This window comes from Molossus molossus, unplaced genomic scaffold (genome assembly GCF_014108415.1).
Source record: "Molossus molossus isolate mMolMol1 unplaced genomic scaffold, mMolMol1.p scaffold_m16_p_7, whole genome shotgun sequence".
In the NCBI taxonomy this organism is placed as follows: domain Eukaryota; kingdom Metazoa; phylum Chordata; class Mammalia; order Chiroptera; family Molossidae; genus Molossus; species Molossus molossus.
Genome location: NW_023425401.1, coordinates 109,513,476 through 109,742,325, shown reverse-complemented (window position 1 = coordinate 109,742,325; position 228,850 = coordinate 109,513,476). Strand labels below are relative to the sequence as shown.

Sequence of the window (228,850 nt, the reverse complement as noted above, 5' to 3'; positions counted from 1 at the left end):
GCGTTAGAAACTGCGGGGAGCCGCGTGCCCCGAATGTGTACATCGCAGAACAGACGCTCCACGGCAGCGAGGACTCGGAGCCCCTTTGGTTGCTGAGCGGAGAACAGCTACGGAACACGTTTCCCTCCTCCTCTTCTTTCCTCCACCCGCCTCTCCTCTCTGTCCCTCCGCTGTTTGCAGTCAGGTGCAGACCGGCCTTCTCTGCCATCTGGGTGCTCTGCCCCCTGCTGCACAGGACTCAGGTCCCCGTCCCGGCAGAGGGCGAAGCAGGGCCGGGGTCCTGCAGCAAGGGCCACCAGAGGGTCGCCGATTCCTAGTAACTGGAAGGCAAATGGATACGTGATTGGAAGAGCAAGTTGTCCCAAAGCTCTTGTGCTAACAGAGACATCTTTTTCCCCTAGGCATCCAGACGCCTCTCGTTTCTGATTTCCTCGCTCCCCTCTAACCCGGTCTAGTTCACTGTTTTTCCTTCTTTATACGTTAGTGTTCGAGACACTCTTTGCTATGAAGGGTGACTTTCGTAATTTAAGAAGGTGACTGGCACAGGCTTCCTTGCATCTTCCCTTAGCTTAGCACCCTGGCTCACAAGCGTTGGTGTCTCCCGCCGTCCCTCTGTGCCCGCTCGGAGTCTTTAAGGACCTTGATGGTGCAGCTCCCGGGGCCAGAGGGGCCAGGCTGGGTCAGGTCAAGGCGCGGGGCTGCGTGTCGTTGGCGTGGCCGTGGGCAGACTCCCGGACCTCTGTGACCCCTGTAAACGTGGTGTGGGAATGCCGGCCTCGTAGGCTTAGGGTCATTACTGAAGGAGAGAACTCAGGCCAAGGTGCATGACCGGGCCTTTCTCAGGCTGCCCATGGAGGGCAGATGAGAGAGCGACGGAAAGAGCTCTGGGTGACAGCGAGAGCTCACACAGCCCCGTCCTCTTGCGAGCGATTTGGCAGGACCAGAAACGTTGGAGGAACCACACGTAATGACTCAGCATCTGCCCGTAGGGTGTGCCCCAGGGACATTCCCTCACGTGTACCCCAGCGGAAGAATGTCCGGCGTGGTGGGGTTCACTGTGGGAACATTCAGGACCCCGTCCACACCCCAGAAGAAGAGAACTGGTACACACGTAGTGGGGTTCATCCGACCCACAGAATACAGACGAGGAACATGAATGAATGGGAGCCCCCAGATACAATTCCACAGTGTAATACCGAGAGAAAACAGCGAGCTGTCGAGAAATGCACCCGACACCTTCAGGAACTCGAAAAAACGCTAAACCGTCCTTTGTGTGATATTGATGCCCATATATGGAGAACACTATACAAATACGGATGGGAGTAATAAATACACACTCAGAATAATGGTTACCTTGGGTGGGGGAGGGGGCAGAAGGGAGGCTCCATTGGGCCCTCAACTGTATCTCCTCCACTTATGAAAAGATCTAAGGTAATTTGGGGGCCAAATGTTAAGGTTCAGTAAAGCTGGTCTGTGACCGTGCGGTCATTTTTATATTCTCCTCTACTTTTTATAAGTGTGATGTTTCATACTAAAAACAACGAAAGGTTCTATATCCAACTCAGGATTCACAGACACGGACTCCTTGTCATTCTTCCCGGTGTCTGTTGAAGGTAATCGGTGTGTTTCATCTCAGGTGGCCCACACGAGGGAGCCCTGGAGCAATTCAGCACCAGACGCGTAGCCGTGTATCAAGACAAGTGGCATCTTGGCAAACTTTGCCGAGCGCCACCGTAACCAGGGGTTGTCCCAGGCTCCTGTCTGCCCGGGGTCGAAGGAGGGTGCTTTGGACACGTTCTAAAATCTGCAGGACGACCCCTCATGGTAAAGAAGATACATCCCAGGCTGCAGGGATACACTGGGCAGTGTTTTAAATATGCAACTTAAGCCCTGGCTGGTTTGGCTCAGCAATTAGAGTGTCAGACTGAGGGTCAAAGAGACTCGGGTTCAATTCCAGTCAAGGGCACCATGCCTTGGATGGGGTTGTGCGGGAGGCAACCAATCAATGTGTCTCTCTCACATCAATGTCTCTCTCTCTCTCCTCCTCCTCCTCCCTCCCACTCTATCTAAAAATAAATAGAGAAATATCCTCAGATGAGGATTTAAAAAAAAAAAAAAGCAAATTTTTTTTTATCCTCACCCTAGGACATTTTTCCATTTTTTGTTCAGATAGAGTGGAAGGGAGAGAGAGAGAGAAACATTGACGTGAAAGGGACACATCGAGTGGCTGCCACCCGCACAACCCAGCCTGGGAGGGGGAAAAACTGCAACCGAGGTACATGCCCTTAGCAGGAACTGAACCCGGGTCTCCCTGGACCACAGGCTGACACTCTAACCGCTGAGCCAAACTGGCCAGGGCAAAAGCAATTTTTTTTATCCTCACCTGAGGACACCCCTGCATTTATCTTCAGATAGAGTGGCAGAGAGGGAGAGAGAGAGAGAAAGAAAGAGAGAGAGAGAGAAACATCGATGTGAGAGAGACACATCAAGTGGCCACCACCCACACCAGGGACAAACCGCAACCGAGGTACATGCCCTTAGTGGGAACCGAACCCGGGACTCTCTGGTCCATGGGCTGACGCTCTAACTGCCAAGCCAAACAGGCCAGGGCAAAAAAAAAAGCAATTTAATGAGATGTTTGCAGAGTAAAGAGCATGTAGCATCAAGAGGAAAAGGAATCGAGAAAGTACATGGGGACATACATTCTCCGGGACCCGCAACTGGGTGCTCAGGGTCTGCCCCCCAGGAGCAGTACAGGAGCCAGAAACTCGTCCACGGAACATGGAGACAACCAGAACTAGCTACTGCTGCACTGCAGCCGGAAACAACCCCACCAGGGATGCACAGGGCTGTCGCGTAGCTGTGACTTCCATTCACCGCAGGAGCCGCCCCTCAGAGTTACACGGCGCACCGCGACCTGCAAGCTTCTGCATGAACGCTCCTGCGACTTCTCGTATCCATTTGTTAAATCAGGCGCCAAAGGTTTTACCAAGAGTGGTGGAGGACAGCATCACAAATCAAGAGAAGTCTATTCATTGGCGTCTTCATGAACCAGACAGAAAGTGGCATTATTTTTGGTCATTACCATCTTGTGCCTTGTCACCTCCCAGTCCACCTCAACAGCAGTCTCAGCCCCAGTGGCCAACGCTGTGCCTGCCACATCACTGGCTCGTTAAAGTAACACCGTGGCCGGGTTCCCGTCGACAGGTGAAGGGAAAAGCAAAGTGAAGTCTGTGCATAGTGGAATGTTCTTCAGCCTTCGCAAGGAAGGAAATCCTGTCGTGGCCGTACACGGTGAGTGTACTCAATGCTACCGAACTGTGCACTTACGTGGTAAATTTCACATTAGGTATATTTCACCACAATTTTAAAAAATCAATGAGGAAATAAATTAATGCTAGAGAGAAAACAAAACAAAACAAAACAAAACTGGAGAGTCAATTTCCCACTGTTCTGGGTGGAAAAGCGTTCGATGGTTCTAAACTAGGTCAGTGGGCCATCCTGGCCAGAAAGATAGAAATTACAAAGCATTGTGACCTCAGGGGGAGTTGTGCTGTCGCCTCAGTGGGTCCTTCCAGAGAGAGGTGGAGCTGGTCTGAGGCTCATGGTCCCCCAAATTCAGGAACCCAAGTCTGGCTCAGGTCAGTCACATCTGTTCCCGCCTCTCCCCAGAACAGTCCCTCTGGGGTCACTGTTACGCTGGGCATGAAGAGAGCTTTGACCAACAGAAACCAAGAAAGAAACAAGAAACCGCCTGGCGCGTTGAAGTGTTTCAGGTAAGTGGGATCACAAAACCCGCCAAGCAGCCCGAGGGGGAGTGAAAACCTAGCAGAACCAGAAGGTGGACTCGGCCACCCCAAGTTAGTGACATAGATGTTGACCCCAGCAAGGTCTTAGCTTCCCGGACTGGAGAACAAAGTCCTCCTCAAAGGGAAGTTTCCTACAGGGAGAAACCACATCCTCCAGAATTCTCAGAAACGGGCTCCAGCCCAGGCCGGTGACTAAGTGGTTAGACCCTGTGCACCAAAGGGTCGTGGGTTCGAGCCCCAGTCAAGGACATGTACATGGGTTGTAGGTTCAATTCTGGGCCCCGGTCTGGGCACGTGCATGAGGCAACCAACTGATGTGTCTCTCTCACATCAATGTTTCTCTTTCTCTCTTTCTCCCCGTCCCTCCCTCCCTTCCTCTCTCTAAGGATCAGTGGGAAAAATATCCTCGGGTGAGGATTAGCCAAACTAAAAAAAAAGGCTCCCAGCACAGTGGCCCGGCACAGCGGCCCGGCACAGTCCCCCGGCACAGCGGCCCGGCACAGTCCCCTGGCACAGTCATGGTAACTATGGCCCTGTGAAATCACAGAAGAGATATATGCTGGTCTCCGCCCCTGGCTCCTGGCACAAAGCTCCTAAATCCCTTGGAATTTCCTGAGTGATGAGAGTGCTAGAGCATCTTTTGTTCTAATATTTGGTCTTTGTGCCAGGCTCCTAAATTCTGTGGAAGTCCCTGGTGTTAACAGTGACTAGAAGTTTGTGCTATTCAGCCCCCTCCCCCCATTCTCCTGAGCTGGGAGTGGGGTGGTGGGAAAAGGGAGTTAATGATGAATCATGCCTAAGTGATGGAGCCTCCACACACATCCACGAGCACGGGGTTCGAGCGCTCCTGGGTTGGTGAACACTCGCCCTGTGCATCTTTTCCACCTGGCCGTTCCCGAGTTAGATCCTTTGACAAGAAATTGGTGACTGAGAAGGCAAAGTGCTTCTCTGAGCTCTGTGAGCTGCTCCAGCAAATTCATTGAATTGGAAGAGGGAGCTGTGACCACCTCCCAGCTCCCAGCCACAGGTCAGAGGCAGGCCACACCCTGGACTTGGGCCTGGCTTTCGAAATGGGAAGGGCAGCCCTGTGGGGCTGAGCCCTTTACCTGTGGGATCTGATGCCATCCCAGGTCGGCGGAGTCGGAATGGAGCTAAACTGCAGGACGCCCAGCAGGTGTCGCTGAGAAGTGCTCGGTGTGGGGAACACCCTTCACACACGTGGTGTCAGAAGTGTGTGAATGTGGGGGTGATGTGAGAGTCAACACAGGAGGAAGACTGAGGTTTTCTACAACACACCCCAACAGAGGAGGGCAGTGTCCGGCTGCCTTTGAGGATGGGCTTCCTGTGGGGGTCAGGGGTCTCCGCCCAAGGCTTAAACAACCGGAAACCAGGAGCGAGCCTTAGAAAGCATCCTTTGAAAGGACCGAGAAAAACCAGGCCATTCAAGGCCCTCTCTCCCTCTCTCCCTCTCCCCTCCTCCCTCTCTCCCCCCCCTTCCCCTCTGCTCTGTACTTCACGGTAAAGAAAGCAAGCACAGAGCTCCAGCTAAGGCAGGCAATGGGTGTGAATCCTGGTTCCACCACTAAGTACAAGCCTTTGGGAATGTTACATAACCTCATGAAGCCTCCGTTTCCTTCCTTTGTAAAACCTGAATATGCTTATATCTAAGAATGAAGTAAGAACTAGCAGAGTGTGTCCTTTGTTGATTCATCTTTAGGAACTCAGCGTACACTGGGTTAATAGTTTGCTTCATCGATGCCAGTTTCTTTTTCCCTTCCTCTAAGCAAGCGAGAAAGGAATTTGCTGTAGAATCACACTAGCCCGTAGAAGGGGTGAAAAAGCCTTTTGCATTTATATTGTTGTCCAGATCATTACGATTTCTGGGGAAAAGATATTTATATGTATACGTGTATATATATCTATGTCCATGTACATATACACACATACATATATGTTATATATCATAGCATATTATATTGGTTTTAAAATTTTTTTTTCCTTTATTGATTTTAGAGAGAGAGGGAGAGAGACATAGAGACATTGATGAGAAAGAACATCAATTGGTCGCCCCCTGCATGCCCCCCACTGGGGATCGGGCCTACAACTTGGGCATGTGCCCTGACCAGGAATTGAACCAGTGATCACTTGGTGCATAGGTCGACGCTCAACCACTGAGCCACACCAGCCAGACTCGTAATGTTATGTTATTATAATATCATACCTGTTTACAAAAAGGATTTGCATCAGTTGAAGGAAAAACAATAGGGCAGTTAGAAATTGTGCATTCATTTAAATACTCTTATATGCTGCTGGTGGTAGTACCAATGTGTAAAATGTTTAAACAGTCTTAAAAATCTTTCAATATTTTGACCACTTCTAGAAATCTATCCTAAGTAAATATTCACATTGAAAAGACAATGTTTTAAAAGAGTTTATTATGTATAATGGCAAAATTTGGGAAATGCCCACATGTTTAACAATGAAGAGAGAAGGCAAGTAAATAATCGGAAGTGATATTATGTATGTAGCATGATTACAACTATGTAACAATAACAGCTATCCATGTGTAAGGAAAAAAAAAATGATTGGAAATAAATGTTACCATTTATTTCCACAATGTTACCAGGAAAGGCGAAAATATAGGTGACTGTTACTTTCTTTGTGTTATTCAGTATTTTCAAATTTTGCAAGTTTACTTTTGTGAAAGAAAATATACACGTAGCGCTAACGCAACAGAAACTAGTTTCTCAGAGAGAGGTAAGACGAGGAGACGGCCTTCCTGAAGGCCAGCCCCACCGGTCTATCTCCGTCTTCGTCCTGTTTGATCTTCTGTGGAAGCATTTAACTCTGTCGACCATCCCTACTTCTAGAAATCCTCTTCCGCTGACTTCTGCATTCCTGGGCTTTGCAAGAAAGGGCATGGTGCTGAATTAGCAATACCTGCTGTGGGCACAGGACGGGGCATGGGGGGGGGGGCAGGTGCTGCATCTTTGTCGTCCTTGCTGGAGAGACTTTTCCCTTCATCTCCCCCATCCCCACCACATCACTCCTCACCTCTTTGCTAGGGAGTCAAGCCTGCAATTCAGGGCCTTTTCCTCCCTAACCTCCCATTCCCATCTGTTCAACATGATATATTCTTGATGTCTGGCATCTCGAACTTAAACTGAACTTATTTCTTCTCCCCTCTTCCTTCCCACTCGGGGCCTTTCTTCCTTCTGTGTTCCCCCACGGTGCCAGCATTCACCCGGATTTTAAAGGCCAACTGGCTGGTATCATTCTCCACCTTCTCTGCTCCTCCCCCCAGGCCCGGGAGTGGGAAACGCCCCAGCACCACTGCAGAGGCGGATCTCAGTCACAGCCTCTCTGCTCAGGCCCGTGTCACCTTCCACCCGAAACCACCCCAGCACCTCCGAGTCGGCTTCTCCCGTGTGCTCCACCCCCCACGCGGCTGCCAGTCTCGTCTTCCCACGAAGCCGACAATGGCACTCCCTTGCCCCCATCCTGCTGCCTCCCTTTGCCAGGGGGTGAAGATCCTACGGTTTTAGGGAGGCCCAGGAAGCCTGTGGCAGTGTGTTCCAACCTCACTGCCACCCGGCCCCTGTCCCATGCTCCCTGCTGTTCCGGCCGCGGCAGGAAGTGCCCCATGGCCAACACAGCAGCTCTTGCCCAACTGCTCACCCTCCCATCCTGCCAAGTTCGAGTCACCCTTGACGATGTCGGTCAAATGCCAAGGACCACGGCTTCTCCGAGAAAGCACCGGTGTCCTCGAAACCACGGGGCGGAGAGCCTGCCTCCTGAGCACACTTGGCCGATGAGTGAGTGGGAACAGGAGGGCTCGGTACTGGTATCAGGAACCGAGAAAAGATGGTTTTTGCATGTGAGCGTTACGTCTGCATGCTATCCCTGGGTCGGGAGAAACGGGACCAGGAGAGGCCGTACCGGTCCCCTCGCCTATCCCCACGCTGGTCCTTCAGGAGAAAGCAGTGTCTGAGGCCCACACACCAGCGCTGTCTGCTCCTCTGAATCCTCGTGTCCGACACACGCTTGCCCGCTCCCGGGCCGGCCTGCGAAAGGACACCCCGGGCCGTGCGGGGGACACGCAGAGCAACCCTTGTCTTTGGGTCTGAGCCTCGTCCAGACGAACCCACACGATCTCGGCGCCCGAGGGGCCGGGTGGTGCAGTCTCCTGGGCCCTCGGAGCTCGTCTGGAGCGGCTCCGAGGTGGGCTCCCAGGGCGGGGACCCCGCTCTGCCGCCGCCCACGCCGAGCCCCCCCACGGCGCCCAGCTCACACCAGCGTCCATTCGCCCGCCGAGTCCTCGGAAGCTCTCGCGCAGGAGCAACCGGCTGGACTAGGACAGCACGTCCACGGCTCGGACGCAACGTGCTCCCAGCAGGTGAGAGTTCGGACTCGCACTCCCCCAACCAGAGAAACACATTTACAAACTACGTCCAGAGCGCTCTGAAGCCGCGTCCACTTAGCGTGAGGGCTGATGCGCTTTGGCTAAAACCACACCTCCCATGTTTGTTTGATTGGTTTATTTATTATTTATTTATTTATTTTTATCCTCACCCGAGGACATTTTTTCATTTTTTGTTCAGATAGAGTGGGAGGAAGAGAGAAGAAGAGAGAGAGAGAGAAACATCGACGTGAAAGGGACACATCAAGTGGCTGCCACTCGTACGACCCAACCGGGGCCAGGGACAAACTGCAACCGAGGTACGTACCCTAGCAGGAACTGAACCCAGGTCTCTTTGGACTGTGGGCCGACACTCTAACCACTGAGCCAAACTGGCCAGGGCTCCATGTTTGTTTTAATAGTGAAATAAAACAACAAAAACAAAGGAAAAACCAGCCTCAGGTCTGGAGATATATATATAATCGCCTCTCGGGTAAGAATTTATATATATATATAACACACACATTCTAAATCCTTACCCGAGGACATTTTTCCATTTGTCTTCAGATAGAGTGGGAGGCAGGGAGGGAGGGAGAGAGAGAGAGAGAAACATTGATGTGAGAGAGATACACTGATTGGTTGCCTCCTGCAGGACCCCCGACCAGGGCCAGGGATCTAACTGCAAACGAGGTAGGTGCCCTTGACAGTAATCAAACCTGCGACTCTGGTCCTCAGGCCGAGACTCTAATCCCTGAGCCACACCGGCTGGGCTGGTTTAATATTTAATCTGCTTTTGTACTTCTAGCTTTTAACATGAAGTGTGAGAATATCTTGTTGAATCAGCATAGTGCACGAAACGTTATTATTAACTTCAAGGCTTAGCTACATGGTTCAGAATGGTCCTACCCCCGATGTAACCCAATTCTGCCAGCCAGCAATCCGAGATGCCAACTTAAACGGGGCATTATTACAAACTGGAAAATTGTCTTCCACTGGTGGAGGCCAACCGAGAAACCAGAGGTCAAGAGGCCTTTCCCCTCCCCCCACACACACTCCAGAAATATCATTTTAAATGCTGGTGATGTCCTGTTAGCTGTGACAATGAACTATTCTCTTATTCCGCATTTGAGCTGTTTCCAGGTTTTCTCCGTGATGCTTTCGGGCTTGTTGCAGAAAGCCTGCCCCTTCCCACTTTGCAGCGTGACTGCTGGCTCTCTCCCGACCCCCCTAGACTGTGACCTCTCTGAGCTCTTTCTCTCTGGGGGCCCAGCTCCTAACACAGAGCGACCCTCAGCAAATATCTGCTGGGCAAAGAAATGAATGCATGGCCACCTGGCAAAGCAAGGCTGAATTCTAGAACGTTCAGAATTCCTCCCGTCTTCGGTGAGGAGGCAGCCAGCTCCGTGGGAAAGGGTCTAGGCTGCAGAACCCACAGACTTGGGTCTGGCTCTTGCCTCTCATAGTTGCCAAGTTTTAAGAACAAGTCACTTAATATCTCTGTGCCTCAGGTCCCTGTTTGCAAACTGGAAATGTCAGGGTTTCCTACGGGCAGGGAGGAGGGTTGCTGAATGTTTCTAATCCTTGCAACCCTGTAATTATTCATCTTGCCCTTTCTCAGTAGTCACTGTTACCTGGGAATTTGTTAGGCAACTGCATAGAGGTGGAGAGAAAAAAAAAGAACTCCAGAAATGCAGTGGGAAGAGACCAAAGGAGCCCTGGCCAGTGTGGCTCAGCGGTTAGAGCGTCGGCCCGCAAACCAAAGAATCGCGGGTTCGATTTCAGTCAAGGGCACGTACCTCAGTTGTGGTTCGTCCCCAGCCCTGGTTGGAGTCGTGCGGGAGGCAGCCAGTCGATGTGTCTCTCTCACATCGATGTCTCTCTTTTCCTCCCTCCCACGCTGTCTGAAGATAAATGGGAAAAATATCCTTAGGTGAGGATTCAAAAAAAAACCAAGAAAAGGAAAGAGACCAAAGGACAGTCACCAGAGCTGGGGAGTGGCATTGTCACTGCAGAGTCCCCTTTGCCAAGACAAACACGCCCGTCACCTTTAATCTCGACAGACACTTGATTGTTCAACACTGAAGGAATCTACCTGTTGGAAGAGCCTCCATTCACCTGAGGACATCTAATCCAGTGAAAGGCTGTGTCACCAGCTTCATGATCGAACAGAACAAGGGACGCTTTGCTCCAGCCTCAGATGAAGAGTAGGCAGGGCTGGGAGCATCTGAGCAGGGAGGAAACTCTCACGGCCTTCGTAGGACCATTCGGGGGTGACTGGGACCCCTGTTTCTGCAAACCATTTCCTCCTGTTCACCTCTGACTCGATTCCTAATCTCGCTCCCACCCGGAATTGCATTTCGGGCTTTTGGAGGGTTGGTCGACGTCCGCCGGGCCCTTCCTGCAGGTCAGCTGGGTGCCTGCTGGCCCTTCGCCCCGGCTGGCCAGGCCCTTGCTCTGTGTCCCCGTCCGTGAGCCTGCGGGCAGGTCTGCCGGCCTCCTCACCCCTCCAGCTGCTCGGTGTGTGGGCCTCTCGCTCCAGAGCAGAGATTCATAGACACCCCGACCCTCCCTACAAACCCCTTGCTCTGGGTTCTTGGCCCCTCAAGTCCTGGCAATGAGTGTTGGCTTCCTGCCCTGGTTCCTTCACCCCTCACTAGCCGGCCACAGTCTAATGCGGCAGCAGCCCCCAAACCTCGCTCAGACTCACGAGCACCACCCGCTACCGCTCAGCCTGCGCCCCCGTCAACAACTCTCCTGCCGCCTGTCACGTCTCCACCCCCCCACACTTACTTCCTGTCCCCCAAGCCTAGAGTTCACTGTAACTGCTGCTTCGGGGACGCCTCTGGCAGAACCCCAACTCTGATCGAGCCCGCCTCACATCTGTTGCAGGACTTGGTTCCCACGCAGATTTCGAGCGGGCGCCCCACACGGCCTGGCCGCCAAGGCAGGCCCCTGATGCCTCTACTTCCCTCTCTGACCTGTCCGCCTCTCCCCACCGCCCGGGCCTCCGCCGGGGGCCTCCCCAAACTGACAGGTGAAATATGCGCCATCCAGAGACACTCATGTCCACGACACTGCCCCCACGTCCCTGCACGTGTCCCTGCGAGGCAGCCCTCCCTCTCTGACAGTGACGGTCCCACCCCGCTCCTCTCGGAAGCTCATACCCCCAGCCCCTCCCTTTCTGGGACCTTGCGGCCTCCTGCCGCCGTACTGGGGACTTCATGGCCCCATCCGACGGCCCTCAGGTTTCCGGAAACACAGACGCCGAAGGCCTGCAGGCTCTGTCCACTCGGTCCCAGCCCTTCCCTGGAGGAGTGAAGGCAGACTGTCTGCTTAGCCGGAAACGGAAGGGGGAGGGGGGCGCTGCGGACTGTGCCCCTCCCCCAAAGGTGCATCCCAGCCTTACCCCCAGCGCCTCCGAATGTCTTATTTGTACTTAGTTTAGCTGAGGTCACACCGGGGCAGGCAGCCCCCGATCCCACATGACCGGTGTCCTTATGAGACGACGGCCCCGTGAAGACAGGCACGCAGGGAACATGCCACGTGGAGACGCAGGGCGGGTGATGCTCTGGAAGCCGCGGAGCACCTGAGGCTGGGAGGGCCGGCGGAGGAGTCCCTGCCTTCCAGGGTCGGGCGACCCTTTCACAGGGGTGGCCTAAGACATCACAGTAGCAAAAGTATAGTTAGGAAGTAGCCATGGAAATAACGTTACGGTTGGGGGTCACCACAACATGAGGGGCTGCGTTGAAGGGTCGCGGCATCAGGAAGGTTGGGAACCCCTGTCTTAGAGGGTTCAGAGGGAGAGAGCCCTGCTGACTGCTCACCTGGGGCTTCTAGGCTTCACCTGTGAGACAGTAACTGTTTTTGTTTATTTGGTTTTTAAGAATAGTTTATTAATTTTTAGAGAGAGAGGAAGGGAGAGGGAGAGAGAGATAGAAACATCGTTGAGAGCGAACATCGATAGGCCACCTCCTGCCTGCCCCCCACTGGGCATCGGGCCCACAACCTGGGCATCGACCGGGAATCGAACCGGTGACCTCCGGGTGCAGGGTCGACGCTCAGCCACGGAGCCACACGGGCCAGGCGCACATCAGTGATCCTCTCTGGGAATCCCGTTTCCTCGGGCCACGGAAGGGAGAGAGAGGGGATTCCTGGGAGACCCGCCGCAGTGGTGGCTGCGCGGTCTGAGGATCTCCCAACCCCAAAGGAGCACAAAGCAACCAGGTGGGAAGAACAAACCCGAACGCACCACACCGACCAGGTTATTGGGTGTGATGGCGTCTCCGGAAACTTCCAGAGACATGCAGGTGGGGCGACCCGCTGAAACCGTGAGACCCGCGTGGTCTCGGCACCTGTGCGGGAGGACGCGGGGAAGCGACGGCAGCCAGCGGCAGGCAGACCCCCGCAGACCAGTTTGTGGGCAGCGGCTACCCTGGCAGGCGCTTGCCCAGGTCAGTGGAGAGCCCTGCACTCAGTCCACCTTGATAAACTCTTGGAACCCCCCAAGGGCTCGCTTCCTGGACGCCCCCTCCCCGTGGAGAAAAGGATGATGTAAAATCAAGATCGAGGAGCAAAGCAATTACAGAGGTGGAGAGAATAGGACGTCCAGATAATCCAAGCCAGTAAGTGTCACGAAGCAAGCTGCTACGTAGAAACAACAGAAGGAGCTCTTAGGTTTTTAAAAAAAAGCTGTTAGAACCAAACCTTCTTTTTTTTAAATCCTCATCCGAGGATATTTTTTTTCCCCATTTATCTTCAGATAGAGTGGGAGGGAGGGGAGAGAGAGAGGTGGGACGGGAGAGAGAGAGAGAGAAACTTCAATGTGAGAGAGACACACTAATTGGTTGCCTCCCACACGACCCTGACCAGGACTGGGGACCAAACCGCAGTCGAGGTACGTGCCCTTGACCAGAATCAATCCCTCGACTCTTTGGTCCTTGGGTCGACGCTCTAACCACTGAACCAAACTGGCCAGAGAGAACCAAACCTTCTTATAAACGTTCAGGAAAACTAACCTCATATAAAAGTTAACAGCAGAGCCCTGGCCAGTGTGGCTAGAGAACTGGTCTGTCCGACAAAGGGTCTCAGGTTGGGTTCCTGGTCCAGGCACATACCTGGGTTGCAGGTTCAATCCCCAGTCGGGGCTGTGCAGGAGGCAACCAATCAATGTGTTTCTCTCACATCGATATTTCTCTGTCTCTCTCTCTCCCCCTCCCTCCCTTCCTTCCACTTTCTCTAAAGAAAAAAAGATCAATGGAAAAAATATCCTCAAGTGAAGATTAGCAACAACGACAACAACAAAGTAACAGCAGAAATAGAGCAAGGTCAAATCACATACAAAGTTACAGTTTAGAAGAAGAAAAGCATGAGAATACCATACAAACAAGGGGGTTCCAGCTCTACCTGCTGGCCTGATGAACTTTTGGGAGCTTGGAGGGCTAGGCTTTAAAAGCAACACTGTAGCCCTGGCCGGTTTGGCTCAGCAGTTAGAGCATCGCCCGCAGACCAGAGAGACCCGGGTTTGATTACTGCTAAGGGCATGTGCCTCGGTTGTGGTTTGTCCCCGGCGGGTTGTGTGGGTGGCGACCAGTCGATGTCTCTCTCTCTCTGTTCCTCCCTCTCTCACTCCTACTCTATCTGAAGGTAAATGCAAAAATGTCCTCGTGTGAGGTTAAAAAAGAAGATAAAAAAGCAACACTGCAGCATCCTCACCCCGCGCCGTGGCTAATGCCCGACTCCGGTGTCGGAATTCTTTAAAGGGTTGAACCTCGTTCCTGTTCCCACTCTTACTCACGCAGTAACGAAACGGTTTTCCTGCTGAGCACGTTGGCAGAACGGGGAATACCGACGTCTGGTCTTCTGTCTTTGGTTGAACCCGGCGGCTCTTTCTCTGCCCTTCAGTTTCTGTGACGCTGTCACATCGAGGGGCAGTTCAGGGTAGCGGAGCAAAGAGCCAGGGACCCCTGACGGTGGTGACCATGACCACACAGCAATGGAAGACTGAAAGTTGGGAGGCCGGACGTAGAAAAACAAAGCTCACGGGGTTTTTATTTTTACCATAAATAGACATTAGCTCAGTTTCAAGAGTCAAATCTGGCTCTGGCCGGTTTGGCTCAGCGGTTAGAGAGACCCGGGTTGGTCGGCCCGCAGACCAGAGAGACCCGGGTTCGGTTCGTGCTAAGGGCACGTACCTGGGATGTGGTTCGTCCCTGGCCCTGGTCGGGGTCCTGCGAGAGGCAACCAGTCGATGTGTCTCTCTTGCGTTGATGTTTCTCTCCCTCCCTCCCACTCTATCTGAAGATAAATGTCAGGCAATTTCCGGCAACAGGGTATTTAAAATTCTTCCTGAAAAGGTTGCCTTTTCGCAGTCTTACACTGTCGCGCTTGGCCGGAGACCACCTCGGTGAGACTGCCTTTGGAACCCAGTGCGACAGGTAAGCAAAGGACGGCGTGGGGGAGGGGCACAGCCCTCCGCACACGGGGTCTTGGATCCTCCTAACGCAGGTTCTCCTGCTGCAGGCTCAGGCTTCTGACACTGCAAACCCCCAGGGGCCCTGCTCTCACGGAGCCCACACGACTGGCCAGCGGACCTCGGTGAGATCGACTGGACTGGCCGAGAAGGGTTCCCGCCAGGATGCTCGCGCATCTCCCTGGGAGCCGGACGCTTTGTGTTCTTTCCATCCTCCCAACCCCGTCAGCCACCTGGGAGGAGCTGGAGAGGCAGTCGGCCCGCGTAACCTTCTCCACCACAGTCACATCAGTGTCATCGTCCGTGATTTAAATGCCACAGCCACCAACTACCATACGACCCCCTACAGTCCTGCGTGTTTCCTGCTGTCCCATGGCTATGTCTTTTTATTTTGTTTTATTTTTTATCCCCACCTGAGGACATGTCTCCATTTTTGTTCAGATAGAGTGCGAGGGAGAGAGAGGAACAGAGAGAGAGAGAAACATCCATGTGAGAGAAACACATGGAGTGGCTGCTTCCTGCACAACCCCGACCAGGGCTGGGGACGAATCGCAACCGAGGCACGCGGAATCGAACCCGCGACCCATTGGTCTGCGGGCCGACGATCTAACCGCTGAGCCAAACCGGGCAGGGCACAGCCCCATCTTTTTAAATTACTACACCATGTAATACGTGGAGTCTGCTATGGAAAGTTTCCTCTCATTACACATTTCTCCCAAAAAGACATGAATGACTTTTCTTTGTATTTTAGCAGGGACTTTAAAAGTACACATTTCAATTTTTAAAAATCGTGTGTGTGTGTTGTGGGGGGGAGGGGATTTGATTCTATTCACTTTTTTTGTTTTTATTCTCACTAGAGGACACTTTTGCATTTATCTTCAGATAGAGTGGGAGGGAGAGAGGGGGGAAGAGAGACAGAGAAACATCGACGTTGAGAGACACATCGACTGGTTGCCACCCGCACGACCCCAACCGGGGCCGGGGACAAACTGCAACCCAGGTACGTGCCCTTAGTGGGAACCGAACCCGGAACTCTCTGGTCCGCGGGCTGATGCTCTAACAACTGTGCAAAACCAGCCAGGGCTGTCCTGTTCACTTTTCCATAGTATTTGGGGCAGTAATGGCGGGTTTTACTAAATGAAATCTCGCTTCCCCCAAAAACTCATCCTCCATTTGTTCCAGTTTCCTTCAAGTCTCACACCGACGTTTTGTCCTTTTCTTGAAAAATATCACATTGATTTTTGTGACTCACATACGTCTTCCCTTTAATGACCTTGCTAGTTTTGAGTGTGTGTTTTTTTCCCCCGTGGATTTTAATTTGTTTTCTAGGTAAGTGATTGATGTCATCAAACAAATTCTTATCTCCTTTTCAATATTCATAATTTCTGGTCTGGTCAGAATTTAATGAGAATACCTCTCTTGTCTCAGCGACTTGGTTAGGGGTGTTTTATGACGTTAAGGAAACAACATCTGATGACTATTTTACTATGGGCGTTTCTAACTTGGACTGGGCCCGACTTCAGCACCAGGCCCCGTGGAGAGTGGAGCACGGAACAGTGTGTGTCAAGAAGACAGATCTGCTATCAGTGCGTAAGGGGAGCCGTATTTAACTTCCAGGAAGGTCCCACAGTTTATGGGGACAATAGGGCCGTGTCTTCCAAAGGAGACTCTTCCAGAGAACCCAGGACTGTTCCAGGTGGGATGGATGGCACGCAGCTTGACAACCATTTGCTCTGGGATCTGTCCTTGCCTCCCTGAGCTGCCCGAGTTTTAGGGACGGCATCTGCCAACGGAGGCAGCGGAACAGGAGCAGAGGGCCGAGAAAAGGGGAGGCCTGAGTGTTTCACCCCCCTTCTCTGCCTTCTGGGGTGCCCCTGGAAGATGCCACCCCGCCTCCTTGGCTCTGCTCCCACTGGCGATTCTCTGAGGCTGAGAGTCAGTCAGATGACCCTGGTTTGCAGACTTTTGGTAGAACCACTCGAATCTACCTGTCCTCTCATTAGACTGGGTCCAGCCTGGGTCCCGACAGGTGGTCGGCTTTCTTGTGCACCTTCTCTGTGTGTGTGTGGACGAGCCCCTTTGCATCGAATGCCAGGACCCTCCTATCCAGCTCTACCTGCCCCTCGCGTTAGAGGGCAGAAACAGCTGCTGGGAGTCTCGCTTCCTCCGCACCGCTCCGCAAGCCCGCGAGGCTGGCCCGCCGCACGAGCCGGCTCGCTACGTGCCCTTTCGAAAAGCACTGGGCATCGGGAGCGGCACCAGGGGCCCTGGAGAGAGCCCAGGCGTCTACCCTTGCTAAACAGGATGTGCTGATGAATGTGCCGGTCGCTCACATGCTTCCTTTCTCGGCAGCTTCACCGCTATGTTGGAAGCAAAGCCACGTCGCGTTTTTTCTCTGGATATCAGTCACTCTTCTTCCGCGGTCCCCCACATCGCCCGAGTCCTGCGGGCCTTTCCTCTTCCTCTCTGTGTTGCTGGAGGAAGAACACCCACTCGAGTGGGAGCCTGGGTTTCAATCCGGCTCCGCCTGCTGACTGTGGGGCCTTGAGCAAGCTACCTGACCTCTCTGTGCCTTAGTTTTGTCACCTGCAAAATGGGATTACCAACGGCACCTACTCTTCTGCAGCTGAAATCTCCCCCTGACTCCTGAGCACCCACGGACCAAATGCATAAGGTTCTCCCACCCTGTCCCCCCACCTCCATTGTGCTTGGAGCACCTGCTGTCTTAATTCTGTGCTAGATGCTGTCACACATGAACCTCACATATGTCTCAGCACAGATTTGCAAGGCAGCATTACTGTCTCGATCCACAGATGAAAAAGCAAGGTTAGATGGTTGGGGCATTGTCCAAGACGTCACCGCTGAGTGGGAGAGCTAGGTCAGCCCGGTGGCTGCAGGACCCGAAGTCTTTCCTCCCCATCCTGCCCGTGTCTCCACATGGTCCTGTCCAGTGCAACTTGCTGCAGTTCCCAGAACATTCGGGCTGTCCCATCCCTCGTTTCTTGGCCTGCATGTGATCCTCCCCAGTGTATTTAGAGAATTATGAGTAAGTTGGCAGAAGCGAGGGGTGTGGATGTGCAGGAGGAGGGGGAGCAAGGGCAGGAGCAATGAAGGGATGCAGGCTAACCTGCAGTTGAGGGCTTTGTGCAGGGGTGTGAATACACCCCCTTCCTGAAGGGGGCGCTGTGCCTTTCTACTTGCGATCGGGACACAGAAACCTGTGGCTTCAACATCTGAGGCTCAGGTTGAAACGTGCACACCTGGGGTCTGCCGCTGAGAGACTTAAACTCAGCTCAGCCTGGAATGCGCAGTCGCCGTGGTGACACAGAATCACCTACTCACTGAGCGTTGATCTGCACGTCTTTTGATTCTTCCCCTACACATCAGTTCACCTCCAGACAAGGATACACACAAGGCCCTGGCCAGGTCGCTCAGTGGGTTAGAGCGTCATCCTGACACGCCAAGGTTGTAGGTTGGATCCCCCCGGTCAGGGCACAGACAAGAATCTACCAATGAATGCAGAAATTAGTGGAACAAATAGATGTTTCTCTCTCTCTCTTTCCCCCACCCCCTTTAAAATCAATACATTAAAAAAAAAAAAAAAAAAAAGACAGGTGTATACATGAGAAGCCACTCCGGATAACAGGAGTCATAAACCTCAGCATAAACCACTCTATATACCGTCTGGAGAAATGAGGAGAATTTGGTACCAAAGGTGGCTGAGGACAGGGCCCTGACAATCTACTGCAGCATCCAGACATCCCGGGAGCCTGTGCCCCTTACCCCCCCCCCCCGGGGGGCTCGATTCCAAATCCGTCACCAGTATTTCAGCTTCACATCTCAAACTCCTGACCTCCTCCAGGTCTGCCTCCGCTCCACCTGAGAACGCGGAAGAACAGGCCCTTCGATTTCACAAGGCTTATAGTTTATCCCAACAATAAAAGTAAAACTAATTTGCCTTGGGCTCCATGTGAGACATGCAGCCTTGGGGGGCGGGTTCTGGCAGAGGACCCCTCTAACTGTTGTTTTGAGAACAGACCATGGGGACGGAGGTGGAAACAGAAACCACCATCCAGGTGACAACGACCAGTCTGGACCAGACTGGCACTCAGGAGGTGGCAGGAAGTGGGGGTTCTGGCTGGGCTGTGACAGCAGCACCCCCTGGGTTTGCTGATGGGATTTGAAGCAGGTCCCGGCTCGGGAAACAGGCTGGTAAGACCATGGGGCGAGGGAGGGGGAGCGCGAGGAAGAAGCTTCGGGTGGGGTGTGTGCAGTTTGGGACCTGAGCCCCTGTGACACCCAGGAGAAGCCTGCGAGCAGGTGCTTGGAGATGCGAGTCTGGGGTTCACGGCGAGAGGTCCAGACCAGAGATGTCATCTTGGGAGTCATCTGGGAACGTACGATTTCTAAAGCCACAAGCCTGGTGGAGGGTGGTGAGGGAAGAAGGGTGCCCAGGCTGGAGAAGAGGCCCCAGGACGGAGCGCTGCGCCCCAAACAGATCAGGAGGAACTAACAGCACAGAAGACCGATAACACCAGCGGAGGGACAAGGGAAACCACTGGAGGCCAGCGAGACCAGCGAGGCCAGTGAACCAAGGACGTGCTTCGAGAAAGAGGGAGAGACGACCCATCACCCAGTGTTGCTGGGAGGTGAGTGATCAGTGGGTCACCACGAGGCGGCTGGCCCAGGGCCAACTGGAGGAAGGTCTAGAGAGCAAAGTCTGGGCAGAGGAGAGACAGTGGGGAGACTGCCCAGCTCTCTGCAGGGGCTGCGTGGAGAAGCGGGCAGAGCAGTGGGCAGCAGCCGGAGGCTGTGGGTAGGAAGCGTGGCACGTTGTGGGCTGGTGGCTGGCGGCAGTGCCCATCGTGAACCACCTGCCTGCCTGCGGCTGTGCGTGGGACTCACTGGGGCGCTTTAGGTCTCCGGGTGTCTGGGTAGAACTCTGGGCTGGTTAAGTCAGAATCTTTGGGGACGGGACCCCCATGTTTTTTGTTGTTTTTTTAAAGCTCGCCAGGTGACTGCAATGTGTAGGCAAGATGACGAACTCCTGCATGAAAAAAAATCCGTGAGCAGGAGGAGGGAGCTCACTGCCTGAGCAGAGGAGAGGTGGTACCTGGTGAAAGAAAGTTTCTTTTTATTCATCCATTTATTGGTTTGTTTGTTTGTTTTTTTATCCTCACCCAAGGACACCCTTCCATTTTTTGTTCAGATAGAGTGGGAGGGAGAGAGAGAGAGAAACATCGACGTGAAAGGGACACACTGAGTGGTTGGCTCCCACATGACCCCAACCAGGGCCGGGGACAAACTGCAACCGAGGTACATGCCCTTGGCCGGAATCCAACCCGCGACTCATTGGTCCGCGGGCCAACGCCCAAACGCCAGAACTATTTATTTTAAAAAAATTAGTTTTCTTTATTGATTTTAGAGAGAGAAGGGAGAGGGAATATTGATGAGAGAGAACATCGACTGGCCGCCTCCTGCGTACCCCCCACTGGGGATCTGGCCCACAACCTGGGCGTGTGCCCTGCCCAGGAATCAAACCGACAACCTCTTGGTGCAGGGTCGACGCTCAACCACTGAGCCACACCCGAAGGCAATGGGGCGCTTTAGGTCTCCGGATGTCTGGGTAGAACTTCAGGCCCGTTAAGTCAGAACCTTTGAGGGCAGGACCCCTGCGGTTTTTGTTGTTTTTTTAAAGCTCTCCAGGTGGTTGCAAGGTGTAGGCAAGATGAAAAGACACAGCCCTGAGCAGGGGGAGGCGAGGTGGTACCTGGTGAAAGGAAGCATTCCTTCAAGGCAGCAAGTAGGTGTGCCTCTCAACAGGCAAGAGAGCAGCCTGTGGGGGTCACTGCCGGCAGGGGGCCATCTGGGGGGCCAGGTGGAAGTCCCCTTCTGACTATCCTTTGGTCAGAAAAATAGGGAGGGGGAGTGCGGAAGCTTGAGGAGGAAGAGTTCACCTAAGGGCGTGGCGAAGTCAAAGCCTCCAGAAGACGCCTGTGGCCCAGCGGCATACGGGGCGCTGAGGCCTGTGGTCAGTCCGTTACGCGAGACCAGCCAGCCTGGCCACCCTGTCCCTGCAGCACCACGGTTCCGGGCACCTGCTCTGGGGCCAGCACAGCGGCTGGAGTCCTGGCTCGGCCACTCTCGTGAGATCTTGACCATGTGACCGAACCTCCCCGAGTCACGAGTTCTCTATCTGCGAAGCAGTGGCCATGCCTACGCCAAGGACCACGGCCGAGGCCGGAGGGGCCGGGAAGCACCCACCAGCGGCCGAGCCACAGGAGGCCGTGGTAAACGTTCGCTCCCGTTGTCAGCACGGCCGGCCAGGCTGGCTGTCCCGTGTTTGTGCGGCGGGGCCGGCGCTTCCTCCTAGCGTCTTCAGGGAACGGGGTACGTGCCGGGTCACATGCCAAGTGCAGGGTCCGTACACGTCTTGGGTTGAATAATTAACTACTTCACGAGCACCTGTCTCGGCATAAGCTAGGAAGTCATCGAAGCTGAGGTGAGGGCGACAGCCAGGTACAAAGAGCAGTCTGTCTCCCCGGTCAGCCTTCCTTCCCCGACGGTCCCCCTCCGCAGCCCCCGGGACTTCTGTGCAGAGTTATAAACCTTCTGCTCAGGGGACAGACGCCGGAGGTCATGCCCAATGAAAGGCACACACACAACAGAGCCACTGAAATAAGGGAGAGAGAGACGGTTGGACAACCCAAGCAGGGACAGTACCGGAGACCCGGGCCTGCAGGGAGCCGGGGGTTCTTATCGGTGAACCCCCGAGGGCGGGTGAGTGAGCCTCTGACTGAGGACAGCACCCCCGATTGGGCAGCTGTGGCTTCCAGACGAACTGTGACTTTTCTGTTTCGGCTCAGGAGATCTTTTAAGACACAGCTTCCCCTGGGCTGGAGGTGCCCCGGGAGAGCCCAGGCGGACGGGGCTGGCCGTCATGGAGGTGGCCACTTGGGGCCCTTCTCCAAGGACACACTGCAGTGTTGCTGGTGACTACGGTGGGAGGTGACGCAGCACGAAGGCCGTGGACCCCGGGGAGAATCCCAGGGCGGGCCCCGGGGCTCTGGGACAAGGCCATGCCGCCTGCAGAACAGAACTAGGCTCCTTTTGAGACACAGGTCACGGGTTCGATTCCCAGTCAGGGGCATATACCTGAGTTGCAGGTTCAATCCCTGACCCTGGACAGGTCATGTGGGAGGCAACCAACCACAGCTCTCTCTCCCTCTCCCTCCCTCCCTCCCTTCCATTCCATCTAGAAACCAATGGGAAAATATCCTCGGGTGAGGACTAAAATAAATAAGTAAACAAAAGCAAGAAGTTGATTAGCTAGGACTGTTGCATTGCAAGAGACAGAAACCCAAATCTCCCTTAAGATGGGAACGTTGCTGGTTCACCGGGAGGAGGAAGGGCCGTCGGGACCACGAGGACCAGGGCTCCCAGGTCCTCCCATCCCCACTTCCCTGACTGCTGGACTCTACCTCGCGGGCTACGGCCCCTCAGTGGGGTAGCCTTCCGTCTCGCGCTCAGCATGGAAGGGGCTCTGTTATCTCCAGGCAGAACCCCTAGAAGGGAAGGGCTCTGATGGACAGCCCAGGACCAAACCCCCAAGAGAGGGTGGTTATGATTGGCTGAGCTGGTGAGCAGGGATCAGACCCGGGACTCAGGGGGGCAGGCCTTACCGGTGGGGGAGGCAAGTTCCCCAAAGAGGAAGGTAACGCGATTAAAGGGCGGGTTACAGCTTTGATGCTTTATGTTCTGGCCACCCATGAAAAAGACATGCGGGACCGTTCCAGGGCCCACGAGGAGCAAACAAACCAAGAATTCAGGGGAAAGACAACCGTTCCTGGTTTTAAGACCAAACAGGAATTTCTCTTTGGAGATCTTAACATAGGACTTTTTTTTTTCTCTGTACCGCAGGCCGACGCTCCAACCGCTGAGCCAAACCGGCCAGGGCATAGGACTTTTTTTTTTTATGTTTCACATGATCAAATCTCCAAGTTGGCTGGCCACACCCAGCCCTGGCCCTAAAATAACGGGGTCCTCTCTGGTGGGGTTCCAGACACAGCTCCGGCTGGAACAGTTCTAGGCACAGTTTTCTGTCCTGGGGTGTCACGCCCCCCCCTTGGGACTCTTCCCCAGATAACCCTCTATCCGCTTCTCCCTCTGGGGGCCCAGCCCAAAGTCCACCGCCACGCCTTCCACAATCCCGAGCAATTCCTCTTCTGCCTTCGTAAAAACCCCTCTTCCCACCTGGCCCTTACACAGCACCCCATTTCCAGGCCTCTAACGCATCCCCCCGTCATTGGATCATCTTAAAGTCACGCAAGAAGGACTTTTATTATTTTTTTTATTTTTAATCCTCACCCGAGGACATTTTTCCATTTTTTGTTCAGATAGAGCAGGAGGGAGAGAGAGGAAGAGAGAGAGAGAGAAACATCGATGTGAAGGGACACATCAAGTGGCTGCCACCCGCACGACCAACCAGGGCCGGGGACAAACTGCAACCGAGGTACGTGCCCTTAGCGGGAACCGAACCCGGGTCTCTCTGGACCGCAGGCCGACGCTCTAACCGCGGAGCCAAGCCGGCCAGGGTGCAAGAAGGATTTTAAAATCAAGAACCCTAAACCCGTATTTGCTTCTCAGACAGTAACCTCTCTGCAGAAAGGTGTGGCGCACACACTGTGCACAGAAGACGGGAAGGGGACGCACGAGGGCACCCCTCCCTACACCCCGCGCACACGCACACGCACTGGGAGGGTGAGCTCAGAGGGGCCTCCAACCCACGCGCTGGGAAGCCGGCTGAGTGCCAGCTCCGCGGGGAACAGCCCTGCTGTCCCGCCTGGCAGTCCTGGGGGACGAGCTGTTCCCCACGCCGTCCTCCACAGCCACGCACAATCTGGAAGTCTCTTGGCAGGAGAGACAGAGCCAAATGTGCAAGCATTTTGTATCTTTCCCAAAGCGCTTCCCGGGAGAAGGGTCGGAGCGAGGGTCCGAGCGGAGGGTCCCACATTGAGCGTGTGCACAAGGCCCACCCGCAGTGCCCCAGCAGAGACTGGGAAGGAGCCCAGCCCCTGGGGGGTTCTGAAGCAAGTGCCCGAGGGCCACCTGGGGGCACGCTGCTCCCTCTGGGCGAGGCCCCGGCTCCCCGGGAGCCACGAGGCTTCAGAAGAGCCCTTCTAGGAAACTCCCTCTCCTCCAGCGAACGTCGCCTCCGAGCGCAGGCTGGCGGACTCCGGAGGGCCACAGGGCCTGTGGCCAGCGAACCACAGACTCTGCGATGGCCCAGGAGCGTGCCGGAGAGCAACCGGGACTGCCCGTGCCAGGGGTGCGCTCTGCTCAGGGACCGACCTCGAAGAGAAGAAAGGACCTGATGTTTCCTGAGCACCCAGGCACAGGGGCTCACACACTCCCGCGTGCTCTCCGCCCCAGCCGGCCTGCAGAAACCCCACGGCGGTGGCAAGACAGGCCAACCGCAGAGCCCACGGTCCTCCCACCACACGTCTCCAAATAGGACAGAAAACCCCAGCAGCCATGACAGACACATGAATAAAACAAACCGTATACAAAGCGGAACATCCTGCACCAAAAAAAAAGGGAGAGATAAATTTAAACCAGGTCAAAAGACAGACAGACTGGGAAGAAATAATTGCAACCTCCACACTGACAAGGGGCCTGTGCTTTTCAATATATAAAAAGCTCCCAGCCCTGGAGGGTTTGGCTCAGTAGTTGGTGTGTCGGCCCACACACCACAGTGTCTTGGGTTCGATTCCCAGTCAAGGGCACGTACCTGGGGTTCGGGTTCCATCCCCGTGCAGGAGGCAACCAATTGATGTCTCTCTCTCACATCAATGTTTCTCTCTTCCCCCCCACCCCCGCCTTCTACTCTATTTAAAAATCAATGGAAAAATATCCTCGGATGAGGATTAACAACGACAAACTAAAGCCTGGCTGGTGTGGCCCAGTGGACTGGGCATAGCCCTATGGACCGAGAGGTCCAGGTTCGAGTCCCGGTCAGGGCACATGCCCAAGTTGCAGGCTCCATCACCAATAGGGGGCGTGCAGGAGGTAGCCCATCAATGTTTCTTTCTCACATTGATGTTTCTATTTCTCTCTCCCTTTCACTCTAAGAAAAATCAATAAAAACACAAACGTTTTTAAAAGCTCCTCTAAGTAGGTAAGGAAAAGACCCACCACTCCAAAACAGGCCAAAAGCACAAACAGATAACCCGCAGAAAGGTAACGCACTGTAAAGGAAATACAAAAGCACACCAAGCTGTTCATTCTCACTCGTAACAAGGAAAATGCACGGTAAAAACACAGCGAGACACTTTTCCCTGAACAGGCTGGCACATAGCAAAGAGTTACAAAATGCCCTACGTTCTGAGGGCCCAGAGACAGGCGTGTGCATGCCCTGTCGGTGGGAGCGAGAATCGATCACCTCCGGGAGGGAGAGGTCGCCCGTGCGTTGAAATGAATCAGGGATACACGCTTCGCTCCAGCAACTGCGTACCTAAGCCTGCGTCCTTCAGAACACCAGGAACGTGTGCTGCTGTATGCGCGTGCAGGCCCGTGTGGGCAGCTGCCCACGTTTCCATTAAGCTGTAGGGGGCAGCCCAAAGAGATGTAAAGACAAATCATAAATCATAATCGCAATAAATGATGGGGTGCTGCTCCAGTGGAAGACTGCCCAGCCATCCCCAACAATCCTCAAGGCACGGCCGAGCTGAAAAGGAAAAACAGCTCACTGCCTACGGCACACTTCCGTTTGCGTGGGCAAATGTCCCGGGGGTGACACCCTCCCACCCCTGCCTGAGGCTCTCCCACACCTCCTCCTCCATCACCTGGAGGCAGTTTCCTGGCCTCTCCCTGCCTGCACCCCCTTTCCCCGCCGCACAATGGACTGCCCGGAGTTCCATGTGGGCACCCCTCACCCCTCTCGCCCGAGTTACCGAGCAGAAGCTCGCTGCCCAACGCGGCAAAGGACCACACAAGACATAGCGCCCCGGCCAGCAACGGAGGGCTCACTGGGACTGGTTACAATGACACAGGCTCCAGCTGAACTGGTTCTTGGTGAGCAAAGTGCATCCATTTCTCAAACCTGCAGAGATAAAGAAAAGACTTGGGACCAACAATTCCACTGAGGTGCAGGCTCTCCTCGAAGCTCCAGACTGGACACAGCTTTTCTCTTCGTCCCCCAACCACAAGATCGAGGGACCCGCGCGCACCCCGGGGTCTCGGCCAGTGCCCTGGGCCAGTCGGGAGCCCGCAGCCACCCTGCACTACGCACGGGCACCCCCTCTGCCCAGAGAGGCTCCTGCTTCCATCCCCGTGAGATGCTGGGAACCCCCTGTGTCGCGGGGCCATAAGCCAAGACAGGAAGATGTTCTCTTGGGCTGGTCAAAGACCCACAAACTTTGTAATTATGCTTTATTCACCCAGAGGGGTGAAAATGAGTGGGGTTAGGGAAAAACAGGGCGAGGCCTTTGGCACAGTGGCTACTGGGTGTGTTGCAAGGACCTAAAAGACCTTCTGTGAAAGTTCACGCAGAGTCTATCTCTCCCAAGAATTGGGAACACCCCCCCAATTCTCTCCCAAGACCTCATGCAACTCTTAGTTATATTTAGGAACATCTTACAAAATACCTTTTGACCCACATGGCATAAGAAAGGTTGTCGAAAGCCACCACGTCCTTGAGAGCCACCTTGCCTGTCCAGAGTCCGTGAACCGAGCATCTTGTGGGCTGTCTGGGCACCACATGGCATTCACGGACTAGGGTAGAAAGTGCAAAGGTACAAGCACAGGGCTCGACGCTGACCGTGCACGAGGTGAACTCCGGCTGTCGTGGGCCTTTCTGGGAGGGACACAGCTTTCTGAGTCAGGATCACTGTGCCTCTGCAGTGGGGTTGGAGGTCACCAGGACCAAGTCTGTACACACCTGAAAATCCGGGACACAACCTGGAGCTCTGTTGTCCAAACACGGCCGATCCCAAGGGATCCTAAATATACTTTCTTCCCTGCAGCCTTGTTGAAGAGCCGGAGCTGACGTTCCGGAGGCCAGGTCTGGGCAGGAGAGCTAACGTCACGTTGAACGGACAGGAGGGACAGTGCCGGCGACCAGAGCTTCAGGTGCAGTCACTGGTCCAGGTCATGTCCACGTGCATGCTGCACTAGATGAACTGGGGGGCCAGTGTGATTACCAAAGTCATTTCATTTGTTCGGAAAACTATCACAATTAACTTGCATCATTTAATCACATTCCGAACAGATGGAGGAGGGAGAGGTCAGAAATGAGCCCCGAGTCATATTCAGTCATATGGTGGTCGTCTAAGATTCCCAGGGTTCATCTGCATGCTTAGGGCGTGTCGAAGTTCGGAAATAAGGGGAGGACCATCACATACAGACCTTTAGTCAAAAGTCTGCAGCCTGAACCCTGAACCAGAGGGGAGGTAATGCCAGATCACTAGGACAAAGGTCGCATGGGAAACTGTCCATCATGCAGGCTGCTGTTGGCAGAACCAAAGGCTCTTCCCAACGAATGCTGTTTCTGTGACCACGAACCACCTTTCATCAAGGAAGGGAGCACACCACCGGGGTTGCCTCTTCTTTTAGGTGGCAAACAGACACCTCCCCGCAGCACCGTGTCCTGTGGTCACACATGCCCTGCGTGCTGAAATCTGTCATTCTGTCGAACAGTTGAGTGTGTGTTTAGCATAGAGCTAGTCAAGACACCAGGCTGTCCTCATGGGAGGTTACTGCCAGCGACTTTCCCCTACTCCCAAGCACTTCTTGGAGTCCATGATCGGGACGGCCTGGTGGTGAGCAGGCGTCATGGCTGAGGGACAATCTGAAACACCGACACAGGAGGTGGCAGGCACAGTCCCCGTTCCGGCTGGTCCTGACTGCCTGCCCCCGTGTCTCTCCTGGGATCAGTACTTGCTCCAGGCGCCCCCGGGCGCAAACACTGCGAGAGGTTATGCAATCTGTGCCCAACTTAGAGGAAAATAAAGGCTGGAATGTGACTCTTCGCCCTGGTTTTCGTGATGAGATAACACTCCCTTTGCTCGGTGTCCAGCGAGTTACCCGAGCGTTGGCAGAGTCCTCAGCCCAGACTCTCGCTGTTTCATTTTTTTCTTGCACAGAATCAGTCCCTGGTTTCCTGGCCACACAGGTCACTGCTCTCTCTCAGCTCTATGTCACAGACAGAGACCAAGGTGGCTAGGATGCTGACGAGTTTGTCCAAGGTCACCCTAAAGGAGTTTCCTAAGTAAGTACTGTTAGCCTTGTGCAAAGCTTTTACAACGGGGGTGGGGGGCACATTTTTAAATGTTTCTCCAGGGGGTAGGGGGTACAGTGCATTAAGATCAATGGACAGGAGTTAAATGGACACCAACAAACCCTCTTAGCTAGGTGTCAGTTTTTCCTATCTGCAAAATGTGTGCGGTAGTTGTCTTGGGAGATTTTCATAGAAATTGGGTAAGGTAATTAATATGAATTACCGAATAGGATGCCTGGCAGTTCATTATTATCGGCCTAGACAATGAACACCCCAAATGGAAACATCTTTCCCCAAGAAGCACCGTCCTAAACCACCCTTGATGCAGACCCGGGGATCTTTGGTTTGCTTGCGTGTTTTAAATTTTCAATTCATGAACTTTTTTTTTTTTTTTTATCCTCGCCCGAGGACATTTTTCCATTTTTTGTTCAGATAGAGCGGGAGAGAGAGAGAGAGAGAGAAACATCGACGTGAAGGGACACATCGAGTGGCTGCCACCCGCACAACCAACCAGGGCCGGGGACAAACTGCAACCGAAATACGTGCCCTTAGCGGGAACCGAACCCGGGTCTCTCTGGACCGCAGGCCGACGCTCTAACCGCTGAGCCAAACTGGCCAGGGCTCAATTCATGAACTTTTGTCAAGTTCAATGCAAAACAGATTCACAAAGCAAGAAAATGAACAAAGACATACCACATATCACCAGGACAAAACACATGCCCCCATTAAATGGGCCTTGGAGCCCTGGCCGGTTTGCCTCAGCAGTTAGAGCATCGGACTGAAGGGTCCCGGGTTCGATTTCTGGTCAAGGGCATGCACCTGGGTTCATGCAGGAGGCAACCAATCGATGTGTCTCTCTCACATTGATGTTTCTCTCACTCTTCTCTCTCTTTCTCCTTCCCTTCCACTCCATCTAAAAGTCAATGGAAAAATATCCTCAGGTGAGGATTAACAAAAAGTAAATAAATAAAAAACGCATGGGCCCTGGTAGTCTCCTAATGGCCGCCTTGCTCCTCGCACAGGCCGGGAAATGAGTGACTGAAATCTGTCATGCTGCTCACGGTCCCACAGCAGGCCAGTGGCAATGCCGGGGTGGAACCCAAGTCCCACTCTTCAAGTATGCAAGCTGGTCCCCAGGATGGCTCCCCCTCCTGGCCGACCTGTGCTTCTCACCCTTCCATCAACCAGAAGGACAGAGCCACACCCCAGGGTGAGGCACACGAGGCACTTTCTCTGGGTATAAAATTCAAGGGCGTGCCAGAAACCTCAGTCATCCACAAGTCCTCTCTCAGTGAGCTATTTTCTTATAGGCAAGGTTATGCTATGATAAATAATTATCAAAATCTCAGTGGCCCAACCCAGCCCAAGTCCAAGGCCACGTGAGCTGCCCTCCGCTCCCTCGCCGAATGGCACCTGGAACACTGGGCTCCAAGAGAGTGGCAGCAGCGGAAGGGCACATGGAGGAGACATGCCAGTTCTTCACGGCCTGACCCAGACATAACCACACACTAGCTCTACCCACATCTCCTCGGCCGGAACTAACTGCGTATTCCTATCCTAACTGCAATGCACTGGAAAATGGAGGGATCCCATAGACATCTGGTGACCACTAAGAGCCTCTTGGGGGAAAATTGTTTTTCTATATACACTTTACTTTGTACGCAGCCCCCCCAATCAGATTTTCTTCATAAAGACAGGATCAATCACAATGCTGAGCTGAGTAATATTGGAGCCTGAGGTGAAAGACGAAATCAGTAATGCTGTCTTTATTTAAAATGTTGATATTGCCTGGCCGGTGTGGCTCACTGGTTGAGTGTCGACCCATGTACCAAGAGGTCACCGGTTTGATTCCCCGTCAGGGCACATGCCCAGGTTGTGGGCCTGATTCCCAGTGAGGGGCATGCAGGAGGCAGCCAAACAATGTTCTCTCTCATTGATGTTTCTATCTCGTTCTCCCTCTCCTATCCTCTCTCTAAAATCAATAAAGGAAAAAAAAATTAAAATGTTGACATTTTGTTCAGTGTAGATCTTATTGCATTCTTTTTGAGAAGGAAGTCACAGGTCAGGGCATTCCGAAACACTGGTGGGGGTTATTATATTGACACTGTTACCTGGGCATGCCCCGTTTAGCTATTGGCTAAAATAACTGTGTGAGCCTAGAGGTGAAGGTGAAGATGGGGTTCAGAGGGAACCCCAAAGCAAAACAATCACTGTGTCCCTCCTTTGTAAGACTCCACTTATTGGAAGATATATGAGCAATGTATTTATCTCTTTCATAAAGAAAAAATAGCTGGTAAGCTTCTTTGGGCACCATCTATAAGAAAGCCGTATTTCAGAAATATTAACATGTAGACCAACAACAAAAAAGGCTCTTCAACTGCAGGCAGTTTGGTAAAATGCTTTGATTTAAGATTCCCAGGCACTAAAATCCACACCCCAACAAAATAAACTCAGAGAACAAATTAATTTTATTAATGACCGCTTGGGCACACAAGTCAGCTGACAAAAAAAAGTACACTTTAGAACGACTGCTAGGCACAGCCCATGAGCCAGGACAGACAGGCCCCAGGCACAGCAGTGAGCAGGGGAAATCACAGAGGGCTTCCTGGGGACCCGTCCCCTGGGGGCGCTTCCTGAATTCCTACACCATTCCTCTCTTCCCTCTTTCCTTCCAAACCCCGTTCTCATCCACTGGAGTCAAGTGCACACCCTAGCACATTATCCTTGTGACTAGGATTAAAATTTTAAGCTAAAGCAATGAAATTTAAATGACAGTTTGGGGAATAACCTTGAGTGGTGAGGGGTGGGCTCTGTCCCTCCCTTAAACCCCATGGCCCAGGCTAAAGGCCAGCCCCTTCCTACACCGAACCTGGGTTTCCAGCATCTAATGGAATCATGCAGTCTCCGCCTCCCCCCACGCAGCCAGTCAGGAAAAAACGTCAAAGCCAGAAATTCCACAGCTCTGAGGCCAGATGGCCACCTGGTTTTTGAACCCAGACGTGCCCCGTCCAGAGCATCGGACTTCTGTCAACCGGCACTGCTCCAGGGCCTGGCCCATTTCCCAGTCTGGGTTCGTTCTGGTCTGGAGAGCAGGGCAGGGGGAGGAGGACAACCCCACCTGAAACCCGCCCCTGTGAACCAAGGAGCCAGCCAGACTAGGAGATTTCAAACAAGAGAGGGGACCTGGATTGGAAAGGGAAGCGGGGAAGATGGCTGAGACAGGGGTGCTTCTGGCTGGGTGGGAGGCGCCAACAAGGGTGTCCCTGAGGTGGGCCAACCCTCCTTCTCTGCGAACATTCTTCGAGCCATCTCCTCACCGGTCCCCCAAAGTGACCTGTGCTGCGTCTTCTCTGGGTGGCCTCCCTGCGTTACTGATCACGGGTCACAGCAGGGCTGACGTCAGCATTCACCGCGCTTGAACGACTTTGGGGGCCACCGTCCTCAGCACCCGACCCAGCACTCACCCTACCTCCAGCCCGGGCCAAGGTCGCGTCCTATGGGGGGGTCACCCCGGACCCGGAGAACCCGCTCGGGCCCTCGGCAAGGTTGGCAGAATGGCGAGGGCGAGGCGCTGGCTCGCTACGACCGCGGCTGCACGTGGAGGCCTCTCCTCACTTGTTTCTTGCCGCAGCCCGAGGAACCCCGCATTTCTCGGGGCGCCGGGTTGCGGTACGGCACCGGGACACTTACCGTGGGTCCACTGCGCAACTCCTGGCGACCCTGGAAGAGCGGGAGGGGTGGGGTGGGGTGGGGTGGCCGGGCTGCAGCCCCGCGCGACCCCCGCCTCTCCACGCGCGCGCTCGCTCAGCACGTGCGGACCTGGGTGCATCCACCGAGGGCCGGCGCTTCCGCCGCGGCGCGTCTGCGGGGCCCGGCGCGCGTGGGCGTGTTTCAGGGGCTCGGGCAGAACCCGAGAGGCCGGGGCCCCCACGACACGGTCGGAAAGCAGCTCCGAGCGAGCCCCGCGCCGCCGAGGCCGCCGGGGAGGGAGCCCCCGCCCGCCCGGCACGCAGCGGGGCGCGGGGGCAGCGCCGAGCCGCGCGGCGCGCACTTCCTGTTGGGTGCACGCCGCCGCCCGCCGCCCGCTCCCCGCCCCCCCGCCCCCGCCCGCTCCCCCCGCCAGCCCGCCCCCCCGCCGCCCGCGCCGCCCCTCGGCGTCCCCGGCCCGGGCGCGGCGGGAGGACCGGGCCGCGCGAGCCGCGCCGCAGACCGTGCTGGCGGCCGAGCCCGAGCCCCGCGCGCCGAGCCCGCGTTTGCGCCTCCTCTTCCCCTCGTCCCTCCCTCGCGCGGAGGACGGCCCCGTCCCAGGCTCCGGGCTGGCTTATTCCGCGGCCAAGGGTCACAGTCGCACAAACTGTCCCCGTCTCGCCGGAGTCCACGGGGCGCGGGCCGAGGAGGTGGCTGTCCAGATCCTGCGTGTAACTGCACCTGCCTGTCACACCGCCTCCGGGACCCGGGGAGGAGCCGAGGAGGTGGCACTGTCGCTTCGCTTTGCAGGAGGAAAACTTTGTCACCCAGCTGGAGACGTCTGCCCCGCGTAACCCGGAGAGAGACCAGAACCAGGACAGCCTGTGGCTTTGCTTTGGCGTCTGATGAGCCCGTAGGAGGAAGAGGAAACGAGCTCAGCGCTCTCGCCCTCCCGGGCGGCGGGCGGCGGGCGGCGGCCGGAGGTACCTGCTCCGCCCTCCCTCCCCGCGCAGGTCCCCACGCGGTGCCTTCGGGAGGAAGGGCCGCGGTGACGAGCGCGCAGCTCGCGGTCGGGCTCGGAGCAGAGGACAGTATTCCAGGAACAGCCGCCCGGAATTAACTTCTGGTTAAAGTTATGGGAAGCGCGGCCATGGACACCAAGAAGAAGAAAGACGTTTGCAGCCCCGGCGGGAGCAGCGGCAAGAAGAACCCCAGCCAGAAGAGGCGATCGCTGCGAGTGCACATTCCGGTGAGTCCCCGCACCGCGGCCCCCGGGGCCCCGCCCCCGCGTGGCTGCGGACCCGGCGCCGAAGCGGTTAACGGGGGCCGCCCCGCGCGCGCGGAGCGTGCCCCTCCTGTCATTTCGGGCCGCTCGCGGGCACGGTGGGGGCGCAGAGCCGAGCTGGGCCACCGAACCCGGACTCCATCTCTTTCCCAACCCGCGTGCAGCCGCGGTTCAGCGACCGGCTGTGGTGGGGGCGGCCCGGGGGGAGGGGCGCACTCCGGGTCCGGCCCGGCCGATGGCGGACTGGGCGTAGTCCCGCCGGGTGCGGGTACGGGGGGTGGGGGGGCGGTGCGTAGTGTTGTTTTGTTGGAGAAGGACCGTGTGGACTGCGCTCTGGGGAGGTGGAGCCGCGTGCGGCCGCGGGGGACGGAGGGGAGGGGCAGTGGGTGGGGACAGCGGGGGAGGGGGGTGGCTGTGTAGCTGCGCCCTCAAATGGACTTCTTTCCTCCCCAGTTTCCCTCAGGGTGCCTCTAGGTCTAGGACAGGGGGCTTCTCTGCATCCATTCCCTTTGCCAACCCTTTCCCCCAGCACATTTCGGACATTTGGGGGCTCGGGGATCCCTGCAGCGTGCACTTCAGCCCCAGCCACGCGGGCAGCCCGGCACGGACTTTGGCAACATCGATCGATTAGTCTGCGGCTTGACTTTGTCCAGCTGGAGGGAAGGCGTTTGGGAGGTGCACACACCCCAGCCCCGCCCCCCCTCCCGTGGCCCTCCCTAGTCTGTCCGTGGGGGATCCGGTGGTGGGATGTGCCTTGTAGTCCTTAACTTCACCCCAAGGAAAACCCCAACTGGGTCACAGTCCGTGCCTCCACCACCCAAGTAAATGTTTGTACACGTACACACACACACACACACACACACACACAACGTAGGGCTTCAGGGAGAATTGATTTCTTTCTGCAGTGACTGGTCTTGGGCTCAGGGTGAGAGTGCGCAGTGAGCTGCCTCCTACACCTCATTAACCACAGGCGTTCTTGACAGCGACAGGGCGGGGCGGGGGCGGGGCCGCTGGCCACCTCCTTTCCTCTGCAAACTGCATTAGGCACCCTCCTCCTGTGTCTGCTGAACACAGATCATCCTTTCCCGGCCCTGTGTGCCTACCGCTCGGATGAGGGAGGGTGGAGTACAGGGGCGCTGACCCCAGGCATCGGATGGGGACTTGGGAGCCCCTTGAACTTGAGGTGTGGTGGCCAGTCCTTCCTGGCAGAGAGAGGCTCCCTGAGCAGGTGACTGGATCCCTGGCTGTTGTGTGGCCACCAGTGTGGTGACCCAAATATGCAGAAATATGCATTCCTTTGAATGAGCATTCTGTCTGAAATTGAGACATGCCTGTTTACAAGGCTAATGTGAGGCACTGTAACCACACCTGTAAATGAAAAGTTAGACATCAGTACTACAAACCTCCCCAAAGCAGTGATCATGTAAGTCGGCCGTGTACTCCCTGTCAAACAGAGATAATCATTTGCCTACTCACAGGGATGCACCAGTAAAATGACTCATGGGAAAACCCTTCTCAATCTCAAATGTTGTGTCCACGTATGGCTGTTATACCTTCATCAGAACACTTGATGTGAGGGGGAGAGAGAGAGGGAAGAGCAAAGGAGAGGTCCGGTCTGACGCGGTCCAGTGAACAGGCCATGTGGTGTGGGGCTGATGGTGAGTCCAGTCCCAAGTTCGGCGTCGAGTGTGGCAGACGTGGGGGGTACTGGCAGGGCGGTGCTGGTGGTGGTGCAGGACCAAACCCGGGCCTGGAAAAGGACCGAGAGGCCAGGATGTCCATGTGGAAAAGCAGCCATGTAGTTAGGGTCTTCTGACCACCCTGCCCGTGCCGGGCAGTGACTTTGGCTTCTACAGATAATGTTCTCGACATGAGCCAGCCCTGACTTGGAGTGCTATTTACTCAGTTATTCCGTAACATGTGTCCAGGGCTCGGTTGATGGTGAGACAGATTGGGGGGGGGGATGAGGGGGTTCTGTTTCCACCCTCACAGGGCTTGCATTTGCTGGTGGCACCAGGGGGTCTTGGTCATTATGCTGGGCCTAGGGGAGAGTTAGAACCTAACAGGGAAAGTAAGAGAGATGCTAGCAGGTGACCCAGGGGCATAAGATGACAGGTGCAGGCAGTACCTGCTTTCAGAGGGGAGGGAATAGAGAGGTGACTGAGAGACATTACACCCAGAAATGGTGCACAGGACGAGACAAGAAGCCAAGGGCTGTTCCTGACGGGGAACCAGCTTGAGCACCCCCGTGGACTCAGAAGTTGGCTGACTGCTTCCAGGTACAGCGAAGAGCCCCTTCTCCTGAACGAGAGGGTTTCAGGTTCAGAGTGATCAGTGCGAGTTGAGGCCAGATCAAGGAGGGCCTTGAAGTGGGGTTGTCAGATTTAACAAATAAGAGTAGGTGCCCCGTTAAATTAGAGTTTCAGATCAACAGACAAATGTTTAGTACAGGGATGCTCTGTGCACCATTTGGGATAAACTTATACTAAAAAAAAAAAAAAAAAGCCAAACTGTGTGTTGTTAACTGACACTCCAGTTTACTTGGACGTCCTGCAGCCCTACCCGGAAGGCAGGCCCAGGGAGTGAGGACCTCCCGCAGGTGCTGAGAAGCTACCGTGGCCCACACAGAGTTCACTGCAGCCTTGCTGGACAGCTCCGTGCGTTGCTCAGCCTCTCCCTGAGCCTCTGAGTCCTGGTTCTGAAGGGATCCTGGGTGGTACACGCTGCGCTGGTTGTGCTGTGGTTGGGAACTGTGCTCCAAGGGGCAGCCCTCAGCCGAGGAGGCACACAGGTGGACAGTGTCGACAGGTGTAATCTGGCTGCCTCAGGAGGGGGTCCCCGCAGGCTAGGTCCCCTTGCTGGTTCGTCTGGCTTCACTGCTCACCCCCCACCCCCTGGGATAAATGAAGGAACCTCAGTCATCTTGCTGTCTGTTTGGGGGGGAATCTTAACCAAGAACAGTTGAGGGTGATGAACTGCTTGGTAGCAGCGTGCAGAGCAGAGTCGTGGAAAGAGGGGCTGGCGTCGGGGAAACAGACACATGCTGCGGTGAGAGCGGAGGCCAGGCTCCGAGGGCCCGAGCTACGGGGATGACCAGAGGGGACAGACAGAGGGAAGAGTGAGGTGTGAGGAGGAAGACTGGGTGAGCCGCGCTGCCTGGTGGATGGCGGGGGAGACGGGAGTCGGGTTCACCTCGGGTCTGACCTTGGGATTTGCGGTATTTGGTAGAAGGAGCCGGTCCTTGGGAAATGGTGAGTCCAGTCACAGCTACAGTGGCCTGAGCTGAGAGCAGACATCGAACGGGACTTGCGTCGGCTTCCTTATTCCCCAGCACCGGTGGTCACCAGGGCCCCGAGGATGTCGTTGCCAAGGATGTGTGGGATTCCGAGGAGCGGCCCCCGAAGGGCAGTGTGGCTTTGGCGGTCCTGTGGGTGGGGTCATTCGGTGTGTCCAGTGGCACTCATGGTGACGAGGCCTCCTGGGGCCTCCAGTGTCCAAGCAGCTTGTCTCTTCACTGAATTGGATCGAATCCCTTTTGGACACGATCGGCCTCAGCGTGCACCCTCGTGTCCCGTGCATGCACAGAACCGTGACCTGGGGAATTGGGAGACATCACTGCAAACCTTCAATCCAGGCCCCTCCCTTCCTTCCTTCCTTCCTTCCTTCCTTCCTTCCTTCCTTCCTTCCTTCCTTCCTTCCTTCATTAATTTTTTTAGATAGAGAGGAAGGGAGAGGGAGAGAGAGATAGAAACATCGATGAGAGAGAACATTAATTGGCCGCCTTCTGCATGCCCCCCACTGGGGATCAGGCCCACACCCTGGGCATGTGCCCTGACCGGGAATCGAACCGGCGACCTCTTGGTGCAGGGTCGACGCTCAACCACTGAGCCACAGCATCCGGGCCAGGCTCTGACTGTCTTTAACCACCTCACCCCGCCCCCAGCGGTAGCTTCTGCCTGAAACAGCAGAACGGAGCAGTTCCTCGTTTCAGGAGGTACCCCTGGGCCTGCGGGTTAGAGTGGGTGAGGGAGACCTGCAGTGCTGAGTAAAGTCATTCATGAATCGAACTCGATTGATGGGAGCACGGCCCTTGGCCTAACGGAGGAGGTAGGCTCTGCTCGATTTTAGCCTCATTCTCAGGCGGATCACCTTTCTGGGAAGATCCGCTGGGATCTTGTCAGGGGACCGGGAAAGTGCGGGAGGGGAGGGGTCAAGACCGAGTGCTGGTTTCTCTGGGGTCGCGCTGGGCCTTTAACACTGGCGAGGTGGGTGTCGTGTTGAGTCCTGGCGCTGGCTTGGCGCCTGGGCTCAGCTCTGCTCTCTCAGCCTCCACTGCTCATGTAAAGCAGGAAGGATCACGAGGCGGAGGGACCGGCCTTGGAAAGGAGCTCATTAGGAGCCTGGCGGTGGCACTCGGCCAGGGTTCTCCGGAGAAGCTGCTGCTGGGAACGGGCCCGTCCTCTCCGTTTCCGACTGAGCAAAAGCGGCTCCCCTGGTCCTGCTGAACTCTGCCCATCTCAGAGTGTTCGGTTGATGACTGTCGGCCTGCGTGCCATGGGTCTCTGGGACTGTTTGCAAGCCAGTGACAGAGCGGGGGACCAGGAGGGGAGAGGGGGCTTCGGAGAGAAGGCGCCACACCAGAGCCCGTGGGGACACTGAGGCAGCGGCCGGCACTTTCTGCTGACAGTTGAGAACTACCGCACACGCCCCAGCCTCTTGGGAGGGGTGCTGAAGAAATCCTCCAGGGTCCCTGGAGACAAGCTAAAAACAGAGCGAGGACAGCTGACTGGTCACGGAAGGTGGTGGATTCACGGCTCGGCGGGGGCGGGCCTGTCCCAAGCGATGCCTTGGCCTGTGGCGTGTCCAGAGGGAACCCTCGTGCCGTCCGCATCGGTGATGGGCCTGCGACCCGTAGCCTCTCCAACCGCGTCCGCTGGCTCGGGCATTCGCCACAGTAGGGAGCGTGGCCCAGACGTGGGCGGGAATGGGGGCTGCCCTCAGTCCCCAGGGCTGGAGGACCGAGTGCCCGTCACACCACGCAGGCTGGACCGCAGCCTCTGGGAGGGGAAAAGGGCACCAGGCAGCCCCGGGAGTGTGTCAGTTTGGACCTTGGCCCTGCCCTTGGTCGGTCCGTACCACCTTGAGCGAGGTGTGCTGGGTTAGGGTTTAGGGCAGTGCTTTTCAAACTGGGCTTCTCGAACCAGCTTAAGTAGAACTGTATTTAAAATATAAAACCCAGCCTGGCTGGTGTGGCTCAGTGGTTTAAAATATAAAATCCAGCCCGGCTGGTGTGGCTCAGTGGTTGAGCGTCGACCCTGCACCGAGAGGTCGCCAGTTCGATTCCTGGTCAGGGCACATGCCCAGGTTGTGAGCCTGATCCCCAGTGGGGGGCCTGCAGGAGGCGGCCCGTCGATGTTCTCTCATCGATGTTTCTTTTTATCTCTTTCCCTCTTCCTTCCTCTCTCTCAAAATCAATAAAGAAAAAACATTTAAATATTAAATCCAGCCCTGGCCGGTTTAGCTCAGCAGTTAGAGCGTCGGCCCACGGACCAGTGGGTTTATTCCGGGCAAGGGCACATGCCTCAGGTGTGGGTCATCTCCAGCCCTGGTCGAGCTCGTGTGGGAGGCAACCAGTCGACGTGTCCCTCTCACAGTGACGTTTCTCTCTCTCCCCCACTCTCTTTCCCACTCTCTCTTTTACTCTATCTGAAGATAAATAGAAAAATATCCTTGGGTGAGGATTTTAACAAAATAAAAATAAATATAAAATCCAGGGCCTCAGCCCAGACCTCCTGAATCGGAATCTCTGAGGAGTGGAACCCGTGGTTCTGCGGTTCTGACACGTTCCCCAGGTGATTCTTACACCTGCGGGGTTTTACAATTGGTTTCCAACTTCCGCAGTGTTGCTGCTGATCCTTTTTTTCTGCTCCCATGAGTCCTTCCTTCCTTCCTTCCTTCCTTCCTTCTCTCCTTCCTTCCTTCCTTCCTTCCTTCCTTCTTTTTTTCTTCCTTTCTTCCTATCTGTCCATCCATCCATCCATCTGTCCTCTCATCCATCCATCCATCCACCTGTCTGTCACCTGTACTTTATTAGCTCTCCATGAGAAGGGATGTCTGCAGCTAGTGACTGTTCAACAAAGGTAGACTATGTCTGGCTTCCGGATAAAGGCAGACTCCCAGATCAGCCCTGGTCAGGTAGCCCCGTGTGGGCCAGCCATTTAGGCCACACTGGAGTATTTCTTGACTCAGCATGTCAGTGGCTTAGTGCATCTTGGGTCCCCTGACCATAGGCTCTTACAGGGCCCAGAGTATGATATTCAGGAGTCAAGCTACTCGGTGACGGAGCCCTCAGAGCTGTCCTGTGGCTCCGGGGTATAGAAACGAGGCCTGGAGGCCCCTCCGTAGCTCACAGGGTGTGCTCGTGGCCAGCCAGAGAGTGGGTTCCCATTCGTGTTGGTCGAAGGCTCGTTAAGCACCGCCTGGCGCCGAGCCTGTGGAGGGACCGGGCAGGTGGAGAACGGATGTAGGAAGAGTCTACCCTGCAGAGTGGGCACGGACCTCAGTGGACCAGCTCTGAGTACTGCGTCGTGGTCTAACGATGCACGCAGCATCCTGGGTCACTCCTTCCCGGAAGGACGTCTCTAGTGTGAGGGAACAGAGACGGAAGCAGCGGCCCAGTGTGGCTGTGGGTTCAGTCTGGTGTCTTTCCACACATTGCAGACTTGTCAGCGTTCCCAGTGCTTGGCAGGTCTCTCTCAGCCCGTTTTCTCGGAACCACCCTGGTCCAGTAGAACCTAGGACACCATGCTGTGGCTGGTCTCCACTCGGGGTTGCACTCTGTGCTAAACACGAGGTTGACTAAAGAAAGAACTGAGGTCCAGCTGGTGTGGCTCAGTGGTTGAGCGTCGACCCTGCACCAAGAGGTCGCCGGTTCGATTCCCAGTCAGGGCACATGCCCAGGCTGTGGGCCCCATCCCCAGTGGGGGGCGTGCTAGAGGCAGCCATTTGATGTTCTTGCTCATCGATGTTTTTCTCTCTCTCTCATTCTCACTTCCTCTCTCTCTAAAATCAATAAAGGAAAAAATATTGAAAAAAAGAGGAAGAACTGAGAAGCATTTTTTCCCTCGTCAACACCGTCTCACTTGCCTAGGTGACTTCTCTCCTGACCTCATTCACGTAACTTCCAAATCCGTTTGCGTCCTCTGAAACCATCATCAGTGTGCTCTTACATGGAGCTGTTTCCTGGCTGTTTATTTTCTTGTACTTTTCCTGTTTCGATGTCCTCCGCTGCCAGGGACAGTCTGTTCCAGGGCACCATGTCACTTTTATGGGGACGGCTCCAGGCACGGAGCTGGCTGCAGGCACTCACACGGGCTGGGTTGGGATCCAGCCCCCTTTCTCCCCTTCGCCTCCACCCCCCCTCCCGGTGACCTGCAGCACCGAGTGCGAGCACGCGTGAAACGCCGGTGTCTCCCACTTCTTGCAAGGCGGCAGGCCAGCCCATCTTCATAACCCCGGGAAACTGAGCCTCAGTCGAAATGTTGTCAGCGACTTTTAAAAGGTGGAACAGCCCTGGCCAGTTTGGCTCAGCGGTTAGAGCGTCGGCCTGCGGTCCAGAGAGACCCGGGTTCGGTTCCCACTAAGGGCACGTACCTCGGTTGCAGTTTGTCCCCGGCCCTGGTTGGTCGTGCGGGTGGCAGCCACTCGATGTGTCTCTTCACGTCGATGTTTCTCTCTCTCTTTCTTCCTCTCTCTCCCTCCCTCTCTATCTGTACAAAAAATGGAAAAATATCCTCGGGTGAGGATAAAAAAAAAAAAAGGTGGAACAAACAGAGGCCAATGAGGTGAGCGGTCAAGTCGAAACGGTCTTTACTTTACTTGGTCGATTGGCCGTGACCTTGCTGTAAATGGTGACCGTTAACCAGCCACGCATCCCTCCCGTGGAAGAAGGGGTCCCCCCTGCCACCGCCCTGCGTGGCAATGGTTACTCAAAATCTCGCCCATCTCTTGCTTCCTCTGCGTACTTTGAAAATAATGTGATCTCCATCCTTTCCTTCCTGTTGACAGGAAGACCTTCTCTGCCAACTCGCGGCGTGGCACAGACCAATCAGATACCATCCGGGCTTCGGCCAGGGCCTCTGTGTTTTGATACGTTCTGACCTGGCACAGAGTCGCAAAGGAGTGTTTGACAAAGGCCAATTTGCTCCTGGAAACCCCAGGACCCAGCCTTTCATCCACAGGCGGAGGCAGGGGCGCACTGTGGGAAGCCCTGCGGCTTCGCCAGCCCCTGGTGGGAGCGCCGCGGGCGGGGGCCCTTCCTGCAGGGCCCGGTTCAGGGCAGCGCCGGAGTGACCTCCCTCCGTGCTGCCGGGAGGGCGGGGGCAGGAGAAGGGATGCAGCGGGGCCAGGGGAGGATTTCAGAAAGTAAAGCACCGGCTTCGGAGTGTGTGAAGGGACGGAGAGGACCGTGTTCCCGGTCAGGCAGGGTCAGCGCTGGGACCGAAAGCCCATCAGCTCACTTACGTCTGTTTCCCAGGCCCTGCGCTACGTGCTGAGGACACAGAGACGAACAGGGTTTGATGGCTTGAACTGTGTCCCAGAAGGAGACAGGCAAGTCCTAACCGCGGGTACCCATGAATGTGGCCTGAAACAGGGTCTGTGCGGGTGTAATTAGCCAAGTTGAAATGAGGTCAGGCTGGGCCCCCGATCCAATTGAGCTGGTGGGGTGCTCTTCTGAGAAGAGGGACACAGAGCGAAGGTCAGGTGGAGGTGGAGGCAGAGGTGCTGCCACAAGCCAAGGACACCTGGGGCCAACGGAAGCCGGACAGGCCAGAAGGACCCTCCCCTGGAGGCGTCAATGACTCTGCTGGCACCTGGATTTGGGGCCCGCGGCTCCCAGTGCTGGGAGGGTACACGCTCCTGTTGTTTGAAGCCGCACGGTTGGCGGTGCTGTGTTATGGTGGCCCAGGGACTGGATACAACAGGGTCCTTGTCTTCAAAGCACAGCTTTGTTCTACCCAGGAAGGCGGGCCAAGGTCCATGAAGCCGGCATGCCCACAGTTCATGTCTGCATTTTTGCCCAAGATCCAGGTCTTTCTTTGTACCCTCTCCCTACACCCCACCCCAACACACGCACATGCACACGCACACGCGCACACGCACACTCTGCTCCTTCCTGCTGGGCGTCCTGGCGTGGTGGGGCTGGGGCGGAGACTGCGAGAAAACAGCCTGTGACGAGGCTGTGGCAGCAGCTTCGGGCCCCAGGACGGCTCTGCTCGCCCCTTGTGCATAACCACCTCCCAGACTCAGTCCTGGGGCCAAGGGTGAGAGACGGAGCCAGCAGCCCAGCTGAGCCCCCTGCTCAGCATCCAGAAGTCGGTTTGCTGGGCTAACTGGTTCCAGCATCGGCCGTGCAAACATCCCATTGGGCCGTGGGCTTGTCATCACCCAGGGCCCGTTCTTGTCCAGAGCGTATTGGACGATAAACACCCAGAGGGCGTTTCTTCCTCCTCGAAATTCAGACCCTGCTCCGTGGCTGTGACTGATTGACGTGGTTGAGGACCAGTCATCACCTGGGATGGCACGGTTGTCATCAGAGGGAGCTCGTATTGGCAGAGCACGGGCTAGGTGCCAGGCATCTACTTTTTTTCATATGAGCCGTCTCTCTGTATGTTGAAAATGGCCCGTGAGGCGTTCTTGCTAGGGTCACCGATGCTGTCACCCTCCCCGCAGAGTTAGAGGTGTAGCCCGGTTACGGCTCTCGCTGTTCCAGCCCAGTGAAACTCTCTGCTGGGTTCTGAAACCCTTAGCTGGGATTTTGATGGCTCTGCTGGGCCCAGCCCCAGGCTTCCGATACCCTGTGACTGGGTCCGAGGCAGCCTGAGGATGGGAGGCAGGACACTGGGTATGCAGTTCCCACGCAACGTGACGGGCACACGGAGGACATACTGCCTGGCCCGGCAAGCTGTTTGCCGTTGGGGTTGACCAGGTCCAGTGGTTTGCCCTTGGGGTTGACCAGGCCCAGTGTTTGCCCTTGGGTTGACCAGGTCCACTGGTTTGCCCTTGGGGTTGACGAGGTCTCCGGACTCTTTCGTTGCTTCCTTTTTAGATAAAAGGCTATTCTTTAATCTTTTCGTCTCAAATAGAAACAAGCCACCTTCTATAATGTCATGGGTCTTAGTCTCTAGTTCTCTCTGATTATTATTATTATTTTTTTAATAACTGAGTATTAGGATAATCGGGAAATTTTGTGCTGGCTCCTCCGTCCCGAATGACAGACAGAGCTGTTTCTTCCCGAGTTAGCAGACGGCTACCGAAAGCCTGCTGTGTACCAGGCGCCACGCGAGACCAAGAGGGTGTGACTGCGAGAGAGACCAACGGGGCCCCGGCCCTCACCAGGCTTCAGTCTGCCCAGGGACCGTGGGCACAGGACGCGTGTCAGTGTGCTTTGGAGACATCCCAAACGTCGTGACTTTAAACAACACACATCTCTTCTTCCTCAAGTTTACGTCGACTATATAATTACATTAATGTATACTACTAGTGTATAATTAATATCTATAACATGTTACTCAATAATAATGGGATTCTATATTAAGACCACAAACAGGTGAGTGTGTAACGATGTTATTTAATAATAGTAGTTCTATAATTAGTACGTTATTGCCTGATTATTATGTAGCCATGTATGCTGTTTGTAATAACGTCTGTATTTTTATCGATATGAGGATTGCACTCAGGTCTCCATTGGTCAAGCACCTGATTGTAGAGAAACGAGCTTTCCCAGGGACAGGTGGGCTTCGAGGGTCTGTGGTGAGGGCGAGGGGAAGGACGCGGACCAGCAGTGGGGCCCGGGTCCTCCCAGGCTGGACACTCGGTAGGGCCACGACCTCCTCGCGTCTCTCCCCGGATGCTGTGTCTGAGGAGCTGTTTCGCCCCAGGGAGAGGCCGGTGTCAGGAGAACAGAGGTTATTCTTCTTTGCTTGTAGAAGTGTATTTTGAGATTTCCAGAGTGACCTTGGGGCACAGGTAATGGAATACTCTGGGCTCAAAGACAGGAAAATGCTGGGCCACGGGACCAAGTCGGTCTAAGGGAGGCATTCGGCCAGGTGGCTTCCTGTCAGGTGCAGGAGTGTCCCCGAGAGAGCGTGGCGGCTGCGCCCGGGGCCACTTCATAATGGGGACGCAGCCTCGAGAGGTCCCGTGACCTGCCCAAGGTCCCATGATGGGCCCGTGCAAAGCAGGGAGGAAATCTCAGGGCTCCTCCTCGAGGAATGTTAAGAAGAGAGGAGACCCTCTCTGGCCATGGGCATCTGCGGCCACAGGTGAGGGGGGGCTTCGGGGCAGCCACAGCCCCATCTGTCTGACCCACCCTGGCTCTCTGCCAGGGATACCTGCTCCTCCGGTCAGGTCAGAAGACCATTCAAAGCAGTTCTGTTTCCCGCCAGCTCCAAAGCCAGGGCCGTGGGTAAGCAGCGAGGGAGTAGCAGGTCTTTCCACACAGCCCCCGGCTCCAGATCTGCTGTCCCCGCCCATCCCCCTCCAGCCCGGGGTGGCAATGTCGGGCTGGGCACGCGGGCCTGGAGCGTAGAACGAAATGGGACTGAAGTCAAGCGGACATCTTCGGTTGTTTTCCTGGTTTAATAATGATCGGCTGACCTTTGCTACCTTCACCTAAAAAGTGTTCTTAGCCAATGACTCCGTGCCTGTCGGTTTGGGCCCTCGGGTGGCGGGGGAGGAAGGAAAGCCAGCTGGGGCAGAGGGAGGGGTCGGAGTGTGCAGTCCCAGCGGAGGTCTCGGCTGACCCCGTGGAGTGTTCTGGAACTGGGGTGGCCCTTCATCGTCGTCTGCTTAATTAGACGGAACACCCCTTTGAGTACGGTGTGCACCTTCGCCTTCTCCCGTCCCCGCCGCGAGGAACTCTCCTCCCAGTGGGCAGCCCTGAGGCTGACGCCCAGGCTGGCGATGAGCGGAGCGGATGCCGAGCAGCATCATGGGAAGGAAAAACGTGGGGTCTCTGAGAACCCAAGTGCTCCGTTAACTCTGCGAGCTAATCCCAAAGAGCCCGAGCGGATCGATTACTGACAAATCTACAGAGCCAACGACGGCAGGCAGAGAATGTTCAGACAAACCCGGGGGTCAGTCGAACGGCACTTTGTAGGAACGTTGTTGCATTCGTTGTTTTTTTCTCCTTTATCTCCTCCCTGGGAAAGTTACTTGGGCTTTTTGCTCAGACTCGTGGACTGCTAAGAGCCTCATAAAGATGGCAGGAGGCATTTCAAAATTTCTTTATTGAATTTTAGAGAGAGAGGGAGAGAGAAATAGAAACATCAATGAGAGAGAACATAGGCCGCCTCCTGCACGCCCCCCAATGGGGATCGGGCCCACAACCTGGGCATGTGTCCTGACGGGGAATTGAACCGGCGACCTCTTGGTGCAGGGTCGACGCTCAATTACTGAGCCACACCGGCCGGGCGTGCACAGGTATTTTAGATGACATGATGATCCGTGATTGGAAACCATCTGGTACCCAGACTGGCAGAGGTGCCGAGCACAGGGGGTGATTAGCCCCAGGTCAGGCAGCAGCCCCTCAGCCTCACCCCTTCAAACCACAGGAGGGGGAGCTGCCACCCACCAAAGGGACGGGTGTGGCCTCGCTGTTGTTTGTACCAGATTCTTTTTTTGTTTGTTTTAACCCTCACCGAGGATATCTTTTTATTGATTTGAGAGAGAGAGAGAAACATCAGTTGGTTGCCTCCCACATGCACCCTGCCGTGGAGAAAACCTGCAGCGAGGTATGTGCCCCGACTGGGAATCCAGCCGGCAGCCCTCCGGTGTCCAGGACGACGCACCGACCACCGGCGTAACCCGCCGGGGCTGCACCAGATTCCTGGGAACAGGGTCCCGTGGTGGTCGTCAGCAGCTCTGTAGGAGAGTTGGTGTGGCAGGGACGTGAGTCTGGGTGTCGGGGACCAGGGCCGCCCTTCGGTTCACGCCTGCGTCCCGTGGGGAAGTTCACTGCTGTCTGAGCCCGGGCGCCTCACCCGTAGATGTGGGTCGGAGCCCAGGTCGCAGGACGTGGGGAATGACATGAGATTCGTGGGTAACAGGCAAGTGGCACCCTGGGAACTCTGGCTTCCTCCCCCCTGTCAAGGGGCCCATGGGGAAGGCCACCCGAAGACCTAAAGGCCGAGTTTCGGGTGGGGCTGCTGAGAGTGGGGTTTGGCGCGGAAATCGAACCCGGAAGGCTTTCCCTGGAAGTGGGACCCGCCTCCCCCTGGGAGCCCTCCCCGCTGACTCCGGGGCGGTCGGTCCGTCGGTCGGTCGGTGAGAATCCAGAGAAGGCTGAGCACTGCCTTCGGGCGGAGCCCCCGGTCGATCGCCGGCACCGTGTCTTTTCCTGAGGGAAGTACACGCTTCACAGGAGTGGCTCCCCGTTTCCTGCCTGTTCTGGCGGGAATGGCTGCGGCCTCGGTCTGGGCTGTGGCATCTGCGTCCCCCACCTTGTGCCGCTCAGGACCGGCCTTGTCACTGGTTCCCAGGTGAGCTGCTGGCACCCAGGAAGGACTTTTCCCTGGGCAGTGACACTGCCCGCAGACGCGGGGACCTCTCCTCCAGGAGGCCTCAGGGGCCCGCACTTCTGAGTCTGTTCGGGGACAGATGTGAGGACCCTCAGAGGACCCGGTTCTCTGAGCTTCCCGTGACCTGAGAGATTTGAGTATTCCCCTCAGCTGCTGTTGGCTGGGACGGCCGGGCCTGCGTGTGCCCCAGTCTTGCAGGAAGGGGGACCCCTGAGGTGGGGAGGCCGGGCCTCCCTCCGGCCTCCCTGTGCATCAGCCCTCCTTCGGCGCCGGTGCATCCACACGCGGGCCCTCCCTGCACGCTCTCCCAGCTCCCAGCACGGATCCTTCGTTTCTGAAGATCAAACCCAACCGCCGCACCTTTACCAAGCTCTCAGGTCACGGGACACCCAGCAGTGGCCTAAGTGAGTCCCGAGGGCGCCTCGTCTTCCAACAGCGATGGCGTCGGGGTCAGGACCCCCGAGGAGGCAGGATTTCCCATGCACCGAAGTCTGCCCTGCTCTTTCCTTGCCAGTGTGGGGGAGAGGGGAGAAGGGAGGGGAGGGGTCATTTAGAATTTCAGAGTTGGGGAGATGCAGGTATTGAAATGTCCACCAAGCCCCCTGCCCACCATGTCCTGAGAAAATGCCATCGCAGCATGGAAATGGCAGGAGGCCCGGGCACACACAGACAGGTGTGAAATAGTCTCTGCGTTTCTTAAAGTGACAAGAAGCAGATAGCTCCACCTGCCTTCTTGCCAAGGGTCCCGGGCTGGGCCGTTGGACAGGTAGACTCAGAGATGGGGACAGGCGTGGGAGGTTTATAGGCACACGCAGGTCACTGTGGATGACTCCTGGGGGAGGGGAGGGGGTAGGATGAGGTGGAGGAGAGGCTGGGTTATGATGAGGCCTCGCTTTAGACTTCTGCTGGGTTGGTCAGTCAGTCATCAGATGGGGCCTGCCCCCGACCTTGGACAAGGTGACTTCCTTCAGCCTGGGCTGTATCCTCGCAAGGGGCGGGCAGCCGAGCGCCGGTCTCCCCAATCCCGTGTCTTCCTGGTGGCAGGGAACGAAGGTCACAGCTGGGGAGGCAGTGGTATCGTCTCCCTGCCTGGCTTCATCTAGGTGACATTTGGTTCATGTGATTCCCAAGGTCAGCCTTGAAGGGAGAGACAGAGGAATGGTGGCTAATTAAAAAAAAAAAAAAAAGCTAATATTCACTGGGCCTGTACCCCCTGAGCCAGTATGTACATCAGCTTCCTTGCGCCATGGAAGCCAAGGCCCCCATGCATCGGGGGGGAGTCTTTGCAGGCTGCGAGCCCCAGCTACCTGGCTGCTGACCCCTGCCCCCGGCCACCGTGCCCTGCAGCCTGAAGGACATGCATGGAAGGGATGAGGGTGTCCACCTCCAACCACTGTTCTGAGCTGATTACAGGTGCTTAAGTACGAAGTCATTGTTTGGACCTCCAGCTGCTGGTGGGCCCCTTGGGCACAGCTGCCTGGTGCCAGCTGGACCCCCAGCGCCCAGCTCTGTGTGCCTCGGTGGCCTGCAGTGGGGAGCCATATGGGAAGAGAAAGAGGTCTTGAATGTCACCAGGACCCTGACTCACTGGCCTTCAGAGCCCCAGCCACTAACCACCCTCCCTTCCCAGCAGACATTCTTCAACGGCAATGCTCAGTCCTCGGTTAATTGAGAATTGACAGGCCCTAGGGTTTTGTTTCGTTTTCCTCTAATGTTGCTTTCCAAAAATGGCACTGGCTTGCCTTCGGATTCCCGAAGGGAACGTCAGCTTTGAGAGAACGCTGATAAAAAAAGACCGACACCTGAGACTCTCGCCTGCAAGCCAGAATCGTCTCCCGTCACCCACTTTCCTGTTTTCTTTGGTCTCCCTGCCCGGTATCTCTTCCCATGCTTTGTTTCATGGAAGCTAGATTTCACCAAGCTTGAAAAACCTGCCTTCTGACCCAGTTCTGTTGCCACACAGGCCAGAGGCACTGGCAAGGGCGAGATCTCATGGGGACACTGTCCCTGGTGCTCACGGCTGATCTGCCCGCTTCTCAGGCGATTAGTTCACCTTTGAACGGAGTCGTGAAATGTGCCCTTGCTGGGCACTGTGCTGGGCGCTCAGCACCACCACGGCCTCTTTCACCTGCTTTGTCATTTAACTCTTGACTTACCGCGTGGTTCATATCACCGGCCCCTGTTTACAATTGGGGAAACTGAGGCTCAGGTGGACTGAGTGACTTGCCCAGGGTGCACAGCTGGTGAGGGGCAAGGCCAGCTTTTCCCAAATTCCATGCTTTTTCCCAAATTCCATGCTTTTTCCCTTCAAATCTGGAAGGGGTGATGCGACCATCGCAGGATGGATGTGGCCTGTCACCGGTGTGTGCCCCTGAGAACCATCCTTGTAAAGATCGTGACAACGAGCGGGGGCTCTGGGGGTCTGGGTTTCCCGCCTGCTGTGTCTCTAACCAGGTGAGCCTCTTGGCGTCGCTGAACCCAAGTTGCTTCGTTTGTGAACGAGCAACGAGACCACCTGCCCGAGGGCTGGTATGAGAAGTAAATGACATCACATACAGCGCCTGGCATGTAGCAAACTTGAATGAGGTATAGTTATTGAAATGTCGTTGGTTGGCTACAATGTTTCAGAAGCCCCGTGTGCAAGGCGTAGGATTCACGGCTTTGGGCGCGGCCACACTCGGGACCCGCCCTGCTTGGTTTCTCTGGGGCTGCTTCTCCTCCCTGCCGTGTATTTTACCTCACTGCGGGAAGCATTCTGTTGTAATGAAGACGGGGTGCAAATGAGTATCATCAGGACGCAGGGACACGTTCTGTTTAGGCAAGCAGACACACACATCCCCGCAGTCCCTGTGTTGGGTGGGGGTGTGGAGCTGGGCTCTGTTCCCGGTCCTTTTGATTTCTACCCTCCCTTTTCCTTCCTTTCCTCCGCCCCCCTCTTCCCTGACGGTGCATCCCCCACACACCTGATCTCCCTGCTGTCTTGGTGCTGTGTACACCCCACTACCCACAGCAGGGCGTGTGTGTGGCGGGGTGTGGATGGTGGGGTGTGGACTGATGGGTACGGATGGTGGGATGGCTGGGATCCTGGTGCCTAGCCTGGGCCTGGGAGGAGCCGGATCGTGAGCCATGCAGAGACGCTGTCCCTGCTGAGCGTCTGTGCCCCTGCGTGTCCCCCGGCTCTGTGGGTGCCTGTGCTCTCGTCTCTTCCTTGAGGCAGGTTTGGGAAGCAGAGGAGGTGGCACAGAGGACAGGGACCCTGGTTTTTGGCAGTCCTCGTGTGCTGAGTGCAGGGGAGCCGGGAGAGCTGAGCCCAGTGCCAGCTCGCTGTACAAGCCGAGACGGGGTCACCTGGCCACGTGGCATCATCTAGAAGGGCTTTGAGGCCTTGTGAGGCATCAGGTGGTTGTTCTTCACCCCCTGGCAGGGGCCAGATCCCTCTTGCCTGACCCTCGCAGGTCTAGGGGCGGCACAGTTATCACACGGGTCTTCCTCCCAGGGGACCCATCTGTCTCCAGGTGCCCATGGGTGCCAGGGGGTGCACATGTTCAGGGAGGGCTGCGCTCTGGGCCAGGCCTCCCATGGGGCCCCTGATGGAGGGTGATGACCACACACCCAGCCCCCTGGGAGCATGTGCTTCTTGAGCTACTGGAGGTCACATATGTGCACATGCATGTGTTCGTGTATGCACATGTGTGTGGTGGTGGTGGTGGGGAGAGAGACATAGATAGAGACTAGGAAATGAAGAATGTACCGGGCTCAATTTTCTAGAATTTGCAACTTCAATCAAACAAGCTCCTTAGAGGTTCATTTCTAATGTGGTCTGTAGAAAAGTAAATGACAGCCTTGGACCGTCTTGCTCAGCGGTTAGAGCGTCGGCCTGTGGACCAAAGAGTCGCAAGTTTGATTTTGGTGAAGGGCCTGTATTTTGGTTGTGACTTGATCCCCTGCCCTGGTCAGAGTTGAGCGGGAGGCAACCGATCGTTATGTCTCTCCCACATGGATGTTTCTCTTTCCTTCCTTCCCTTCCTCTCACTCTATCTGAAAATCAATGCAAAAATATCCCCTGGTGAGGATTTAAAAAAGAAAGAAAAGTAAGTGACAATAGCCGAGGGGCCAGGCAGAGTTTTTCCTCTCATCCTGGTTGGGGACATCATGGGGGTTGTCGTGGGATGAGAAGTGAACCGGGGCAAACGCGAGTGGATTTTGGCTTCGGGTTACGGCGAATTCCCCTAGTGTCCTCAGGCAGGTCACTGGCCCGGCCTGGAGGTCCCAGCTTCTGCGTCTGTGACGTGGGGGGGCCTGCAATCGGTCATGTTTTGGGGATAGACGCACCGTGGTTTAGCAGGACGAGCCTGGATTGGGAGGGAGCAGCCTTGGTTTAAGTCGTATTCAAGCTTTTGTGTCCTGTTTACTCAGCAGTGAAAAGCAGTGGTAATTTTAGGTTAAACCACATGAAAATGCCCAGCATTTCCCCATTTTCTTCACCTAAAGAAAAAAAGAGATCATCTTCCAGAATTCAGCCCAATCTCTGCCCCATTCACCGTATCCAGTTGTAGAAATTACCGTATAAAAATGTATCCAAGAACCCTTTTTTCAACAGCTAAGCTTCAGAAATGCGAATTCTTTTTGTCGCCAACCTTGTGATGTTGGTCCACCCCCCTCCCCCACCTTTGGCTGAAGCCAAGTGTTTCTCTTCCCTTTTCTGGACGCCTGGGTTCGGAGGCAGCCATCCACGTGTCATGAGGCAATATTTACGGACAGGTTGCTTTGAGACAGGTATTCTGGACACAGGGGAGCAGGGCGATACGGGAGACAGCTCTGCCCTCCTGTCCTCCTGCCCTCCAGCCGGGGGAGTGAGCCCCTCACCCCGGGGGAGAGGGGCAGGTCCCTCTTCCCCTTTGTGTCTGTGCCCAGGAGGAGCAGAGAGTTCTGAAGACCGAGTGAGTTTCAGAAGTGCCGGGCTTGACGGTGCGCTCAGTTCACACAAGATAACGACACGGAGTAAGGCGTGTGGCCGTGAGCTGCGGGGATATCCGCTCGGGTCTTCCAGGCGGTGTCCTGCAGGGCCCCACAGATGTCAAGGGTTCATGGCTAATGATTTGACAGTGAGCGTGAAACCAAAAGCCTGTGATTTTTGCTGCACGGGGAATACAGAAGCGTCCGTTTGTAGCCAGCCCTGGAGAGAAACCGGCCAGTGTCAGAAAGTACCGCCCCCCCGCCCACCCTGAGCTGTCCTGATGCAGGTCTCAGAGCCCAGGACCAGGGCTGCCGGGGCAGCTGTCATTGGCGGAGGCCAGGGCCGTGGGGGAGGGTGGGGATCCAACAGGTTCCAGAAAAGGGGAAGCTGCCTGTCAAAAGCAGAAGCGGCTTGTTTGCCAGAGGCCCCGAACCCAAGGGCCTCAGAAGGGGAAAACTTGTTCTTAGAAAAATGCCCCTAGGGCGTTAGACGGCAGGAAAACTCACTTCAGCTCCGGAAAGTTGTGGGTGTGGCTTTTCACAGGACGAGGCTCCAATGTGTTGGTCCGCACCAAAGCTGAACCCTGACATTCGCTACGTTCCTTTGCTTGGTGTTTGTTTTTCGATATTCTCTGACCGGGCCGTTCCCAACCTGGTAGCTGTGGCTCAGTGGGTTGGGCATCGTCCAGGGCACAGAAAGGTTGTTGGTCCGATGCCCGGTCAGGGCACACGCCCGGGTTCCTGGCTTGGTCCCCGGTGGGGGGCGTGCAGGAGGCAGCCAATCAGTGTCTTGCTCTCACATCAATCTTTCTCTCATTCTCTCCCTCTCCCTTCCTCTCTCTCAAAGTCAATAAAAACTTTTTTAAAAAATCTGGTAGACGACAGTTGTCTTAGGAGGAAGGGGGCAAGTCACCAACTTCTTTCTTGGAGACGGCAGTTAGCATTCCCGGCTACCGCTGCTGGAGGGGGCGCTGGTCTGGCCCACTCTCTTGCGGGAAGCAGGTGGGGGGCAGGGCCTTGGAGGCTCCCGGGGGACCTCTGAGGCTGGCAGTAAGTCCGGCTGCGGCTGCGTGGGAGGGCTCGGCCCTCAGCCTCTTCCCTTTTCTCTCAGGCACCAGAGCAGACGCAGAGGGAAGCTCACGGACTTGAGCTGACCAGCTCTCCGTACTTCGCTGGTGGGCGACCAGGCCAGGCAGATGGCGGTGGGCAGAGGGGGTGTTTTTTCTGGACACGGGACAGTGGAGGGCGCTGGGTTTGAAGGAGCTTGGAAAACCAAGGGTCTCGGAATCCAACCGCCCGAGTTCAAGTGCAGGCTCAGGGTGCTTTGGCTGGTTTGCCCGGCGAGGCCCGACTGCGTCTCCGAACCCGTTGCCCCACCCTTTTGGTTATTCTGGGGTGGAGCACAGGACGAGGGATCTCCCTACTGGGCCTGTCTTCCTTTCTAAGATGACCTAATTGCGTGGTCCCTGATCGGTTCCTTTGTCATTTTAATAGACAGGCACATTTGATCCCTTCTTCCAGGGGGCACTTTGGGGGGGCACATTCAGTGAAACACTCAAGACGCTCCTCAGTGAGGCAGGAGGACCTGCTTGTACTGGACATGCCCGGCTCACACCCTCTGGGCCCGGCTCACACCCTCTGTGCCCGGCAGCGGTGCTAAGCGGATAACAATTGCCGGCAAGGACAGTTTCTAGCACAGCCCCCCGAGCCCCGCCTGCCTCATGCTGCAGCCACCGGGCTGCCCGTGTCCAGGCCCCCTCGGTCCGTGGTGGCACAGGCCCTCAGCTTCCCGGGCACAGCCACTGGGCCTGCCTGCCCTGCAGCCCAGCGACGCTGATCTCTGTGACCCCTACGCTGCCCTCTGGAAAGGGACCGAGTGCTGGGGGGGACGGTCCGTAATAGTGGGGCGAGGAGCTGAGTCGTGCCCCCCAAATGCATTCGGGTGCTGACCCCGGTGGCTGGGAGGAGATGGGATGAGATGAGGTCATGCTGGCACAGAGTGGCCCCTGGTCCTGTGTGACGGTGTCCTCAGAACAGAGGCAGAGATGCTCAGAAGGCCACGTGAGGACAGAGGCAGAGACCGGAGCGAGTCGGCCGCAAGCCCGGGGTGGCCGGCACCCCCAGACGCTGGAAGGACGAGGGAGGACCCTCCCTCCAGGTGTCAGAGGGAGCTCTCCCGGCACCTTTATTTCGGACTTTCAGCCTCCAGAACTGGGGGCGAATACATGTCTGGGGTTCAAAGCACCCGGGCTGTTGCTCTGCTTTGGTGACTACCAAAGGAAGCGACTCTGGTAGGTTTTGTGGCTTTTTTTTCAGCCTCCGCCTTTCTTGCTGTCCTGGCCTCTCAGACAGGGACACAGAGAGACAGGGACACCGAGGCACAGAGAGCCGTGACCATGGGCTCCCCCACCTGTCTCGGGCATCCTGGGGTGCCGGGCCTCTTGTGACGGGAGGGCCGCGGGCACGGGAAGCGGGGGCTGCCACAGCCCCGGGCGGGAGAGCGGAGCGCGGGGGCAGGGCTTTCTCCAGACTCGTCAGGAAACCCTTCTCCCCCTTCTCCCAGGCAGCTCGCTCTCCGGACCTGAGCGCTGCCGGGCGGCGGGGTGTGCCTGAGCTTGCCCTCGCCCCCCGCGCGGCCAGAGCTCCCCTTTCCATCCTGCTCACAGACGGCTTCCTAAACAGTAATTAATTTCCATCCAGAGGTCTGCGGCCGCGGCTGGGAAGAGGCCCGTGGGACCTGCCCGGGCCGCTCTGTGCTCGCCAGCCCCGCCCCTTCCTGCCTCACCTGCCACAGGATGTGAGCGGCCTGGGGGCTGTGAACAGCACCCCGGGTGTGTGCACACCGAGTTGGAGCACGCTGCTGAAGGTGATGGTCTTTGGTTCTGTTTTCTCACGTGCAGAGGGGTCAGGGAGTGTCAGGTGTCTGTCCGAGGTTTCATCTGGAAGCCACCTCCCTCGGCCCGGGCTTTGCGGTTTGGTTCTGCAGCCTGGCCCGAGGTGCGGGGCGAACCCCACACAGCCGGGCCTAAGGGCGACTGGGCTGCTGGCAAAGGGTTAACAACCGGCTGTAGAAAAACAGCCCTGCGCAGGGGTGTAAACACTCCCAGGCCAGGTGTCACTGTGACATCGCTCAGTCCAGGAGCTGCCTGAGCCCCTCCAGGTGCCCGCATCACAGGGCTCCACCTCCTTTTCTCTGGACTTGGAACCGCAGGGGAAGGGAGCATCGATACGGAGCCAGGAGGGGGTGTGCTCTGCGGGGGGTGGGGAGCAGGCTGGCCCGGGCCTCACAGAGCGTGTGGGCACCTTGCCACTTGTGCGCACCAGGTGACGTCGTACCCCTTTGGAAGGAGAAGGGCTGAGAGTCTCCAAGGCCCCAGTGCAGGGAGAGGGGAGGGGACCAGTGCCGCTCAGATAGCCTGGCAGAGTGCTCCCCTCTGGGGTCTCAGACTTCAGGGCCGTGGGAAGGACCAGTTCCTAGACAGAGAGGCTGGGGAGAAGTGCCGAGAGGCTACGGTCCCCTGAGGATGTGGCTTGAAAAAGGAACAGAGCTGATACTGGGACGGAAAGTCACCTAACACCAGCTAGCCTAATTCCCATCTCTACCGCAGCAGGCTCCCTGCCCCAGCCGGCGAGCCAGAGGGAAGTGACCAGGAGCCCGGGGCCTCCCCGTGGGGGCTCTGCCAAGGAGAAATATTTCTGCCCGTCTCGGCTCGGCAACACAGTAAACCTGGTGTCTGCCGTGTGCCCAGCATCCCACTAGACATCCAGGGCCAAGCCCAGGGCCGCGGTCTGTCCGCACGACGCCCGTGGTTTCACTGGGAGCCTCATGTCCATCCCCCACCCCCCCACCCCCGTCCCCCTGCAGGCATGGGCTTTGCACAGGCAACCTCCCCCACACACACCCACTTTCAGTATTAAGAGCCCTGGTGACTTTGCTGAGAACAATTTAATAAACAGACAGGGACTCACAGTTGTGTCATGAAAACAAATCTCCTTGCAAAACAACACTATCCCATTCCCAACTGCGGGCTCTGGTGGGCCTTACTCATCTGTGACTCATTCACAGAATGTCCTAGGATCAAAGTCTGGGAGGGTGGGAAATGTGTAGAACCCGGCACGTGCTTCTTATTGACTCGTGAGGCAATCGTAAGAGGATTGATAGCTCACTTAGCTACACATACACACATATGTATGCACACACACGCAGTACACATACATGTATACGTGTGCATCTACACATGGGCTGAAATGCTCTCAGTTCCTTGCCCCTCGGGGAAAGAGAAGCAGCACATTATGGGATGGATAGGGTAGTCCCAAATTGCGTCATTCACACCTGCACAATTTTTATGCCAAGTACTACTGATTTTTTAAATTTGTTTTTCCTGTATTGATTTTTAGAGAGAGAGGAAGGGAGAGGGAGAGAGATAGAAACATCGATGAGAGAGAACATCGACTGGCCGCCTCCTGCATGCCCCCCACTGGGGATCAGGCCCACAACCTGGGCGTGTGCCCTGACCGGGAATCGAACTGGCGACCTCTTGGTGCCTGGGTCAGTGTTCAGCCACTGAGCCACACCGGCCATGCTCAAGTACTGCTTTTTAACCAAATCTGTTCTTAAAAGAAATATCCCAAGACGAGCAGAAATAGGGAACCAGCATGGCTCACCATGAACGGAAAAAAAAATACAACATTGGTGAATCGTGTCCATCCGAGAGCCCCCCGAAATCCCCCCGAAATCCCCTTCGTGACCTGCAGGGCAGGCTGCTTCTCCCCAGACTGCTCCTGGCCACCTGCTGGGGTGACCTCTGTCTTCTGTGCTGTGGTGGCCGCGAGTGTGGCTGCGGGAGACTCCGGCCCCAGAGTGAAGGGCGAGGGGCCCTGAGCAGAGGACTCGGGGGCAGTGGTGGTTCTGAAGAGCCGGTGAGCTCGGGTCCTGCCGTTGGGGTTTGGCAGGACTCTGACCTCTTCGGTGGGTCCTTGTTCCCACCACAGTGTTTTGTCAAGTGCCTCCACCACCACCTCCCCCCTCAGTGGTCACTGGCCTCCTCCCTCTGTAAGGAAGGGCAGGGAGGCGCACAGGAGGCTAAAATGTCCCTCGCCACCTGCCTGTGTTATTTCCCTCTCAACCCGGTAAACCCGGCAACTGAACTCCGCAGCATCTCCCGCACCTGAGTTGCTCCTGATGGTCTCTTCCGAGGTGCGGCTGCCAGGTGGGCCCATCACACCTTGTCCTTTCTGCCAAGTGATGCTCAACCTGGAGCATCACCTGGAGGGCTGGGCAGGGCTGGGCCCCGGCCCGAGTTCTGGTCCATTTGGTCTGAGTGGGTCTGAGAGTCAGCTTTTCCGACAAGCTCCCGGGCTGACGCGGATGCCGCTGGTCCGGAAGCAGCCTTTCAGAACCACTGGGTTAGCGGGTAAGAGGCACTGGAGCGAGCGCTCCGCAGCTCTAGGTCCTGCGGCTCATCAGCCTGGAGCGCGCCCTCCACGGCGACGGTTCACCCGAGAAGGAAAAGACTCTGTGCCCGGCTCGGCCAGCGCCGGAGAAGGGAGGTGACAGGGAGGCCTGCTTCACCCCCTCCGGGCGAAGGCGCGGGGACGCTGCCAGGAAGGAGAGCTGTGGGGGACAGTGGGGGACAGGTGGGGGTGCACGCGCCCCTCACAGCCCCCACGCAAGGGCCCCAGCACGCGCACGCACACGCGCACACAGCGCTTCCTGTGTACCAGCCGCCCCCCCCCCCAGCTTTACTCTCCCCCACACCCCAGGAGCTGTGACCGCCCCCGGCTGCAGGGGGCTCAGGGGACTCCCCAAGGTCGCATACCTCACAAGCCCAGCGTTGCCCTGCCGGACCTCAGACCTGGGCCGTCTGCCCCAAGAGGGAAGACACGGATGTTTGAAACCCAGTTCATGGAATGAGACCGATTCATTTGTCCGACAGATACTTACTCAGCATCTGCCTGGCGCCAGGCACTGTCGTAGACCTGGGCCGAGGCCACAGGCTGGTGTAGCTTCGGCTGTTCTTTAACCGAAGGGTCAGAAATTCCTCACGTTCTAGTGTGGAAATAGAGACAACCAGCACCCAAAAAAGTAGGTGTATTTCAAATTTTGGACCATGACCTACAGTAGAAATAATAACAGAAACAACAACAATAATGGCTTATACTTATAGAGTGCTAACTTTATCACAGGTACTGTGATATTTTTATTCTTTACTATTTTATTATTACTATTATTATTATTTTTAATCGTCACCTGAGGATATTTTTCCATTCATCTCTAGACAGAGTAGGAGGGAGGGGGAGAGAGTGAGAGAGAAACATCGATGTGAGAGAGACACATTGCCGGCTGCCTCCTGCATGACCCCGACCAGGGCCGGGGACAGAACCCCAGCGGAGGTACGTGCCCTTGACCGGAATCAAACCTGCGACTCATTGAGTCATGGGCCGACACTCTAACCACTGAGCCAACCCAGCCAGGGCTGTCCTGTTTCATTTTTTTTAAAAAACTGGTGGGGTATGGCTGGGTCTAAATAATTGTATGACCCCCTAATGGAGAGGAGCCCATTGTGAAGGCCCCTGTTTGACAGTCTCCCCCGCAGTGAGAGGGTCTTTTCTTATCCCCCACTTGCCTCAGCAAACTCTGCCCCTCCCTCGGGTAACAGGTCCTCTCTGGCTTCCCGGAGTGATAGGAGCTGAGAGGTGTTCAGACATGAGAGAACCTCGTGCAGTCTTCCCATTGTACAGAAGAGTAAGCTGAGGCCCAGAGGTCCCCACTGGGCGGGGATAGCTGGTCTCTGGGGTGCTGCCTTCACTCCCAGACCCTCTCTTTTCCCACCCCCCCTTCTCCATCCTACAGAGTGTAATGCCTTGGAATCTAAATTCCCCTTGAAAAGCTTCCCAGTGATTGGTCCGTGGCCAGACCTGGGCCGAGGCCACAGGCTGGTGTGGCTGTGTGGTTCGGGGCCACCTCCTCCACTGCTCGGTGGCCCGGCCCTGAGGGTGTGGACACCTTTGGTCATGACTCCTCAACCGATGGGAGATGGGACGAGGGTGCGTTTCCATCTGCTTTTAACTAGAGAGTCAGCTTCGGCCCAGATGTCTGAATCGGGTCCAAGTCTTCCTGACCTCGGGTCTGCTGACTCCCAGGGAGTTTATTTTGTGAATTTGTTTGGCAATCAGCAGTCGCCAGCGCCAGTCCAAGCTCCCTGGGAGGCCCCACCCCAGCGTGGACAGAGAGAGGCCGCGTGATCCCCGCTCTGCAAGGAGAAGCGAGCGCGGTCTCTTCGGAAACACACCAGCCAGACGCGCCTCAACTCTGCTCCAGAAAGTATTACTGGGCGGAGGGGCGGCAGCATTTATTAAACCTCTGGGATAGCGACAGCAGGTGATGCACTTGGAAAACGCAGCCGGCTGCCGCCCGGGACAGCCCGGCCTTTGCACCGCCACGGCCCCGGGAGCGGCGGGCAGCAGCTGCTTTCTGAGACCGCCGATGGGGACGCGGTGTCTGCGTCGGAGCCCGGAACACACCAAACACGGCGCTGCTGCCGGGTCCCGTTCGCTTCTCTGCGCCGACTGTGTGGCCTCTTCCAGGCGCCTGGCCCACCCGTCCACCCGCGTGTGCCGAACGTGGGCACCGGCCTCGCACACTTGCCTCCACGCGTGCAGGTCTGTGCAGCCGTGAAGGAATAGACACGCGAGTGTTTGCACGGACGTGGAAGCCTTTGTCCATGCGTGCGCGCGTACGTATTGGAAAGGCCCGGTGTGTCGCCTGGTAGACCTGCACCCGGACTTGCCAATCGAGGTGGGGCCGGCTCGGCAGCCCCCTCGAGACCTCGAAGGCAGCCTCTCATTTACCTGTTCTCCGTCTTGAAGGTGAGCTCCACCTGAATTCTTAGGAGCCAGCGGTCACGTAAGAGGGAAATGGCCTATGGAGGGCTGTAAGTGAGCTTCCTGCATTTCTTTTTATCCTCACTCAAGGACACTTTTGCATTTATCCTCAGAGAGAGTGGGAGGGAGAAAGCAGGGAAGAGAGAGAGAGAAATATCAATGTGAGAGAGACACATCAAGTGGCTGTCACCCACCCAACCCCAACTGGGCACAAACCGCAACCGAGGTACGTGCCCCTAGCGGGAACCGAACCCGGGACTCTACGGTCGCCAGGCCAAAGCTCTAACTGCTGAGCCAAACCGGCCAGGGCGCTTCTTGCGTTTCTAATCTCTGGCCCTCCCCAGCCGACCCTCGTGGCATCACCTGGCACTGCTGTGCACCCCTCTCTCTGGGTTCAGGCTCTGACCTGAAATCTCTAAATCACATGTTTGTATGTAACCAGCGCTTGACTTTTCACGTGTGACAGACACGGGAACCTACTGCTCAGAGAGAGGGTAGGCACCCAGCCCCCACATGCCATATTAGGGGAAGCCAAGTCTCCTCTTAAGCCCCCCCCACCCCCAATTATGCAAGAATCCTCAGGCCCAGAGCTCCAGAGATCTCCCCACACAGCCTCCTCTGTGTGGCTGAGCCACACGCGTCACCAGGGAAAGAGTCACCAGCCAGGACCCTTTGGGGATCTCCCTGGAGGTCCAGCCACTCCCGGTTCTCAGAGACACTGCAGGTATGACAGCTCGGGCTTCAGCACCCTGGGGTCCCGGACAGAGCTCCGGCCAGCAGTGTGGGTGAAACCATCACCTTTCTTCCTCGGTGGTTACCAGGCGTCAGGCCGCCTGCCTTTTTGCCCTTGTTCCTTTGCTGAAGGGACAAACCGTGTAGGCGAAGCACTTGGTTACCCGCAAAGCAGGGTTCGAATATAAGGGTAAGGTGTGGCCAAGCGTTTGGAGATGCAAACGCCACTGTTGTCTGTGCGTAACAGGCGCTGAATGTGAGGTTGCCGAATGAGAAGCGAGAAGTAGCGGATTCACGGACGGTCATCACTTTCCAGCTGGGGGAACTGAGTCCCCAAGAGCGGGGTGGGGGAGTCGGGGATCTGTGCGCAGGGCTGCAGACAGCTCCTTAGCACGAGGGTTCCGACCTGAAGGCTTCTCCACACCCTGCCTGTCCCGTGTCGTCTGGTTTCTGTCGCTTTAAATCATCTTTCTCCTCGTTAGTCCCTTTCATTGTCTCTCGACTGGAGAAAAAAATCGCTGCTTTTTTTTTTTAAATCCGTCGACAATGTTTTTGTAGGTAGGTTTTTGCCATTGGTCACCGGGGGCCCGGGGGGCTGGGGGTGGACTTGAGCGCACGTCCACTCCTGGAAGATTCGGAAAATGACCTGGTTCGCGTACGTGGCAGCTACAAGTGCTCAGACCTGGCACCGGAACAGCCGCTCTTATTCTTGGTGACCTTGTGTCCAGTTAAGCTAACTGGGCCGGGTCCAGGGAAACAGTTTCCTGGGACTAGGGTGGCAGCCTCAGGCTGCTTGGCACAGTTGGCTAGAGGGACGGAGGGAGGCCAGCGGGGCTGAGCCTGGCAGAGTTGCTGGGTGGCCCAAGGGCAGGGGACACCAGGCCCTTTGCAGTCTAGGAAACAGGGCCTCTGGGGTTGTGCAATGCTGTGGCCCCGCTGACCCCAGCCCAGTGCCACGGAGATGGGAGCTGGCCTGCTGCCTTCCTCTTCTGGGGCCGGTCCCTGGGGCCGCTGTGTCACCGCTGTTGCTTCTGGAGATAGAGGAACTGCCTGGGGGCACAGGGCAGGAACGATGACATTCAGGTTCTAGTATTTTCGGCTACTCAGGCCCTCCCCGGGCCCACAGGCATTTCCAGAGCCCCAGGCGTCGGTGCCCAGTCCTGATTCCCATGCTGCCCTGCTCTCAGGAGGGTCTGTCTTCTCCCAAATCCAGTTTGCCGGAGAAGCTCGCCGTGGGCACCACTGTGCGCCGTGTGGTTCGTTGCAGGGGGTGGGGAACTAAGGATTTGGGGTTCACAGGAGCCCACTCCTGCTCCTGTAGCCTAGAAAAACATTCCTCCCTGCTCGGGCCCACTCAGGGGGGCAGACCTTCGGAAGGCCAGAGGGCCCTGGTCAAGGAAAGTTAGTTGGAAAGAGCACCTAATAGGTCATTAGCATCTTAAAGAGTAATAACAGTAAAGGTGTTAATGTTAAAAGCTCGCTGCCCGGGAGGTGGAAACAGCCCTCCTAAACAACTCTGCCTCTTTCCCTCCGCCGCCGTCCCCTCTCCACTTAAGATCGCCCCCTTTCTGGGAGGGCTCCTAATCTTCAAAGCAGATTGAACTATTCTGTGCCTGTTAATTCACCTTGGAGCATTTGTGTATTATCATCAGCCATTGGTCTGCTTTTGTTGTGAGACCCCAAGCATCTTCGGGGAAACTTTGGGGGTGCAGGAGTGTCTCTGGGTTCTGTGGGCCACTCTGCCAAGTTTCTCCTTTTTTCTTCCTCCTTACATCTGTCTGCCCAGTTTCGCCTTCCCCTCCCCCTCACAACTGAACTGGCCCCAATATGGAATTCAAGGCTATTTCGAAATATCTGCGCTATTATTTGAAGAAGTTTAACTTTCTTCTTAATTAAAAAAAGAAACACACACACAAAAACAATTAGCATCTCACCCCAAAACTGAGGGGGGGTTGCTTTTTCTCCTGTCACCGGTGAAGGTGGACGAGAGCCGTCGTCCCCACACCTGTGTGTGGCGATGTCACAGTGAGTCACTCAGCGTCTTTCTTACGGGGTCCCTGCAGTGAGGAGTCAGTGAGGAGTCGGCAGGAGGGGACTCCCAGGGCAGGGCAGGGCTCCGCACAGAGGGGCTTTAAACAAAGAGCCGCCTCAGATAAGCGTGGGCAGCGGGGTCGGTGACCCTCATTTGGGACGACGGTCTGAGCTGGCCCTTTAATGTCAGGAACCCTGCACCATCTCCATCACTGGGGATGACCCAGCACCTGCACAGTCCAAGTCCTCTGGGGCCCCAAGGAGACTTGTCACTGGACCGAGCAGCAGAAAGCCAGCGCCTGCCTGCGTCGCCCTGGCTGGTTCGGAGATGAGGTCTCCTGCACCACTTGGGTGGACTCGGGGGGGGGGGGGGGGCTGTCCCTGGTTCACTGGGGTAGACTCGTGGGGGGCGGGCTGTCCCTGCACCACTGGGGTGGACTCGTGGGGGACGGGCTGTCCCTGCACCACTGGGGTGGACTCGGGGGTGGGCTGTCCCTGGACCACTGGGGTGGACTCGGGGGCGGGCTGTCCCTGGACCAAAGGCAGGCAGCTCTCAGCTTGTCACCACTCCTGGCCTGTGGGTGCAGCGGAGCTTGTCAGCTGCGCTCGGACCTTGGTCTCACCCTGGCGCTGGGGTGGGCCGCTAGGGGGCAGGGCACAGCCCCCCCAAAGGAAAAGAGCAGTGGTGTAGGGAAGGATCGGTCAAAAGCCGAGGGCAGAACAGGGGGGCGGGAAGCTGGGGGATCCGCCACTGACCATTCTCACCGGATCTCACCGGTGTGAACAGAAGGGATGGGGTCTGGGGTGTCGCCGCACGGTGTGCCCTAAGTCCTGCTGGTCTGAACTAGAGGCGTCTCCAGTCTGCTCAGCCCGTGCAGGTCCGGATGCCCGTGATCCCGCCGGCAGGGCCCCCGTCTCAGGAAGTCCTGCCTGAGCTGCAGTCTCAGGCCTGGGAAGGCCGCCCTGTGTGGGACGGACAGACGCCCCATCTCTGGATGGACGCTCCCTGCCTCCCCAGCACCTTTCTCAGCAGGCAGGCGGCTCCCCACCCTGCTGCCCCTCTGGAGCTTTCGACACATGCCCACGGGCCTCCCGGCCCAGACAGACAAAGCCCAGCGGGGCAGTGGGCTCGGGCCTCTAGTCCCAGGGGGCCTGCAGGAAGGGGAGGCTCCAGGTGGAGGAACTAGGGGCTCCTTCTTTCCTTCTTAGCTTCGCCCATCACGTCCCGCATCCGCGTCCAGACTTGGACCCCAAATGCTCTGCCACTTAGGAGCTCTGTGAGGGGGCGGGGGGCTGGTCTGTAAAACGGGGCTGCATGCCCCTCAGAGCAGTAGGGGGAGGGGTGCTCTAGCTCAGGGCCTGGCGGAGCAGACGCCCTAAGGGGCAGCCCCAAGCCCTGACCAGTTTGGCTCAGCGGTTGGAACGTTGGCCTGCGGATCAGAGAGTCTTGGGTTCGGTTCCTGCTAGGGGCACGTACCAAAAAAATAATAATAATAAAAATAAAAGATCCAGAGAGGCAGCCCCTCTTTTTGTATTTCCCCTCCCCCAAACCCCGAAGACACGTCTCTCTGCTGATCCGTTCAAATGCACGTTCTTTCTGGGTGTCTGTCCACAGGGCGGCCTTCCCTTCTCTAGCAAGTGGCCACAGTTTAAAAATACCCCCGGACACGAGGCGTGTGCGGCATCCTGTCCTGGCGAGCCCCCGCTTCCGGACAGAAAGTGCCCCGTGATTGTGAGGGATCGGGGCTGGGGTCACTGTGAGCGGGAAGACCTGGAATTAGTTTATTTCAGCCTCCTCGACCGAAGTCAGGTCGGCGTGATCTCGGGATGTACGTGAAATGCTGCTTTTGGGGGGTGGTGGTGGTTAATCCTCACCCGAGGATGTTTTTCCATCGATATTTGTTAAGATAGAGTGGAAGGAAGTGGGGGGGAGGGAGAAAAACATTGATGTGAGAGAGACACATCGATTGGTTGCCTCCTACATTTACCTTGACCAGGGCCAGGGATCGAACCTGCAATCCAGGTCATGCCCTTGACCAGGAATCGAACCCTCGACCATTCCATGGGCTCCAACCACTGCTCAGTGGCCAGGGCTGAATTGCTGCTGTGAACATTTCAGACATGACCTCGTCCCTCTTGAACAGGATTGCAGGCTTAGAGTGAAGCATTATAAATAGTCGGCGATTCCCAAGGGATAAGAGGTGGACAGAGAAGCAAAATTAAAAAAAGCTTTCTGAAGTCCTAACCTCCGGTACCTTAAAAATGTGGCCTTATTTGGAACTGAGGTAAGATGGGGTCACCCTGGAGCCGTTTGGGACCCTAATCCAATATGACTGTGTCCTTACGAAAAGGGGAAATTTGGAGACAGAGACACGTGTGAGGAAGACCGGTAGCTGTCACCAGTCAGTCCCCCACCCCACCCCCAGCCCTAAGGGGCCATGAAACAGCTTTTTGTCTGCATAGATTTCCCTGTTCTGGGCTTTTATATAAGCGTAATCGTGTAACTTGTGGTCTTCTGTGAGTGGCTTCGTTCACTTGCTGTGATGTTTCCAGGGTTACCTGTGTTTCAGTAGGTATCAGTACCTCGTTCCTTCTTACGGCTGCATACTATTTCATTGTCTGCATAGACCTCTTTTTTTTTTTTATTGATTTGAGAGAGAGAGAGAAACACTGGTTTGTTGTTCCACTTATCTATGCATTCACTGGCTGATTCTTTTTTTTTTAAATCCTCACCCAAAGACATTTTTTCCCCCATTTATCTTTAGATAGAGTGGGAAGGAGGGAGAGAGAAACATCGATGTTAGAGAAACGCATCGACTGGTTGCCTCCCCCACGACCCCAACCAGGGCCAGGGACCGAACAGCAACTGGTATGTGCCCTTAGCCGGAATCAAACTCGAGACTCTTTGGTCCATGGGCCGGTGCGCTAACCGCTAAGCCACACTGGCTGGGGCATTGGCTGGTTCTTGGATGTGCCCTGACCAGAGATCGAACCTGCAGCCTTGGCCTTTGGGAATGGCACTCTAACCCACTGAGCTACCCGGCCAGGGCACACAGACCTCGTTTTGCTTATCCATTCATCCACGAAAGGACATGTGGCCTGTTTCCACCTCTTGGCTGTCAGGAGTAATGATGCTGTAAATGTTCACGGACCCATTCTTGTGTGGACATGTCTTCATGTCGCCTGGTTTCATACCCAGGGATGAAATGGCTGCTCCTCTGGTCGTTCCACATTTAACTTTCGGGGAACTGCCACACACTTCCAGATGGGCTTACCGTCCATGCTGCATCCCACCAGCAGCGTGTGAGCGTGCCAGCTGCCCCTCCCCCTCGCCAGCACTTGGTGTTGTCTGTCCATTCATCTTAACCCTCCGAGTGGGTGGGAAGGGGTGTCTCGTCGTGGTTTTGATTTGCATCCCCCTAATGGCTACTGTTGCGTCTTTTAAAAATGTGCTTTTCAGCCATTGGTATATCTTCCTTGGAGAATTGTCTGTTCATATTCTTTGCCCATTTTAAAATTGGGTTGTCCTTTTATTATCGCATTGAAGAGTCTTTCATGCGTTGTAGACACCAGTTCCTTCTCAGAAAAATGCTTTTTTTTCCCGTGGGTTGTCCTTTCTCCCCCCACCCCCACACCCGAGGACATGCTTATTGATTTTCGAGAGAGGGGAAGGAAGAGAGAGAGAAAGAGAAACATCGATGTGAGAGGGGCACATTCCCCAGCCAGGGATCCAACCTGCCAACCTTTGGTGTATGAGACGATGCCCAACCCCCTGAGCCGCGGAGGCCAGGTCTGTTCTTTAATTTTGGTGGCAGTGTCTTTAGAAGCATGCAGGTCTTTAACTTTGATGATGGCTGTTTTTCTCTTGTTGCCTTTGCTTTTGGTGTCCTATCTAAGAATCCTCAGAACATGCCAGAACACACCAAGGGAACTCCTGTGCTGACCGTCCCATCCCGCTGGGCCCTTAGAGGAGGGAGGGAGAGATTATCCAGGCCATGGCCAGTCTGGGAGCTTCCTGAGACAGCAGAAAACCCATCCTCTCTCTCGTAATCGCTTCGCCAGACTGTCCATCATTGTCACCTGGCTGAGGTGGGCTTTTTCTGTCCCTCTCTTTTTCAGGGTTTAACCTATGTATTCTCCCTTTTTTTTTTTTTTTTTTTTTTAATCCTCATCCAAGGACATTTTTCCATTTTTTGTACAGACAGAGAGGGAGGGAGAGAGAGGAAGAGAGAGAGAGAAACATCGATGTGAAGGGACACATCGAGTGGCTACCACCCGCACAACCAACCAGGGCCGGGGACAAACTGCAACCGAGGTACATGCCCTTAGTGGGAACCGAACCCGGGTCTCTCCGGACCGCAGGCGGACGCTCTAACCGCTGAGCCAAACTGGCCAGGGCTGTATTCTCCCTTTCGACAAATATTCGCTGAGCATCTACTGTTCATCAGGGACTGTGCTAGGCCAGGAAAACACCAAATGAATCAGATGTCGGCCCAGCTTCCAAGGGCAGCCCCACCCCCGCTGGTTTACCCAGTACCCTCTCAGGACCCCTGGACTGCCACTCTGACCCTCGGGACCTGGGAAGGAGATGCAGGTCTTCCTTAGAAAAGTGGGGACACCTATGGGCAAGGACTTGCACCCCTTCCGGGGCCAGCGTGGGGTGGGACTCCTGCTGTGCTTGTTGAATGAATGGCGGTGCCCAGAGCCCCTGATCCACCTGAGAGCCCCCCTCCGTTCCAGGGCGTGTTCAAGTCCCAGGCTCAGTGGACCGGTCTGTTACCCTGGCGTTGCCCAGACGGGGTAAGAAGAGAGAGGGGAGCAGGGCGAGGCGGCTCAGCGTGTCTGCTGTGGGGTACGCTGCCCTGTGGTCCCTCTGGAGTGCCCCTGGGGACGGGCAGGGTCTGGCGTTGGAAGCCGTGGTGGAAGGGGTTAGAGCCACGGCCGGCCCGACAAGTGTCCTTTGGGATGTGTGTTCGGAAAAACGGTGCCTCTACCTGTCTGTTCTCTCTCTCTCTCTCTTCTGTTAATCCTCACCCACGGATATTGTTCCATTGATACTTAGAGAGAGTGGAAGGGTAGGAAGGAGGGAGAGAGAGAGAAACTTCCATGTGAGAGAGACACCCAGGTATGAGTGTTGCAACCCAGGTATGTGTCCTTGACAGGGAATTGAACCCGAGACTCTGGTCCGCAGGTGGACTGACGCGCTAACTAACCGCTGAGCCAAACCAGCCAGGGCCGGTCTGTTTTCTTTTTATGGAAAACGGATACCCTGTACCCCATCGTGTTGTTCTTTTTCTTGGTCCACGCCTGTGGTTCTCAACCTTGGCTGTGTCTTAGAACCAGCGGAGGGTCCGTTAGAACTCGCTGGACCTGCTGCGCCCTAAGCCGGTGCAATGAGGGGCTGCGACACCCGGCTCCGGGTTTGTGTTGTTTGTTTACCCCCTCGGCAGTGTGCTCCGAGGTGGGGGGCCAGGGTTACCCCCAGTGTGCTTCGAGGGGGGGCCAGGGTTACCCCCCCCGCAGTGTGCTTCGAGGTGGGGGGCCAGGGTTACCCCCCCCGCAGTGTGCTTTGAGGGGGGGGCCAGAGTTACCCCCCCGCAGTGTGCTCCGAGGGGGGCCAGGGTTACCCCCCCGCAGTGTGCTTTGAGGGGGGGCCAGGGTTACCCCCCCGCAGTGTGCTTTGAGGGGGGGCCAGGGTTACCCCCCCACAGTGTGCTTTGAGGGGGGCCAGGGTTACCCCCCGCAGTGTGCTTTGAGGGGGGCCAGGGTTACCCCCCCCCCGCAGTGTGCTTCGAGGTGGGGGGCCAGGGTTATCCCCCCCGCAGTGTGCTCTGAGGGGGCCAGGGTTACCCCCCCGCAGTGTGCTTTGAAGGGGGGCCAGGGTTATCCCCCCCGCAGTGTGCTCCGAGGGGGCCAGGGTTACCCCCCCGCAGTGTGCTTTGAGGGGGGCCGGGGTTACCCCCCCGCAGTGTGCTTTGAGGGGGGCCAGGGTTACCCCCCCCCACAGTGTGCTTCGAGGTGGGGGGCCAGGGTTACCCCCCCGCAGTGTGCTTCGAGGGGGGCCAGGGTTACCCCCCCGCAGTGTGCTTTGAAGGGGGGCCAGGGTTATCCCCCCGCAGTGTGCTCCGAGGGGGCCAGGGTTACCCCCCGCAGTGTGCTTCGAGGGGGGCCAGGGTTACCCCCCCGCAGTGTGCTTTGAAGGGGGGGCCAGGGTTACCCCCCCCCGCAGTGTGCTCCGAGGGGGGCCAGGGTTACCCCCCCGCAGTGTGCTCCGAGGGGGCCAGGGTTACCCCCCGCAGTGTGCTTCGAGGGGGGCCAGGGTTACCCCCCCGCAGTGTGCTTTGAAGGGGGGGCCAGGGTTACCCCCCCCCCGCAGTGTGCTCCGAGGGGGGCCAGGGTTACCCCCCCGCAGTGTGCTTCGAGGGGGCCAGGGGGCTGCAGGAAGTTTTGATCTCACCGGCTCTGTTTTCCTGGTTCCCTCTTCCTCTTACAGGTCCTGACCCTGCTTTCTGTCGGCTGACAAGGGGGGAAGGTGGCCTTTGGCGACGGTCTCTGCCGGGTGCAAAGTTAGGAGAACCGTCAGCTACGTGAACGGGTGGGAGGGTCCAGAGAGTAAAAAGCAGGAGGTGACGGTGGTGTTTCATCACCCTCCACGGTGGTGTTTGGTGAGAAGGTTCGCTGGCAGGAGGGAAAAGGGACAGAGAATGTTGGGGAAGTTCTAAAGGAGCCTTCTAGGCACCCTCCATATGTTTGGGATGGGGGGACCCTGGTATTTATGTTTAATTTCACTTTAAAACGTTGTTTTTCACCTGATAATAGCGACCTTTTCTGGACCGACACAAACCCCCGGTTCCGTTCTCATGCAGTGATCAGTGTGCATTTCTCCCTCGTTGATGAAACAGGAAGGGCAAGGTGGGAGGGGATTTCCTCGCTACCAGCGAGCTGGGGAATGGAAGAGGAAACCCGTGAAGTCAGTGGGGCTGGAAGTCCGGAGAGACAGAGGAGGAGGGCGTGGGAGGGCGTGGGGGCCAGGATTTCAGGGGGCCCAGGGAGAGGTCCAGTCCGTTAGGGTGACCGCTGCCCGGGTTGGCCTGGAACAAGGGCGTTCCTGGACTAGTGGGCTTCCTTCCTTTCTTTTTTTTAATGTGGATATTTTTCCATTTACCTTCAGATAGAGTGTGAGGGAGAGCAAGAGAGAGAGAGAGAGAGAGACATCCATGTGAGAGAGAAACATCTACTGGTTGTCTCCTGCACCACCCCGACCAGAGCCGGGAATGAACTGCAACCAAGGTGCATACCCTTGACCAGAATCGAGCACGAGACTTTGGTCCGCGGGCCGACGTTCTAACCGCTGAGCCAAACCTGCCAGAGTGGGGCTTTCTGCTCTGAACTGGACGGCCCCGGGCACACTGAGACTAGCTGTCACCCTGACTACGAACCAAGGACCCACTGGTTGCTTGGTTACTGATTTGCACTCAGAGGTGGTTGACCACAGGCAACGGCAGTGTAGGAGTTCTTGGCGGTTACTGACCTGAGCCTGGCGGGTTTATCATTTTGGGTATCCCTCAGCCCAACCCGTCGGTTCTAAGGCGAGGACACACGAACAGGTCCCCGGGCGAGGGGCTGGGACGCGAGAGGAGAACCACAGGTAGAAACAGGGCAGGGAGCCTCCCCGACAACAGGCTGTGCCTTCCAGAGGACAGTGCCGACCTGTCTGGAGCGTGTTGTTCCTCAGCTAGGACTCGCCGGAGGGGCAGCGGCTTTGCCTCCCTCTTCCCCGTGTGCCTGGCCCGGGGCAAGCGTCCAGCACGCGTTTGTCGAGTTCAATCCGGCCCGGGAGGGAAGCACATGTTGGGTGTGTGTGGCGCAGACTTCAGGGTTCGGAGTGTTTTTCAGAAAGATCATCATGACGTCATTTTAAGATATCGTCGAGGAGACAGGACGTGCACCCACACGATTAGGAACCAGAGACCAGTACATTTTTTAAAATATGTGTTGAAGAAAAACCACAGCCTCGTGTTGTGTTCGGGTTCGGGGCTCACTCTCCGGGACCCTCCGATCCAGACTTGATTCCAACGGGGCAGGTAGGCCCGGAAGACGGGTCAGTTCCGCCGGGCCGCTGTGGGGAACGGAGTGGCCCCCAAAGGAGAGAAAGGGGGCGGGGAATAGTGTGTGCTAGCCACACTGCGCCGGGGTAGCAATGACCCCATTTCTCGGCAGTGAGCCCTGTTCATTGTCTCTTGGTCTGTGTCTGTCCACAGCCGCTGTGACCTGGCCCTGTTTGTTTGGGGAACCCAGGCTGAAGGAACAGCCCCTGTTGGGGTCCTTACTGCGCGGGGAGGCTCTCAGACCTCAGGACAGCCCTTCAAGGTTGCCCCTGAGAAAGGCAAGCCAGGTGTCCAGGCGGGGGCTCCACGGGGAGGCCACTGTGACGTCCTTGCAAGTGATGCTGTCTCCACTGTCAGCGGGTCTGCGAAATACCTTCTCACGCCTGGGCAGCAAAGCCGCACCCTCCAAGCACGGACTGAGTCCCCTTAGACCTGGGGTGTCAGGAGACAGGCAGGACGGCGTGGGGGGGAGCGAGCCAAGGCCAAAGGCAGCCTGCACGGGACCTTTGACGGTAGCCAGGCGTTCTACCGGGGGCAGTTGACTGCACTGCCCCGCGAGAACCAAGTGACTGCCTTTCTGTTTACTTTACATCAGAAGCTGGTCCCTGCTTACAGGGGGAGCTCTCTCATTTCCCTTTCTTTTTTTTTTTTTTTATCCTCACCCGAGGACATTTTCCCATTTTTTTGTTCAGGTAGAGTGGGAGGGAGAGAGGGAGAGAGAGAGAAACATCGACGTGAAAGGGACACATCGAGTGGCTGCCACCCGCACGACCAACCAGGGCCGGGGACAAACTGCAACCGAAGTACGTGCCCTTAGCGGGAACCGAACCCGGGTCTCTCAGGACCGCAGGCCGACGCTCCAGCCGCTGAGCCAAACCGGCCAGGGCTCTCATTTCCCTTTCAAAGCACGTGCTGAGGTGACACGTCGCACCGTGAGCAGCTGAGGGACCTTGCACGTGTCATTTTCTCTCTGTTGCTTGCCTCCCTGTCTTCACAGCAGGTGCTGGTTCTTTTTTTTTTTTAGAGGAACGGAGAGGGAGAGAGAGATGGAAACAGATGAGAGAACATCAATTGGCTGCCCCCTGCATGCACCCCACTGGGGATTGGGCCCACGACCTGGGCATGTGCCCTGACTGGGTATTGAACTGGCAACCTCTTGGTGCATGGGTTCATGCTCAAACGCTGAGCCACAATGCCTGTGGTTCTTAAGCAGGGTGCATTTCAGTCACCCCATCCTCGGCCCCAGGGATCCTGATTCAGTAGCTCTCGAGGGGAGTGTGGGCATCTGTGTTTTGCAGAAGTGCGCGGGGGAGTCTTCCGTTCCCTCCAGGGTAGGAGCCGTTACAGCCATGATTTAGCCAGAGGTTGACTGGACCTCCCTGCTGGCTCCCACCCACTGGGTGGCTCTGGGCCCCTCTCTGGCTCAGCCCTGGCTGGGGGCCGTCGGGTCAGGCTGAAGGAGGTTCGACAGACAGATTGAGGGGGTCATTTCTTGGCGTCTCCTTGCCCGGCCTCGGACGTTGCTGCTGCGTTGTGAAGCTTCCGGGGAGATGAGGCACCTGCTGGTCGGCATCCAGACGCTCTCTCCGTGGGGTCTGCCTTCCCGCCCCTCCTGACTGCCAGGGTCAGGGACCAGGTTCCGCAGCTGCTGTGGCATGCAGAGGGGAGGTGGTGGGAGCTGAGAACCAGGTTGCCGTGAGGTGTCCTGGGGACACTGAGCCGTCCTCAGCAACACCCCACACTTGGTGGCAGCCCAGTTTCCCCAAACTGATGAATTGGTCCGGGTTGCTTTCTGTTTGCTTGCTTTGAATCAGGGCTGAAAGTTTCCTGCTGTGGATTCTTTGTTCCAACCACCCTCACACCCATTTGTGGGAAAGAAAGGGGCCTGATGTGGGGTGTGGCGCTCCCTGTCCCCGGGCACCCCATCATTGACCACTCAGAGCTTTGGGGGCACTGCCTGCACCCCAGACCTCGGAGCACCGCCAGCCACTCATCCAGCCCCCCGCATGGCGCCTAGGGCCGCAGGCACCTCTCCTCAGGGCGCCGCCCCGTCTTGCCTGCTACTGACCCCGCCCTCTCGACCCCGCCTCCACCCGCCCGCCCCAAGTGCCAGCCGCCGAGCCCCCGATGCCTGTCTGTGCCCAGGCTCCTGTCTCCACAGCGGGGCAGAGCATCTCCAGGCGGGGCCTGTCTCTCGCTCCCGTTTAGCCCATCAGGGCCTCTGCCCGGGATGGTCACTGACCGGTGGCCGGGATGGGCACGGCTGGGCAGAGGAGGAGACAGCTCCACCCACGCCCTTCGCCCCACCCCGAGGCGCCCGCTGCCCCTTCAGCCCTGGGCCAGGGACTTCCTTGGGCATCAGGGCTCTGCTCCGGCCCGGCCCTCTCCCGAGGCAGCTGCAGCTAAGCGGTGTGCTCCTGAAGCTTTCTGTCGTGTGCGCCCCCCGGTCCCCACTTCGCTGTGAGGCGCAGCGTCCCTGCCGCTCTCCAGTGGGGCTGTCACAGCAGGGAGGCCCAAGTGGGAATCCCCACCCACTCCCCGCCCTGCTCACCCCAGGAAACTCAGCACTGACACTTCGTGTGCTCTGCGTGCCGGGCAGTGTCCTCTGCGCGTTCAGAATAACGTGTATATGTGAGCGTGTGCATGTCTCTACACACACATGCGCACACACACGCGCGCACGCACAGGCACACACACATACACGTGCACACACATGCATGCACACACGCACACACGTGTGCGCATGCACACAAGTTCAATCCTCACAGCAGCCCTGTGGGGTGGGTACAGTTATCGTTAATCCCATGTTACAGATGAGGAAACAGGTGTAGAGAAGTTCAAGGACTTACCCAAGGTCACAGTGCTAGCAAATGGCAACGCTGGAATTTGAACCCACAGAAAAGTCGCCTCAGTTTAAAAGGACGAGTGAAGACCTTCCTCCTCTGCTCGGCAGAGGAACCCCGTTTGTCTGAGGGCGCGCATGCTGCGGGGCGTTGTGATAATGGCGGTCTGTGCCCCGTGACCTCTGTGTGGGTTTTGGTTAAGTCGGGAAGACTGTGCATGTGCAGCGGCCGCCTGGGCTTCTGCCACCTGGGTAGTGCAGAGCCTTCTGCTCGGCGGGAGCGTGGAGGCAGTTTTGGGTCATGGACATTTGGAACTGGGGCACCTGCTTGAGACTGGCCCAGTGCAGCCTGTCAGCACTCAGCATAGGAGGGCAAGCCTGGCTTGTGGCTTAAATGGAAGATCTAGTGCTATGAGCCTTCCAGAGCCTTCTAGAGCTTTCTAGAGCCTTCCGGACTCTTCTAGAGCCTTCCAGGGCCTTCTAGAGCTTTCCAGAGCCTTCCAGACTCTTCTAGAGCCGTCCAGAGTCTTCTAGAGCCTTCCAGAGCCCTCAAGCCCTGTCCAGGGACCAAAGGGTCAGCACATACCAAGGAGCCTCACAAAATACAAGGACCCTTCCAACACACACATGCTCACATACACACACCCTCAACCCCTCCCCCTCCCCCCGGCTGACAAAAAGAGAATCCTCCTCTTCTTACTTCATCCTTACTCCTCCCAGGAAGTTCTTTTTTACATCTTCCTTCCAACACAGACATTTCCTTCTGGAAACTTCTCCCAGGGTGGCTGTTGTTTTCCCAGCACCAAATACTGCACTGCCCCTCAGCCTGCTTGTTCCTTGTGTCCACGACTTTCCTCCCGGCCAGGACTGAAGTCCACAAGGTTGGGGTCTTTGTCTTCTCTTTCATTAGCCTCTGGTGGAGGTCCCATGACTGTCTGTCGTCAGGAGGGGGACCCCCAAGAGAGAGAGGGAGAGCTGAGGTGGCCACAGAGGGGGAGCATGGTGTTAAGGGAGTGGCCTGTTCTGTTTATCATGAAAACTCGGGTTTCCCAAGTGGCAGCTGTTGGGGCTCCTACTTCTTGGACCAAGGAGCCTTCTCTTTGGTTGGCCCATGAGCCTGGATGAGACGTTCAGTTGGAGACACACAGCATTCAAAACAGCATTGCTCTGCCCAGCTGGTGTGGCTCGGTGGTTGAGTGTCGACCCTGCACCGAGAGGTCACCAGTTCGATTCCTGCTCAGGGCACATGCCCAGGTTGTGGGCCTGATCCCCAGTGGGGGGCATGAACAAGGCAGCCGATCGATGTTCTCTCTCATTGATGTTTCTATCTCTCTCTCTCTCCCTTTCTCTCTCTCTAAAATCAATAAAGGGGGGGGGGATTAAAAAAAATAGCATTGCTCGCACGGAGCTGCAGGTTGGCCCTGAACATTAAGAGGAGGGAAGATGGAGGAACCGTGCCAGGGGTGCGGGACAGTCTCTGTGACCAGCGAGGCTGGAGTTGGGCTCAGAGAAGATGCCAAGAGAGCAGAGGTCTGACCTAAGCATGTGCATGTCTTGTTCACCCCAATCCATCGCTGCCCCTTTGTGTGCATCATGGTTTGGCACATACTTCCCGTCTGTCCTCTGCTCTCTGTACCTTGACCACCCTGGGCTTGTCCAGACTGACGTTAGGGGAGAGGTCACTACAGGGCCACGTGAACAAGCCCAGCCAGCTGTCCAGCAGGTGCAGGAGTCAAAATCAAGAGCACCCAGGGCCTAGTCCTGGCCCTCCTGGCATCCAGCTATGTGGCCTTGGGCAAGTCTCTTCTCAGTTGGTCGCGCTTGACTTAGAACCTGTACACGCAGTAGGTTCTTTGAGAGCAGTAACGCCGCCATGGGGCAGGTGACGTGTTCCGCACACACAGGCAGCAGCACGTGCCTCTGCACGCAGTGCGCACAGCACTTCCATGGGTGGAGAACCCAAGGGCCCTGTTGCACATCAGGGCTGGGGGGAGCTCAGGGCTCGGGAGCAGTCTCCACATGAAGGTCTTAAGACCGTCTCGAGTCCAGTGCTGGCTGAGAAAGATGGAGACACTGTTCCCCTTTATTAAAACCAGAGCATGAGGTCTCCATGACACGTGTCTTTGCCATCCAGTTCTAGAAGTGCTAGTTCTACCTGGAAGGGGGCGTCCAGCGAGCGGCCGGGGGAGGCGTCCAGCGAGCGGCGGGGGGAGGCGTCCAGCGAGCGGCCGGGGGAGGCGTCCAGCGAGCGGCCGGGGGAGGCGTCCAGCGAGCGGCGGGGGAGGCGTCCAGCGAGCAGCCGGGGGAGGCGTCCAGCGAGCGGCGGGGGGAGGCGTCCAGCGAGCAGCGGGGGAGGCGTCCAGCGCGCGGCGGGGGGAGGCGTCCAGCGAGCGGCCGGGGGAGGCGTCCAGCGAGCGGCCGGGGGAGGCGTCCAGCGAGCGGCCGGGGGAGGCGTCCAGGGAACGGCCCGGGGGAGGCGTCCAGCGAGCGGCGGGGGGAGGCGTCCAGCGAGCAGCCGGGGGAGGCGTCCAGCGAGCGGCGGGGGGAGGCGTCCAGCGAGCAGCCGGGGGAGGCGTCCAGCGAGCGGCGGGGGGAGGCGTCCAGCGAGCAGCCGGGGGAGGCGTCCAGCGAGCGGCGGGGGGAGGCGTCCAGCGAGCAGCCGGGGGAGGCGTCCAGGGAACGGCCCGGGGGAGGCGTCCAGCAAGCGGCCGCGGGGAGGCGTCCAGCGAGCGGCCGGGCGGCAAAGGAATCAGCCAGTTTGGCTCTCCGCGGGCATCAGGGTGTGCTGGGGATGGACAGGCCTCGTGTTCCTCCCCCCAGTACCGGGTGGTGCGTGAACATGAAAGCAACTCTTAGACCAGAGTTTGCCAATCTTTCCAGATGGCTTTAGGCCGCAGGGACGATCTATTCTTGAAGCTCAGAGGAGGTCTGCCGTTGCCTTCGGATTCCCTCGGAGCAGATCCCAAAGGTCTTCTTAGGACACGACCGGCCAACCTGGAAGCAGAACCCCCTGCGGGTCCTCTGAGGCAGAGCGGGGGCAGGGCCTCCGGCCTCCAGGGCTGCAGGGGGTGGGCTGCCGGCTGCCGGCTGCCGGCTGCCGGTGCTCGAGCGCATCCATCACGGGTGCTTCTGCAGCCCTCAAGAGCCAGCGCTTTCTTTGCACACCTGTCACCTGCCTAATGAACTGCTCGACAGTCCCTCTGGCAAAGGTTTCAATAAGGATGTTCGAGGTGCCGAGTTGATTCGGCAGATTGATTCCCAGCTGAAGCTCCCAGATTGCCTGATGGACGCACGGATGCTGGCCTCAAGCTGTTTGTAGGAACCGGGTCTCAAGGTCAAGCGCCACACTGTCGACCTCCCTGCTTGACCCAGGGACACCGCAGGTGTTCCCAAGGGATGGCCAAGCCAGAGCCATTGCTGGTACCATCCCATGCCCCTCTTCCAGCTGCGCAGCTTCTGTGGGTGCCCGGTGCAGCCAGGAGCCGGGCACTGGGCCAGGGGACCTCTCTGGTTTCAGAGTCTCACCAGCTCCGCTGCCCCAGCCTCTGGCTTTGCCGTGCACTGGCCTGGCAGCCCGACGGAACACAGGGACAGCGTCACCATCTGCAAAAGGAGGGAGGAGAAAAGCTTTATCGAGCAGCTGCTCTCCGTCTGCAAGTTTCCACGTGGGGCCGTGGGTCCCCTTGCCGTCGGGGCCGCGGCTGCCTTCCTGTAGTGGCGTCTCGTCCCAGGGACCAGCGTGGCACGCAGTGTTTGACCTGGGAGCTCAAGGCTGAAGATGGCATTGGAGGTGGCCGAGGATTTGTGCTGGATTCCTGGGGTGCGAAGACATGTACGGCAGGTCTGCCCCACGAGGGCGGGGGCAGGTCCTCTTTTGCCCACGTGTGACAGGTGCTTCGTCTCCTGGGTCGTACCGTGCCACATTTCCAGGTCCTGTGCAGGGCTTTGAAGGCACTGCTTTGATTTGCTGTGGTTCCCCCGACCACCGTGCGGGGTTCCACCAGGGTGGCTGGCAGCGCTGCCATTCGGCCAGCGCGCTGGGTCCAGCCGGTCCTCCCGTGGCCGCAGGGGCTTGCTCTGTGCATTTGTTTGCATTTCGGATTTCCTTTGGGGTGGACCCCTCCAAGGGGACCAACTTCCAGAGTGGGAACGTACCCCTCTAATTGTTAATTAAACGAGTCACAGATAAGCCCGTGCCACAGGAAAACCACAACAAGATACAAATAAGCAAAAATAGATCCAGGAAAGAAAGGGGTGAGTGTGTGAAGCCGTTAGAACGGCGAGGACTGAAGCCAGGCTTTGGAGGGAAGGTACCTGTCCCCGGTCCCCGCACAGAAACCTCGGCAACTCAGCATCTCTGAGCTGCAGTGTCCTTATTGATAAAACAGATAATATTTTACCCATTTCCCTGTGGTGCAGGTCAAGTTAGCCTGTGCCAATGCCCCGCACTAAAAATACATTCGAAAAGTCAGTTCCAGGACAGGGGCGGGGTGATGCCAGCGAAGCCATTTGAGGTGCAGCGGGACCCATGAGGACTCTGGGTGACAGCTTTCGTGCGGGCTCAAGGGTCAGAGGTTGCATGGCTGTGGCCTGCAAGCCACACGGAGCAGCTTGTGTTTGTTCTGAAGGTAGCACGGAGCTGGTGTTTTGCTGTCTGTCTCATTTTGGTTTTGCTTTGTCTTTTTCAGTCTGCCAAGGGTGCAGAGTAATGCTCGCTCGGAAAGCAACGTCTAGGAAGATTAATTAGTGTGTGTGTGTGTGTTGGGGGGTGACTCAGAGGCATGTGTCTCAGGCAGGAATGTCCCAGAGACTTTGGGTTGGGCCAACAAGGGTCTGGCTTTCCTAACGGCTTTGATCTTTGGGGCTTCTCCTTCAAGAGGGCTGACCTCCACTTTCCAAAAGGAGCGGGCGGGGAACGGCTCGGAGCCTGCAGAGGAAGTGGGAGGGATTCCGGGTGCCGCGGGGAGCTGGGAAGCCAGAGAGAGGCAGGTGAAACAGTAACCACACTCGTGGTGGGGAGCTAGCACGCCAGAGCAGAGCTGTTCCTGCAGCGGAGCCTCTGATGAATGCTCCCAGGTACCCGGGACCTGAGATCGCTGCACTCCGCCCCGCCAGCCTCGCTCGCTCCCCGTCCCTCGTTCCCAGGCGCTGGCCTCCCGGCTGGCACGCCTCCGAACACGCTGGATGGTGCGGCCCCTGTCCCCCGCATTTCCAGCCATTCCGCGGGCTTGTGCTTTGGAATCCAGCGCACGTAAATAGCACAAGCCCCGCTAAGCCGGCCAGGCGGATGCCCAAACGGCAGGAGAAAATATTGTGATTGGCTGGATCTCTGGGGGACGCTCTCGTACTGATGCCCCGGGGGCTGCCTGCAGGGCGGGGGGGGGGGGTCCTTGCTCATCCCTCCACCGCACCCGCTTTGGGCTGAGCCGTGAGTTTACGCCAGCGCTGCCCTTTGGTTCCAGAGTAACCCCGCACATCCCTGGCCGGTGCTTTTATTTGTCCAAACACTTGCTGGTCCGTGATCCCCGAGCAGCCCTGGGAGATGCACAGAACACGGCTTTTCACCCGGGTTCTTTTCCCGAAGGAGCTACCGAGGGTCAGAGGGATGGCTGAGCCGGGACTTGGGCCTGGGCGGCTGTCACAGAATGTCCGTTCATGTCTGTTCTGAGAGGACCTGGAGGTACCTCAGGTGACAGATGGCTCATCCTACAGGCAAGGACACAACATTCCGGCCTCAGGTGACTTCTTCAGGTAATTAGCTGGTCGGGGCCACGACCCGGTACCCAGAGAGATGTCGCCACCACGCTGTGCGTCTGCTCTCTCCGGTCTCAGAATGGACCGTTGGAGCGACGTCACGCCGCGGTCCCTTACCCCCCGGGCTGAAAGTCTCCTTCAGAAACGCCGCAGGCTCCAGCCTCATGACATGTTTCCCAAAGTCCCAGACTCTCCCTCAGTTGCTCGTTTGATCGTGACCCTTGGTGTATAGCCACGCCACATCTTGTCTTTTTAAAATCCTCACCCAAGGATACGTTCCCCTTTGTTTTTCCAGATAGAGTAGGAGGGAGAAAGGGAGAGAGAGAAACATGATGGAAGAGAGACATATCAATTGGTTGCCTCCTGCATGACCCTGACTGGGGCCAGGGATCGAACCTGCAGCTCTGGGGTCCACGGGCTGATGCTGTAACCACTGAGCCAAACCGGCCAGGGCCTGTGGTCACTTCCACAAAGCCTTCTGCATGCCTCGTGCACAGCCGTCATTCACTTTTCCTGATCGTCACCCTCACCTGAACCACAGACTTGCCAGCCAAATCACATCAGAGAATCAGAGGGTAGATTCTTCAGAGAAGAAGCCTCCCCTGCTTGATTACCTTCAGCGACGGGTCACTCAGTATCTCTCTAAGTAAATCCTCCGTTGCTGAAAAGGTGGAATTATTAGCAAGTTCTGTTGAATGGTGGGCACTGCGGGATTCTGGAAGGGGGACCCTCATCATCTGCTAATGACTCAGATCCGTTTTCTCCCCAACCAGCTTGCACACCCCGTAGGGCAGGGTGTTAAGGGCTCACCCAGGATTCACTGTGATCAGGAGTGGTAAGACATGCAGACACAGAACGACTGTCATGAGAAAGAGGTTTATTGTATTCACAGACCCCTAGAAACAGAGGCTCAGCAGGCCATGGAGGGGCCACACGGGCAGCACCGGGCGGGTCAGGAGGCGGAGGGGCCAGGGGAAGATACAGGCAGGGCCTTTACTGTGACCCCTCGCCAGGCGCAGGGTGGACAGGCATAGACAGGACTGGTGAGTGTGAATAGTTCTGGCTGTGGGTGCAGGGACTGTCCCTGGTGGTCTGGTCCCTGCCCTGAGGTGATTAGGACAGGGGGGTAGGCCTCAGGGTGTGCGGGCTGATGGAGGAGACGAGGGGGTGGGCTCTGGGGAGGCTGCTTTGCATGTGGGAGGTGTGTCCCGGGAGCAGTTCAGTTCACTAGGTCCGGGGACTGGCTGACCCCGAGAGGGGAAGTCCCTCCAGAGTCAGCAGGGCCCCAGATGTCGAAGCTTCAGAATTACAGGAAATAGGATGCGGTTCAGAAGGCAGGGGCCTTGCTGCCTTCCAGATGTTTATAGGGTGTCTGGTCGGGGGCCCAAGGTTTCGAACGGAGATTTCACCCACAGAGCCTCTTGGTAGGGCCTTAGCCCTCGTTCTGCCAGAGAGAAAACGTCTCTCTCTGCTCCGAGGTCAGGGGTCTCCAGGGAGTCTGAGTGTCCACTGCGGCTACTTGGCCTTTGCCTGAAGGGAGATGGGGACCGTGCAGGGCGCTGTGCCGGCCGGAGGACCTGGAACCCAGATGCCATCAGCTGCTTCATCATCGGCCTCTCCTGCCTTTATCCACCCTGCTGCCTGTCTTTTTAAAAGACCTGGCTCAGCCCTCCCTCCGCAGACTAGCCTGTGGAGTGAGGAGGTGCCTCCCGGCAGCCGGGACACAGATGGTAATGACAGAGCGCAGCCCATCCGTGAGCGCTCCTGCCGGGCTCTGCCTGCTTGCGGAGCAGCCGCCGGCTCCAGCCCGCGAGTCCGTCTCCTGCGCCCGCTCAGACCGGCTCGCGCGGTGTGCCGTCCGCGTGTGGCGCGGCTCCGGGGACAGGGAACACGCCCAGCCCCGGTCCCCATCTGTTGCAGACGTACATCGTACATCAGCCGCTTGGAGGGCAGCCGAGCCCTAGAAGTCGCCGCGGCTGCCGAGCTGGGCAAGCCCTGCTCTCGGGGGCCGGTGGAGGGCGGCAGTAGGATTTCTCACGGGGAGCCCTGTGCGTCTCCTGTCACCCGCCGGCACAGCTCTGCACCTCCGACGAGCGCTCCGGAGAGGAGGCAGGACCGCTTGGGGCTGAGTAAGCAGACCTTCCGAGCTGGCTCACTGAGTGCGTGGTGATCTTATGCTTCCCCCTCTGTCCCCCTCCCCAAATGTGGGGCGTTTTCCTCGGGGGGGGGGGCTCTGTCTCCTCTGCATGCATGAGTGATGGTGACTCACCTCGCGCTGCTGTGGGGGCTGTTTATTAAATTAAACCCTCCCCGGAGGAAGCGAATGTTTCTTCGCTGCCTCGGAGATGTGTGTTGTCTCCTTACGTAACTTTCCCCGGTGCTTTCAAGACAATAACTAGTGAAGGTGGCGTGTGTGCCTGTGGGCGTATTCGTCTCTGTCCCTTCTCCGAGTCCGGTCCCTGCTTCCCCGCCAGCTGGGCGGGGGCCGGCACTGCGGCTCCTGACTTCGGGGTCAGCCCACCTTGCGACCGTGGCTTCAAGTCCCCTTGCTGACATCTCAGCAGCGAGGCCGTCCTCCTCCCCCGCCCCTGAGTCATCATGTATGAAACGTGTCCCCGAGCAGAGACATCAGGATGCCGGAGGGGCTTGGAGTATGGCTGTGTCCCGGGGGGGGGGGGGGCTCTCGCCCACATACAGGAGACCACTGGCCTCTGCCGGAGGAGGGCGGGCCCTGCAAAGCGTACTTGTTGCTTGTAACTTACGGAAACGCCTGAGGAAACAGGGTGAAGGGGGGCGAGAAGGGAAAGGAGAGGAGATGGCAGCGGAGGCTGGTCTGTCCTCTGATGGGAGCAGGAGGTGGGGGCTGACCTGCCTGAACTGTCGAGAGTCTGGGCAGGGCTGGACGCAGAGTGACTCTGCCTCTCCTCCCCCTCAGCGGGGCCAGTCCCTTGGTTTGGATTTGGGGGCGTTGCCCTGCAGTCCCTCTCGTCAGCCGGGGGCTAAGTGAGGAGAACTTCGGCTTGGAGTGCGGCTTGGAGTCCTGGAGCTTGGGAGGCGCCCGGCACGGGACAGGGGGCATCGCAGGAGAATGAGGCTTGGCTTTCTGCTTCTGAACTTTCCACCCAGCCGGGGAGGGGGAGGATGGAGGATGTTAGTGCGAGACTCGTGGGCCAGTCGAGATTCAAGCTCTGGCCTGTGGCAGGTTCTCAGTGTGACCAGTGACCTGCAGGAGGTGGGAGAGGGCTCCTCGGACGGCGGGGGCTCCGCAGGGTTGCCCCGCACCTGGGGGCAAACAGGACACCACCAGAATGGGGGTGCAGGGAGGCTTACGTCTGAGTGCCAGGGAGACCCCAAGACCTTGGGGGGCCTTTCAGGTGCTGTTAGGTGGGCTGGTGAGAGAAGTGTGGATGCAGAGGGGAGGGCAGTGGACGGCGTACCCCCGACGCTTCCCGGAAACGGAACCAGCGCCCGCGCTCCAGATCTCCGGGCCAGGCTGCCCTCTGGCTCAGGACAGCCCAGGGAAGCAGGTGACACAGCCACTTAGGTCCAGGGCTTCTCCCCTCTCCAGCTGCCTGCCCAGTTAGCATGGACATCTCCGCGGGCTGGGTAATCTAAGGGGGTGTTTGTGTTTGTTTTCTTAGCCCCACATTAGGCCTGTGAGACACGCACAAGCTCCTTTTATAGAAGAGGAAACTGCCCAGCCGGTGTGGCTCAGGGATTGAGCGTCAACCCTGCACCCAGAGGTCGCTGGTTCGATTCCCGGTCAGGGCACGTGCCCAGGTATCGGGCTGATTCCCAGTGGGGAGCATGCAGGAGGCGGCCAGTCGATGTTCTCTCTCATCCATGTTTCTATCTCTCTCTCCCTCTCCCTTCCTCTCTCTCTGAAATCAATAAAGAAAAAAAAATTATAGAAGAAACTAACTGAAGGCTGGATTCATTCAGCGCAGACCATTGATGCTCTAGGCTACCGAAGGCACTTCGTGTTCTTGCCTCCCCTAAAGCCACAGGGCTGGAGAGGTGAGGAAGGAGGGTGGGGAGGCAGGAGGGAAGGGACAGACTGAGGACCGTGGTGGGGGGACCTCAGGCCTGCATTAAAACCAGTTCTTTACTCCCGCAAACTCTTTTTTTTTTTTTGCAGTGAGGATTTGTTTTATTTATTTACTTATTTATTTATTCCTCACCTGAGGACATTTTTGCTTGAGATAGAGCGGGAGGGAGAGAATGAGGAAGAGAGAGAGAAAAACATCAATGTGAGAGAGACACATCAACTGGTTGCCACCCACACGACCCCAACCGAGACCGGAGACAAATTGCAACCAAGGTTGCAATTTGGTTCCCTTAGCGGGAACCAAACCCGGGACTCTCTGGTCCGCAGGCTGATGCTCTAACCGCTGAGCCAAACCGGCCAGGGCACTCCCGCAAACTCTTGAGTGCTGTGTCCCGGGCACTGGCCATTCCAAGATCAGTAAGACGCTTGGCTTTTGTTTTGTTTTTTATCCTCACTCGAGGACATTTTTTGCATTTATCTTCAGATAGAGTGGGAGGGAGAGAGGGAGGAAGAGAGAGACAAACATCGACATGCGAGAGACACATTGAATGGTTGCCACCCACACGACCCCAACCGGGGCCGGGGACAAACTGCAACCGAGGTACCTGCCCTGAGTGGGAACCAAACCTGAGACTCTCTGGTCTGCAGGCCGATGCTCTAACCGCTGAGCCAAACGGCCAGAGCAGACGCTTGGTCTTGACCTCCTCAGCTAATGTTGCTGGATAGCTAGGGGTCCCCAGCAATTGAGGTGCCGATTTGGGGTTCTCATTTCAGCTGAGCTGTTAACTAATGGAATCCTTCTTGGATTTTTCCAACCCCTCCACCCCATCCCCATCCCCCCACCCACCCACCCACGGCTCACCTTCAAACTCTGGACCTCGCCTTCCTTTGAAAGTGTCCCAGTCTCTCCTCCACAAATGCCGGCAGGGAGCAGTCCGGCCCCATCCCTTCCTGCATTCCCTCAAGTGCAGCCCGTGGGCAGGTTCACGCCTACACCTCTGACTTGATGTGTTATTTTGTAGCAGGTTTTGTTCGCTGGTCCCTGTAGATTGATTCCGTGGACAGCTGCCTGTGGCCAGCCAGGGTTGTCGTTTCTCAGGAGGATTTGTCTTTGTGGCCCCTCTCAGGCTGCTTTGGCTGCTTGTATTTTGGTCAATGTTTCCTGGCTATGCATTGGGCACCGGGCAGCACGTCTGACGTTTTCACGGGTGTTAATCGTTTTCATTCGAACCCTGGGAGCTTCGTCTCATTGGACGCGTGAGGAAATTGAGGCTCCGTGAACCTGAGCTGCGTAGACAGGAAATTCAAACAAGGGTTCGAATGCGGGCTGTGGGTTCTGCCACCCCTCCCGCTGACCCGAAGGGCGTGTGACAAACATCTGGTGGTGAAGACGGGCACCTCGCAGTCATCGTGGCTGGCGGTTTGGCAAGAATCCCAGGCAGGCCCAGCCGGTGTGGCTCAGTGGACTGAGAGGTCCCGGTTCAATCCTGCTGAGGGCATGTGTCCGGGTTGCAGGCTTGATCCCCAGTAGGGGGCGTGCAAGAGGCAGCGACTGATGTTTCTCACATCGATGTTTCTCTCTCCCTTCCTCTCTCTCTAAAAAATCAATAAAAACATATTTTTAAAAAATTCCAGGCAGGCCCAGCTGGTGTGGCTCAGTGGCTGGGCACTGACCCCTGCACCAAGAGGTCGCCAGTTTGATTCCCGGTCAGGACAGGTGCCCAGGTTGTGAGCCTGATCCCCAGTGGGGGGCATGCAGGAGGCAGATAATCGATGTTCTCTCTCATCCATGTTTCTCTCTGTCTCTCTCCCTCTCCCTTCCTCTTTCTCTAGAAATCAATGAAGAAAAATATTTTTTTTGAAAATCCCAGACAGGACCTACAAGCCCTGGCTTCTCGAAGGCCGTGGGCCGCCCGCCCCCTCCAGCCCCAAGACCTCAGCATCTGACACCTGGGGTGGACAGTGTGACCCATGAACCCTGGGGGCTCTCCAGCAGACCTTCTGTCCGCCTGGAAGAAACCTCTCCCATGAGCATAACTCAAGCCCTAGAGCCCTAAAGTGGGTTAATAACAGGCTGCAGGGCTCGAATCTCAATGACTAAATCTTAAATTGGGAGAAGAGTGTAATCTAGTCACCTGATGCCCAGGAAGCCGGCGACACCCCCCTTCACCCCAGAGCCCCTCCGCCCTGGGCTTGAGTGCTGGACTTGAATCTGTATCTTACGCTTTACAATCTGGGGATCGCAGGCCAATGATTTCATGTTTCCGAGCCTGATTTTTCTCCTGAAGTTGGAGACAACAGTGAGGCCTCACAGGGTTGGGGTGAAGACCATTGGACCAAGGTTCCAGTTCCTAGCACATAGTAGGTGCTCAGTAAACAGGTCCTTCCCTTTCAGTGAGCGGACCGTCGGTGGCGTGCCCCCGCTGAGCCCAGCGACCACCTCTCAAAGCAGAGTACCTGACGGTGTTCTCCGCTGGGATCCGCTGGGTCTTATCCCCTTGATTGTTCATCAGGAAATCGAGGCAGGAGGGTGTCGGGTTCTGTGGGGCTCATATACCCCCTTGCCTTTCTAGTCCAGCCGGTTCTCTCTCTGTCCTTGGTGACGGTCAAGCCCCACCGCCCCCTCCTCCCACCGAACCCGAGTGGGCACACACAGCTTGCTCTCTCGGGTGGGTTGTCTGTTATCTTACTGTGGTTCCCCCGCCGAGATGTCTCCTGTAGGTCACGGTGGCCTGTCTGTATCATCTTCCTCGTGTCGCAAACCCCTTCCCGATCTCCGTGGGCAGCTTCGGCCCTGAGACAGAGCGTCGGGGAGGCAGGGAGACAGTCGCAGGCAAGCCACGCCAGACTTGGGTAGCGTTTTGATTTTACTTTGCGGGCAAGCTGCGTGGTGGCAGGGTGGTGTGGTGGCAGGGTGTTGTTTAACGTCTGCTGTTAAGGGGCTCTGCCATCTGCCTGGTAATCATGGCTTCAGCTCGTTAGTCACCCGTGAGTTAGGGCCGCGCTGTGCAGATTCATAAATAAGGGCAGACACCGCGGGGCAGCCAGAGCCGGCCAGCCCCCGTGCCCAGGGCTGCGTGCCCCGGGGACCCGCGGCATGGTGGGGGGCTGCCGGCCTGTGGGGGAGCGGAGGCCGTGGAGCGGGGGTCCGCGTCCTCTCCCGTCCGACCCCTCACCCTTTCCTGTGGCTCGGAGCACCTCACTGCTCCTCGGACAGAGCCAGGGACGGAATCAGGAGCGAAGGGGAGACAAGGCGGCCCGCCGAGCTTCAGGAGACTCTGTGCGGCTTTTTCTCTCCTCGTAACCCAAACGGCTCATGTGTTTTGACCTCCCACAGGGGCACGCTCCTTGGTTTGCGAGCCGCATCGGCCAAGCCGCGTTTTCATGACGGCAGAGGGGCGGGGTGATGTCAAATTGGCGAGCATTTGGGGTGCTCCGAGGCTTCCAAGGTGAAGGGTGACCTGTGTTCGGGAAAAGAGAGCGTGTGACCTTCAGTCAGTGTAGGAACAGGTGCACGGCAACCCCAGTGAGCAGGAGCAGCGACCTCTCGTGGGAAGGAAAGATGACCAAGCATGAGGCAGAAACGCTCCCCCTGCGAGAGCCACATGGTAGCAGCCCCGGGCCCCCGAGCCCTGTAGAAACCACAGCCGTGGGGAGTCTGCCCGCATGCCGCTGGGAGACGCGTGACGACGTCATTGGAAGTATTCCCACCAAGAAGGGTTGGAAGGGTGATTTTCACTTATGCAGAATGCAGACCGACCACAGCCCTTCCCCACCGGCCTCGGCAGTGTTTCTGAAACAGGCTGGTTTGCCCTGGCCGGGTTGGCTCGGCGGTCAGAGCGTCGGCCCGCAGACCAGAGAGTCGGGGGTGCGATTCCAGTCAAGGGCACGGACCTCGGCGTTGATTCCATCCCCGGCCCTGGTGGGGGTCGTGCGGGAGGCAACCAGTCCAAGTGTTTCTCACACATCATTGCTTCTCTCTCTCCCTCCCACTCTATCTGAAAATCAATGGGAAAATACCCTCAGGTAAGGATTAAAAAAATAAAATAAAATAAATAAATAAGGCTGGTTTTCTGGACACCCCCCCCCCCCCATAGGAGTACAGCCGCCAGGTGAGCCTTCCCAGTTTCAGAGTCAGGAGTGAGCTGAAGGTCGCTTCGTGTGTCCTTGGAGGGCATCTGCATGTCAGGAGCGAGCAGGGATGATATGCTGTGAAGATGTCAGGGGGGGCGAAGCTGCCGGTACCAGATGCTGGGGAGCCTGGCCCAGCCCTCCAACACCGGGCAGGGCAGCACCCCTCCTTTTCAGGGAGGCCGGGAGCCTCCTGCCTCGGGCGCCGGGCTTCCTGGTGACCCTGCTGTGGGTACTGCGCTGGGGTTTCTTCCCTGTGGAACAGACTTTCCGCTCAGATTCCCAGAACTGGCCCCCTGGTGGGACTCGCCCTTCATGTCAGGCCAAGACCCCAGCCAGGCAAGGTACCCAGACACCAGGCCTGGCTCAGAGCTGGTGGCCGGCATCTGTCACCACCCACTCACTCTGAGTCATCCCACACCGATCTGCTCCAATCAGAGTCCTGAAATCCAGCACAAACCCAGGGGGACACTTGGAAAAGGGGTGGGCCCTGGAGGGGGCGGAGAGACATGTTCCATGAGACCTGGGGGTGGGGGAAGGGCCTCTGAGAGCCTGGCTAGGGGGCCTGAGAACTTGGGATAGTGTCAGGACGCCGCTGCAGGCCCTGCCAGACCCCTGTCACCTCACTACTGGCTTCTTATCACATCACTGGGAATTCAGGTGGTGTCCTTCTGCACCTCCGTCGATGACAGCAGCCCACCCTCTGGGGATGGAAGAACAGCCCTAGCTTCCCCGTAGGGGACACGGCTTGTGTGTGCAGGAAGGGAAGACAGGAATGAGTGGTGGCCGGCCGGGCAGCCGGCTGCGGCGCAGCCAATATGCGAGCCGTGCCTTGAGCCGCCTGGCCGGGGGCTTGTGGGCTTTGACCGTGAGCGGTGTGGAGGAGGTTCCGCTTGGATAGACGCACCTGAATAAGATTCCCAGGGCCCTGGCTTCGTTCTGTTAACAACAGAAAGCCCGTTTGTACCGACGTGGTTTCAGGACCCGTGTCCCGTCTGAAGAGGGGCACAGCCCCCCACATGGTGTCAGGTCCTGTCCTTAGTGCTGCGGTGGCTGAGCCACAATTCAATAAAACACGTAAGTGACAGAGGTCACACAGATGCCATTTCTCACAGCTCTGGCAAAAGTCCACAAGTTTCATGAAGCCCTCTGTGGGGGAGGCTGCGGGGGGACCAGGCCCTCTCTCACACCAGGGTCAGGAGAGCAGATTTTCCCTCCAGCTCACCCACAGGGACCCCTGTCAGAGTGGATATCCGGCACCATGCCTTCCTGTCCCTTTCCACATCCAGGTTGTTTTCTCTCTCTCTCTCTCTCTCTCGGTATCTGTGGCATATCTTCTTATTTATTTATTTTTTATCCTCACTCAAGGACACTTTTCCATTTTTTTGTTCAGATAGAGTGGGGGGGGGAGAGAAACATCGACGTGAAAGGGACACATCGAGTGGCTGCCACCTGCACGACCCAACCAGGGCTGGGGACACACTGCAACCAAGGTACATGCCCTCAGCAGGAACCGAACCCGGGTCTCTCCGGACCGCAGGCCGGCGCTCTAACCGCTGAGCCACACCGGCCAGGGCTGAGGCATATCTTCCTGGGGGACATTCTGGCTTCGCCCGTCCCCGTGGGAGCCACAGGGCTGCGACGTGAACTTTGTCCCGTCTTCATGCTTCCGGGGCACAGAGCCAGCGGTGCCACGCCGGGCAAAGGGCAGAGCGTTAAGTGTTGATGATTTCTGACAGCTGTGGTCACGTGGGCTCCTCAGGACTGGACCTGTAGGGGTGGTGGCTCTCCTTCTTCTTCATGGACCTCCCCAAGGCCATGCTGGTCTCCCAGGTCAGTTAGAACAGGGTCTTTGGGGACTGTCAGCTCCCCACGGTGGTCCAGGAAGGTCTGAGGTCACTCACTCGGGGTGCAAGGCCCTGGGACCTGGAGCCCCACGTTTGGTGACTCGGGGGAGGTGTTCCCAGGACCTGGTAGGGGCAGAGGACAGATATATGTGGTTCAGAGGCGTCCAGGACATGTGAGCGAGAGTGAAAACGAAAGGGCTGGAGGTACCGAGGGACAGACCACCCCTAGGAACGTTCCCCCGGGACCTGGCCTCGAATCTTCTGGGCATTTTCGGTGAAAAGGAGAGATCCCAGCAGGGAGCAGATGGGAAATGCTGAGGACTGGCTCAGGGAGCTGTTTCTTCCTGGCCCCATCCTGGCCCACAGGGAGGCACGTGGCTGGGACACGTCCTGCCCACAAGGGCGTCTCGGTGACCAGGGCCCCCTAAGAGGTGGTGGCCTTGAACCCAGTTCCCAGGACGTGAGGAGCAGGCTTTTGATGTCCCTGCCTTGGAAAACAACCCCTGTGTTCTGTACCTGCCTGCCCGCTGAGGCCTGCCGCTGGTCTGGACGTTTCTGCTGCCCTGGCTCCGGCCCCACACACAGCATTTCTCCTTCCCTCCCCTCCTTATATAATGAGCCCCTCCGGACCGGAATGGGTTTGCTGGCAGCTAGAAGGGGTTGATTCGGAAGATTTCTGAGCTCTTCCCACCCGAACATCCTGTCACGGCATCATTTCCCGGGGTCGAGGTGTCAGGAGACCCGGGGGTCTGCAGCAGGCCAGGTGGGCACAGGTGCTGACAGGTATCACTCTGAAGGGCTCTGGTGGGTGGTTCCCCCTGAGGGCGTCACTGCTGTTCTGGGTGTCGTGGTGGTCCGGGGCTGCCAGGGTCAGCAGGAACAGCAGTGCCCACCCCTCAGAGGACCAGGGGAGGGACAGATGGGGTGGGGTGACAGGGGAGGAGGTAAAGAATTGCCCACCCCCCCCATTACAATGCGGAGATGGGATTCTCTGTCTCTTTACTCCCTGCGTGTTTCTGGGCACAAAGTACAAAGAGGGGTCAGAGGGCTTCGTCCAGGACAGAGGAAAACGGATGAGGCTCATCACTGTCCACTCTCGGGACATCTGGAGGGGGACAGAGGGTCAGCTGCGCTCTGACGTCCACCTGCTCCCCTGCAGAGCGCATCCGGTGCAGAATTGTTGCCCCACAGCGCAGGAAGGCGTGCGGATCAGTCCGCGTCCGCAGGCTGCATCACGGAGACTTGATGAAATGCCGAGGCGCCCTTACTTCATTGTAATTCATACCTTTGTTGGTTGTGTACAGGCCACTACGTCGTGGTCCACTGGCGCGTGGGGACTGTTAGTTTGAAAAGTGGGCGTCTGGGGCAGCCAGCCCACGCGGGGTGAACGCGTGGAGGGCAGAGGCTGTGCCCTCCGCCAGGCGTCGTGCGGGAAGCCCTTGGCGTTGTGCCTCCTCTGAACTCCTCGCCCCCCTTTCTCCTCGCTCCCGGCAGGCACGGAGCGGGTGGGGGACAGCAGGAGGGACGCCAGACCCCTCGGGCACCCGCAGCAAGTCTTAGGGAAGAACCTTTCCTGTCTGGTTTTATAAGTAGGGCTAGTCTGACGTTCTGAGCTGAAAACCACCGTGCGCCTCGGCTCCTGGGCCGAGTCCCAGGGCCACCTCGGGTAGGCGGTGAGGGGCCCGAGGGGTTCTGAAGCCCTGACTCATGCAGAGAGGAGGCTGCGTCTCTGAGCCGACCAGCAGCTCTGTGACCTGATGAAAGTGTCCCCTGGGTGCCAGTTTTATTCTCATTTGTGGTTTCCTGCAGTTTGTCTTCAAACACAGACCAGAACCCACGTGGTCCGCCCCCCTCCCCCGTGGTGCCAATGCTGCCTACAGGGTACAGGGCTCTGGGCAGGGCATATGGGAAGGCCGGCTCCCCGGGGCCATGGGGTTCGTGGGACAGACTCACAGAAGGGTCATCTTCAGAGCTACCACAGTCTCGTTGGTGGTTTGGCATTTTCTTTGTGGGTAAATAAACCCTCTCCAGAGACCCAGAACTGGGCTTTACAGACCCTGCCAACACGTAAGATTCGTCTTAGTAAAATCACAGAACGTCAGAGCGTAAAACAGTCCTAAACACGAAGGCCCGTCCCTCCGTTCAAGGATGGCTCCTGTGTTCAGCCTGTTCTGCCTTCAGAAGGTCTGGGTGACCAAGATATCCCAAGTGAGTGTCGCCCTCTTATCATCGAGGCTGGCTGTTCCCCCCACCCAGAGCCATCACCAGTCATTTATGTGTCCAGGGGAAAGACAGCCCGTCATTCGAGTCGGGACTGTGGAGGAGCGAGTCACGCAGGTGAATATGACAGGGGAGTATGTGCAGAGCGGCGGCGTGCTCGGGTCCACAGCGGGTGGGCGCTGACCCTCGCGTCACGTGGCCGTGGCTGCCCGGGCTCCCCGGTGAGGCTGGGAGAGCTGAGGCTGCAATGTGAAGGGGCGGCTCCCCTAACCTGCTGCTGGCTGATGAGTGTCCTTCCGCGGCAGGGAAAATAGGCCTACGGGCTGTTTCCTGTCCCCCCCCCACCCCCCCGCTCTGCTGGGGTCCGCAGCCTTCCCCACGTGAGCCTTTGCCTCCGGTCCAGCAGTTTCCTTTGGGGGTGTCTTGCTGCTCTTGGCAAAGTACAGGTCCTACTCTGTGTACAGAGGTCCCCTGGCGACCGGCTGGGCCCACTCACCTGCGTGGGTTAGCTTCCAGCCTCTCCCGGAGGTCAGCACCCACCGGCTCCAGGCGAGGAGGGCCGGGGCTCTGTGCCAGTCGGGGCTCCCTGGAGAAACAACCGAGAAGAGAGAGATCTTCCATACATAGCCTTCATATATATGCACTAGTATGAATATGCATGTTATATATCTTCAATACCCGTATATTAATAGTAGTATGTAGCCCTGGCTGGTTTGGCTCAGCAGTTAGAGCGTCGGCCTGCAGGGTCTCCGGTTCCATTCCAGGACAAGGGCACGTACCTGGGTTGCAGGCTCTATCCCCAGCTCGGTCTCAGGTGGGAGGCAACCAATCAATGTGTCTCTTTCACATCGATATTTCTCTCTCTCTCTCCCCCCTCCCTCCCTTCCACTCTCTAAAATCAGTGGAAAAAGCCCTGGCTGGTTTGGCTCAGCGGTTGGAGCGTCGGCCTGCAGTCCAGAGAGACCCGGGTTCGGTTCCCGCTAAGGGCACGTACCTCGGTTGCAGTTAGTCCCCGGCCCCGGTTGGTCGTGCGGATGGCAGCCACTCGATGCGTCCCTTCACATCGATGTTTCTCTCTCTCTCTCTTCCTCTCTCTCCCTCCCGCTCTATCTGAACAAAAAGTGGAAAAATGTCCTCGGGTGAGGATAAAAAAATAAAAAAATAAAATAAAATCAGTGGAAAAATATCCTCTGGTGAGGAGTAACAAAAAAATATAGTACTGTGCAATAATATATATATATATTATATACTTAATAAACATGTTACAAATCTTAATGTGTATGATTACAAGTTAACATAGTAAATATACATAGTATATAGTTAGTATATGAATGTGTCATATGTAAGATGTGTAACATTAAGGGACTCAAGGGCAGATCCTCCAGCACAGGGAGGCCGGCAGGTGGGAACTCGGGCAGGTGATGCTGCCGTCTGGGGCAGAATCGCTGCTTTTGGAAACCCCCGTTTTTGCTGTACAGCCTGCAGCTGATGGGGTGAAACCCAGGCACCTTTTGAAGGGTAGTCCGCCTGGCTGAAAGGGTGTGGTTGTAGGTGCTGCCCTCACCCACAAGTACCATCACGGCAGCCTGGAGTCAGGCTCGAGTAAATCACCCGTGCGGTGGACTGGCCGAGTGGACACACAGTGGAACCATCACGGGCTCCATGGTGGCGCTGGTCAGGGGAGCCCACGGCTCCCTCCTCTGGAACTCTCCCTCCTTCCGTCACCTGGTGTGGGCCTAAACCCCACCTGCTGAGAGCTGGAGAGACACCTGTTGGTGGCCTGTGGGAGATGACTGCAGCAGGCTGTGCCCTTAGCTCCTCACCTGTGTCCTCGGGGGCCCCCCACGTACTTGCCTCTCTCCTGGGTGTGAGCTGGCCCAGACCCCTTGTCGCTTCCACCCACCTGGCCCCTCACACCCCCTTCTTCCAGGAGGAACTGGGCTGGAGGAAGACAAGATGCTGGGTTGGCGCAGGTTTCTTAGCTTCAGGGTTAGCAGAGGCCGAAGTGAACTTGACCTGGAGCACCTGCCTTAGAGGTCACCGTGGGGGCCTGGGCGAGGAGGGGCTTGAGAGAGAGCCCTGCACAGCGTCCGCAGCTGTAAGGGAGACCCCGGGGAAGCTTCCAGGGTCTCGTTTAGCTCCGGTCAAGCACAGTCGCCCCAAGGGAGGCCCGGCCCAGCTACCTTTGAACCAGGAGACAGCGGCGTCTCCCATGTAGCCCGCACTTTGTCACCCTCCAGAACATCCGTGGGGGGTCAGGACCCACCCTGCCGTCCACCGGGGAGGGGGGAAGGCCGCCGAGGGTGAGGAGCAGCAGGCAGCTCCGGTCTTTGCGGAACATTTCCACGAGGGTTCCGCGGGAGCCGCGGGGCCCAGGACTCGGCCTGCGTTCCGGGTGGCACCCTGTGCCCCCTCCACAGCCTTAACTGGTGAGGCCGCGTGTGTCCTTAGCTGGCGGCCTTCACGATCCCCACTGCGCCAGGAGTCTGCCTGTGGGGAGGGCCCTGGTTGGTACCATCGGAGCTGGTTTTCATGCCACTACCTTACGGCGCAGAAGGCACGATGGACTCCTTTCACAGATGGAAAAGCTGAGGTTGGTATGACTTGCTGCACACAGAGCAGGAGGGGACAGTGGAGTCCTCTGGGCCACTCTGGTCTAGGGATTGTGTAGCTACTTGGTTCTGTGAGAAGAGCCTGCTGTCAGGTGCTGTTGAGCCAGCCAAGCCCCTGGGTGAGGACTGGGGACAGGGGAGGGCCCGGCTGCACCGTCCTGGGCTCCTTCCTTTGGAGACAGACCAGCTCACTGCAGGGCCAAAGACTCAGGGTCACTGGCCGGGGTGGGGCGGGGAGGTGCACCAGCTGTGTGGACCCGACAGGACCCCCAGGTGGAGGGGAGGCGGGAGGGGCCGCCGGAGTGGAAAACAGTGGTTCTCTTTGCGTTGTTGCACCAGGAAGCCTGTCAGACTGCAGTCAGAAGCCATGATGTCCTCTGAGGGACACGAAGCCTTCTGGCCCCTCTCCGAGGGTTAAGTTTAGGCTTTCCCTCCTTTGGCCCCTGTCCCGCCCCTGTCGCCGAGTTCCAGCGATTCAGGGTTTGTTCCTTCTTCTTTTCTGAGAGCGGTTATATAACTTGAGTGTTTTTCAAAGGCTTCAACTGACCGTCGCTCTGGTCGCCACCCCCACCGTGGTACCAGGAATTGCCCGTTTGGCGGGTTGAGGTTTCGAGCAGTCCACGGGGAGACGCCTCCCTGTGCCCCCCCCCCCCCAGGGCTCGCGAGGCCCTCGCCCGGAGGGAGCTCCAGCCGCAACGCCAGCAGGTCAGGCCCAGGCAAGGTGTGCGGCCCCCTCCCTGGCGTTAGTGGCTGGGAGTGGGTGAGTCGGGGAGGCGAGCAGGGCAGGGGGCTCCGCGTGGGAGCCTGAGGGACCCGTAGTCCAAAGGGTGCCACTCACGGCTTTTCTGGAACCACACGGAGCGTCCGCCAAGACCCACCTGGTAGTTGTACTGTTGACCCAGGTGCTTAAGGTTGAGGGACCTGCCTGGCCGGTGTGACTCAGTGGGTTTAGCATCCTTCCATGGACTGAGAGGTCCGGGTTCCATTCCCGGTCAGGGCACAGGCCCCGGTTGTGGGCTCGATCCCCAGTAGGGGGCGTGCAGGAGGCGGCCAATCCGTATTTCTCTCTCACATTGATGTTTCTCTCTCTCCCTTCCTCTTTCTCTAAAAAATCAATTAAAAAAAAAAAAATATATATATATATATAAAGATTGAGGGACCTTAGAATTGATCGAGAACCCAGAGGCTTAGCGCTCAGAAGCTGGGGGACACACGCAGGCGCAAAGCAGCAGAGGCAGCTGGGTCGTCGCGGCCTCTGAGCAGTGTCCCCGGGGCTGCAGGGGGCACGCCCTTCCCCTGCCCTTGGTGTCGCCGGAGCTCGTGGAGACGCTGCCTGAGGCCCTGAGCTTCCAGGGCCGTGGAGAGGGTTTGGTGGTTCTGGAGCAGAGGGGTCACAGACCAGGAGAGTTGCGTTTTCTCCTCAATGGTGCGGTGCTCCTGTAGAGTTCCTCCGGACCCCACCCGCTCTTCAGCTCAACAGATAAGAACAGAGGACGTGGGAGCTGAAAGGCTTCTTCTGAAATTATCCTGTTGCACCCTCTCATTTGACTGACATGAAACTGAATTCCGATGGGCCCCAGGTCCCCCAGGTGGTAGCCACAGGGCTGGGACCCTGGCTCCGTCTCTGTGAACAGGTTGTGCCCGTGCCTGCCAAGGGGCACGGGGCTCGCGCGTGCCCGGAGGGGAGGCTCCGCCAGCTGTCCTGCAGCGGCTGGTGCCCAGCGTCGGTCGCTGGCCTCGGTATCCTCGGGACTGCTCAGCGGGGGTGGAGAATGAAAACCTCTCCAGCTGTGTTCCTTCCTCCGCAGGAATCAAACAGCCTGTCATTTTTCAGGAATGTTCAATACCGACCCGACATTTAAACCCCCTGGTTGGCCCTCAGGGGCAGGCCGTGCCCCCCAACATTGGCAGCCTCTCTGTTTGTGCTCCCGTCAGGCCTCTTTGTGGGGTACCCCAGCTGCATCAACAGAGGAGTGTTGAACACTGAGCCCCAGAAACGCTGACCGGGCAGCACCTGACCCACGGGCCCTGGCACGGTCAGCTGAGGCCGAGGCGTGTGTGAAACAGCCCCGTCCTGCACAAATCCACACATCGGGTGGTTGTCAACAGTGTGGAGTCTGTTACCTTAGGGAGGAATGTTGAAATATGTGTCAAGGAAGCGGGGAGCTGTTATTAAGACCCCAACCATGCAAAGCACAGACGTGCCCGGGTGTGGAGTGGCCGCTTGGGGGGAGGGGGGATACTCGGCACTCTCTGTTCTTCACAACATCAGCATCTGAACTACTTCTAATTATAAAGTAAACCTTTGAGCCCTGGCCGGTTTGGCTCAGCGGTTAGAGCGTCGGCTCATGGACCAGAGAGTCCCAGGTTCGGTTCCCACTAGGGGCACATACCTCGGTTGCAGTTTGTCCCCGGCCCCAAGTTGGGGTCGCGTGGGTGGCAGCCAGTTGATGTGTCTCTCTCACGTCGATGTTTCTCTCTCTTTTCCTCCCTCTCGCTCTATCTGAAGATGAATGCAAACGTGTCCTTAGTGTCGCCCGCTGCCTTGGGAATGACCCGCTGTAGGACCTCGCCCAGCTTTGCTTCCCCTGAGGTCTCCCTGCGCCAGGGGTCCTCGTATTTCTGGGAAGAGCTCTCTGTGTCTCACCGTCTCCCGTGCCAAGTTGGTGCTTGCTCCTGCCGCTGAGCTACCCCAAGGAGGTGGTGGCGGTTAACCTCTCTGACCCTCAGGGTCTTCGTCTGCACGCCGGGATGAGTCCACTTGCCCTTCCTAGTTCTATGGGCTGCTCTAGGGACCCAAGGAGGCAACAAATGGAAGATTTAAGGACATGCCGATGGCAGACAAATGACACCTTTCTTTTTGTGGCCGATCTTTGGCTTTCGCCTGGATTTCTGAGCAGGGGTAGGGATGGGGGTTAAGTGAGCTCCGGACCCCCCCACCCCCGCTCGCATCCCAGGAATTTTCCCAAACCTGGAGCTTTTCCTTTGGTCCTAATGCTTTCCCGAGAGGCGACATTATCAGCCCACGTCCTGAGGATTCCCTTCCCCAGACGCCCCGACGGCCCTCTCCAGGGCCTGGGGCATGGTGCAGGGGACAGCGTGTGCCACTGACGATGCCCAGAGTGGAAAGCTGCCCCTTGGCAGAGACGACACCTGAAACGCATCTTGGTGCCTGATCATTGCCCAGCGAAGTGCCCGCCCAGCACAGGGAGGGCCACCGGCTGGCTGACAGGACGCGGAGGCGGGGCGCGGGGTGGGGGGGCCGTGAGGAGAGCACGAGGCTCTGGCGGGGGTTCGAGTCTCGAAAGCACACAGACAAGACGAGCACCGCAGCCTGGCCTTCTGGGACGTCAGCCAACCTGAGAGCCGGGTCCCAGCAATTCCTCCGCTCGTGGTCCTGTGGCCCTGGCTAGAGGGTTAGAGCCTCTCCCACACCGGCCTCCTGGTGAGCTCTGGGAGATTAGGATCGGGAATCTGGGGCAGGGCCTTCCAGCAAGGCCGCCACGGGGGCCGGGGACCTCCCGGGGGCGCCTCACTGAGCACACACGCAGCGCCAGGCTGGGCGCGCCGCAGTGGCCCGGGACTGGGCCCTTTGCTCTGCGTGGAAACAGCCGCGCGGGACCCCCCAGGACAGGAGCAGGGCCAGCATCCCTGAGACCGTCTGACGGGAGTCTCGTAGCCGCAGGCCTGCGTAGCTGGGGCGCGGTGGTTCCCAGGGCTGGAGGGGGAGCCAGTGGGCACTTACGAGAAGGCCTCCGCTTGTGGAGACCGCTGAGCTGAACGAGCGATGGAGGGTGATGATTGCTGGAGACCAGAGGAATTTTCTCATTAAAACGGGAGATAAGCGCCCCACACCTGGCTGCGCCCCGCTCCCCGCGAGCTGAGCCGTGGGGGCGCCTGCGGGTTTGCTGGCCCGTCAGTGCACACGGAGCGCCCCTCGTGCTGGGCCGGGGGAGGGGAGCCTTTCCCAGGAGTTAATTCAAACGCCTTGCAGCCCGCTGCATGCCGGCAAACAGGCCGAAAATAGAGGCGTGAATAGCTTCTCCTGCCCTTGACGGAGGAGGGAGTCTCATTAGAGAAATAGAGGGGTACATGGTGACTGCAGCGGATGACGGCCCTGCAGGCACCTCCGGAGGACGTGGAACACAAATCCGAGAATTGAAATTGATTCTCCTGAGGATAGGGACCAACGGAGATAACACTTGAATGGGGCTTTGCATGACGCGTAGGAGTTCTCTCTGAGCAGGCTTCCGGGGCTGGGACGGGCAGGCTGGAGGAGCTCACAGCAGAGGGAGAGGAGGGCAGGGGCCGTCGGAGGGTGGCAGCCAGCACCCAGCACGGCGGTGGTCCTGCACAGCCCTGGGCCAGGCTCCTCACTGAGCTGGGCTGCCTGGGGGGCTGTTCCCGGAACGGTCGAGTGGCCTTGAACGGGGTGTCTGAGCAGTTAAGACAGTGTCCCAGACAAGCCGTGTTTGCAAACACCACGAAGGGTCTGCATGGGCTGTTGGTAAAGCAGCGGGGTGCAGAGCACATCAAAAGTGAGGCTGTGCCGGTCAGTAAATCCGTGGGGCCTGGTTGGCACCTGCAGGGCCCGGCCGAGTGACTCATCCGACAGTCACTGGCGGGAAGCTGGTGGCTGTCCACGTGGGCTGCTGGCCAAGTCACTGTGATGGCTGCACCACACCATAGGCCAAGCAGCCCACGTCCCCAGTGAGACCCGAGCTCCCCCAGGGCATTCTGCTGAAATAAATCCACACCAGAGAGGCAGGGTCCGGAGTCTACTACGTAGTCCAAAGCAGCGTGTTCCAGCGGACCAGGTGTGAGAGCCAGGCCGCGCTTCAGGGGAGTCCCTGGGGTTTTCGGGGCGGGGCAGCAGTAGTGAGGTTCCTATTTTTCAGGGATCACTCTTCATGTAAAGGTTTGGAGATGGTTTGAAACGGGGGAGGCAGAAAGACTGGGTAACGGTTAGGCAGCCAGGGGAGAAGTGGGCATGAGAGGCTGCAGACTGGACCCAGGCAGCAGAGGACTGGGGGGGGGGGGGGACGGGTTAAAAGAAATGTTAGGCAGCCCTGGCCGGGTTGGCTTAGCGGTTAGAGCGTCGGCCTGCAGACCAGAGTCCCGGGTTCGGTTCCCGCTAGGGGCACGTACCTCTGTTGCAGTTTGTCCCCAACCCCGGTTGGGGTCGTCTGGGTGGCCGCCACTCAGTGTGTCTCTCTCACATCGACATTTCTCTCTCTCTCCCCCTCCCACGCTCTCTCCTGCTCTATCGGAAGATAAATGCAAAAAAAAAGAAAAAAAAGTCCTTGGGTGAGGATTAAAAAAGAAAAAAAAGAAAGGCACACAGGTAACTCTGAAAGGTTTGCTAAAATAGAGCAGACACCAGTAAATGGGAAGACATCTCATGGACATGGGATGGTGGACTTGACCTTGTTAAGCCAGTCACCGCAAAGCAAAGACACGTTCTTGCGAGGGACTTGGACTCACAGAGCCGGAAAGTGGGGCGGGGGGAGCCAGGGGCTGGGTGGGCAGAGTCTCCGTCGTGCAAGGTGAGGAGCTGAGGAGAGGGACAGTGACCGTGCTTGACACTGCCGTCCCCTTAAACGTGGTTCGATGGGGTAGGATGGTATGTGCATTTACCACAGCAGAAAAGCAGAACAGTTCCTGAGGGACGGTGAGGGACACAGCAGGTTCTCCCTGGAGGGCTGCCGGCTGGGGTTTCTGTCTGGGTGAGGCTGACTGGGCGAGGAGGAGGAGGGGCAGGGCGGAGGGGAACATGACACCTCTGTGGACCTGGGTCTGTGGCCAGCTTCACCCACCCCCGTGCCACTCCTCCCGGCCACTCTGTCGTCGGCTTCGCGGCTCACTTTGCCGACCTGCCTGCCCACGAGGCCCCGACATTTTTCCCGGGAAGACACACCTCCTTGGACACTTGCTCCAGGCTCCACGACATGTCAGGAGCTGCGGTGCTGTCGTAGCCACTCCCCGAAGATGAGCCTTCGCCCTCCACTCCTGCTCCCCGTTAACCCCTTTCCTTCCTGCCCCTTGGTCCCTGCTCTTTTTTTAAAAAATAATTTTTCTTTATTGATTTGAGAGAGAGAGAGGAAGGGAGAAAGAGAGATAAAAACGTCGATGAGAAAGAACATCAACTGGCCGCCTCCTGCACGCCCCCCACTGGGGATGGGGCCCACAACCTGGGCATGTGCCCTGACCGGGAATCGAACCGGCGACCTCTTGGTGCAGGGTCGACGCTCTACCACTGAGCCACACTGGCTGGGCCCCTGCCTCTTTTATCTTGTTCCTCCCCCCAGGCCCTGTGACAGGTGACTGGGTGGCAGGTGACTAGAGGCAGTGGCTTCCCTTTCTGGAAGGGAACGTGGAAAGCGGTCAGGATGTCTGAGAGGGGCTGGGGCACCGTCCCCCTTCTTCCACCCGTTTGCCATCCTCCTCCTTCCCTACTGGTTGATGTTCCAGGAGGATCAGAACTGGGCCAGTGACACACACAGGGAGCCATGTGGAGCCTCTGGTTGAAGCAGGTGGACACTGGGGGCCACTGTCATTGACCACATGCTCTGTTTCCGTCCTAGGACCTGAGCTCCTTTGCCATGCCACTCCTGGATGGGGACCTGGAGAGCTCAGAAAAACACTCTTCTCGTAAGGTGAGGCCCCCTTCTCACAGCCCACCTGAGGTGCCACGAAGGCAGGGCTCCCTCAGCAAGAGCCCAAGTTACACTTCTGTCTGTGCTCACACCTGTGCTCCCACCTGCACATCCACCTGTGCTCCCACCTGCACTCCCACCTGTGCTCCCACCTGTGCTCTCACCTGCACATCCACCTGTGCTCCCACCTGCGCTCCCACCTGTGCTCCCACTTGTGCTCCCACCTGCACATCCACCTGCGCTCCCACCTGCACATCCACCTGCGCTCCCACCTGTGCTCCCACCTGTGCTCCCACTTGTGCTCCCACCTGCACATCCACTTGTGCTCCCACCTGCGCTCCCACCTGTGCTCCAACCTGTGCTCCAACCTGTGCTCCCACCTGCACATCCATTTGTGCTCCCACCTGCGCTCCCACCTGCGCTCCCACCTGCACATCCACCTGTGCTCCCACCTGTGCTCCTAACTGCGCTCCCACATGCGCTCCCACCTGCGCTCCCACCTGTGCTCCCACCTGTGCTCCAACCTGTGCTCCCACCTGCACATCCATTTGTGCTCCCACCTGCGCTCCCACCTGCGCTCCCACCTGCACATCCACCTGTGCTCCCACCTGCACTCCCACCTGCACATCCACCTGTGCTCCCACCTGCACTCCCACCTGTGCTCCCACCTGTGCTCCAACCTGTGGTCACACCTGCACATCCACCTGTGCTCCCACCTGCACATCCATTTGTGCTCCCACCTGTGCTCCCACCTGCACATCCACCTGTGCTCCCACCTGCACTCCCACCTGTGCTCCCACCTGTGCTCCAACCTGTGGTCACACCTGCGCTCCCACCTGCGCTCCCACCTGCACATCCACCTGCGCTCCCACCTGCGCTCCCACCTGCGCTCCCAACTGTGCTCCCATCTGTGCTCCAACCTGTGCTCCCACCTGCACATCCATTTGTGCTCCCACCTGCGCTCCCACCTGCACATCCACCTGTGCTCCCACCTGCACTCCCACCTGTGCTCCCACCTGTGCTCCAACCTGTGCTCCCACCTGCACATCCATTTGTGCTCCCACCTGTGCTCCCACCCGTGCTCCCACCTGCACATCCACCTGTGCTCCCACCTGCACATCCACCTGTGCTCCCACCTGCGCTCCCACCTGCGCTCCCAACTGTGCTCCCACCTGTGCTCCCACCTGTGCTCCCACCTGCACATCCATTTGTGCTCCCACCTGTGCTCCCACCTGTGCTCCCACCTGCACATCCACCTGCACATCCACCTGTGCTCCCACCTGTGCTCCCACCTGTGCTCCCACCTGCACATCCACCTGCGCTCTCACCTGCACATCCACCTGCACATCCACCTGTGCTCCCACCTGTGCTCCCACCTGCACATCCACCTGCGCTCTCACCTGCACATCCACCTGCGCTCCCACCTGCACATCCACCTGTGCTCCCACCTGTGCTCTCACCTGCACATTCACCTGTGCTCCCACCTGCACATCCACCTGCGCTCCCACCTGCACATCCACCTGCGCTCTCACCTGCACATCCACCTGCGCTCCCACCTGCACATCCACCTGTGCTCCCACCTGTGCTCTCACCTGCACATCCACCTGTGCTCCCACCTGCACATCCACCTGCACATCCACCTGCGCTCCCACCTGCACATCCACCTGTGCTTCTACCTGCACATCCACCTGCACATCCACCTGTGCTCCCACCTGTGCTCTCACCTGCACATCCACCTGCGCTCCCACCTGGACATCCACCTGCACATCCACCTGTGCTTCTACCTGCACATCCACCTGCACATCCACCTGCGCTCCCACCTGCACATCCACCTGTGCTCCCTCCTGCACATCCACCTGCGCTCCCACCTGCGCTCCTATCTGCACATCCACCTGTGCTTTTACCTATGCTCCCACCTGCGCTCCCACCTGCACATCTACCTGCGCTCCCACCTGCAGGCCCACCCTGCATCTGTTCCCTACGTTGGTGGTCTCCTGTGGCAGCCTGGAGACAGGGCCTGGGTGAAAGCTGTCTGTGCAGATGGCAGGAGAGGACTGCAGGGAGGAGGAAGGCCGGCTTTGTTGCCAGGCCCTTTCCTTGGTCTCCTCAGTCCCGCCCCGCCCCACCCCACCCCTGGAGGGCGGCGCATTCTCTAAGGAACCTCAAGCCCAGTTTGGGGCGCCCTCTGGTGGTGGAAGAAGTCACGGGGCTCATGGGTCTGGGCAGGCACCCCCAGCGGACAGAGGCTGCCGCAGCACGTGTGTCCCCTGCCTTCCCAGCACACCCGTGGTCATCAGGGTCTCAGCGTGCGGGATGATGCCCCACCAGGCCTCGTCCCTGTCCCGGGAGCCTGTGGACAAGCCGTGGGTGCAGCGCGCCTGCGACTTCCGGCCTTGTTCACGCTCTTCCTGACCTGTCAGCAGCCCTGTCCGTCCAGTGCCAGGCAGCTCGGAGGTGGAAACTGCGCTTCCCAGCACCGGCCCCTCGGCGTGAGCCCCAGCCCCCTTGGAAGAGGGCAGGGGAACATTGTTCCCGGGTGGTCAGGAGGACAAACGTGAGGTCTTGAGCAGTGGGGCCAGGGGACAGGACCACAGGCAGGTTAAAGGGGGACGATACGTCATTTCGAGCCAGGTCGGCTGCCTGCGTGTCCTTCCCTCCTTCTCCATGAAGCCCGTGGAGAGCGGGACAGAGGTCAGTGGGCCTGTGGACGGTGCTGACAGGCCTGTTGTGGGGGGCGGTGCTTTCCCCAGACCGCTGGTGGCCGCCTGTTTTTAGAAGAACGTGGGATTGTTTCTCAGCCGGGGTGCTGTGGAGGAGACACGGGGGAGGGGCTGGTGGGACAATGACAGGAGACCTCATCCATTTGTCTGTCTCTGCAGCTGGACAGCCCCTTCGGCTCCGGCAGCCCCTCCAAAGGCTTCTTCTCCAGAGGCCCCCAGCACCGGCCCTCCAGCCCTGTGTCCGCCCCCGTGAGGCCCAAGACCAGCCCCAGCTCTCCCAAGACCGTGTTCCCGTTCTCCTACCAGGAGTCCCCGCCGCGCTCCCCTCGCCGCATGAGCTTCAGCGGCATCTTCCGCTCCTCGTCCAAAGAGTCCTCCCCCACGTCCAACTCGTCTACCTCGCCGGGGGGCATCCGGTTCTTCACCCGCTCCAGAAAAAGTAAGACATTGATGCTATTCCTCAGGTGGGTGCCGGGCTGCTGGGGACCTTTCTCCGGCCACTTGGCCACAGCGCCACCTGCAGGCGCAGTGAAGCTGGCAGGTGGCTGTCATTGGCGCCGAGCGTCTGCATCTGTGTCTGTGCCCGGGACCGAGTCTCTCTCTAGAATGATGTTGGTTCCCACCTGTCGGCTCCTCCTATGCTAATCCGGTCGGTATGGCCCGGCCCGTGGGGTGAACTGTAGGCTTGTGATGCTTGGGGAGGCCTTGGCCTCCAGCCTTTTCTGAGAATCAGGAGCAGCGTGAAGCTGAGGTTTGTCCCTGGCCCCGGTACGGGAGGCCCAGCCCTTGCTCGGGTCTGCCGATAGCCCCGATGCCTGAGGTCCGGTATGGCGGGATTTGAGCGTGTCTCTCTCTGACAGACTGGGTGTGTAAGGGAGAGTTCTTGCGGATCATGTATATTTGTGATCTGAATGCAAAACATTCTCAATGGAGCAGCGGTGATCCGAGTTGGAAATGTACCGGGCAGACTACAGCGGACGGAGTCCTCCTTCCTGTGTCCTGGTGCGTCTCCCTGCTCTCCCGACTCTCCCTGACGACGTAGAATGTTCCGGTTCGGGAAGACAGTATACTTGCCCCGGGCATCAGGGTGTGAGGTGGTCCCCCTTTACTTCCAGGCTGCGTCAGCGCCGTGTGGCCTGCGCCCAGGCCAGGGGGCAGTTTCCAGCTGTGACATACGGAAAGGGCAGCCGTCTCTCTCCTTTCCTTTCTTTTTGTGGTGGTGTGGGGTATTGTTCCCAGGAGCCCTGAAGCCACTCCCTCGCGGGGGGACGGACCAGAGTGTAAACGCACAGTGTCCCGAACATGGTCCTCATGGAGCTGGGGACCTGACATCGGAGGCCCAGTAGCGCTGACCCTCGATGCTCGAGGGAGCCTCCCCAGCTTCCGTGACAGGGACCTGGAGTTCTCCCATATTCTGTCACACTGCCTCTCGGAGGAGGGGGCCAGACGACATCGGGGTGTCCTTTTCTTCAAAGGCAGCATCACGGTGCTATGTGGGGGCAGCAGACGAGGCGTTCCTGGGACCAAGGAGCCCAGACCGGCGGCTCCGACAGCAGCCATGTGTTCTCTTGCGGTTACGGAGGCCGGGGGTTCCGCATCGAGGTGGCAGGAGGGCCGTGCTCCCGCTGGGGAGTCTAGAAAAGTCTCTGCCCCACCCTTTCTCTTTGCTCCCCGTGTTGCCAGGAATCCTCTGCCTGTAGAAGCCCCCCTCCTGTCGTCGCTTGGTGTCGTCCCTTCGGGTGTCTGTGCGCTTCTCTCTTTTTTTCTTTTGTTAATCCTCACCCGAGAATATGTTTCCACTGGTTTTTAGAGAGAGTGAAGGGGAGAGCGGGGGAGATAGAGAAACATCCGCGTGAGAGAGAGACACATCGATTGGCTGCCTCCTGCACAACCCAACCGGGGCCAGGGATCAAACCTGCAACCCAGGTACGTGCCCTTGACCGGGAATCAAACCCGCGACCCTTTGGTCTGTGGGCTGACGCTCGAACCGCTGAGCCAAACCAGCCAGGGCTGTCCTTCTCTTGTAAGGACGGCAGTTATTTCGATGATGGGCCCACACTATCGTATGAGCTCATCTTCATTAATGACATTGGCAACAGCCCTATTGCCAAATGAGGTCGCATTCAGAGCTTCCGGGAAAGGTGTGAATTGGGGGAGAATACTTCCACCCGGCACACACAGGTTATGTGAGAAAAGCCCCGATCTACGCACTGGCTGGGTGGTAGAGGGCTGTGGTCATCCGGTGGCCAGCCTGCTAAGACCAGGGTCCTTTCTGAAGGCAGAAAGGGACAGACCAGACGCGGGGTCTGGGTGGTCTAGGGGAGCCCACCGGTGGGATGTGGGGTCGAGAAGATGGGCCAGGCTTCCTCCTCCCTGGGAAAGAACAGTCCATGATGCCGTTTTCTGTTCGGTATTTTTGTTTTGTTTTGTTTTTGTTTTTATCCTCACCCGAGGACATTTTTAAAAATATTTTGTTCAGATAGCAGGGGACAAACTGCAACTGATGTACGTGCCCTTAGCGGGAACCGAACCCGGGTCTCTTCAGACCGCAGGCCGACGCTCTAACCGCTGAGCCAAACCGGCCAGGGCGTCTGTTCTGTATTTCTAAAGGCTCTTCATCGTGCTTGGCCAGAAAAGGCCCAGTTTCAAGGTCTGTCTTGTAAGAGGCGGTGGAGGAGGTGGAGGCTGTTTGGGAAGGGTCTTCTCTGCCATGTGGGGAGGCCCCTGTCGGCGGGGCGCAGGAAGGCTCTATAGAGGCGCGGATCAGACCAGGGTGGACTGGCCCCGGACAACTGCTCGTGCTGTTGCTCTCGAACCATGAGCCAAGACCTGGACTTTCCCTCCACGGAAAACAACCCCGCCCAGCCCTGTCGTGTGTGCTGTGGGAGCGTCCAGGTTCGCGTCCAGGGGGAGCAGGCCCCACTTCACTGGGGGGGGGGCCTGGCCACGTGGTTCTTTAATGGTGTGTGACGTCAGCGGGCGTGGAGGGTGTATAGTCCTCTGCTCGTCCTGGTTCTTCAGTCTGCCCCTGGATCCAGCTGCCCGGTTCTCTGGGAGCCGCCCCACAATGACTTTCGCCAAATTGAGCTTGAGAGCGATGCCACTAGCCGGTCAGGAGGGTCTTCATACGAAACAGCCCATGAAACACGCTGTGCCCACCGGCGGGAGGGCCCAAAGACACTGTCCGTGACACCGGGCCCTGGGGAGGGCTCTCCTGCCCCGTCTGGGTTCCAGGACAAGCCGGCCTTCTGAGCACCTGGGTTGCTTTGTGTTCGACGGACGCGTCACGAGACAGCCCGGCTTTCTCTGTCTGCGTCGCCCGCCCGAAATCTCAGCTCCGGATTTGTACGCGGGACAATACGGGATGTGTTGGTGGCCTTGTTTCTGGGTTCGTTTTCAGTCCCTTTTACTTTCACACCCCCCCCCTTTTTTTATTAAGACAAGACAGACAGTGTGGTGGGCGAAGTTGAGGGTGTTTAGAGAATTCAGAGAAGAGCACACAGCTCGGGATTCAGGAAGGAGGGGGTGCACGGCAACTGCCCCTTTGTCTCCAACCACTCCCAGCTCGTCTGGTTAGCCCAGCGAGGAACCCTGGACCAATCCGTTGTTCAAGAATAACTTAATTTCATGTCCCTAAACGTTGTTCCCCAGTAATTATTGTACTATGAGTAGTATACCCAATAAACAGAAGTAATCACAAGTGCATTCCAATTGCATTGTGTGCGATGATTGCGTCAATCTTCCTAAAGACGCTACGAAGTGGTGTTTTCACCACGTTCACCAACGTGGGACCTGAGGCGCAGAGAGGGTGAGTCGTTGAGCAAGAGCCACACAGCTGGTAAGTGGCAGAACCAGGATCTGAACTCAGGCGGCCTCGCTCCCCAGTGCACTTTCGACCCAGATGGGGAGACTCCGCTTTACAGGAGTGGATCTCAGGAATGTGATGCCAGTGACAAGGCCACTAGCTAGCCGTTCAGGGAGAAAAAAATAACAGAGGTGAGTCCTTGGTCATTTCTTATACCAAAATGACTTCCATAGGGAACCAAGGTCATTTCGGTGTCTCAGCGGGGTCACAGCGAAGGGACCTCGCTCTGCTCCCGCTCCCAGCAGGACGCTCGGCCTCCTGGGTGCTTCCGTCTCCCAGTGGGATGCTGCGCCCAGGGGCCCACAGGCAGCCGGGCTGTGGCCAGGAGAACCGGTTTGGATGAGAATCGAGCGCAAACCCCCCAGAAGGGAAAGTCCTGAGAGGCCCCTGCTGACCCCTGTGCGGAGGAGACGGGGTTCCGGAAAGGGGCTTTGGCTGTGACCTCCCTTCCCGGCCTCCCACCTCCCGGGCTGACGGCAGAATTCCTCCTCGGCCGTCACTGCAGGGCGAGGAGCCGGATCCCGACCACCGGGTGACGTGGGAAGCGCGGAGACTCCGAGCTGCAGCCACGGGGGTGAGAAACGATGGAGGGTCTCCACCCCCTGTCCAGAGGCTCTGCTGAGGGCTCTCATGAGTGTTGCGTCAAAGGAGAAGAAATTGAGCCCAAAATTGCTGCTTATCACCGTTCCCAGGGGCACGTTATTCCCTACGGGCTCCACGCACGACAGACACGCAAAACCGCTGTCGCACGTGAAGAAGGCCCTGACCCCATCGGCGTCCGGTGAGCGGCTCAGGAACGCGGGGCCGGACGGGAGCTGCCACCAACTTGTCAGGCCAGGGCTAGCTGGGGAACGAGGTGGAATAAAGAATTTATTTCAGGCACTGTTACGTAGATCAGAAAAACATACAGTCTCACTTAATCTTTATAATAAAATGATGGGTTGAGCCCGTCCTGTGGGGCTCGGTGGATTGAGCGTCGTCCTGTGGACTGAGAGGTCCCGGTTCGATCCCCAGTAGGGGGCGTGCAGGAGGCAGCCGATGGATGTTTCTCTGTCACATCGATGTTTCTCTCTCTCGCCCTTCCCCTCTCTCTCTAAAAAGAAATCATTAAAAACGTATTTTTTAAAAAATGATGGGTGGGCCCTGGCTGGTTTGGCTCAGCGGTTAGAGCGTTGGCCTGCGGTCTGGAGAGACCCGGGTTTGGTTCCCGCTAAGGGCATGTACCTCGGTTGCAGTTTGTCCCCGGCCCTGGTTGGGCCGTGTGGGTGGCAACCACTCGATGTGTCCCTTTCACGTCGATGTTTCTCTCTTTCTCCCTCCCACGCTGTCTGAACAAAATGTCGGGGAATGTCCTCGGGTGAGGATTAAAAAAAAAAAAATGATGGCTGGAAGTGCGTCCCCTCAAAAAAGATACGTTGAAACCTAACCCCCGGTGTCTCTGAATGCGACACGATCTGGAAGTGAACCATTGCAGAAGTAATTAGTTGAGATCAAGTCAAACCAGGGTCGGGTCCGGGCCTGGTTTGGTGGGACTGTCGTTTAATAAGTAGCCGGCGATGTAAAGACAGACGTGGAGGGAGAAGGCCATCAGACAACAAAGCTAGGGTTGGAGTGACGCGTCTGTAAGCCAAGGGATGCCAGCAGCCATGGGACACGAGAGACCAAGGAGGACTCTCCAGCAGGTGGTACAAGGAGCTCCGGGTTTTTTTCAGGCTTTGTGGCCGTGGGACCACTAGGGGGCGACATAGCCTCACTGCTGAGCCTAATGAGGGCCCCGGCGGGCGCTCCCTGGCTCATCCCGCTTGGGGTGTCTGCCTTCAAACCCGCCTCCCAGACAGAAGGACGCTGACACCACGGGGAGACACGCCCGCCTCACACCTGGCCAGCCTGCCGGGCCTTTCCGAGGACAGTCGTCCATACATTCGCTCTGGGGACATGGCGACGAGCTAGGGGATCCCTGCCCTCGCCAGGTGACACGCTAGGGAGGGGAGGCGATAGGGAGATGTGTGGTATACAGAATGTCGCCAGGGTGACTGGCCAGGACGGAGGCATGTGAGCAGGGATTGGACGGCGCGGCCCCGGCGAACCGCGGGCAGCTGGCGCAGAAGCAATGCAGATGCCCCAGCAGGGGCACCTCTGGGCCTGAGGGGAGCAGGGCAGGGAGGAGGGTGGGCCCTGCAGGCCAGGGCAGGGTGCCCCTGCTTTTCTGGAGTGATCCGGAGGCCATGGGATGGCGTTACTGAGGGAGCGACTAGCGCGCAGAGGGGTCCGCGCGGCTGCTGTGCGTTGCGAGATGGTAGATGGATGCGGGGGTCCAGCGGGAGCCGCCGGGGTGACCTGAAGGTCAGTCCCACCTCCTCTGAGATGTCCTGGTGTCCTGCCTTCTCCAGAAAGCCTCCCCTGAGTGTACTTACTGTGAGCCACGTGCCCGAGCTCTGAAATGTGACTGTTACGTTAGGGATCTGCACAGGCTGTGTTCGCCCGTGATGTGCTTCTGATTTCTGTCTTTTGGAAGACAGTGTGTCTAACGTTTCACGCGCCTGCCCCTCATTCCCCCGAGCCCCCCACGGCCGGCCGGAGCCTCATGCAGCGTAAGCCCCGAGGCCCGAGCGTGGCCCTTCCCGGGAGGAGACCCGGGGTCGGGCGGAGGTGTGAGTGTCCGGATGAAGGTGAAAGCGATCAAAGTGGGAAGACAGGGCCGGCCCTCAGCACCCCCATTGTAAAGGGGGCGACGTTATTCTGGGGACCCTGGAGCTCCGGCTGTCTTCTTCCCCTCGTGGGCTCCTGGCTCCAAGAGCAGCAGCACCTTTAGTTGTCCCTCCTCTCTCGACCCAAAACCAACCTTCAGGAAAGGTGTTCACAGGTGTTCAAGCTAAGATCCGCTCATAGAAGTTCAAGGCTGCGTACTTGGGGTGTAGTTGACACACTCATAACCGAGAAGGGGTTTCTAGCTTCAGAACTAGGTGTGACAGTCCTAGCTGGTGTGGCTCGTTTGGTTGGAGCGTCACTCTGTACACCAAAAGGTTACGGGTTCGATTCCTCATCAGGGCACAGACCTAGGTTACAGGTTCAATCCCCAGTCGGGGCACGTACTGGAGGAAACTGATTGATGTTTCTCTCTCTCCTTCTCTCTCTCCCTTCCTCTCTCTAAAAAGCAATAAAAACATATCCTAGGGTGGGGGAGGGCTAGATGCAACAGATGCTTTGGGAAGCAGTTTTCTTCGCAGAACCCCATGGTCACGTGGCGATAACTCTCGGGGGCTGAGACAGGTGACATTTCAACTGCTCCCCTCCCCCACTGAGCAAGAGGGGGCATCTCCTCCTACATGGGCGGCAGTCCACAAAGAGCCATCACTATGGACAGAAGTCGGCCCGCTGGGCACCCGGACATTGTCTCTGTCCTGTAAGAAAAAAGGTGTTGACAATTGCTGACCCGGACGGCCAGCCACTCTGATCACACCGAGGGCTACTCTCGGTCACGGCCGTGGTACCTGTGGGACAGGCAAGAAGGAAGGGTGACACCATGCCCCAGGACCAGGGAGGCTCGACCAGCCAGGGAAGGGCACGCACTGCGGATCGCGGCCTCGGTCCGAAGTGGTCTGGACTGCAGCCCCAGCGAGGAGTATAGCTCATGTCGGCATCCGGCGCGCACGCGTGTGTGGCTGAACGCCATCTCCCGCGGAACAGTGTTTGCCTTGGCCCCGCGTCCTGTTTTCCGTGGGACTCCGGCTTGTTTTCAGAGCACGCCTCATCTGACCCACACAGCGGGAGTCACGACAGGGCAGGGGTGGGGGACATTTGCACATAGGGAAATACCGCCCTACGTGGTCATGAACAGCAGGACGCGGGGTTGGACCCGCTGCAAGCAAGTGAGGCTGCGAATGTTCGGCTGTTCGAGGCCGAGGGAGCCAGGGACGGAGGGAAGCGTTGGGGTTCGGCCAGGGGTGTGGGAGGGCAGACCTCGGAAGGATCTGTTTCTAAGACCAGCTCACCGCCGGGCAGAGGTCAGGTGCGCTTCGGACACTCGAGTACATTTCGTTTCCGGTTCGTGGTTAATTAGGGCGCAGAGACTCCCCCGCCGACGGTGTTCTGGAGCGGCCGCTGGGCTCAGCGCTTTGCACCCCGCTCCTTGTCTGGGGCCCTGGATCTGAGAATGACATGAGGACCCTTTGAGATTCCAGTGAGCTTTCCAGAGAGATTAGTTTAGCTCGAAAGACTCCTGGCCCTTCCGCCCGTCTCTGTGTGGGATCGCAGGGGCTCTTCCTCTCTCCCGGCAACGCAAGCTTATTTTTCAAATAAAAGTCTGTTTTCCCACAAAATGCCAAAGGTTTTGTGCGGTGTGCGGAGGAATGGACCTGGGCTTCGAAGACTGATTTGGAGGCTGCAGGACTGTGCTTCCCATACCAGGGACTCCCAGCGGGCACCTCCCGCCTCCGCTTGCCCACAGCCTTGGCCTGACGGGTCAGTCAGGGTCCCACCTGCGGGACGGAACCACTCTCCAGGCTTCGAACAGACCACAGCTCGACGGCGAGGGAGGAGCTGAGAAGCCAGCCAGAGGTTCCGTGACGCTGCTTCTACCTCCCCGCGTGGGAGAGGCCAAGGGAGAGGACCAAGGGGGTCGGTGCACAGGGATGACCTGGTAGAAACTGGAAGTCATCTGTGTAGCAGGATCTGGAGACAGAGGGGTTGTAACCGCAGCCAGAGCTGCCGCCGAGGCCTGTCCCTCCCCCGGGCTGCAAGGCAGCTGACAGGACACCTGGGTGTCCTGGTTGGAAGGGCAGCCCTGTGCACCAAACAGAGCGGCTCTGGCGGAGGGTCATCCCAGCTCTGGAACTTTCTGTGAGGGCCCCACTGAGTGTGCTCGCCTCTGCCCTTCGTCCCGAGCCCCGTCCTGCCTCCTTCCTTTCTTTGCCTCCAATGCTGATCCCAAGAGCGGTCCTAACACGTCGGCTTCCATCTCTGAGCCTGCCACTCGGGGGGTCTTCTTCGGTCAGCGGGTGCTCCCCACGTCGGTCCTCTGCCCCAGTGTCCGAGGTCAGAGTGGGAGGAAGGAAGGAGGGGAGGAAGGCAGGGCGGAAGGAGGAAAGATGAATCCATGAGTGAATGAGTGAGGCAGGTTTCAGCCAGGCCAGAGGACTGGTTGGCCCTAGTTAGGTCTCGGGACGGACACTTCACCCTGCTTGTGGGGAGTTGTACCTGGGGCCCCGGCTTTGTCTCCACATGTTGCCGGAATCCAGAGTTATATATATATATTTTTATTTATTTTTATCCTCACCTGAGGACATTTTTCCATTTTTTTTTTTTGTTCAGATAGAGTGGGAGGGAAAGAGAGGAAGAGAAACATCGATGTGAAAGGGACACATCGAGTGGCTGCCACCCGCACGACCAACCAGGGCCGGGGACACACTGCAACCGAGGTACGTGCCCTTAGCGGGAACCGAACCCGGGTCTCTCCGGACCGCAGGCCGACGCTCTAACCGCTGAGCCAAACCGGCCAGGGGCGGAATGCAGAGTTACATAAGTTTTGCCCTGGGCCTGGCTAAGTAAGATTTCCCTGGGCTTGGTTGTGCTCCACGGCTCGGATCCAAGGCTGAGCGCACATCCCCCGTCCACGGACGCCCCCTGAGCCCCCCTGGCTCACCCGAAGCAGGGCCCTGGGTCCTGCGCTCGCCCGCCGTGGCTGGAGCTTTCTGGATCCGGGCAGCTGGCGAGGGCCGACTCCTGGGGCTGAGCAGACTTCAGAAAAACGTGATTCATCTTGCCTGCCCACAAAGAAAGGAGAAGTATGCAAGGCATCTAAGTTTCCTGAAAAGTCCCGCCAACAGTCTGCAGAGCTATGTGGCCTGGCACCCAAGCGGTCCCCTGGGAGAGCGCCCTCTGGTGGCTGCCATGCAGAGGTCCCGGAAAGGAGCCCAGGACAGGGGGGAAGGAGACGCCTTCTTAAAAATCACCTTTTATTTGGACGCCTTTAAACGTACAGAAAAGTTGCAGGAACGGTGCAAAGACTTCCCATCTACCTTTCATCCGGATTCCCCGATGTTGACATTTTACCACATTCGCTTATGAAGCCTTTTCTCTCGCATGCGCTCTCAGTACAAATGGTGTGTTAATAGGCAATCGCAGCTACCGAGAATAAGTTGCAGGTCTGACGTTCCCTTCTTCCTGCATCTCTCAGCGTATGCTTCACACAAACTAGGATATCCTTCTACCTGTAGTTTATTTATGTATTTAGTGTTTTGAGGGTGGTGGTGGTTGTTGTTGCTAATCCTCACCCCAGGATATTTTCCCATTAATTTTTTTTTTAGAGAGAATAGAAGGGATGGAGGGAGGGAGAGAGAGAAAGAGAGAGAGACACATAGATTGGTTGCCTCCCCAACAAGCCCCAGTCAGGGCCAGAGATCAAACCTGCAACCCAGGTATGTGCCCTTGACCGGATTTGAACCCAAGACCCTTCGGTCCGCAAGCTGACGCTCTAACCACTGAGCAACCCGTCCAGGACTCCTCCCTATAGTTTCATGATAAACTCAGGAAAAGAACATTGAATTTGCCCTGGCCGGTTTGGCTCAGCGGTTAGAGCGTCAGCCTGCGGTCCGGAGAGACCCAGGTTCGGTTCCCGCTAAGGGCACGTACCTTGGTTGCAGTTTGTCCCCGGCCCTGGTTGGTCGTGCGGGTGGCAGCCACTCGATGTGTCGCTTTCACGTCGATGTTTCTCTCTCTCTCTCTCCCTCTCACTCTATCTGAACAAAATATCGAAAAATGTCCTCGGGTGAGGAAAAAAAAAAAGAACATTGAATTTAAGAGTATGGTCCTGGCCCGTTTGGCTCAGCGGTTAGAGCGTCAGCCTGCGGTCCAGAGAGACCTGGGTTCGGTTTCCGCTAACGGCACGTACCTCGGTTGCGGTTTGTCCCTGGCCCTGGTTGGGTCGTGCGGGAGACAGCCGCTCGATGTGTCCCTTTCCCGTCGATGTTTCTCTCTCTCTCCCTCCCACTCTATCTAAACAAAAAATGGAAAAATGTCCTCGGATGAGGATTTAAAGAAAAAAGGAGTATATGCTAAGCCGCAGACGTCATTCACATTTCACAGGTGGTCTCAACAGCTCATTTTCTCGGAAGCAGACACCCCTGAGCCTCCACTACAATTAGCTGCCGTTTCTCTTCTCCGTCTCTCCGAGTCCCAAGGAGCCCTTGGTTTCTTCCATCACCTCCACATTCTCCTGCACGACCCAGGCCAGTTCCCGTGCAGCCTGGCCTTTGCTCCGGGTTCGCCCGACGTTTCTGCCCGATTAGACCCGGGCTGGCGGGCAGAGTGCCACACGCCAGCTGAGGACAGCCCGGTGGGGTGGCCCAGGGAGGCGTCTGCCACGTGACAGGTCTCGGCGCTGAGCAGCGTTTTCCTTCTCCCTTGGTGAGCAGTAGGAACGCCCTGGGCACCAACCGGGGTATCGTACCAGTATCTTCTTATCAGACTTCCCCTGGCTAGTGGTAGCATCGGTCGTTCTTGCCTGAATTATTGGTCTGGCGGCTGCCAAAGACGATTTTTTTTTCTTTCTAATTTTGTCATCAATTCTGTATGGATTGGTGGAATTCTTCTAAGGAAGCCTTTTCCCTTTCTCCCGATGTTACCTGTAGACCCGTGGATTCATATATTCCTCAGCAGGGTTTAGTTTGTCATGACCGTATTTTGACGGTCAGTTGTCCGGCTTGGCCAGCAGGATCCCCTCCAGGCCGGTCCCGGGCTCATCTTGGCCTCTCTCTGCCCGGCCCTGAAATCAGCCGTTTCTCCAAAGAGCCCTTGTTACTTCGAGTGGGAAATGGTATTTAGAAATATGATCTAGGGGCCAGTGGGAAACACCAGCTTGTCTTCGGAGCCCTTGGCCTGGTGGAGGGACCCCCAGCAGCTGCAGGCCCACGTGGAGGGGTTAAATGAGACCCCCGCCGAGCCCTTCCCAGGGCCTGCAGCGCCCCGTTCAGATGTTCAGGGTATCTCGGGATTTCACGTTTTGGGGGTGCTGCACTTGGGCTGAAAGCAGTTGCCGCCATGGCCTCTCGCTTTCTCTGCACTGTTCTGTGTTCCTCAAATTGAGGGACCCCTATTGTCCCCGGGTCTGGGGGTCCCAAGTAGGAGCCTGCAAGTGAAGGTGTTTTGTCTGTGCCCCTCCCCCCAAAAAACACCCTCTCGCCACTCAAAGCGTCTCTGCACTCGGCTCCCAGGGCCAGCCACGGGGCTGTGGGTGACCGTGAGTGTGCTGGGTGACGTGGAAGGCGCCGGCAGCATGGGGGCCTGAGTCAGGGTGGGGTGCACCGTCCGGAGCCTCGGCCTCAGCAGCAGCTCCGGGGAAGGAGCTCAGAAGGCCCCAAGGAGGTGACATGGGATCTCACTCGGGTCAGGCGCCGCGCTGACCTTTAGAACTTCCCGGGAGGATGACACAGGGTTTTGCAGCCAGCAGCAGGAGGCCAGCAAAGGCGTGCTAACAGATGTCGCCACTCTGGGCGCCGCCTGCTGCCCTCTTACGTAACGGGGCTGTGCTTGGCCTTTCGGAGAGCCGGGTGCTTTTCAGGTACCATCACATGACCCTCAGAGGTGCCTTCCACTGTCTGTTTACTTCCCCAGCTTCCCGGCAGAAAGGAGAGAGGCAGCCTGGGGTCTGCAGAGGCCCCCGAGGGGGAACCGCGGCCCAGGAATCTACCTCACCCCTTCCCCGGGCCTCCCTCCCGAGGGGTCTTGGCCAAATCATTTTGCTCCTCCGAACATCTTTCTTTTGATGTCTGAAGTTGAACAGCAGTGGTTGGCCCCCTCAGCTGGGTCTGGTGCCTGCCTTGGGTTTAGTGCAGAGCTTTGGCTGAACCGGTTTGGAGCCCTGCAGAGGGCATCGAGGGGTCCCCACAGCCTCCCCTGGGACCAGGGTGGTGGGCCAGTGCGCCCCAGGACAGGCTACGCTGCCCCCAAGGTGACCGAGTGCAGAGCACACCCGGCGTCTGGTCCCTGTCCCAGAACCCGCCCCCGAGCGCTGGCCCTCACCTGCGGGAGCTCCACCTGGCTGGGGACAGCAGCCACGCACCTGGCGGAATAAGGAGACGAGCTCACAGTGTGCCATGTCTCCGGAAAGGCCTCTCCAACACCACATTGTTTTTCTAGCTGTCGAGTGTAGGTTTATTGTTGAAAAACTAGAAAAAACCACAAGCAACCAAAACAAAGAATGCCGACCGAATGACCTGGAGTCCGCCCGTCCCAGACCTTGTAGAACGAGTCAGAGTGGTGATCTGGGGGCCTGCTCCCTCGGCCCTGGGGACATGCTAAGGCACGAAGGTGTCTGCCGCTGCAGTGACCTGGTCCTGTTCCAGCCCGGAGTGTTCTCGTGTCTGATCCAGGGAGGCCCTGGCCCTTTAAAGGCATTTGAAAGTACGGTTGTCTTGGGAGCCACTAGCTCCTTCCATTTTTAACCCGTCCTTTAAAAAAAAAAAAAAAAAATCCGTGAGTGTGGAGAGCTCGCTGTCAGAACCCCGTCCAGCTGCTGAGTCACAGCTGGGTGGAGGAGTCTGCTCGTTCACGTGGGACCATCGACTGGTGGAAAACGGGAAGGATTAGGGCTCGCGCGCCTGGTCCCCGGGGTCACTTCTCCCCAGCAGCTCAGCAGTCAGGTCTCCTGTGCAATGAAAAGCACCAAGGAGGTTCCCAAGTCAAGGAACTCCAGGTACGCGTGAGCCAGACGGGAGCCGGTGGGGAGAGCCGATGGTCACATTTTCAGGAAGTGCCAAGCCTGTCCCTGCCGCCACGGACCCAGGAACGGGCCACGGAGAGTGGCAGGGCCCCCGGTCCGCCTGCCGGAGAGCAGCTGCCCGGAGCCCGGTTCAGCACCTGACGGCGTCTCCGCTGGTGGGTGAAGCCGACCCTGGGGGAGACAGCTTGAGTGAAGTCAAAAGTACATACTGGGCCCAGCCGGTGGGGCTCAGTGGCTGAGCGTCAACCCTGCACCAAGAGGTCGCCGGTTCGATTCCCGGTCAGGGCACATGCCCAGGTTGTGGGCCCGATCCCCAGTGGGGGGCCTGCAGGAGGCGGCCAGTCGATGTTCTCTCTCATCCATGTTTTTCTCTCTCTCTCTCTCCCTTCCTTTCTCTCTAAAATCAATAAAGAAAAAACTTTTTTTTTTTAAAGTACATGTTGGGCCCTGGCTGGTTTGGCTCAGCAGTTAGAGCGTCGGCCTGCGGACCAGTGAGTCGCGGGTTGGATTCCGGTCAAGGGCACGTACCTCGGTTGCAGTTCGTCCCCAGCCCTGGTTGGGTCCTGTAGGAGGCAGCCACTCGATGGGTCTCTCTCACATCAGTGTTTCTCTCTCTCTCTCTCTCTCTTCCTCCCTCCCACTCTATCTGATGATAAGTGGTAAAATATTCTCGGGTGAGGACTTAAAAAAAAAGTACATGTTGGCGCAGTTGGGGTCGCGTTGGGAGTGTGTGTCCACTCTCCAGGTTGTCGCATTGGCCACCACGTAGCTTTTCTGAAAGTAGCCGTGCGTGCTGCTCCAGCGTCTTCCACGAGAGCCTATCCGGACCCTGCCTGTGGGCAGCAGGGAGCCGTGCAGGGCCTGACAGCGGGGTCAGGCCAGCGCCACCATCCCGTTCAGAACATTCTGCCCCGTCTCAGTAACAGAGCAGTGGCCCTGCGCGATGTAGGTGGCCCGGTCTTCACTGCACCACACCCTCCTCCACTCTGCGAAGGCTCCGACTGTCCTCGCCGGGGAGCTTGTCGGGTGCGGAGCCCGAGGTGGGCAGCAGCTCCGCGTGGGGTTCCCACAGCCTGGTGCACCTGTCGGCGGGCCAGCTGGGCACGGACGCCCCTCGGGTGGTTGGCGTCGGTGCTACGGAATGAACAGTGATGGGAATGAATGCTTTCAAATGCGGTTCTTCTCTCTTTTGCCGGAAGATCAAAAGTACAAGTGGGAGTGGGGAGAGGGGGGCTTCCAAAGCACTGCAGCCCCCAGTGGTCTCCTGACAGCCTGTAGGACCCCGCCAGGACCCCGCCAGGGCTCGTGCATCAGGGCCGATGGCTTTTCTATGCCTGTGTATGAGAAATAGGGTGCAGTGGGGTACGACGTGAATTTTGGAATCGGATAAATAAGGGTCAAGTTTATATTCTCCCAACGTGTTGGGCATGTTAGCCTACTTCCCTGACTCTAACTTATTCATCTTTTCTTTTCTTTTTTTTTTTTTTAAGTCCTCACCCGAGGACATTTTTCTGTTTATCATCAGATAGAGTGGGAGGGAGGGAGAGAGAGAAACATTAATGTGAGAGAGACACACCGACCGGTTACCTCCCACACGACCCAACCAGGGCCGGGGATGAACCGCAACCGAGGTACGTGCCCTTGACCGGAATTGAATCCGAAACTCAGTGGTCCTTGAGCCGATGCTCTAATGTCTGAGCCAGACCAGCCAGGGCTAAGTTACTCATCTTTAAATTAAATGGTGTTGCCCAGCCGGTGTGGCTCAGTGGATTGAGCGTCATCCCATGGACTGAAGTCTCAGTTTGATTCTCAGTCGGGGCACATGCCTAGGTTGTGGGCTAATCCTCAGTGGTGGGGGACATGTGTGGGAGGCAACCAATCGATGTGTCTCTCTCTCTCTCCCCCTCCCTCCCTCTATCCCTTTCTCCTTTCACACTCTCTGAAAATCAGTGGAAAAAATATCCTCGGGTAAAGATTAACAAATAATAATAATAACCAGGGTGAGGTGACCAGCACTCCGACTGGCATGTGGTAGGCCCTCAGCAAGTGGGAGTTACTATGTTACTAATTAAAATGGAGTTCTTAGAGGACAAGAATGTCTTCGAATTATTCATAACGCTGACCCCCTCCATCAGCAGCCGCCCCGAAACAAGCTGTGAAACTTGGACGGCGGTTTAATAACCACCCGATGAGTGAGTGACCCCATCAACTAAGTGCAGAACATCAGGCGCAGAGACGCAGCTGGTTTTTTTCATTCGCTTTCGGTCGCTCTTGCTCCAACCTTGAATCACCAAAGACAAGACTATTATATTGACTTAGATAAAAGGCCTCTCATTTCCCTTTTTACCAAACCTGTCCCTTTTTTTTTTTTTTTTTTACTTGTTTAGCCATTCTTTCCTGAAGAAGTTTGGCTTTATTTTTATTTTTTTAATGTTTTGAGAGAGAGAGGAAGAAATAGAAACATCGATGAGAGAGAACATCAATTGACCGCCTCCTGTAGGTCCCCCACTGGGCATCGGGCCCTCAACCTGGGCATGTGCCCTGACCGGGAATCGAACCGGCGACCTCTTGGTGCAGGGGTCAGTGTTCAACCACTGAGCCACACCGGCTGGGCTGGACTTATTTTTAAATCACAACACTCCATTTCTGTTAAGAGTGGAATCGATTGGAAATTAAAAAAAAAAAAAAGGAAATTTAAATGCGGAACTCCAAAACCTACCTACTTCGTCTTTCTCTGAGTTTAATCCCAGTAAGTTGGGGCTGAGCTATTTGGCCACAGAGAAAACCCACTAGGATATTGGGGACCCAGCGGGAGGAGGTGGGGTTACCCTTGTCTCGAGAGGCCCAGCTCCTGCGCAGGTGGTGTCGGCCTGGCCTGACCCCTCTCCTGTTCTCTGCACCCTCCAAGCTGGGCCACGCGGCCGCCGCTCCGTCCATCCACGCCGATGCCGCTGTTCTTTCTGGCCACCTGACGTCATTCACATACAGTTTCTGCAGGCGTGAGAGTTGCTGCACCGTTTACCCGTGTCTCTCGGAGTCGTTGGGGAGTTCCTGGAGGGGGAGACCCGGTTCATTCGGGCATCTTGGCCGCAGATGCGGGACCCACGCGGGATCTGCCCGCCATCCCAGCGGAGAGGGGAGACACGCGGAACGGCCGTCAGCAGTTCCGACGCTGAGACTAGATCCCGACTCGCCTGCGTCTCCTCCTGGTTCCCAGAGGAACAAACGGAGGCCCGAGGGCGGGAAGAGACGTTCTCAAGGTCGTGAAGCTCGTTAGCAGACCCGCAGCTTCCCTGTAGTCTAGTGACGAAGTCAGGGGGCAGAAAAGTCCCTCTCTTGTGGTTTTAAAGTTTGCTTCCCAGTGGCCAAACACAATCAAACTAGAAGGTTGTTTTCTTATTAATGCGATCGGGGGTTTGGCTTAGAATTCGAGTCCTGGTTTCTGCCATAAACTACAGGACCTCGGACAAGTCACACTCCCTTCCCCAGCCTCAGTTTCTCCATCTGTACCAGAAGGGACTTGAACCAGACCCTCTCTCACGTCTCTTTTGAGCTCCGCCACTAGACAATTCTTAGCAAGTCCAGAGCTCAGGTTCGTATTTTCTGACCCTTCCGGTGAATTCCAGGGGACCCCACGCCCCCCCCCCCCCCTTATCGGTAGTCTTGTTCCGTTCACCGAGAGGAGCCCTGAGCTGAAGCAGATGGAGAGATTTCCAGGGACCTGGGGCTTCTCCCCCAGAAGCGGCCAGAGCCTTCCAAGCCTCTGGAACACATGAATCAAAATAGTTGTGTGATGTCAGGTCATAATGGGCGTGTGCTCTGGCCAATTGGTGCCAAGGATTGTCTGCCCAGCGTGGTTTCCTTTTACAGTCTTTTTAAAGAGACATCTGCAGACCCGCACATGACTGGCAGGCCCGTGCTCCGCTCGCCTATTCGTCCTGCCTCCTGTTTTAAAGTAAAGGAGGAAAAACCCAGGGGTGTCCGAGCACACTGCGGCCGACCCTGACTCCACACACAAGCCCCCGGGCTGGGGAGGCTCAGCCTGCGCTTCCGGAGGTGTCTTGCCACTTAAGGCCAGCGGGCTGCCCCAGCTGCCGTGGGAGGGAGGCTGCTGGCCCCGAGGGTGACCCCTCCTGCGCCGGCATCGGGGGCCCCGGGAGGTCGCCCCGACTGCCAGGCTGTGTCGCGGAGCTCTCGGTGGCCGAGGCTGCCGGCACCCCACGCCTGCTGGCCGACGCTGTCCTCTCCTGGCTCCCTGCCACCCGGGCTGACGGTGGTTCCGAGGATCCTGGTATGGTCACCTGTGGCCACACCGGCGGCCACTGCTCCTGATGAAGCGCTTTGGGAGTCTCAGGGGGAAGAAGAAACACAAGGAGACGAACCGAAGCACTGAGAGGCGCCAGTCGGAGCCCCACGGCCTTTTCGGTAGGATGCTGCTTGGCCCCTCTCGGGGGGTCGTGCTGGGGAGGGAGACCCCCGGATGTGTGTGTTCGGGGGGTGTTTCCTGATTGATGGCAGTGCACGGTCAGGAACGGCTGCTCCCTCCCTCTTGCCCACCTGGCATCGTGAGGGCAGTGAGCCCTCCGACCGGCATTCATTAGGCAAAGCTGACGGCTGGCGGGAAGGTACGAATGGATGGGAGCAGTTGTTTGGGGCTGTTAAAAACGGAGGAGCCTAGAGCCGGGGGTCAGGGAGAAGGAATTCTGGGGCTGCCTTGGCCCTGTGGCTGAGTGATCAGTGCATATGAGAGGGACCCACACCGGCCCGATTTGTGTCCCTGGGGGAGAAACTTGCTTTGTGGACTTCCTGGCTTCTGGGACCCCCTTTAGCTTCTCCACACGCAGGGCGTTGGGACCCGTGTGGCTGGAACAGAGTGGGGGGCAGTGTCTCCAGGGACCTGTGGATTGGGGTAGGCGTTGCCCACGTGGCTGGAGTCGGGCATGTGGACTCTGAAACATCCTTAGCTTCCCGGGGCCTGGACGCATCCCGGGCTGTCACTCCAGCTGGACGAGAGGCTTCGTCTTACAAGGGTGGGATCCGCGTGCTCCTGGTGGCGCTTCTGGGTGCCACGGGCTATTCCCGAGCACCCCACTGTCCAGTGGAACAGGCTCACACACCCCGTGGCGGTAATGGCAGGGACGGCGAGGGGTGCGTCGAATGTGTGTCCCTGGAGCGTCACGTGTTGTAAGGACGTGACTTCGGCACAACCTCTGGGCAGAACGTGCAAAGCAGGGTAGTCAGACCCAAGGAAGGTCACGAGAGAACTTGCCTCCGTCCCAGCCACGGCCGCTGTGTCCACTTGCTTCCGGACGGTGGGCCTTGTGATGTGGATGACCCTGGGCGGTGTGAGTGAAGGCCCCAGCACCTGGAACTCAGGGCGGCCTGAGCCTTGGGGAGGAGCTGGAGAAGGTATCTAACTGGAGACAAAGGGGAATTTCTGTAGGAACGCTGTCGGTGCCTCTCCCTGACCCGGGGAAGGACTCACAGACATCCGGGGCTGGACTCCTAGACGTGGTTTAAAAAGAAGATTGACTTGAACTAATAAAGCAATAAGTGCTCATTTATTCTAGAATTCAATCTGGACCTAGTGTTTAAACGTCAGGTTTTCTCATGGGGACGAGTTTTCTCATTGAAAGCCTCTTAGTTGCCGGATGGCGGGTTCTCACCTCGTGCGGTCAGTCTGGCTGTCATCTCGTCCCCTACACTTCCGAGAGCGAAAATAATATTTGCATGTCGACCAAGTTTTGCAAGTGGTCACGTGCAGATGCTGGCGCTGACCGCGGCATCAGGGAAATCAGGGCTCCCCCCGGAACCTTCCTCCGGGATCTGGGGAGCCGGCGGAGGCCCCTGGAGGTAACCAGAGAGCCCAGGTGTCCAGGTGTGTCCTGATTTTCCTGAGTCTGGGTGTGAGAGGAACCACACCAAGGCCAGGTGGCCGGTGTTGGCCCTTCTGCCAGCGCCCGGCGTGGATACACGAGTGAAGGAAAAACAGCCTGTGGACTGGGTGTCCTCCCAGCTCCCTGCCTGCCCAAACCTCGCCCACCTCTCCACATCCAGTTTTACCACCTCACTCTAAACCACCCCATCGCCCTGGGACCTCCGGGCTTGCCAGGCATGGGGGGCAGGGCATGTCCCCAAGGGAGCAGTCCACCCGTCCTGGTGATCTTAACGCCTGGTGGCATCACAGGCTGTCCCTGCAGAGTTCTGGTTCTGAGGCCGATGGAAGAGGAGGGAACCCACTTTGGGGCTTCGGGTGTTTTTCATTCCCTTTCAGCCCCTCCCTCTGCTTCCTGCAGTCATTCCTGGAGCCGAAAGCATGGGAGAGGAGTACCCCTCCCCGAGGAAGTTCCCACAGGGGTTGGAAAGTGTCTGTCTTTTCCGGAAGCCTCTGTCTGCCCCCAGTCAAGCGCACTCAGGTGGTCGGCCGGGGTCCTTGGGCGCTTCTGTGTCTGTGGCTGGTTCAGTCTCTTCCGGGGACGAGGGCCACTTCGCGTCCCCGGCGGGTTCCCCGGCACTTCCTCAGATCAGGGACACACCTTGGTCACACACTTGTGCGCACGCTCCTGTCCCCACCGTCTCGAGAGAAGCAGGGCGGGCAGGGCAGCCACCGCTGGGACCAGTGGTGTGCCCGTGGGTGGCCTTGTTGCCTCGGCCCTCGCTGGAGACGTGGTCCGTCACGCCTCGCGATGAAACAGCCTCGAAGGTTCTGACCCGGGAAAAGTGCGTCCCTTTGGGGCCTCGCCATTTCGACCCGCCCCGGCCCCCACGCACGTGCCCCTCTGGTGGTCACTCCCCGCGAGACAGGCAGGACGCTGGTGACGTGCGCCCTTTCCTTCAGCCTCTTTGGTCCACAGAGGTCCAGGGGATTGGACAGAGCACGTGTGCAGCCCCAGGAAACACGCAAGAGGAAGGTCCGGAGGGGACTGGGCTGGTCAGAGGAGACAGCAGCGACCAGCAACGTTTCCGGGGGGCGGGGGAGAGTAAGAACGTCTTCAGAGGTCCCTCCAAGGGTAGCTTTATTTATTTATTTATTTTTTTATCCTCACCCGAGGACATTTTTCCATTTTTTGTACAGATAGAGTGGGAGGGAGAGAGAGGAAGAGAGAGAGAGAGAGAGAGAGAGAGAGAAACATTGACGCGAAAGGGACACATCGAGTGGCTGCCACCCGCACGACCAACCAGGGCCGGGGACAAACTGCAACTGAGGTATGTGCCCTTAGCGGGAACTGAACCCGGGTCTCTCTGGTCCGCAGGCCAACGCTCTAACCGCTGAGCCAAACCGGCCAGGGCTGCAAGGGTAGCTTTAGAGACAGGAAGCCACAGGTGTGTCCAGAGCCTCCCCTTCCTGCCCGCCCTCCTCTGGGTGAACAGACAACCGTTCTGGAACAGAACCCAGAGGTCCTTGTGCCCAGGTACACCTGGCACCCCAACCCTGCCCGTCCCAGCCCTCCTGTCCCCTCGTTAGTACAGGCAGAGTCCTTGGCGTCAGTGGCTCCTTGTCCCCCTCGGCTCTCTGCCTGTCCCCTCACGGGCTCCCCACCTACCTGCTGGGCTCCTGGAGCCCCAGTTGGGGTTGCCTCAGGAGAGCCACAATTCATTCATTCAGATACACGCACTTAGCTTTCCCTAACGGGCGTTTGCAAGCGGACGGAGGAGGTGGACCGGGGCCCACCCTCAGCGTCAACAAGGCCGACACGCTGCCAGTCCCGCCGGCGTCCGAGCGTCTGCTCTGTGCCGGCCCTGGGAGCCGGGCGGCGAGCACAGCGGCGCCCACCCGTGGGCACACACCGGTGTGGCAGACAGCTGAGGCGGCTTCTTAAACTGTGGTGCGTGTGCAGGACACAGGGCATCTTGGCCACCTTTCAGCGCGCAGCTGAGAGGCTCTCGGTACACGTCCACTGCTGGGCGTCCGCCGCACCGTCCGTCTCCACGGGCTCCCTCCCCCGCGGAGACTCTGCGCCTGTTGCCCGGCAGCTCCTCTGTGCCCTCAGCCCTGCACCCCGCTTCTGCTTTCTGCCTCGGCGAGTTCACGGCTCGGGGCCCTCGTCCGAGCGCAATCAGGGTGTCCGTCCTTGGCGGCTGGCTGGGCCTTCGGGCAGTCTCTTGCAGTGCCAGGCGGTGGTGGGCGCTGTGTGTGGGGGGGGTCGGCCAGCTGGCAGGAGGGAGAGCGAGGTGTGTTCCAGAAACACGACAGGCCAGTGTGGCTGGGCAGCGGGAGGCAGGACGGGGCGCTTGGGCAGGACTGAGGTGGGCAGGACGGCCCAGAGGCCAGTTCATTCAACGTCTCATGGGCGTGGGGGTCGCGCTGGGGCTTGAACCTGCATCAGAGGAAGCCCTGGGGGGTCGTGGGACCCTGAGGGCCCCCGTGGAGTGAGGGCGGCGCTGGGGCAGGAGCCTGGCCCCCCACCCTCTCCGCAGGCGGACCCCTGTCTTCTCGGCCGAGGTTCTGCTCAGAGGGGACTCTGGAGGGGCTGTGTCTCATCGGCAAGGACAGGGATTGGGGGCGGTCCGGTTCTGTAACAGCTGTGGTGGATGTTTGGGATCCCAGGGGTGTCCCCCAGGCTCCAAGAAGCAGCACAGGACTGAGGAACAATGGTCTTCGGCTGGAAGTCCCACGGGGCCTGTCTGTGCCCCTGAGCCGTGCGGGAAGGGCTCAGCCTTCTGCCCTGTGTCCTCTGTGGCGCCGTCACCGAACGCTGCATGGCGCCCGCACAAGGGCCCGTGGACACCAGGGGGAAGGCGTGGCGCGGACCACGCCCCCTGGGAACATCCTAGCTAAGCACTTCTGACTCCGAGTGTCCCCAGGACTCCCCGGGTCACTCGGCAAGTCCGGCAGCCAGCGCCTCACGTGCAGGAGGCGGCGGAGCAGCTCAGGGTGTGCATCTCCTCCGGCGTCTGCTCGCCGCTCTGTGCCTCAGTTTCCCCCTGTGCACCGACACCTCCAGGGTTGAAATGGGGATCAAAGGAATCGTGTGGTTGCCGCCCTCGGTGCCCCCAGCAGAACACGTTAGGAAGGTGCAGCAATGAGGCCGGCGACACCAGCGAAGTGGGGGCTGGAGCGCCCGGGGCTGGGCGGGGGGCTCTCGGGGGGGCTGTGTGTAAGAGCCTGGTTCGGGGAGCCGCTCTCCTCGGGGGAGCTGTGGTTCCGAGCAGGGAAACTCGACACGGGACAGATGATTCTGGGACCACGGATGTCTGAGTGTCACAGACAGTGGGAACAGACTGCGGAGCCTGGTGGGATGAATGGAGAAATAAGGGAGAAGGGGGTGAATTTAGGCAGTGACTCTGGACAGGGGCAGAGACGCCTCCCATGCTCGGTGACTCGGACACCGGCCGGAAAGCCAGGCCAGGGCGGGCCGGCTCCTGCGCCGTCATCCAGACCCTCCCAGGCCGGGTCTAGGGCCCGGACAGCATCTGGTGGGCTGCCAGCTTCTCGAGATCAAGAATGTGTTGTGTTGAAAGAGCAAGGTGCATTCTGTCCTCAAGTATCATTTGTTCTCATGATGGAGGAGGAAAAACAGGCGAGGTTTACTCTCTAGGATGAGTCAACATGGATGTTCCCTAAGGCGCAGACTGGCCTCTTGGACCAGTGTGCCCTGGCCTGCCCTGTTGGCCTCCACAGGTACCCCACAAAGTCCAGTGTGGATGGTGGTAGCTCCTCCCCCACGCCCTTGCCCCTCGCCTGTGGCAGCCCCGTCCCTCTGAGCCTAGGTGTCTCCCGTACAGATGTGACCCAGTGCCGGCCATGTGTGGGGCCCGTCTCCAGCCTGGAGAGACAGGCATGAGAGGTGGGAGGCCACAGGTAAGAGGGCCCGGAGAGTCATCGGGGAGCAGAGGGAGGCTGGTGTGGAAAGGGGAGGGGGCCCCGTGTGCTGGCCTGGGAGCGTGGGACATTGCCGTGCGCGATCGAGGATGATGTCACATGGCTTCTGCAGTGCTTTCTGTCCGATGACTCTGTTCAGGCAGGGAGGGCAGATGCTGGAGGCGGGGCCCCTTTTCGCAGAGGGGGCACAGAGGGGGCGCAGAGGGGAGCGCTGGACGCCAGCCCCTGTCCAGGCAGCACTGTGCCCAGCACCCTCCTCCTGCAGCGACATGAAAGGCACCCCTCTGCCCTGGCTGGTTCGGCTCAGCGGTTAGAGCGTCGGCCTGCGGTCCTGAGAGACCCGGGTTCGGTTCCCGCTAAGGGCACGTACCTCGGTTGCAGTTTGTCCCCAGCCCTGGTTGGTCGTGCGGGTGGCAGCCACTCGATGTGTCCCTTTCACATCGATGTTTCCCTCTCTCTCCCTCCCACTCTACCTGAACAAAAAATGGAAAAATGTCCTCGGGTGAGGATTAAATAAATAAATAAAAGGTGCCCTCCTCGGCCCCACTCATCACCGACAACCCCGCAGCGGCGACAGGCTGTGAGTCATCGGGGACACTGAGTCAGGAGTCCTCTCTGTCCTCTCTGCTTCTCATTTCTTGGTGACTCAGCCTCGTCGCAGAGTAGCCCAGACTGAGCGGCACAGGCCGGAGAAGGGGCTGTATCCTCCGGGGACCTCTGCGCAGCTGCGGCCACCACTCGGAAAAGAGGCCCAGACGGCACCACAGAAAGGCGATTAAGTCACGTCTTCAGGCCGGGACCTGTGGGCCGCACCCCCGCCAAGGCGCACTTACGCCTCGAGGGTGACCCCATCTGAGGTCTCAGCTCCACCAGTCCCCCTTCTCCAGAATCACCCCCACGCACAGGCCTGCCCGCCCGTCAGCCAGGTCTGGGCCGGTCTGCCTCTAGCCACCTGCAGCCTCGTGGGGCCTGGGCCACTTCTCCCGGAAGGCCCCGGCCCCTCGTGGACAGACTACTCCGATTCTCCCAGCCCGGGTGCCCTTGACATCGGCTTAACCCTTCGGCGCCAACCTTGAAAACCTCGTTTGTGCCCTGGCCGGTTTGGCTCAGCGGTTAGAGCGTCGGCCTGCGGTCCAGAGAGACCCGGGTTCGGTTCCTGCTAAGGGCATGTACCTCGGCTGCAGTGTGTCCTCGGCCCTGGTTGGTTGTGCGGGTGGCAGCCACTCGATGTGTCCCTTTCACGTCGATGTTTCTCTCTCCCTCCCTCCCACTTTATCTGAACAAAAAATGGAAAAATATCCTCGAGTGAGGATGGAAAAAAAACCCTCATTCGTGTGGATTTTGCTGAGTGGATTCTGCACGCAGACACGTGCACAACCGTAGGCGGTGGGTTCAGGTAGCGTGAAGAGCTGGTGTGATCACCATGGAGAAGCAGCAGACTGCCCCCAGCCCCGGAGCCTCCGCACACCCCGCCAGGCCCCTCCCGCCACGGTGGGCATGGTCGGGTCTTGGATTTCGCAGGATGGGTCTGCACCGGGTTTATGTTTTCGTCTGCCTCCTTTCCCTTGAACTGGGGGAGGTGCAGCCAGGTGGCTGAGTCATCTGCAGGGACAGCAGCTCCGTCCCCGGCCCAGGGCGGCTTCGAGGTCGGGCCCCTCGGAGCTGCTGGGAACAGCCGGCGCTGGTGCGTGTCTCCGCTGGACTGTGCGGGGACCGCTGGTTGTCGGCGCTCAGGCGTGCAGCCTGCTAGACGGGGCGGCGGGCGTGTGTGAGCACGTGACCACGGCCCGGCTCTGAGAGCAGGCGCCCAGTTGCCCGGGCGTCCCGACCCAGCGCCCTGCCCGGCTCAGCCAGCCGCCTGCCCAGAAGCAGCCCTGAGTGGAGGCAGGTGCTTTGCCTCACCTGCAGCCAAGGTGTTCGCATCGACCCCGGGTTCCTCCGAGTGGCAGCCCCGGGGCCCCCCAGCCCGTTCACTGCACACCCTGCGGCCGGCGGGCGGGGACCCCAGCGGGGCGGGGAGGCGCCCCCCGTCTGAGGCGGCATTCTTCCTGGGCTCGGCGGCGTTGGGGGTTTATTTATGACTGGCGACTGTAGCAGAACCTGGCTGGTAACCACCAGCTGTCGTTATAGCAACTCCTCACTTACACCAGCCTCTGCGCTAAAAATAGATCACCTTCATCCCCAGCATAGAAAAATCAAAGAAAACCGGGGTGGGGGAGGGCCGGGTCCGCCCAGCTGCAAGACCCCAGGTGGATTTCGAGGTGCAGGGAGGTAGCTGCTCGGGGACGTTTTAGCTGGACCCCCCAAAGCAGACAGGGCCAGGTGGGATGGCAAACCCAGGCCACGGGGACGCTGAGTGTCCAGGGCTCGGACCCCAGCTCTCTCCTGCGCTGTCCCGGCCGCAGGAGTAACCCTCGCAGTCTCCGCACTTGGCCTGACCCCAGGGCCTCGTCTTTCATCCTGATCCTTCACGAGACGGTAAACGTTTCCCAAGGTCAAGGACGTCATTCGGGTGGCACGAGAAGCCCAAATCCTGTCGAATGAGCAGGAGTTGAAAGGACCGAGACGCTGGCGTGGACAGGCGTGAGCTCGCGTCCGCCGGCTGGCCTGCCCGAGCCAGGGAGGAGCAGTCTCCCCACCCCTGCAGAGATGGGTGTTTGTTTCTCATGCATGTCGCTGCGTGTTTCGAACCACAAAGTAGAATGCCATCTCAAAATGTTCGAGAGCTGCAGAAAGCCCCCTGGAATCACGGGATGCATGCCCGGCAGCCCGGTGGGTCTGTGAGCCCGCGCAGAGCACGGAGTCCTGCAGGCGGCTGCTTGGGGAAGGGGTGGCTGGGAGGTCGCAGTGTGACACCCTGATCACGGCCCTGCACGCAGGGGGCTCTCGGGGACGCGTTGACACAGCCAAGGGGCGTTTGTGAACTCAGCCGGGACTCACCGAGCCCTCTCCGAGGTCCTGGCTGTGAGGCTCAGGCCGGAACATCACAGGTGTGGGTGAGGATGAGAAAGAGCCCGCACGTGGCGTGGTCGGAGCCTGGGGTGCAGGCAGCAGCCCTGTGTGCATGGGCCAAGGGCAGGCAGGGGCGGGGGTCCTCGGATTCGGACTTTCCTAGGGAGCCCCCTCTCTGCCCCACTGGAATCCTCACCGCTCATGTCACACACGGCAGCCGCTAGTGAAAACCTCCCTTTTTTTGCATTGTTTAATGATGGTAAAACAGACGTAACACACGATACGCCATTTGAACCGTAAGGGCTCAGTCCAGTGGCATTGGGCGCATTCAAGTCGCCGTGCGACCATCACCGCCATCCATCTCCTGAGCTCTTCATCTGCCCGTCGGAAACTGTCCCCGGGCCACACTAACTCCCCTCCCCCGCCCCACCGTTCTCCTGCCCGTCTGTGACTCTGACGAGCCTAGTACCTCACGTAAGAGGAGTCATCAGGGTTTGTCGCTTTCTGTCCAGCTTCGTTCACTGAGCAGCTGCCCTTGGGTTCATGCTGTAGCGTGTCCGACTGTCCTTCCTGCCTGTGGGCAGAGGCCACGTGTCACTCATCCACTGGCTCGTCGGTGGGCGTGGTCACCCTCCCCACCTCATCGCAAGCCCTTCAGGCAGTGACGGACCCTCCTTCCTGTGAGCCTGGGGTGGCGCCCCCTTGTGTGTGGTCAGTTGAATGGCCCCTGGGACACCCGGCACCCATCGCTGTGTGTGATGAGAAGGTGCCTCGAGCCAGGCCGCCCCTCTGCACCAATGGCCAGTGCCTCGGGCCGGTGGGAATCTGCCGTCGCGGCCACCTGCGGTGTGGTCCAAGGGACACAGCACCCCCAAGTCCCCACAGTCTGCTTTTCTAGAGGTCCCCGGCCTGGGAGGCATGTTCTGGAGTCTCTCACAGAGGCCCTGTGCCGCTCTGAGCATTTCATGGCTGAGCACAAAGCAGCCTGCCACGCAGAGGCACAGGGAAGGGGACCGGTGACGGTGACGGGTTAGGAGGTGTGCGGGGCTGGCATGCTGGGCGTGGCCGGGGGAGGCGGCCTGGGGCCTGTCCTTAGAAGAGCCGGCACAGAGGGCCCAGGAGACCCGGGAGGGAGCCTGTGGGACTTGCATACATGCCTGGCATTTGTCACAGGGGAGCGAGGAGCAGGCCTGCCTTCTGAGAGTCACCTCCTTCCCCGGGTGCGATGCCTGTGGAGGGCAGAACAGACTCACCGTGGAGACGCTCCCCCCTGGGCCTGCCGAGGGGACTAAGGCTCTGGGGGCCAGAAAGGGTGTTCGGCTGAAACGCGGCCACGTAGGCAGCCCCCACGCAGGAGTGGAAAGGCCAGGCCCTCCCTGGGACACCCCCGAGGAAGGTGCTGGAAAGGTCAGGAGGCTGGATCGTGAGCGCAGATGATCCTGGACGAAGACCCCGCAACCCAGGAGGGTCCAAGGCTGCACTTTTCACCACGACCGCGACAAATAGTTTGCAGGGGGAGCCCAGCACCTCGGAGCTCGGGGGTCGCTCTTCTGCGCGGGGCTGTGGGACCACCGACGTTGGACTGAACCCTGAATGCCACGGGGACAGCTGGATCTGGGTGGCAGGGTCAAGGTCACACAGCCACCCAAGACAAGGTGGACATGGTTACCGAGGGACTGCAGATTCAAAGCAGCAGCGGGAATGGCCTGGCCCGTGGCGTCGGCTGCGTGACCCAGGTGTTCCTAGGCGTGAACTCCATTCTTACTCCATCTGTGTGTGCAGAAAAGTTCTAGAGTAGGTGAACAGAAGTCTGGCTCGGGTCGTAAAAACAGTCCTGACTCCTCAATGTCCACGCTCGAGCCCATTGACAGCCCCGGAGCCCCCAAGGGGAGGGGAGGCCGGGTCCCCAGGGAGGACCCTGGACGCTGCCATGATGGGTCCTGTCACTCTGTCTCCCAGCCTTCCCCAGGGTGGGAAGTGGGACTGTGGATTACTGACACTGGTCCCAGGTGGCCCAGGGGGAGGCTGTGGTCCCCCCATCCCAGCAAGAGCTTAGAGAGGGAGAGAGAGCTGGGCGTCCGCATGGACTTTCTCCAGCCCACCCTCAGTGGGGGGCAGCAGCCTTTCCTGCCCGCAGCCCTGGTTTCCTGGTTTCTGGGGGCAGAGACTCGGTGGGGGGCTGATGCAGGCTGGAATTGGGGAGCCACACGGAAGATGCAAGGCCTCAGGGGAAGTGAGGAATGTCGCTCAGTGAGAACCTGCCAGGGCGCCTATCTAATCGGGGTGGTGGGTGTCAGCAGCACATCCATAATAAGAAAGTGCCAGGTGACAGGCCACCCTGTGAGGGGGACTGGTGTCGAGCTGTCAACTGACAAGGCAGAAGCGCCTTCTCGGTCCCCGGCCGAGCCCCGGGGCGTCAGGGCTGCTGCCCCCCCTTTGTCCCACCAGGACCTCGCTGGTGTCTGGTGTCGGAGACAGAGCAGCCCTGCCTCCTGCTCCCTGCCTGGTACCGGCCACTTCCTTGATCAAAGCAAAGCCTTCTCTCCCTGGGGGAGGGGCCCTCTGGAGGGGGAAGGTCCAGTGACTGGAGCAGATCCCTTCCTGGAGCAGGTTTTGATGCCAAGGGCGATGTGTCCTTGAGTCCAGGGAGGGAAAGATTGGCCGGGCGGGGCGGGGCGGGGCAGGGGGTGGAGGAGGAGTGTCCAGACCGCCCTGCCCCCTTCGCAGCTTCACCCAGACTGGGTCCTTCGGGCCCACAGCTGCAGGTGGCATTTGGCTTTGCTCAGCTCCTGCACAGGACAGCCCTGGGATCCCTTTGCTGGGGTTCATCACCGTCCTCGTGCCGCACCCTCTGGGGATCATGTCTCAGAGCGGAAGGCGTCGCCCAGGCTCTGTCCCGGACTCCCCCATTCGGAGGTGAGAGATCGCTACACCTGTTTTCTAAAGGAAGCACGCCACCCCAGAATGCTAGAGGTTCACAGTCAGCTCCAATCCTGGAACCGTGTTGTTCTGTTTAAGGACGTACGCGGTCGAGTAGGTCACACGCGTGCCTGTGAAGGCACCAGCAATGCACAGAGTAAGACATTCTTCCACCAGGCCTCCTTTTCTGCCACCTTCTCTCCTACCCTTTCAAAGCTCTTCTCTGCATTTCCAAGTTTTTCTTTATTTTTGTACAAATGGTAGCATGTCATGCAGACTGGTCTACAACTTACTTTTTAACCCCTGAATTGCTTGTGCTGGAAATCACTCTTTTTCATGGCTGTATAGTACTCCATTCCATAGTGAGTCTGGGAATTACTGAACCAGCCCTCTGTTGATGGAGCCATCCTCAGTTCCTTGCAATAAAATGATGCTGCAGCCCTGGCCGGTTTGGCTCAGCGGTTAGAGCATCAGCCTGGGGACCCGAGAGTCCCGGGTTTGGTTCCTGCTAAGGGCACGTACCTTGATTGCAGTTTGTCCCCAGCCCCGGGTTGGGGTCGTGTGGGTGGCAGCCGCTCGATGTGTCTCTCTCGCGTCAGTGTTTCTCTCTCTCTCTTCCTCCCTCCCTCCTACTTTCTCTAAAGATACATGCAAAGGTGTCCTCGGGTGAGGATAAAAAAAAAAAATGATGCTGCAACGCGTACGTACTTTCTGTGTGGAGCGTGAATGTGTCTGCGCCGCACACTCCTGGGAGTAAACTCGCTGAGTCAGGGAGTGCATGTGTTTCTCGCTTTGTGTAGCTACTGCCAAACTGCCCTGGTGGATTGTACCATGTTTACTGTTGTCTGAAGCAGAGCTCAGTTCCCCCGCGTCCTCGCCACCCACTTTCTCCTCCATTAAAACGTCCTGATCTCCCTTCACTGTGATGGTCCCAGAGCTGGGCTACGGCAGCCTCCGGGCTACGAGAGGAACAGCCGTGTGCGTGAGGACGCGGAGGCATTCCTTCACCGAGAGCATGTCAGGTACCCCGCAGAGGCCGGCTCCCTGTCCTGGGCTAGCCGCTCCAGCTGCGGAGCTGTGTCCACGCAGCTCACGGACCCGCCCAGCGACCCCCACCCGCAGCGGGGGCCGGGATCCTGTCCTTGACGCTTCCCGAAACCCCACAGGCCCCCGAGCAGCTCCGGCAGCAGCCCTGGGCGGAGCGGGAGGGAGATGCTGCAGGTTCTCAGACGAACAGGGCAGGCTGGGGGCAGGCCCATCTTCAGACCCCGCGAGCAGGAACTCGAGAATCCCACTTGGAAACTCAGAGAAGTCAGCCTTGGACCCCGTGGAAGGAGGCCCAGTTAGAGTTTTAGTCCCGAGCCCAGAAATGTTCTAGCTAGTTAGGTGGGGGAACAGACGTATTCCAGGAGAGTGAGTGGCTCCCACAGTCCCCAGGATGCAAAGAACGAGGCTGGTGTTCCCGAGACCACCCAACACCGTGTTCAGAGCGGGGACAGTGGGCGCCCACAGTGCTGGACACAGACACCGAGACCCAACGCCGGGCTGGGCTCAGCCAGAGGATGTCTGCCAGGGCCACGGCCTGAATTGTGTCCTAACCCCCAATGCGACAGTCAATCGGGGCTTTAAATGCTAATTAAGGTTAAATTGGGACCTAAGGATGGGGCCCTCGTTCGAGGGGATTGGTGGCCTTTTACAAAGAGGAATGTGAGGAGCCAGAGGAGCCAGGAGGAGAGCTCGCCCGGTCTGGAGCTGGCACCTGGCTCTTGGACTTTCCAGCCTCCAGAACAGTGGGGACATACGTCTCTGTTCTTCCAGCCGCCCAGTCTGTGACAGGGTTGTGGACTGAGAGCCACCTGCACCCTGCTTCTGAGTGGCGCAAGCGGAGTCTGCCCCGGACGTCCACTGGTCAGTCTAGGGGCGAGGGAGAGTCTTGGGGAACCCCCACATCAGAGTCCTTCTCCCACCCTAGAGGCCAAGCACAGCGAGGATGTAAAGCTCTGGCTGATTTGGCTCAGTGGTTACAGCGTCGGCCTGCAGACCAAGGAGTCATTGATTTGGTTCCGGTCAAGGGCGTGTACTTGGGTTGCAGTTCATCCCTGGCCCTGGTTGGGGTCGTGCAGGAGGCAGCCAGTCGATGTTTCTCTCTCTCACGCCAATGTTTCTCTCTCTCTCCCCCTCCCTGCCTCCCACTCTAGCTGAAGATAAAATGGAAAAATATCCTCGAGTGAGGATTAAAAAAAAAAAAAAAGATGCTGGTAGGCCCAAGGAGTGACAGGCGTCCTCCAACATAGGGGCTGTGGCTTCAAGGGAGGTCCCAGCAAGGCTGAGACCAGCTGCCAAGAGCCCCCCCCCCCCATGACCCTTCCTCACCAAGTCCCCGGAGGGTCGGTCATCAGCATTGTAGGCTTCCAGAAACCCCTTTTCAGCACCCCCAAAACAGATCTCTTCCTTGGATCATAGCAACTGTCCAGATCCAACCCTGGCCGGCTTGGCTCAGCGGTTAGAGCGTCAGCCCGTGGACCAAAGAGTCACGGGTTCGGTTCCAGTCAAGGGCACGTACCTCGGTTGCGGTTCGTTCCCCGGCCCTGGTCGGGTCGTGCAGGAGGCAGCCAGTAGATGTGTTTCTCTCATATTGATGTTTCTCTTCCCTCGCCCCCCCCCCCCATCTGAAGATAAATGGGGAAAAAAATATCCTCGGGTGAGGATTTAAAAAAAAATAAAGAAACTCTTCAGATCTAGAGCTTTCTCATCCAAGTGGCACAGGTGATGGGCGCATGTGGGGACCAGCGTGTACACCAGCACCCTGCGGCTGAGTGCCCCAGGGAGCCAGACCACCGCTGCTGAGTGATGCAGAGTGTGACCCGGGCTGGAGCTGGCACCCGGCCTCCCTCCTCTTGGACTGCGTGTCAAAGGCCTTCGCAGCTTCCTGTGTTGTGTGCCCTTAAATGACCATCCTTCCACTGTTCTGTTTTTTGGAGTTTCTCCAGAACATTTCTGCTTACGAAATTGGAGTAAAATATTATTCCTGCCTCCCCGCAGGTGACCCAGGTCACCCTGAGCAGAGTGATGGGCGTTCCCGAATTCTTTACCCGTAGAATCACCATCCTTTGGGTGGCTCTCGTCAATGGCTAATCACATCTTCTGCGTGTGTGTGTGTGTGTGTGTGTGTGTGTTTTCAAAACTTGACTTTATAAGGGCAACCTCTTTCCTTCTTTTGTTTTCCCGAATGTGTTTCTGCTGCCCTTGTGACTGCCAACACTCATTTCTCTAAAAAGTTATAGACGCTAAGGGGGTGACAGCTGTCCCCTCCCCCAGGGCGCCGTGTTTTAGGAACTGTTTTCCGCAGCGGAGTTCAGACTGCTCGCTGGGAGAATTGTATGTATCCCTGCGCTCGGCGAATGAATGTCTGAGGGGCCGCGGCCTAAGCGTCACGGGGTCTGAGCCTCAGTCTTCACGTCGAGGTCACGGGAAAGCGTGTTCCCCGCCTGCCGTTGTGAGTGTTTATTGTGCAGCTAGTTTGTGCCGTACAAGACGGAGCTGAGCTGTGTGGGCGACAGCCCTGAAGCGGGTGGGCGATGGCGGCTTGAGCAGAACAGGTGGACTCTGTCCCTGTCTGGATGGGTGGGCTTGCTCTGCCACGCCCCCACCCCACCCCCACCTCTTTAATGAAAGCGGATTCCCAAGGAGGTGGGAATGATGTGCCATTTCCTTGGCAATGTACGCACATCTCAAGTAAGAGCTCCCACACTCATCCTCCTTTGGGTTTTTTTGTTTTTTGTTAATGCTCACCTGAGGATATCTTTTTTCTACTGATTTTTAGAGAGTGGAAGGGGAGAGCGAGAGAGAAACATCGATGTGAGTGAGACACATCAGTTGGTTGCCTCCCACATGCACCTGGACCAGGGCTGGGGACAAACCTGCAACCCAGGTTCTTGCCCTTGACCAGGAATCAAACCCACGACACCTTGGTGCACAGGCCGATGCTGTAACCACAGAGCCACACTGGCCAGGGCTGAGTTTTCCTAATAAAGGACCAGGGAACCTTGGGCTTAGCGCCATATCTGACCCAGGGCAGGGGCTGATATCAATATCTTGACGTAAGAAGCATCCGAACCCGGAGAGGATTTTTATGAGTTTATTTGAGCCAAACAGACGACAGTGTCAGGAAGCAAAATCTCAACGGCCCCAGAAGATAGCAGCCTCGAAGTCTCTTTTATGCGTCGGGAATGAAGGTGGGGTCCGGAGTCAGGGAAGCTAAGGGAGGTGGGAGACAGCAAGGTGGGGATCGGATACAGGACAGTCAGCGAGGTCTGTGCTCCCCTGAGGGTGGTTGTGCATCAAGGGTCTGGACAAGAGGCTTCTCAAAGACGAGTTCACCGAGATGCACAAGGACAGGGACAGGGCTTACTTGAGGCAAAGGGAACCTCTGATACAGACGGTATGTGCCTGGGGCGTGCCCACCCACCATGACCTGCCCAGCTAGGAATTTACAGTCGGCTCACCCTGTGGGGTTCCTTTCACGAAGGTGTGTCAGCGACCCTTTTAGTTCCATGAGCGGAACTCTGCAGTGTGTGTTGTTTTGTCCTCTGTGGGCCGGAGGCGCAGAAGACAGAGAGATGGCGGGGCTCGTGGGTTAGGAGGGGGACGCGGCCCCAGGAAGCCCCCACAGAAATCTCCCTCTCGGTGCCCGTTTTCCTTAGGGCTTGGACAGTGGTCACAGCGAGGCAGGCGGGTGACCGCGTCGGGCGTTTGGCTCACCGTGCGCCCCGCACTGTTCTTAGGCCGCCTGGCTTACTCCCCACCACAACCCTGGAATGTCTGTTCCGCTGGAGGTGTCCGCCCAGAAAGCAGAAGACACTCTGGGGTAGACGGCAGAGCGGGGACCCCGCCTGGGCTTCTCCCCTCAGCACAATCCCACACATCACTGCCTATGAGAATCCTGGGGGGGGGGAGCGTCCGTTCAAGTGCAGATTCTGGGACGTCACCCCCTAAATTGTGATACACTGGTGTGAAGTGGGGTCCAGGAAGTCGCATCTCTGGCGAGACTTCTAAGCGATGCAGGTGTGAGCCTGGCGACTGGCACACACACAGCCTTCGCGAGTCGACGGTCGGTGAGGCTGGGCGCCGGGGAACCGGAGGTTGGCGATTCTGTTGGACTCTGGCACATGGTCCGACGTCGACAACAACGCATCACCCACGTGTATGGGACCCAGCAGCGCTTCCCTGCTACAAACTGCTGATTCACAGCCCGGGGAGCCGGCCAGGGTGTGTCCTAAACCACCAGGGAGGAGTGGACCTTCCTTGGAGGGGAGGGATCAGAGCGAAAGCTAACCCGGTGCAGGGGGTGTGCAGGAGCATCAGGTTTCTGAGCTCTTAAGAGGCTCAGAGTTCTTCCTGCACTGACCCCTCCCTCTGGGACTTGGCTCTGCAATCTTCCTTCTTCCTGGTCAAGGGATTCTATTGTCCTCCCTCGATTGAATTCTTCAGCCACAGAAAACAGACTTGAGAAACTGCCTGGGCTCCCGAGGGAGGTGCGCCCCGCAGGGTAAAGTGTTTACAAAGGAAACGGAGCGCAGGCCAGCTGGCCGCGGGCCGGGCCGCTTTCCGCGCGCCCAGGGCGTCCCACGCACGTGTTCGCTCTGGGTGCCCGGAGTCTCCTGGAAGCACCCTGTACCCCAGTGAGTGGCGGGCAGCCTGGGTGCCGAGGCAATGGTGTGCGTGACGAGAGACCGCTTCTCTCCTCTGAATCGTCAGGGGGTGTAAGACTCCGTGAAAGATAAAGGCGGAGAGAGGCGAGGTTGGTCACAACTTCCCTGGGCAGCGGTGGCCCCAGGGAGCTGAGCTCCGAGTGGTTCCCCGGGATCAACCCCCTTTTCCGGTGGCAGGAACCTAGCTTTGCCTGACTTCCCTCTTGCAGCCGGCAACCCCGGGAACTTCTCCAGGTCAGGCCAGCAGGACCTGTCCCCACACACACCTGAGCTGGTTTCAGGTGGGTGTCGCTTGTCAGCGCCACGAGGAGCTGTTTGTTAGTTTTGCCCGTGGGGACAGGGGCTCTGTCTCCCCAGGTGGACCGGAGTCAGGGACCTTCCAGGGCCATCCCTGTGGTGGCCTTTCGCAGACTTGGGCCTGAGGACAGAGTTATCACCAGGAGGTGACGTTCACTGTGGCCGCTTCTAGTTCCTGGAGCAGCGCCCCGGAGGTCCAGGCTCGGTTACGAGCCCCTTCCTGTCCATTTCCAGTAGAGCTGGCAGAGTGGGGGAGCCTCTGGGACACGTGTGAGGGGGACGTTCACATCGAGCTGCCTCGTCCTGTCACACCAGGTGGCCAGCCACACCCCCACACTGGATCTTCCCTGCTGCTTGTCACCTGAGAGGTGGCCCAGCCACCAGGTGGGGTGAATGTCACTCCTGGGAAGTGACCTTCTGAAGGCTGCTGCCAGTCCTGGATCCCCTCAGGGAAGGTGAGGCATCTGGGGTGATGCTGCCAAGCCCGGCCGTGGCACCCCACCAACACTGGGCACCCCACCAACACTGGGCCCGTGCCCCGTGTTCACTGTGTCCCCGCTGGGCTGAGGCGAGGAAGGGCCCTGGGGTCTGAGCGTTCCCAGGATGTAGGTGAACCCACAGACAGGCCAGTGGCTCACGGTAACGTATCTGATGTGCCACCTCCTGTCAGTCCCCCGACAAGTAGTCCAGGGTTTCTGTTTAAACATTTCTCGTGATGGGGACTTGGTCCCTCCTTCATTCCACAGAGACGGGTTAAATGTCTGTAGGTGCGCCCAGCCATACGGCTCAGTGGTTGAGCATCGACCCTGCACCAAGAGGTCACCAGTTCGATTCCCGGTCAGGACACATGCCCAGGTTGTGGGCCCGATCCCCAGTGGGGGGGCAGATAGGAGGCGGCCAATCGATGTTCTTCCTCATCGATGTTTCCATCTCTCTCCCTCTCCCTTCCTCTCTCTCTAAAATCAGGAAAGAAAAAAAAAGTATTGAATGTCTGTAGCTGACTCCCCCTTCCTGTGCCTCAGTTTCATCATCTGCAAATGGAGGTCGCAATGTCTACCTCCTCACTTTGGAGGATTAAATAAGTAGACTTGCCCTGGCCAGTGTGGCTCAGTTGGCTGGGTGTTGTCCTGGGCACTGAAAGGTCACCAGTTCAATTCCCTGTCCAAGGCACATACCTGGGTTGCAGGTTTGATTCCTGGTCCTGGTTGGGGTGCGAGCAGGAGGCAGCCAATCTCTCTCACATCAATGTTTCTCTCCCCCCATCCCGCCTCTCTCCCCTTCTCTTCCCTCTCTTCCTCTCCCACTTCTACTCTCTCTAAAATCCTTGGAAAAAATATCCATGGGTGAGGATTAGCAAACAAACAAAAAATCAATCGATAAATACATAGACTTGGAAGTGTTTAAATATACTAACCCATTGGACGTTAACACAGATACACTGACGTGCTCAATAATTACCAACGGGAAATGGGCATTAAACGCTGTCCTTCTGAAAGCCACTGTGCAGGTGAAGTGGCCACCGAGTCCCATCCACGCTCCTCGCCCCACGTTCGGTCCCCAGCGCCCAGAACTGAGTGTGGCTGCTGGGAGCTCTCCCCTTGGGCGCGCGGTTGAACCGGTGCCCCCAGGGCCGCCCTGCATGCGTGGGCTCCCGTGAGACTTGAGCTCTGCGTCACCAAGCCCTTCCCATCCGTGCGGTCACCGCCGTCGCTGTCCTGTGCTTGGCCTGTTACCCTTTCGTGTTCCAGTTTCCTGTAGACGTTGCCGTGGTGTCCGGACACGTCGCCATTCTCCTGGTCACTGCCAGCAGGACCTGGGTAACAACGGGTGTAAACGACGGGAATGCATTCCACGCGAACAGTGTTTTCTTTCTAAACACCATCGCCAGAGCTAGCGAGCCCCCTGGGAGGTCCTTGGCCAGCTGACTCAGCACCTACAGCCCTCAGTGCAGAGCACTCCTTCCTTCCAAGGAGCTCACAGCGTGGAAACAATGTTTCTTCCCCTAAGCCAGATGCCTGCCTCGTCGGTGCTCCCTTTCCTCCTCCCCTGAGCCAGATGCCTGCCTGGTCTGTGCTCCCTTTCCTCCGCTGTCCGCAATGACAGCAAGGCTCAGATCCATGCCAGGTGATGGAGAGGCCCCAGAATGCCTCGCTGAGCTGTTTTGCTGAGGGCAAGCATAGATCCACAGTTACTAGAAATCTGAGCTCTTTGTTTTTTTCCCATCCTCACCCGAGGTCATTTTTGCATTTATCTTCAGATAGAGAGGGAGGAAGAGAGAGAGAGAAACATCGACGTGAGAGAGACACATTGAGTGGTCACCACCCACACGACCCCAACTGGGGCCGGGAACAAACTGCAACCCAGGTATGTGCCCTCAGCGGGAACCAAACCCGGGACTCTGGTCCGCAGGCCGACACTCTAACCACGGAGCCAAACCGGCCAGGGCTCTGAACTCTTTAAATTAGGCCTCTGTGAGCCCAGGGAGGGAGGGAGGAAATAATCATCTTCATGTTTTCCTTCACAACACTGAACACTAGCTGCTACTTGGAGACTTTGAGGAGATACACAGTTTAAGCTTTGTAGCCAGACAGTCCTGGGTTCAAGTCCAGCTCAGCCAAGTGACCTTGAACAAGTGACTCCATCTCCTCCTACTTGGGTTTCTCCTCTTTACCATGGAGGCAACACCCTGCCCTGTGATGGGTAGTGGTTAGAGCCATTTACGAGGGTGCATTACGGTACCTCGCCAAGGTCACCTTGTCCCAACATGCCCTTACCCCACCCCTTTTGGGGTCTGGTGAGATCCGGCTAAATAGCTACCCTGTTTGCTGTGGGGGCTGCCCGGGGCCTTGGGACCAGCGCGGCCTTAGCCCAGACTGCGCGTTGGCCCCCGGCGGCCGCTGGTGGGGTCGCCGATCTGCAGGGCCCTCCGTTGCCCTGGGCCCAGCTCCCAGGCGGGTCTGGTTTAACTTGGCTCTCGGTCCGGCCCCTGTCCTTTGTGCGCCCTCCGTTTGCGCTGCGGGGGAGCGTGGCCTCATGGGGCCTGGCCCCCTCTGGCTCCTTTCACAGAGCTGAACGGCTGGATGGGTGCAGCGGTTTAGACACAAGGTCACCCTCGAGGTATCCCCACCAGAAGAGACATGACTACTTGGGAAGAGAGCCTTTGGCCTTCGAATCTACGTTCCTCTTCCCCAGGCAACCCCCAGCCCCTGAGTTGGGAGGTCCCGGGGAGCTGACCCACAGGCTAGAGGACGTGAGTGAGTGTCTCCGGGGGAGGGACCCTGACAATGGATCAGCTGCCCCCGGCTTCTGCCCCCTCTCCAAGGACTTGCCTTAGTGGGGTCTTCAGGGCCCCTTACCACTGCCCCCACCTGCACAGATGGCCAGACATCGCCACCTCCCATGTCCCCTTACATAAGAGAGTGAATCAGAAGCCAGTGTGGTGGGGACACATGAGAGACACATAAGAGACACACATCGATTGGGCGGGGATCAAACCTGCAACCCAGGTACGTGCCCGTGACTGGGAATCAAACCCACGACCCTTCCGTTCTCGGGCTGACACTCTAACGGCTGAGCCAAACCAGCCAGGGCGAGGTACAGAAATTAAAAAAATAAATAAATGGCTAGTGACCGGTTCCTGGGCTGCCCAGCTGCAGGGCGCAGGGAGAATTTGGATAACTCGGCGTTTGGGGGCACTGGCCGGGTAGCTCAGTTGGTTAGTGTTGCCAAGGTTACAGGTTTAAGCTCTGGTCGGGCATACGCAAGAATCAACGAATGACTGACTGCATCAATAGTGGAACAACAATCTCTTTCTCCTTTCCCGCTTCCGCTCTCTCTCTCAATTCAGTTTTTTTTAAATGTAGTGTTTTGGTTCAGAGCCACCCTGAGCCCAGTGACTGTTCCGAGTGGGTGTCGCCTACTTGCTCCCAGGAGGCCCCTCCCCCGGACAGCATCCCTGAGGACGAGGAGGCAGAAGGGCACGCCACTCACGTGTGACGGGGAAGGACGGCACTGTGGCGGGCCATCTCCCGGGGATGTCGCGACAGCTGGCGCAGCAAGGGCTGCCTCGTAACCCCGTGGCCTCGTCTGCAGGACATGCCGAGGCCTCCTGCGTGACCCCCTCAGATTCCCCGGCAGGCTGATGGGGTTCTGCAGATGTTTGCTCTCTACATGGGCGGGACGAGTGTGCTGAGGACCGGCTGGGACTGGGCACAAAGCCAGACTGTTCCTGAATGAGGGACGGTGTGGAGAGCGAGGGCCGGGGGCCTGGCTGCCCAGGGCAGCCACGAGCAGGCCTCTCCTCGGGCCTGGGGCCAGGATAATCCCGGGCTCCCCGGGGACCCAGGCTGTTGGCTCTCACAGTGGGTCCCAGACCAGCTCATCACCTGGGAATTGTAGAAATGCAGATCCCGGGCCTCCGCCCCCGCCACCCCATCCCCGTCTCCCTGAGGCCTGCCCGTCACGGACCCCCAGGTGACCTCACGCACACTCCCAACGACTGGTCTGGAGCCGGTTCTCCCTTGAACCTGCGTGACAGTCACAGAAGGGCCGATTCAGACGCTGTGGGTCCCGGGGGGACCCAGGCACCTGCATGTCTAAGAAGCTCCGGTGATGCCAGCTGGCTGGTCCCCTGCTCACGCTTCGAGTCGCCGGGGTCTGGAAATCTAGCTCCTGAGGGCTGGGCTGCTTCCCACGGTTTCCAGCACCCGGAACAAAGCCTCGTTCATCCAACGTAAAATATTTGGGTGCCATCGGGGGGACTGCTGAATGTCACCTCCTCTTCCCACTGCGGAGAAAGAAAGCATTTTGCGATGGCTTATTGGGTGACCTCTTTCCTACTCAATATCAAGACAAAAGCCGTGTTTCTCGGAACCGCATGGCGAGGTTTCAGTGGGTCCATTTCGTCCCCCTTGGAGCAGCGAAACGTTGGCAGGCACAGCGTCTCCGGCTGTGTGGGAGTTCGGGGCGCTGTCCCCTGCGCACCCTCTGGCTTCCTTACGCCAGCCACCCCCCCCCCATGCATTCACTTGTGGTCGTTCCAAAGGCCAGCCTCTGCCAGAGCACCGCCCGCCGGGTGCCCGCGGCGCCTCGCTCTGCGGTCCGTCTGCCCGGCTTGCATTTATTTATGAGTACCTTCCTTTCCCCGGAAAGATTGATGCGCCCTTCATCACGTGCTTCCCTGCACTGCGGCTTCATGGGCTCATCGTTTCTTCCTGCCGCCGGGCCCGTCCCCCGGGCCCCCGTCCCGAGCCCAGGATCTCCACCTCCTGCCCCTTCAGTCCCCCTCCGAACAGTGACCGTGCCGGGTGCCCCGTGAACACACGCCGTCCGCTGATTGTTTCAAAGCAGAAGTACTCTGCACAGCCCTTGCCGTTTCCCAGTCAGAAACGAAGCACCTCCGGCCGGGCCGCACAGGGAAGGAACCTCCTCTACCCCTCCTCCGTGACGAAGGTGGAAGGAAATGCTTCCCCTGTGACCCCCAGGGACTCTGGGGCACCGCCAGCCCCGGGGCCCCATGGTAAGCGCAGCTCCTCGCTCTCAGCAGAGGGCGGAGACCACCGCCGTTGGGACTGGGCCCTCAGCGTCCCCCCGCAGGGAGGAAGGCGGCCGTGATGTGGGGGGACATCCCCAGTCAGCACCAGGACCTCCGCCCAGACTGTCCGCAGAGCTGTCCCTTGGCTCCCAGGGTCTCCTGCGAAACCCGGCTTAGCCCTGGCGGCTCTCGGGAAACGTGGGGGAGCCGGCCAGAGGGGCTGCGCCTGGAGGCCGCCTGTTCTGACCGCTTCAGGCCCTGCGGTTTCCTGCCCCCCATGTCCCCAGGCTGTGCTCTCCTCACCCCCATGTCCCCAGGCCGTGCTCTCCGAGAGGTGTCCTCACCCCATGTCCCCAGGCTGTGCTCTCCGAGAGGTGTCCTCACCCCCATGTCCCCCAGGCCGTGCTCTCCGAGAGGTGTCCTCACCCCCATGTCCCCAGGCTGTGCTCTCCGAGAGGTGTCCTCACCCCCATGTCCCCCAGGCTGTGCTCTCCGAGAGCCTGTCCTCACCCCCCACCCTTCACAGGCTACACCCGCCCCCAGCACCCAGACTTCTCTGGGTCCCTCTGACCCAGACAGGATGGCCGCCTGCCCGACTTCACGGCCTCTCTCTGAGACTCCTGAGGGCAGGGACCACAATTTTATCGTCTCAAAGTCTGTGGCAGCTGAGCTAGAGGAGGGGCTGGGCCTGCAGGTGGCCACCCGGCTTGGCCAGAGCCCTGAGGAAGACGGAGCTGCCATGCTCAGCCACCCCTGAGCCCCTGGGCACCGCACCGGTGGCTCTTGCCCCTCCCAGCGGAAGACCAGCCAGCTCGGGGACCAGAGTGGGCCGGCTCCTCCTCCTTTTCTGTCCCTTCCCTGCCAGCTGTGTCGCTGTCACCTGGAGCGCCACTGTTTTTAAGTTTGGTGATGACAGGTGGCACGTTGGGGGAGGGACCTCTTGGAACCTTTGGTAACTGGGGGCGATGGTTTCCTTCTACCCAGTCGATACTTCGCTAGGAAGGGGGTCCTCGTTCCGAGTCAGAGCAGAGACTGTGACGTTCGTGCGGAGCTGGTGATGGGCCGCGGGAGCCCAGGCCTACAGAGCAGATGGCCGCCCTGAGCAGGCCCGGCTTTGTCCCCGAAAGCCCCCCTTCTCCACCTGCCCCAGGCCACCAGAGTGGCCACCGCTCCATCCGTGATAAGGTCCCATTGTGTCCCGCTGCCCGAGCCTGGCCGGGGACCCTGCGCTCACCCTGACCCTGCAGGGTGCCGCACGTGGGCTGTCCCCTGAAAGCGTCGTTAGCTGTGGCCGAGGCCCTCGGAGCCACGTGGCCGGGAAGCTGCGGGGGAGGAGGCCCCTGAAGAGCCGGGCTGTGTGCACAGAGCAGGCCCGACCTCTGCCGCCAGGCGAACCCGCTTCCTGCTGTGCTGGACGTTTGGCGGGTGCGGTGCCCGCTGTCCCCCTGTCCACAGAGCACCAGAACCAGCCACAGTTTGCAGGGCTGCAGACCAGGGTGCCCCGCTCCCACCCCATGAAGAGGGGCGGCTCTCGGCTTTGGGAGCCCAGGTGCCTGCCGCCTGCTGGAGGTCGCCGTGCGGGGGTGCAAGAGTTTTTGTCCGTGTCGCTGATGGTTACACTGAGGCCAGATTGTCAGCGAGTCACCTGGTGGGCCATCGGCCTGGGACTTCGCTGCTGAAGTCCTTGCGGAGTACGTTGAAAGGGGGCGGGGCTGTGCCTCCCCCCAAGGCGTTCACAGCCCCTGGCACAGTGACAGCCCCAGGCTGGCACTCGGAGAGACCCCCCCCCCCTGAAGTCAGGGTGAGCGAGTCCACAGGACAGCCTGTCACAGGTGTCTGCTGACAGGGCTTGTCCTCTCTGGGAGCCCCTCCCGGCGATGCACGAGGGGGCACGTGCCTCCGCCTCCCCAGGGCGTTGATAGGTGTTTGGCAGGACGGCGTTTGGGGGGAAAGAAGGCTGAGGAGCCGGAGGTGGAGGTGACCCACTCTGTGACGCTGTGCTCGCGGCAGAGGGAGCAGGTTCGGCCGAGACCTGGGTGACGGTTGCTTTAATTTACACAACACCGAGTCATTGGATGGGGCCGGCTGCAGGCTCCGTGCCCAGGGGACACACCCCCAGTTATGTCACCGCCCGCCGGCAGCCTCACCAGGTGTCCGTCACGTAGATGTCACATCACCCTTGGCAGGCTTCTCAGATAGCCTGTCGGAAACTTGGCTTCAGGAAGGCAAGGCATGTGTGACACCTCCCTGGAATCCCTCCCACCGGAGGCCTGGTGACCCGTTCAGGGTCCTGTGACTGTGGCCTGGCAGCCCACACACGCCCAGAGCCCAGAAGAAGGGACAGGCGGTGGCCCAGAGCCCAGAAGACGGGACAGGCAAAAGGATGATTTCTGGCCAAGAGGGACAGAGGGGTGTCCCCAGGTGTCTTCAGGAGTGGCATGTGCACCAAGCAGCTTCGGGGCACGGGGGTGCCAGGCGCAGGGCTGTGGGGAAGGGCACTTGGAGGAGAAACAGCCATAACAGAACTGGGAGGGAATTTTAGAAGGAAGCTCGCTGTGGTCCATTCATACAGTGGAATATTACTCAGCCTGGAAAAGGAAGAAGTTCTAACCCATGCTACGGCATGGGTGAACCTTGGGGACATTATACCAAGTGGAAGCAGTGAGCCTCAGAAGGACACACACTGTCCCACTTACCCCAGAGCCCTGGAGTGACAGTCACAGAGACAAAAGCAGAGTGCCGGGTGCCAGGGCCTGAGGGTGGGGGGTGGGGACGCTGTCAGTTGGGGAGATGGAAAACTCAGAGAGGGGGATGGTGATGGCCGCTCGAGGGTGTGTGCTGAGTGCCGCCGGGTCAAACCGTTACCATGGCGAAACTGACGCTCAGTGTTGCTTACCACAATTAAAACTAAGGTTTCGAAAAGAAAGACAGTTCTGATCAGCCAATCAGGTTACTCAGAGATGCTTACTAGTGTATCGTCTGGATATTCACGAGCATTTACGCAGCCAGCGTGTAGGTTTTTCTACAACACTGAACAGAGCACTGTCTTTTGCCTCAGTTTGAAAATGGAGAGAGCACTGCTCTGTGTCCGGGCCCAGACCCCTCCGCCAGGCCTGGGGTGGCTTCCGGGGACAACGCAGGCCAAGGGGAGCCCCCAGGGAGCGTCTTCCCTCCTGCAGAAGCCCCTCTGGGACCACGGCCACTGGGTGGGGGCCTCGCCCCTGCACCTTTGCTCTGGAACCCCCGTGCGCCCTAACGAGAGCCCCACCGTCTCCCGGTGGCCGGGCCCTGCACTGTCCCTGGGCAGCTGGACGCAGCGGGGCCTCTGTGTGAGCACACCCGCGTCAGGAGCCCGCGGAGGAGACGCGCTCACTGGCTGGTCTGAGGCTGTGGGTGGGGTGAGCCTGTCTACAGAGCCTCCCCGGACTTGCTCCTCCCACCTACTCTGCAGGGACCCCCTTCCCTTCCCTGCCCTGACTTTTGACCTGTCTGAAAACCTCTCTGTTCCCGACAGCCTGGAGGGCCCAGGCTGCCTGTCCTCGGGGTGGGAGGATGGTGCCTGAGCCTCAGGGGCCCCCAGAGCCAAGACCTCCTCCTTTTCCCTGCTCAGCAGCGGTGGCTCCGTCTGGTCTCCTGAGATGACCTTCGGGCCAGAGGGTGGGGATGCCAGTTGCTATTTTTAACTGAGCAGGTCTAGGGCCCCAGAGCCTGAGTCTCAAGGCCCAGGGGACATGGCGCTGGGCCACACAGACAGCCCCAGACTCGTCGTAGAGCACCTTCTGAACAGTCAGGTTTACTGGCACAGGGTTTATATACAGTAAAATTCACCCACTTTAGTATCCGGTTCTGTGATACTTTAATATTTACTATGCGGCTTGTATTCAAGAGCAGTGTTACACATTCTTCTTGCTGCATAAAAAATTGTGTTTAGTTTATTGGGTTTTTTTTTTTACTTTTCACCTAAGGATACTTTTTTTCATTTCTATCTTCAGATAGAGTGGGGGAGAGAAAGAAATATCGATGTGAGAGAGATGGCATCGACTGGTTGCCTCCTGCACGACCCCAACCAGGGCCAGAACTACAGCCAAGGTACACGCCTTTGATCAGAATCAAACCCGCGACCCTTTGGTCTGTGGGTCGACTCTCTACCACTGAGCCAAACCAGCCAGGGCTAGTTTATTGATTTTTAGCGAGAGATAAAGGGAGAGGGAGAGAAACATCAATGTGAGAACACAACATGGATCAGCTGCCTCCTGCATGTCCCCCACCCCACCCCAGGTATCAAGCCCATAACCTAGGTATGTGCCCTGATCAGGACTCGAACCGGCAACCTTTTGATGCACGGGATGACACCCAGCCAACTGAGCCACACAGCCATATCCATCATCCCCCTAAAATTCCTTCATGCCCTTCCATAGTCAACCTCTCCCCCCATCCTCAACCCCTGGCAACCTATAACTTTTGTGTCCCCTATCATTTTGCTTTTCCCAAAATGTCATACACATGGACGAAAACATCTATAGCCTTTCGGGTCTGGCATCTTTCGCTCAGCACGATGCCTTTGAGATCCACTCACGTTGTCACGTTGGTGGTTTTTTCCTCTTTATTACTGACTCATCCTCTCCTGAATGGGCACACCAGTTGGCGTATGAATTCACCAGCCCGTGGACATTTGGGTCATTTCCAGTTTGGGGGGGCAACTATGAATGAAGCCACTACAAACAGCTGGGTACATACGTGTCCTTTCTCCGACGAGTGGCATTGTGGGTAATGTTTGTTTAACTTCGGAGGAAGTGGTCAGACTGTTTTCCAAACCTGTTCCGCCTGCATTGGCATCAGCCGTGTCTGCAAGTTGCTGCTGCATGTCCTCGTCAGCACTTAGTATTGTCCATTTTTAAAGTTTAGCTAGTCTGACAGGTGGATCGTGGTGTCTCATGGGAGTCTTCATTTGCATTTCCCTCGGAGCATCTTCTTTGGTGAATTACCCATTCCGTCTTCTGTCCGCTTGTTTTATTGACTGACTTGTTCTCTCATTACTGGGTTTGGAAAATTGCTCATATATTCTGGACACGAGTCCTTTATTACATGTGTTTCACGAATATTTTCTCCCTGTCACTTGTCATATTTCACTTTTTTTTTTTTAAATCCTCACTAAGGATGTTTTCCATTGATTTTCAGATAGGTTGGGAGGGGGAGATGGAGAGACAGAGAGAGAGAGAGAGACATGGATGTGAGAGAGACATATCGATTGGTTGCCTCCCTTACCCACCCCGACCAGGGCCGGGGATCGAACCACAACCAAAGTACATGCCCTTGACTGGAATCAAACCCAGGACTCTTTGGTCTGAGGGCCAACACTCTAACCACCGAGCCAAACCAGCCGGGGCTCGTTTTTTATTTTCTTAACGGTAGTTTTGGAAGACCTTGTTTTAAGTTTCAATGAAATCTGATTTTTCCATTTGTCCCTGTGTGGACGGTGCCTGTTGGGTGCTTTGAGCACAGGTGCGTGCCTCGTAAGCCCGGGATCGGCCCTGGGAGTGTGCCCGCGCCCGCGTGCCGGGCGCCGAGCGGAGAGGGGTCTCCTGCGGCCGGCCCGTGCAGGAGATGGACGCGGAACAGGGTGGCACACTGTAATGCTACAGTGTTGGAATGTGCCAGGCACCTGCCAAGCAGGAGTAATTAGCCCTAGAAACCAGAGCAGGCGTCACGAAAGATGAGCTGAGCCAGCGATAAATGCTGAAGGTGTGGGGTGAATCAGAGGTCAAAGGGAAGGAAGCCGCTCCCCTAAGTACAGCACTCTGACAGCGTGGCTCACACAGCTCTGGAAACCCAGTGAGGGGACCAGAGAGAGCAAACGAAGCTTGGTGGAGGCAGAGGGTGCTGCCTTCGTACACCTGAGTCCGGGAGCCCGCCCGCCCGCACTTCCTTCCCAGCCGGCCCGGCGCGCGTCACGTGTGGGGAGCCGGAGTCCGGACCGGCCTTCAGCAGGTCGGCCAAGGTGCCAGGGCAGGGAGCCTTCCAGGTGGCTCCAGTGTGCCGAAAGGGGAGGCGGGCTCATCACAGAAATCGATTAAGTACACGAGGGATTGGGAAGGGGGCAGGGGGCTCCCCAAACCCTGAAATGAGGCTAAGAGGGGGAGGCCTTTCCCTGCACATAGAACAGGCTCAGCCATGGTGCCTGCCGTAGGTCAGATGTTGGAGGGTTAGGGATCCAAGCTCCCCAGCAAGATGGTTCAGTTCCCAGTTCCCTCTGGCAGCGCCGTTGCCCCTCCCCCCAAAGCGCAAGGAAAAGTCCAGGTAAGAGGCTGTCATCTTTTATTCTTCTCGGGAGGTGAGTGAGGGGAACAGCCCCACAGAAACCTGTACTGTTGCGGAGGCTCAGCCTGGGTGCCTTCCCGGACCCGGGCCTCCCTGGCATCGCCCGCACCCAGTCCCGTCTCTCCGGCACCTCACACCCAGAGGGCCTGGCCGGTGAGGTCAGGTGGTGTGTTGAGTCAACAGACCCGCAGGACAGCCCTGGTCGGAGTCCCGTGGCAGCTGGCTGCAGCCGGCACCCTGGGGAGGGAATGCCCAGGACTGGCCGCCAGCCACCACCTGGCCTGCAGGGACCAGCGGGAAGGCAAGCGCAGGGCGTGGGCGGGGATCACTCACCCACAAGCCGTCTCCCCAGCTCTGCCGCCTCCGCCTGCTTCCAAAGTGAAGGTTTGGAAGCTGTGCCCCCGGCCCAGGGGCCTGGCGGAATAATCCATCCTGGCGGGTCAGAGACCTGACACTGGGAAGGACCCAGGACACGGCTCAGGCAGGGGACTGTGGCTCAGAGCCCTTCCTAGCGGGTGGCAGGCACTCGGGAATTCAAGTGGCTGGCACTGCAGAAAGTATAGAAAAAAATACAGGTTTTAGGAGGGGTGCTCTAGGGACTCTGAGCCTGGTCCCGGGTGCGGCGTGTTCACCGCCTTCCCTTGGTCGTACGTGGGCTTCCACCTGGTCTCGGGCTCTGTGTTCTCCTGTTCTGGGTCCCTCCGCGTGGGCACAGCGACTGCTAGAAGCTGGCACGGTGGGAGCCTGGCCCCCCTGTGGGAATAAGGACTATGAAAAAGTTCAGAAACCCTTGGAGCGCACATTCTTAAAACCTGGCGCCGGGGGAATTGGAACTGCCCGGAGGTTATTTTAGAAAGAGAGAGAAAGTTGTTTGTGGGTCCACGCTTCACTTATTGATTTCATGCGATTATCAACGGGTCCTGGGACTCACCCGTGTTGAAGGGTCACGTCCTTCCAGTTTCTGAGGAATTTCCCCAGGGGCTGGAATAACAAGCAGGTGATGGAGGCGCAGGAATTCCGAGCGGGGCTGGAGACAGCCATATCGAGGCCCAGGGAGGGGAAGCCGGCATGGAGCTCGGGGGCCTGACCCCTCTGTCCCATGTCAGCAAGGCTTACCCACACGTGTCTTCCCACCAGACCTGTGACTCCCTCACGGCGACACCCGCGTGGACTAGACAGGCTGGCTCTGCAGGAACAGTCTGCCTGAAAGACGCTGTGATTAACAGGCAGCTCGGAGAGATCAAGGTTAGGAAGGCTTGTTTGAACTTGCATGGAGATCTAGTCCTGACCTAAGAGTATATCTGAGCAGGGCAGGGCCCTGGGGGTAGGGGTGGGGGACTTCTGCCCAGACATCTTCTGGCCTCACCGTGGGCAGCTCAAGAAAGCCTCCCCTGCCCACTGGGCACCTTGGCATCAGCCTGAGAGTTTGAAACTGTGCCCTCCTGGTGAATTAGTGGGCTCTCCTGCGGCTCGAAGGAAGTGACAGTCACCACACTGACCCAGGAGGGGATCTAGACTCACCTCAGTTCCTCTTCCCCTCCCCCAAATCCAGCATGCGGATCACAGCCGTTTGTTACCCTCTTCACCCTGTGCAGCCTGCGGCCAGTGGGATGTGCCTGCCCCAGGGGGAGGAGCCTAGGGCGGGCCAGCGAGGGCCTGTGTGCAGCGGTGAGGACCACAGAGGGTACCCCGAGGTCGCCCCCCCCCCCCCGTGAAGGTGTGCTCTCGGCCACCCTTGTGGTTGTGAAGTCAGGTCTGAGACCCCTCCTAGCACAGAGATGTCACCCAGGCCTGGCTTCCGATCCCGCTGCTGCCCTTGGCCTGACCCTTCACCTCCCAGGGTCTACGAGTCTTTTGCTATAAAACGAGGTCATGGACGTTTGCCCGCTGAGGTCACTGACGGACTGCGAGTCCTTGCTTGGGGCCATCCTTCTCTGTCACGTCCCACAGAACTCACGTGTGCGCATCCAACCGCCGTTTTTTCCTTTCGAGGAGAGCATCGTGACCAGAGGGGAGTGGTTCCAGACTTCCCTTCAAGGTCTTTAGCACTTTGTTTTTCAGAGACAGTTTTATCTGGGGAATGGATTGTTCTAGAATCTCTCTCTCTCTCACAAAGCAACAGGAAGGCTTTTATTCCTCTCCTCCCTTCCCCGAGGACTGTCTCTGGGCTTCAGCCTACAAAGGCACCCGTGCTCTTGTCTTTGGCTCCAGTGAGCATCTGGGGCCCCGCTGGGGTCCGGGAAGCAGAGTCCAGGCCCCCAGATGAGCCTGAAGAGGGCAGAGCCAGGACCACCTGCGGCAGGGACCACACCCCTGGGGCTGATGGAAAGGGAGCACCTGCCCAGTTCCCATCCCCCCCCACCATTTCTGTTTCGTTTTCTTGTGCAAATACCCGTAGGTTAGAGCCAACCATTTAATGGCTAGACACAGAAAGCCCTAAAAAAAAGTACTTTTTTCTAGATTCCTCCTAGAAGACTAAGAACCTTAGAAAATGTCCTAAAACAAGTTTTGTGCATGTGTGTATGAATCCTCATCCAAGTATCTTCTTTCCATTGATTTTTAGAGAGTGTGGAAGGGAGGAAGGAAAGGGGGAGGGGAGAGAGAGAGAAACATCAATGTGAGAGAGACACACCAATTAGTCGCCTCCTGCGCGACCCTGACCAGGGCCAGGGGTTGAACCTGCAACCCAGATACGGGCCCTTGACCGAGAACTGAACCAGTGACCCTTCAGTCCACAGGCCAGCACTTTAACCACTGAGCCACAGTGGCCAGGCCACTCCAACGTATTCTGAATCGTTTCAGTTCTGGGCGGTTGTAAAGCAGATTGTTACAAAGAGTCCACAAACAGAAGCGGTCGCCCGGAAACCTTACTCCAAGTTAATGCAAGATCTGAGAGGAAGCTGACGGCAGGAGCCAGTGCTGTTACATTGTAACACTGCCGAGGCCAATCCTGAGGCAGGAGGCGAGAAGCCCCGCCCCTGAGAGTGGGATGGGCCTGGGGGGGGGGGCGGGGAGGACACCGGGACAAAGTCTCCAAGCCGCAGGGACTTGGGCAGGGCTGGCCGCCGTCTGCGTGAACCCTGGTGTCCAGGGACCAGGCTTACTGCAGGGAGGAGCAGCCCTCAGCTGGGCACAGGGGAAGCCGAGACAGGAAAGGTTAAAAACGAAAGCCGTGAATTATTCCTTGAGAAAAGGCATCCTCGGCAAAACAGCGTGTGGTGGGCGGGCTCTGCCTGGCACCACCCTGCATCACGGGCCTTGCCCTGGCCGGAGGCTCTCCAAAGCCATCCCTGTGTTGCCTGGAGGCTGTCTGTTCCTTCCAAGGCCCCTCTTTGCCGCAGGGCTCCTGGGGGGGGGGGGAGCTGGGGGTCTGCCCCTCCTTGGCTGTGTGCTTGTTTGACCCACTCTGTGCCCATGTCCCCTCTGACCCCTGTCACCATCCCTCCAAAGTTGGGAACAGCACATCCCTCCTGTCCATGATCAGCAGTTTTAAAACCTGCAGATAGGCCCTGTGGCCCAATGGATAGCGCATTGGACTTCTAACCCTGCAGATAGACACACGCTCATTCAGTGTAAACTGAAAGTGTGCTTTTCGCACCGTGCCTCTGGGAGCAGTGGTCGGCGAGGACACTGTCGTCGTTAATCCTCACCCTAGGATATGTTTTCATTTTTTTAGAGAGAGTGGAAGGGAGGAGGGGGAGAGAGAGAGAAACATTGATGTGAGAGAGGCACATCAATGTGTTGCCTCCTGCACAACCCCGGACTAGACCTGGGATTGAACCTGTGAATGTTTGGTCCTGGGGGCAACGTTCTAACTCAGTGGTTCTCAACCTGTGGGTCACGACCCCTTTGGGGGTCGAACGACCCTTTCACAGGGGTCGCCTGAGATCATCAGAAAACGTATTTCCGAGGGTCTTAGGAACCGAGACACCGCTCCTCTGTCCGTCTTCAGGCGGGTCCGCCCACGTGCAGATGCGCCCACACAGCGTGAGGAATGTATCAAAGGGTCGGGCATTAGGAAGGTTGAGAACCGCTGCTAACCGCTGAGCCAAACTAGTCAGGGCTGCAAGGACATTTTGAGATCAGAAGCAAGGTGAATTTTTTCCTCTCTTGTTACTTTAGACCATATGCCTGAGTCAGGTCGGTGCTGCCCAAGGCAGGGTGGGAGGAGCAGGAATGTGCGTGCCCAGTGCACAGCCAGCTGGTCTACCTGGTTTGTGTCGCCAAGGCCAGGCTTTGGCTACTGTGGTGAAACCACTGGCCACTGCTCCTGTTCCTGCAGCGGCTCCCTCTTCTCCCCTCCGCACCCTCCCCTGTTCTCTCCAGACGAAGCCCTGACATCACCGGCTCCTGGCTCCCTGGTGTCTGGGGCCACTGGCCTGGTGTCTTGTGTGGCTGCCAGGAGCTGAGTCTTGTTCCCTCACTGAGCCTATTCACTTGTCCTGGCTGCTGCCCGGGAAGAATCAAAGGCATTGTCCTGCTCAGAGGCGGCGGCCGTCCTGACAAGTCCTTGAGAAGCAGGGGAGAGAGGGAAAGCCTTCACGGGAGAACACAGCAGGAGAAACCTGTCCGTCCCTCTGGGCCCATCGGAAAGTCCGTTTCCCGGGAGTGGAGCCCCGGGGCTTCCTGGGGGTCTGGGAGCTCTCCTGCCCCGCCAGCCTCAGGGCTCCGCCCCTCTGAGCGCCTACTGCCTGGGGTCACGCGCGCTCCGCTCGGCACTTACTGGGAGGTGTTGTGGATTTGGGTTCCGGTTGTGTTCTGTCCCGTTTTCCCCAACCAGCTCATAATGTGGGACTCTGATTGCTCGTGACATGCTCCCATTCAACACTGGTGCTTGCTGAGCAAACACACAGGTAGCAAGAAATTGGTCTACTTAAAAGTAGTGGGGGGGCCCCGGCCAGGTGGCTCAGTTGGTTGGAGTGTGGTCCCGTACACCGAAAGGTTGTGGGTTTGATTCCCAGTCAGAGCACATATGGGAGGCAACCGATCGATGATTCTCTCTCTCTCCCTCCCTCTTCCATTTTCTTTTTGTTGTTGTTCAGATAGAGTGGGAGGGAAAGAGAGGAAGAGAGAGAAACATCGACGTGAAAGGGACACATCGAGTGGCTGCCACCCACACGACCCCAACCAGGGCTGGGGACAAACTACAACCGAGGTACATGCCCTTAGCGGGAACCGAACCCGCGTCTCTCTGGTCCGCAGGCCGATGCTCCAACCGCTGAGCCAAGCCCGCCAGGGCCAGTCTCAGCTTTTCAAAGCACCGTGGTGACGAACGACCCCCCACCCCAGTCGCCATTTAGCAATCACGCGTGTCTGTGGGAGAAGTGCCCGGAAGCAGACTCGTGGTGAGGAATGTGTACACGTGAGATTCTGGTACATCTTGCCAGATGCCTCCGCAGAGGTGCTTGTCTCTTCCGGGCCACGGGAAATCCCTCCGTGGGCGTGGTTTGAGCCAGAGAGTGAGGTCACAGGCACCGTGGAGGGGCTGGTATGGACTGTGCCCTGTGTTAGGGCAGACATGGTGCTGTGCATGTCACGAGGGGCGCTAGAGGTCACTGGGCCAGGCCCCCTTCACAGGAAGAACTGGGGCCCCAGAGGGCTCTTCCCAAGGGGTGCTCACAGGCTGTCAGGATGCGGTGGCCCCTGAACGGCCCCCACCCCATCCTGCTGTGTGCCGCCCCTCCACCGGGTCCCCAGTCCCCACCCCACCCCAGGCCCAGGAAAGCGAGCCTCTGTGTTCAGTGGCCAGAGCGAGTTGGGAGAGGGAACCATGAAGTTCCGCTGGACTGTGCCGCTGGCACCTGGCCCGTCCAGGCCTCGCTGTGAGGAGCCAGGCTGGTGCCCCTGCTGAGGACTCTCCACCGTTAGATCACTGACGGACACGCCACCGCGCCGGGGCCTTCTCCTGGGCCCCAGCTCGGCGCCCTGACAGCCCGCCACCCCCTCTGAGCCTTGGCCGGCGTCCTCATTCCTCGCCCTCCGTGGGCATCTCTGAGCAGCGTGGGTGCCGGGAGGCTGGGGCCTGGCCTGGGGAAGGGCTGGGACCTGGGCCAGGCTCCTCCCGTATCGTCCTGCCTGCCAGCCGCCGGTCAACCCTGGAGAGCTGCTACGGAATCGGCTTCATCAGCTTTCTTCCTGCTCTTGGTCCCCCCACCCCAACCCCAAACCCCACCCGGCCCTGCCTCAAACCAGACCTTGCTCTCAAGACCGTTGGGGAGCCTCCTGTTTGCAAAGCGCTGGGGACTTTGCTGTTGGAGGGCTTTCGTACTGGAGTCTGCGTCCTGTGGACACGGCGGAGGGCCTTCTAGTCCTGCTGCCACCTCAAGCTGCTCCCAGAGGCCAGCCTGGGGCTTGGGGTGCAGATCCCCACCTGGCGTGACTTGGGGTATCGGGGGGCTCCCTGGGATATGACACTCCTGTTGGCACTGGTTACTTCCCAAACCGCCACCCTAGAAGCACCGGAGGGAGAGAAGTAGAACTGAGCCTGAGCTTCGCCCCTCCCCCTCCTGTCCCCTCCCCCCCCCGGCTGGCAGGCATTTTCCCAGCACCCTCCCCCGGCCCAGGGCAGCGCTGGGGGCTGCGGGGACCCGAGGGTGTGGGCAGCATCCCTGCCCCGAAGCCAGAGGTGGGTTTGGTTGGGGACAGGAGGCCTGCGTCTTTGACTCGTAGTGTTGGTGTCAGACAGGTCGTTGGTGGCTGAGGGCACACAGCACAGGTGGAATGTGACGCCTGGGGGTGGGGCTCACAGGCCCCAGGTCAGGAAGAGATTGGATGAAGTGACACCTGAGTGGGAGGCCACTGTGGGGAGTGAGGACGGAAGAGATGAGGGGACACCTGTGGGCACAGGGACTGGGGACAGGAGTCCGGAACCTGGCACAGAGTAGCACGGCGAGGGAGACCCCAGCTGTGGCTTTGGGGCTGACCCTCTGTGTCTAGGTCCGTAGCAGCAAGTGGGTGGCCTTGGCCATGTCCGCTGGCCTCTTTGCTTTGACTCACGTGATTTAAAGATGTTAAATGAGACATTTAAAACAAACACTTCATTCAGTTACCCAGAAGATGTGCGAGACCAGACCCAAATCCCGATTCTGCTTCTCTAGGAAGACGAATCAGTACCAGGCAACATTATTGTGTGTCGGTGTCCTGGGCCTGCGGTGACCAAGTTCCACACACTAGTAGCTTCAAACAACAGGTGTTTACTCTCCCGCCGAGGAGGCTGGACTCGGAGACCCAGGGCAGCATGGCCGCCCTCCCTCTGAGAGCCGGGGTCCAACCCTTCCTGGCCGCTCCCAGCTTCCGGTGGCCTGTCATTCCTTGGCTTGTAGATACATCCCCCAGGGCCTGCCTCTGCCTTACGTGGCCGTGGCCGTGTGCGTGTGTGTGTGTGTGTGTGTGTGCGTGTGTGTGTGTGAGAGTCCGTGAGTCCTCTCCTCTCCCAGGCACAATGGTCACAGTGGGTTAAGGACCTTCTCCCCTCCCGTATGACCTCATCTTACCTTGATGACATCTTCAAAGATGCTCTTTCCAAATAGGGCCACATTCACAGGGGCTGGGGGTTAGGACTTCCACACCTCTCTGTAAGGGACACAGTTCATCCAGGAACACGGATCTTCCAGCATCCGATGTGAGTGACGACCATCTCCCTCAGAACCCCCATCCTGGATCGCACATGCCCTGGTCAAGTGGACAGCCCCTTGCATCTGGGCATAGTCTTGTCCCCCGTCTCCCCATATGCTTCCTCCTGGTTCCCACCCAGCTAAGTGGTCACTGTGCAAGGCGCGCCCCTCCCCTGCCGTCCCCACCAGCACCCGCCTTCAGAGAGGATTCTCCCCGTTGCCGGCTCCCAGGAACAGTGGCCGTGCTGTGTTTTGACAGTAACGGCTTGTCTCATCCGGTCCTCGGTGTATGTTGTCATGTGATGTCTGCAACACGGACCTTTTCCTCTGTGGAACCCTTTGGGGACTTTCCCCTTGTCTGATCTCAGGAGCAGGGGTTCTGCTGGTGAGCCCTGGGCACCACGCTGGGTCGGGGAGGACGGGGATCAAGCAGGATTTGACTAAATGGGAGAACACAGCGAGTGAGGGGTGCATCGGAGAGAAACCTTGCACCCAGACAGCTTCTGAGCTGCTCAAGCACCCGGTCCCAGCAAAGGGGACCCCACCCACGACTCAAGTTGGATGACGAAGGGATTTCTGGACACGGCTCATTCTAAGGATTGGGAATTGGTTTCTAAAGGCTGGTCCCGGGATTCAGGATTTAATCATGTGATTCTTGCCCTTTGCGATTTGGGGGCTTGGAAGCTGAGGACCCTTGCTCCGCCCGCCCCCGCGTGGCCAGCCTTCTAACGGCACCGTGTGGTTTCCTCCCCAGCTTCGGGCCTGTCCGCCTCTCCATCCACACCCACCCAAGTGGCCAAACAGCACTCATTCCCCCTCGAATCCTACAAGCAGGAGCCAGAGCGCCTGGAAAACCGCATCTATGCCTCGCCTTCCCCTCCGGACACGGGCCAGAGGTTCTGCCCGTCCTCCTTCCCCAGCCCGGCCAGGCCGCCGGCAGCATCGCCCACGCACTACGCTCCCTGCAGAACCGTAAGTGGGGGCCTTGACCGTGGGCGGCCGCCGGCTGGAGGCAGGGCCGATTCCGCGCGCGGCCGAGGCCGAGGCCGAGGCCGTGCCCTGCGGCCGTGGGACCTTCGTCAGGAGGCCCGAGCTGAGAGAGTGGGGCGGGCCCAGGGGCAGATGGAGTCCGGTAAGGTGGTCACACCTGAAACATGACCAGAAACAGGTTTTTGTTCCCTGGGCTTCTTTTTAAATATCCATCATGGCCCTGGCTGGTGTGACTCAGTGGTTAGAGCATCAGCCCGAAGACCAAAGAGTTGGGTTTGATTCCCACTCGAGGGCACATACCTCGGTTGCAGGTTCAATTCCCAGCCCGAGTCTGGGTCATGCGGGAGGCAACCCATAGGTGCAGTGTTTCTCTCTCTCTCTCTCTCTCTCTCTCTCTCTCGCTCGCTCTCTCGCTCTCTCTCTCTCTCTCTCTCTTCTTCCCTCCCTTCCTGCTACTCTATCTAAAAATCAATGGAAAAATATCCTCAGGTGAGGATTTAAAAAAAAAAAACAACTTTAAAAATCTGTCATTAGAAGTTGGTTTGGCCCTGGCTGGTTTGGCTCAGCAGTTAGAGCTTCAGCTCGCAGACCAGAGTCCTGGGTTCAGTTCCAGCTAAGGGCACATACCTAGGTTGTCTGTCCCCGGCCTGGTTGAGGTTGTGTGGGTGGCCACCACTCGATGTGTCTTGCTCGCGTCGATATTTCTCTCTCTCTCTCCCTCCTGCTCTATCTGAAGATAAATGCAAACATGTCCTCGGGCGAGGATAAAAAATAAAAAAAGTTTTTTTACTTTACCTTGAGTGGGAGACTTAAGTAACAAGTCATGAGCACAGCAGAAAAAGCAGGTTTTTTAACTGGGACTCTGAGTCTAGAGTTTCCCGACGTAAAGTCTGCGTCGCTGGAGATGGAAAGCATCCCCGAGGAGGTGAGCCTGAGGGTGGGCTGGAGCCGCTGTCTGTGCCCCTTCAACAAGGAGGACCAGTGGCGGCTCGCGGAGGAAGCCCTGCACCGTCCCACACGTGGCCCTGAGCGTGGACGCGTGGACTCATCCCTCATCGCCCGCCCGGTTCACGCCCGGTCCCGCAGAGACTCGGTCTTAGGTCGGTGCCCAGCAAGGACACGAGACACTCACTGAGACCAATCAGTGTGGCTGTAACTATCGATCCAGCTGTTTCCATTTCCTGGGGCTGAGGGGAAGGGGCCTACACCGCGGCCTTGTAACAGCGCGAAACCACTGCCTCCCGGCTCTGGACGCAGGAAGTCTGAAATCAGGGTGTTGGCAGGACCCCACTCCCTCCCACGTCTCTAGGGGAGAGATCCTCCTCGTCTCCCCCAGCCCCTTGTGCCCCAGGCTTTCCTTGGCTTGAAGCAGCATCACCCCAGTCCCTGCCTCCCTCCCACACGGCTGTCTGTCCTCTGTATCTGTTTCTGTCTTTTCCTCTGTTTTTTTCTTTTTCTCTTGATTGATTTTAGAGAGAGAGGAAAGGAGAGGGAGAGAGAGAGAAATATCCATGAGAAAGAACATTGATTGGCCACCTCTTGCATGCCTCCCCCCCGCCCCCCCATGGAGACAGGCCCACAACCTGAGCAGGTGCCCTGACTGGGAATGGAGACAGCGACCCCTTGGTGCAGGGTCGGCACTCAACCCCTGAGCCACCCCGGCCGGGCTGTATTTCCTCTTCTTATAAGGACCGCAGTCATATTGGATTAGGGCCCAGCCTGACCCAGCATGACCTCATCTGAACTTGATGACATCTGCAAAGACTCGACTCCCAAACACAGGCACAGGGACCAGAGGTTAGGACTCCACGTTGCTGTTGGGGCTGACGTGGGGACACAGTCCCTGCCTGGGGGGAAGGGAGCTGTGCTCGTCACGCCGAGGACACTCCGCGACTCCGCCTCCCTCGGGGTCATCGTATTCGCTGGGGGCTGAGGGTTGTTGCTGCTGTTCCAGCTTCCAGAGCGGACAGTCTCACGGGGGCAGAATGACACGAGGTAACAGTCGGGTCAACACAGAAAGCGGGTTGCGTGGGGGTAGGTGGTGCGGTGAACGCTGTCCCTGCGGGAGGTGGAGAGGGCATGGTGTCCGCCTGGCGCAGGGAGGGCTCCCATGCAGGGCCCCACTGAGCTGAGCCTGAGTCACTGGTCGAGTTTAAATACGGGGACAGGCCCTTGCCGGTGTAGCCTGGCGGTTAGAGCACCGGCCCGCACACGGAAGGGTCTCAGGTTCGATTCCCGGTCAAGGACACGTACCTGGGTTGCAGGTTCGATCCTCAGCCCCGCTCAGGGGTGTGTGCAGGAGGCACCCAATCCATGTGTCTCTCTCACATCCATGTTTCTTTCTCTCTTTCTCTCTCTCTGCCTCTCCCCCTCCCTCCCTCCCCTCCACTCTCTCTAAAAATCAACGGAAAAAATATCCTCGGGTGAGGATTAACACAAAAATAAATAAACACATAAGGGGACAGGTGGAGGGCCTTGTAGAAAAAAAAAAATTGGGCATGACTTGGGATGAGAGTGACGTGTGGCACGGAAAAGGAAGAGGCCGTGGTGGAGGAGCAGTGGGGGGGACCGTGCTGAGCAGGTGGGGGCCTGGCGGACTAGGAGACAGACTGCAGACAGGAAGGCCCCTGGGAGGCCATGAGCAGTCCAGCCCCGCGCATCCAGGGCTCGGCCCCCGGGAACTGTGGGCCTGGGAGGGAGGGTGTGAGGGAGACACGGTCTGCAGAGGTTTCTGTTCTCCTGCGCATCTAATCAAGAGACTTGGTGGCAGCGATACAGGGACAGAAGGGAATCCAAGAAAGGAACGAGGAAGCCGCCCGGTGGTGATCCAAGCAGGAGGCCATCGCTCCCGCAGGGCTGGGGGACAAAGAGAGGAGGCTGCGTCTCCGGGGCCGTCAGATGGGAGGTGGGACCATGTGTGTGGGCCCCGCAGGGGCTGGGGCATTGAGGAGAAGCAGCCCCTGGCCCGAGAGGCCGTCTGAGGCAGAGGGATGGCGATCCTGGCATCTCCCCTCTTCCTGCCTCCAGCCTGGGCCAGGGCGCTGGGGAGGGCCAGGGAAAGGCGCAGAGGGGGACATGACCTTCAGAGAGAATGAAATGATATGAAAGAGAAACGTCTCAAAATACGGGCTTCTTCTCAACGACGAATAACAGTGGGTAGAACAGCCTCCTTCAAGAAGACACACCGATTTGAAGAGAAAGCAGTTATTTTGGCTTTGGGTCATTTGACGTGACGGTGACAGACAGACGCGGGGTTTCTCCGTGGCAGCAGAAGGGTTATGCCTGGGACAAGCCCACAGCCTTTCCCGGGTGAGACAGAAGACCGTCCAGAGAGAGGAGACACGGTCAGCTTCCCACAGTGAAGGTGATGTTCTCCTTCACACCACTGCGGCCACAGGAAGTCCTCCCGGGCTTTCGAAGGGGGTCTGGGCCAGAGCGGAAGCGTCCTTGGCTGTGTGCACACTCAGCAATGGACGTGGACCGTGTGCCCTGGTCAGGGACACGGTCGGCGAGTGTGACAGTGGGATTCCAGCAATGATCCAGACGTCTCGAGTGGATACACAAGATGTGGTCGTTCCATCCAGTGAGCTATTATCCAGTCTTAACAGGGAAAGAAATTCTGCCACAGGCCCCAATGTGGATGAACCTTGAGGACATTATGCTGAGTGAAATAAGCCAGACACAGAAGGACTAGCGTTGTAGGATCCCACCTCTGTGAGGTCCCTGGAGTCATCAGATTCACAGAGACAGAAAGGAGGGTCGTGGGCGCCAGGGGCTGGGTGGGGAGGAATGGGGGTTATTGTCTAGTGGGGACAGAGTTTCAGTTTTGCAAGATTTAAAGAGTTCTAGAGATGATGCTGGTGATGGTTACACAAAAGTGCAAGTGTACTTAATGCCACCAAATTGTCCCCTTAAAAATGGTTAAAGTGGTGCTTGGCCAGTGTTGCTCAGTGGACTGAGGGTTGTCGCATGGACTTAGCGGTCCCAGTTGATTCCCAGTCAGGGCACATGCCCAGGTTGTGGGTTCGATCCCTAGTGGGGGGGGTGTGCCGGAGGCACCCGATCATTGTTTCTCTTTCATATCAATGTTTCTCTCTCTCTCCCCCTTTTTCTGTCTCTAAAAAATAATAATAATAATAATAACAACATATTTTTTTAAAAATGGTTTAAGTGGCCCTGGCCGGTTTGGCTCAGTGGTTAAAGCGTCGGCCTGCAGTCTGGAGAGACCCGGGTTCGGTTCCCGCTAGGGACATGTGCCTCAGTTGCAGTTTGTCCCCGGCCCTGGTTGGGTCATGCAGGTGGCAGCCACTCGATGTGTTTCTTTCATGTTGATGTTTCTCTCTTTCTCTCTCCCTCCCACTCTATCTGAACAAAATATCGGGGAAAAAAAAAAAAATTGGTTAAAGTGGTAACTTTTAGGTTATGTATATTTTACCACAATTTTTTAATGGTACAGTCAACGCTACAATGTTTATATAGTTTGAGTTTCAGAAAAATCAAAGCTCCCCACTTATGTTCTGAAATGATGTTTCAAAATGGGAAGAAAATGTCGCTACTGGCCAGTTGACATTATACAAAGCCTTAATCCTATTTGTAAAATTTATCACTTGGGCCCGCATATAAAGTGTGCTTCTTTATAATTAGATTGCGTTGAATGTTTTAAATTTATGTGCTAATTTCCTTAAGAGCTTGGTTGATTTCATTAATTTGGCTACCAGCATAATCTTCGTGGAGAATGTGAGTTGCTTAAAGACATCCGTCAAGCTGACAATATTGAGATATAATGTAGCTCTGCTTTTTGGAATAAAAAGACACTTTCTGTCAACATTGACCAAGAAGATCACTTTTCATGAACAAAACGTGTTCCCGTGAACTTTAATCATGAAATTGAAAAGGGGGTGAGGGTGATTAATTAGACTCGTAGTAGACAGTTCTCATTTTATTGTTTGTGTACTCGGCAAATATTTACTCAGCAACATTGATGGGCCAGAAACTGCTAAGAAAGGGAGACGGGTGACCGATGTGAGTCACCCTCACGAGGTAGGGACGTGTGTCCCAGTCCCTACACTAACGACGCATTGTACATGGGAGGCTTACGAGAAGGAGCTAACACCAAATTGAAGCACAGGAGCTTTTGTCCGTCGGGAGGGACCGACAGGTAAAAGTACAGTAGAGCCCTGGCCAGTTTGGCTCAGCGGTTAGAGCATCGGCCTGCGGTCCGGAGAGACCCGGGTTCGGTTCCCGCTAAGGGCATGTACTTCGGTTGCAGTTTGTCCCCGGCCCTGGTTGGTCGCGTGGGTGGCAGCCACTCGATGTGTCCCTTCACGTCGATGTTTCTCTCTCTCTCTCCCTTCCTCTCTCTCCCTCCCACTCTATCTGTACAAAATATGGAAAATGTCCTCGGGTGAGGATAAAAAAAAAAGTACAGTAGAGTTCGACAGAACCCGTGCAGTTGCTGTGGCAGAAACTCCCCGTCCGGTTTCCGTGAGCAGAGCCAGCCGCGCAGCAAGGACGTGGCACTGTCCTTTTTGGCAGCGGAGGACAATCATCTCTGCAGCTTAGGGTGGTCCCTTTGGGGCTGGGTGTGGAAATGAGATTGGATTGGGGTAGCTTGCAAGCTCAGATGAGACGCAGCGCGAAAGGAGGCCTGTGTGGTGGCAGCCGAATGTGGAGAGACGTGAACTCATGTTCGTAAGGAAAGCGCTGGTTAAGAGGGTGCATTGAGCCCTGGCCGGTTTGGCTCAGCGGTTGGAGCGTCGACCTGCGGTCCTGAGAGACCCGGGTTCGGTTCCCGCTAAGGGCACGTACCTTGGTTGCAGTTTGTCCCCGGCCCTGGTCGGTTGTGTGGGTGGCAGCCACTCGATGTGTCCCTTTCACATCGATGTTTCTCTCTCTCTATCTGTTCCTCTCTCTCTCCCTCCCACTCTACCTGAACAAAAAAAAAAAACGGAAAAATGTCCTCGGGTGAGGATAAAAAAAAAAAAGAGGGTGCATTGAAAGGAATTGGGGATATAGCGATTGATTAGTTATGGGGAGGGAGCAGAATCAAAGGAGGATTCCAAAGGTCTTGCCTTGGAAACTGGATGGATGTAGTTGCATTTTTTGGAATAGGGAACAGAGGAGGGAGAGGAGCTGGCTGTGTGTGTGTGCATGTGTTGTGCGTACATGTGCATGTGTGTATATGTGTACACGTGTTTATATGTGCATGTGAGTACTGAGCATGTGGTGTGCGTGTGTGTAGGTGTTGGTGGTACAATAAGGTGTCTGTGGGACATTCGAGGGCAGGTGTCCAAAGAGTAATTGGATCTGTGCATCTGGAGCTAATTATTAACATTGGAACATCATCAGCGACGTGGTAGTTCGTCCGTCCTAGGAGATGAAATAGTACAGAGAAACACATGGCAGATGAGAGAATACAGAGAAGTGTGTGGTAGGGGGAGAAAGCCAGGAGAACGAGGACATTCAGGGGACACGCCAAGGAAAGGGACTCTGAACTGCCGGGGAAGCTGGCGCACAGAAGCAGAAGGAAGGCGTCTCCTTGGGCTCTGCCCCTGTGGAGGGCATGCCCAGCACAGGCCGACACAGCAGAGTGGCCAGCACCGGCTCAGATGCCCCGTCACAGGCCCTCCCCAGAAGCACCCAGCTGACCGCCCACGAACTCCTGCCCCGTAGACACCGTAGACGTGGCTTGTTAGCCTGCTCGGGCTGCCATGAAAAATACCAGACAGGCGGCTCAACAACAGAAACGTATTTCTCACGGTTCTGGAGGGCGGAAGTCCAAGACCAAGGTGTTGGCGGGTGGTTTCTCCAGAGGCCTCTCTCCTTGGCTGTAGGCGGCCGCCTTCTCGCGTCCTCACGTGGTCTTTCCTCCTCGCACACACATCTCTGGTGTCTCCCCCTCATGAGGACACCAGTCCTGTTGGCTTAGGCCCCACCCTCATGACCTTATTTAACCTCAGCAACTTCTCCACAGGCCCCATCTCCAAACAGAGCCACATTGGGGGTCGGGGCTTCCACCTATGAACCTGGGGGGAGGACACACTTCAGCCCAGAACATCATAAATTATCGTTATCTTAAGTTTTGTTAAGGTGATTTGTTAACGTCTCAAGAGATAACTAACACGTGTTCCGTCGTCTATGTAGGGCGGTAGCGTAACTCAGTGAATTCATGAACTTGGGGTATTTTCTTCAACCTGACTGTCTTTCCACTGAATCCATCTCCGAGATTTTTAGTTTTCCCAGTACGACTATTTGGAAGGAAACCGCTAACCGATCTTTCAAGATTGTTACTTGGAATAATTACCCTTTTTAAAAAAATAGGAAAACACTTTAAAAAATCTAAAAATATTTCAATACGCTTGACATTAAGGAGCCGTTCAAGATTTTTCATGCACGACTTTGTGTTTATATTCCTGTCTCACCATGTTAAATACCAAGTTGTACCCTAATAAGTTCTTGATGTTAAAACTATCTGCCCAGAAATGGCAAAGGAACAGTCCCACACTCTGTTACTCACCACAGATTAGATATTTTAAAAATAGTTTGGGGGGAAATTCACACCGGGTCCAGGAGAGGGAGCGGCAGGGGTTGTTATCATGACAGCCGAGTGTGGATGAGTGTTGCCCATGTGGTGAAGAGACAGGTGGAGAGGCTCGGTTCTGCTCGCTGTCGAGAACAAGTATTATCCTTGGCATCCTTCCTGTGTTCCCGCCTGGCGGCATCATGACTCAGGGATCGGGAAGAAGACAGAGCCCAGAGCAGACAGGCGTCCTTGGCGAGAGCTGGGCTCCTTTTTCGGGGGGGGGGGGGGGGAGGCTGGGTCTTTAGGGCTCTTGTTTCTTCTGTTCCCGGGGCAGATGAGCTTCAAGGACAGAGTGTTGGATCTTTTGACCTCCAGGTTTTGTTTTGTTTTTTTAATTTGATCAACGCCTGGGCTCTGTCCCCTCCCACAAAGTCATTCATTCCTTCAGCAGTTTGCTAGGACCCTGTGTGCACCTGGCCCTGTGCCAGGCACTGGGTATTTCCTTGACAGCTGAGATGCTCCCTGCCCTGAGAGTGTCCCAGCAGCCTCAGTGGGCTGGGCGTCACCCATGCACTGAAAGGTGGTTGGTTCGATTCCCGGTCAGGGCACCTGCCTGGGTTGCAGGCTCCGTCCCCAGCGGGCGGCGTGCAGGAGGCGGCCGGTCAGTGTTCCACTCTCATTTCAATGTTTCTCTTTCGATCCCCTCCCTTCCTCTCTCTCTAAAAGTGAATTAAAAATATAAGTTTTATCAGTGTGTCCCAGCAGGAGGTAAGGCCAATAGAATCAGGACCCTGGACCTGCAAGTGTACCCCGCACCTGGTCTCCTCTGGGGCATGGCCTAACCGGTGGGGGATCTGCTCCTGAAGACCGGCAGGTCCCAGGGCCATGTGCTCGGCTCACTGCTTTTACAGGGACACAGACAGATGTGGGTGAAATGTCCATTTCCCGCGCTGAGGGGGTTGCCGAGGAGCAACCTGCCTTCCCTTCCGCCCTGGCCGGTGTGGCTCAGCGCTGAGAGCACCGGCCGCGGACCAGTGAGTCTTGGGTTCGATTCCGGCCAAGGGCATGGACCTCAGTTGCGGTTTGTCCCCAGCCCTGGTCAGGATCGTGTAGGGGGCAACCAGTCGATGTGTCTCTCTCACATCAATGTTCCTCTCACTCTCCCTCCCTCCCACTTTATCTGAAGATAAAATAGAAAAATATCCTCGGGTGAGGATTTAAAAAAAAAGAAGAAGTACTGGTGTCCCACGGTGCTGATCCCGGGTAATGTACAATCTATGGCAGAGGCGGACTAGGCGTTTATCTCTGCCCTCTCTTGGGTGGCGGTGGGGAAGAAGTCACCGAAGTACCTAACAGGCTGAACCGTCTGCTGCAGAACCCGATGGCGCCTTGGATAAGCTGGGCAGAAGCCAGCCGCAGAGGGTGTCTGAGTGTGAGGTGACAGTCGGAGGGCAGTGCGGACAGCTTTATCGGGAGCTCTGGTGTGAAGGGGGGACGGGAGTCAGGCTGTAGTGGGGGGGGGTCCAGAGGGCATGTCTTCTCACAGATGGGCGTGGCCTGCGCTGTGAAGGCTGCTGAACTTTTGACCCCGTGCTACCCACACCCCTGCCCTGGGAAGATGCTGTTCACCTCTGAGGATTGTGGGGAGGAGCAAAGGAGACCATCTGAGGGAAGTCACTCGGAGCCTCCAGAGCTGGCCACACGAAAGGCAAGATTTGGACCACAGCGATTGGGCTCCCAAATCCATGTTGTTGGCATGGTTTCCAACCACCCCTGGATAAGTCCGAGCGTCTCAGCCTATCCAGCGCACACGTATCCCCAGTTCAGGGGTTGGCACCCTCGGGCCTGGGGGTCAACGTGGCCCACCGCCGGTGTTTGGGGTGCAAGCGGAGGGAGTCCACAGCCACACCCGGTCAGTGATGCGCCCCCTGCGGCCGCTGTCCCGCTACAACAGCACAGGTAGGTGAGTGTTTGCAGCAGAGGCTGGAGGCCTGCAAAGCCTAAAATATTTACTACCTGGGCTTTTTCCAGGAAAGCATGGAAGCTCACCGTGGCAGAGTGTCCCTTTGTGGCCATCCAGTGAATGGCTGGGACATCCTGTGCAAAGTGGCGGGATCAGATGTGTCCCCAGAAAGGCGAGAGACCAGCAGTAGACTTTGCTCCACCATCCACGGGAGATTGCAAGTGCAGTCAGTGGTGGTCCTGCCCCCAAGAGGCCCAGGAATCGGACTGGCCGTGAAGTTGGCCACCTGGTATCCCGTCCTGTAGTTAGGACGGCAGGATGTGATCTCCACCCTCCGAACGTTACAGATGACACCGTCCGCTTTCGGACTAGGTGGAGGAAATGTGGAGCAATGTACGTCAGGGTGGAAAGGCCCTTCTTCTGCCCCTTCACCCCCTTGGGTAAAGGACTGCACCCTGCCCTGCGATGGCACAGAGAGGCCTGGGTATAGAAGAATCAGTCCAGCCCCTGGCTGGCGGTTGGAATTTGGGGGGGAAGACTAAGCAAGAAGCCTGGCAACGAAAGTAAACCCGGCTCGCGTGAGAGATGACAGGGGGCTGAATTAAGGCCACAGGAGCCCGGCCGGTGTGGCTCAGTGGTTGAGCGTCAACCCTGCACCAAAAGGTCGCTGGTTCGATTCCTGGTCAGGACACATGCCCAGGTTGTGAGCCCGATCCCCAGTGGGGGGCACGCAGGAGGCAGCCAATCAGTGTTCTCGCCCATCAATGTTTCTCTCTCTCTCCCTCTCCCTTCCTCTCTCTCTAAAATCAATAAAGAAAAAAAAATTATTTTAATAAAAATAAGGCCCCAGGAGTGAAGACCCAGTTGAAGCGAGTTGTTATAAATGTACATGAGAGAAAATAGGCAGGCCTGCTGGGGCCCAGGCATGTGGCTCTGCAGTCTCCTGAAATTAGGGGTCGTAGATCTGGGGACGGAAGGGAAGTCCCACCTTGGGCACACTTACTTTGATTCTTTTGGGACACTGACTAGAGACAGCAGGGGCCGGGATATGTAAGCCTGCTGTGGAGAAGCAGAGGTTAGAAAAATGATTTCTTTTGTCCATTTTATTTTTTTTTTAATATTGACTTTAGACAGGAAGGAAGAGGTGAGAGAGAGAGAGAGAGAGAGAGATCAATTTGTTGTTCCACTTATTTATGCATTTATTGGCTGCTGCTTGGATGTGCTCCAACCAGGGGTCGAACTCACAACCTTGGCATATCAGAACAATACTCTAACCAACGGAGCTACCCAGCCAGGTCCCCTTTGTCCGTTTCACTTACCACATATTAAGTCAAAGAAATCAGGACCCTGCGCACCTCGATGGATGCCATTGCGGGCGCAGGAGAGAAAAGGCTCGGTCCACCTCACCGGGAAACTTCTCACCAGCACCGGCGTGCAGAGACGCAGCTGGGGGCGCCGACACTGGCCGGCGGGAAAATCCCTGCACCTGCTCGCGCGTTCTCGGGCTGGGCTCGTCGTGATTTGCATTTAGATGGAAATTCTTTCGTCTCTGAACCGGGATTGCCCCCTCACTCGCAACCCTTAGAAAAGCATTAACTTGAGCTCGTGCGGAACCACTGGAATGACGTGCACACACAACGTAACAGCTGTATTAACACGTCCCCTTAATGACTCGGGAGGAATGAGCCCTTGGGACGGTGTCTGCGAGCGGCGGGCACACCCTGTTAATGAGTGACTGCCGCGGTCCCCGTTCTCCGCAGGGCTCGGGGACCTTTCAGAGACTGTGTGTGGCTGCCCCTTTCCCCCACTATTTTGGAGGCTCGGAACCCCAAACTGACATGATTGTGGGTCCTGAGTGAGAAGGGCATCTGGTCCCCTTGAGCATGGTTAAAGAAGAGGTACATTTTATTCAGAGAAGGGAATGTGAAGCAGGGGGCTACACAGAGACACTGTGACATGATTTCTACGCCTCTGCCACATCAGGCAGGACAGGAAGAGTCCGGGAGGAAAAGGCTACTTACTGGCCCGCAGTCTGCCCTTTGTGCTCAAGATACCCGTGAGGGCCCTGGCTGGTCTGGCTCAGCGGTTAGGGTGTCGGCCTGCGGTCCAGAGAGACCCGAGTTCGGTTCCCGTTAAGGGCACGTACCTCGGTTGCAGTTTGTCCCCGGCCCTGGTTGGGTCGTGTGGGAGGCAGCCAGTTGATGTGTCCCTTTCACGTCGATGTTTCTCTCTCTCGTCCTCTCTCTCCCTCCCACTCTATCTGAACAAAGAAAAAGATGCCCGTGAGTTTCTTCAACGCTGGCTAATCGCTCTGCGTCTAAACCTACAGTCTGCACCCCGGCCGAGATTCCTCAGTTTCCATCCCTGCAACCCCTGATCTCCTGGCTGCTCTGGGCCTGCGACACCTCATCTGTGGAGAGCCTTCCAGGTCTAGGTTCGGGAAGGGAGGGGAGAGGAAGGTCCTGAGTTGCTAAGGATTGTGAATCTTTTTTTCCTTTAAATATGTTTTATTTTATTTTATTTTATTTTTTTAGAGAGAGAGGGAGGGAGAGAGAGACAGAAACATTGATGTGAGCCCTGGCCGGTTTGGCGCAGCGGTTGGAGTGTCGGCCTGTGGTACTGAGAGACCCGGGTTCGGTTCCCGCTAAGGGCATGTACCTCAGTTGCAGTTTGTCCCTGGCCCTGGTTGGTCGTGCGGGTGGCAGCCACTCGATGTGTCCCTTCACATCGATGTTTCTCTCTCTCTCTCTTCCTCTCTCTCCCTCCCGCTCTATCTGAACAAAAAATGGAAAAATGTCCTCGGGTGAGGATAAAAAACAAACAAACATTGATGTGAGAAACACCAATCGGCTGCCTCCTGCACGCCCCCTACTGGGGGCCGAGCCTGCACCCCAGGCACGTGCCCTGACCGGGAATCGAACCAGGACCTCTCAGTCCATGGGACACGCTCGGTCCACTGAGCCACACCTGCTGGGCTCATAACGCTTTAAAAAAAAAATAAAAAGATCTTTTAATTGATGGTTTGAAACGAAACAAAATACACTACGTAGAACCACGACAGAAAACCAGGAGTGATGCTGATGCTCAGGCTGCACTCTTCCAGGGGATTATGGACCAGCAGAGAGTGCTCGGACTGAGCCACTGTTCCGGAAGCCAAGGCAATAAAAGGTGTTGGCAAGAAATACGCCGTCACTTCAAGAAGCACGTCACAGGTCCCACATCACAGCCACCGTGCGGCTTCCGTGATCCCGTCCGCTCCCTTTACTGGCTTTTCTTGCCTCCAGAAAGACTTCATTGCGAGGTGAAAGGCTCCTTTTGCGGCTGCTGCTTCTGATGGTTCCTCTAGTTTCTGTCCATTTCCCAAGGCTCTGAAACGCCATGTCCCGGACGATTTTTGTTCCTGGGATCCCGCTCCGATTTTCTCGCTGCTCGTCCGTCCGTCGCGGGGACATGTAAACGCCCTGGCTGATCCGGGCCCTCCCCGTCCACCCCTCTGCGCTCTGCACAGCTACGGACATCTTCTCCCGTGGCGCACACAGTTGGGGGACGTTTCCATTCACTTCTGTCCCACCACGGGAAACCTCACTCTGTTCCTTTAGCTCCCAGTGGCTTCTCGCTATCCGTCTTGAACTTCTCAGTTCTTGAGCTCAGACGGATACGCCGAGGCTGCGGGTTCGATCCCCGGTCCAGGCGGATACAAGAATCAGCCAGTGAAATCATCAATGGGTAGGACAACAAATCTATGTTTCCCTCTCTCTAAAAATCAATCAGGTTTGTCCTGGCCGGTTTGGCTCAGCGGTTAGAGCATCGGCCTGCGGTCTGGAGAGACCCGGGTTCGGTTCCCGCTAAGGGCATGTACCTCGGTTGCAGTTTGTCCCCGGCCCTGGTTGGGTCGTGCGGGTGGCAGCCACTCGATGTGTCCCTTTCACGTCGATGTTTCTCTCTCTCTCTCTCTTCCTCTCTCTCCCTCCCGCTCTACCTGAACAAAAAATGGAAAAATGTCCTCGGGTGAGGATGATAAAAAAAAAAAATCAGTCAGGTTTACAAAAAAGAACCACCGTGCTCTCGGATAAAGGCCACGCAGATCAGTTTGCCTTCAGAGCGGTTCCTCTGGCCACCCTCCGACATGCTCTGCTCTCCTCGCCCCCCGCCCCCCAAGCCCGGCCGGTGCAGCTACGGGAAGCCTTCCTCACAGTCTTCCTCTGCGTTGATGTCCACGATGCAGGTGCTATTGTTGTTCACTTAAGCTCTGTCGTTTTCTGCATCCTTACATGCACATAAATATCCACAATTTGATTATGGTCTTCATCCCCTCAGAATAGCACCTCCTGTCTCTACTTTTAATGCCCAAATATCACTCAGGATGCTCTAGGCTGCAAAGTAACAGAAAACTCCAGCTCAACTGGATCAAAGGATAAAGACATGTATTGTGCCCTGGCCGGTTTGGCTCAGCGGTTAGAGCGTCGGCCTGCGGTCCTGAGAGACCTGGGTTCGGTTCCCACTAAGGGCACGTACCTCGGTTGCAGTTTGTCCCCGGCCCTGGTTGGTCGTGCGGGTGGCAGCCACTCGATGTTGTCCCTTTCACATCGATGTTTCTCTCTCTCCCTCCTGCTCTATCTGAACAAAGAATGAAAAAGTGTCCTCGGGTGAGGATAAAAAAAAAAAAGACATGTATTGTTTCGAATTACAGGCCCAGAGGGAGGCCAGGCCCCAGACAAGGTGAGACACAGGCCTGGTCAGTGATGTCAAGGGACCCAGGTTCTTTCCGTCTCTCTCTGCACTGGCTTCGTCGGGAAGCTGGTCCTCGGTAGGGGTCTCCGTGCTGTTGGCGGCAGGAGCAGAGGACGGGGAGGGGACACGTACACACACCTGTGGGCGCTGGCTCTCTCCAACCAAAAGTCCTTCCCTTTGACCCTGGATAGCTCGAAACGACTGTCCCATCATGACGGTGTAAGGGAAGGGTGTCCACTGTGGCAAACTTAGGGGGTTATTCTAGGAAAGAAGGTGGGACGAGGAAACTGTGTCAAGTGGGCCACCGACAGTATCCCCTACAACTGAGTACAATGTGTCACTCTCGGAGGGGTCCACATTGCCGACAAGGGGTATGCAATTCAGTCTAAATACCGGCAGGAACACAAAGTACATCACTGGTAGCCTGGGACCACCGAGAGAGGGAGGGAGGAACCACAAAGGGACACAAGGAAACGTTTACGATGAGGACAATGTTTTGTTTTGTTTTTGTTGTTGTTGTTGTTTTTTATCCTCACCTGAGGACATTTTTCCATTTTTTGTTCAGGTAGAGTGGGAGGGAGAGAGGAACAGAGAGAGAGAGAGAAACATCGACGTGAAAGGGACACATTGAGTGGCTGCCACACGCACAACCAACCAGGGCCGGGGACAAACTGCAACCGAGGTACGTGCCCTTAGCGGGAACCGAACCCGGGTCTCTCAGGACCGCAGGCGGATGCTCTAACCGCTGAGCCAAACAGGCCAGGGTGAGGACAATGTTTTATCTTGATTGTAGCAGTGGTTTCCTGTTGACTCATTAAATGGTGCACTTAAAATGGATACAGTTTGTTGTAGGTAAATTGTATCACAATAAAAAAGAGACACTAGCCCTGGCTGGTTTGGCTCAGCGGTGAGAGCGTCGTTCTGTGGTCCAGAGAGACCCGGGTTCGGTTCCCGCTAAGGGCACGTACCTCAGTTGCAGTTTGTCCCCAGCCCTGGTTGCTCGTGCAGGTGGCAGCCACTCGATGTGTCCCTTTCACATTGATGTTTTTCTCTCTCTCTCCCTCCCACTCTATCTGAACAAAAAATGGAAAAATGTCCTCGAGTGAGGATAAAAAAAAAGAGACACTAAAAATCTTTCTTAAAAGATTTACATTTGGGCCTTGGCCAATTTGGCTCAGCTGTTAAGAGTGTCGGTCCACGGACTGAAGGGTGTTCAGGTTCGATTCCTGGGTCAAGGGCACAGACCTGGTTGTAGGTTCGATGCCCAGCCCCAGTCCGGGTTGTGCGGGAGGCAACCAATCAATGTGTCTCTCTCACGTCGATGTTTCTCTCTTTCTCTGTCTCTCCCCTCCTCTCCCTCCGTCTCTCTCACCCTCCCTCTCTTCCACTCTCTTTAAAAATCAATGGGAAAATATCCTCAGGTGAGGATTAACCCCCACAAAAAGCTTTACACCTGGAGGCACACAGGTCCTACATCTGCCTGTCTTCGGCTCTGTGTCCCCAGTTCACCCTGATCCATCCTGGTTAGCGACCTCGCACCTTGAATAGGGAGTGAAGATCACAGAATTCCCTCTCCTTGCACCCTGACTGCTGCTGTTCCTTCTGACGGTTTTCGGTCGAACACAACAGAAGCAGCAAGGAAGCAGCCTGTCTCAGTCGTTGTAGTAACTTTTCCCCAGCCTCTGGCCAGAGTGTTCATAAAGGCAGGGATGAAATGGGGGAGAACACGACGCGCCAAGGTCTGTTCTGGGAGGGTTGGCGAGTAGCCGGCTGGAGGGGAGAACGTAAACAGTGAAGAAAGACTTCCTTGAGACTTCGTGTCCCTTTTTACGTCGCTTTGTCGTAGAAGCACAGCACATCTCAAAACGTACGGCCGCACGCCTTAAGAACAGAAAAGTTCCTGGGATTTGTGAAGCGATCCGGATTTTTTTTTTTTATTATTTGCAAAATATTACAGGACAGTACGAGTTGTCAGCTGAAGAATGCATTTAGCTCCTAGTGAGTTGTGCTAAACACAAACTTAATAATAAAATCCTTTGAGTAGCAAAAGCGAAAAACTAATTTGGGTTTACCCGTGAAAGGTAAGAACAATACCTGTTTCGGAGGCTGACTGATGAGCTCCACAGAACCAGAATTTGAAGGGCGACAAACTAACCCTATGTCCGTGCAGGGTTCCTACTTTATGTCTCTGATAGGAATTTCTAATCGTACTGGATATTTTACGGACCCACCTACCATGGCTCCTGGCCTGAAGCAGATGCTAAGTACTTGCTGAATGACGCTTCTACATCTTGACGTTGTCTGCTTTTGTGTGTAGTCTGTTTTCTTAAGAACACTTCGTATGAAACAGATTTTCAGCTGACTTGTTGAACATAGAAGTTGGTGGCCACACTATGAAAAGCCACTGTGTGGAATAAACGCTTCCTAAAGGAAATCATTAAAAATATTGGAAGGAACTGATTTTTTTTTTATCCTTTTTTTTTTTTTTTAGTCCTCACCTGAGGATATTTTTCTTTTTCTTTTTTTTCAGATAAAGTGGGAGGGAAGGAGGGAGAGGGAGAGGGAGAGGGGGAAAGAGAGAGAGAGAGAGAGAGAGAGAGAGAGAGAGAAATATCATTCTGAGAGAGACAAATTGACTGGTTGCCTCTTGCACAAACCCAACCAGAGCCAGGGATCGAACCACAACCGAGGTACATGCCCTTGACCGGAATCGAACCCGAGACTCTTGGGTCCTTGGGCTGACGCTCTAACCGCTGAGCCAAACTGGCCAAGGCAGGAAGGAACTCATTTTATTAAAAGCATCTGAAATTGTTATTTGGAAAAGTACCAAAATGAACAAAACCTTTCCCCCAAATATGCTGATTAAAATCGATCAGAAGAATGAATAGTTATGGTATTCACTATTTTTGAGGTTTTATCAAATTTCGACACCACTCTAAAATACCAATTGTCATGTAACAGAAACTGAAATGGTAGACTGGAGACAAGAGCCGGCCAGACCCTCTGCTGATGTCCACACCAGAGCGTCCACAACCCCCAGGCCTCGGAGAGCATGTGCTCCACACAACCAGAATGTTTGCTGCGTTATTTCTTAGCGCAGTCACTTTTTTTTTCAAAATGCCAGATCCAAGGGAAAATGGGTACAGTCATTTTTAAATAGGAATGAGCCCTGGCCAGTTTGGCTCAGCGGTTAAAGCGTCAGCCCGCGGACCAGAGAGACCCGGGTTTGGTTCCTGCTAAGGGCACGTACCTCGGTTGCAGTTTGTCCTCGGCACTGGTTGGGGTCATGTGGGTGGCAGCCACTCGGTGTGTCTCTCTTACATCGATGTTTCTCTCTCTCCCCTCCTCCCTCTCTCCCTCCTGCTCTATCTGAAGATAAATGCATGGGTGTCCTTCGGTGAGGATAAAATAATAATAATAAATAGGAATGAGCCCTGGCCGGTTTGGCTCAGCGGTTAGAGCGTCGGCCTGCGGTCCGGAGAGACCCGGGTTCGGTTCCCGCTAAGGGCACGTACTTCGGTTGCAGTTTGTCCCCGGCCCTGGTTGGTCGTGCGGGTGGCAGCCACTCGATGTGTCCCTTTCACGTCGAGGTTTCTCTCTCTCTCTCTGTTCCTCTCTCTCCCTCCCACTCTATCTGAACAAAAATGGGAAAATGTCCTCGGGTGAGGATAAAAAAAAAAAAAAAAAATAGGAATGAGACGCAGGAGGAGCGTGAATGGACGGCATGAAATCAGCCCCAAACCGCTCGTGCCATGAAATCAGCTGCTTCCCAGTGCTGTGCTAATAACGAACAGTTCGTGTCACTCACATATTTTGGGGGTGTCTGCTGTGTGTGAGGCACAGGCCACACCAAGATGACCGAACAGAGCCGATCTTCCCCTTCAGAGAGTTCATGGGGCTTCGGGGAGACGGACAAGTACACCCCCACCCTGTGTGAAGTGCCTTATGAAAGTGCGTGGGTTAGGAAGAGGCTGAGACACAGGAAGACCGAGCCTTCTTCCTAAGTCTCATTCTTAAGTGAATAGGAACCAGCCACGGCGGGGGCGGCGGGGTGGGCAGAATGTTCAAGCCCTTAGCGCAGTGAGTGGGGACCACGCCAAAGGCTCCAGGGCAGGGGACGCAGGGGGACGGGCAGGGGAAGGTGTAGGAACGAGATGCTCCTGCCCCGCTGACCCAGGGAGCCCCAGACGTTCCTAAAGGCTCCTGAGAGTCACTGAGCGCTTCCACACGGCGGGAGACCTGGGGTGTGTTCTGCAAGGTCGCTCTGGCTCCCGGGTGGAAAGGGCGAGGCAGGAGGGATGGGAGCCAACCCAGCAACCAAGCATGAGACGGTGGAAGTCTCACTGGGGAGCAGACATGTGGGGCGACCTCAGAGGACGCAGAGATGACGGAGGGAGGGGATGCAGGGCTGACTCGGGTGGAGGCGCGTGACCTGTCTGTGGAAAGTCCCAGCGCCTCCGGCCAGCAGATGGCCTTCGCTCAGAGCTGTCAGCTGGGGACGGACACTCGGGAGCCGTCCGCCCGGAGCTGGGGCTGAGAGCTGCTTATAGGGCCCTGAGCTCGTCCTGGCCCTGGTGGCAGGTCCCCAACCTGCCTGTCCACCTGACAGAGGACCTCTTTGCAGAGCAGAGCCAGAGCTCAAAGACAGCAGGGAAGCATCGGAGCTGTGGGTTCCACACCCTACGTTATTTGGGAGCCGCTCATCCAGTAGTTCAAGTTGATTTCTTTCTTGCCGTTGTATTTAAGATTATTTCAAAAGCCCTGGCCAGTTTGGCTCAGCGGTTAGAGCGTCCGCCTGCGGTCCAGAGAGACCCGGGTTCGGTTCCCGCTAAGGGCATGTACCTCGGTTGCGGTTTGTCCCCGGCCCTGGTTGGTCGTGCGGGTGGCAGCCACTCGATGTGTCCCTTTCACATCGATGTTTCCCTCTCTCTCTCTTCCTCTCTCTCCATCCCACACTGTCTGTACAAAAAATGGAAAAATGTCCTCGGATGAGGATTAAAAAAAAAAAAAAAAAAAGATTATTTCAAAAGCCCCGGCCAGTTTCGCTCAGCGGATGGAGCATCGGCCTGCGGACCAATGAGTCATGGGTTCAATTCCGGTTAAGGGCGCATACTTCATTGCAGTTCGTCCCTGGCCCTGGTCGGGTCGGGTGGGTGGCAGCCAGTCGATGTGTCTCTCTCACATGGATGTTTCTTTCTCTTTCTCTCCCTCCCTCCCACTCTATCTGATGATCAATGGAAAAATATCCTCGGGTGAGGATTAAAAAAAAAGATGATTAAAAAAAAGGCCGCCCTGGCCAGTTTGGCTCAGCTGTTAAAACGTTGGCCTGCGGTCCAGAGAGACCCGGGTTCGGTTCCCGCTAAGGGCATGTGTCTTGGTTGCAGTTTGTCCCCGGCCCTGGTTGGGTCGTGCCGGTGGCGACCACTCGATGTGTACATTTCACATTGATGTTTCTCTCTCTCTCTCTCTTCCTCTCTCTCCCTCCCACTCTATCTGAACAAAAAATGAAAAAATGTCCTCGGGTGAGGATAACAAAAAAAATTTAAAAATAAAAAGGCCACGTGAACTCCTATCCGACCTCAGCGCATACAGGAAAGTTTCTGTGCAATCACTTTGAGACTGAGCTCTCAGGCCGACGTTTTCCCTCCCGAGAGTCCTCTGAAATTCCGTCCTTTGCCACACCTGGGCACAGCCGTGGGAGACAAACCTTAATCATGGTTTTCACCAACCAAAAGGTCGCACTTGCCACGCTCCGCTCCGTGTGTTTCGGGCATTCTCTCACTGAAGTTCAACTCAGAGCCAATTAAGTTCCCCAGCCGGAAGAGGGAGGGTCCGAAATGCAGAGCATGGCCCCGCCCTCCCCTGGCCTCTCCTGGCCCGAGCCAGCTGAAATGAAGTCAGGCATACAGGTCTGTTGAGACTTCAAGGAAACATCACTCTGAAAGGGCGCCAGACCACCACCAGCTTTGGATTATTTGCGCTCAGTAACCCATCGCTCACTTGGCCCTGTCAGCTTTCACGTGCTCACCTGGAAAAGCGCCACAGGCCTCCGGTCCCTGCAGTGGGCCTCGAGCGTCGTGGAGTTTCCTCTGTCCTCCTCCAGCATCCTGGGACGATGCTCCTTTCTGCGGAAGAGGACGCAAGACTTCCGAGTGAAAACTACCCGTGGGAATAAATTCAGCCTCATTAGTACGAGATAGAAACGTTTTTATCTTAGCCCCATCCGTGCACCTGTTATCAAGTGACGTCAAACCGAAGAGACTCACCTGAATGTGTTTCCATTTCTATTCACTTCCAACTTCTGCAGCGATGGGAACGGGACTTTTTAGTCTGGGGACCACGTTTGCAGAGTTGGCAGCATTCTGAAATGTATATGCCCATTGCTGCCCCCCCCAAAACCAACTCAGTGGGATTATAGTTGAAACCGGTCACGCTTTGAATAGACAGGGAGTTCTTTCTGAAATCATACCAAAATTACTGCCAGAAATTAAAATGTAGACTTCTCAAAAATTAAAATGATTTGAAACGTCCACTGCATACCACCATACTTAAAAAAAAGTAAACAACGGCCCTGGCCGGTTTGGCTCAGCGGTTAGAGCGTCGGCCTGCGGTCCAGAGAGACCTGGGTTCGGTTCCCACTAAGGGCATGTACCTCGGTTACAGTTTGTCCCCGGCCCTGGTTGGGTCGTGCGGGTGGCAACCACTCGATGTGTCCCTTTCATGTTGATTTTTCTCTCTCTCTCTCTCTCCCCCTCCCACTGTATCTGAACAAAATATGGAAAAATGTCCTCAGGCAATGTCCTCCGGTGAGGATTAAAAAAAAAAATTTAAACAACAGCCCTGGCTGGTTTTGCTCAGTGGTTAGAGCGTCAGCCCATGGACCAAAGAGTCGTGGGTTCAATTCTGGTCAAGGGCATGTACCTCAGTTGCGGTTCATCCCCAGCCCTGGTCAGGGTCATGTGGGAGGCAACCAATTGATGTGTCTCTCTCACATTGCTCGCTCGCTCTCGCTCTCTGTCTCTCCCCCTCCTACTCTGTCGAAAAATAAATGGAAAAATATCCTCCAGTGAGTATTAAAAAGACAATTAAACAACAAAACATTTATAAAGTTTTAAAAAAATGTTAATGGAAAAAAACATAGCATAAGGATATAAACAAAGAAAATATTTTCGTACAGTTGTACAATACATTGGTGTTTTAAGCTAAGTGTTATTACAAGAGTCAAAAAGTCTTAAAATTTTTTATTAGGGGAAAAAAGGAAGGACATCTGTAATACTTTAACAATAAAGATAAAAAAAATTTTAATGAAGTAACAATGTTACAGTAAACTAAGAAAGAAAATGGTTTTGAAGTGTAGTGCAGCCTAAGTGTACAGTGTTTATAAAGTCTACAGCAGGGTACAGGAATGTCGTCGGTCTTCACATTCCCTCCCCACTCACTCCCTGACTCACCCAGAACAGCTCCCAGAAATACAAACAACTGTAAGCTCCATTCACGGTATGCACCCCATAAGGTGCACCATTTTTTATCTTTTATACCATGTTTTTGCTGTACCTTTTCTGTATTTAGATACACAAGCACGTACAAGTATTCAGTGTAGTACGTGCCGTGCAGACTTGGCGCCCCGGAGCACCAGGCTATACCATACAGCCCAGGTGCGCAGCAGGCCGTGCCGTCGGGGTTCGTGCAAGCGCACCCTATGATGCTCGGACTACGATGAACTCGCCGAACGACACGTTTCTCGGAACATAGCTCGCGTTCAGCGGAGTACAACTGTGGTCTGTTTAATCACTCAGCCATTGAATGACATCTGTTATCTCCAATTCGGGTTGTTACGCATGGAGCCGCTATGAACATCCGTATACAGGTTTTCGCGTAAACGTACTTTTCATTGATCCGGGGTGAATGGCCCAAGAATGCAATTGCTGCGTCCATAGGGCAGTTGCAAGAAACTACCCGATTGTTTTCCAGACCAGTAGTACGATTTTGCATCCTCACAGCCATGCAGAAGCGATTGGTTTTTCTGCATCCTCACCAGCATTTGCTATTTTTATTTGGGTCATTCTAATAGATGTACAGCAATCGCTTAGTGTGGTTTTAATGTGCATTTCCCTGCTGGTTAATGATGCTGAGCATCTTTATAGGGGCTCATTTGCCTGTATCTCTTCCAGTGAAATGTCTCTTCATATCTTTTGCCCATGTTCTAACCGGATTTTCTTTCTTTCTTTCTTTTTTTTTTTCAATTTTTTTTATCCTCACCCGAGGACATTTTTTCATTTTTTGTTCTGATAGAGCAGGAGGGATAGAGAGGGAGAGAGAGAGAGAAACATCAACGTGAAAGGGACACACTGAGTGGCTGCCACCCGCACAACCCAACCAGGCCGGGGACAAACTGCAACCGAGGTACATGCCCTTAGCGGGAACCGAACCCGGGTCTCTCTGGACCGCAGGCCAACGTTCTAACCGCTGAGCCAAACCGGCCAGAGCTGGATTTTCTTTTTACACTATTGAGTTTTGCGAGTTCTTTACGGATTACAGACACTAGGCATTTGCAGCCTGTGTGCTTTACAGGTCTTCGCCTGCACTCCATAGCTTACCTTTTCATCCTCTGAACAGTGTCTGCCACAGAGCAAACCCTTTCATGCTAATGAGGCCCCTCTGATTCCTTTTCCCTTTTATGGATCGAGCTGTTGAGGTCAAGTCTGTCTCTTTCCTAACAATAGGTCCTGAAGTTTTGTCCTATTTTTTTCCTAAAAGTTTCATGTTTTACATTCTATTTTTCAGTCTGTAATGCAACTTGAGCTTGTTTGTGTGGTGTGAGGCTCATGCTGAGGTTTGTTTTTTGCCTAGCCGTGTCCGGTTGCTGGAGCACCATTGCTTTGCACCTTTAGCAAACATCCGTTTGACACATTCTATGGGTCAGATTCTGTTTCTATTGATCATGTGTCTGTCTCTCTGCCATCAATACTAGTCTTTTTTTTTCCTTTGTTTTGTTTTGTTTTTCAATTATAGTTTGCATTAAATATTATTTTGTATTCATTTCGGGTGTACCGCATAGTGGGTAGACGATCATATACTTTACAAAGTGCTCCCCGATAGTTCCCGTGCCCGCCTGGCGCCATGCATAGTTATTACAGTATTATTGATGATATTCCCTGTATTATATTTTTTTTAATTTTTTTTTAATTTTTTTTTATCCTCACCTGAGGATATTTTTCCATTTTTTGTACAGATAGAGTGGGAGGGAGAGAGAGAAAGAGAAACATCGACATGAAGGGACACATTGAGTGGCTGCCACCCGCACGACCAACCAGGGCCGGGGACAAACTGCAACCAAAGTACATGCCCTCAGCGGGAACCGAACCCGGGTCTCTCCAGACCGCAGGCCGACGCTCTAACCGCTGAGCCAAACTGGCCAGGGCCCCTGTATTATATTTTATATCCCCATGTCTCTTCTGTAACTACTGATCTGTGCTTCCAAATCCCTTCGCCTTTGTTCACCCAGTCCCCTAACCCGCCTCCCCTCCGGCAACCATCAGGCTGTTCTTCTCTATCCGTGAGTCTGTTTCTGTTTTGTTGGTTCAATTACTTTGTTCTTTCGGATCCTCATATAAGTGAAATCATATGCAGTACACACAGCCTCGATTACTGTAGCTCTGGAGTAAGCTTTAATACTGAGTAGAGTGATTCCTCCCACTTCTTTCTTTTTGAGGACTGCTTAGCTATTCTAGAGCCTGTGCATTTCCTTATACATCTTAAACTAAGCTTGTCTTCAAAAAAGCTTACTGGGGTTTTAATGAGAATTGCATTAAACCTCGAGATCAGTTTGCGGGAGAACTGACATCTTTACAGTGTTGGGTCTCCCATTTCGCAAACATGGGACGCCTCTCTGTTTACTTAGGGTTCCTTCCATTTTCATCCGCATTTTGTAGCTTTCGGCATACAGATTCTGTACGTTTCCTTAAGCGTATACCTTAAGTATTTCATTTCCGTTGCAGTGGTTGTAAATAGTATTGTCTTTAATATCAGTGTCTACATGTTCTTTGTTAGTATATAAAATTGAGATTGATTTTTTTGCCTGTGAATCTTGTATCCTATGACCTTGCTGAACTCACGAGTTCTAGTTTTGGGGGGGTTTTTGTTTGTTCATTTGTTTTTATTTTTATTTTATTTTTTTTTCTTTTTATCCTCATCCGAGGACATTTTTCCATTTCTTACTCATAGAGCGGGAAGGAGAGAGAGGAAGAGAGAGAAACATCGATGTGAAAGGGACACATCGAGTGGCCGCCACCCACACGACCCGACCAGGGCCGGGGACAAACTGCAGCCAAGGTACACGCCCTTAGCGGGAACCGAACCCGGGTCTCTGTGGACCGCAGGTCGACGCTCTAACCGCTGAGCCAAACCGCCCAGGGCTGTTCATTTGTTTTTAGATTCCTTGCGACTTTCTATGCCGACAATCATGGCGTCTTCAAATAGGGATGGTTTTGTGTCTTTGCACACCTTTTAGTAATTTTTCTTGCCTTAATTGCAGCAGCTAGAACCTGCAGTACGATGCTGAATAAGAACAATGTGAAAGTAGACATCCTTGCTTTGCTCCTGAGCTTGAGAGAACAGTTCAGCCTTCGACCCTTAAGCATGACATATACAGCTGTAGGTGGTTACCCCCAACCCTCTTACAAAATGTATTTTGTCTTCTTTTCCTCCCCACCCCCCTCTCTTTAAGAAGAAATTTAAGACTTAAGAGATTGGCCCCGCTGAGATGACAGAGCAAAAAAGGAAGCGCCAAGGAGATGTTAGTACTTCCTCCTCCGGGCTGGGCTTGCAGACACGGTGCAACCAAGTTCCTCTCGAGAGCTGGAGGCCCCTTTACAGCCCCCATCGGCGCTGGCGAGCTGACTCGTTATCAGGGCCCGAGCTCTGGGAGTGAGCGCAGGGGCCCGCAGATGGTGCCCGAACTGGCTGTCACACGCAGGAGCCTCCCGGAGTGCGGCGCCTGCACCCGCCCGGGCTGCCCTGCTCCCCCGGGAAGGTCTGAGCTGCCAGCCGCGCTCCCTGCCAACCCGAGTTGGCAGCAGGAGAGTCTCAGATACCCGGCTCCAGGGCGACAGAGCGGCCGGGGCCAGGTTTAGGTTCGTGTGAGCTTCTGGCAGCGGCTCAGCCGCAGGGAAGCGGCGGTGGAGAGAGGAAGTGGAGAAGACTTCCAGGGCTCGGTGGAAGTGACAGGCACGCAGGGCACGCGCAATGCGTGGAACCCAAGGGACAGTTCTTTGGAATACGGGAGGGGGATGGGCGGTGTCGCCTAAAATTTAAAAAAGGAATGCCACCGCCCTGGCCCCCGGTGCCGTCTCTGGGCGCCCCCGCCCCGCGCGTCGCCCCGCCCCCGCGCCCCACCCCCACCCCCCCGCGGCGCGCCCCTCGCGCCCCACCCCCGGGCTGGCCCAGACCACACCTGCGCAGGTTAGACCCGCGGGGCCGCGCTGGCCGTGGGTGCGGGGGAGCGAGCGGAGGTGCGCGGCGGGGCGGGAGGTGCGCGCGGGGCGGAGGGCGCGGCGGCGGTGGGAACACCGGCCTCCTCCGCTCATGGCCGCCCACGGCCCGGCGGGGACCGGGGACCAGGCCAGAGGGGGTGCGCCGGCCGCCCGCGCCCTGGGGTCCTCTTCCCACGCGTTTCCTCCGCCGGTCGTACCAAGGCCGCCGGCGGGGGGAGGGCGGAGCGTTCCACTCGGGAGGGGCGCGGGGCGGGCGGGCCCGGGGCGGGGGCGGGGGCGGGCCGGGGGCTGGGCCGCGCCGCGTTCCGTTCCGTCCGGTCCGCGCGCGGAGGCCCCTCCTCCCGGCGGCGGCGCGGAGCGAGGCCGCTGCGCTCGGCGGGGCCGCGGAGTCCAGCCCCGTCCCCGCCCCCCCACCCGGCTCCCGCGTCCCCGCGCCCCCGCCCCGCGCGGGGACGAGCGTCGCCGAGCGCATGCTGATCCCTGTCCTCCTCCTCCTCCTCCTCAGGCGGCGCTGGCGGCGGCCCCGGGACCCGCGGAAGCCGGCATGCTGGAGAAATTCGAGTTGGAAGAAGAAGGTGAGTGCCCCCCGCTGGGACGCGCCTCCGCTCCTGCGCCCAGGGGCCGGCAGCCGGGTCCCCACGCCCCGGAGGCCGCGCGCCCGGCCCGCTGCCCGGGGCCGGCGATGGAGGCGCGGGGCCAGCGGAGCGCTTCTGCAGCAGCCCGCGGAGCCTCCGCAGGGGCAGCCGAGCCGGGTCCAAGGATGGTCGGTCCTTTTGTCCGTACGAGCCGAGCCCGAGAGCGAGCAAGGTGTCATGCAGTAGTGACTGCTTGCGCTGCCGCCTTACGCGCGGGGTAACCACCGGATTACGTGTACGGTCCATCCCTGTAAATAGCGCAAACTGTCCCCGTATTTGTATTTGTGAAAATACCACCGCCAGGGTGTGTCTTCTGGTTGTAAATAGGGAAAGTTAAATGGGGAAACCTGAGGCGGCTGAGTCCATTGGTTTGGAGTTCAGGTGACTGTCACTCCATCATTTCTTTCGCCTCTTCTCTTTTCACTTGTTGGGGTTTTTTTTGTTTTTGCTTTTTACCCCTGCCCTGTTTTCTTCTTACCTGGATCTTATTTCGAAGCTGTTAGAACGCGAAGGGAGTGAGTTTGTTCTTTGGCAAAATTAGTATTTTAAATGGGACGTGATGAGGTCGAAGTGGGAAGAGAACTTTGTATCAGACGCCTGACAATTTGGAGAATTTGAAAGACCTGCACACTGTCCTGTGGACTTGCATTATTTATTCAGTGACTTCTCTTTCTTCCAAGACTGTTGCTGGAATGAAGCTCCAGGAACAAAGAATGTGCCATGTGGGTGGTGTGCCTGGTGCCAACTTTGCTTTAACGCTCCTGTTTGTTTCCAGTCAAGCAGTTACTTCAGTAACATGCACCACCAATATGAGAGTGTTGACCCCCCTAGTCCTAAGCCAGTGCCTATGTTTATTTTATGTTTTAGAGTCTCTGTAGCGTTTCACAAACATCTTAGCTAGAAGATAATGCATTCAGAGTAATTATCATTAAAAGTCTGCATCCATATGTATCATTAACAAGCAGTTATATGATACATTTCAGAGTTTTACTGAGACCTCATTTGCATGTTATCCTACTGAGGAATCCGCCTCATTATTCCTTCGTTTTATTATATCACAGGTCAAGTTTTTGGCCACTGTTCACAGGGCAATATGGTGTACCCCTCTTTCCGTGAAGACTTTGAATGTCTAAATCATAGAGGTTTTCTTTGCCTTTGATATCAGTGATAGTGAGAGTCCATTGCATTTAAATATTATGCAGATTCATCTAGGGACAGAGGAAAGTGGACGGACGATACTGTTTGAGAGGTGCCACAGTTATGGTCCAGCACACAGGCCCAGCTTCAGATCTTGGCTCCACTTCCTATTTAGCTGTGTGACCTTGGACAAGTAACTTAAGCTCTCTGTGCCTTAGTTTCCCCCTTTATAAGCTGGAGCCAATATCAGGATATTTTAAGGATTAAATGAAATACTTCATGCAATGACATTTAGTACAGTATAAACCCAGAGAAAACTAATAGTTAATATTAATGTTATTAACTGTTATCTCTTTAAGTGCCATTAACCGTTGTGATGAATTCATGGACTTTCTAAGGTTTTTATCAATGAATCTTAACATAGAGATTCTCCTCAGCACGAGTTTGATGCATTCTTTTCTTCCTTGAGATTTATTGATTTAATGATGTTTCATTTCTCAGGGCAGACACACAAGCCTTATTTCATCTGCATTGTTTCTGCCAATGGAATGAATATAAAGTATCAAACCTGAGCCGCGAAGAAAGGGAATTTCCCGTTTTTGCTCATCTATTTTTATCTATATTGCTCTCCTTACACTAAAGCATGTAGGATTCAGATCCTACAAATAACCCTGTCAAACTTTCCTAGATTTTGAAGGAGGCAGAATGTTAAGCAGTTGCTCGGAGCTGTTAGCTGAGCTAGAAGGAGGAATGGTGTTGGTGTGTTGTTTAAAATGCAGCTTGGGATGTGTTTTTTTAACTTTAGATTGCTTATTCATCCAAAATGTGGAAAAACTGAAAATCAAGCAGAATCATGCATTTATTTTTGGGGGAAAAAAGCCCTAGCATAAGACATGACACCTCGAAATATCTTGTGAACTGATGTGTTAGCAGCCTACATAATAGATAGCTGATGAATTGGTCCTCATTTAATCTTCAAACTTCTTTCTTGTCCAGTTAATGTCATAATTTATACATTGCGGTCTGGTAGCATTACGTAGCTGGAGATACACTTGGTGTGCACGGAAATATGTGATTCCTAATATTTTGTTACGAAGTGTTTCTCTGTTTCCTAATAAGTTAGTAGCAAATGGGCGGTGCTGGTGAAATTGCAGTGATCTCTTAGAACGTCATTTGCTTCTGGGAAGAACGAAGGAGCTGCCTGGCCGTGTCCCCTGCATAGTTCAGGTCTTTGCCTGGGTTCTGACACCCGATGCCACCTGCTTTCAGCTGTCAACTCTTCTGACGGTCACACTGTGTCCGAGGGACCTTTCTGGAGCGTGGGCTGACGGCACCACCCCTTTATGGGAAAACCTTGACTGCTTTCCCCTGACTATATATAGGATAAGTGCATGCTTTCCTTCACCTTCGGCCTCACCGCCTCCTCCCGGCCACACATGCTGGTGACAGGAGAGCCTTCTGAGCACCAGAGGCACCAGAGAGGGAGGCAGGTTCCGGTCCCGTGGGTCTGCGATGGGCCCCACACGTCTGCATTTCAGACCCCTCTCTGAACAGCAAGGCTGTGGAACCGGCGTCCACAGGCTTCTGCAAGGGCCCGGCTGGTCTTCGGTTCCGTCACGAATACTCAGCTGGCCTGGGCGGCAGGGTGGGAGGCAGCCAGAGCCCAAATCAGTCCAGCGGCCGGGCTGTGTTCCATAAAACTTGATGGACAACAGTATTTGGCCCACAGGCGTAGTTTGCTCTGCGTGACCCCCGTTCTGTGTGTCTGTCGTGCGTCTCTGTGCCTTCTGGAGTTACATCCCTTGAGGGTAAGACCTTCTCTGTTCCCTTTCTGCACCCTGCCAGTCTTAAAATACATCATGGCTCGACCCACATGTCACTCCCTCTTTGAGGCAGTGCCCCAAGCCCCTTCTGTACTCCCCTAACAGCTCATCTTTCTCTTCCCGTGGCCGGCACCGCAGGCACTGTTTGCACAGTAGCGGTTCTTCCATGCGTCCCTCATAATCCACAGGGAACGTGTTCCAAGCCCCCCGGTGAACACCTGACACCGTGGAGAGTCCCGAGCCCATGCCTGCTGTGGTTTCCCGACATGCACGTCCCTTTTCCCTTAAGGGAAGCACTTCACAGCTGCTCTGTGGCACATCCGAACGGCCAGCGTCAGCGTCACTGGGCTTGCGTTGGGGGGTCACTGTAAGTAAAATGAGGGTGACCGGAACCCAAGCGCTGCGCTCTGATGACGGAGACGGCTGAGTGACTAGCAGGGGGAGCGTCCGCAGCGAGGAGGCACTGGCACTGGGCAAGGGGCAAGGGTGGGGGACGATGAGGGACTCCACCGTGCTGCTCCGAATGGCACGCGGTTTATAATGTAGGGAGGACTCGTTCAGGAGATTCCCATTTAGTGTTTTCCCAGGTGGACCCTGGGTACCTGAAACCACGGGGAGCAAGCTCGTGGGGAAGGGGGGACGGCTGTGGTTACATTATGAGGACTTGGGGTTCGGTGGATGCAGAGTGGCCCGTAGTACGCGTGCGCGTCAGGGTCGACCGTCTCGAACTCGCTCAGTGGCAGGACACGCACGAGCGCTGCCAGGCGCGGAACGGCCTGTGAACACCGTCTGGAGGAGGTGAGTGTCCGGCAGCTCATTCGTGACTAATGCGCAGTCATTCCGGCACGTGAAGAATCTCCTCCTGTGGTCTCCTGGCTGCCCTCTCGCTGTGTCAGCTGTCACAGACTCTTCAGGGATGCCTGTCTTCCCCAACATGCTGTGGTCCTTTCGGCCACCTGTCCTGCCAGTGGTCTCTCCCCTTCCTCCCCACCTGCCTGCTTCCTTCCTCCCAGGCGACCTTTCTGTCCCGGCTGTTCCTTCTTCACCCGCAAGGCGTTGTCTAAGGTGTAACCTTTCCAGAACGTGTCTCCAAACTCAGATTTATAGTGAGACTGGTCAGCCTTGTCATTTAGAGTGGTCTGTGGCTGTCCGGAGGGCCACAGGACATGGACAGATAGGCAGTACACACACACACACACACACACACACACACACCTGTGGTGTGGGAATAGGACAGTCAGGGGGAAATGTATCAAAGACAGGAGGGCGCCCGGCCGGTGTGGCTCAGGGGTTGAGCGTCGACCCTGCACCAAGAGGTCACCAGTTCGATTCCCAGTCAGGGCACATGCCTAGGTTGTGGGCCCGATCCCCAGTGGGGGCATGCAGGAGGCAGCCAGTTAATGTTCTCTCTCATCGGTGTTTTTCTCTCTTTCTCCCTCTTCCTTCCTCTTTCTCTAAAATCAAAAAAGAAGAAGAGAAAAAACAGGAGGTGGATAATGACAGGTTGAGAAGTGCTGCTCTAGTTGCTTCAGGGAGAATTGTGTGTGTGGTGAACTGGGGACGTGTTCCCCATCCCTGAGGCTGCTCGGGAGGCTCCGGAGTGCACGTGGATGCTTACTGACGATAGCGTGACAGGCACTGACCTCTGGTGGCAGAGACAGGTGTGAGGTTTGTGGTGCCAGCACGGCCGGGCGGCACCCCATCGTGTGGCACAGGCTCAGAACGCCATCCGAACTCGGCCCTGCCTCTGGCGTTTGCATGGTCCCCGTACCCAGTACCCAGGAGACGCATTGCTTCCAGATTATAAAAGTAGCTGCAGTTTTATGAAATGCTTATGACGAGATGTTTCCTTCTCCGGCCGGCCCCGTAGTGAAAGCTCACCGCCTCTAATCCTTTTAGGTGCACCTCGTACCGTCTCCGAGGTCAGGGCGTAGCTTCCGGTCGCCGGCATCTGCCATCCGATGAGAGAACGGTTGTCTTGTAGAACCGGGGGTTTTGTTCCCCAAAGTGGAAAGAGCCCTGGCTGTTAAAGCCGAGCGCACAGGAGGACTCGGGGATTTCCGAAAGTGGGACTTGTCCCTGGGCTTCCCAAGTAACGGGACGTGGCCAGGCTCTGAGACCCACCCCGCTCATCTCTACGATGAGGGGTCCCCAGCCACATTCTCTCTCGAGACCGGCTTCGTCTGATCCTTTGTGGGCACCCAGCTCTGCCCCACCTGTCAGCTGACTGAGTCCAGACCGGGAGTTCAGACAACTGTCCCAAGGCCGGGGGTGGTCCCCTCCAACTCTGCTCCGGCGGCCAATCCTGAGAAGTTGTTATACCAGGGTCCCTGCGGCTTCACATTTTACCTGAATTTTAAAGTCGGAAAACTGTTGACACCGCAGAGCGTTTGGTGTTCACTTGGAGGAGATGGAGGGTTTCTGGGTCCTTTTCTGTGGGCCCAGTGAAGCTGCCACGTGCCCAGTACAGAGGCCCCATTCCGAGTCCTCACGTGTCTCACCGAATCCTCAGAACACCCTTAAGGGGCACACGTTTTTAGCGTCCCCCATTGTATAGAGGAAGAAATCAAGAAAGGAAGAGGTTAAATCAATGACTTCAGGCCCAGCCGGTGTGGCTCAGTGGCTGAGCGTCGACCCATGCCCTAAGGTTGCCGGTTCGATTCCCGGTCAGGGCACATGTCCAGTGCGGGGTGTGCAGGAGGCGGCCAGTCGATGTTCTCTCTCATCGATGTTTCTCTCTCTCTCCCTCTCACGTCCTCTCTCTAAAATCAATGAAAAAAAAAAAACTAAAAGATAAACAAATGGCCCTGGCCGGTTTGGCTCAGCGGTTGGAGCGTCGGCTTGTGGTCCAGAGAGACCCGGGTTCGGTTCCCGCTAAGGGCACGTACCTCGGTTGCAGTTTGTCCCCGGCCCTGGTTGGTCGTGCGGGTGGCAGCCACTCGATGTGTCCCTTCACATCAATGTTTCTCTCTCTCTCTCTTCCTCTCTCTCCCTCCCGCTCTATCTGAACAAAAAATGGAAAAAATGTCCTCGGGTGAGGATAAAAAAAAAAAGATAAACAAATGACTTAAGGGGAAAGTGGGGGAACCGGGTTCAAGCACAGACTTTGACAGCCCGTGCTCTGAGCCCGTCTGCATGACCAACAGGAAATGGTGTTTTGCTCGGAAACCACCTTTCCGTCTCCTCACCTCCTGGTCAGTCTTCAGCCCCTCTTCGCCAGTCCCCCCGAGCCCGCCGAGGTGCTGACCCACTTCCCCTCTGCAGCCCGCCATGGACTCTTGCCCGACCTCAGTACCAGGCCACGGAGAGCCCGGCTCCCTGCGGACCGGAGGGTCCTGGGTTCGGTTCCCGCGGCATTTGTTCCCTGATGGTTCTTAGTTGGGGGAGGGGCGGTATCAGGCTTAGTGAGGTCCTTTGCACACCATGCAGTTGCTCTTCTTTCTTGAGCGTTAGACGTAGGACTTCCTCGCGGCCCTGTCCTAGGCCCTTTCTCGTCCCGGACAGCCTGCTGTCCTTCCCTGGCTCCGGTTACCATGACACCTGTTGCCCAGTGTTTTCATCCCATGGATTGAGTTACCATGATGCTTGAATAACCGATGGTCCCAGATAGATATCTCCAGCCGGACCTCGCCGGAGTCTTCGGTTACCTGCCCGGTGTCTCTGCCTGACACACTTCACAGCCCGTCTGCGCTGGGCTCCTGCCCCCCCCCGCCCCCCTCCTCAAAGGCAGCCCCGCTCGGGAGTGGAACCGGGCCCACCGAGTTTGTTTGTTAACAAGACCGGCGTTTCGCGGCGGCTCTCGCTGTCCCACGTCCGAGCGATCACGTCCTCTGGGTTTCGCGTCCTGAACACTCTGCGCTCCGGCTCGTCTGCCCTCGCTCCCGGCCGCTGTCATCTTCTCCCGGTGTGTTCAGAAGCCGGGTCTCTCCCCGCACCGGCTCTGGCCTCTCCAACCAGTTCTCCGTGCTGCGCTTAGAGATGTCTGTTTCAGAGAGAGAGAGAGAAACGTCGATGTGAGAGAGAAACATCCATCGGCTGCCTCCGGTACGCCGCCCCGACCTGGGATCAAACCCGCAACCTAGGTATGTGCCCTGACCGGGAATCGAACCATGACACTTGGGTGTGCAGGACAACACTCAACAAATTGAGCTACACTGGCCAGGCTGAGAGATGTTTTCTAGAAACATCTACCTGATCACATTATGTCCATACTTTATTTTTTTTAATTTAATTTTTTTATCCTCACCCGCGGACATTTTTGCATTTATCTTCAGTGGGGGGAGGGGGAGAGAGAGGAAGAGAGAGAGAGAAACATCGATGTGAGAGAGACACATCAACTGGCTGCCACCCACATGACCCCAACCGGGGCGGGGACAAACTGCAACCGAGGTACGTGCCCTTAGTGGGAACCAACCCCAGGTCTCTCCGGTCCGCAGGCCGACGCTCTAACCGCTGAGCCAAACTGGCCAGGGCTTCCTTGAAAGCCTTCAGTGATGTACCTGCCCTGATGCACTGGCCCCTCCCCCGCCTCATCAGGTACCTGTCTCCACCTTGCACTTCCCTCCAGCTCTCCTGCCTTTGGGCCCCTCCCCCGCCAGGGTCCCCTGCAGCGTCTGCACCTCACACAGGCGGCTTCCTCTCCCCGGAGTCTCTTCCCTACCCCCCTGGCCACCAGCTCAGCCTGTGTCACTTGCTGGGGGAGCCTTTCCAGAGCCCGGACAGGATGTCCCGTGTGGTCCCAGGATCCCTCATGATGGGTCTGGGCTGAGAAGGAGAAAGGCACGTACCCACACTGCTTTGCCGGTGCAGTGTAAGCTTGGGAGGCCGGGCACTGAAAACGTGTTATCTACCCGTCTCCTGGACACTGTGATGAACGAGACAGCGTTTAGTAAATATTTGGAGTGTGTGTGAGCGTTAACTTTTCCTCGACCACGTTGGTGCACTTCAAGGGGTTCGATTACTTCTTAGGAAGAATGAGGGCCTTTCTGTCTGAGGCCACGAGAGGGCATCCGGTCCCCGAGTTGATGTGTGCTGACCACAGGGCCCTGTCAGGTGGACGAACAGAGGAGGGGAAGGTGACTTGGGTGTCTCCCTCCTGAACAGGAAGTCCAGGTACATGCACCACACCTGGCAGGCAGGAGCCGAGGATGGAAGTGTGACGACCGGCCTACGTAATCGGGGGTCCGGGGGGAGTCTTAGGCCTCGCTTGCGGGGTTGCAGTCCTGACTTTAGGGGGAGAGTGTAGCGCACCTCCGATAACAAACCGAGAGCCCTTCGGGGGAGGAAACTAATTTGGGAAGCTTTGTGCTGAATTTTAATCACTCTTTTCATCTGTTCATTGTGCTGTCTCTGTCTCCATCGGAGCTGTCTCTCTCCTGTGGACCCGAACTGATGTCATTGAGGTTGCTGAAGGTGGTGATTCACACGTTTGCAGATGGGCCTAGATCATCCGTAACTCGCGGAAGGGTGCTCCCAGTGCGTGGTTATCTTACAGATCATAGGCCGCGTTTCCGTGAATGTTTACTCATTCCTCTAGACCTCATCACGGACATCCACATCCGCCCCCTCGGGTGTGTGTTTACACCCTCCCGGGGCCCTCACTTTCACCCTGACTTCGCCAGCTTCGGGGTGTGCCCCCTCTAGGTTGCATACATAATTAGAGCCCTCGTTATTAAGGGCATGAGTCAGACTCGGGTAAAAGCTGGGAGACCTCAGGCAAGTTATTTGAAGCTTCCCTTTCTTCCTGTGGAAGCAAGAAATTGTAATGGTACCTGGCCGGGTAGGATGCTGTGTGGGCCGAGTAACAGGAGCTTGGCCACTGCAGGGTCTGCCCGGGAGTCGTCTCCACAAACGGAACCACCGTGAGGACTCCAGAAAGGACCCAAGAGGCAACTCGGCAAACACTGAAAATCAGGGTCACCGTTAGTGCGTGGTCCAGCAGCAGCCGTCCCTCCGGGGGTCGCTTCATGTCTACACGGCCCCACTTCCCCGTGTGAATCTCGGGAGCCCCGTCCAGTCGGCGTTTGTGACTGGCTGCTGACCAGTCCCCGTTCCTCAGGGCCACTCTGCAAGAAAGACGGCGTTATGCCCACTTTACAGAAGATGGCATTCAGACCCAAAGGGATGCGTGACCTTGTTGGGCACTGAAGGTGATGGCAGTTCTGTTCCGGGTCTGGGCTAGATCTGCCTGGGTCCCTTCCACACTCGCGGCCCTGGGGACCTGGATGCCCGGGCCCCTGTGGGAGAGAACTTGAAAGCACGCGAGGCCCGTGGCCTTTCAAAGGGGCGCCTGTGGTCAGCGCCTTGCTCTGCAAGTTCATCACATTTCGATTTGAAATCTTAATTTTTTAAATTATTTTTATTCTTTTATTCCTCACTTGAGGATATTTTTTTACTTATCATCACTTTTTTTTTTTTTTTTTAATCCTCACCTGAGTATACTGTTTTCTTCAGACAGAGTGAGGGGGGACATCAGTGTGAGAGGGACACATCGACTGATTGCCTCCCACAAACCCCGAGCAGGGCCAGGAACTGAACCGAAACCAAGGTACGTGCCCTTGACCAGAATCGAACCCGCGACTATTTGGTCCGCGGGCTGACACTCTCTAACCGCTGGGCCACACGGGCCAGGGCTGGAATCGTAATTCTTAGCAGTGCTAACCCGGGTAACGAGCCCCGTGACGGGCTGCATCCCGGGTAGCCAGGAGCCCACGGCAGAAGGATCTATCACGTTGCTGAGCCCCAAAGATGTGCGGGTGTTTGCGGACCTGTCTGGGCTCTGGTTAGCAGCAATGGGTCAGCCTGCACGAGTGAGAACACGTCCTGTCGGAACCGGAACCCGCAGGGTGCGGCGGGAGCTCGGGTGCGTCCCCTGGAGCTGATGCGCGGGCCGCCGCCGAGTGGTTCGGGGTGGTGTCCTGCATGTCGTCACTTACTCTCTCGCTGCCTAGTCCCGCTGAACCGACAGCGGTCAGTGAAATCAAATACGAGCAAAAACAAAAGGCTTGCTTCTTGGAAAAGAGCGGCAAAGAGGATAAACCTTTGCCAAGACTGTTCAAGAAGAATAAAAAAGAGTGAGGATGCAAAGCGTTGGAAATAAGAGGGGCTTCTTAATCATAAAGGCAGAGATTTAGAAAATAACATTGGAAGAAACCTGTATATATCACACTAGACCAATACGTTTTTAAATCTTTCAGTCACTTTTGAATAAATCTTTAAAATGTGTTTGTTTTTTTCCTGGTTAATTGATTATCCCTTTGATCAATCACCATAAAAGAAATGAAAGAGTGCCCGGCCGGTGTGGCTCGGTGGTTGAGCATCGACCCTGCACCAAGAGGTCGCCAGTTTGATTCCCGGTCAGGGCACATGCCCAGGTTGTGGACCAGATCCCCAGTGGGAGGCATGCAGGAGGCGGCCAGTCAGTGTTCTCTCTCATCACTGTTACTCTCTCTCTCTCCTCCCTTCATCTCTCTCTAAAATCAATAAAGAAAAAGCATAAAGTCTTCACCAGCTCTGGCCAATGTGGCTCAGTTGGTTAGAGCGCCGTCCTGTACACCCAAAGGTTGTGGGTTCGATTGCCGGTCAGGACATAGGCCCAGGTTGTAGATTCAGTTCCCAGTCAAGGTCTGTACAGGAGACAACAGATCAGTGTTTCTCTTTCACATTGATGTTTCTCTCTCCCTCTCCTTTCCTCTCTCTCTAAAACCAATAAAACCATATCCTCAGTTGAGGATTTTAAAAAAAAATAATAATAAAATAAAAGCCCTCACCCTTTTCTCTGCCTGTGCGGAAGAGGCCTGATGTTCAGCCTGCCGCTGGGTGGGTTCTGTAAACCCTGCCAGGAACAGTTCATGCCTCCGTTGCTGGAATTGTCTTAGGGCTCAGGGAAGGATGGCAGCTTCCCAGCTCGCTCTGTGAGGCGAGCTTGGTCCTGACATCAAAACCAGATGACAACACGCAGAGAAGAAAACAAATGATTAACCTGGCATCTGAATTATGGGCCGAACTCCTACATAAACATCAGCACGGTGAGTCATGCACCCAGTTGAGAGCAAGCAGGGTTTGTGCTGGAAATTGAGGAGACTGCAGTGTATTGAGAAATCCACTGAGGAAGGAAGATAGCAGATTAAAGGAGAGAGACCTCTGGGACATCTCAGCTATTGGATCGGCAGCTGACGAAATTCAACGTAGCTCCTTTAACAAAATCCTTCCTCAGCCGGAGAGAGGGAGACGCTTTCTTGTGGCTGGAAGTGTGTTTGACCCAAGCAGCCGGGGCAGTGTGGTTCCCGGCATTGTCCTCGTCAAGGTGGGCCTTACTCCCTGACCTGTCTGGTGTTCAGCACGGACCTGCCAGCTGACCTTGCCCTCGCTGTTGTTACAGCGCAGTAATTGGGTCTTTTTCCTGAGAAAGAGGAAACACGGGCTGTGATGGAAGCTTGGGTCGTTTGGTCCCTAGAATTCCACACGAAGGCTCTGAAACTGATGGGGTCACATACAACTTCAGGGGCACTGCTCTCTGTCTGGGACTTCCTGAGACGTGGATCGCGGATCCTTGAAGTACCTAACTGGGGAACCTGTGTGGCTTTCCTGACCTACACTTTGCCTGCTTCCTTTAACTCTCCTGCCCCTGCCCTGGCCGGTTTGGCTCAGCGGTTAGAGCGTCGGCCTGCGGTCCGGAGAGACCCGGGTTCAGTTCCCGCTAAGGGCATGTACTTCGGTTGCAGTTTGTCCCCGGCCCTGGTTGGTCGTGCGGGTGGCAGCCACTCGATGTGTCCCTTCACATCAATGTTTTTCTCTCTCTCCCTCCCACTCTATCTGTACAAAAAATGGAAAAATATCCTTGGATGAGGATAAAAAAAATAAATAAATAACTCTCCTGCCCCTGATCCAGAAAAGTAGGTGCGTTCCCCTCTTCAGTTGACCCTTGGCCACCAACACGCAAAACCAAATGCAAACAGCATAGAAAGGGGGAAAAAATTTAATGCACTTCATTTATTCTGCTACCTTATAAGTCTTTTTAAATTATATTTGAGCCCTGGCCGGTTTGGCTCAGCGGTAGAGCATCGGCCCACAAACCAGTGAGTCGCGGGTTCGATTCCAGCCAAGGGCACGTACCTCAATTGCAGTTCATCCCTGGCCCTGGTCAGGGTCATGCTGGAGGCAACCAGTCAATGTGTCCCTCTCATGTCCGTGTCTCTCTCTCTCTCCCTTTCTCTCTCTCTCTCTCCCTCCCATTCTATCTAAAGATAAATAGAAAAATATCTTTAAGTGAGGATTAAAAAATAAAATAAAATTATATTTAAGCTTTGACTTTGTTCATATTCCTGTTTCTAAGCACTTTAGGAAAATTGACCTGCATTTAATCTTGTCGGTATACTTTTTAACCTCTCTGTTCCCCTTCTCTGCCTATTTCTTGCTCAACCATCTGAAGTGGTTTTCTAAAAAGAAAAGATACTTGTGCCTAGAGTAAACTTGTGTTTTGAAATGTGGCAACAAAGTATAAAAGATACATTTTGATATAACCAGCATATTGGGCATCTTGAACATTTTTTTGTTTGACAAGGAAATTCTGTGGCCAGTTGGCATTTCTGGTTGGTGTGCGGACAGCGGCCTGACAGCGACGGGCCAGTCGGAGTGTGCTGTTCCGGTCTGTCCTCAGAGGCGCGATTATGTCCTTTGACTTGCAGTCTCTGGGGTCCGTGCGATTCACTGGGGCGTTTGGCCCAGAGCGAGCAGAATTAATTCTCTGTGCTGCTCAAGGTTTGGTGACAACTTTACAGAATCAGGTTCCTCGAAACCAGCCTCTGTTGTTTTCTGTCACCGCCTTGGGGGAGTTGTGTCCCCATCTGCATCCTGTGGGGTACTCGAAGCCCACACTCGGGGCCACACCTGCCACCTCCCTGCTCTGGTCCTCTCTGTGGCCTCCTTTGGTCTGGTCTGTCCGTTTGCGTACCACTGAGGCTGGAAACGCCAGAGAATCACACCATCTTTGGATACTGTTCTTTGTGTGGGTGTAAATTTTAAGTCAAAATTCTGCATAAATAGCTTTGAGTAAAAGCGGTTTGTGACTGTAGCGTTTATCTCTGAAATGTGAACGGATGGAGTTGTTTTGCTGCATTTTCAGGTTTTTCGACTGTGTTTACAGTAGTGTGAACATTTTAAGGTCTTCAGCACTTTTATTCAATTCAGTTATTTTTTTTTGTCCAAAAGTTGTTGAAAATAGCTTCAACATAAAATATGCCTGCATTTTTAAAGCTTTAGATCAATGCTGTTTTACTTAAAAAAAAAAAAAAATTACATGGGACACTTTCATAGGTACATTATTTCTGTGACTAAAAACATCCCTTTCCAATCCTTCAGTCTTACAAAGGTCTATAAACCAAGTTTCTTTACTGAGCATTAAATCTAGAATCACCAGTATTCTTTTAAATTCATGTACATTGTTTTTCTCCCTGAGGTTGGAACTATAACATGATGCCCTTGGGCTCATCTTTGGTCCTCTGCATTGTGCTGTGTGTCTGCCGGTGAATACTGTGTAGCAGGCCCGGGCTCGTCCCAGTGCCCAGGGGGAGTCGCCGGACCCCTGCCTCAGAAAGCTGCCGTCCGAAGGAAGTGCAGACCCCTGGCTTTAGTGCAAGGCCTGCAGCTCCAAGAGGGAGTGAGTCACAGAGCCCTAATGGGAATGTCAAAACGGGGGCGATTCCTTCTGACTTGAGGGTCCTCAGGAAGATGTTGGGCCTTTTCTGTTTTTGTTTTTGTTGTTGTTTTATCCTCACCCGAGGACATTTTTCATGTTTTGTTCAGATAGAGTGGGAGGGAGAGAGAGGAAGAGAAAGAGAAACATCGACGTGAAAGGGACACATCGAGTGGCTGCCACCCGCACGACCAACCAGGGCCGGGGACAAACCACAACCGAGGTACGTGCCCTTAGCGGAAACCGAACCCGGGTCTCCCTGGACCGCAGGCCGACGCTCTCACCGCTGAGCCACACCGGCCAGGGCGGTGGTGGGCCTTTGAAGCGGACTTGGACTCTCCGTTGGTTCCCTGAGGCTGCCGTCACACGTGGCCACTAACTCGGCGGCTTGGATGACAGAGCTCTGTTCTCCGAGGTCTGGAGGCCAGAAGCCTGACATCCAGGTGGCAGCAGGGCCGGCTCCTTGTGGGGCTCCAGGGGCGAATGTCCCCAGGCCCCTCTTTCTGCTTTTGTGGTCGCCTGTGCTCCTGGTGCCCTTGGCTTGTGGCTGCATCACTCTGACGTCTGCCTCCATCTTCATATGGCCGCCTCCCCCGGGTCTGTCTCTTTGCTCACTGGATTGAGGGCCCACCCCGAACCAGGATGATCTCATCCCGAGATCCTTACTTTGATTACACCAGAGAAGAGCTTTATTCCAAACAAGCTCTCCTTCTGACGTGCCAGGAGGAGATGCGTTTCGGGAGCCCGCTGTTCGGCCGGCTACAGAGGCAGGCGGGACAGGGAGGTGCAGCTCCAGGAGAGAGAGCAGCACGCACCAAGCGGACGCAGACACAAGGGGCATCTTCCCAAAGGGGTATCAGCGGGATCCTCGGGCGCAAGGTTCCCAGGGGACGTGGGGGGTTGGAGTTCAGTTGCTGGAAACCTGGAATGATGTGGGGGACCTTGTGTCGTGGTGAGGACGTGTCAGGGGTTAGGGGGCCAAGGTGGTGTGGAGTCGGACCTTTGAGAAGGAGAGCTGCTTGCACACGTTCCATTGAGCGCGTGCTCGTTTGCATTGGCACTTCGATGCGGCCTTTCCCGGTTGTTGTTAACCTTCGCAAATGCAACGCTTGACCGTATCGTTTCTACTTCCCAGTGGCATTCTTTTTTTTTTTTTTTTAATCCACACCCAGGGCATTTTTGCATTTATCTTCAGATAGAGCAGGAGGAAGGGGGGGGGGAGAGAGAAACATCGATGTGAGAGAGACACATTGAGTGGCTGCCACCCACCCACACGACCCCAGCCGGGGCCTAGGACAAACTGCAACCGAGGTACATGCCCTTAGCAGGAACCGAACCCGGGACGCTCTCTTCCGCAGGCCACCGCTCTAACCGCTGAGCCAAACCGGCCAGGGCCCCAGTGGCATTCTGGAGCAGCTCCCTCGGACAGTGATGTTGGATTAGTGTGCGAGGGGGAGGGTCGTGAGATCTCACATCTTTTCACAAACAGCCTCCTCTGGTCTCCGGCAGTAACTCAAGTGCCAATAGGCTACTCACTAATTATGTTTCTGTCCAATGAGATATAAAGTAACAAAAGAAAGGAACATTGTGATAATATCTCAACCCCGGTTACCTGCTGAATAATGAGTTTGAACTTCGTGCCTTCTCAGGAATTTTAATAATGCATTCCCAACAACCTGTGATTGTGCGATGGTTTTGTTGTTTTTCTTCCTTTTTGGTTTAACTCCAAATCGCTCCAGTCGTCCGTTCCAGTGCATGTCTCCCTTCCAGGGCAGTCAGAGGCTCCGTTGTCATGGGAATAACGGGGAGCCACCTAAAGCCAGGAAGCTCGTACTCGTGTGGAGAAGCCGTGACATGTTAGACTTTCCACTGTCTGCTCCTCACGCACACGCTAGCCCTTCTGTTATCAGCGTGTTGTCACATCAGTAACACGCGACCCACATAAGTTTTGTTGTAATTTGTTTCACATGTTTAACACTTTGCTTTGTTGGGTCAGCTTGTTACATTTTAAAAAAGCATTGTATATGCTTCTCAAACCGCAGAACCCTGGTCTAATTATAAGAAAAACATCAGCCCTGGCCGGTTTGGCTCAGCGGTGAGAGCATCGGCCTGCAGTCCAGGGAGACCCGGGTTTGGTTCCCGCTAAGGGCACGTACCTCGGTTGCAGTTTGTCCCCGGCCCTGGTTGGTCGTGCGGGTGGCAGCCACTCGATGTGTCCCTTCACGTCGATGTTTCTCTCTCTCTCTCTTCCTCTCTCTCCCTCCCTCTCTATCTGAACAAAAAATGGAAAAATGTCCTCGGGTGAGGATAAAAAAAAAAAAAGGAAAAACATCAGACATCCCAGTCGAGGGGCGTCCCCTGAGATACCTGCCCAGCCCCCTTCAGAACCACCCAGGCCACCTGGACAGGGAGGGTCTGAGGAACCACCCGGGCCGCGAGGAGCCGTTCAGAGGCACGGCCGGACGTAACGTGCTGTTCTGGAGAGAGGAAAACGAAGGAAATCTGAGTAACGAATGGATTTCTGTTAATAATTCGTTCGTTGTTACTGTATCAGTTCATTAGTTGTGAGAAATGTACCATACGATGTAGCGTCAGTGAGGAAGGAAGCCCAGCTGTCCCCGTCGGGGTGCTGGTGGGTGCTCAGGACGGAACCCAGGGAGCCCCACGCGCACACCGCCCCCCCGCCCCCGAGGGGACACACACGCAGAGAACCCCCCCGAGGCCCACTCGCCGCAAGGCCTCGCTGATGTGGAGGCTGCAGGAGTGAGCGGGGAGTCCCAGGAGGATGTGGGGAGAAGTCAAAGTCAGGGCGCACTGGGAAGAATGTGGAATGTCGTCACACTTCCGCCCGGATCTATCCGCGGGGGGACACCCTGCTGGCTTGAGCACGGGCTCTGACCAATTCTGACAGGATTGATTATAATCCAGTGTGAAATAAACATCATGAGTCCACACTGGGACGGACAGACAGACAACGCTCCTGTACAGAGGAATTCTAAGTAACTTCCGTAGCTGCTCTGCCCGCGACAAGGTGGAGCATAACTCTGGACCCTAGTATGGGCCACACGCGTGACTTCCTTTGAAGGACTGCAGTGTGGAAGGAGGGAAAGAGTATGGTGGAGGAGCCTGACAGCTCCTACCTGAGCCAGGTGAGCAGGTGATCAATCAGGTTGACAGCAGGGACCCTTGATGTGGTGGGACGAGGTGGCATTTTACCTACGGTCTTCCGCCCAAGGCTGCGATCGTGAGACACACATCGGACAAGTCCGAGCTGAGAGCCATTCCAGATGGCCTGCCCAGGGAACGGTCAGTGTCAGCGTCACTGGTCCGACAGAAGTGGCCATTGTGAAGAGTGTGACACCTGAATGTGCCCTCCTGTTCGGGATCCTGAGTCAGAAAAGGGACATTAGGGAGATTAAGGAAACCCAGTGAAATGTGACCTTTAATAATAACATGTTGAGCCCTGGCCGGTCTGGCTCAGCGGTTAGAGCGTCGGCCTGCGGACCAGAGAATCCCGGGTTCGGTTCCTGCTAAGGGCATGTGCCTCGGTTGCAGTTTGTCCCCGGCCCTGGTTGGGTCGTGCAGGAGGCAGCCACTCGATGTGTTCCTTTCACGTCGATGTTTCTCTCTTTCTCTCCCTTCTTCTCTCTCCCTCCCACTCCATCTGAACAAAAAATGGAAAAATTTTTATCCTCGGGTGAGGATAAAAATAAATTAAATAAATAATATGTTGAGCCCTGGCCGGTCTGGCTCAGTGGTTAAAGTGTTGGCCCGCAGACCAGAGAGACCTGGGTTCGGTTCCTGCTAAGGGCACGTACCTCAATTGCAGTTTGTCCCCACCCTGTTTGGGGTCGTGTGGGTGGCAGCTAGTTGATGTGTCTCTCTCACATCGATGTTTCTCTCTGTCTCTCTTCCTTCTTCTCTCCCTGAAGGTGAATGCAAAAATGTCCTCGGGTGAGGATAAAAAAATAATAACATGTCAACGTTGGTTCATTAGTTGTGACAAATGTGTCACAGTCACGTCAGACGTTAACTGAAGGGGGAACCTGGTGTGGGGTGTACCAGGAACCCGTTCATCGTCACAGCTGTTCTGTACATCTAAAGTTACTTCAAATACAATGTTTATTTAAATATTTTTTAAATCAATAAAGGAATTAAGATGGCACCCTTAAAAACTATTTGACATTAAACTGAGAGTTTAAAAAAATTAAAAGTTTGAATATTTCTTTTCATAGTATTTTAAGATTTTATTTTAGATAGCCATGTCATGATGTTCTTCTCTAGAATATGTGTTCCTTTTATGAAAAGGCTTGGTTTAATTAATGAACAAAATACCTTGTAAGGATTCCTTCCTGGGAGATGGATTATTATGTTTTCTTATAGTTCGTTTCCCCCTTGATTTCATTCTTTTGCACTTCAAGGGGTATGGATTTGGCCAGCAGCGTGTAGTTTAAATATTAGTTAAGAGTAGGCTTGCCCTGGCTGATGCCGCTCAGTGGTTAGAGTGTCGGCGTGAGAACCAGAGGTTCGAGGGTTCAATTCTCGGTCAATGCCACGTACCTGGGTTGCAGGTTGATCCCTGGCCCCGGTTGGAGTTGTGCGGGAGGCAGCCAATCGATGTCTGTCTCTCTCTCTCTCTCTCTCTCTCTCTCTATCTCTCTCTCTCTTTCTTCCTCTCTCCCTCCCTCCCTCCTACTCTATCTAAAAATTACTGGGAAAAATATCCTCAGGTAAAGATTAGCCCCCCCCAAAAAAAAAATCAGTGAGGGTGAAGGATAATGCCTGGATTTCTGTACCACTGGCCGGGTGGCGGTGCCACCCAGTTGACTAATAGATATGCCGCAAACCCCCACAATGCACTGCTGCTCCTTTTGTCAGCCGTCAACACACAGCTTTCCACGTGGTCACTGTGTTCATTGCGTTTCCCTATAGGCGCACGTGTCCTGTGCTGTTTATGTAAATCGGGGGTGGGGAACATACGGCCACTAAATCAATACCAGCTGACATCACACGCCCCGCCAAGTCAGCCTGGCCAACGATAGCAGGCTAATTTTTAAGTTGGTAAGTTTGTATGGCCCTCAGATGATGTTATAAATGTCCAAAAATGGCCCGGCCGCTGTGGCTCAGTGGTTGCGCGCCGACCCTGCACCCAGAGGTCACCGGTTCGATTCCCAGTCCGGGCACATGCCCAGGTTGTGGGCCTGATCCCCAGTGGGGGGCGTGCAGGAGGCGGCCCGTCGATGTTCTCTCATCGATGTTTCTATCTCTTTAACTTCCAGTTGCTCACGGCTAATATATAGAAATGCAGTACATGCTTTTTGTTTATTAACTCTACCTTCTGTGACCTTGCTAAACTCATGGTTTTTTTTATCTGAAAAGTTTTTTTTAGAGTTTTTGGTATTTTCTATGTAGAAAATTATACAGACTGCAAATAAAGACAGTTTTGCTTTTTCCTTTTCAATCCGCACGCCTCGGTTTTTTCCTGCCTTATTGCACCAGCGAGGACCTCCAGCCCGCATCGTATTCGCCAGCGTGGGTGTCCGCGTCTCTTCCTCACTCTTACGGGGGAAACAGTTCATATTTTCCATTAAGTCCATCGGCAGTAGGTTTTTCATATGTACTCTTCATCCAGTCAGGGAACTTCTTTATTGTCACTGATACCTGCCTGTTTTGTTTTGTTTTTTCTTTCCTCCTTAGCAGAAGACTCAGAAAGCGGTGTCTACATGCGATTCATGAGGTCACACAAGTGTTACGACATCGTTCCAACCAGTTCAAAGCTCGTGGTCTTTGATACTACGTTACAAGTGAGTGCGAGGTTCTCCTGGGTCGCTGGGGTCGTGTGTGGGTGGCGCCTCGTGGGGCCATTTCAGTCCAGAAAACCCCAGCGGACACGAATGGGGTCCTGTCCATGAGTCAGGAGCCGCGCTGAGGGCCGTCTCTGAATTCAGCATCTTCGTGGCGGCCTTATGGGGAACACGCCGGCATTGTCCTCCTTCCACGGATAAGGAGACTCAAGCTCTGGTGTTCGAGAACTTAAATGACAAAGCCGAAACGGCCAATTCCCTCAGAGCGGGTCGTGGGGTGGGGGGGCTGGACCGCAGTCCGTGTGCTGTGTTGGCGCCTGAGCTATCAACGCGGAACGGCGACCTCCCTCCGTGGGCCCTGGTGTTTTTTTTCTTCATATTGAGTAGACCATCTCATAAATTATTTTGAAATAATACTGGTTAAAAAGAAAAAAAGGACCCTGGTGGATAATCTCCCGAGAGAACGGTATTGATCTCTTTTAGCAGAAAATTGGAATCTGACTATTTTGGTATTAAAACTGGGTTTATATCTCCCTGGCCGGTTTGGCTCAGCGGTTAGAGCGTCGGCCTGTGGTCCAGAGAGACCCGGGTTCGATTCCCGCTAGGGGCATGTGCCTCGGTTGCAGTTTGTCCCCGGCCCTGGTTGGTCGTCCAGGTAGCAACTACTCGATGTGTCCCTTTCACAACGATGTTTCTCTCTCTCCCTTCCTCTCTCTCCCTCCCACTCTATCTGGGAAAAACAAAAACAAAAAAACAAAACTGGGCTTATAAGCAGCTCATTCTACACCAGTACGACTCGTACTTATGTACGAAAAGTCCTAATACATTCAGTGTAATAGCAGATGCCATCCACACATACATGTACGCGTTGGTGTCTCTGTTACACATAAGTCTTTGCCAAGCAGGCTTGTCTCCAGGTGTGTTCTCCCATACGTAGCGGCAGAGCTAGGAATCCCTGGGAATCTGCACTTTGTTAGGGTCGTTCCCAGGAGTTAACCCCTAAGGAACTCGGGGCGGGGGCTCAGAAGGGCAGAAGCCCTGCGGGTCGCATCTCAGACGAAGAGCCATGGAGGGTGGTTGCACTGATCACTCAGCAGAAGGTGAAGGGAGGGGAGGGGTGTCAGGTGTCCTTCACCCTGGGAGCTCTGCCCAGTGCCCTGGGACCACTCCCTGCCCCTCCCCCAGCCTGGTCTGTGTCACTCCCAGCAGCTGGCACCAGCCACTGGGGCTCTTGGGTCACTCTGCCTGCATCCTTTCTCAGGAATGTAAAAACAGTCTTGTTCTTGTTCCATTTTATTTTCCAGTTGGTTTTTTTTAGCATATAGAAATACAACGGATTTTTGTAAATTGACCTTATTTATATCTTAAAACTTTGCATGCCTGGCCAGGGTGGCTCAGTGATTGAGCGTCGACCCATGCACCAAGAGGCCAGGGCACATGCCCAGGTTGTGGACCGATCCCCAGTGGGGGGCATGCAGGAGGCGGCCAGTCCATGTCCTCTCTCATCGATGTTTCTATCTCTCCCTCTCCCTTCCTCTCTAAAATCATTAAAGGGAAAGAGAAAAAAAATACTTTGCTTAAGTTCACCTCGGACCAGGTAACCTTCAAAGTCCCTCTAAAATCGGAAGAGTCTCTGATTCTTTGACACAGAGGAGTGGGAACCCTCCAGATACAATGTAACGTAGGAAAGCAACAGTAGTCTTACCAGGTGCAGCCTCTACCGCTGTTACTACAGATCCCAGTCGTAAAAGAACTAGAAGGGCTGAACTCCCAAGAAGAACTGCTGGGTCAACCTGTCTGACCCTAGCCTCACATTGTCAAGAACCCGGCATCCTGGCCACTGGTTTCCCACCGCCAGAAAGGGGACAGCCATCGACCTGTGTCTGCTCTCTCTCCGCGTTTCCCTTGCCAGGAAATTGACTTCCTTCTGAATTTAGAATTGAGCCGGAGTGAGTAATACGTGAAAAATGCGGGGCCAGCCTGTGGCGAGGGGCGGCTGCAGAGTGAGCCCGGCCTTTCCTTGTTGGGCAGTGGTTCACAGGAATGAACTCCCACCCGGGCTGTGGGTGTGGACGGGGACAGGAGGTGACGCAGCTGGCGCCAGCAGCGGGAGGCATTGCTTGGACAGTGTCCTTACTCTCCAGGCCTGTGCCAGCTCCGTGCCTTACACCATGGGCACCTGACCATGGCCAGCTGTGGTGCACGCCCAGCATTTGGCCGGTGGGTCAGGTAACACCCCATTTACGAGGACGCTCAGGCTGCATGGGCACTTGACATCTCCTCGTTAGTAGTTCGGTCCCTACTGGGGCCCATTGGAAAGCCAGGAACCGTTTCTCAGAAGCAAAATAATCTGAAGGAAAAGGCCTGGTTTTTTTGTCTTTGTTTTGGGGTGGTTTTTTTTTTGCCATTCATTTTCCCCCGAAACCCTAGTCAGCTGCCTTCTGAATCTCCTGTCGGTGCGTGGCGGGGCTTTGCACACCCCCTTGGCCGTGACGTTGCTGATCCTAGGCCGTGTGGTCCAGGAGCCTGCTCCCGTGCAGAGAATTCTCTTGCTCTGGTCCCTCCGGGCAGCTTTGCTGCGTCACTCAGTAAACGTGTTGGAGGAGCTGCACGGATTGGCGCACATTGCTTCCAAAAGGCCGACTTGTGTGGCCGGCAGCGTGCGTGCAGAACAGCCGCTCGGACTGTCCGTGGAGGAGTGTCTGGAACCCTGGCCATCGCTCCCCACCGCGAAGCCGCCCCGTCCGGTTAGCAGGCGTCTCGTGCGGCGTCTGAGGTGTCGCTGCTTCCAACCCATCAGATCCCGGAAGCAGTGTCCCCGACAATAGCCAGCATCTCTCAAATGCTGTTTAGACAGAGAGCATGAGGGTGGCAGAGCCCAGGGCACATTGGTGACCTGTGCCGTGCCAGGTCCACGCAGACTGCTCAGGGGGTGGAGAGAGAGAGTGTGTCCTGGCAGCAGTAGCCGGTCCCTGAGACACCGCATCCAGGTGTTAGTTCATCCCCTATGTGATCAAGTGGACAGTCACCCACAGTCACAGTCACTGCGGGTGTAAGGGGTAGGGCTTCCCCACCTTCAGGGCAGAATGTCTGCATGAGAGAGTTGGAATTTTTCTACAAGGGACATCTGTCTCCCCCCTCCACTTATTTATTCAGTCATTTATAGCAGTAGAGATGTCTCCCATTAGGTTACAATCCATTACTACTTTATTTTGTTACTCAAGTTATTTCAGTCGATATGATTGTTAATCATGTCTGTGAAAGGAAAAACAGGCAAGTATCCAAGTAAGCACACGTCTTTAGAAGAACCTGTGAAAAGCGTAGAATGAAGAGCATAGAGTTAAAAGTGAGTTCCGAGAAGGGAGCACCCCTGGGCCTGGGTAAGACCCACAGTGCAGTCGGGTGGGGGGCGGGGCTCACTTGTTTCGAAGCTGGGAAGAGAGAACAGGGCCAGGCCTTTTGCCCCAGATTCTTGCCTCGGGTGCCAACGAGGAGGAAGTGAACCTCTTCAGCTCCTTCTCAAGGAAAATGATCTTCACGGTGGAAAAAGTACAGTAAATGGTGATTAGAGGAAATGAAAGCCCAAGGTAGGTGTAGAGGTCACGGGAGGGCGCCTGTCTGCGTTACACCCGGCTCGGATGAGGCACGTCCTAATGTGATGAGGCTGGGCTGCCCAGCTCTCATGATGTTGGAGGAATTGTGGAGAACGGGCTGGTGCCCAAGGCGGCAGGCGAGGAAGGCGGCATCAGTCCCAGGTATGATGTCGGAATGAATTATTAACAAAAAGTAGGAATAGTCATCTTCAGGAACCTGAGATGAAGTGAGCAAAAATAAGCCCCAGAAGGTGCGCCGTTTGTGCCGTGACAGGCGTGTCTGGGCTGCAGCTAGACAGGTGGCGGAGGCTGCGTGATGTCCTGAGGGATGAGTCGGAGTTTTCAGCTCGGAGTGAATTAACGGCTCATCGGGCCCTGAAGAGGATGTTGATTAAATCTCCGGCCGCCCGGGTAGAGGTTCCTGGTTGTATCGGAAGCCTCTCGTGGGCCAGTTCACGCCACCTGTTCCGACAGCCACCGCAGCCTCAGCCCAGCGCGGGGCACCTCCGGCCTCCTTGACCAGGGGCAGACATGAGCTGGTGGGTCAGCAGTCCTTGCGCCCTCAGGGGGACAGTCCTGAGACGATCCGAGTGGAACGAATGTCAGTCCGCCCGCAGCTGTGGCCAACGTAGTTACCCGGCCACATCCTGGCTCACCTGCCAGCCTGTGTCAGCCCTTCCGTCCTCCGCGCCTGCGCCTGGGATCGCGTCCCCAACAAACTGTGCCGCGGGGCTCTGCCTCCCGGGGACCGAGCTGAGACGCATGTCAGACGCCGCAGGAGTCTTTCAGCGTAAGGTCCTCCCGTGAACGGGTGCCTGGGAACCAGGAGAAATCGCCGATAATACCCAGATAATACCTAGAAAGATTCCTCGGCGAGTTCAGTCGCTCTCAGGACCAGGTAACACGGAGGTGAAGTGGGAGCTGCTCCGTGTTCCAGAGGAGAGTAAAAGGGGGCGCTGAGCACTGCGGGGCTGTGAGGGTGGACACGGGGCCCTGGTGCTCGGCGCCCAGACTGCTGTGAAGATGGCATGACAGAGTCCCGACGGGAGGTCACTACACCTCTGGCCACCAGCGCTACCACAGGGAAAGCTGTTGTGTGTCTTTTTTAATCTCTGTCTTTTATGTGTGACATCCCTGGGAACCGATGATGCTCTTTGCTCAGGCCAATCTCCTTGCGTTGTTTCTTCAGTGTTTTTGTTCCTGCTGTTTTCTGTCTTCGAATCCTCACCCAAAGATACGTTTTTATTGATTTGAGAGAGAGAGAGAGAGAGAGTCATGGACATGAAAGAGAAACATAGATTGGTTGCCTTTCGTATGCACCCCAACCAGGGATCAAACCCACAGCCTAGGTGTGTGCCCTGACTGGGAATCGAACCTTCGGTGTACGGGATGATGCGCCAACCAGCTGAGCCACCTGGTTAGGGTCCTGCTATTTCCTTAACTTCTGCAACATCCGTTAGTAGATCTTGGGCCCCCTGAATTGATCCTTGAATATTATTATCCTGTCTCTCCCTCTTTTTTAAAAAAAAAATTTTTTTTCATTGGTTTGAGAGAGAGAAGAAGGAAGAGGAAGAGATAGAGACATCAGTGAGAGAGAGCATCGATTGGCTGCCTCCTGCATGCCCTCTGCACTGGGGATCGGGCCCACAACCTGGGCATGTGCCCTGACTGGGAATCGAACCGGCAGCCTCTTGGTGCAGAGGTCGATGCTCAACCACTGAGCCACACCGGCTGGGCATGTTTCTCCCTCTTGTTGTCTTTGGTTCTACGTTTTGGAAGGTTCTTTGTTTTCCTGACCCACCAAGTAGGATACGTATAAAACCATAGGACCCACCCTGGCTGGTTTGGCTCAGCGGCTAGAGCCTCAGCCCACGGACCGAAGAGTCATGGGTTTGATTTCTGGTCAAGGGCACGTACCTGGGTTGCAGGTTCAATCCCTGGCCCCAGTCCGGGTTGTGTGGGAGGCAACCAATCGATGTGTCTCTCTCACATCATTGTTTCTCTCTCTCCCACTCCCTCCTTTCCACTCTCTCTTTAAAAAAAAAAAAAAAAAAATCAATGGGAAAATATCCTGGTGAGGATTAACAAAAAAGAAAGGGGAAGGTGGTCAGAAATGTTTTTAGTCTGCCATTTTTAAACCTAAGGAGTCCCAGCTGAAGCTCCGCAGTGACAGAGGGTTTGTTGGGTGCCCCGAGGATAGAAGAGGGTCTCGGCTTTGATTGGAGTGATGTGCGCAGGTTTTGCTGTGGAGTCAGAAGTTGAAGGTGAATTCATTGGCTTTAATAGGTAGAGTGGAAGGTTGGTCCATTTGAACTGGAAGGAGCGTTGAGACGTAGTTCAGAGGCTAAGGAGTCTGCTGGAGCTGTTGGGGTCAGGCCTGCGGCTGGATTGTGGGGGGTCTTAGCTCTCATTGCTAAGAGCCGGGCCCTCTAGGCTGGGGAGAGCCATAAAGATGGGAAGGATGCCGGTATTGCTAAGTCCATGTGACAAGCTCTGATGTAACGGAAGAACCCAAATTGGACAGCTTTACAGAGTTTTAGCTCTTCATCAGCATTAATTTTAAAAGCTCCACAATCGCCCTGACTGGTTTGGCTCAGCGGTTGGAGCGTTGGCCTGCGGTCCCGGGTTTGGTTCCCGCTAAGGGCATGTACCTCGGTTGTGGTTTGTCCCCGGCCCGGGTTGGTCACACCCCTCGATGTGTCCCTTTCACGTCGATGTTTCTCTCTCTCTCCCTCCCACTCTATCTGAACAACAACAACAAAAAAAAAAGGAAAAATGTCCTCGGGTGAGGATTATTAATAAAATAAAAGCTCCACCATCCATTGAATTACTACAAAATCTGTGGAAAACACATCAGAGGAAGCAGAGTCCTGTTTTCTGGAACACAGATGTGCTACTGGGCTATTGATTTGTCAGCAGGTCTCAGAATAGCGTAGGCCCTGCTTACTATTTTTTTTTTTTTCCAGATATGGCGTCTTTTATTTACTGAGTTTTGGCCCGCTTACTATTTTTTAAAAATCATTTCTATATTTAAATTTTCCATTTTATTTTTTTTATCCCATGAAACCCCTCTTACAAAGTAAAGTTTAAAAGTGATAACAGCCTTGGCCAGTTTGGCTCAGCGGTTAGAGCGTCGGCCTGTGGTCCGGAGAGACCCGGGTTCGGTTCCCGCTAAGGGCACGTACTTTGGTTGCAGTTTGTCCCCGGCCCTGGTTGGTCGTGTGGGTGGCAGGCACTCGATGTGTCCCTTCACGTCGATGTTTCTCTCTCTCTCTCTCTTCCTCTCTCTCCCTCCCACTCTATCTGTACAAAAAATGGAAAAATATCCTCAGGCGAGGATAAAAAAAAAAAAGTGATAACAGGTTAAGCAAATAGAGTATCAGTTGAAAAGAAATTCTCAGCAGCCCTTAGGACACTCCCAACCCCCCAGGAGTTTTTTTCCTGGTTAAAACAAGATTGTCCTGATCCTTTTTTTTTTTTTTTTTAATTTTTTGTTTCTTTATTGATTTTAGAGAGAGAGGAAGGGAGAGGGAGAGGGAGATAGAAACATCGATGAGAGAGAACATGATTGGCCACCTCCTGCATGCCCCCACTGGGGATCAGGCCCACACCCTGGGCATGTGCCCTGACCGGGAATGGAACCGATGACCTCTTGGTGCAGGGTCTACGCTCAACCCCTGAGCCATACCAGCTGGGCTGATTCTTTGTTTTTTAATGCTGCTTATCAGTGAATTGGTAACACCCCATGTCCTCTATCGTTGTGAAGAACTTTATAATTAAAGCTTTAAATTGCTCCTCAAACAACTCCACACACATGCTTTAAAAAGCTAAGGCAGCCCTGGCCGGTTTGGCTCAGCAGTTAGAGCGTTGGCCTGCAGACCAGAGAGTCCTGGGTTCGGTTCCCACTAAGGGCACGTACCACAGTTGCAGTTTGTCCCCAGCCCCACCCCCATTGGAGTGGTGTGCATGGCAACCAGTCAGTGTGTCTCTCACACTGATGTTTCTCTCTCTCTCTCTCTTCCCCCTCTCTCCCTCCCACTCTACCTGAAGATAAATGCAAAAATGTTCTTGGGCAAGGATTAAAAAAAAAAAAAAAGCCACGGAAGATCTCCTTGGTGCAGAGAAGGGCACCAGAGCAGCGTGCATTGCAGAGCCGGGCGCTTTGAAACTCCGTTGAGGCACTGGGGGTAGATCTCTCGTCCACGGTAGCATATTCCATTAGGTCTTTGGAGGTGGAGTCGTGACTCCCTCCATGATGTGTGACATGCCGGTGGTGCGTGGAGGGGGCATGAAAGCCGTAAATCTTTCTATCCCTGCCTGCTCCTGGTGGGATCAGCACAGAGTGGGAAATTGAAGCATTCCATCCTTGGCTCTAAGGGCCGATGCCACGCCTGCCTCACCTACAAGCCCAGCGAATCTCTGCGGCCACCCGTCAGTCCCACGTCATCACTCAGAACGTCAGGGCTCAGAGAGGGGTAGAACCCGAGCCGAAAAGCTCCAGGATCTTCCGTCGTGTCCCCTCGTCGTACCTTCCCCTGCCCAAGTGAGGGCGCTTCTCCCCTTCACTTCTTACTGGCCCCTGGCCATCGACCGGCGCCTTCCTGGGTTTTGCTGGCTCCCTGCTGTTGCCGTGCTCGGGGTCGGCGGTGCCCCCGCTCAGACGTGGCTGCTCAGCGCACGACCGGTTTCTGACGGCCGCGTACCGGGCTGTGCGTCCGCAGCATGTGTCTCTGCCTCAGCTGACACATCTTGGATTCAGGAATCCTATTCCCCAAATTTGGGTCCGAGTAAATGCGGCAACAGAGAAAGCAAGTGTCCGGACCGTGTGAATATCGTAGTGATTCCTGGTTCAAGATGTGGCTCCAGAGACACTGGGGCGATGTTCGCTGCCGCACGATGCCGCCGGTAGGTCACAGCAGCACGGTTATGTAGCAGCTCCAAGTGACACTTGACATGGGCTTTGATTTGGGTTTTTTTTTTTCTTTTCGTTTTTTGGCTATTAAGTCAAACCATTTTCCCTATTTGCTGTCTGTATGTAGGGGATCCTTTTCGGCCCTGGACTTTGGGCTTTTAATAAACCATCACTTCTGGTGACTTCTTCACCTGCCACGGTTCCCAGGGGTGTTTGTCGGGAGGGTTCAGTGAGGGACCGTACTCGAATGTGACCTGAGCAGGGTCGACCCATCGCAGGCACAGCGGGAGCTCTGTTTCTCAGAGATATGAAAATACCAGTAAATTACATCCGTCAGACCCCCTCCTTCTCAGCCTCGGGGACATGAGCAAGCTCGCTTATTTTGTTACTGAACATACGAAAAACAAATTTTCATTTCAAGCAATTTGATATAACGCCAGTGTTTTCAAATGAACTAAGGACTGCACACAGGAGAAATTAAACTCTGACGTTTAATTCTTTAACGTGGTTTTAATTGCTCTATAAAGTCTCTGTATACAAATTAACTATATTGTTTCCATTTCAAAAAAAGAATCTCCAGCCCCTACATACCTGTAAATAGAACACCAAAGTGGTTTTGCGGGTGTTCATCAATTCCATTCTTGTTAGTTTTGAAAACTTAAGGTTGACGATAACTGGTAAGACTTGGTTGAATGTTTTCGCCGAAGGCGTTTTTCTACCTGACGTGGACTTTTACAGTGTGTGTTGTTTCTCTCATTTGTCTCCAGGTTAAAAAGGCCTTCTTTGCCTTAGTAGCCAATGGCGTTCGAGCCGCGCCACTGTGGGAGAGTAAAAAGCAAAGTTTTGTAGGTAAGCGGTGTGGTCCCGGAGAAAAGTCCACGGTGGGAACCCTTACAAGCAGAAATGTAACAGGTGCTGGCGGAACTCACGCTTGTGAACTTGTTACCCAGTTAAAGAACATTCTTGCTTTTGTATCCGGGTAAGATAGGGTCGCTAGTCAGCTCTAAATCACGCATCTACTTTTATTGCGTTTCCTTTGATTTAGCACCTATTGTCTCTGGAGGATCTTACGTGCCCAATCCTGTGAGCCCAGAGACCAGGGTCTGTCTGTCAGCCCCGTCTGCTCACGCTTGCACACCTGTGCCTCCCCCCCCCCCCGCTTCCTGGTGGGAGAACACCTTTGGACAGGGCGAACGAAACTATGTAAAGTGATCAGTACCTTCGCCAAATTATTTGTTATACTGTTAAAGCAGAGTGTAACTTGTAACATCTGAACTCGGAAGTCATGGCAGGCAGCGGGTGCCGTCCCTGCTGGTGCAGTCATCGCTGTGCAGTGGTTAGTGTCCTCGGTTACAGTGACACCGTGTGGTCCCTGCGGCCAGCACGTAGTAGGTGCTTTACCATCATGACTGGTAAAACCTCTATTTCCAGAATGCGTCTCAGGAAACAACCCACGTGTCCCCAGAAGTATCATGCTTCCCATGCTCTGGAACACTTGATCGTATTTTAAAGTATTTTAAATTATTTACGTGTAGCTGCAAGTGTTTCAAGATGTTTTATAACAATCATTCCGTTTTCTCTCATTGACTTGCCAAATACTGTGATTAATTCCAGTTACTGTCAGGTTCAGTGTCAGCTAAATTTGTGTATCTTAGCTCCCGGTAGATAATTAACAGAGCAATAGCTTTAAATAATGTATTAAACTGTGCTTGATACGTATACTTTAGAAGCTGCTCTAGTAACTATTCCAGGTTTGCCTGTCATTTGAAATGTTTCTGCTTTGTTTTCATAGTTTCGTATTTAACATGTAATTCTTTGTTCCAGGAATGCTAACAATTACAGATTTCATAAATATACTACATAGATACTATAAATCACCCATGGTAAGTTTCAGAAATCCTGTGTCATTGATTGGAGCTGTGTTCTATGTATGTGAATAGGGGTTGTGTGTGTGTGTGTGTGTGTGTGTGTGTGTGTGCGCGCGCGCATTTTAAGATTTTTGTAGGGGGTTGGGGGTTTTTTGGTACAGGGGTGGTGCTGTTGGTTGATTCCTCCAAATATATATAATGTGCAGGGAACCTCTGTAATAATCAGTCACATGTCTGAAGCTTGAAGAAGGTTGTCTCAGGAAAAATAAAAGGCAGTAGCTTCTTTATTCGATTTTCAGGAATTCCCAGGTAGCGGAATTCTGTGTGCTCGCTTATTGCCTAGATGTTCTTAGGTTTCACTCAGTGTGTGACATTGACCAGCACCTTGTCACGCTGAGACTCTGCCTGGACCCATGGATGCAGGCAGCCCCTCACACTGCTCCTGTCTGAGTGGCTATTACCAGTGACAGCCTCACTCTTTGACATGAAAAGGCCACCGGACTGACCGACCTTCATGGCCTGTTGTTGGGAGTACAACATCATGTACTTAACCCCCGAAATTATATAACAAGAACTATATGTATTCTGGGGTTTTAAAGAAATAAAAATGAAAATTGAAGAAATTTCCATTTTGACGCGTTCCTGCCAGTTGGAAAAAGACTTGCTCGTGGTTAATTTTCATGCCCTTGACCGGGAATCGAACCTGTGACCCTTCAGTGTGCAGGCTGATGCTCGACCCACGGAACCACACTGGCCAGGGCTCTTTGTGTGTGTGTTCAAATTTTGGTGTATCAGAAATTTTCAAATGAAAATATGTTAGACTGGTTTGTTGTGTTTTAAATTGATAGAACATTTCTCTTCAAAAAATGTAGAACATTGTTTCTCATTTGTTTCCAGTGTTGAATTTTCTTGGTTGTTGCCGTCTGCTGAGTTACAGGACTCAGCAGTAGTGATAAAGCAATTTTTCTTATGTGGTATGAACATTTGTACATAAGAATTTCTTTCTTATTTTCAGGTACAGATTTATGAATTAGAGGAACATAAGATTGAAACGTGGAGGGGTAAGAACTGTTGGATGTTTAAAACCTTTTAATATCGGGAAAAAATGTTCTACTTAGGGTATAAAATATATTCTCATTTCACAGATCCTTCTCTCTCTGCTTAAGGATGTTACATTCATTAAAACATTTCTTTCGCCCTGGCCGGTTTGGCTCAGCGGTTAGAGCGTCGGCCTGTGGTCCTGAGAGACCCGGGTTCGGTTCCCGCTAAGGGCGCGTACCTCGGTTGCAGTTTGTCCCCAGCCCTGGTCGGTTGTGCGGATGGCAGCCACTCGATGTGTCCCTTTCACGTCGATGTTTCTCTCTCTGTCTCTGCTCCTCTCTCTCCCTCCCACTCTACCTGAACAAAAAATGGAAAAATGTCCTCGGGTGAGGAAAAAAAAAAAAAACAAACAAAAAAAAAACACATTTCTTTCCATCTCAGTTTTGATAGTATGCCACACGACATGCGTATTACCCACTCCGTTTAATAGAAATGTACAGCGAGCAGGTGGCTGGTGTTTGAGATGTGAAGCTAATCAGTAAGCTCACCAGTGTCCACGTCCCTGCCCCCTTGGGGTCACCATATCTCTGTGAAGTATTACCCCCAAGCAAAAATGTGCCCTTGTATAGAAAATGCACCAAAGAAATGCCTAAGATTCACAAAAACAAAGGCCTGTACTTATTTAAAGTTAATAATTATTTCTTTACCAGTTATGGAGAAACAGAACAAACAACCTTGAACTCGATGACTGCGATCAGATAACACGAACATAATGTCAGGATTGCTTCCTTCTGTTCGTAACATTAAAGTTCACCCTTTATAGTCACAGTGCCCTTGCTGACATAGAGCCAGTCTTTTAAAATTCACATTACACGACTGTGAAACTGTTCTGTGTCCATGAGCCCTTCGTGCTGGGTCAGGGGAGCAGGGCCGAGGACTGGGAGCAGGAATCCCTGAGGAGGGAGCCTTTAGGGGTTATGGGAAAAACCCAGAGAGAAACAGAGGGACCAGCTGAAGGAAACTTTGAATTTAAAAACGAGGTTTAGCTTTGTACTACACATACTCTGCTTGGTATGATAGGCAGCCTTTGTGACTCGCTGTGAAATCCAAACATCGTTAGAATTCCCTGAAGGGCTGGGGGACTGTTAATCCCATGTGACCTAGACTTTTCATGGAGTGACAGATTTGATTTACGATAGTTCTGTCAACTCAACCTGAACAGAGTCGGCCTGGGAGCATACCTCAGCACGGCCTGTCATGGCGTGAATGGACTGTACCGAGCACCAAGACCGTTTTATCAGATCCTACTTACAAGGGGTGTTAGGCCAGGTTTGCCTTTTGGCACTCCATGGTTATTCGGTGGTCGTGATAATAATGCCAAGACATCCTCGCGTGACTTCTGTGTAGAAACCTCAGTAAATTAGTGAGTTGATCTTTACAAAGATAATTTCTGCAGACCAGCAGGATCCCCCAGGGTGCCGTGGATTTTGAGCGTGAGTTTGGTCAAATAAAGCGTAAGGACATTTAAAGGACAAAGTTTGTTAGAACTTTTTTTTTTCTCTTTTGACTTATGGAAATCCGTTCGAAAGGATTTCATGAACGCGGCCTCTCCGGAGGGTGGTAGTATCGTTGTGGCACCTAGCGCCCTCTGCTGGCACTTCTTTTATCGTATTTCTTGACTTCTTTTTACGACGTCTCTTATAAATACTATTTTTCAATATTTCATTGTTCCATAAAGGCAGCACCCTGGAAGCAGCTGGGAATCATTTAGGTTAGCCATATAGAATGAACATATAGCCATATAGAAAGAATTGTGGTCGTTCTCAGTAAATTAAATTCTATTTGGGTTTTTACCCTAATTCTTTTTTTATTTTTTTCCCTCACCCGAGGATATTTTTCCATTTTTTGTACAGCTAGAGTGGGAGGGAGAGAGAGAAAGGGAGAGAGAAACATCGATGTGAAGGGACACATCGAGTGGCTGCCACCCGCACGACCAACCAGGGCCGGGGACAAACTGCAACCGAAGTACGTGCCCTTAGCGGGAACCGAACCCGGGTCTCTCCGGACCGCAGGCCGACACTCTAACCGCTGAGCCAAACTGGCCAGGGCTTTACCCTAATTCTTATCTATACATTGAAGGGTATTGTAATTTATGTAATCATTGCGAACGCAGATGTGTTACTAATGACGTCTTTTCTTTCTATAAATACAGAGCTTTATTTACAAGAAACATTTAAGCCTTTAGTGAACATATCTCCCGACGCAAGGTAAGTAACATGCGCCGTTCTCCCTCGAACGCGTTCATTCAGGTTCATCTGTTTTGTTACCATGATTGATTGGTTGATAGATTTTTTTTTTTTTTAAATAGGGAAGGGTCAGCCTCCTTAACTCCAAATATTAAATTCAGTAAATCTAGAGACGGTAGAAATCACAGTCGTTGTTGGTGCGAAGGACAGATAATGGGCTAGGAAGACGGTCAGACTAAGCTGTCTTAAAATCCAGATCACCTGGACCAGAAATCATCTATGAAGCTCATTAAAACTGCAGACCCCCCCCCCAAAAAAAAAGCAGGTTCCTGGGCTCTCCCCCACCTGTGAAATCGGTCTGTGTAGAGTTGTGCCCAGGACCATGTATTAAAACAACTTCCCAGTGGTCCTGACAAACTCTGAAGCTGAAAAATCCGTCTCTATTAGCCATCGGTCCAGGGGTGGTCCAGCAGGGGCTGCCCCCTCGGAAGTCTTCCAGCCCATACATTTTGATCCCAGCCTTCTGGGGCGGCTCTGGTACATTCCCATGTTGGTATGTAAGCACTCTTAACTCTAGAACCCCAGCGAGAAAAAGTAGAATATGGATTTTTTTTTTTTTAGTATTTTTTCCCCAAGTTCCAACAAACAAATGCACCCACCACGCCTCCTGGTTGGCAGTCACAAGGGAGGCCCGAGCTGCCCAGAACGGCTGGCCCGGCAAGGAGGCGGCCAGCAGTCTGTGCAGCCACCGGCCAGTCCAGGGGCTCCGCGACTGCTGAGGTTCCTAGAGGTTGGCGTCTGTCATTTCTCAAATGAAAACATTAAATGTGCTTCTGAAAAACCACGAATGATTCGTAGCTCACCCTTGTGTTTAAGATTCATTATTAACACAGATTGTGAAGGGGGGAAAAAAAAATCATTTTACTGAGATCTTCAATGTAACAATTTTCCGAAACACTGTTTTAAGTCAGTCATCCTCTTAGGGTTGTACTATAAAGACACTGAAAATGCTGTTGATGGCAGGGGTGGTCCGCAGTTTTCTAATTTGTCCTTAAAGCCTCCTAACAACTTTAATGGCTCTTCCCACAGCCTCTTCGATGCTGTAAACTCGTTGATCAAAAATAAAATCCACAGATTGCCAGTTATTGACCCTATCAGTGGGAATGCACTTTATATCCTTACCCACAAAAGAATCCTCAAGTTCCTCCAGCTTTTTGTAAGTAGTTTTCAGTGTTTCTAAAGACGTAGTTGCATCTACTTTAACTGCTTTACTTCACGTAAACTGGGTTCTGGTCCCCTCAGGAGGAGAAATCCTTAGTCTTGCGGCCCCCTTTCTAAATTTCAGTTTCTCAACTTACGATACTGTTTGAATTGCACGTTCGCAGAAGTTGATTCCAGTCAAACAGTGATCACCTCCCTGGGCAAGAATCAAAAGATTAAAGTCACTTGGAATCCTCTATTTAAATTAGAATATTTTATCACCTAAAGTATTCTAATTTGCACTCAGTCTAATTAAGGAACTGCTACAAGATAAATCAAGCCAGTATTTATAGCTAATTGCCTATGATGCTTTATTGGGATCATGGTTTTAGAAACATATATTCAAAAAGTACTGTCCCCAGAATTAGCTCAATATATTAACGGCAAACATGAGGGGCAAACCCAAAGCAAGTAAAATTTTGGCGCGAAAATACCATGTTGGTCCAAATTAGGGCTACGGCATCCGTAGGTTTTCTCAGCTGCATTCGGAAGAGAGGGTTTCTAATCACGCAAAACAGACCATCTTTGGTCGGCAGGTTTCAGAGGCTCAGACAGACCAGGGTGTTCACAGGAGGGCTTTAAATTTGTCCTTTGAGTGATAGGCACTGAATTGGACCTTTTTTCTTTTAAGGACATGCACTGAATTTGAGGCGACAGGTAATTGGTCAGCTAGAACAGGTAGGCAGCCTCATTCGCGGTTCAGAAGAGATCCTTTCAAGAGTCTTTTGTTGTTGTTTTTTAAGAAGATACTAGGCATTAAAAATGCACACCAGACGAGCTCGGACATTGCCTTCCCCACGGTGTCAGAACGGCCCCACCCTGCCACGGAGCACGGAGGGCTTGGTGACAGCGAGAAGCTGCTGCCCGTCAAACCAGTCCCATATTTTAATAGTTTACGTGGAAAAGTGACACTCTTCACGTTTACATGAATGCTAAGGAAGAAGGTAGGAAGGAGAGCCGTTCACAAAAAGGCGTGGGGCTTGGGAGAAAGCCGGTCCAGGGAAGACTGGGGAACCTCTGGCTGTCGTGGGCCAGGCCTGATGTGGCGTGGGCTGAGGACACGGTCACCTTCGCACTGAGCTTTCCCGGGACCGGGACGCGGCAGGCGTGGAAGACCCACGCGCCAGGCTCAAGCCCGTGCATTTTAAGTAATACCGATCTTGAGAACTGAGTGCTGCTCAGCATCTTCGAGAAGTCAGGCACTGTCCTGACTTATTTCGGAAGCATAAATCTAACCCTCACCGCACCCTCTCAGGTGGGTGTTTTTATTAATCCCGGTCTGTCGGTGATGAAAGCGAGCGAGGTTGAGTGACTGCCACGGAGGCCGACCGGCGGCCTTTCTCAGCGCCCACCCACCCCGGCTCCCCTGGTCGCCCACGTGCGAAGTGGTCGGGTCCCAGCGCCTTCCCCGGGCTTCGCTGCCACGGGAAGGGAGCAGCCGTCTGCACTGGCCTCCGGGTTCGCTCCCGTGGAAAGGAGAGCTTGCCCTGGCCGGCACTGCCTTATATTTGGACCAATATGGTAGTTAGAATCATGCTAGTAGAACAGCTGAACAGCTAGAGGTTTTCAGATGGAAACAGAGTCAAAGGAGTTTCAGGACCTGGTTTTACTGACTGTGCGCCGGTTTTCTGAGGGAGAGGAGCGCTCCCCTTGGACGTGTTTGGCAGGTAGCTCGAGGGACTGTGTGGACTGGGCCCTCCTGCGGCTCGGTGGGCTAGGTGACCTAATAGGCCTTTCTTTTTTTTTCTCTAAATTTCTAGGAGTCTCATGATTTGATGAACTCTTTGACTTGAACGTTTTGTTTCTGCTAATTGTTCATCTTTTCCTGATAATTATAAGGTACACCAGGCGGATGGAATCAACTGTACCCTTTCTAAAAGGTGGATCTTTGAAACCGTAGACCCTGTTTTGTTTTAGTCCAACGTGATCCCAGACTTCTCTCTCCTGGCTTCTCCCTCCTCCTTTATCACAGCCGTGAAAAAAAAACAAAGAAAGAAACGTGAACTTTTAAAGGTTCTTGCAATTCTGTGCAGTTGGCTTGGCCTTTATTCCTAGGAGACAAAAATTGGAGTCCTCCAGGGGACCGTTCAGGATGTAAATAGAGGTGGGACAGGGTGAGGACGAGCTCAGCTCCGACAGCCACCGTCAGACACCTGGAAATGTGTGGGGCTTTTGTAAGCGGTACCTAGTGGGGACGGCAGGGCCAGGGGGTTCCTGGTGGCTTCTGAGTCTTCATTCCCAAGTAGACCTGTTTTCCCTTCTGTCCTCTTCTTCAGTGGGTGAGTAGGGGGATGTGTACAGTAGGGCTTTGCGATATCTTCCCACGCAGTTAATTCGCTAGACCTGTCAGCTGGTCCGAACAACACTTCTTCCGTGTAACACTTTCCTGTTAATTCAGACGTGCAGGTATATGGCCAGGAAAGACTGACTTGAATCTGTCGTGCTAGTTTTTCATGCATGTAGACCTGTGAAGGTTCCGAGGGCCCGTTCGGGCCCTAGAGCCTTTGCCCTTACCCTCCCGTTCAGATGTCCGACATGCCAAAGCCCGCCTTCATGAAGCAGAACCTGGACGCGTTGGGCATCGGGACCTACCACAACATCGCCTTCATCCACCCGGACACGCCCATCATCAAAGCCCTGAACGTCTTTGTGGAGAGACGGGTGTCAGCCTTACCTGTGGTGGACGAGTCAGGTGTGTGTGTGTGGCCATAAAACAAAAACGCTGTTTGTCTGTGACGTTACTGTCAAAGGGCCTCGCACAGGAGATGCGTGGGGGAAATGAACCTTTGGGCCTGGTGAATACATTCAGCATTAAGGATATTAAACTGGCTTATTTTCATATTTTCCAGTAAGACAGAATTTCAGGTTCATTTAAAAACAGATGTGTTGCCCTGGCCGGTTTGGCTCAGCAGTTAGAGCGTCGGCCTGTGGTGAGAGAGACCCGGGTTCGGTTCCCACTAAGGGCACGTACCTCGGTTGCAGTTTGTCCCCGGCCCTGGTTGGGTCGTGCGGGTGGCAGCTACTCGATGTGTCCCTTTCACGTCGATGTTTCTCTCTCTCTCCTCCTCCCGCTCTATCTGAACAAAAAATGGAAAAATGTCCTCGGGTGAGGATAAAAATAAATAAATAAAAACAGACATGTTGATTTTATTTAGCAATATGTAATTCTTTGGTTCTTGTTAATCCTTCCTTGAGGATATTTTTCCATTGATTTTTAGACAGAGTGGGAGGGGGGTGGAGGAGAGAGAACCATCGATGTGAGAGAGACACATTGATCCAGGTGTGTGCCCTTGACCAGGAAGTGAACCCTCAACCCTTCGGTCCACAGGCCGACGCTCTAACCACTGAGTAAACCTGCCAGGGCAGCAATATGTAATTCTTCATTGTGGCCTAATTGAGACTGATTTTAAATGTCTTTTTTTGTTGCTGTTGTTCCTAAGACACTTTTCTAACATGTATTTTCATTTTTAGGGAAAGTCGTAGATATTTATTCCAAGTTTGATGTAATTGTAAGTATTTTTAATTTTGTCAAACCTGTCATCTAAAATGCATTTAAAACGTATTTAAAAATCTCTTTCTGTGGTTTTCCGTAATTGAATGATTTCTAGCTTTTTGGAGTAATGCAGATCTTATCAGAGAATTCCATAGACTCCCTGCAGTAATTTTACTTTTAATATTCATTGGCTTAGCAAGGCATTATATATCAGTAGCATTTTATAATTCTCCGTTGGTTCGGGTGCAGTTTATCCGTCATCTCCACAGCACGTGTGTGTATCTTAAACGGCAGTCATTCTGTGTGGGGACATCCTTTATCCCACCAACAGGCACATGCGTTAGCGCACAGGAGCCTGTGGCTGTGTGCACCCCCTTGATGTCCAGCCCCGTTGGCCCTCCTGGGCTATATCCGCTAGGTTGACTCTGGTGCTACACCTCTCCACGCGATGCTTTCCTTCTCATTCGTTTTCAATGCCCTTCCTCAGAGCCTCCCATTGTTCTGAGAAAGGAAACTGTAACTTTGGTGGCCCCGGATGTCCACACTGTCTGGGGCCCCTTCTGTTGACCCCAGCATTAAATACTCTTTCTGCTGAACATACTAGACACCAGAAAATATGCCCGTTGGAATTTGGTTGAGTGGGACCTGCTAAGATTAATGAGAACCCTGAGGGGCTCCTAGGGAGAATCCATCCATGCTTCTCACCCTGTGTTAATCCACCTCTCAGAAGACTGTTTATTGGGTCGGGAGCCTTGTGGAGTGAGGATAGGGGGAGGGTCATCAGGAGGGTGTGCCTTCTTAACAATGACCAAGGTTGCTGAGCCGTGAGGGTCCCCCTGTGAGCTTGAGCTATCGCTGGGAGGAGGACGGGGCTGATGGCACGTCCTACGCGGGGATGCTGGTACTGAACTCACGTGGATATGTTTCAGTCCGGTGGCTTTAAAGCGACTGATTCTGGCCATTTGTGTGAACTTACACGAAAGCAGGTAATCCGCTGTGCTCCTTTGTTACAGAACCTTGCTGCTGAAAAGACATACAATAACCTAGATATCACGGTGACCCAGGCCCTGCAGCACCGGTCCCAGTATTTCGAGGGTGTCGTCAAGTGCAGTAAGCTGGAGGTGCTGGAGACTATCGTGGACAGGATAGTGAGAGCAGAGGTGAGATGGGGTCCCCCACACTCTTCCCCCCACCCCCCCAGCCTACAGGGTAGTGAGAGCAGAGGTGAGATGGGGTCCCCCACACACACCCCAGTCCCCCCCAGCCTACAGGGTAGTGAGAGTGGAGGTGAGATGGGGTCTCCCGCTCCTCCCCCGCTCCCCCCTCTGAGCCTACAGGATAGTGAGAGTGGAGGTGAGATGGGGTCTCCCGCTCCTCCCCTGCTCCCCCCTCTGAGCCTACAGGATAGTGAGAGTGGAGGTGAGATGGGGTCCCCCACACTCCCCCCCAGCCTACAGGATAGTGAGAGCGGAGGTGAGATGGGGTCCCCCACACTCCCCCCCAGCCTACAGGATAGTGAGAGTGGAGGTGAGATGTGGTCCCCCACACTCCCCCCTTCTCCCCCCCCAGCCTACAGGATAGTGAGAGCGGAGGTGAGATGGGGTCCCCCACACCCCCCCGCTCTCCCCCCCGGCCTATAGGATAGAGCGGAGGTGAGATGGGGTCCCCCCCCCGCACACCCCCAGCCTACAGGATAGTGAGAGCAGAAGTGAGATGGGGTCCCCCAATCCCCACCCCAGCCTACAGGCACTCACCAGGGAATAGTGCCTCAAGCTTTAGGAATCGCAGGACTGGCCCATGGGGGCGCCTTCAAGTTCAGTTGGGTGATGCGGTTCCCCTGTCCCAGAACCTAATGTGCTACCCGGTTGGTCATCTGTAAATGTTCATTGAATGGAATTTATAAGTTCTGATATCATAGTTGAATCAAGTAAACTGGTAAGGTATTCCCATGGTTTAAAAAAGACATATCGTCCTGGCCAGTGTGGTTCAGTTGGTTACATCGTCCCGTTGCACCAAAAGGTTGCTGGTTCAATTCTCAATCAGGGCACATGTCCGTGTTTCCAGCTTGATCTCTGGTAGGGGTCATGCAGGAGGCAGCCGATCGATGATGCGCTCTCACATCAGTGTTTCTCTCTCTCTCTCCCTCTCCCTTCCTCTCTCCTCTAAAAATCAATAAAAATCAAAAAATATTTTAAAAAAGTGGCCAGGCAAATCAGCATTGCATTTGACCATTAGAGCCAAAGACTTTTTCGTGGTTCTGTACACTGTAACTTCCTCTCATTTGTGGACTGGACTCGTTATAGAGTACATGGGAGGGGGTTCTTTTTCTGTTTTCATCTTTAAATGTTTTATTTAAACTTGCTCACGTGGCCTGCTTTTCTCGTGTGCAGGTCCATCGGCTGGTGGTAGTGAATGAAGCAGATAGTATCGTGGGTATTATTTCCCTGTCGGATATTCTGCAGGCCCTGATCCTCACCCCACCAGGTACAGATGCCCATTTCTGACCTTCACCTACTGGAGCTGGGTGGTTTTCTGTGCGTTCCTCTGTCCACTGCTTTCACTTTGTGGTTGTGAAGGTGAGAGAGAGAGAGAGACAGAGAGAGAGAGAGGCTTATAGAAGCACCCTGACTTAGCCTCTCTGCCCAGCAGTGCCTGAATAATCGCGGGGTCACTGCCAAGTCCATCGTAACCTTTTCCGTGACGAAGCCGAGACCTCCTCCGTTCCGCGTTCTGTTCAGGACGACTACCTGGGAACCGGGAAGGGGGGTGGATTCTTCGGGTTCTAACTATTGACACCTGCGTCTACACTTCAAAAAGAAAGTAACTTTCCAGTGTGTTGAATATATAAAAAACAAAAGACCCCGGCACAAACTTTTCCCCACGAATAGTGTTTGGAAATTACATTACCACCAGTCAGCAGTGATGACTAAACTCATTTTTGCCGAGTCACTCTGAGCCAGCCCTCAGGTCGCAGCCAGGGAGCCTGCAGCGGGGGAGGGGCAACCACCAGCCCCCACCCTCTTCTCTTTTCCCCTCCCCCCCACCCCCACTAAGTACAAACAACCCAGCCTTGGGCCACACAGACCAAGTCCAAAATCGAGGCCAAGACAGGAGACTAAGTGATGTGCACTTTGAACTCTTGGAAGTTAAACCTTAAAGTGTGTATACTACGGCATTGATTTTTTTTTTCTTTTGTTCAGAAATCAGACCAGCTGAGACTAGTTTGTACAATCGACCTATCACCTAAAGACACCCACCCTTCAGGAATCCCTGGGCTGTGCGAGGGCATGGGGGTCCCAAGGGACCCCCGAGCTGTGATCCCAGTAGAGCAGGGACTCCAGGTGTACTTTTAAAGCATCCACTGTTATGTGAATAAAAGGTACCGGAGTTATTCTTTTCACCGGATAGTGGACACGATTTCCCTTGAAGGATATTCATCTAACATCACACCATTTTTTTTTCCTCTTTCGTTGTCAAACTTAACTGTCCAAAGGAACCCAAGTATCTACCCATACAACCAATGAGTAAGCAGTCTGGGAACAGTGGCCACAATTTTTTAGCCGCTTATTTTTTAGAGACGTGTCTCTCTTTCAAAAGTCTAGCGTCAGAGGAGAACGGCGGAGAGAGCTGTGATGAGGAAAATGGCAGCTCTCCCACCAACCCGTTCTGGAAAGTTCCCGGCCAGGTCAGTTCTCCTTAAACATGCTTCGTGCTTTTTTTTTTAATCCTCACGCGAGGACATTTTTGCATTTATCTTCAGATAGAGTGGGAGGGAGGGAGAGAAAGAAACGTGGATGTGAGAGAGACACATCAACTGGCTGCCACCCACACGACCCCAACCAGGGCTGGGGACAAACTGCAACGGAGGTCCATGCCCTTAGTGGGACCCAAACCCGGGACTCTGGTCCAGGGCCGACACTCCAACCACTGAGCAACACCGGCCAGGGCTGCTCCGTGCCTTTTTAAGAACACTTTTATCTGTACAGTGGAAGTACTTTGCATCTTCACTAAAACGTCAGTACGCATTTTTTGTGAAATTCTTTAGCAGTGGAACCCTTTTCTCTTGCGAATTCAATCTTGCATATTTGGAATTACAGTACGTGACACAGCCCAGCCATGTGGCTCGGAGATTGATCCACGCACCCAGAGGTCGCCGGTTCGACTCCCAGTCAGGGCACATGCCCAGGTTGTGGGCCTGATCCCCAGTGGGGGGCGTGCAGGAGGCAGCCAGTCAGTGTTCTCTCTCATCAATATTGCTCTCTCTCTCTCTCAAAATCAATAAAGAAAAAAAAATCCAAAAGATAAAAATACAATACGTGATACGGATTAAAAGTGTGCTGCAGTCATGGTGGGAGGTGAGGAACCCGGATCCCGCCTGCTCCGTCTCCTGCGTGTCCCCTGCGTGTCCCCTGCAGACACGCAGGTACGCAGAAGCCTCCAACGTGGAGGAGCACGCTCAGCTGCCACGGATTCCCATGTCCCTTTGAAACTCGTTGTCCCTCTACCAACAGGTGCCAAACAAAAGGAGCCGGAAACCGAATGACCGCCGTGAGCGGAGCCCTTGTCGGACTTGAACTGCGACTCTGGGTCACGCTTTGCCTCATGAACACTGCCTGCCGTAGAAGAGAGGAAAACGGCCACGAATGTACATCCGGGCTTAGTGATGGGTATTTGTTCCAGGGCTGTTGAAACTGAGCATAGAAAAGAAAGGAAGACCGTATGCGTGTGAAGCGTCGGCTTGCATTCGAAGGCTGTTTTCAGACCTCTGTCTGAAAGATTTCCAATGCTGTATGTCATTAAAGTGCACTGTGTCCCGAAGTGTTTATTATTTTTCATTTCAAAGAAGTCACTGGTATGCAACGGGACGTGACGTAAGGCGGGGGTGTGGCTTGCTCAGACCTAGTGCCTCATGTCAGAACACAGCTCGCCGGCAGCCCGAGTGGACGCGTGTGAACCACCACCACCGAGTGTGAGTCTTGAACCTTTACCAGGTCGGTTTGTGCACGTTCGCTGTGTCGTATCAAACGTCCAGGGCAGGCTTCTGCGTGTGCTGAACTAGAGCGCAAACGACTGCAGCAGCTTTATTTATTTATTCCTCTCGTGCAGTTTTTTGACACCTCTTTGGGTGAGTCAGCGTCACTGTGCCCGTTGATAAACCATCGGCTGTTATTTTTAAATGGCACATTTCTCATCAAGTTTGGGTGTGGGGAGGATGGGACTCCAGGCGGCCGCTGGCGTTAGAGGCGGAAAGTTCCGACGGCCCGGAGGGGAACCGCGCTGGGCTGCAGGCAGGCGTTGTGAGCAGGACGCAAAGTGCGGGCGGCTGTTTCTCGGTATTGAAATGTAAAGCCACGCCCTCGGGGTGACTGCTCCTGCGATCGCTCCTTGTACATCTTACTGTGGCGTGTACAAGACTGTCCTACGATGGAAGAGAGACAGCGTGTCCTCATGGAAGCGCTTTGAAAATGTCAGCACTGTATATATGAGTATAGTTTGGTTTTTTGTTTTGGGGTTTGTTGTTTTTTTTTTCAGATTGAAAAATTAAAATAAATCTTAACTATCTACCATTTTGTTAAAGAAGTTCTTTGAAATCCCTTGTATCTCAGCCTATATTGAAATTCTATATGCAGTAGTACCCCACTTTGATGTTTCTCCCCCACATAAAGGAGAACGTGAATTCTCATATCCTTTTCCCCTCATCCGGAAAACACATAAACGATTCGGTTCCTCAACTTTACATCTCTCCATTAGTAAATAGAACATATTTAATTCTAAACTGCCATGCGGATTTTGTTTTGCTTAGCTGTCGATTTTTCCATCCCTTGTCGGCCAAATGGGTAATGGCATAGACA

At 55.9% G+C, this 228,850-nt stretch overlaps 1 protein-coding gene across 2 annotated transcripts; it reads left to right on the top strand.

Annotated features, from left to right (window-relative positions):
• Positions 1–32,676: 32,676 nt before the first annotated feature.
• Positions 32,677–228,503, top strand: PRKAG2 (protein kinase AMP-activated non-catalytic subunit gamma 2). 2 transcript variants are annotated; one of them, XM_036246381.1, is made up of 16 exons: positions 32,677–32,889; positions 100,255–100,326; positions 103,206–103,485; positions 158,550–158,767; positions 184,999–185,068; positions 204,482–204,585; positions 213,858–213,939; positions 214,915–214,973; positions 215,974–216,019; positions 218,212–218,266; positions 219,335–219,461; positions 222,032–222,197; positions 222,977–223,014; positions 224,012–224,158; positions 225,389–225,482; positions 227,510–228,503. In XM_036246381.1, exons 1-16 carry the CDS (start codon positions 32,776–32,778, stop codon positions 227,539–227,541), a joined length of 1,704 nt encoding a protein of 567 aa, XP_036102274.1. In that variant the 5' UTR covers positions 32,677–32,775; the 3' UTR covers positions 227,542–228,503. The 2 variants fall into 2 exon arrangements, with proteins under 2 accessions (XP_036102274.1, XP_036102273.1); XM_036246380.1 differs by having other exon boundaries at positions 204,479–204,585.
• The last annotated feature ends 347 nt before the right edge of the window (positions 228,504–228,850 follow it).

Bases quoted from the DNA above. Each gene is read 5' to 3' on its own strand.
- PRKAG2 (XM_036246380.1), top strand. From the start codon at position 32,776: ATGGGAAGCGCGGCCATGGACACCAAGAAGAAGAAAGACGTTTGCAGC. The intron at 216,020-218,211 runs GTAAGAACTGTT...CTATAAATACAG, and splicing joins TAAGATTGAAACGTGGAGGG to AGCTTTATTTACAAGAAACA. The intron at 218,267-219,334 runs GTAAGTAACATG...CTCTTCCCACAG, and splicing joins AACATATCTCCCGACGCAAG to CCTCTTCGATGCTGTAAACT.